Source organism: Mobula birostris, chromosome 3, assembly GCF_030028105.1.
Source record: "Mobula birostris isolate sMobBir1 chromosome 3, sMobBir1.hap1, whole genome shotgun sequence".
Taxonomy (NCBI): domain Eukaryota; kingdom Metazoa; phylum Chordata; class Chondrichthyes; order Myliobatiformes; family Myliobatidae; genus Mobula; species Mobula birostris.
Window position 1 is genome coordinate 217,621,339 of NC_092372.1, and position 287,182 is coordinate 217,908,520.

The 287,182-nt window shown below is 44.1% G+C and overlaps 2 protein-coding genes and 1 long non-coding RNA gene across 4 annotated transcripts; 2 read left to right on the forward strand and 1 right to left on the reverse strand.

The window, feature by feature from the left end:
* The first annotated feature begins 36,171 nt into the window (after window positions 1–36,171).
* LOC140195567 (WD repeat-containing protein 48) lies at window positions 36,172–152,772 on the forward strand. Its single transcript, XM_072254131.1, has 19 exons — window positions 36,172–36,246; window positions 48,994–49,134; window positions 57,298–57,376; window positions 64,876–64,958; window positions 68,132–68,261; window positions 69,645–69,733; window positions 70,648–70,749; window positions 72,713–72,937; window positions 73,841–73,915; window positions 88,594–88,696; window positions 111,802–111,899; window positions 115,598–115,705; window positions 122,654–122,750; window positions 136,231–136,326; window positions 139,084–139,189; window positions 140,245–140,332; window positions 143,552–143,628; window positions 146,834–147,026; window positions 151,239–152,772. Exons 1-19 carry the CDS (start codon window positions 36,199–36,201, stop codon window positions 151,332–151,334), a joined length of 2,034 nt encoding a protein of 677 aa, XP_072110232.1. The 5' UTR covers window positions 36,172–36,198; the 3' UTR covers window positions 151,335–152,772.
* A 22,083-nt stretch (window positions 152,773–174,855) lies between these two features.
* On the reverse strand, window positions 174,856–274,624 carry LOC140194790 (uncharacterized). 2 transcript variants are annotated; one of them, XM_072252073.1, is made up of 11 exons: window positions 274,411–274,624; window positions 231,972–232,110; window positions 209,272–209,425; window positions 196,951–197,194; window positions 196,752–196,840; window positions 193,971–194,260; window positions 181,602–181,763; window positions 180,536–180,672; window positions 178,346–178,452; window positions 176,160–176,557; window positions 174,856–175,153 (listed from the first exon to the last, which is right to left on the reverse strand). In XM_072252073.1, the coding sequence occupies exons 1-11, from the start codon at window positions 274,517–274,519 to the stop codon at window positions 175,147–175,149; spliced, it is 1,836 nt and encodes a 611-aa protein (XP_072108174.1). In that variant the 5' UTR covers window positions 274,520–274,624; the 3' UTR covers window positions 174,856–175,146. The 2 variants fall into 2 exon arrangements, with proteins under 2 accessions (XP_072108174.1, XP_072108175.1); XM_072252074.1 differs by lacking the exons at window positions 174,856–175,153; window positions 178,346–178,452 and having other exon boundaries at window positions 176,307–176,557.
* On the forward strand, window positions 200,107–221,747 carry LOC140194792 (uncharacterized). Its single transcript, XR_011885294.1, has 3 exons — window positions 200,107–200,322; window positions 200,469–200,745; window positions 221,023–221,747. It is a non-coding gene; the product is annotated as an uncharacterized lncRNA (long non-coding RNA).
* Window positions 274,625–287,182: the final 12,558 nt, after the last annotated feature.

Consider the following 287,182-nt stretch of genomic DNA (forward strand, 5'->3'; position numbering starts at 1 on the left):
ATGCAGCTGTTTATTTTGCTTGTAAGTCATCCACCCAGAATGCCCTCTCACATGACACAGGGAAGTCTGGCAGCAACCCGTAAGGGTCAAAATATACATAACACTAGGTGGCAAAGGTAAAGGGCTGAAGGATGAATATGATAGAAGGGGAGAATAGACTATGAAATAATAAAGGGAAGGACAGGCTCGGCCCAAAACATCAACTGCTAATTCCCCTCCATACAAGGTGCCTGACCTGCTGAGTTCCTCCATCATTGTGTGTGTGTGTGTGTGTGTGTGTGTGTGTGTGTGTTGCTCTGGATTTCCACCTTCTGCAGAATGTCTTGTGCTTCTGATTTACTACAAAGAAAGGGGCTGCTTGTCCCAGATGCGTCACACTGGTGTTATTATCTCACAACAACCTGTTTTCGATCAGATCCACCATCCGATGCTTCCTTCATTTTGTGCCTAGTTACCTCCCTGTGAAATGCATCCAATTTGGTGTTGACTGGTAAGGCTGTGAATTCAGCTACATACTGGTTTGACAAGACATGCAACTACTGTAACCCTCCGTTCTCGCACTTGGGAGTGAAGTCAGACTGAAGTCATAGACTCCTGGAACAGCAGGTTTTTTTTGCATTGGGTTCCCTGTTATTTGCATGCATGCTTTGCCTGGGTGTGGCTCAGGATTAACTGGCATAATGGTTACGTTCCTGGGCTAATGTGAGAGTTCAAACTTCACAGTGACTGTGAGAACTTGAAATCAAGTGGTTTCAGTAAAAGTGGCCATGCATTGTGGACCTCAGTTTACAGGAAGGAAGTGGTCTTTCAGAGTTATAAAAGAGCACAGTACAGATCCTTTGGCCCACGATGTTGTGCCAAACTAATAACCTACTCTAAGATCAATCTAACTCTTCCCTCCCACAGAGCCCTCCATCTTTCCTTCACCCATGTGCCTGAGTCTTATAAATGCCCCTAACGTATCTAGCAGTTGTGAAAAGTCCACCCTCATGGTGGAGGAGCGACAACTTGTATTCCATCTGGGTAGGCTCCAATCTGATGGCATGAGTATTGTTTTCTCTTTCCAATAAACAAATCTCCCCCCTCTTCTATTCCCCACTCTGATATTTTGCCTCATCTCTCCTGCCTATCACTTCCCCCTGGGTCCCCTCCTCCTTCCCTTTCTCCTATGGTTCTCTCTCCTCTCCTATCAGGTTCCTTCTTCTCCAGCCCTTGATCTTTCCCACCCACCTGACTTCACCTATCACCTTCTAGCTTCCCCCCCTCAATCTCTTTAGGCTGGGATCTTCCCTCTTCCTTCTCAGTCCTCAAGAAGGGTCTCAGCCCATAACGCCAACTATCTATTTCTGTAGATGCTACCTGACTTGGTGTTCCTCCAGCATTTTGTGTGAGTTGCTCCAGATTTCCAGCATCAGACTTTCTCGTGTTTGTAGTTATGAAAAGATGTCCTCCTTTGAGAGAGAATGGAAAGTTCCTCTCTTATCTCCTCATCTCTACCCCATGATCTGCCCATCACCTCTCTGGTTTCCCACCTCCTTCCTTTTATTCCATCATCCATTGTCCTCTCAAAGTAGATTTTTTTCTTCTTCTGCCCTTTAGCTCTTCCACCTATCACCTGCCAGCTTCTCAAATCGTTCACACACACACTCTCCTACCCCCTCACCTGGTCTCACCTAGAGTCTCTGTCCAAAATGTTGACTGTACTCTTTTCCACAGATGCTGTCTGGCCTGCTGAGTTCCTCCAGTATTTTGTGTATGTGTTACCTATCACCTATCACTTTCTCAAATCAATCCCTCACACTCTCCTTCCCCCTCACCTGGTCGCACCTATCACCTGTCAGTTTCTCAAATCAATCCCACACACCTTCCTTCCCCCTCACCTGGTCTTATCTATCACCTTCTCAAATCTATCCCACACACCCTCCTTTCCCCTTACCTGGTCTCATCTATCACCTATCACCTATCACCTTCTCAAATCTATCCCACACACCCTCCTTCTCCCTCACCTCGTCTCACCTATCACCTTTCATTAACAAGGCATTTTCATCCATAAATCTGCCACTCATTGGATGCCTTTTTTTTGGTTTTCACACCATTCTCTGAAAACTTTTGTGCATGGAAATTCCAGGAAATCAGCAGTTTCTGAGATACTCAAACCACTCTGTCTGGATTCCAGGTCAAAGTTTCTTAGATCACATTTCTTCCCCATTCTGATGTTTGGTCTGAACCTCTTGACCGTGTCTGCATGCTTTTATATATTGGGTTGCTGCCATGTGATTGAATATTTGAGTTAACGAGGTGTAATATGTACCTAATAAAGTGGCCACTGAGTGTATGTCAGTCTCCAAAGACATGTGGACTGGTAAATTAATTTGGTACTGCAAGTTGCAATTCAAAATTAAAGTAAAATTAATATCAAGTTACATACGTACATGTCACCATATACTACCTTCAGATTCATTTTCTTACAGGCACTTACGGCAAAATAAAGTAATAGAATAGAATCAAATAGATAAACAACCAACGTGCAAAAGACAACAGATTACTGCCGCTGCTACTGTGTGGTCCAGAATCTCCAGAGAAGAAGGCCCCGAATCCTCGGCTTTGCTTGTTTCGGCGGCTGGGGCAAGGTCGAAGGTGCTCGGCAGAGGATGACACTCGGGAGGCTGTATCGGAGGGGCTGGTCGGAGGCTCGAAGTTTTCACACGGACGGACTCGGTGTCGGCTGTGGTCGGCTGCTTCCAATGCATCGGCAGTTGTCGGTGCCTGGAGGTTTATGGCAGGGAGTTTCTCCCTTTTGCCGCCTGCTATCGGGGACTTGGGAGTCAATCGGGACTTTGAGACTTTTTTTTTATCATGCCCATGGTCTGCTCTTCATCAAATTATGGTATTGCTTTGCACTGCTGTAACTATATGTTATAATTATGTGGTTTCTGTCAGTGTTAGTCTTTGGTTTGTCCTGTTTTTCTGTGATATCACTCTGGAGGAACATTGTATCATGTCTTAATGCATGCATGCATTTCTAAATGACAATAAACGAGGACTGAGTGTTCTCATAATCTAAATTGTGCCAATTTAAAAATAGATAAATACTGAGAATGTGAGTTGTGAGTCCCTGAAAGTGAGGGTTATGGAATCAGTTCAGAGTTGATGTGAGTGTTGTTATCCACACTGGTTCAGGAACCTGATGGTTGAAGGGTAATAACTGTTCCTGAACCTGGTGGTGTGGGACCTGAGATGAGTGGTTAGATCTGGAAAAAAGCTGGCAGAAAATTGGGTTGGGGGGTGGGGGGGAAATGTCAGAACCAAGATGTTTTTTTTAAACGTGGAGAGTGGCGGGTGTGTGGAACATGCTACATAAAGTGGTGGCAGAGGCAGGTACTGAGGGACATTCAAGAAACCCTTAGACAGACTCGTGCATGAAAGAAAAATTGGAGGACTCTGTACAAGGGAAAGGTTAGATTGATCTTGGAGTAGGTTAAAAAGACAGCACAACATTGTGGGCTTTTGTCTTCTGCACATTGGTTGTCAGTCTTTGCTCGTGTATAGTTTTTCATAAATTCTATAGTGTTTCTTTATTTTCCTGTAAATGCCCACAAGAAAATGAATCTCAAGGTAGCATATGGTGATATACATGTACTTTGACGGCAAATGGTACTTCAGCTTCATACCTACCCTATCTACACTCCTTTGCAAGCTCATTGTGTCTAACTCCCAACTTACTTTCCAACCCATCTTTGTGTCATCAGCAAACCTACATAGAATACTCTCAGACCTTCAACTTAAGATGGCTTCTAAATAAAATATAAGATTGATTCATAAATTATAGATTTTAAACAAGGTATAAGGCCGTAAGACATAAGAACAGAATCAGCAGCTTTAAGTTCCTGGGTGTTGACATACGCCGTGGAGAAGATGTTCACGATAATGGGTGAGACGAGGACCAGGGTGCACTGCCTCAGAATAGAAGGATGTCTCTTTAGAACAGAGACTAGAAGGAATTTCCTTAACCAGTGGGTGGTGAAGCTCTGGAATTCATTACTACAGACAAATGTGGAGGCCAATAATTGGGTATAATTAAAGTGGAGGTTGATAGATTCTTGATTAGTCAAGGCATTAAAGGTAATGGAGAGAAGGCAGGAGAATGTGGTTAAGAGGGATAATAAATCAGCCATGGTGGAATGGCAGAACAGATTCAATGGACTGAATAGCCTAATTCTGCTCCTGTGTCTTATATCCTTGGCCAGCTCATAGATGCAATCATAAGAAAAGAATGCTAGTATCTTTACTTTCTTAGGAGATTAACTCGGTTGGACCTGTTGCCGAATACCCGAACAAGCTGTTGATAGTGCCCTGACTAGTTGCATCGTGATCGGATTTGAAATTTGAAGGCAGGCACGTATGAAGCTGCAGAGAGTGGTGGTCTTTGCCTTAATACATCCCTCCTCGCCATTGGTAACACCGACAGAAGATTCATCGCCATCAAGGCCGGGCCATCTTCTCACAGCTCACATCAACCAGGACAAACAGAAAGCCGAAGTCACACACCACCAGTTCGGTCCTTGAAACAACTTGCACATCCCTAACCACTACTTCTGTTCAGCAATGTTATGACCACCATGACTACTTTGCACTAAAATGGAATTTGTTTTTTTTTTCTGTTTAAATTGCGTTCTTTCTTGTAAAAATTGTCTATAATTAATGTTTTTCTTGTGAATGCTGCTTACGTGATGCTAGTACACATCTGTGATGCTGCCTCAAGTCAGTTTTTCGTTGCTCCTGTACATACATGGACTTGTGCAGATGACAGTAAACTCAACTTTGACTTTGACAGAATTAGGCCGTATGAAATCTGCTTGGATATTCAATCCTGGCTTTCTTTTATATTTTCTCAACCCCTTTCTCCTGTCTTCTTCCCATTGCCCTTAACCCCCTTACCCATCAATCTCCACCTTAAATACACCGGATGACTTGGCCTCCACTGCCTTCCCTTCTGTGGCAATGAATTCCACAGAGTCACCACCCTCAGGCTCAAGAATTTCCCTCAGAAATCACCAAGGAAAATCTGTGGCTCCAATGGATCAGTGTGCTTGCTACCTTGAAAGTAACTTCATTGTCTTCTACCTTTGCAAATATATACCATCCATTTCGCAATGAGAGGTTGGACAAACTTGGGTTATTTTTTCTGGAGAAGCTGAGGCTGAAGGGAGATCTGATGGAGGTTTATAAGATTATGAGAGGCATAGATAGAGTATCTTTTCCCAGGGTCGAAATGTCTAATAGCAGAGGGCATGCATTTAAGGTGAGAGGGAATAATTTCAAAGGAGATGTGAGGGGCATGTCTTATAAATATCTATACACACAGACAGAGGTGGGTGCCTGGAATGTGCGACCTGGACTGGTGGTAGAGACAGATGCATTAAGAGATTTTTAAGAGACATTTGGATAGGCACATGAGCATGAGAAAAATAGAAGGATAAGGACATTGTGCAGACAGAAGAGATTAGTTGGCCATTTGATTACTCTCTCTTTCTCTCTCTCTCTTTTTTCTCCCTCTGTCCCTCTGACTAGACCCCTTGCCCATCCTCTGGGTTTTTCCCCCCCTCCCCCTTTTCCTTCTCTCTGGGCCACCTGTCCCATGATCCTCTCATATCCCTTTTGCCAATCACCTGTCCAGCTCTTGGCTCCATCCCTGCCCCTCCTGTCCTCTCCTATCATTTTGGATCTCCCCCTCCCACTTTCAAATCTCTTACTAGCTCTTCCTTCAGTTAGTCCTGACGAAGGGTCTCGGCCCGAAACGTCGACTGTACCTCTTCCTAGAGGTGCTGCCTGGCCTGCTGCGTTCACCAGCAACTTTGATGTGTGTTGCTTGAATTTCCAGCATCTGCAGAATTCCTCATGTTTACTAATTTATTAGCTGGTTTGTAACAACACTGTGGGCCAAAGGCCCTGTTCCTGTGCTGGTCTGTTCTATGTTCTAGAATGTTCTAGCTCAGAAAAGTAGAGGGCTATGCAGTAGGGAAATTCTAGGCTACTTCTAGAGTAGGTTACGTGACTGGCACAACATTGTGGGCCGAAGGGCCTGTAATGTGCTGTAGATTTCTCCGTTCTTGCCTCTTCTTGTTGATTACCTGTAACATGAAGGTCTTGTGGATATCCAAATGCACTGCATCTTTTGATTCCCCTGTATATACCTTGCTCAATTTGTCAACCATGACATCCCTATCATAAAATCATATTGATTCTATTTAATTATATTATGGTTTTCCAAATCATCTTTTCCTCTTCCTTATTTAATGGACTATAATATTTCCCCAATGACAAACATTAAGCTGCAGCTCCCTGCTTTCCCTCTCCCTCCTTTAGTTCATAATAGTTTTACATTTGGTATTCCCAGCTTCCTTTAAAGATTAGCTTTATTTGTCATACATACATTGAAACATACAGTGAAATGTAACATATCAGATCAGTGAGGCTCGTGCTGGGGGCAGCCCACAAGTCTCGTGACAATTCTCATTGTTTGGGTGTTTTCTGAAGTTAGGATACACAGCAACTATTAAATTCAACAGCAACCATACTTAGGTTCCAAAAACTTCTATAGTTGTACCATGGAGAGCATTCTGACAGGCTGCATCACTGTCTGGTATGGGGGGGCGGTGGGGCTACTGTGCAGGACGAAAGAAGCTGCAGAGAGTTGTAAATTTAGTCAACTCCATCTTGAGTACTAGCCTACAAAGTACCCAGGACATCTTCAAGGAGTGGTGTCTCAGAAAGACAGTGTCCAATTATTAAGGGCCCCCAGCACCCAAGACATGCCCTTTTCTCACTGTTACCATCAGGGAGGAGGTACAGAAGCCTGAAGGCACACACTCAGCAATTCAGGAACAGCTTCTTCCCCTCTGTCATCGGATTCCTAAATGGACATTGAACCTTTGGACACTACCTCACTTTTTTAAAATATCTAGTATTTCTGTTTTTTGCACCATTTTTAATCTGTTCAATATATGTTGCTGTAATTGATTTACTTATTTATTATTATTATTTTATTTTGTATCTTTTTTTCTTCTTCTATATTATGTATTGCATTGAACTGCTTGCTGCTAAGTTAACAAATTTCACATCACATGCCGGTAATAATAAACGTGATTCTGATTCTGATTTGATTGCGGATTGCAAATGGAATTTAAGACACAGCTCAGAACAATGGGTTTCCTGAAGTTGTAGGCTGGGGCCAACCGCAAACAAAGAAACACTTCACTTGGACCTGAGATGTCTGCATATGCATGAATGCAACCTAGAGTCAGAGGGAATTAACATTCATTTTGGGTGTCTGGAGTCTGGGTGCGAAGAAGGAAGTGTTTGAAAACTATATGTAATTGAAAGGAAGCATTGTCAGTACTTCCTAACTATAGAGTTGTCCTGCTGTTACCTTTGACCTTTAGCATTTAAAAATATGTAATATTCAACATAGAACATAGAAATCTATAACACATTACAGGCCCTTCAGCCCACAATGTTGTGCCGACCATGTAACCTACTCTAGAAACTGCCTAAGAATTTCCCTACCGCATAGCCCTCTGTTTTTCTAAGCTCCTATCTAAGAGTCTCTTAAAAGACCCTAGTGTATCCGCCTCTACCATCGTCGCCGTATTGGGTCAAGCAGGCCTTTGCTTCCAAAAGTGTCTCAATATAATGCCCGTTCTTTGTTTTTGCTGATAAAACACTTCTACATCCACCAGCTTCAGTGTCTCGCCGGTGACTTTGTTCACAGTTTCAGCATTTTGAATTATCCTATCCCACAACTCACTCAGCCCCAGCTGTGCATCTCTTCAGTGTGAAAACTGGAGGACCCAGAGGAAACCCACGCAGACACAGGAGAACGTACCGACAGCAGCGGGAATCGAACCCCAGTCGGTGATTGCTGGTGCTGTGGAGTGGTGTGCTGACCGCTAGGCTACCATGGCACCCCTTATAACAAGCCAGTTTTCATGATTCACTGATTTGGCAGACTTTCATCCTCCCTCCTTTTTGACCTTAATTTTACGTAGAAACACAGATCATTCCTGGGTTACGATAACCCGACCCATGAATACACCAACGTACAAATAAACTCCCAGAGTACTATTAAATTCAGAAGTCTGGTGTATACAACACAAAAGACAGAACTAGTTTCCTTGCACTCTCCACTTTCAATGATTCCTGTTTTTTAATCAGTTGGATGTGTTTTTTTGAGTGGTGGGATGGAGATACGTCTCTACCAAGGGAGGTGCGAAATGCTCCTCTCCGCTAGCCTTCAGGTCACCCTTGGACAAGGTGTAGCACCGGCTTAAGGTCATGTGAAGCCACAGCAGCCGGTCTGAGCAGCTGGGGCATATCACGAGTCCTGGTTATTCAATCCCTGACAATCTCTGAAGAGTATCGACAATGACTGGGGTTACTAGTTCTGTAAAGACCCTGCCCAGAGCCCAGTGATTTTTGTGTATTTTCTGACAGAGGGTCAAAATCAACCTATGGATGTGTGTAAGAACAAAACCCGATTGTGACCTGGGCGTGGTCTGTATGCAGACCAGGAGCAGGATGAGAAGACCAGGCCACACAAACCTGCTCTGCTATTTAATAAGACTAGGGTTGATCTGACTGTAATATCAGGTCACATTTAATGCCTACTCATGGTAACCTTTCACTGTTCTGAAGAAGTGTCTTCGAGCTGAAGCAATAACTCTCTTACACTGTCCACAGATCTGCTGAATCACTAGGGTGGCTCAGTAGCATAGCGGTTAGAGTAACGTCAATACCGTGATCAGTGATCAGGGTTCACTTCCCACCGTTAGAAGTCTCTACATTCTCCCCATGACTGATTCCCTCCAACGGGTCAGAATTGGTAAGTTGTGGGCATGCTACATTTGAACTGGAAGCACGGTGACCGTTGCAGACTGTCCCCAGCACATTTTTGGACTGTGTTGGTGGTGACACAAACAAAACATGTACATGTTTCGATGTACATGTGACAAATGAAGCTAATCTCAGAGCCCACGTTGGGGAGACTTATTTTCCGTGATGTGCTGAGCTGTGTCCACAGCTCTTTGCAGTTTCTTGCAGTCACGCTAGGAGCAGTTACGGAACGAAGTCATTATGCATCCTGATAGGTACATCGATAAAAATTGCAAGTGAAAATCTGAGTTTTTTTGCACCAGATGCTTGTTTTGCACAACCTTTTTCTTCCACTGTCTTGTATAATTTATGTGTAAGACACGCTCTGTGTGATGTCTGAAACTGCACGCCAGCCATGCTGTTGAAGGTTCATTGTACCTCAACCTCACCATACTAGTGTAAATGACCACAAACTTGGCCAGATGCCTTTACTTATCAAGAATTTATCTGCCTTAAAGATCATTCAGGACACTGTTCCCAATATATTCATCCTCATTCTCTCCCTCTCCATCTCAAGACTCATAACTGTTGAAAGACAAAACATTATGCAAGATCTTGCTGAGTATCGTGTAGTCTTGGCCACCCTGTTATAGGAAAAGATTTTACTAAACTAGAGGGAGTGCAGAATAGATTTGCTAGAATGGTGTCTGGACTTAAGGGCCCAAGTTACAAAGGGAGGTTGCATGAAGTTCTGGCTCTTCGTGTCGCACTGCCCAGCGATCTCCCAATTTAATCTGAGCCTAATCACAGGACAGTTCACAATGACCGATTAGCCTACCAATCAGTACGTCTTTAGACCGTGGGAGGAAATCGGTGCACCCAGGGGAAGTCCACACGGTCGCGGAGAGAATGTACAAATTCCTTACAGGCAGCTGTGGGAATTGAACCCGGGTTGCCGGTACTGTAAAGTGCTATGCTGACCATTGCACCACCATGCCGTCTTCAGTCCCTGGAATATAGGAGATAGATGGGGGTGAGAGTTACATAAGATCACGAGGGGCATCGATAAGATGAAAGCACATAGTCTCTTTCCCTTGGAAGGACTGCTAAAAAAACAAGAGGGCATACGCTTAAGATCACAGGAGAAAAATTTATAAAGGACATCAGGGACAGCTTCTTCACGTAAAGGGTGGGACGTGTTTGAAACGAGCTGCCAGAAATAGTGGTTGAGGCAGGCTCATCAACAACATCTAGGATGGGTGCTTGGATAGGAGAGGCTCTGAGAACCTGGGCCAAATACATGCAGACGGGACTAGCTTGCTGGTCATACAGTCGTCATGGCGATATAGGCCAAATGGCTTGTTTCCATGCCTCTGGGACTCTGTGACTATAAAAGAAAATTGATTCATCTCTGTTTTAAATGGGAGGCTCTTTATTTAGAAGGTCAGATGGAATTTAGAGGGGAGATCAATACATGTTTGCACTTTAAAGGTATGAGGGAGGAATTTGTTGGAGCCAGGATCATAGTGAATGGGGAAGCAGGTTTGAGGAGCCAGTGGCCTGCCTACTCCCACTGCTGTTTGTGATGTTAAGCCACAGGTAAGAGATACACGTGTCACAAGCATGGACCTGTTGCTTTTGGGGAGTCAACCATCGCGGACATCTTCAAAAGGTAGCACCTCAAAAAAGACATGATCTGTCGATAAAGACCCCCACCACCCAGGACAAAAGATGGTGGCATGTTCAGACACAGTGACCACTCCAGGTCCAGGTGTAATAGTTTATCCATATCCTGTATGTCTTGGTTATGATTGGAAAACAATGCTGGCTATTCAGTAATATCTAAACTTGACTTGACTTACCCTCTTCTCATTGCTACCATCAGGGAAGGGGTACAAGGGCCTGAAGACACACACTCAATGTTTTAGGAACATCTTCTTTCCCTCTGCTATCAGATTTCTGAAGGGCCCATTAACCCATAAACGCTACCTCACTAACCCTCTTTCAACCTATCTGTCTGTCTGTTTATTTTTCTGTTCCTTTCTTTCTTTATGCGTAAGAGTTAACGCAATCACTTTACAGTGCCAGTGACCACTAATCCTGCTGTTGTCCGTAAGGAGTTTATACATTCTCCGCATGACCACATGGGTTTCCCCCGGGTGCTCTGGTCTCCTCCCACATTCCAGACGTTCAGTGAGGGTCCGTAGGTTGTGGGTATGCTCTGCTGACAACCAAAGCGTGGGGGAAGCATGCTGACACCTGCACGCTGCCTCCACACATGCAAAACAATGACACAAGTAACACGTTTCGCTGCACATTTCGGTGTCCATCTTTAATCCTTTATGTCTCAGACTGTACTGCTGCCACTAGGTAATAAATTTTTACGGCATTTGTCAGAAATGATAAACACGATTCCGATGCCCTGACAACATTCAGCAATAAACGTGAGAAATTCTGCAGATGCTGGGAATCCAGAGCAACGCACACAAAACGCGGGAGTAACTCAGCAGGTCGGGCAGCATCTATGGCAATGAATAAATTCAGGCCAAGATCTTTCATCAGGACTGGGTAGGGAGGGGGAAGATACCAGAATAAAGAGGTCGGGCGAGGGGAGGGAGGCTAGCTGGAAGATGATAGGTGAAGTTAGGTAGGTAATAGAGATAAGGCCTGGAAAGGAAGGAATCTGACAGGAGAGGAGAGTGGACCATAGGAGAAAGGGAAGGAGGAGGGGATAGGCAGGTGAGAGGAGGTCAGAGGCCAGAGTGGAGAATAGAAGAAGAGAGGAGGGAGAGGGAGATTTTTTTAAACCGGAAGGAGAAATCGATATTCATTCCATCAGGTTGGAGGCTACCCAGATGGAATATAAGGTGTTGCTTCTCTATCTTGAGGGTGGCCTCGTCATGGCAAAAGACGAGGTTGTGAACTGAACTGAAGTGTAGGAATAGGAATGGGAATCAGAATTAAAGTGTTTGGCCACCGGGAAGTTCTGCTTTCGGCATTCAGATTCAGAATCTGATTCTGTACGTGTGCTTACGTGGAGCTTGGAACTTGCCACCAGCTAACGCGCAGATGTAAGGCGTACTGAAGCATGGCTACGGATCACACACGATACAGTAAAACATGGAGAGCACGGGGAATTTCAGGAGGTCTTCAAGAAATTACAGTCAGGAGGTATGATGCTGAGAATCTAAGTGTGGGCACACTCGCGGCCATCAGCTGTACCACGATGGGACACCGGTGATATTTCAAACACTGCTGGGAAAAGGCCTGTTTAGAGAAACAAGGCTGCACAATCTCCTGGTATTTTCCACACGTCACAAGGTGGATCATTTCCTGGGAGACAGCACAAGTGACTTATTTCCTTTATACAACTGAACTAACTGGAGGTGATGAACTAGTTGCCCCTTAGTATCTCCTGAGATTTAACAGCAGCTCACGTGCCATTACCCGCACTGCACTCTCTCTGTAGCTGTTGCACTTTATTCTGGTATCGTTTTACCCTATCTATACCTCCTGCAATTTTGTATACCTCTATTAAATCTCCCCTCATTCTCCTACGCTCCAGAGAAAGAAATCCTAACCTGTTCAACATTTTTGGACATTTCAGGTCCTCCAGTCCCAGCAACATCCCTTTAGATTTTCCCTGCACTCTTTCAATCTCTTTGGTACCATTCCTGTAGGTAGGTGACCAGAACTGCACGCAAATCTCTAAATTAGCCCTCACCAACTGTTATGTATTTAATATTTCAGTGATATTTGAGTAATCTTGTACATATATTAGTTGATTAAACATTTTTGTTTGCTTCATTAATTCATTATGGGTTCTATGAATTGCATATGTCATCACACTGCCACGTTGTAAGTGCACACCTCGTTTAAAGTAAAGAACAAACTAAGTCTTGCCTTTCGGACTCTCGGTCTTTTCCTTTTAATTAGTTTAATGGTTGGAAGTTATAAAACATCACACTGACATCTGCTACAATTTCAACATACATCCCAACTCCTGTCCTCCCTTTGATTTATGAACTCCAGCGTGCCAAATGCTCTCTCTTTACAACCCTATCTAACTGACACCACCTTTATGGAATTATGCATCAGTCTTCCCAGATCTCTCCGTTCTAGAGTACCCTTCAGTGCCTTGCCACTCACCATGCAAGTCCTATCCTGGTTTGTCCTCCCAAAGTGCAACACATCACACTGCTTGCATTGAATTCCATCAGCCATTTTACAGCCCATTCCAAAGGCATGCGGATGTGAGTGTGGATAGGAGGGGTTGAGATGGATATGGACCAAACGCAGAAAAATGGGGCTGGGTAGGTGAGCGCTGTGGTCAGCATGGGCGGGTTGGGCCCAATGGTTATTTCCAGGTTGCATTACTCTATGACATGACGAGTACTCAGAGGAAACATTGAGAAGACAAAAATGCATTATGTCTCTAAAAATAGTTTCATCAGAACACAGCAATCAGATAGTACTGTTGAAACAGCAATAATACTGCAGTCAAGATCCAAAGCTTTTAGGAACAGAGGCATTTTGTATATAAATAAATCTTCCATCTGTCACTTGACCAGCCATTCTGACAATCTGCGTACTGAGCTTAAGTAACTCGTGACACCCACAGACAGCAAAGAGATTTTAGCTAGACTGGATAGAAAAGATGTCAAGGGATATGGGCCAAATCCAAACGAGACTAGCTCAGGTAGACAACTGGGTCAGTACACATGAGAAGGGCCAAAGGGCCGGTTTCCTGTGACTCCAGGCATTGGATTCAAAATCATGTTTACCCAAGGCATCACACAGCTACCTTGTTTACATGGAAAGCTTTGTTATCATGATCCCAAGAAAACGACCTCACTATTCCGCTTCTTACTTTATTTAGTAATTTAGTAAGGTTTTGCACTGTTCTGCTGCCACAAACAACAAATTTTCATGACCTGTGACAGTGATAATAGACCTGATTCTCATTCTGATAGGAGGTAGTGACCTCACCTTCAGCCTCTTGCCTCTCTGCCTATCTCCTTTCTGACCTCCCTCTGTTTTACTAACAGCTGACGTTGGAGACGTGCTGGCGATGGAGAGGTTCGTGGGAATGATCTGGGGAATCAAAGGGTTCACATATGACGAGTATTTGATGGTTCTGGGCCTGTACTAACTGGGGTTTAGAAGAATGAAGAGGGATCTCATTGAAACCTATCAAATGTTGAAAGGTCTCGAGAGAGTGGATATGGAAAGGATGTTTCCCGTAGTGGGGGAGAGTAGGGCCTGAGAGCCCAGCCTCAGAATAGGACGATGACCTTTCAGAACAGAGATGAGGAGGAATTTCTTTAGCCAGAGGGTGGTGAATCTGTGCTATTCATTGCCACAGACAGTTGTGGAGATCAAGTCATTGGGTATATTTAAAGTGGAGACTGATAGATTCTTGATTAGTAAGGGTGTCAAAGGTTATAGGGAGAAGGCGGGAAAATGGGGTTGAGAGGGATAATAAATCAGACATGATGGAATGGTGAAGCAAACTCAGTAGGCTCAATGGCCTAATTCTGCTCCTATGTCTCATGGAATTCAAGATTGCTTCGTTAAATTTTAGGTATATCACTTTACATTCCACTCCTCATGCCTGCAGCTTATTTAAGTCCAGATTCACAGCTCAGTGTCCAACTAGATTCATCATTGAATTCCCCACCCTACCTGTCCTTCCTCAATACAAGTTTCTGATTATTATAGCTCAGGTGTGTCGTCAATTTGTTCATTCACTTCCTGATTTGCACTATGTTCCCTTCTAATCCTTTCAACCTTGCCAAAGCCTGAGCTACATGGTTACTTCTTTTTATCCCTTGCCACAGGTTTCTTCCTTGAATGAGTATGCACCATGACAAGGCCTAACACCATTCACAAAGCCCACTAGAGAATCACCAACGTGAACTGGATTCACAAGCAGATAAACAGATCAAATTATAAATCATTTCCACCACACAGCTCTTGCTTCTACTGTTCTTCTGAAAGACTTGTTCACAAGACATTACGTTCGGCAAGAGTCTTGCCGAAGACTAAAACATTTCTTTCTTAATTTCCTCATTTCTGGCAAAGTAACTTTGTGAACAAAGCATCAGACATGCAAGAAAAGAAAATGAAATGGTATTACCTTCAGAAAATATACAGTTCTTTCTCCATTTTTCTCCTACGTTACTATGCTGCTTGATATCTTCTTTGTTAGATCACAACAGCGGAGTTAAGTTGAGCATTAATTGGACCAAATGACTGCTTACAATGATCTCCCTGCCCAAGGGCAGATGGGAGGAATGGCACCTAACAGGAAACAATATAATCCCAATGTCATCAGAGTATTCTTCTGGGTTATTGCAGAGCTTTTGTAAGCTGTTGTGTTTACTTCACCTCAGCAGACAACAAGGGAGGTTCCTGTTTATGACTAGAAGCCTCATTTTGTTTTTGCTAAAGACCTCCCCATTCTAAATTTCACCTATAGAAAATCTAAGGTGTTACCTGGCCTGTGATGGAAATGACAATTCACCTGACGGTTGGAGGCTAGTTTCCTCACAGCAAAAATTTAATAGGAGGAGAAAGAGCTATGTTACTGGACTGGTAGGACTGAGCCTTTGATTATCAATTCAGAGAGACAAGAGTTCAAATCCCACCACAGTCATGTAAAAATCTGAATTTACTGAATAATTTGGTAAAAAAGTAACAAAAACTATTCTTGGTAATCATAACCACAAAACTAACGTTGTTGTTTTTAAAAAAAACTTTTAGAGGAACTAATTTGGTCAGGCAGCACCTGCAGAGCGATGTGGATAATTAGTGTTTGAAGGTGAGACCCTTCATTACCTCCTCCACCTGTTCTGTCAATCCTCCGAGTGGGTCCCATCCCCGAACTGTTCCCACTGCCCTCCCCACATCCCTTATTTGGTTCCATGTTCCACCTTCCTTCACTATCAGATACCATCATCTGCAGCCCTTTGTTGCCCCCACCTATCAGCCTCCGGCCTCTGTTGCTATTTTCACTCTTCCCTCCACCACCTGTTGCTCATCCCGCCATACCTGGATGGGCCTATTGCCTGCCTGCTCTTGTCCCATTCTTCCCTCTTTATGCTGGCTATCTCCTCTCTCTCCTTTTTCATTCAGATGAAAGGTATTGACCTGAAATATCTGCTGGTTATTTCCCTATGCATATGCTGCCTGGCCCATTGAGTCCGTCCAGCTGTTGGTTTTATATATTTGTGTTGTTGTGAAAAATCCATTTCATCCTGTGACTCTTACATAGTGGAGTCCTACCCAACTGACTCTTCAGTGGCCTAGCAAACCCTTCAATTACTACTAAGTCTATCCTGGGCCTAACATATTGATGCTATCATGAAGAGGGCACATCCGCAACTACATTTCATTAGGCGTTTGAGGAGATTCGGTAGAAGAGATTTAGTTTAATTTGGCATTGTGTTTGGCATGGACATCATGGGTGGAAATACCTGGTCGTGATCTATATAGAGTGCCCCATTTTATTAGGTACTGTACCTCCTTAACCCAACATTCTAGCCACCGAATGTATGTCCATGGCCTTCTGTTGCTGTAGCCCATTTACTTCAGGGTTTGATGTGCTGAGTTTTCAGAGAAGCTCCTCTGTTGCAGCGTGGTTATTTGAGTTACTGTCAGCTTGAACCATTCTGACGATTCTCCTCCGACCTCTCTCATTTACAAGGCATTTTCACCCATAGAATTGCCTCTCACTGGCTGTTCTTTTTTTGTTTTCCACACCATCCTCTGTGAACTCTGGACAAAATCCCAGGAGATCAGCAGTTCCTGAGATACTCAAATCCCCCATCTGGCAACAACGATCATTCCACAGTCAAAGTTACTTAGATCACATTTCTTCCCCATTCTGATGTTTGCTCTGAACAAAAAACTAAACCTCTTGACCATGTCTGTGTGCTTTTATGTATTGAGTTGCCACCACATGATTGGCTGATTAGATATTTGCATTAATGAGCAGGTATGCACATGTACCTAATTTCGCGACCACTGAGTGTATGTTCTATTTAATGAAGGATTTAAAGGCAACACACAAAATGGTAGAGAAACTCAGCAGGTCAGGCAGCATCTATGGAGAAGAATAAACAGCCAATGCTTTGGGTTGAGGGCCCTCATCAGAAACTTTGATTGAGAGCATGTGAAGTATCACCAATGTAGGTGAAAAGGGATTAACCAAGGGGAACAGAATGGAGTTGAGAACTGCAGACATGAGTTCAATGGGGCAAGAGAGACATGTGAAAAACTAATTAAACTTTAGAGTTATGATCCGTAGTCACTGCCTGCAAGGTTAGTGTAAACAGAACTTATCAGTCCTTCAAAAAGCGATTGGTGAAGAGAATTGGTAACCCATGGAACATTTGGGGAAAAGTGAGAAACAGATATTTTGGAATTGCCCTGATAGTAGCCCGCAAAGAAGGGCTGAATGGCCTCTGGCACCATAACAATTCAATGATTGTAATGTGTAGTTTTCAAACTGAGATAGTTCAAGTTTATTATCATTCTACTGTATGCATGCAATACAGCTAAATGAAACAACGTTCCTCAGGGAGCAAGGAGCAAAACATGGTACATATTTCATACGGAACACACACAAAATGTTGCAGGAATTCAGCAGGTCAGGCAGTATCTGTGGAAATGACTTTCAGGCCAAGACCCTTCTTCAGGACATCACAATCAGCACATCAAATAAAATAAGCACAGTAGTATTAACAGATCAAAATATTATTCTGTAGATTCACAAGTTGATAAGTTGTGGGTAGATTGGGAAAATCAGGTTGGTGCTGGATTATAGGAGGGGTAATTTCCGGAGTACCTACGAGATGGCTTTTTAGAGCAGCTTGTGGTTGAGCCCACTAGGGGATCAGCTATTCTGGTTTGGGTGTTGTGCAATGAACCAGAATTGATCAGAGAGCTTAAGGTAAAAGAAAGTAATCATAATATGATTGAATTCACTCTGAAATTTGAGAAGGACAAGCTAAGGTCATCTTCATTGAAGTGAAATGAAGTCACCAACTCCCTCCCCCACCAATCTTGTTACTATGAGATGAACAAAAACTTTTTAAAATGTAGAAATCAAAAATAATTACCAGCAATTAGTGTTGTAAAGCACAGAAACCAGCCCCTTGGCCCATCTAGTCTGTGCTATGCGATTATTCTACCTAGTCCCATCGATCTGCACCCAGACCATAGCCTTCTGTACCTCTCCCTTCCATGTACTTATTCAAATTTCTCCTAACAGAGTCATTATCTAATTAAGACAATTATCAAATTATTAATAATTTAATTCTTTAGGAATGAGAATTTAGGGGATAATTTGTCCTGCAACAGTGACAATGAATGCACATATATAGTAGCAACTCTATTTTCATCCCAATAAAGTTAATGAAACTGAGTTTTGGAAGTGTAACTATTATTGCATGCACATATTTATTGCTACCAATTAAGGATAATTATTTTTAAAAGTAAAATTTCAATGCCAGACAAATTATTTGGCAGCAATTGAGACTTAAAAGAGCTTCAAAAATCCATTTACTACATATTTTTAATGGTTTGTTTAATAGTCATAAATTCACATCTTCCCTGTGTTTAAAGGCTGAACGTTCCAGCAAGCCATGGTTTGCAGGGTAGCAAAACATCAAACAGCAACTTCCCAACTCCCATAATTAAATGCATGGGTGTGGATGTCAGAAGTTGTTCCATGATCAAGGTAAGTAATGGTTGTCTCGCTGATATTTCTATGACAATATCATGATTCTTTTGTATAAATGTTCAGCAGTCAACAGTAATGTCATAGTGCCAATGAGTAATGATGTATTGATGTCTCTTTTGCATGATGTTAAATTAAATATTGGGAATGATTTATAATAAAAGACTTGAATTCACTTCAACAAATTAACAAATGGTTATAGTTATAAACCTGTTTTCCATATGTTAAGGCATCATTGCTGGAGGCTGTGATTAAATCCCATTTCAAAATTTTTGTGGGCAATATATTGTATTTAAATTGCAGTATGTGTCAAACTTAATTATCATATTAAATATTATACAATATGTAAAGAAATTGCTGCAATAAGCATCAATCTGCCTGTGACTTGACAAGCAAGAAAAACAGACAGAAAGGGGACAAGATTGGGCGGCATCGAGAATTAAATTGAAAGAAAGATAATGTCATTTGATTAAAGAAAAGGTTTAGGAGAAGCACTAGAAAGGAATAATTAATTATAAAATTGGGGGAAAGGCAAATAATAAGGCAGTTTTTTACTTATGTATCTACTGGGCAAAGAAGTGCCAGATGGAATACAATGTAGGGAAGTCTACGCTCATGAACTTCAGTTCATTAAATGAAGGTGTAAACTATTTTCTAGACATGGGGTGAATTAGGATATCAGAAGGGAACGTGGATGTCCTTGTGCAGAACACCCTAAGGGTTAACTTGCAGGTTGAGTCGGTGGTGAAGAAGGCAAATGCAATGTTGGCATTCATTTCAAGAAATCCAGGATACAAGAGCAGGGATGTGATGCTGAGGCTGTATAAGGCACTGGTGAGGCCTCACCTTGCGTATTGTGAACAGTTTTGGGGTGTCTTATCCAAGAAAATACGTGCTGGAATTGAAGAGGCTTGGACGGAGGTTCATGAGATTGATCCTGGGAATGAAAGGGTTAACACATTTGCTTGCTCTGGGCCTGTACTTGCTGGAGCTTACAAGACTGAGGGGTGATCTCACTGAAATCTGCACTGTTCTATGATTAGTAAGGATGTCAAAGGGTTACGGGGTGAAGGCAGGAGAAGGTTGTTGATAAATCAGCCATGATCAAGTGGCAGAGCAGACTCACAGGGCCAAATGGCCTAATTCTGCTCCTATACGTTCTTATTTTTTATATTTCATGACAAAAAGGATAAATAGTGACGAGGTATGTAAAAGTACACAAGATCTATTACATGGGCTGCACCTATAGGATCTAATAACCAAAACCAATTTAAAACCTGCTTTGCTTTCCATAATTGGTACTTCCTGTCCCTTACAAAGACTTTGACTGCCACTGAGTAAAGTTCCATTTGGAACAGTCACCATCAAATAGCCCCAAGTTATTTTTGAATCCAATCATGGGATTCTGTGAGCACTCAGCACAGATATCATCTCTATTGAGCAAAGTGGATAATAAGAAGGCACATGATTGGGCTTGGATCTAATTTTATAGCATTTTTAAAGGGTTAGCATATATGTGATGGGGTGAAAGGCCTGTTTAATTGCTATGAGTATGGTTATTTATGGTAATCCTGAAGCCAGTCCAGTTAGATTTCTAGCCATTGGCATCCAGCATGATCTCAGTGGTTGGGCATTTGACAATACAGGGCATGAGAAAGTGGTTAAAATTTCTCTTTTTTTATTCGCTGATTTATTTTCCAACTAAAGTGCAAGACTCGCGTGGCCTGAATTCAACAACCACCCCTACACATCATTGAGAAGATGGTGTTGATCTGCCTTCTTGAACAGCCGCAGTACCCCATAGAACACAAAACAAAGAACAATATAGCATATTTCAAAGTTTGAGGTAGATTTATTACCAAAGTGGGTACATACCACCATATACTACCTTGACATTCATTTTCTTGCAGGCATTCACAGTACAACAAGGAAATACAATATAATCAATGAAAAACTACACACCAACAAAGACTGACAAGCAACCAATGTGCAAAAGACCAAAAATGTAAATAAATAAATACTAAGAAACAAGTTGTAGAGTCCTTGAAAGTGAGTCCATAGGTTATGGAATCAGTTCAGTGTTGTGGTGAGTGAAGTTACCCACTCTGTTCAGGAGACTGAAGGTTGAAGGGTAATCTGGTGATGTGGGACCTTTGACTCATGATGTTATGATGATATTTAACCTCTCAAAAATCAATCTAACCCTTCCCTACCATAAGCCTTCTATTCTTCTTTCATCCATGTGCCTATCTGTGAGTTTTGACCTAGGAACAGGAATAGGCCATTCAGCCTATCGAGTTTGCTCCATCATGGCTGACTTATTATCCCTCTCAATCCTGTTCTCCTGCCTGCTTCCCGTAACCTATGATGCCAAGAACCTATCAGCATCAGCTTTAAATATAGCCAATGACTTGGCTTCTACAGCCGTCTAAATGGCAATGAATTCCACAGATTCACTACCCTCTGGCTGAAGAAATTCCTCCTCATCTCCGTTCTAAATGGGCGTCCCTCTATTCTGAGGCTCTGCTCTTTGATCTTAGACTCACCTAAAGAGGTTTCAGTGTGATTCCCCCCTCGCTCTTCTAAACTCCAACGATTACTGGCCCAGAGCCATCAAACGCCCCTCGTGCATTAACTCTTTCATTCCCAGAATCAATTTTGTGAACCTCCTCTGGATGCCAAGACATCTTTTCTTAGATAATAGGCCCAAAACTGCTCACAATACTCCTAGTGTAGTCTGACCAATGCCTTATAAAGCCTCAGCATTACACCCCTGCCCTTGTATTCTAGTTCTCTCAAAATGAATGCTAATATTAAATTTGCCTTCCTCGCCACTGACTCAAACTGCAAGTTAACCTTTAGGAAATCCTGCACAAGGACTCCCAAGTCTCTCTGCACCTTGGATTATGAATTTTCACCCCATTTAGAAAATATTCCACGTCTTTATTCCTTCTACCAAAGTGCATGACCATACACTTCCTGACACTATGTTTCACCTGCCACTTCTTTGCCCATTCTCTTAATCGGTCTAAGCCCTCTGCAGACTCCCTGCTTCCTCAACACCACCTGCTGCTCCACCTATCTTCATATTGTCCGCAAACAGCCACAAAGACACCAATTCTGACATCCAAACCGTTGACATATGACATGAAAAGAAGCGGTCCCAACACAGACCCCTGTGGAACACCACTAGTCACTGGTGACCTATCAGAAAAGGCCCCTTTATTCCCATACTTTGCCTCCTACCAGTCAGCCAATCTTCTATCCATGCTAGTATCTTTCCTGTAATACCATGGGCTCTTATCTTGTTAAGCAGCCTCAAGTGTGGCACCTTGTCAAAGGTCTTCCGAAAATTGTGTTCTTGGATAAGTACACAACATCAACTGATCCTCCTTTGTCTATCATGCTTGTTATTTCTTCAAAGAATTCCAACAGATTTATCAGGCAAGACTTTCCCTTAAGGTACCATGCTGTCTAAGGCCTCCAAGTACCCCAAAACCACACCCTTAATAATTGACTCCAACATCTTCCCAACCACTAAGGTCAGACTAACTGACCCATAATTTCCTTTCTTCTGTCTCCCTCCCTTCTTAAAGAGTGCAGTGACATTTGAAATTTTCCAGTACTCTGGAACCATTCCAGAATCTATTGATTCTTGAAAAATAATTACTAATGCCTCCACGGCCTCTTCAGCTACTTCTTTCAGAACCCTGGGGTGTAGTCCACCTGGTCTAGGTGACTTATCTACCTTCAGACCTTTCAGCTTCCTGAACACTTATTTCCTTAGTAATAGCAATGACACTTACTTCTCCCCCTGACACTTTTGAATATCTGGTATAATGCAAGTGTCTTCCACAGAGAAGACCGATACAAAATACTTATTCAGTTCGTCCGCCATTTCCTTGTCTCCCATTACAACCGCTCCTGTATCATTGCCCAACGGTCTGATATCTACTCTTGCCTCTCTTTTACACTTTATATATCTGAAGAAACTTTCAAAGGTTCATTTATTATCTAAGAATGTATCCATATACAACTCTGAAATTCACCTTCTCCAGATAGGCATGAAACAAAGAAAGAATATGAAAGTCTTTAGAGAGAAACATCAAACCCACCCCCACCCCCTGCACAAAAAAGAGCGGCATTCCAATCATTGACTCCCAAACCCCCTCCCTTTGCACAAAACACATCAAGAACATTGACCCCCAAACCCTCCTCCCCCATACAAAACAGAACATCAACCTCCCCCCGTACAAAAACACAACAAGAACATCAACCCCCAAGCCCCCTCCCCTCGAACAACAAAACAGAAAGGAACGGATGAAAAACACAGACTATATAAAACACAAGTCCACAGTCCATAAACACAATAGTTCAATCCATAATGCAGAACCACAGCAACGTCCTCCTTCATCATCGAAAGCAGAGGCCTATCCATCTGCCACTGTGAGCCACACAGTGATAGGCTGCTGACAGACTCCTTCTCTGGCAGCGGTCAAAAGAAAGGCCGTCGGCACTGAACTCCCCCTCGCCCTCCACATTCACCTTGAAGCTTTAATCGGCGATTAACAAATGCATTAGTTGGCAAAATGGCGTCAAACATTGGGAGCTTCTTCTAAGTTTCTGCACATCGAGGCTGTCGAGATTCGTGCTCACTTCTCGGAATCTTCTTAGAGACAGCTGGATTACTCAGTTAATCTCTAGACTGTAAATCACAGGCTCTAACAGCTCCAGAAACACAGTTAAGGTGAAAACAGACATAAAAGAAGCAGAAATGACATTTTCATGGGCTTTCTGGAAGATGTCACCCAAGGGAGCGCCGTACACTGGCGCCATCTTATCCTCTGATATTATTGGCTAGCTTACCTTCATATTTCATCTAAACTGCTTTCTATTGGTTTTTAAATGCTTCCCAATCCTTTACAAACGAATCCTCTACCTTACTATTAATTTTTGCTATATTATATGTCATCACCTTTGCTTTTATGCTGTCTTTGACTTCCCTTTGTCAGCCTCATCCTCCCTTTCGAATACTTCTTCATCTTTGGGATGTATCTACATTGCGCCTTCTGAATTGCCCCCAGAAACTCCAGCCATTGCTGTTCTGCCATCATCCCTGCTAGTACCCCCTTCCAATCAACTTTGGCCAGCTCATCTCTCATGCCTCTGTAATTCCCTTTACTCCACTGTAATACTGATATATTTGACTTTATCTTCTCCCTCTCAAACTGCAGGGTGAATGATATCACATTATGATCACTGCCTCCTCAGGGTTCCTTTACCTTAAGTTCTCTAATCCAAGCTGGTTCATTACACAACACCATTCCAGAGTAGTTGTTCCACTAGTGGGTGCAACAACAAGCTGCTCTAAAAAGACACTGTGAGCCACACAGTGATAGGCTGCTCACAGACATGGTGACTGAGAGGCATTCTACAAATTCCCTCTCTTGGGATTCAGCACCAGCATGATTTCCCCAATGTTAAGTGCATATTGAAATTCCCCATCACTATTGTTACATTGTTCAAAGTTCAAAGTAACTTTACATCCAAGTACATAAATGTTACCAGATACAACCCTGACTGAGATTTATTTTCTTGCAAGCATACTCAGTAATCAAAGAACCATGATAGAGTCAATGAAAGACCGCACCCAACATTTTCCTTTTTAAATGCCTTTTCTAGCTCCCATTATAATTTGTATCCAACTTCCTGGCTACTATTTGGAGGCCTGTATATAACTCCCATCAGGGTATTATTACCCTTGCAGTTTCTTAACTCTTCCCACAAGAATTCTACATATTCTGATCCTATGTCACCTCTTTCTAAGGACTTGATTTCAATTTTTACCGATGCAGCCAGGCCACCTCCTCTGCCTACCTTCCTGTCCGAGGATACACCTTCAATACGAAGTACATCCTTGGATGATAAGCTACCAACTGTGATCTTCTTTCAGCCATGAATTAGTGATGCCCACAACGTCATACCTGCCAATTTCTAATTGCGCTACAAGATCTTCTACCCTGTTCCATATACTACATGCATTTAAATAAAACACCTTCAGTCCTGTATTCATCACCCTTTTTGATGTTGCCCAAATGTTATACTTCAACTCATCCCCCTGACTGCAATTTTTCCTTATCATCTATCTGTCCTTTCTCACAGTTTCACTACACACTGCATTTAGTTGGATGCCAACTGCCCCATACTCAGCCCTATCATTCCAGTTCCCACCTCTCTGCCAAATCAGTTTAGACCCTCCCCAACAGCTCGAGAAAACCTGCCTGCATAATATCAGTCTCCCTCGGGTTCGGGTGTAACCCGCCCCTTTTGTACAACTCATACATTCCCCAGAAGATATCCCAATGATCCAGAAATCTGAAACCCTTCCCCCTGCACCACTTCCTCAGCCATGCATTCATCTGCAAAATCATCCTGCTCTGATCCTCACTGGCATGAGGCACGGGCAGCCAACCAGAGATTACTACCCTGGAGGTCCTGCAGACACCTTAACTCACCTCCCTGATCTACAATCAACTATGCCCCTATACTTCCCTCCAGTTGTATTAGTTGGCCATATTTGCCATTTCCACAGATTGATGTGCTCCCACACTGCTTCTGGTGAGTGAGTTCCAGGACTTAGACTGAAGAAACAGTGACATAAAGGACGATGAGCGGCATGGAGGACTACCTGCAGGTGGCAGTGTTTCTACATGCCTGCTGCCCACGGCAGTGCTGGGAGATTGCCGATTTGGCTGGTGTCTCTGAGAGTAACTATCCACCCAACTTCCCCCTCACCTGGACTACCTGCCAGCTTGTACTCCAGCCTCAACCCCCCTTTCTTATTCTGGCTGCTTTTCCTTTCCCTTCCAGTCCTGATGAAGAGTCTCAGACCAAAACGTCACCTGCTCATTCCTCTCCATCGATGTTGCCTGACCCGCTGAGTTCCTCCAGCGTCTTGTGTGTGTCGTCACCTGAAACAGGGAGTGCTTCTCTGAGAGGAGAGAAGGTGAGAGGGAAGATGTGGTAACTTCTACTTTGAAAAGGCACACTCGACAACTTCATGCCCAGAGAAACAACTTTATCTCGAACGTCAAAACCGTTATGTATATATAGAGGCTTTCACAACCCGTACGGCATGGCAGGAACACTATATGCAAATCACACTGGAAATAAAAAGAACGGAAGTTAAACCCCCTCCATTATCCTAATTAGTATTAACTTACTTTTAATAATGCTCACATTACAACACTTCTCCCCCTTTAAAATCCAACATTCCCCAAATGTAAAAAACTAGGAAATAAAAACAGTGGTGTTATTAACTTATACTAGTATCTCAGCAACAGTTTATCATACAAAACATCTGGAAAACGTGACAGATTCAAAATTCAATCTAACAACAACAGAAAAAGAAACTGTCCTGTCAAAGATTCAGTGTGTCAGGAGGTTTACGAGTGCACTGTGATCTGCGCACTACCCCCGGTGACCCAGCAGGCACCGCTGGTGAGGATGTTTTGGGTGGATCTGGTTTTGGGGGCATGAGAGGGGTCTGTGTGTCTGCGTGAGAATGTCCATCCTCCTCAGGGGGCCCCGACCCCTCTGCCAGCGTCTCTCCCTCTGGCAAAGTCACTGGTGGACATGCTTCCACCATAGTCCATCCTACAAATGGAAACTCCATGGAACTGTCTGCCTCTGAGCCGGTATCATGACGCAGACGCACATGGTCCTGATGTCTGCAGAAAACACGCCCATCAGTCAGCTTAACAACATAGGAGACGGGACCACTCTGCTTAAGAATAACCGCAGGTAGCCACTGCTGATTGTTTCTCACTTAGACATTGTCATCCGGTTTTAACTGTCTCTCTCGCACATGTTGATCATGTCCCTCTTTCTGCTTTTCCTGCTTTCTCTTCATTTTCGCCTTCATGTCCGGGCACAGCAGGTCCAATCTTGACTTGGCCCTACACCCCATCAGCATCTCTACTGGAGTGTGGGCAGTCATAGTCTGTGGTGTGAGGTGGTATTTAAACAGGAAACCTGAAAGCCGCATGCTAAGAGAGCCTCCTGTCAACCGCTTCAGGCCTTCCTTCACTATCTGAACAGCCCACTCAGCCAAACCATTGGAGACCGGCTGGAAAGGGGCCGTCCAAATGTGATGAATGTCATTCTGCTTCATGAACTCACTGAGCAGTTCACTGGTGAACATCGGGCCATTATCAGTGACCAGAGTGTCAGGCAACCCGTGGACTGCAAACACTTGCCTGAGTTTGTCTATGGTTGAGGGGGCTGTGATGTTGCTCATGATGTGAGCTTCGATCCATTTAGGATGCGCATCTACCATGACAAGAAACATCTGCCCCATAAAAGGGCCAGCAAAGTCTAAATGTGGCCTAGACCAGGGGTGGTCTGGCCACTCCCATGGGTGCAAAGGAGCTGGTGGTGGCATATTCTGATTAGTCTGACATTGCGTGCATGATTTTACCTTGTTCTCCAGATCCTGATCCATTCTTGGCCACCAAATGTAGGATCTTGCAAGGCTTTTCATTCGAGACACTCCTGGGTGAGTCTCATGAATTTCCTCCACAATCTGTAAACGGCCAGGGGGAGGCACGATGACCCTCCCCCCCCCCAAAAATGCAGCCATCCTGCAGACTGAGTTCCGTCTTGCGTTTGGCGTAAGGCCTCAGTTCCTCTCCTTCCACAACTCTGGGCCAACCTCGTAAAAGAAAAGTCTTGACTTGGGACAGGACTGGGTCCCTCTCTGTCCACTGCTTGATCTGGGTCGCCTTTACAGGTGAATCTGACAGCCTCTCCAATGAAAACACAGTCTCTGAAGGCACATATGTAGCAACAGGTGTCTCAGGTAAAGGTAGCCGACTCAGTCCATCAGCGTTTGCAACATCCCCATCCGCTCTGTACACTATAGTGTACTGGTAGGCAGACAAGGTAAGAGCCCAATGCTGTGTCCTGGCTGAGGCTAGCGGTGGGATGCGTCTAGTCTCACTGAACAGGCTCATCAGTGGTTTGTGGTCCGTATAAATTGTAAATACGTGTCCATAAAGGTACTGATGAAAGCGTTTGACCGCAAAAACAATGGCCAGACCTTCTTTGTCCAGCTGTGAATATCCCTTCTCAGCAGCTGTCAGGGTACGTAAAGCAAGATCAATAGGCTTCTCTGAACAGTCCTCCATTACATGTGAGAGAACTGCCCCGACTCCATAGGGCGAGGCATCACATGCAAGGGTGATCTCCTTGTCTGGGTCATAGTGAACAAGCAGCTTTGCTGAGTGGAGGAGTTCTTTCACTTCCTTGAAAGCTTTCTCCTGTTCTTCACCCCACTGCCACTTAGTGTCATTGTGAAGCAGCTTATACAGTGGGGTCAAAGCCCTTGAGAGGTCCGGAAGAAACTTGCCATAATAATTCACCATGCCCAAAAATGATCCGGGTTCCGTGATGGTCTTAGGGCTTGGGGCCTCCTTAATAGCTCTCACTTTGTCCTCCACAGGGCAAAGCCCCTCAGCTGTGATCTTGTGTCCCAGGTAAGTCACACTCGATGCCAGGAACACACATTTTCCGCGTTTCAACCACAGCCCTGCATCTGAGAGCCTCTTTAGCACCCGTGCTAAATTAGCCAGATGCTCCACCTCCGTAGCCACCGTGATCAAAATATCATCGAGGTAGACTGCTACGTGCCGAATCCCCTGCAGCAAAGTGTCCATTGTCCTTTGGAAAATGGCAGGGCTGGATGGCACTCCAAACACCAGGCGATTGTATTTGAATAATCCCTTGTGGGTATTAATTGTGACGTACTCCTTTGAATCCTCATCGAGCAGCAGCTGTTGGTAGGGGTGGCTCATGTCCAGCTTTGTGAACAGCTTACCCCCTGACAGGGTTGCAAACAGATCATCCACCCGTGGCAATGGGTACTCCTCCAGTCTAGAGACCTGATTCACCGTAAGTTTATAATCCACACATATCCTCACCGTTTTGACTGCCTTCAAAACTGGAACAATGGGAGCCGCCCACCTTGAAAACTGGACGGGCTCAATAATGCCCAGCCTCTGTAAACATTCTGGCTCCTCCTCGACTTTGCCTTTCATGGCATAGGGCACCGACCTGGGCTTAAAAAAACGTGGTGTAGCCTCAGGGTCGACATGGAGTTTCACTGTCACATCCTTCAGTGTTCTTAGTTCGTCCCCTGAAAACGTCACTGTACCGCTGCAGAATGTCCTCCGTCGTGGGTGCATACTTAATTTCATGCCAGTTTAGCCGGATTTTGCAAAGCCATTCGCGACCCAAAAGAGTGGGCCCCCTGCCCTTAGCTATCACTAGCTTGGTTTCAGCTTTCTGACCCCGGCTGAAATGTCCACATATAACACCCCTAAATGAGGTATGGGCTGCCGCGTATAGGTCCTAAGTTTGAGCTTTGATGGTCTAATGGGACGCAGGTTGGACCCCCATGTCCTCCTGTAGGTCTCCTCACTAATGACCGATGCAGTAGCCCCTGAATCAATCTCAAACTTAATGTCCTTTCCCCTGACAGTGACTGTGGCATAATATGGTTCAGGTGGTTCCTCATCTGTTTCCACTCCAAACATGTTGTAGGCACACACGGCCTCTTCATCTGCTTCTTCTAGATGGTGTGTGGCTGCCTGAGCCTGTCGAGCTTTCCCCTGCCCAGGCTTAATCTTACCCTTTGAACTTCTGCACTTTTTAGCTAAATGTCCCTTTTTGCTACAAGCACGGCAGACAGTGTCTTTGAATTTGCAATCATTTGCATAGTGCGTCCCTCTTCACCGGGAACATTTCACCCGCTCTACCTGTTCACCAGTCTCCCTCCTGACTTGGTGCACTGCCGCCGACTGCGACTCTCCATGTCCTTTCTGGATACCCTTGACATTACTAGCAGCCACCTCCATGCCTTGGGCAATCTCTAAGGCCTTCTTGAAAGTCAACGTTGGGGTTTCCCCTAACAGGCGGCGTTGTATGCCGTCATTATTAATGCCGCATACCAATCTATCACAGAGCATGTCTTCCAACACCGCGCCGAAACCACAAAATTGGCCACAGACTGACCTGGCTTCCTGAAAGGGCTGTGAAACTTGCACCGATGGACTATCACAGAAGGTTTTGGATTGTGGTGATTTCCCACGAGCTTGACCAGTTCATCATATGGAATGTCCCCTGGTTTCCACGGTGTGGCTAAGTTCCTTATTAGCTTGTAAGTCTTCGCCCCACATGCACTCAGGAGAATAGAGCGCTTCTTAGCTTCCTCAGTAATTCTATTAGCACAGAAAACGTGTCCCAACCTTTCCTCGTACTCCAGCCAGTCCTTGGTTCCCTCCACAAATACACTGATAGTCCCAAACGTAACCATCTGAACGTGAGGCTCCTTATTGGCGCTGCTGCTCCTGTTCGAAACGCACCAACACGTCCACAAAACCAGTTTTCACCTCGTCGCCAAAAATATATGGTAACTTCTACTTTGAAAAGGCACACTCGACAACTTCATGCCCAAAGAAACAACTTCATCTCGAATGTCAAAACCGTTATGTGTATATAGAGGCTTTCACAACCCGTACGGCATGGCAGGAACACTATATACAAAGCACACCAGAAGGAAAAAGAACAGAAGTAAACCCCCCCCATCCTAATTAGTATTAACTTACTTTTAATAATGCTCACATTACAACAGAAGATATAACACCTGCAAGCAAAATCAGGGATTTTGATGAAAAGTCTTGTTTGACTAATCAATTTAAATTCTTCTAAGATGTGACTAATAGTTCTCATTGTTCCCTTCTTACCCCTCCTCTTTATCTGCCCATCACCTCTCTCTTGTGCCTCTCCTCCTTCCCCTTCTTCCAGGGTCCATTGCCCCTCCTATCAGATTCTTTCTTCTTTATATTTTCCCTTTATATTTTCAACCAATCACCTCCCAGCATCTTACATTATCCCCTCCCCCATCCACCACCTTTCTCTCCTATCAGTCACCTGCCAGCTTGTACCACTTCCCCTCCCCCTACCTTCTTCCTGTGGCTTCTGCTCCTTTTCTTTCCAGTCACGACGAAGGGTCTCAGCCTGTAACTTTGATTCTTTATTTCCCTCCACAAGTGCTGCCTGACCTGCTGAGTTCATCCAGTACTTTGTGTTTGTTGCTCAGTGGGTAGACTGGAGCTGGAGTGCCATAAGGAGGAGGGAGAGGGTCTTTAGAATGGTCAGATGCTAATCAAGCAGGCTGCTTTATCCTGGACGGTGCTGAGCTTTGTAATTTTAATTTTATTTAGAGAGATACAGCATGTTAACAGGCCCCCTGTGGCCGAATCTACTAACCCGTACGTCTTTGGAATGTGGGAGGACACCAGAGCACCCGGAGGAAACCCACATGGTCACAGGGAGAACGTAGACCGCAATGGAGTTGAACCTGGGTCTCTGGCACTGTAACATCGACATGCTACCATGCTGGCCCAACCCCTATGGCCTCTGTTTAGCCATTCCCATTCATGCAAGTGAGTATTCCATCATGCTCCTGACAGTTCTGGTAGCTTCACTGCGAGGCCCTGATTCAAGGTGCCCAACCTCTGGCTTGTTCTTATGGCCACAGAGTTTATATAGCGGAGTTTCCAGCCAGTAGGTAAAGACTTGGCAATAGTGGTGCCTTTGAATGTCAGGGTAGGTTTTAGACGGTTACTTGTTAGAACGGTCATTTTGTGCAGTGGATACAAGTGTTTAACCTACTTCGCAATCAATCTAACCCTTCCCTCCTGTATACACCATAACCTCCATTTTTCTTTCATACATGTGCCTATCTAAGAGTCTCTTACAATTCTGTAATGTATCTGCCTCTACCACACCCCCAACAATGCATTCCAGGTACTTACCACTCTCTCAAACGTGAGAAAGGGGTAGAATGCTCAATGAGGTGGGGGGGGGGGAAGTAACACAAACTGGCAGCCAGCTGCCTGGCCTGCTGAGTTCCTCTAGCATTTTGGGTGTTTAACTTGCCACCGTCTGTGTGTAAAATCCTACCTTCGACACCTCACCTCAAATTTCCTCCAATCACCATAAAAGGATGCCCCCTGGTATTATGCTGCTCTGGGAAAAAAGACTCTGGCTGTTCTCTCTGTCTATGCACCTTATAAACCTATACACCTCTCTCAAGTCACCTCTCATCCTCCTTTGCTCCAAAGAGAAAGGCACTGGCTCGCTCAACTGTTGCACATAAGACATGGTCTCCAATCCAGGCAGCATCCTGGTAAGTCTCCTCTGCACCCTCTCTAAAGCTTCCACATCCTTCCTGTAATGAGGCGACCAGAACTGAAAACCAGAGGCTCTTGATCTGAATACTCAATTAACTGAAGGCCAACATACCATTTACCTTCTTAAACATTCTATCAAGTTGTGAGGCAATTTCGAGGGATCTATGGATGTGGATCCTGAGATGGCTCTGGTCATCCATACTGCCAAGAATCCTGCCATTAACCTTCTACTCTGCGTTCAAGTTTGACCTCCCAAAGTGTAGCAACGTGATAGGTTAAAAAGACGATAACATGATACTTGAAATATATGATAACCAATACTTACAAATTCTCAATAGGAATGGACAAGGGCAATATGGATTGATGAAAGGGAAATCATGATTGACAACACCACTGTAGTTTTTCAAAGTTGTGAATAAAATATTGGTGTCCTTGATCAAAACACATTGGATTGAGGGAAGTATACTTGCATGCATTGAAAATTGGCTGACAGACAAGAATGAGATTAGTATAAATGAGGTTATTTTTCAAGACGCCAGGCAGTGGAACTGTGATTAGTGGAATACCACAGAGATCTACACATGGCCCGAGCTATGTAGTAACTTAGATGAGGCATCCAAATGTAAATATCCACATTGGATTCAAGATTCAAAATTACAGAATGGCTACAAGGTGAAGGAAATCAATCGGGCCCTTAAAAGGGCCGACAAAAAACCAGGAAACCTAACAACAAGGAGGAACCCGTTGCTACCGCCTGTCTTCCCTGTATTTCCACAGTTTCTGGAAGGATTGCCAGGATCCTTAAGAAATATGAAATTAATACCATCCACAAACATGTAAGGAAGCTCAAATCAGAGCTTCTACAGGTCAAAGACTCAAGACGCTAGCATTTACAGGATTCCTTGTGAACACAGAGCGTTGTATATCGGCCAGACAGAGCGCACAGTGGAAACTCACATCAAGGAGCACAGGAGGTGTAACCGTTTGGGTTACCTGGAGAAATTGGTGGTAGCAGAACACTGCACTCACAATGGCCAAAGAATTGACATAGACAGCACAAGCTGTTGTGCCACACCAATGGCTTTTGGGACAGCCTGGTGAAAGAAGCCATTGAAATAAAACTAGAGAAAAGGGATTTTAACAAAGACAAATGTCTCATTCTAAGTAAGAACCGGAATTTGATTGTAAACAAGGTGGGACAGCAGAAACCTGATTGGATGAGGACCAACCAATCAGGAGGTATATACGACGGGGGTATAAATACCACCAGACCGGACATGCCCAGGCATCATCCCTGATGAAGATGGCAGAGTATGTCAATGAAACGTCAGTTAAAATCAATACTTGTACCCGGTAGGAAGCCCGAGAAGAGTTTATTAGCCACATAGAACTTCTAAGGATATATTTTTATCAATGAAACATTATTCAGCACCTACGCACTACTGAACAAATGAAAGCACAACACAGGTAAATGAAGAAATTATAACTATAGAAAAAAGTTAACCAATAGAAGAGCATGACCCTTCAAGAAGACATCTAATGACCTGAGCAGACCAGATGTCGACAAGGAAGCTTTGAACAACAGGCTTAGAGTCGGAGGGCAGAGCTTAGTCAAGATGGCGCTAAACAGCGACTCCTTTGCTGGCATCTTCGGAAACAGCTCTTTTTCCATCTTTAGTATCTCTATTTCTCCTTTTCAGGGTTCTTTTGAAGACCCAGACCTGGAGTTACATGCTGACTTGCGCATTGGTGCGTGGCCAGGTGGTTGTTGGTGCGTGGCCAAGTGGTTAAGGCGTTGGACTAGTGATCTGAAGGTCGTGAGTTCGAACCTCAGCTGAGGCAGCATGTTGTGTCCTTGAGCAAGGCACCTAACCACACATTGCTCCTGCACGTTTATAGCCCAGAGGCGGCAGATGGTGCAGTATGGAAAAGACAAGACTTCGGTTCTTTGCAGAAATGGGACCTGTTCTCGGGGTTCCTGAACATTGTGGTGTGAGTCCCAAGGCTGCTATACCTTCTTCCTGATGGCAACAGCGAGAAGAGAGCATGGCGTGAGCGGTGGGAGTTCCTTATGATGGATGCTGCTTTCCTGCAAGAACCATCTGTGTAGATATGCTCAATGGTGGGGAGGGCTTTACCTGTGATGGACTGGGCTGTGTCCACTACTTTTTGTAGGATTTTCCATTCAAGGGTGTATCCATACCAGGCTGTGATGCAGTCAGTCAATGTACTCTCCACCACACATGTATAGAAGTTAGAAAACAGAACATAAAACCGTACAGCACAGGAAAAGGCCTTTCACCAATGCTGCTTGTACCAACCATGATATCCATCCAAACTAATCCCATTTGCCTGAACATCGTCCACGTCCCTCCACTTCCTGTCTCTTCATGTGTCTATCTAAATGTCTCTTAAATGTCACCATAACATCTGCCCCTGGAGGTTGCAGGGGCATGAGTGGCACTTGTTCTGCTTGCAAGGAAAAGTGCCAGGAGAAAGTTGGGGGGGGTGGGGCAGGAAAGACGTGGTTGGTGGTGGGATCCCGTTGGAGATAGCGGAAGTTTCGGAGAATTATATGCCGGTCGTGGAGGCTGGTGGGGTGGTTGTTGAGGACAAGGAACCCTATCATTGCTGGCGTGGTGGGTGGATGGTGCGAGGGCAGACATGCACGAAATGGAAGAGATGCGGGTGAGGGCAACGTCGATGGTGGAGGAAGGAAGCCATAACTGCCCCTATGCCTCTTCCCTCCCTACCACTGAGGGTCCCAAACAGTCCTTCCAGGTGAGGCAACACTCTATCTGTAAAGCTCTTGCTGTCATCTACTGTATCGCCTGCTCCCAGTGTGGCCCCCTGTATATCAGTCAGACCCAACATAGACTGGGAGATGGCTTTCCCAAGCACCCACACTCTGTCTTCCCAAAAAAGCGGGATCTCCCCATGGCCACCCATTTCAATTCCACTTCCCACTCTGACTTGTCAGTCCATGGCCTTCCCTACTACCTCAGTGAGGTCACACTCAGGTTGGAGAAGCAACACCTTAACTCTGTCTGAGTAGATTCCAACCTGATGGCATGAACATCGATTTCTCAAACTTCCAGTAATTGCAACCCCCTCCCTTCACCATTCCCCACTCCCATTTCCATCTCTCACCTTATCTCCTTACCCGCCAATCACCTCCCTCTAGTGCTCCTCTCCCTTTTCTTTCTTCCATGGCCTTCTGTCCTCTCCTATCAGATTCCCCCTTCTCCAGCCCTGTATCTCTTTCCTAGCTCTTCACCCCTCCCCCTTTCCCAGTTTCACCTATCACTTACTACGTTGTACTTCTTCCTCCCCTCCCCCACACCTTCTTACTCTGACCTCATCTTTTTTCCCTCCAGTCCAGTCTACCTGAAACATCAACTGTTTACTCTTTTTCCACAGATGCTGCCTGGCCTCCTGAGTTCCTCCAGCACTTTGTGTGTGGCACTTGGATTTCCAGTTGGCTCAATGATAGGATGCAGATGGCAATGGCCAAAGGTTGCTTCTCGGATTGGAGGCCTATGACTCGTGGTAAACACAAAATACTCTGCAGAGGCTGGGGTCAAAGCAACACTCACAACACGCTGGAGGAACCTAGCAGGTTGGGGAGCATCCGTGGAAATGATCAGTCAACGTTTTGGGCCGGAACCCTTCGTCAGGACAGAAGAGGGAGAGGGCAGTGGCCCTATAAAGATGGTGGGAGGAGGGTGGGAAGGAGAAGGCTGGTAGGTGCCGGGTGAAAAACTGGTAAGGGGAAAGATAAAGGGGTGGGGGAGGGGATAGGCAGGAAAGGTCTATCCCCTCCCTTCTTTATAGGGCCTCTGCCCCCTCCCTCTTCTGTTCTGACGAAGGGTTCCGGCCTGAAACGTTGACTGATCGTTTCCACGGATGCTGCCCATCCTGCTGAGTTCCTCCAGCATGTTGTGAGTGTTGCTTTGACTAGTGGTGTGGCATGGTTAGGGCTGGGACCTGTGTTGTATGTTATTGATATAAAGGATCTGGATGTGAAAGTATAAGGCGAGGTTGGTAAGTCTGCGGATGGTAGTAAAAGAGATGGTATTGTAGACAGTGAAAAGGACTAACAAAGTTATCAGCTAGGTAAGGTGGCAGTATCTGTTAGGCTGTCCAGCTGGTGGAACCACGGCTTGGGTGATCCTGACCACAGCTGGCACATCTGAGTTGGGGCTGCACATCTGGTTTGCACATCTGTTCCTCCTCCTCCTCTGATTGGCCCAAATTCTCATTCGCCCTCCCCCGCCGCTTCCTCTGTCGTCATCGGAAGTGCCGCAGAGGCTGTCAACATGCAAGATGGCGGCTCATCATCGGCAGAACACGGCGGCGCGAAGAAAAGTCCAGGTGAGGGTCAGTCACCCGTCCGTGGCGCCGCCGGGGCCGACGCTTGTCTGAACCCAGCGCCTGGAGTCGCTGCAGGTGCGGGGCCCCCGGCCTTTCGTGCTCGGTGAAGGAGGAGGATTCCCAGTCACGGCTGGCTCCGCACTGGAGCCGTGTCCAGGAGGAATCCCCCGTCACCCAGCCAGTATCTGTCCTCTAGTCTAATACCGCTGAGACTGACCTGGTTATTATCACTAGTTCAGGCAGCAATTATTAATCTGGTTGTTATTGCTGGTTCAGACGGCCGTTACTGATCTTGTTATTACATTTACGGTTTACTCCAAGATTGCCCTCATTGAAACAGTGACTACACTGCAAAAGTGCTTCATTAGCTTGAGGTCTGATAGCAAGCCCGTTTCTGACTTACCGTTGGGAATACATTACTTATTTTAACTCCTGTTATTTTCTCATCATTTATTCTAGCTTTGAAAAATATGGTGATTGGTCACACTCGTTTGCAGTGATCTTCACATCTGTATTTAAGATAGTATGGATGATGGTAGACATGTTTGCAGACGGTTGAGAGCAGACACATGTAATGCTGCTGGGGAGTGACGGGGGATGCGTTAATCATAATCATAATGACTCCCAGTTAACTACTTTTCTTTGTTTTAACAGTCTCCTTGTTTTTAAGTCACTTTGTTACCCTGAACCTCTTCAATCTCCTATATTGATGTTACTCCAATTTTGATCTCTTACCCATCCCTGAATGTACTGTCCACATCACTGGGAACTACTAGAGCCCTGAATTTAGAATTACTGTACCTCCAAGAACTTTTCTGCTATGCTGCACCAAAATCTAGCATCCACGACAGGACCACGGGCCTTAAAAACAGTCACTTTCCCCAAACAGTAAGGCTAATCAACACCTCCACCTACTAACCCACTCCTCCATACCCCAAACACCACGACTTTATCATTTCCTGACAGAGTCACCTTATGTACAGACACTCCTGTGCCTAGTGTCACTTTATGGACATACATATAACCTATGTATTTATGTTTTTTTTATTATAGTGTTCTTTATCGTATTGTGCATATTTTTATCCTACATTGGATCCACAGTGGTAACTATTTTGTTCTCCTTTATACTTTTGTTCTCCTGTACTGGAAATAACATGAAATAATTATGAATCTTGAACAGTCCCGAAAAATAAGAGATCATATTAAAACATGTAGTTCTAAATGGACGTTGAACCCATGAACTCTACCTCACTTTTTAAAATTATCTGTCTTTAATTTAACTATATACTTGCTGTAATTTACTTATTTTTTCTATCTTTTCATGTATTGCATTGTACTGCTGCCACTTAGTTAACAAATTTCACGACATATGCTTGTGATATTAAAAACAAGAGAAAATCTGCAACACACACAACATGCTGGAGGAACTCAGCAGGCCAGGCAGCATCTATGAAAAAGAGTAAATAGTCGACGTTTTGGGCCAAGACTTTACTGTCTTCCGTAGATGCTGCCTGGCCTGCTGGGTTCCTCCAGCATTTTGTATGTGTTGCCAGTGATATTAAATCTGACTCTGATGGAATAAACTGTTTAGAAACTGAGGAGGTTTTCCCTTGGAATTTAGAATCAGGGATATAGTTTCAGAATAAGGTGTTGTACATTTACAATGGAGAAGCCCTTTACCTTTGAAGAAGGTTGTGAATCTTTGAAAATCTGTACCCAAGTGAACCTTGCAAGTCCTTGAATGAATTCAGGGATCCAGCAGGAAAATGTTTGGACCATAAGGGAGTTGTCAGGAATACACAGGAAAGTGAGGCGAGGGCAGGTCAAACTAGCCATGAGTTTATTAAATAGTGAAACTGATTATGGCCTACCGCTCTTTTGTTCTAATGTGTTTGATCTCGAGAACTTTTCAAGGCATTTAACACAAGAACAATGGATTAATATACACACATACATTGCCAATGCTTTTTGCCATCTCTATCTTTGATGTGTGTGGTTAAGATTTGGTAGCTGTATTTGACAGTCAGTATGCTTAATCAGGAAATCGGTTTGACTTGATATAATTTAGTCTAGTGAATCCTGTCCTCGATTTACATGGAACCACTAAGCACATTTCACATGTTATTTTAGAATTAGGTTCAGTAATGGAACCAGTGTGACAATATTCTGAATGTGTGAAAGACAGCTGGGAAGCACCTAGTTAGGATATTCTGTACTAATTATTTGGCTAGACACCACATCTTTTTCTAAGCTCGCTGTGACCCATTTCAAGAAGGATGAAATTTGAAATCTGGAACCTGTAGTGCAGACGATAAACACGAGAAAATCTGCAGATGCTGGAAATCCAGAGCAACACACACAAATGCTGGTGGAACTCAGCAGGTCAAGCAGCATCTATGGAAATTAATAAACGGTTGACATTTCAGCCCGACACCCTCCTTCAGACTGTTTGTTTTCATGCTTGAGCTGATCTTGCAAGGAGGTTTCACAAGCCCACCACTGCATATTGCACATGTCCAAGTAATAACTTGAAAGCTTTAAAAGAAAAAGAAATCAAAGATGCATCACTGCTTTTAATCCCCACAGAGCCTTTGTGAACAATGCGTGGGAATTTGAATATCATTGTACATTTCTCCAGCAGGAGAGCCTTATTTTTATTTATTTCGCTGTGATGAGCAATTAGTTTTTATTAGCTTCTATAGTGACAAGCTGGTACTACCATTTTGTAGATTTGCCATAAGACACGAGATCAGAATTAAGTCATTCAGCCGATCGAACTTACAATCAAATAAGCCATTTATTAAGATTTTGCCATATCAGGTTGTATGTACATTCCCACATTGCTGATGGCAAACTTTCACCCCACCCATTTGCATATCAAGAGTCTTTACATTCAACATATTCAATGGCGTGCTTCCACCAAAATTAAGGATCCTCTGAGACAGGGGTTCCCAACCATTAACTCCTCGGTTAATGGTGGGGGGCTATGGCATAAAAAGGTTGGGAACCCCTGGCCTAAGAGAAACCATTTTGTCTCATCTCCATAGCATGATCACTTGAATCAAGTATGATATTCTCCTAAGACCGTGAAGTCACACCATTTCACCATTAACCAAGGGGACCATGGAACCCAGGTTGGAACCCCTGTCCTAAGGAGTTATTGCCTTCATGGAGAATGCCTGTTTAACCTGGGCAGGCTGATGGATGGGTGGCTATCACATGTTCCTTCACAAATCAGGGTCAGGATCCAGTGGCATGGAGTACAAGAGGACTGGGGACCCTTCACAGCTGCAGCTTTCCTCTGCCATCACTGCTGTTGTGATGTGCCATCATCTTCCACCAGTTCCACTGTTGAAGTCTTTACTGGATCGCTGTTTGTCTGGAACATCTCACTTGACCTTACCGCCATGGGTGACCCTACCAGGAGCTGAGCTCCAGGCAGCATTGCTCTGGGGATCACAAGCTTCTGTACCATCACGATGTGATGATCATTGGAGAAAGATCTCTGTATTCAGTGGCAGCCTCTTTTCTAAGTTGTAATTCCTCGCCCACCCTCTCTCCTTCACCTCTAGATTCTCTCAATAAAGAAAATCTTTTCACATCAGCCGTCTCAACACTCCTCAAAATTTTGCGTATTTCAATCATCCTCTCCCTTTCTTCTAAGCAAGAGCAGTTATGGAGAAAGCACAGTAGCACCTTTACTTTCTCAGGAGTTTTCTGAGATTTGGCATGACACCCAAGACCTTGACAAACTTCTATAGAAGTGTAGTGGAGAGTATAATGTCTGGCAGCACCACAGCCTGGTATGGAAACACCAATGCCCTTGAACAGAAAATCTTATGAAAAGTAGTGGATACGGCCCAGTCCATCACCGGTAAAGCCTGCCCAACCACTGAGTACATCTACATGAAACTCTGTTGCAGGAAAGCAGCATCCATCTTCAGGGACGCCCGTCACCCAGGACATGCTCCCTTGTTGCTGCCCCATCAGAAAGAAGGTACAAGAGCCTCGGTACTCACAGCAGATAGGTTCAGGAACAGTTACTGCCCCTCAGCCATCAAGCTCTGGAACCAAAGGGGATAACTTCACTTGCCCCATCACTGAACTGTTCCCATAGCCAATGGACTCACTTTCAAGGATTCTTCATCTCATTTCTCAATATTTCTTGCTTATTTATTTATTGTAATTATTTCTTCTTTTTGAATTTGCAGTTGTTTGTCTGCTGCACTCTGGTTGAACGCCCTAGTTGGGCAGCCTTTCATTGATTCTGTTATAGTTATTATTCTATAGACTTTTCGAGTATGCCCATAAGAAAATAAATCTCAGGGTTGGATATGGTGACATGTATGTACTTTGATAATAAATTTTGCTTTGAACTTTAAACACCAGCAGACATAAACCCTAATATTTTAAGAGCAGTGCAGCACTTTGGCTCATGATGTCTGTGCTGACTGTAATGCCAAATGTAAACTGGTTCTACTGTATTTGTCTGTGCATGATCCACATCTGTCCATTTCCTTCATATTCATGTGTCTGTCTAAATCCCCCCTAGACAGCATTATTGTGTCCACCTCCTCCACCACCCTTGGAGTGTATTTCAGCACCTACCACTCTCTGTACATAAAGGAAAACTTGTCCCATGCAAGCAACACACACAAAATGCTGGAGGAACTCAGCAGGCCAGGCAGCATCTATGGAAAAGAGTACAGAAAAAAAGATCTCCAGTCCTGCTGAAGGGTCTCAGCCTAAAACATCAGCTGTACTCTTCTGTATAGATGCTGCCTGGTGTGCTGAGTTCCTCCAGCATTTTGTGTGTGTTGCTTGGGTTTCCAGCATCTACAGATTTTCTCTTGTTTGTCCCATGCATCTCCCTTGAGCTTTTTGCTTTCATTTTAAAGCTGTGTTCTTGTATTTGATAATTTCACCCTGGGAGAAAGCCTAACTAGTTACCTTATTGAAACCTCTAATTTTGCAAACCTCTATCTGGTCGCCCCTCAGCTTCGTGCTCTAGAGAAAACAATCCAAGTCCGTCCAGCTTCTTTCTTTTGGCTAATATTCTCTAATCAAGGCAGCATTCTGATGAATCGCTGCACCCTCTCTGAAGCTTCTATACCAGGGGTTCCCAACCTTTTTTATACCATGGACCTCTACCATTAACCAAGGGGTCTATGGACCCAGGTTGGGAGGCCCCTGCTCTATATCCTTTCTATAATGGGGTAACTGTACAGAACACTATTCTAAGTGCATCCCAGATGAAGATTGATATAGCAATGTAGTCTGACCAAAGTTTTATTCCAAGTTTTCTCAAAAGAAAGCTGCCATTCCAGGTGTTAGCCTACTAAACGAGCTTTGAACTGCTGCACACAGAAAATGCTGGAGGAACTCAGCAGGCCAGGCAGCATCTATGGGAAAAAAAGTACAGTCGAAGTTTCGGGCTGTAACCTTTGGGCAGGGCTGGAGAAAAAAAGCTGAGGAGTAGATTTAAAAGGTGGGGGAGGGTAGAGGGAACCTCCAGGTGATAGGTGAAACCAGGAGGGGGAGGGATGAAGTAAAGAGCTGGGAAGTTGATTGGTGAGATGAACTGAGAGAGGGAAAAAGGGATGGGAAATGTGGGGGCGCGGGGTGGGATGATGGGGGGGGTTGTTTGGGGGCATTACCGGAAGTTAGAGAAGTCGATGTTCATGCCATCAGATTGGAGGCTACCCAAACGGAATATAAAGTGTTGCTCCTCCAACCTAAGTGGCCTCATCACAACAATGGAGGAGGCCATGGATGAACATATTGGAATGGAAATGGGAAGTGGAATTAAAATGGTGGTCAGTAGGAACAACAACTTGTTTTGGCAGACGGAGCAGAGATGCTTGGTGAAGCGGTCTCCCAGTCTACGTTGGGTCTCACTGATATGCAGGAGTCCACACCAGGAGCACCAAACACTGTAAATAACCTCAATAGACTCACAGGAACTGCTAATACATTTGTATTGTTCTTGAGATTAGGAAACCAATACAATACACCCAGTTCCCTCGGCATTGCAGAGTACTGTCCTTTTCCACTATTTGGAGAAAATCCCACTTTACTTATTTCTGACAAAGGACAATTTTGTATTGTGCCACATATGCTCCATTTGTTCAATCTACCTTTCATAGCCTCATCTTTTTCCTTTGCTTTGGTTTCCAACCTGTTTTGTACTGTCAGCAAATTTGACAAACATGCCCTCAGTCCAATTCACACACTTTGCAGTAAGTTGAGGCTCCAAAACCAGTCCCTGTGACGTGAAATCTTGTTAAATTTTGCCGAACAAAAAAGGACCCATTTTCCACTCTGTTTCTTGTTAGTGAGTCATTCTTTTATCTACCCTGTTCATAGGTCCTATGCCATGATCTTCATTCTTGTACAATAATATTTCATGCCAAACTTTATAACAGGCATTCTGGAAATCCAAGTACGACCACAGGTTCCTCTTCATCCACAGCACCTTGAGAAAATATACTCAGTGGCCACCTTATTGGGCACTGGAGTGGTCTTTTGCTGCTGCAGCTTGTCCACATCAAGATTTGATGTGCTATGCAATGCCCTTCTGCACACCACTGTGATGCAAGGTCATTTGAGTTACTGTCGCCTTCCTGTGAGTTTAAACCAGTCTGGCCTTTCTCCTTTGACCTCTCATTAACAAGACATTTTCACCCATAAAATTGACACTCGCTGGATGTTTTTTGTTGTTTTTCGCACCATTCTCTGTAAGCTCTAGAGATTGTTGAGCGTGAAAATCCCAGGAGATCGGCAGTTTCTGAAGTACTCAAACCACCCTCTTTGACACCAGCAATCGTCCCATATCTGCGTACTTTTTTGCACTGGGTTGCTGCCACATGATTGGCTGATTAGATATTTGCATTAACGTGCGGGTATACCTAATAAACTGGCCATAGTGTATATTGAAAAATGAAAGCGTAAACAGCAACATTGTTTTCTCAATAATGCATGGTTCTGTTGGGAGGATAAGCCTAGAGCTGGGGTTCACAGACCCTCGGTTAACGGTCGGGGACCATGGCATAAAAAAGGTTGGGAACCCCTGACCCAGAGGAAGGTCTAAAATTTCTGCTGGCTGATGATACATCACAGTGTTCTATTCATGGTAATTTGATTAAAACAGCTTGTCAAAGATTGTAGTAAATCTAGGCTGGCAATTTTGTTGAATATTTACTTTCAACTAGAGCCATTCTGGCAGCTTTTCACTTTCTGCTGCATTCCAGCACAGGTCCCCTAGAGATGAAAACCTTAATCCCAAGTCTTTGCTTTGCCATAAAGCAGGAGTGGCCAACCTCTTACATTCCAAGCGTCAGTTTTTTCACGCACGAGTTCAGATGCGCCATACAGCTCTTGTACCCCATTCAATTCTTGTAAACATATGTTAATATAGACATATTTAGCGTTTTTACATGATATATTGATTTGAAACAAGATGAACATTACTTACCTTAATGAGACAAATATATTTTGTTGTCTTTTGATTTCTTCATTTTTCTTAATCACATATTCTTTCCGTAACTCAGACCCAAGCACTAGCTTCAGTTTTCCTTCTATTTCAGTCTGATGTTGTGTTTTATAGTGTCTATTAAGATCATGTCTTCTATTATGTGAGAAAGTGTTTTCACAAACAATGCACAACGGTTTTCCTGACGGACCCGCTACAAATAAGAACTCATTTTCCCACTGTTCATTGAATTCACGCTTACTATCACTTTCTGCTTTTCTTTTGCTCGTTTTCTTTTGCACTGTGATGGGTAACTGAATGTAAAAACAAGACTTAATTTTTGAAAAAGTACAAAACTGCAAGTGTTCACAAAGGACAAGCACAACTCCGTAGCGCGCGAGTGTCAATTGTAAACTGACTGGCAAAAACCTGCGACGCATCGCTGGTGCAGATGCCTGGCACCTCAGGATCAAACAAGTATCAAACGTGTGTTGAACAGTTATGGAATGCGGGAGAACAAAAGTCCTTCTTTCCTAGTTTGACTCATTGAACATTTTTTTTTAAAAATTGAAAACATTAATGTGAAAGAAGATAACATTCACCAAAAGATGTGCACAAAATAATAAAATCGCTAAAAATAATTGCTAAGTTTTAGATATATTCTCAGTAAAACCCATTTCTAGCTCTAAGCTACTTAAATTCCTGTTATAGATTTTTTTTCTGCAAATCGGTTTTTGGTTAATACTTTTTGCATGAGTAGGCTTACTTTTTTATTATTATCACTGGGGTGCAATACGCCACTTCTGATCATCCAATGCGCCACTTCTGGCGCATGCACCATGGGTTGGCCATCCCTGCCACAAAGCATGTCACTTAGAGTTTGATGTGGTTTTCGAGGAGAGATACACAATCTATGTATCACCTTGCACCATCCTCCAGCTTTAAAGCTTCTGGGTTACAGTATCAATTGCTAGAACGTTTGTTTCTGAGGTAGGTGACTGAGAATTCAAGTCTCAGTCTTAAGGGTAATGTTTCGGTACAGGAATGTCAGAATTGCTGGATTACACAAGGTTGCATCTGATGTTTTAGGTGGATGTAAAACACCCTGTAGCACTAACAGATTATCTGGCATCTAGTATTGATTATGTAGCAGTTTCTATTGTGCTGGTTGACTGCTGCAGACGTTACATCAGTGACTTCAATAATAAAGTACTTCATTGACTGGAAAGCACTTCTGAAAGTCGTAAGAATGTGAATGATAATGCAAACGTGTCTTCTCCTTACAACATTACCCATGCATGATATTTCAATGTTAACATTTCAGGTCTTGTGAATCTGAGAGGAAAACAATTAAATCTAACCCACATTTTTAAAATTTAAAGTTCACTCTGTGTTGGAGCTAGTTATTAAGTAGGTAAAGACATCTATTTCTATCTTGGATTGAAATTCATTGAGTTCAACATGCATTTCTTTTTTCTGTATTATATACCAGAGGCTTTGTGATACACATAAAACAGTACAGAGCAAAAACAGACCCTTCGGCCCACAATGATCTGTTTCAGCTCTTCCCCCACTTCACTTGCAAATCCTTCATCTATCTGTACTGAAAGTCACTTCTGTTGAATAGTTTTCCTGCAATTTTAAAGTTCAGGACCTCTTCAGTCTTTTATTAAGGAAATGATTAATGATTAAGGGAACAACAAAAAATCGTTACAGTTATACATACCAAACACACAATCTGTATTTTATGAGGGAAGAACTGAAGGCAATTGTTCTAATTATGAGATAGTGATGAAAGTACCTGACAAATCCTCTGCTCAAGACAGATTCTTTCACACTTAGGTTTTTAAATTAATAGATTAACCAGTAAATTTAAGGTATTCCTCAAATCTGATCTGAGAATAGATTAAGTACAGTCGTTATTCCCAATTGTTGCTGCTAACCACAAGCTTACCTTTCCTTTCCCAGTGTAAGATGTGTTAGCAAGTATGGTTTGCCAGTGCCGCCAACCCCACTGTTCGGACTCGGGAGTGTTGTAACGGGGGAAGGAAACATCTGATTCAAGTCTCTGCTTGGGTATTAGCTTGTTCCTTTTTCTACTCATTGCTGTCTGTTTATTGTCAGATACTACATTGGCACTGGCATGCTGCTTCTGTGTCTGTGCAGTATGAAGTTGGCAGCTTTGTGTTGACATTTCCCCGTAACAATTTCACAACACAGTATTTGTTTAAGTATGATCCTTTCCTTCCTGTAGGATCTGCAGTGCTTCTGGTCAAGTCTGGTTTACTCTTGTCTAACTTCAAAACACACACACACGTTTTTGTCATTGCTCTTTAGACTATAGAAACACTTACTGCCAGTACAGATGTTGCCCTTTCTAATTTGAAGTGAGCATTCTGATGTGTACAAGTACTGAGAGTGCTGGGGACAAATTGTTATGGCAAATTAAGTAAAGCACATAAAGTGCTATCAATAAAGTCTTGTACTTAGACTGTAATTTTTTATTTTCATATGTTGTGATGCTTCTGTTGGGTGTATACTTGGTGATTAAAATTCTGATCAATTGGGAAGGTTTCACTTAGATCCAAAGTTTAAAATGGTAGAAATGTCGCAGGATGAGTTAAACATAGACTTCAAAGTTCAAGTAAATTTGTTATCAAAGTACATATATGTCACCATATACTAACCTGAGGTGTATTTCCTTGCAGGCATTCACAGTAAATACAAAAAGACACAGTAGAATCAATGAAAATTTGCACACAAATAAGAATGGACAAACAACCAATGTGCAAAATCCTTTTAATATCCAACATTGTTTTTAATTTCTTAATCTTCTGTTAAGAAACGGTTGTCTATGCACGGTTTCTGCTAGTAGTGTTATTGCCTTAACTTAGAAGGATTGTACTCAGAAGAATAAGCAAAAGGTGATCTTTTGTGAACATAAGCTTTGAAAAGAAGTAAAGATTCATGATTGTTTATTCGTATTCTTCAGTGCATGAGTGTAAAGCAGAATGAAATGATTGTAACTTCAGATCAAATGCAGCATAAAAAAATCGTAAGACATAGAAGCAGAATTAGGCCAGCTGGCCCATCGAGTCTGCTCTGTCATTTCATCATGGCTGATCCATTTCACTCTCAGCCCCAATCTCCTGACTTCTCCCCATATTCCTTCAGGCCCTGACTAATCAGTAATCTATCAACCACTGGCGTAAACATACCCAATGACTTGGCCTCCACAGCTGACTGTGGCAATGAATTCCACAGATTCACCACTCTTTGGCTAAAGAGGTTCCTCCTCATCAATTCTGAGGCTGTGTCCCCTGGTCCCTCATCATAGAAAGCCTCCTCCACATCCACTCTATAACCATATAACAATTACAGCACGGAAACAGGCCATCTCGGCCCTTCTAGTCCGTGCCGAACTCTTACTCTCACCTAGTCCCACCGACCTGCACTCAGCCCATAACCCTCCATTCCTTTCCTGTCCATGTAGCTATCCAACTTAACTTTAAATGACAAAATTGAACCTGCCTCAACCACTTCTGCTGGAAGCTCGTTCCACACAGCTACCACTCTCTGAGTAAAGAAGTTCCCCCTCATGTTACCCCTAAACTTTTGCCCTTTAACTCTCAACTCATGTCCTCTTGTTTGAATTTTCCCCTCTCTCAATGGAAAAAACCTATCCACGTCAACTCTATCTACCCCCCTCATAATTTTAAATACCTCAATCAAGTCCCCCCTCATCCTTCTACACTCCAAAGAATAAAGACCCAACTTGTTCAACCTCTATCCAGGCCTTTCAACATTTGATAGGTTTCAATGAGATTCCTTCCCCCCCCATTCTTCTGAATTCCAGCGAGTAGAGGCCCAGAGCCATCAACTACTCCTCATATGTTAAGCCTTTCAGTCTTAGAATCATTTTCCTGAACCTCTTTTGAACTCTCTCTAATGTCAGTACATCTTTTCTTAAAAAGCACAATAAGCATAAGCATAAAGAACGCAATAAAAAATATATAAATATGAAATCATTCCTATAAGACACAATTGTACAAGTAATGGTTGTATACATAGACTGATTGACTGTGCATAAAGTTTTGCTTCATAAGGTATATAATTAGGAATAGTTTTGATTTACGTTTGTATTCAAAGCTGGTACATGAGGATATCAATGGGAACAGGTCTCACATATTCCAATCGGCTAATGAGGAACACAGAAGAATGTAGCACTCCTCTCTGTTAAAGTTATTGTCCTAGTTGATAAGCAGAACTCTGGGACCTGCCTGCAGTTGGCATTTTGCCCAGCAATATCAAGAGCTGGATCATGGGTTGCGATATAGAAAATCTCATTGTTAAATGGCAGGAAAAAGAGAAATTTTGAAAAAGAAGAGTGGCTGGCCCTTTTGTCTGCCTGTTTAATTCTCCATCACACTCCCACTCTGGCCTATCTTATCTGTAGCCTCCTGTACTGATACAAAGCAAAGACACGATTAGCTTTTATATAGGTACACAAATCCAATAATTAGCTTTCTGAACACAGTATTAAATTCTACTCTGGGCAGCAAACCTTGTCTATCAGAGCCGATCAGTCTATCTGTGATATCTGTGGCACAGTCTTAGAATAGTACAAAGATGATCTTTTAGAACAGAGATGAGGAGGAATTTCTTTAGCCATAGGATGGTGAATCTGCAGAATTCATTGCCATAGATGGTTTTGGAGGCCAAGCATTGGGTATATTTGAGGCGGAGGTTAATAGGTTTTTGATGAGTGTGTCAGAGGTTGCCGGGGAGGAGTCAGGAGAATGGTGTTGAGAGGGATAATAAATGGCAGACAGATTTGATGGGCTGAGTGGCCCAATTCTGTTCCAATGTCTTATAGCCTTATATTGGTTCAATGTTTCTGCATTTGTACAACCTCATCTGCCAGGCATGTCCGACGGCTCTCCATTGAGCACCCTTTATGTTTCTTTGGCATTCCCACTCTAACTTGCCTGAATTGAGTTGTGTTCTCCCACCGACATCAAGTCCCCTGCCCTTTGACAGGAATATTTGTGAACTACTCAAAATGTATGGTGAAGGAGACGGATCACTGGTAAGCTTTACAAGTAACCTCTTAGCCTATACATGAAAATAAAAAGCAAGGGTTGCTTAAAAGCAAAGATCTAATTCATTTCAAAAGTGTTTTTATCAACAAATATCCACAAAATTTATCCTGTATGCCAGTTTTTTCCTATTCTGAAAAAACTCTAATAATTTTATGAAACTTTTTTTTGTATAAGGTATCATATGTCATTCGAGATGAAGTAGAGAAATATAATCGTAATGGAGTTAATGCGCTTCAGCTAGATCCCACGTTAAATCGACTGTTTACAGCCGGCCGCGATTCTATTATTAGGATATGGAGTGTCAATCAACACAAGGTGAGAAACTTGTTCACTGTCACTTCTGTCTGTTATAATTTGCAGCCTTTATACTTATTTCAGAATCTGCACTTGGAAGACAGTAGAAATTATTTGGAGATGCATAATGCAAAATGTTCACTTAAACTTTGTCAGAGGTTCCCAACCTAGGGTCCACAGAGCCCTCAGTTAATGGTAGAGGTCCATGGCATAAAAGAGGTTAGGAGTCCCTGCTTTGTATAGAGGTTACTGACTGGAATGTGCTTTGTGAACCATATAGTAGGATAGTCATAGTCATACTTTATTGATCCCGGGGGAAATTGGTTTTCATTACAGTTGCACCATAAATCATAAATAGTAATAGAACCATAAATAGTTAAATAGTAATATGTAAATTATGCCAGTAAATTATGAAGTAAGTCCAGGACCAGCCTATTGGCTCAGGGTGTCTGACCCTCCAAGGGAGGAGTTGTAAAGTTTGATGGCCACAGGCAGGAATGACTTCCTATGATGGTCTGTGTTACATCTCAGAGGAATGAGTCTCTGGCTGAATGTACTCCTGTGCCCAACCGGTACATTATGTAGTGGATGGGAGACATTGACCAAGATGGCATGCAACTTAGACAGCATCCTCTTTTCAGACACCAGCAACTTAGACAGCATCCTCTTTTCAGACACCAAGCAACTTAGACAGCATCCTCTTTTCAGACACCAGTATGGAGGGGACATTAGACTTCCTGATTATATCACTGGCTGCTTCAACGTCTGTCTGGGCACTGTAGTACCATCAAGGACTATTTGCTGCTTCCCTAACAACAAACCATGGGTCACCAATGATCTGAAAACACTTCTCAACCACAAAGAGAGCCTTTACAGGGAGGAATTGAAACGTGTGCAGAGGGAGCTAAAGGCGAAGATCAAGGTTGCTAAAGAGGAATACAGGAGGGAGCTGGAGAACAAGCTTGGGTTAGAGTAGCACACAGGAGGTATGGAGAGGCATGAAGAACATCACTGGCTTCAATCCACAAAGCTGTAGAGCCTCAGAATGCAGCTGTGAATGGGCTAATGAGTTAAACCAATTATTCAGTGGGTTTAACAATTGCCCTCCTGTTCACACCCCCCTCAGCACACCAGTCCAGATGCCGAGGCACCTGGTGCTCCCTCAGCACCAATGCCTCCTCCCCCCACCCCCCCCCAGTTCAACACGTGGATGAACAACATAGGCTACCACTGTCTACGTCCCCTCCTTCCCCTGCACCTGCCACCTACACCTCCACATGCCAACTGCTATCATCCCGCTCTTCACCTGCCCCGGCCCCCACCTTCCGCCAGCTCTCCAGTCATCATGGATTCACTGTCACTACTGAGCTGGTGAGAAGGGCTCTGGGGAAACTCAGACACCGCAAAGCCTTGGGACCGGGTGGTGTGAACCTCAAGGTTCTGAAGGAGTGTGCTGAGTAGATTTGTGGAGTTCTTCAGTGTATTTTCAACCTGAGTCTCAGCCTGGAAAGGGTCCCAACTGCGTGGAAAACATTGTGTGTGGTCCTAGTACCCAAGAAGGGCCGACCGAAAGTCAGTGGCCCTGACCTCACACATCATGAAGCCCCAAGAAAGGCTGGTCCTGGCTCACCTCGGATCCCTGGTCTGATCAGCCCTCGACCCCCCTGCAGTTTGCCTGCCGGCAGCATGTTAAAGTCGATGATGCTGTCATCTACTTGCTGAACAAACAGAGCCTACTCCTATTTGGATAAGCAGAGCAGCACTGTGAGGATCATGGCTGTCTTGATTTCTGAAGTACCTCACTGCTGGGGGGGAAGCTCAATTCAATGCAGTTTGGCACGTCCTTTCTATTCCGGATAACAGACTACCCGACTGGCAGGTTGCGGTTTGTGCAGCTTCAGTCTGTGTGTCAGACATGGTTATAAGCAACACTGGGACCCCACAAGGGATGTATTGACTCCCTTCCTGTTTACGCTGTATACCTCGGACTTTAGATACAACACTGAGTCATGTCAAGTCATGAAATTTTCTGATGGCTCCACAATAGGGTACTACCCACTACCCTGGACGCCCATCAATTTGCCTATCGCACCAACAGGTCAACAGAGGACGCCATCTCCACGGCACTTCACTCTGCCCTGACCCACCTGGACAGCCCCAACTCTTACGTCAGAATGCTGTTCATTGACTTTAGTTCGGCATTCAATACTGTGATCCTCTCCAAGCTGATCGCCAAACTTCGCCAGCTTGGTATCAGCTCATCCCTCTGCAATTGGACCTTGGACTTTCTGACTAACAGACCCCAATCAGTTAAGTTAGACAACCTCTCCTCCTCCACTCTCACCCTGAACACCGGCGTGCCTCAAGGCTGTGTGCTGATCCCTCTTCTATACTCCCTTTTCACCTATGACTGCGTACCTGTACATGGTTCTAACTCCATAATCAAGTTCGCAGACGACACCATGATGGTTGGCCTGATCAGAGGGGATGACAAGACGGCCTACAGGGATGAGGTCCAGCACCTGGCTGCGTGGTGTGCCGACAACAACCTAGCCCTTAACACCCAGAAGACCAAGGAGATCATTGTAGCCTTCAGGCATGCTAGGAGCCACGCTCACATCCCCATCTACATCAACAGAGCTGTAGTGGAGCGTGTATCAAGCTTCAAATTCCTTGGTGTCCACATTTCCGAGGATCTCACCTGGTCCCTGAACTCCTCCATCCTGATCAAAAAGGCGCAACAGTGCCTTTATTTCCTGCAGAGCATCAAGAAAGGTCACCTCTGTCCCAGGATACTGACGGACTTTTACCGCTGTCCCATTGAGAGCATACTCATCAACTGCATCTCAGTGTGGTATGGCAATTGTCCTGTATCGGACCACAAAGCACTGCAGCGTGTGGTGGAAACTGCCCAGCGGATTATTGGCACCCAGTTGCCCACCATTGAGAACATCTACCATAAACGCTGCCTGGGCAGGGCGAAAAGCATTATCAGGGATGCATCTTACCCAAACCACACACCTCAAACAACAGGAATTCTGCAGATGCTGGAAATTCAAGCAACACACATAAAAGTTGCTGGTGAATGCAGCAGGCCAGGCAGCATCTCTAGGAAGAGGTGCAGTCGACGTTTCAGGCCCAGACCCTTCGTCAGGACTAACTGAAGGAAGAGTGAGTAAGGGATTTGAAAGTTGGAGGGGCAGGGGGAGATCCAAAATGATAGGAGAAGACAGGAGGGGGAGGGATAGAGCCAAGAGCTGGACAGGCAATAGGCAAAAGGGGATACGAGAGGATCATGGGACAGGAGGTCCGGGAAGGAAGACAAAGGGGGGGTGGGACCCAGAGGATGGGCAAGAGGTATATTCAGAGGGACAGAGGGAGAAAAAGGAGAGTGAGAGAAAGAATGTGTGACACACATCAAAGTTGCTGGCGAACGCAGCAGGCCAGACAGAATCTCTGGGAAGAGGTACAGTTGACGTTTCGGGCCGAGACCCTTCGTCAGGACTAACTGAAGGAAGAACTAGTAAGAGATTTGAGAAGGGGAGGGGGAGGTCCAAAATGATAGGAGAAGACAGGAGGGGGAGGGATGGAGCCAAGAGCTAGATAGGTGATTGGCAAAAGGGATATGAGAGGATCATGGGACAGGAGGCCCAGGGAGAAGGAAAAGGGGGAGGGGGAGAAAAAAAAATCAAACAAACCCAGAGGATGGGCAAGGGGTATAGTCAGAGGGACAGAGGGGGAAAAAGGAGAGAGAGTAAGAATGTGTGTATATAAATAAACAACGGATGGGGTACGAGCGGGAGGTGGGGCATTAGCGGAAGTTAGAGAAGTCAATGTTCATGCCATCAGGTTGGAGGCTACCCAGACGAAATATAAGGTGTTGTTCCTCCAACCTGAGTGTGGCTTCATCTTTACAGTAGAGGAGGCCGTGGATAGACATGTCAGAATGGGAATGGAATGTGGAATTAAAATATGTGGCCACTGGGAGATCCTGCTTTCTCTGGCGGACAGAGCGTAGGTGTTCAACAAAATGATCTCCCAGTCTGCATCGGGTCTCACCAATATATGGAAGGCCACATCAGGAGCACCGGACGCAGTGTATCACCCCAGCCGACTCAGAGGTGAAGTGTTGCCTCACCTAGAAGGACTGTCTGGGGCCCTGAATGGTGGTAAGGGAGGAAGTGTAAGGGCATGTGTAGCACTTGTTCGGCTTACAAGGATAAGTGCCAGGAGGGAGATCAGTGGGGAGGGATGGGGGGGATGAATGGACAAGGGAGTCGCATAGGGAGCGATCCCTGCGGAAAGCAGAGAGAGCTAGTGGTGGGATCCCATTGGAGGTGGCAGAAGTTACAGAGAATAATATGTTATTCTCCTGGTTCTCCTGGTTCCCCTTGTCCTCACCTACCACTCCACTAGCCTCCGAGTCCAACATATTATTCGGGGGTGCACCTGGATGACAGACTCGAGTGGAGCACGAACACAGAGGCTGTGTACAAGAAGGGCCAGTGTCGCCCATACTTTCTGAGGAGACTGAGGTCCTTTGGAGAATGCAGACCTCTCCCTCACATATTCTACTCGTCTGTTGTTGCCAGTACAGTCTTCTATATGGTGTTGTGCTGGGGCAATGGCATCGACATGGGTGATGCCAACGGGCTCAATAAACTGATTAGAAAGGCTGGCTCTGTTAAACTGGACACACTGGTAGAACAGAAGACCCAATGGAAAATCCTGGAAATTCTGGACCAGGTTTCCCACCCTCTGCATACCACCTTGGCTGAACAGAAGAGCACTTTCAGTAATAGACCAAGACAACTGCACTGCTCCAAAGAGCACGATATGAAGTCATTCTTATCCTTGGCCATTAGATTCTATGAGTCAACCTACAGCCGGGAAAGTGATGATCCCCTCCTGTTAGGCTGTTCAAGGTAATTTAGTTTTTATTTTTTCTTCTTACTTCTCTTCTAATATTGTATATCTGTGAAATTGTAATGCTACTATGACATTGTAATTTCCTTTGGGATCAATAAAGTATATATCTATCTATCTAGAATGCACAGCTCCTAATGTTATTTCCATGAATCAACTTGAAATTGTAAGTTTTAAGTCGTTTGGAATTTATATTCATTTGATCCATGTCCTCAAATGTTTGTGTTCAAAAACTACCATATATGTACAAAATCACTAAATAACTTCTGATTACTGAAAGCATATAAAAATCCTAGTCATTTTAAGATTTTAATTATAAATGCAGAACTGCAAACGTTATTGTCCTGGTTAAACAACCCGTAAATTAAGTTTCTTATTGAAAACAAATTAATCAAATGTAGACATTTGTGGGCTAAAGTCAATTGACCATAAAACTGCAATATTTGTTTTAAAAATATGACTTATTAACTGTTTCTGAGGTTTTGTTTTGCCAAAGCCATCCAGTGATTTTATTCCTCCCTTTCCACCTCCACCTCCCTCTCCCCTTCCACCTCCCCCTCTGCCTCCCTTTCCCCCTCCCTTTCCCCCTCCCTTTCCCCCTCCACCTCCACCCCCACCTCCCCTTCCACCCCCACCTCCCCTTCCACCCCACCTCCCCTTCCACCCCACCTCCCCTTCCACCCCACCTCCCCTTCCACCCCACCTCCCCTTCCACCCCACCTCCCCTTCCACCCCCACTTCCCCTTCCACCCCACCTCCCCCTCCACCCCCCACCTCCCCCTCCACCCCCCTTCCCCCTCCCCTTCCCCCTCCCCTTCCCCCTCCCCTTCCCCCTCCCCCTCCCCTTCCCCCTCCCCCTCCCCCTCCCCCTCCCCCTCCCCCTCCCCCTCCCCCTCCCCCTCCCCCTCCCCCTCCCCTTCCCCCTCCCCTTCCTCCTCCCCTTCCCCTTCCTCCTCCACCTCCACCTCCCCAACCCCTCCACTCCTCTCCCCCTACCCCCTCCACCCCTCTCCCCCCTCCCCCTACACCCCCCCCGTCCCCCTCACCCCCAACAACTTGGGTATCCTATGACAGAAGACTTTTCATCCTTCACCAGCCACTGCAGAGGAGAAGCCTGTCACTTTTGCCTTCAGAGATGTTGCTTACAACATGCTAGAAGGTGCTCAACATTGAATATTGTTGGAAATTTAGGACCAGAGGGCACAGCCTCAGAATAGAAGGATGTCCATTTAGAATAGAGATGAGGAGGAATTTCTTTAGCCAGAGTGTGGTGAATCTGTGAAATTCATTGCCACAGATAGCTGTGGAGCCCAAGTCATTGGGTATATTTAAAGCAGAGGTTGATAGGTTCTTGATTTGTAAGGGTGTCAAAGGTTAAGGGGAGAAGGCAGAAGAATAGGGTTGCGAGGAAAAATAAATCAGCCATGATGGAATGGTGAAGAAGACTTCGATGAGCTAAGTGGCCTAATTCTGCGCCTATATCTTATGGTCTTATTGTCTTATGCTATTTGTGTGATTTTGGTGTGTTTTTTGTAAGAAGTGTGACAAGAATCTAATTTGCTTTGCTTCCAGGTTGATCATGTCTGTGCAATAGAAGCAAATTTTAAGGAATTTTTACCCGTTGGCCATCTCACCAGGTTTTGAATTAAAATATAAAAATGCAAGGAGTAGGTTCAGTGAAATACTGAAGTGTCTGCACTAGCACTGTCCATAAATACTGACTCATAGAAAGGAAGCTTGCTTAGAAATGATTCTCCCAAGCATATCAAAACCTCTCCTATAAGAAAATGTTTGGTACCTAGTTAGCTGTCTCAAAGTAAACAGTGATGGGGATCTTTGTGTGTGGGAGATTTAAAGTGAAAGCATTGTGTATGTTAAGTCGATGATTTTTCACAGAATGGGTCGTGTCTATACCCTGCATTGCCCTCCATTATTCTGTCTTTCAACCTCATGTTCCTCTTTATTTTCCACAACAAAATCTTACAGTAGCAAATTCCACATCCTAAAAGCTTAGGCAATGATGTTTCTTTTGAATCCTCTTTTATATTTATTGACAGCCCTATAGTTACCTCCCCTGGTCTGGTTTTCTCCACAAGTAAAATAATCTTCTCTTCATTAATATCAAATGCCTCTATAATTTTAATGTTTATTTCTTTTTAAGAGGACAATAGCACAGCCTATTCAATCTTTCATGATCTCTCAGCTCTTGGTATTTTATTGAACCATTTCTTTCCTTTCTGTCATGCCAATATCTCTTTTGTAATATGAAGACTAGAGCTAGACCTGTACTGTGCTGTACTATTCTATGTTCTATTGTATTCCATGTGCCACCTATTTATGATGTAAGAACATAAGGACAGGAGTTCACCTTTAAGCCCTCTATGCCAGCTCTGCCATTCAATAAGATCATGGTTGATCCAGTCTTGACCTTAATACCACATTCCTGTGCTGACTCTGTCCCTGCAGTTCAATACCTATCAATCCTTGTTGTGTTTGTATATTTAACAAACACTCTTCCACAGGGTAGAGAATGCCAAAGAGTAATGACTCTTTGAGAGGAATTCCTCTTTGTGCACAATTTAAGTGGCCTACCAATAACTGGTCTTGATCATCATTTCTGATTTGTTTTATTTTCTAACCCTACAGTTTTGAATTATGCAGTTAAGGACTGTTGGATTCTTAGCACCAGGAGGACTTTGCATTTATTCTATTGTCTAAACTCAGAAGTTCTATAATATTATTTCAAGTGATCCAGCTGAACATAGAACTCTAGCAGTCCAGGTTCAGCTGTTGCTGTGTAGGTGGAGTTTGTGACCATCCGATTCCTGTTTGTGCCCTGGTTTCTTCCCATATCTCAACATATAGTTTAAAGATTAATGATTAGCTTTATTTGTCACAAGTACATTGAAACATACAGATAAGTGCTTTGTTTGCATCAAGTCAAATCAATTCAGCAAGGGTTGTGCTGGGCAGCCTGCAAATGTCACCACATTTCCGGCACTAATGTAGTGTGCCCATGACACACTAACCCCAACCATACATCTTTGGGATGTGGCAGGAAACTGGAGCACCTGAAGAAAACCCCGGGGTCATAGGGAGAATTTATAGACAATGGCAGGAGCTGAACCCCGATTTTACAACTGGGACTGTAAAACATTGTGCTAACCACGGTACTACTGTGCTACTTTATAAATATTGATTCCTGCAATTGTAACAAACTACTGTGTGATTCTATTAATATTCATTTTTCTCTTTCAGCAAGATCCTTATATTGCCTCTATGGAGCACCACACTGACTGGGTAAATGATGTTGTATTATGCTGCAATGGAAAGACATGTGAGTAGTTCAGCTTTACTACTTTGAATCAGTTTCCTAACATATTAAATACTTAACAGAAAACATATTGCTCTCTCCGAGTTCTGTTGCACCATTCGTCTTTGAGCTGGATAGTGTCATTTTAATAGTGCTATTAAAATGTTGAGTGTTCCGTGTGGTATCTATCAGGGTCATCCAAATTTTTATCATTGAGGGAATTGTCAACACTGGTTTAAACATCATAGAAACGTAGAAAATAGGTGCAGGAGTAGGCTATTCGGCCCTTTGAGCCTGCACCGCCATTCAGTATGATCATGGCTGATCATCCAACTCAGAACCCTGTACCTGCCTTCTCTCCATACCCCCTGATCCCTTTAGCCACAAGGGCCATATCTAACTCCCTCTTAAGTAGAGCCAATGAACTGGCCTCAACTGTTTTCTGTGGCAGAGAATTCCACAGATTCACCACTCTCTGTGTGAAGAAGTTTTTCCTAATCTCAGTCCTAAAAGACTTCCCCTTAATCCTCAAACTGTGACCCCTCGTTCTGGACTTCCCCAACATCGGAAACAATCTTCCTGCATCTAGCCTGCCCAATCCCTTTAGAATTTTATACATTTCCATCAGATCCCCCCTCAATCTTCTCAATTCCAGGGAATATAAGCCTAGTCGATCCAGTCTTTCATCATATGAAAGTCCTGTCATCCCAGGAATCAATCTGATGAACCTTCTTTGTACTCCCTCTGTGGCAAGAATGTCTTTCCTCAGATTAGGGGACCAAAACTGCACCCAGTACTCCAGGTGTGGTCTCACCAAGGCCTTGTACAACTGCAGTAGAACCTCCCTGCTCCTGTACTCGAATCCTCTTGCTACGAATGCCAGCATACCATTCGCCTTTTTCACCGCCTGCTGTACCTGCATGCCCACTTTCAATGACTGGTGTACAATGACACCAAGGTCTCGTTGCACCTCCCCTCTTCCTAATCGGCCACCATTCAGATAACAATCTGTTTTCCTGTTTTTGCCACCAAAGTGGATAACCTCACATTTATCCACATTAAATTGCATCTGCCATGAACTTGCCCACACACCTAACCTATCCAAATCACCCTGCATCCTCTTAGCATCCTCCTCACAGCTAACACTGCCGCCCAGCTTCGTGTCATCCGCAAACTTGGAGATGCTGCATTTAATTCCCTCGTCTAAGTCATTAATATATATGGTAAACAACTGGGGTCCCAGCACTGAGCCTTGCGGTACCCCACTAGTCACTGCCTGCCATTCTGAAAAGGTCCCGTTTATTCCCACTCTTTGCTTCCTGTCTGCCAACCAATTCTCTATCCACATCAATACCTTACCCCCAATACCATGTGCTTTAAGTTTGCACACTAATCTGCTGTGTGGGACCTTGTCAAAAGCCTTTTGAAAGTCCAAATATACCACATCCACTAGTTCTCCCCTATCCACTCTACTAGTTACATCCTCAAAAAATTCTATGAGATTCGTCAGACATGATTTTCCTTTCACAAATCCATGCTGACTTTGTCTGATGATTTCACCGCTTTCCAAATGTGCTGTTATCACATCTTTGATAACAGACTCTAGCATTTTCCCCACCACCGATGTCAGGTTTACTAGTCTATAATTCCCTGGTTTCTCTCTCCCTCCTTTTTTAAAAAGGGGGGTTACATTAGCCACCCTCCAATCCTCAGGAACTAATCCAGAATCTAAAGAGTTTTGAAAAATTATCACTAATGCATCCACTATTTCTTGGGCTACTTCCTTAAGCACTCTGGGATGCAGACCATCTGGCCCTGGGGATTTATCTGCCTTTAATCCCTTCAATTTACCTAACACCACTTCCCTACTAACATGTATTTCCCTCAGTTCCTCCATCTCTCTAGACCCTCGGTCCCCTACTATTTCCAGAAGATTATTTATGACCTCCTTAGTGAAGACAGAACCAAAATAGTTATTCAATTGGTCTGCCATGGCCTTGTTCCCCATGATCAATTCACGTGTTTCTGACTGTAAGGGACCTACATTTGTCTTAACCAATCTTTTTCTTTTCACATATCTATAAAAGCTTTTACAGTCAGTTTCGTTCCCTGCCAGCTTTCTCTCATAATCTTTTTTCCCTTTCCTAATTAAGCCCTTTGTCCTCCTCTGCTGGACTCTGAATTTCTCCCAGTTCTCAGGTGTGCCGCTTTTTCTGGCTAATTTGTATGTTTCTTCTTTGGAATTGATACTATCCCTAATTTCCCTTGTTAGCCACGGGTGCACTACCTTCTCTGGTTTATTCTTTTGCCAAACTGGGATGAACAATTGTTGTAGTTCATCCATGTGATCTTTAAATGCTTGCCATTGCATATCCACCGTCAACCCTTTAGGTATTATTTGCCAGTCTATCTTAGCTAATTCACGTCTCATACCTTCAAAGTTACCCTTCTTTAAGTTCAGAACCTTTGTTACTGAATTAACTATATCACTCTCCATCTTAATGAAGAATTCCACCATATTATGGTCACTCTTACCGAAGGGGCCTCGCACGACAAGATTGCTAACAAACCCTTTCTCATTGCTCAATATCCAGTCTAGAATGGCCTGCTCTCTAGTTGGTTCCTCGACATGTTAGTTCAAAAAACTATCCCGCATACATTCCAAAAAATCCTCTTCCTCAGCACCCTTACCAATTTGGTTCACCCAATCTATATGTAGATTGAAGGCACCCATTATAATTGCTGTTCCTTTATTGCACGCATTTCTAATTTCCTGTTTAATGCCATCCCCAACCTCACTACTACTGTTAGGTGCCCTGTACACAACTTCCACCAGTGTTTTCTGCCCCTTAGTGTTATGCAGCTCTACCCATATCGATTCCACATCCTCCCGGCTAATGTCCTTCCTTTCTATTGCGTTAATCTCCTCTCTAACCAGCAATGCCACCCCACCTCCTTTTCTTTCATGTCTATCCCTCCTGAATATTGAATATCCCTGAATGTTGAGCTCCCATCCTTGGTCACCCTGGAGCCATGTCTCTGTGATCCCAACTATATCATATTGATTAATAACTATCTGCACATTCAATTCATCCACCTTTTTACGAATGCTCCTTGCATTGACACACAAAACCTTCAGGCTTGCTTTTTCAACACTCTTAGCCCTTATACAATTACGTTGAAAAGTGGCCCTTTTTGATTTTTGCCCTGGATTTGCCGGCCAGCCACTTTTACTTTTCACCTTACTACTTTTTGCTTCTACCCTCATTTTACACCCCTCTGCCTCTCTGCACTTGTTCCCATCCCCCTGCCACATTAGTTTAAATCCTCCTGAACAACAGTAGCAAATGCTCCCCCTAGGACATTGGTTCCAGTCCAACCCAGGTGCAGACCGTCCTGTTTGTACCGGTCCCACCTCCTCCAGAACTGGTTTCAATGCCCCAGCAATTTGAATCCCTCCCCCTTGCACCATTTTTCAAGCCACGTATTCATCTGAAATATCCTCCTATTTCTACCCTGACCAGCACGTGGCACTGGTAGTAATCCAGAGATTATTATCTTTGTGGTCCTACTTTTTAGTTTATCTTCTAACTCCCTAAATTCACCTTGTAGGACCTCAACCCGTTTTGTACCTATATCGTTGGTACCTATGTGCACCACAACCACTGGCTGTTCACCCTCCCACTCCAGAATGTCCTGCAGCTGCTCAGAGACATCCTTGACCCTTGCACCAGGGAGGCAACATACTGTCCTGGAGTCTCATTTGCGGCCGCAGAAACGCCTATTCCCCTTACAATCGACTTCCCTATCACGACAGCTCTCCCACTCCTTTTCCTTCCCTCCTGTGCCGCAGAGCCATCCATGGTGCCATGAACTCGGCTGCTGCTGCCTTCCCCTGATGAGACATCTCCAAGACAGTATATCTGTTTAGGAGGGAGATGACCTCAGGGAACTCCTGCACTACCTGCCTACTGCTATGCTGTTTAGTGGCCACCCATTCCCTTTCTGCCTGTGTAGCCTTTACCTGCGGTGTGGCCAACTATTCACGACTTTCTCAGCATCGCGGATGCTCCAGTATGAATCCAGTCGCAGCTCCAGCTGCTCAATGCGGTCTGCCAGAAGCTGCAGCTGGACACATTTCCTGCACACATAGTCGTCAGGGACACTGGAAGTATCCCTGATTTCCCACATGCTGCAGGAGGAACAAACCACGGGCCGATCTCAGCTGTCATGATCCACCCAATACGTTACAGACTCGCCGCCTTCCTTGCTTCAAATAAAATACTGCTGCAGACCGTTCTCCTTTTAAAGGAACTTACCCGGCCTTACCTCACTTGGAGCGAAGCTTGTCCTCAGCCTCTGCTCGCCGAAGCCTCTTGAGACAAAGCCTTCCTACTCTGTCTCCCGCTACAACGTGGCCTGCTCCGTCAAACTGCTCTCTTTTAAATACTCTCGCTGCCTCACGGACCGACCTACATGCGCTTGTGCAGTCCTGTCCCGATCAACCGCCGAGAAAAATGGCCGGCTTCCACAAACTGCTCTCTTTTAAATACTCCCGCTGCCTCACAGACTGACTTACACGCACTTGCGCAGTCCTGTCCCGATCAACCGCCAAGAAAAAAGTCATGTGGCCACAATTACCCTTTATGTACACTACTGTGCAAAAGTCTTAGGCACTTGTAAAACAAAATCTGAAAAGCAAAGATGCTTTCAAAATAATGAAATGAAAAGTTTCTAAATATCAAAACATTTTCTATAAAGAGCAGAAAACAGTGGAAAAACTAATCAAATCAATATTGGGAGTGACTACTCTTTGCCTTCAAAACTGCGTCCATTCTCTTATGTACAATGTCGTACAGTTGAATAAGAACAGTAGCTGGTAGGTTGTTGCTTACAACTTGGAGAACTTGTCACAGTTCTGCTGCAGGCATTGGCTGTCTCACTTGCTTCTGTCTCTCCAGGTAATCCCAGATGGTCTCTATTCTGTTGAGATCATGGCTGTGTGGAGGCCATCTGTTGTAGAACTTGCTCTTCTCGCTGAAGGTAGTCTTTTGTGACTTTGAACATGTTTGGGATCATTGTCCTGCTGCAGAATGAAGTTGGGACAGACCAGATGCCTCCCTGATGGTATTGCATGATGGATGAGAATCTGCTTGTACTCAGCATTGGGGATTCTGTTAATTCTGACCAGATAGATCACCAATTCCATTTGCAGAAATGTAGCCCCAAACCTGCAGGGAACCTCCGCCATGTCTTACTGTTGGCTGCAGTCATCCATGGAGTACGTCCTGCTCTTCCATGGACAAGCTGCCTCCTGATTGAGCCAAAAATGTAAAATTTTGACTTGTCAGTTCAGAGCAGGGGTCGGCAACCTTTTTGGGCCAGATCGTGTATTAATGAGCGGACGGTGGGCCAGATAAATGCCATAAAAAACTTGAAATATGGAAATTATCCATTTAAATACATCTAGTTATGTTTTGCCTCAAATTAATGAATAACACATGCTAGAAAATCATTTGTGCTTAACCAAGGATGCCAATTAGTAATCAAAGAACTCAGTTTAGTTTTTCTGTCCCACCATTGCTGGTGCCCCATCAGTTGTGATGCCAAAAAGTTGAGGTCACTCCTCGCACAAACACTGCAAGTTGAGCAGCATCTCTCAAGTCTGTACTCTCATCAAGCACAATTGAAAAAAAAATGCATTTCATTCCAGGCAACCCTTAAACAACTTTTAACATCTGCTGACATTTCTTCAACTTGCCGTGTGATCGTTCTTGCTGACAGCCTGATAGATGCAAATAAAGATTTCTTTTCAGGACAAACAATATCCACCACTGCCAGTAAACATTCTTTGACAAACTCTTCAGTTGTAAAAGGCTTCATCTTTTCTGCAATATGTTTTGAGACTTCGTAGTTTGCACGGGTATTTCCTTCATTTTCACTGCTTTTTCGGCACTCAGCATCTACCTTCCTGCATTTTGCATTCATTGCTATTGGAATTTTTTTCTTTGATTTTATTTCGAAATGCCAGTTAATCAACAAGTATCGTAGCACATGTAAATATCTGGATATTTAGCATGGATTTCTTGTTAATTCACAGTGACGCTGTTTCTGTTTACAAATTTGAACGATCCCATCTGAAAACCTGCACGTGCACGGAGAGTATCTAATACATATTAATAGGGTAGTCTGCCTTCCCGTCATTCATATATTACCAGTGTTTGATTTGGAACAAAATGGAACCTGGGGCCAGTGTAACAAGATGCCATGCATGTCCATCAGTGTGGTCGCGTGAAACACTCAGAATAAGGAAAAACCGCTCGCGGGCCGGATAAACATAGTATCTTAATACCTGCTCGCAGGCCAGTCAAAATACCTTCGCGGGCCGTAGGCTGCCTACCCCTGGTCCAGAGCCATTGCTCAGCACCCCAGTCCTTGAGTTTCTGTGTACAGACGGCCCTCCGTATCTGCGGGTTCCGTATCTGCGGGTTCCGCATCTGCGGGTTCCGCATCTGCGGGTTCCGCATCTGCGGGTTCCGCATCCGCGGGTTCCGCATCCGCGGATTCAACCAACCCGCGGATTGAAAATATTCAAGAAAAAAAAATTCCAGCAAGTTCCAAAAAGCAAAACAAGTCCTCTGTGGCGTATAATTTTTTGGAAAATGACTGTTTGGAAATCTAAAATTTGTTCTTTTCTACTGATACTAATGCAGAAGACAAAAAATAAGCATCTGAAACAAAACTTGTATAAAAAATCTAGGGTACCTAAGACTTTTGCACAGGGTGGTTGATGGCCCTTGCGTGGCATTCATTTTGCGTTACTGTTTTCCAGTCTGTTCAGTGCTGGCATGGAATTCTATGGCTACTTGTAATTTTTTGATGCCCTAATCTGAGGATGTTTCTTGTTTCTGATTAGACTTTGAGAGTTTTGTGTACTCTCTCATAGAATGTACCTATATAGTCCGGTACTATTGCCAGATTAGACTTCAGAATTATTTGTTACCTGTACAGTGCATCAAAACACCCAGTGAAATATGTTAACAACCAATACAATCTAAACACACGTTCGGGGAAGCTTGCAAGTGTCAAGTTGCACATTCCAGTGGCAACGTAACATGTCCACTGTGTTTGGTAGAACAACCACAGGTAACAACAGTAATAACAACACCAGCAAAAAAGCCACTTTGCCACCCTCCTACATACCCACCTACTCACCCACTCAACATACACAGATAGGACTCCAGGATAAGTCGCCTCTGGGCCTCCAACCTCCAGTTCCTGGCCCAGACTCTCAAACACCGGGCATTTGACCTCCAGCCAAGATAACCCAGGGGCTTTGGCTTCAACATTTATGTCTCTGACCTCCAGACTTCACCGAAATCTCCTATTAGTCAACTGGCTGATTCTAACTCATTTAATAGATTGACATGGCATGTGAGATCCTTTTAATAGTGATGATTCTAAAGCTGGCTGCAAACCTCTGTAGTGTTTAAAATTACCCTTTTCTTTTTATATTTTTGTAGTAATATCAGCTTCATCTGACACTACAGTGAAAGTGTGGAATGCTCATAAAGGATTTTGTATGTCTACGTTACGAACTCACAAGGTAAGTTTTTCCATTCGGGGAAATTACAAGTTGCTGTAAAGAAAAATATTATTTATTTTAAATGGGTTTTCTTGGTGCCAACAATAATACTTTCCTATGCATGTTATGTAAAATTTCTTCAATGTCAAAAACAATTTTTAATTGGCTTTGAAATGATCCATTGGTTAATGCATTATTGTATATCTCTTTCTCGTGTTCCATATTGTACTTATGCTCTGGTATTTACAGTTGCAGAAAAATGTTTGTGAACCCTTTGCAATTACCTGGTTTTCCGCATCAATTACTCATAAAATGTGGTCTGATCTTCATCCAAGTCACAGTAATAGACAAACACAATTGCTTAAACTAATAACACACAAACAATTGTACTTTCCATGTCTTTATTAAGCACATTGTTTAATCATTCACAGTCCAGGCTAGAAAAAGTATGTGAACCCTTGTATTTAACAACTGGTAGAACCTCCTTTAGCAGCAATAACCTCCTCCAAACGTTTCCTGTAGCTGCTGATCAGACATGCAGAATGGAGAGGAGGAATTTTAGACCATTCCTCCATACAAAACTGTTTCAGTTTGTCAATGTTTCTGGGATACCTTATATGAACAGTCCTCTTCAGGTTATGCCCCAGCATCTCAATTGTGTTAAGGTCTGGACTCTGACTTGGCCATTCCAAAACACAAATTTTCTTCTTTTTAACCATTCTGTTGATGATTTAGTCTTGTGTTTCAGATCATTGTCTTGTTGCATCATCTAACTTCTATTAAGCTTCAGATGATGGATCACTACCCTGACATGCTCCTGTAAAATATCCTGATACTATTTTGCAAGCTGTCCAGTCTCTGAGGCAGCAAAGCAGCCACAAACCATAAGGCTCTTTCCACCATGCTTCACAGTTGGGATGAGGTTTTGGTGGTGGTGTGCAGTGCCCTTTTTTCCTCCAAACATAGCAATGTGCATTTCTGCCAAAATGTTCAACTTCTGTCTCATCTGTCTCTGGAACATTGTCCCAGAAGTGTTGTGGAACATCCAGGTGGTCTTTTGCAAACTCGAGGTGTGCAGCAATGTTTTTTTTTTGGAGAGCAGTGGTTTCCTTCATGGTGTCCTTCCATGAACACCATTCTAGTTCAGTGCTTTTCTTATAGTGGACACATGAACAGAGACTTCAGCAAGTTCCACATATTTCTGTAGGTTTTTACTGTAACCCTTGGGTTATTTTTCACCTCTTTCAGCATTCATTGATTGGAACACCTGACTCTAAATAGCTTTTGTAGAAGGCATTACCCCAGAGTCCACATACTCTTTTGAACCTAGACTATGATTGTTTAAATGGTGTACTCAGTATTGATGAGAAAAAGCACAATTATTTGTGTGATATTAGTTTAGGGTGGGCACGTGGCCAAGTGGTTAAGGCATTGGATTAGCTACCAGAAGGTCGTGAGTTCGAGCCCCAGCCACGGGAACGTGTTGTGTCCTTGAGCAAGGCATTTAATCACACATTGCTCTGCGATGACACTGGTGCCAAGCTGTATGGGTCCTAATGCCCTTCCCTTGGACAACATTGGTGTCGTGGAGAGGAGAGACTTGCAGCATGGGCGACTGCTGGTCTTCCATACAACCTTGCCTAGGCCTGTGCCCTGGAGAGTGAAGACTTTCCAGGCGCAGATCCATGGTCTCGCAAGACTAACAAATGCCTTTATTATTAGTTTAGGCAAATTGCGTTTGTCTATTATTGTGACTTAGATGAAGATCAGGCCACATTTTATGAGTAATTAATGCAGAAAACCTGGTAATTGCAAAGGGTTACACACTTTTTCTTGCAACTATATGTTACATCTTTAATGTTTAATAAATTTCCAAAAATGTCAAAAAAAATTAACTAACTATTTATAGCTAAAATTAATTTGCATCCTGTCAACTTGCAAGTCGGGAATTTGAATCCCTTGCCTTTTGTTAAATTGAGTTTAATTCTCTATAATAAAAAAATTGCAAATTTGGTTAAACTAGTGGGTGATTCATAGGAAATGCAATTTGAATTAATTCTCTCTAAACATGTCAGCTTGCCTCAGTTAACAACAGTTCTGTCAGGCTTGTGGGGTCAAGCAGCAATACAGGATATGAGTACATTATCCAGAACTGATGTGGTGAAGCACAAAAAAAGTGGTGCTTTGTGGTGAATGCTTTCTAAAAGATTTTAAAACCCAGTGCCCACTCTGAATGCAGTACAGATAAAACATTAATGACATCCTTTCAAGGAATGTTCCTAACATTAGAACCAGTATTCTGCCTTCATTTACTCAAGAGATTCTGCAGATTATTGAAATCCAGAATAATGCACACAAAGTCCTGGAGGAACTCAGCAGGTGAGGCAGCACCAATGGAAAGAAATAAACTGTCGACGTTTCAGGCTGAGAACCTTCATCAGGTCTGAAATGGCAACTGCTTATTCATTTCCGTAGTTGCTGCCTGAGCTGCCGAGCTCCTCTGGTATTTTGTGTGTGTTACTCTGCATCATTAGCTATCATTGCTTCAGCCATGATGGAATGGCAGAGCAGACTGCAAGGGCTGAGTGGCCTAATTCTGCGCCTGTCTTTTCTGATCTAATGGTATCTTTCTGTATGTGGATCCGTTGCTCTAATTGCAATTGTTAATGTTGAGTGTCAGAATAAACTAATGAATATGAAAACGTGATAGCCCCAGTTTCTCACGTTGCCTCTGATTTTTACTGGTATTCACAAGCAACTTGCATTTATTGGAAATTTGAACATTATAAAAAAAAATTGCCAGTTTTTCATAGAGTATTATGAAACAGTATTTAACTTGAGTCACATCAAGGTAGCTTACCAAAACCTTGGGTCATAGATATAGGTCTGAAGGAGGTTACAGGGCACTGAGCTATGTATAACAGAGAAGATTAAGGCAATCTGCCCATTTCCTCCCTACCCCACTCCAACCCCCCAACCTCCCAACCCCCCAACCCATGGATGCCTGGTAACCACTTTGAGAAAGTTGTCATGTGGATGTTTAAAGACATTGCCCCATTCACTTGTGATAGTGGATGCTCACTGTCTGGTCTCAGATGGGAAATTGGAGTGTTAGTACAAAGTAAGTGCCTGGTTTAATAGAGGAAGGAGGAAAACTGGGTACAAACTTAAAAAAATTGACTTTTTTCATGTAGGATTATGTGAAGGCATTGGCGTATGCGAAAGATAAAGAGCTGGTGGCTTCAGCAGGTTTGGACAGGCAGATATTTCTCTGGGATGTAAATACTCTTACAGCATTGACTGCCTCAAACAACACAGTCACAAGTAAGTCCTCATTGTAAACAGTAATGGTAAAGTACATTTGGACCATGAAACGGCCCATCTAGTTTGTGCTGAAATATTATTTTGCATATTCACATTGACTTGCACCTGGCCGATAGCCCTCCATACCCCTTCTATCCCTGTAGTTATCCAAATTTCTCTCAAATATTGTAATCAGACCTACACCCACCACTTCTGTAGAGGCTCGGTCAACATTCTCACCACCCTCTGAGTGCAGAAGTTCCCTCTCATGTCCCCCTTAAACATTTCACCTTTCACCCTTAACCCATGACCTTTGGTTCTAGTCTTACCCGACCTCAGTGGAAAAAGCCTACTTGCATTTACCCTGTCTAAACCCCTCATAATTTTGTATACCTCTCAAATCTCCCCTCATTCTCCTACACATCAATGAATAAAGTCCTTACCTTTTCAACCTTTCCCTATAATTCAGGTCCTCAAGTCTCGGCATAAATTTTCACTGTGCTGTTTCAATCATCTTGATGTCATTTCTGTAGGTAGGTGTTGTTATTAGACATTATAGGTTATTTATATCTAGTAAATCTTTTCATCTCTCTGTAAGGCATACTGCAAACTATCTAGGAGCTCAAATCTTGATGAAATTCAGTAGGAAAGAAAGCTTTTTCATCTTTTCACGTTGGTAGGTTTAAATCGGGTTCACCAATAACTTTGAAATGAGTAACTTTGATATGACCAACCAGTTTATTTAAAATTAAACACAATGATAAACACCAACTAGTTTGTACTCCTCCTCCTCCTCACCCACCGCCTTTCTCTGGCTCCTTCCTCAGTTCTTTCCAGTCCTAATGAAGGGTCTCAGCCCAAAATGTTGACTGTTTATTCCCCTCCGTAGATGTTGCTTGACCTACTGAGTTCCTCCAGCATTTTGTGTGTGCTGCTCAAGATTAAAACATAGAAACATAGTAAACCTACAGCACAATACAGGCCCTTTGACCTACAAAGCTGTGCCGAACAAAATTACCGAGGGTTACCCATAGCCCTCTGTTTTTTCAGAGCTCCATGTACCTGTCCAGGAGTCTCTTAAAAGACCCTATCGTATCCACTTCCACCACCGTCACCGGCAGCCCGTTCTACGCACTCACCACTTTCTACGTAAAAAAAAAAAAAAGCTTACCCCTGACATCTCTTCTGTACCTACTTCTAAGCACCTTAAAACTGTTCCCTCTCTTGTCAGCCATTTCAGCCCTGGGGAAAAAATCCTCTGACTATCCACACAATAAAAAATAAATTTCCCATTGCCACACTCTCATACACTGTAGTTTCTAAAACCAAATATTGTCCAAGCTTATCAATCAACTAATGAAAATATTGCAGGGATAAATGGAGTAATGCTCTCTTCTGTAACAGCATCATCGCTGAGTGGGAACAAAGACTCCATTTATAGTCTTGCAATGAATCAGATGGGAACAGTAATCGTTTCTGGATCAACTGAAAAGGTACGTTCTAAAGCCGGATTGCTTTGATAATTGAGAAGGTCACCTTTTGATATTTTGGTGACGTACTTACTATCAGATGCTTTTGATTTTAACATCATGAACTATCTGGTTTTTCCTGGGCTTAGTAAATTGTGGGTTATAGCTAGATGTGGTATTTTATGACTTTTTCATATATTTGAGTAAGAAAACGTAATTTGTGTACTAAATTTCAAGTACTAATGCAATATTTAAATTTCAGCTGACAGTGTTATATTCTGTAGTTGAATTGCTAGAGAGAGAAGACAGAAATGTACGACCATCAACAGGAGGGTACGAGCTATAGGGAGAAGCTGAACAAACTTGGGTTGTTTTCTCTAGAATGTTAGAGGCCAAGAGGAGATCTGATAGAAATTTATAAAATCATAGGAGGCATAAATAGTTTAGAGAGCCAGAATCTTTTCCCCAGGGTGGAAATACCAAATACTAGTGGGCATCGCTTTAATATGAGAGGGAGAAAGCTTAAAGCTTAAGGCCAGTCTTTTTGGTAGATACCTATAATGCTGGCAGGGACGGTACTGGAAGCAGATACGATAGACTTTTAGATAGGTATATGAATATGCAAGAAATGGAGTTAAATGGATCATGTGTAGAAAGAAGGGATTGATTTCAATTTGACATCGTGCTCCAATGAACCTATGCAGTACTGTTCTATGTTTGATGAGTTTCTTCAGTTTTATTTAACCCTACAATTTTATTTCTGAGCAAATTTTTTACTTCCCAACAAACTTCTAATTTGTTTTAATTGATTGACTGAATTTATGACATTGAACAAGAATTATTTTAGAAAGAGGGTCATAATTATTTAACTATAGGTGTTTTTAGTCCTAAAATACCTGAGGTGCATTTGAAATGTTGGTTTCTGATGCCATTAACAGGTTCTGAGAGTTTGGGACCCCAGGACATGTGCAAAGCTGATGAAACTTAAAGGCCACACAGATAATGTGAAAGCTTTACTATTGAACAGAGATGGCACACAGGTAAGTACCACTTTTTGAAGCATTGATAGTTTAGTTTTTGTTTTAATTCATTAAGTCCTGCTTCAAAACATTTAGCACGGTGATAGAGGCTGAGGCCACAAAAATACAAATTCTGCCTGTTGTTTTGTTTTTTTAATCTCTTGTTTTCCTCTCATTCACTCCTATTTCTCAGTTGTTCTGTTTCACCTTTTTCTTTCCAATTTGTCCTCTTGCTAAGAGATTTTCCCCTCCAACTTGCTGACTTTTGTTTCCCTCCCTGCTATTTTGTAATATTGTCCACTGAGTTACAATGGATTTCCTCAGTTGTTGAATCTCAATTATGTAATACAAAATGGCTACACAAACTGTCGGAACTTCAGTGATATTGTATTTCCCTTTAATGACTGATGTCAACAATAGGCCGAATGTTTCAATATTTTTGAAGTTAAGTGATGGCATTGCAAAATTCTTATTAGCTGCCATTCTGAGGAAAATGGCTTAGCAATGAAGAAAATGCAGCATAGTAACACCAGAATGATACAGACTCCAAAGGTTAAATGACACGGGGGGGGGGCGGGGGAATTTAACATTGGGCAGCACAGTAGCATAGTGATTAGCACATCGCTTTACAGTACAGTCGACCCAGGTTCAACTCCCACTGCTGCTTGTAAGGAGTCTGTATGCTCTCCCTGTGACTACGGGGGTCTCCTCGGGGTGCTCAGGTTTCCTCCTTCAGTCCAAAGTATGTTAATTGATCATTGTAAATTATTCCATGAGTAGGTTAGGGTTTAATCAATTGCTGGGTGGCGCCACTCGAGGGGCCAGCGGACCTGTTCCATGCTGTATGTCAATGAATAAATAAACGTAGACTAAGTTTTTATTCCATTGAATTCGGATGAAAATGTCATCATTTTCTAAGGTGTTAAAGGGAATTTGCAGTGCTGCTTGGAGAGAAGTTGTTTAAGGAGGCATTGTTAAAATCTGAGCCAGGCTTTGAGCATGAAATCAAGGACCACGTCTACAGACAGACAGGTAGAAATTTTGAACTCTCTTCAGCTGATGACAATTAATGTGAGGTCACTTTTAAGCATAAAATTAATAGCCTTTTACCATCTCCAAGGCAGAAGTAAGGAGCATGTCTGAATGAATACAACTCCAGCAACTCTCATTTAGCTTGACAGCATCCAGGATAAAACAGTCTGCTTGATTTATAACCTAGGCAGCACTGAACATTCAATATCTCCGCTGTCCGTGTGGTGTTTGCGCTGTGAACTAACTACAAATTGCACGGCACTTAGTTACCTAGACAGTTCTGACAGTATCTCTCAAGTTCGTAACCTCTGCAACCAGAAAAGATAACATGGCAATAGGCGCATGGGAGCATCACCTGCATGTTCACCTTTCAGTTGTACGCACTGATGACTTGGAAATATATCACTGTTCCTTAATCAACATTGGGTGTACATCCTGCAGGAACACCTTTACAAAACAACTATAGTGGTCCAAGAAGGTAGCTCACCACCAACTTGTAAAGGACTGTGAGAGACGGGCAGTAATTACTGTTCTTGTCAGCAATGTTCAGATATCAAAAATAGCTTTCTCTACCAATGGTGTTTAGGTCACAGATCAGCAGTGATCTCATTGAACAGAGGAAAAGGTTCAGGGGGTTAATTAGATAATACCCATTCCCCTGTCAAAAGCTGGGATCCTGGAAAACCACTAGCAAAATTACCTTTATGAACTTCTTAAAAAGACAACATTTTAATAGAAATTATTTTTATGAGGTCCATACGTTGACACTTGGCTGCATTTTCTTGGATGAAACTGTATATGTTCATTTTCACACATAATTGTTAAGTCATAACTTCTGTGATTCAAACCACAACAAGTGCGATATTTGTATCCTAAAGGTGTTCGTGATTAAGAGGGCTTTCATTGTTAGGGTTGCCACAGTTAACATTTTCTTCTCTTTCATTTTCGCTAGTGTTTGTCTGGTAGTTCTGATGGAACTATCCGCCTGTGGTCTTTGGGACAACAGAGATGTATTGCAACGTATCGGGTTCACGACGAAGGAGTTTGGGCATTGCAGGTCAACGAGGCCTTTACACATGTCTACTCTGGAGGACGAGACAGAAAAATCTATTGCACAGATCTCCGGAATCCAGATATTAGAGTTCTGATTTGTGAGGAAAAAGCACCAGTTCTGAAGGTACTAACGTAAGAATGTGCTCAAATTATTCAGTGCTGTACATTAAGGAACAGCAGCAAAAATAGCAATCTGGCAACTGATGGTGGAGGAGGGGGGGTGAAAAAGGGAACAGCAGCAGAAGCTACTTCTGAATTAATGCAATGTAGATCAGATTAACTTGTTTAAAGTAGTTCTTAATCTATTTGAACACAAAATGGTGGAGGAACTCAGCAGGTCAGGTGCATCTATAGAGAGGAATAAAGAGTCAACATTTCAGGCTGAGACCCTTCATGAGGCTTGAAACGTTGACTCCTTATTCCTCTCCTTAGAAATTGCCTGACCTGAGTTCCTCCAGTATTTCTGCAGATGCTGGAAATCCAGTTACTCTGCAGGATCTCTCATGTTTGTCTTTAATTATTTCATCAGTATCCTATTGTATGTAGCATTTGATGTAAACATCTATATAACATATTTGGGGAATGTTTGATCTCTTTAAAGATGCCATTTTCTTGTCCACCAGCCATATGACATAGCAAGAGTTACTTAAATTCAGGTACAAATCAGTTTAAAATTTCTAAATATCTATATTTTCAATGTGAATGCCTAATATATAGACTTTTCATTATTTTTTGATTTATAGCTCTGTTAGTCCAGCTGTTGTTTGTAAAGAGTTTATGCGTTCTCCCACGTGGGTTTCCTCTGGGTGCTCACTTTCCTCTCACAGTCCGAAGGTGTACTGTTTGGTAGGTTAATTGATTATTGTAAGTTGTCCTATGATTAGGCTGGGTTTAAATCGGGGTATTGTTGGTGGTGCATCTCGATGCTGGAAGGGCCTGTTCCATGCTGTATCTCTGAATAAATAAATAAACAAAAAGTATTAAGTAAACATGCCTCATTTTAATTTCTGTGTTTTATAATTGGCAGATGGAGCTAGACAGATCAGCTGACCCTGCCCCAGCTATATGGGTATCCACCACAAAATCATCTGTGAATAAATGGGTAAATATGTCTTGGTGTTCATGCAAGTTGTTGTGTACCTGATGTTGGTGCCCAGTCTATTTGTAAATCGGTCACATTATGAAGGTTGCTATTTTAGTGCCCACAAAGTCTGCCCTATGAACAAGTGCCCTTTGTTTTTTCTGACTTCGCTTCTCTTTGGTCTTGAATCTGAAGGATTTATTTGAGGTACAGTGTTGAACAAACATCATAGCCTGTGGAAGGGGATTGTCTCAAGTCAAATTATTTGCTTTGGGAGATGAAAACAAGCTTACTTTTGATTGCAGTATTACATCCAGTCATGTACCTTCATTATCTAATAGTCCCTTAATTCAAATTGTGAACCAATTGATTAACAGATGGTTTCATCTATTTTTCATTTGAATTTTCTGCACTCAAAGTTTAAAACTATTTTGTTAAAGAGGATTAACCTACTCAAGTCCTTTGTACCTCAAGAACAATCAAATGAGTTGCAGGGAAAGGAGATACCACTATAGTGAAAAATTTGGTCAAAATCAGCTTTCTCTTTCTGCACAATTTGGGATTTTATTATTACTGCAACCATCTCATCTGGCAGTTCTGAAATAGAGGAAGGGTAAAACACCTTAAGAAATGTGCCCTTGCCCTAATATTAGCAAATTTATGTGTGTGTATAGATTTTTTAAATTCCAACTGTAACCTCTTGGTCTGAAGAAAAGTGTGACAACTTGAAAAATAACTGTCCAGATTCAACAGCAGATTGCAAAGGGTGCTGCAAAATAATATTTATTAAAGACATGGCCACATTTATGATCTTTTCAGAATCATTGGAAGTTGGACCATTTGATCAATTGTGTCTGTCCTGACTCTTTGGAAAAGCAGCCATTCTCTCCCCTCCTACATTTGTTCAAAATCCTGTAAATTCCTCGTCCATTATTCACTTAAATTACTTATGGGATCAGCTTTTGAAGTAGAGTATTCTGGACATGGCAACCGAGTGAAACAATTTCTCTCTCACTCCACTCAGAATATTTTACCAATAATTTAAATATTTTGAGTGCCAGAAGTTAACAGGTTTTCCGTGTTTGCCTTGTTCAAACCCTTATAATGCCTCTGGCCTTATTAATTCCAGCAACAATGCTAACTGTTTCAGCTTCTCCTTGAATGCTCTTCATCCTTAACCTTTTTTTCAGTCTTCTCACCACCATTACTGGAATATGATGCCTCACATCTTTCAGGATACACATAACGTATATAACACTTGCAACATTTTTTTTTGCTTCTATTCAAAAACCTTATGCCTTTTTAATTGTTTTATTGGTTTTCTGTGGTAGAACTAGAGGTCATAGGTGAAAGAAGAAATATTGAAGGAGAACCTGAGGGGGAACTAATTCATTGGATGGTATAAGTGTGGAATGAGTTGCTGACAGTAACTTGGATAGGTAAATAAATGAGAGAGCTATGGAATAACACACACAAAAAGCTGGAGGAACTCAGCAGGCCAGGCAGCATCTATGGAAAAGAGTACAGTCAATGTTTTGGGCCAAGTCCTGATGAAGGGTCTCCTCCAGCATCTTGTGTGCGTTGCTTTGGATTTCCAACAAGATAAACATTTTGTAATTAATTTTCTTAGAGCCTGACAGGTCTGGAGATTCTCTTCTTTCTCCTTCAAACCTTTATGAGCAGTATGAGTGTGAGGGCAGTTTGCTGTTCTCGGTGTCGGATGTGGGAGGCCCTGGAGTCTCCAAGCCTCCCGGACGTCTACATCTGCGCCAAGTGCATCGAGATGCAGCTCCTAAGGGACTGCGTTACGGAACTGGAGCTGCAGCTCGATGACCTTTGTCTGGTCAGGGAGAGTGAGGAGGTGATAGAGAGGAGTTGCAGGCAGGTGGTCACGCCGGGGCCACGGGAGGCAGACAAGTGGGTCACGGTTAGGAGGGGGAAGGGGAAAAGTCAGGTAATAGGGAGTACCCCGGTGGCTGTGCCTCTTAACAACAGGTACTCCTGTTTGAGTACTGTTGGGGGGGACGGCTTACCCGGGGGAAGCGACAGTGGCCGTGCCTCCGGCACAGAGTCTGGCCCTGTAGCTCAGAAGGGTAGGGCAAGGAAGAGGAGGGCAGTTGTGATAGGGGACTCGATAGTAAGGGGGTCAGATAGGCGATTCTGTGGACGCAGTCCAGAGACCCAGATGGTAGTTTGCCTCCCTGGTGCCAGGGTCCGGGATATTTCTGATCGTGTCCAAGATATCCTGAAGTGGGAGGGTGAGGAGCCAGAGGTCGTGGTACATATAGGTACCAATGACATAGGTAGGAAAAGGGATGAGGTCCTGAAAGGAGAATATAGGGAGCTAGGAAGGGAGTTGACAAAAAGGACCGCAAAGGTAGTAATCTTGGGATTACTGCCTGTGCCACGCGACAGTGAGAGTAGGAATGCGATGGTGGGGGATAAATGCGTGGCTGAGGTATTGGAGCAGGGGGCAGGGATTCAAGTTTTTGGATCATTGGGACCTCTTTTGGCGCAGGCGTGACCTGTACAAAAAGGACGGGTTACACTTGAATCCTAGGGGGACCAATATCCTGGCAGGGAGATTAGCGGGGGCTATTGAAGTGACTTTAAAGTAGAATGGTTGGGGGGTGGGAATCAAATTAAAGAGGCTAGGCGTGAGGAGGTTAGTTCACAACAGGGGATGGGAACCAGTGCAGAGAGACAGAGGGGTGTAAAGTGAGGGTAGAAGCAAAAAGTACTAAGGAGAAAAGTAAAAGTGGCAGGCCGACAAATCCAGGGCAAGCATTAAAAAGGGCCACTTTTCAGCATAATTGTATAAGGGCTAAGAGAGTTGTAAAAGAGCGCCTGAAGGCTTTGTGTGTCAATGCAAGGAGCATTCGTAATAAGGTGGATGAATTGAAAGTGCAGATTGTTATTAATGATTATGATGTAGTTGGGATCACAGAGACATGGCTCCAGGGTGACCAAGGATGGGAGCTCAACGTTCAGGGATATTCAATATTCAGGAGGGATAGACATGAAGGAAGGGGAGGTGGGGTGGCGTTGCTGGTTAAAGAAGAGATTAACGCAATAGAAAGGAAGGACATAAGCCGGGAAGATGTGGAATCGATATGGGTAGAGCTGCGTAACACTAAAGGGCAGAAGACGCTGGTGGGAGTTGTGTACAGGCCACCTAACAGTAGTAGTGAGGTCGGAGATGGTATTAAACAGGAAATTAGAAATGTGTGCAATAAAGGAACAGCAGTTATAATGGGTGACTTCAATCTGCATGTAGATTGGGTGAACCAAATTGGTAAAGGTGCTGAGGAAGAGGATTTCTTGGAATGTATGTGGGATGGTTTTTTGAACCAACATGTCGAGGAACCAACTAGAGAGCAGGCTATTCTGGACTGGGTTTTGAGCAATGAGGAAGGGTTAATTAGCAATCTTGTCGTGAGAGGCCCCTTGGGTAAGAGTGACCATAATATGGTGGAATTCTTCATTAAGATGGAGAGTGACATAGTTAATTCAGAAACAAAGGTTCTGAACTTAAAGAGGGGTAACTTTGAAGGTATGAGACGTGAATTAGCTAAGATAGACTGGCAAATGACACTTAAAGGATTGACGGTGGATATGCAATGGCAAGCATTTAAAGGTTGCATGGATGAACTACAACAATTGTTCATCCCAGTTTGGCAAAAGAATAAATCAAGGAAGGTAGTGCACCCGTGGCTGACAAGAGAAATTAGGGATAGTATCAATTCCAAAGAAGAAGCATACAAATTAGCCAGAGAAAGTGGCTCACCTGAGGACTGGGAGAAATTCAGAGTTCAACAGAGGAGGACAAAGGGCTTAATTAGGAAGGGGAAAAAAGATTATGAGAGAAAACTGGCAGGGAACATAAAAACGGACCGTAAAAGCCTTTATAGATATGCAAAAAGGAAAAGACTGGTAAAGACAAATGTAGGTCCCCTGCAGACAGAAACAGGTGAATTGATTATGGGGAGCAAGGACATGGCAGACCAATTGAATAATTACTTTGGTTCTGTCTTCACTAAGGAGACATAAATAATCTTCCGGAAATAGTAGGGGACAGAGGGTCCAGTAGGGTGGAGGAACTGAGCGGAATACATGTTAGTAGGGAAGTGGTGTTAGGTAAATTGAAGGGATTGAAGGCAGATAAATCCCCAGGGCCAGATGGTCTGCATCCTAGAGTGCTTAAGGAAGTAGCCCAAGAAATAGTGGATGCATTAGTGATAATTTTTCAAAACTCGTTAGATTCTGGACTAGTTCCTGAGGATTGGAGGGTGGCTAATGTAACTCCACTTTTTAAAAAAGGAGGGAGAGAGAAACCGGGGAATTATAGACCGGTTAGCCTAACGTCGGTGGTGGGGAAACTGCTGGAGTCAGTTATCAAGGATGTGATAACAGCACATTTGGAAAGCGGTGAAATGATCGGACAAAGTCAGTATGGATTTGTGAAAGGAAAATCATGTCTGACGAATCTCATAGAATTTTTTGAGGATGTAACTAGTAGAGTGGATAGGGGAGAACCAGTGGATGTGGTATATTTGGATTTTCAAAAAGCTTTTGACAAGGTCCCACACAGGAGATTAGTGTGCAAACTTAAAGCACATGGTATTGGGGGTAAGGTATTGGTATGGGTGGAGAATTGGTTAGCAGACAGGAAGCAAAGAGTGGGAATAAACGGGACCTTTTCAGAATGGCAGGCGGTGACTAGTGGGGTACCGCAAGGCTCAGTGCTGGGACCCCAGTTGTTTACAATATATATTAATGACTTGGATGAGGGAATTAAATGCAGCATCTCCAAGTTTGCGGATGACACGAAGCTGGGTGGCAGTGTTAGCTGTGAGGAGGATGCTAAGAGGATGCAGGGTGACTTGGATAGGTTGGGTGAGTGGGCAAATTCATGGCAGATGCAATTTAATGTGGATAAATGTGAAGTTGTCCACTTTGGTGGCAAAAATAGGGAAACAGATTATTATCTGAATGGTGGCCGATTAGGAAAAGGGGAGGTGCAACGAGACCTGGGTGTCATTATACACCAATCATTGAAAGTGGGCATGCAGGTACAGCAGGCAGTGAAAAAGGCGAATGGTATGCTGGCATTTATAGCGAGGGGATTCGAGTACAGGAGCATGGAGGTACTACTGCAGTTGTACAAGGCCTTGGTGAGACCACACCTGGAGTATTGTGTGCAGTTTTGGTCCCCTAATCTGAGGAAAGACATCCTTGCCATAGAGGGAGTACAAAGAAGGTTCACCAGATTGATTCCTGGGATGGCAGGACTTTCATATGAAGAAAGACTGGATGGACTGGGCTTGTACTCATTGGAATTTAGAAGATTGAGGGGGGATCTGATTGAAACGTATAAGATCCTAAAGGGATTGGACAGGCTAGATGCAGGAAGATTGTTCCCGATGTTGGGGAAGTCCAGAACGAGGGGCCACAGTTTGAGGATAGAGGGGAAGCCTTTTAGGACCAAGATTAGGAAAAACTTCTTCACACAGAGAGTGGTGAATCTGTGGAATTCTCTGCCACAGGAAACAGTTGAGGCCAGTTCATTGGCTATATTTAAGAGGGAGTTAGATATGGCCCTTGTGGCTATGGGGGTCAGGGGGTATGGAGGGAAGGCTGGGGCGGGGTTCTGAGTTGGATGATCAGCCATGGTCATAATAAATGGCGGTGCAGGCTTGAAGGGCCGAATGGCCTACTCCTGCACCTATTTTCTATGTTTCTATGTTTTAAAACCCCCTTCTGGCCTTACTAATTGCAATTAATTGACTAAATTAACAGGTTTGTGGCTGGATTTTCTTCACTGGGCTAAGGCTAATTGAAGGCAGTTGTTTTCTCACCCCATTTACTAAGTCTATAATAACTCCTATCTCAAAGTTTTGTCAAGAGCTTTTGAAATTTCATACTATCCCAAGTCAAAAGTAAATTTATATCAAAGTACATACAGTGCTGGTTCATGGTTGTAAGGTAATAACAGTTCCTGAACCTGGTGGTATGGGATGTAAGGCTCCTGTACCTCCTGCCTGAGGGAGTAGCGAGAAGAGAGCATGGCCTGGATGGTGAGGATCCTTGATGAGGGATGCTGCTTTCTTGTGACATCATTTCTTGAAAATGTGCTCAATGGTGGGGAGGTCTTTTTATAGTCATAATAGTCATACTTTATTGATCCTGGGAGAAATTGGTTTTCGTTACAGTTGCACCATAAATAATTAAATAGTAATAAAACCATAAATTGTTAAATAGTATTATGTAAATTATGCCAGGAGATAAGTCCAGGACCAGCCTATTGGCTCAGGGTGTCTGACCCTCCAAGGGAGGAGTTGTAAAGTTTGATGGCCACAGGCCGGAATGACTTCCTATGACGCTCTGTGTTGCATCTCAATGGAATGAGTCTCTGGCTGAATGTACTCTTGTGCCCAACCAGTACATTATGTAGTGGATGGGAGACATTGTCCAAGATGGCATGCAACTTGGACAGCATCCTCTTTTCAGACACCACCATCAGAGAGTCCAGTTCCATCCCCACAACATCACTGGCCTTACGAGTGAGTTTGTTGATTCTGTTGGTGTCTGCTACCCTCAGCCTGCTGCCCCAGCACACAACAGCAAACATGATAGCACTGGCCACCACAGACTCATAGAACGTCCTCAGCATCGTCCGGCAGATGTTAAAGGACCTCAGTCTCCTCAGGAAATAGAGACGGCTCTGACCCTTCTTGTAGACAGCCTCAATGTTCTTTGACCAGTCCAGTTTATTGTCAATTCGTATCCCCAGGTATTTGTAATCCTCCACCATGTCCACACTGACCCCCTGGATGGAAACGGGTCACCGGTACCTTAGCTCTGCTCAGGTCTACCACCAGCTCCTTAGTCTTTTTCACATTAAGCTGCAGATAATTCTGCTCACCCCATGTGACAAAGTTTCCTACCGTAGCCCTGTACTCAACCTCATCTCCCTTGGTGATGCATCCAACTATGGCAGAGTCATCCGAAAACTTCTGAAGATGACAAGACTCTTTGCAGTAGTTGAAGTCCGAGCTGTAAATGGTGAAGAGAAAGGGAGACAAGACAGTCCCCTGTGGAGCCCCAGTGCTGCTGATCACTCTGTCGGACGCGCAGTGTTGCAAGCACATGTACTGTGGTCTGCCAGTCAGGTAATCAAGAATCCATGACACCAGGAAAGCATTCACCTGCATCGCTGTTAGCTTCTCCCCCAGCAGAGCAGGGCATATGGTGTTGAATGCACTGGAGAAGTCAAAAAACATGACCCTCACAGTGCTCGCTGGCTTGTCCAGGTGGGCGTAGACATGGTTCAGCAGGTAGACGATGGCATCCTCAACTCCTAGTCGGGCCTGGTAGGCGAACTGGAGGGGATCTAAGTGTGGCCTGACCGTAGGCCGGAGCAGCTCCAGAACAAGTCTCTCCAGGGTCTTCATGATGTGGGAGGTCAGTGCCACTGGTCTGTAGTCATTGAGGCTGCTGGGGCGCGGCGTCTTCGGCACAGGGACGAGGCAGGATGTCTTCCACAGCAGAGGAACCCTCCGGAGCCTCAGGCTCAGGTTGAAGACATGGCGAAGTACTCCACATAGCTGAGGGGCACAGGCTTTGAGCACCCTGGTACTGACACCATCCGGTCCTGCAGCCTTGCTTGGGTTGAGACGTTTCAGCTGTCTTCTCACCTGTTCAGCTGTGAAGCCCACCGTGGTGATTTCGTGTGGGGAAGGGGTATAGTCATGAGAGCAGGGTGATGTACTGGAGAAGGCAGTATCCACCACTTTCTGTAGAACTTTTCTTTCCTGGGGATTGGTGTTTCCATGCCAGGTAGCTTTATTATTACATTTTGGGATTTGATGGGTTCTTGTAAATGTGCTTTTGTCAAGAGCAATATTGAAAGACGTAGGAAGGTTGAGGGGCCAGGTGATGGAGCTGTAAACATTTATACAGACTTCATTTCTTGGAATCCTAGACTGAACCAATACAAGAGAAGGCTGTTTGGATGTTGTACCTGTCATACTGATTGTGGAAGAGCTATCCAATTAGTTTCACTCATACCAATGCACAAATTGGGAGTGAGAGCACACCAATCAGTCCTTTGAGCCAGCTCCACCACTTAAACTAATCTGATAGCGAGACCCTCTGCAATTGGATCCTCGACTTCCGAGCCAGAAGACCACAATCTGTGCGGATTGGTGATAACAAATCCGCCTCACTGACGATCAACACTGGCGCATCCCAGGGGTGTGTGCTTAGCCCACTGCTCTACTCTCTGTATACACATGACTGTGTGGCTAAGCATAGCTGAAACGCCATCTATAGATTTGCTGACAATACAACCATTGTTGGTAGAATCTCAGGTGGTGACGAGAGGAGTGAGATATGCCAACTAGTGGAGTGGTGCCACAGTAACAACCTGGCACTCAACGTCAGTAAGACAAAGGAGCTGATTGTGGACTTCAGGAAGGGTAAGACGAAGGAACACATACCAATCCTCATAGAGGGATCAGAAGTGGAGAGAGTAAGCAGTTTCAAGTTCGTGGGTGTCAAGATCTCTGAGGATCTAACCTGGTTCCAACATATTGATGCAATTATAAAGAAGGCAAGACGGCGGCTATACTTCATTAACAGTTTGAAGAGATTTGGCATGTAGAAATATAAAATCATTGAAAACCTACAGCACAATACAGGCCCTTCAGCCCACAAAGCTGTGCTGAACATGTCCTTACCTTAGAACTACCTAGGCTTACCTGTAGCCCTCTATTTTTCTAAGCTCTTAAGACAGGGGTCCCCAACCTTTTTTGCACTGCGGACCGGTTTAATATTGACAATATTCTTGCGGACCGGGTTGGGGGGGCGGTGGTGTTCACGTAGGGTTAAGCTCACCTCAACATGTCTTTTACAGTTAGGGTTGCCAACTTTCTCACTCCCAAATAAGGGACAAAAGTAGCAGTCAAATCCCGGGCCACTTTACCCCAGGAAAGACCACCATGACCATGAATCCTTGCGCGGGCACCTGTGTGCGCATGTGCATACGTGCTGATATTTTCCCCCACAGATCGGTTTTGCCTTCATCTTCCTGACTATACTGTACATACATTATTTCTACTTTATATAGGCTGTGTATTCATCATATCATTCCTGCTTTTACTATATGTTAGTGTTATTTATTTTCGATTTTATGTGTTATTTGGTATGATTTGTTAGGTTATTTTTTGAGTCTGGAAACGCTCAAAAATTTTTTCCATATAAATTAATGGTAATTGCTTCTTCACTTTACGCCATTTTGCCACGAAAGGTTTTGTAGGAATGTTGTACCTTAGTGGGGGAAATACGGGACAAGGGCAGTCCCATATGGGAGAAACCAATTTAGCCCAATATGCGGGATGTCCCGGCAAATACAGGACAGTTGGCAACCTTATGTTCAAGTTCAACAGTGCGTGACAGGGAATGAGGAAAGGTGCAGCTGACTGGTATCGTTTCCTCGTAGCCCGGTAGCACATGCTTTGCGGCCCGGTGGTTGGGGACCACTGTCTTAAAAGACCCTATCATTTCCGCCTCCACCACCACCGCCGGCAGCCCATTCCACGTGCTCACCACTCTCTGCGTAAAAAAAACTTACCCCTGACATCTCCTCTGTACCTGCTTCCAAGCATCTTAACAAATATTGAGTGAAAATAAATACACTCAAAAACTTCTATGGATGTAGCGCAGAGAGCATTCTGACAGGCTGCATCACTGTCTGGTATGGGGGGGGGGCTACTGCACAGGACCAAAAGAAGCTACAGAGGGTTGTAAATCTAGTGAGCTCCGTCTTGGGTACTAGTCTATAAAGTACCCAGAACACCTTCACGGAGCGGTGTCTCAGAAAGGCAGCGTCCATTATTAAGGACCTCCAGCACCCAGGGCCTGTCCTTTTCTCAGTGTTACCATCAGGTAGGAGATACAGAAGCCTGAAGGCACACACTCAGCGATTTGGGAACAGCTTCTTCCCCTCTGCCATCAGATTCCTAAATGGACATTGAACCCTTGAACACTACCTCACTTTTTTAAATATACACTATTGCTGTTTTTGCTCAATTTTTAATCTATTCAATATACGTATACTGTATACTTGATTCTGTTTTTGCACGATTTTTAATCTATTCAATATACGTATGCTGTATACTTGTTTCAGAGTAAGAAGGCTGTGAGAGGGACGGCTGAGGATTTCCGGAGCTGAGGCATTTTAATACTCGGGGTAAAAGAGAGGCAAGACTGCGCAGGCACATGATGTCAGCCAGTAGAGCGGGAAAAGTTTAAGAAGAAGACTGCCATATCCAGCGGGCAGCAGAGTGAGAGGTAGCAGAGTGATAGGGCTTTGGCTCAACGGGCTTAGGTGGTAGCGGGACGAGGTGAGTTAGGTTTAACTGTGTTAATTGCAGAAAGGAAGTAGTATGTGTGTGAGGCCGGTTTTCTGCGCTCGGTGTCAGATGTGAGAGGTCCTGGAGTCTCCCAGCCTCCCAGGTGGCCATATCTGCACCCGGTGTGTCGAGCTGCATCTTCTAAGGGACCGCGTTAGGGTTCTGGAGTTGCATCTCGCTGACCTTCGTCTGGTCAGGGAGAGCGAGGAGGTGATAGCAAGGAGTTATAGACAAGTGGTCACACCGGGGCCACGGGAGACAGACAAGTGGGTAACAGTCAGGAGAGGGAAGGGGAAGAGTCAAGTACTAGAGACCCTGTGGCTGTACCCCTTGACAATAAGTACTCCTGTTTGAGTACTGTTGTGGGGACAGCTGACCTGGGGGAAGCAACAGTGACCGTGCTTCTGGCACAGAGTCCGGCCCTGTGGCTCAGAAGGGTAGGGGAAGGAAGAGGATGGCAGTAGTGATAGGGGACTCTATAGTTAGGGGGTCAGACAGGTGATTCTCTGGATGCAGGAAAGAAACTTGGATGGTAGTTTGCCTCCCAGGTGCCAGGGTCCGGGATGTTTCAGATCGCGTCCACGATATCCTGCAGTGGGAGGGAGAACAGCCAGAGGTCGTGGTACATACTGGTACCAATGACATAGGTTGGAAAAGGGAAGAGGTCCTGAAAAAAGACTACAGGGAGTTAGGAAGGAAGTTGAGAAGCAGGACCGCGAAGGTAGTAATCTTGGGATTACTGCCTGTGCCACGTGACAGTGAGTATAAGAATAGAATGAGGTGGAGGATAAATGCGTAGCTGAGGGATTGGAGCAGGGGCAGGGATTCAGATTACTGGATCATTGGGACATCTTCTGGGGCAGGTGTGACCTGTACAAAAAGGAGGGGTTGCACTTGAATCCCAGGGGGACCAATATCCTGGCGGGGAGGTTTGCGAAGGCTGTTGGGGAGAGTCTAAACTAGAACTGTTGGGGGGTGGGAACTGAACTGAAGAGACTGGGGAAGAAGTGGTTGGCTCACAAACAGAGAAAGCTTGGAGACAGTGCGTGAGGGAGGATAGGAAGGTGATAGAGAAGGGACGCGCTCAGACCGAAGGTTTGAGATGTATCTATTTTAATGCAAGGAGTATTGTGAACAAAGCGGAAGAGCTTCGAGCGTGGATCAGTACTTGGAGCCATGATGTGGTGGCCATTACAGAGGCTTGGATGGCTCAGAGACAGGAATAGTTACTTCAAGTGCTGGGTTTTAGATGTTTCAGGAAGGACAGGGAGGGAGGCAAAAGAGGTGGGGGCGTGGCACTGTTGATCAGAGATAGTGTCACAGCTGCAGAAAAGGTGGGCGTCATGGAGGGATTGTCTATGGAGTTTCTGTGGGTGGAGGTTAGGAACAGGAAGGGGTCAATAACTTTACTGGGTGTTTTTTATAGGCCGCCCAATAGTAACAGGGATATCGAGGAGCAGATAGGGAAACAGGTCCTGGAAAGGTGTAATAATAACAGAGTTGTAGTGATGGGAGATTTTAATTTTCCAAATATCGATTGGCATCCCCCTGGAGCAAGGGGTTTAGGTGGGGTGGAGTTTGTTAGGTGTGTTCAGGAAGGTTTCTTGACACAATATGTAGATAAGCCTACAAGAGGAGAGACTGTACTTGATTTCGTAATGGGAAATGAACCTGGTTAGGTGTCAGATCTTTCAGTGGGAGAGCATTTTGGAGATAGTGATCATAATTCTATCTCCTTTACCATAGCATTGGAGAGAGATAGGAACAGACAAGTTAGAAAAGCGGTTAATTGGAGTAAGGGGAATTATGAGGCAGGAAATTGGAAGCTTAAATTGGGAACAGATGTTCTCAGGGAAAAGTACGGAAGAAATGTGTCAAATGTTCAGGGGATATTTGTGTGGAGTTCTGCATAGGTACATTCCAATGAGACAGGGAAGTTATGGTAGGATACAGGAACTGTGGTGTACAAAGGCTGTAATAAATCTAGTCAAGGAAAAAAAGAAAAGCTTACAAAAGGTTCAGAGAGCTAGGTAATGTTCAAGATGCAGAAGATTATAGGGCTTACAGGAAGGATCTTAAAAAGGAAACTAGGAGAGCCAGAAGGGTCTGTGAGAAGGCCTTGGCGAGCAGGATGAAGGAAAACCCCAAAGCATTTTACAAGTATGTGAAGAGCAGGAGGATAAGACGTGAAAGAATAGGACCTATCAAGTGTGACAGTGGGAATGTGTGTATGGAACCGGAGGAAATAGCAGGGGTACTTAATGAATACTTTGCTTCAGTATTCACTGTGGAAAAGGATCTTGGTGATTGTAGTGCTGACTTGTAGCAGACTGAAAAGCTTGAGCATGTAGATATTAAAAAAGAGGATGTGATGGAGCTTTTGGAAAGCATCAAGTTGGATAAATCGCCGGGACCGGATGAGATGTACCCCAGCCACTGTTGGAGGCGAGGGTGGAGATTGCTGAGCCTCTGGCGATGATCTTTGAATCATCAACGGGGATGGGAGAGGTTCCGGAGGATTGGAGAGTTGCGGATGTTGTTCCTTTATTCAAGAAAGGGAGTAGAGATAGCCAGGAAATTATATACCAGTGAATCTTACTTTAGTGGTTGGTGAGTTGTTGGAGAAGATCCTGAGAGGCAGGATTTATGAACATTTGGAGAGGTATAATATGATTAGGAATAGTCAGCATGACTTTGTCAAGGGCAGGTCGTGCCTTAGAAGCCTGATTGAATTTTTTGAGGATGTGACTAAACAAATTGATGATGGAAGAGCAGTAGATGCAGTGTATATGTATTTCAGCAAGGCATTTGATAAGGCATCGAAGGCTTATTGAGAAAGTAAGGGGGCATGGGATCCAAGGGGACATTGCTTTGTGGATCCAGAGCTGGCTTGGCGACAGAAGGCAAAGAGCGATTGTAGACAGGTCATATTCTGCATGGAAGTAGGTGACCAGTGGTGTGCTTCAAGGATCTGCTCTGGGACCCTTACTCTTCATAATTTTTATAAATGACCTGGATGAGGAAATGGGGGTGGGGGGGTTAGTAAGTTTGCTGATGACACAAAGGTTGGAGGTGTTGTGGATAGTGTGGAGGGCTGTCAGAGGTTACAGCAGGACATTGATAGGATGCAAAACTGGACTGAGAAATGGCAGATGGAGTTCAACCCAGATAAGTGTGAAGTGGTTCATTTTGGTAGGTCGCATATGATGGCAGAATATAGTATTAATGGTAAGATTCTTGGCAGTGTGGAGGATCAGAGGGATCTTGGGGTCCAAGTCCATAGGCCACTCAAAGTTGCTATGCAGGTTGACTCTGTGGTTAAGATGGCATACGCTGCATTGACCTTCATCAATCGTGGGATTGAGTTTAGGAGCCAAGAGGTAATGTTGCAGCTATATAGGACCCTGGTCAGACCCCACTTGGAGTACTGTGCTCAGTTCTGGTCGCCTCACTACAGGAAGGTGTGGAAGCCATAGAAAGGGTGCAGAGGAGATTTTCAAGGATATTGCCTGGATTGGGGAGCATGCCTTATGAAAAGAGGTTGAGTGAACTCGGCCTTTTCTCCTTGGAGCGATGGAGGATGAGAGGTGACCTGATGGAGGTGTATAAGGTGATGAGAGGTATTGATCGTGTGGATAGTCAGAGGCTTTTTCCCCAGAGCTGAAATGGTTGCCACAAGAGGACACAGGTTTAAGGTGCTGGGGAGTAGGTACAGAGGAGATGTCATGGGTAAGTTTTTTATGCAGAGTGTGGTGTGTGTGTGGAATGGGCTGCCGGCAATGGTGGTGGAGGCGGATACGATAGGGTCTTTTAAGAGACTCTTGGATAGGTACATGGAGCTTAGAAAAATAGAGGGCTATGGGTAAGCCTAGTAATTTCTAAGGTAGGGACATGTTCGGCACAACTTTGTGGGCTGAAGGGCCTGTACTGTGCTGTAGGTTTTCTATATTTCTATGCAATTGATTTACTTATTATTATTATTTTTATTTTATTTTATTTATCTTTTTCTCTTTTGTATCATGTATTGCATTGAACTGCTGCTGCCAAGTTAACAAATTTTACGTCACATCCCATTGATAATAAACCTGATTCTGATCTCTGCATTCCTGCTCTCTCCATTGTAACTTCTCACCACCAGTTGGCAGTTGGTATCATTGTGAAACCATGAAGACATCAAAACACGGAAAACTACATGAAAACTTCTAGATCCTTTTGACAGGACGGTAGTCAAGTGTTTTTTAAATGAATGTGAGCTAACAAAAGTTTTCATAATTTGTTTTGCAGTCCATGAAGGGTATTCACAATTTCAGGGCCTCTGGTGATTATGACAATGACTGCAGTGCCCCCTTAATTCCACTCTGCACACAGCCAGAACAAGTAATCAAAGGTATGTGCCGTTAATCCAGTCATGAATTTCTCTGAAGAGCTGGAATACATGTGGTGTGGGCCTGTTTGCTGATTTTTATTAGTCCAGTATCTTACAGTAAAGCTCAGCTGTTCATGCCAAACTGGTACTTTCAGTTAACAACCACAGTCTGGAAGGGTGAAGCCTGTGGCCCTTTCTTCAGTGACAACCAACTGTATTGTAATCTAGGTATCCAAATGTAACCAAGATTGTCTCCCAACTCCTTGTTCGTTTGCTATCAGAGGGTTTAATATAGAGAGAAACTATTAGCATTAGCCGAGAGAGGTCAAGTACCAAATGGTGTAGTTTTAGAATGATTGGCATTAAATCCAGAGGTGAAGGGAGAAATTTGGTTTTTAATGATTGAATGACTATAATTTAGAGTATATTGCCTGAATATTATGATGGTTGCATATTCAATTTTGAATTTCAAGACAATTGAATATATATTTAATGGAGGGGAGAGATATTGTAGGATGACAGAAAGAAAATGAAGGAATGGAACTGATTAGACTTGTCCACAGAGCTAGGAAACATCTGCTGAACTGAATGCACTCCCTTTTTTTGCTGTAAGCTGAATGATATCGGGCCAAATATTTATCTTTTCCTTATAGGTGTTGCTTGAACTGCCAGGTTTTTTTCCAAATTTCCTTGTTACAGTTTTCAGGGTTCTTTGTTTCTTTATTAGCTGTGCTGTATCAGATAACATGAACCCTTGGTGAAGAGTAGATTTAGAGAATAGTAATTTTCCCAGTTATTATGAACGTCTTTAATTGAAAGTAAATGTTAATGGAATTAGATAGGCCAATTCTAAGCTAGTCGATTTATAATTATAGTGTCATTTATGTGCAGCATCTGTTATATTTAATATAAAAATGATCATATGTGTTATGTGCAATACAAATTAAATTGTGGTTTGAGAGCTGCAAAATCTCTCAATTGATTTGAATGGGGATAAAACATTTTGGAATTGGTGTAACCAACATTTGTTTTGATTCCTTGAAAGGGAAGTTATAATAGAGGAATTAATTAGTGGCCCAAAAAGTTAAATTGTGTTGCTGTCATGTGGTATGTGACTTGGGCAATCTAGGAACTTGTTTCAGATGTACCTAGATGAACAAAGATGGCACTTGGGCACCACAGTGAAGCAGATAGTACGAGGGTATGACAGCGCACCACTTTCTGGAGCTCGGAGTTCAGTTGTGGCGCTGTTCTGTAAGGAATCTCTGTACATCGTTCCCGTGGAGTGCATGGATTTCCCCCGGGTGCTCCAGTTTCCTCCCACAGTCCAAAGACACACTGATTAGGCCAGTGGTCATTGCAATGTCCCATGATTAGGTTAGGGTTAATCAGGTCGGGGGTTGTGAGGGGATGGGGTTTCGAAGGGCTGGGTGGGCCTACTCCGCACTGTATCGCTCAGTAAAAATGAAAAATGTTTCTGGGGATTCTAATGACAAGCTGCCGCACCGTTGGTTGTCGTCTATGTTGCGATTCAGTTTGTCTCATTATTTTTGCATGCTTTTATGTTACGTGACCAAGCGATAATGATGTGCACATTGAAATGAAAAAGAAAATGTGCACGTTAGATATCAATTAACAGCACAATAACTTCGATTCCTTTCATTAGCTTCTTGCCATGTGGCAATTATACGTGACATCCACAAGTGGAAATCTGTCACTCTACCGCGCTGTAATAAAAAAATTGTCAAGGGTGACAGTTGATGGGAGGATGTTAGTTGAGGTGGCCCTTGGCGCGCACAGCCTCACTATCCCTCATACATGGCCCATTTGCCTTTAGAAGATAACAATTAGCATGACTCTTGGTGCTGAGTTTTTTCTGACATTTTGGCACTGTGGATATAGGTCAACCTTGTGCACATCCTTAGTCAGTGCTCATGCATATGTACACTTGCCCTGAAGTTCCTACTTAATAATCATACATACATTGTCTACCTTATTAGGTACCTCCTGTACCTAATAAAGTAGCTACTGAGTGTATGTTTGTGGTCTTCTGCTGCTGTAGCCCATCCCTTCGGGGTTGTGGCATTCAGAGATGCTCTTTTGCACACCACTGTTATAATGCGTGGATATTTGAGTTTCTGCTGCCTTCCTGTCAGCTTGAACCAGTCTGGCCGTTCTCTGATGTCTCTCATTAACAAGGCATTTCTGTCTGCACAACTACGTAGCCATTGGACCACAAGACACAGTTGCAGAATTAGGCCATTCAGCCCATCGAGTCTGCTCCACCATTCCATCATGGCTGATCCCGGATCCACTCAACCCCATACACCTGCCTTCTCATCATATCCTGTGATGCCCGCCTTCTCATCATATCCTGTGATGCCCTGACTGATCAGGAAGCTATCAACTTATGCCTTAAATATACCCACAGATTTAGCCTCCACCACGTTTTGTGGCAGAGCATTCCACAGATTCACTACTCTCTTGCTAAAAAAATTCCTCCTTACCTCTGTTCTAAAAGGGTTGCCCCTCAATTTTAAGGCTGTGCCCTCTAGTTCTAGTTCTGGATACCCCACCACAGGAAACATCTTCTCCACATTCCTCCACATCTTCCTTATCTAGTCCTTTCAACATTTGATAGGTTTCAGTGAGGTCCCCTCGCATTCTTCTAAATTCCAGAGAGTACAGGCCCAAAGCTGACAAACGCTCCTCACTACCCACTGGATTTTTCCCTCACACCATTCTCTGTAAACTCTAGAGACTGTTATGTGTAAAAATCCCATGAGATGAGCAATTTCTAAGATACTCAAACACCTCCCCCCCAGCACCAGCAATCATTACACAGTCAAAGTCACTTGGATCATATTTCTTCCCCCTTCTGATGTTTCGTCTGAACAACAACTGAACCTCTTGACCATGTCTGCATGCTTTAATACATTCAGTTGCTGCCACATGATTGGCTGATTAGATATTTGCATTAACGAGCAGGTGCACCTAATAAAGTGACCACTGAGTGTAAGTCAAAAATGTCAGCTTCGATTTTAACATTGCCCTCTGACTCAGTATAACCCATGATTCCTGGTTAATTTGGAAGTTTAGCTGCCTCATTTGAAATCAGCAATTGCAAAACAGGATGGTGAACAAACCCAGAGACACTTGGTTCTCCGCAGCCAGGTTATTCAGAGGACAGGACCATAAAGTGGATGAGCTTAGAGTGTGGATCAGTACTTGGAACTATGATGTTGTGGCCATTACAGAGACTTGGATGGCTCCGTAGCAGGAATGATTACTTCGAGTGCCAGGTTTTAGATGTTTCAGAAAGAACAGGTAGGGAGGCAAAAGAGGTGGGGGCTTGGCACTGTTGATCAGAGATAGTGTCACGGCTGCAGAAAAGGAGGAAGACATGGAGGGATTGTCTGCGGCAGGGGTTCCCAACTTTTTTTGCACCGCGGACCGGTCTAATATTGACAATATTCTTGCAGACTGGCCGACCGGAGGGGGGGTTCATCACGACTGGAATATAGGTGGTAAGTCACTTATAAGTGGCTAATACACTCAATTTCATTTCTAAAGGGGTTTAACTAACAAATTTAATATTAAACACATAACGCATATTTTCCTTGCATGAATATAGTGATAAGTCAATTATAACAGTGGTCTCAAACCTCCGGGCAGCGGGCCAATATGTTACCGCAAAGAATGCAGTGGTGGCCGGAATGCACACAGCACACCTTTAAAAAAAAAGCCGAAATAAAAAAGCTATTTGATTAGGTGCTGCCCGGTACATAAATGTCGGCCCAGATCAGAGGTGACGCAATTGGCAATCGCCTCTGATCTGGGCTAACATTTACATGCCAGGCAGCACCCAATTAATTAGCTTGTTTATTTTGGCTTTTTTCTTAAAGATGTGCTGGGTGCGTTCCGGCCACTGCCATACCGCTGCATTCTTTGCGGCCCGGAGGTTGGGGACCACTGAATTATAAATCACTTATAAGTCAATAGCATCATAACATTTCAAGTAACATTTGGATATTAAACACACAGCACATATTTTCCCCGTATGAACATATAAAATCATTGCAACACACCAATATCGCTGAATCAGTGGGAGCCCTGGGCTTGTTTTCCTGCAACAAGACGGTCCCATTGAGAGGTGATGGGAGACAGCAATACCGGAAGGAGGTTCCTTATGTCCAGTCTATTCCGCAGTTTAGTTTTCATCGCAGAAAACTCCCACTTCGCAGCGATATGATGTTGGAAATGGAAGCAACGTTTTCAGTGCTTTCGTAGTGATCTCAGGATATTCAGCCTTGACTTTGATCCAGAATGCTGACAGAGATGTTATGTCAAACATACTTTTCAGCCCGCCGTCATTTGCAAGCTCAAGGAGTCGATCTTTTTCCTGCACTGACATGGAAGAATCACTGGAAACATTCACAGATTGGTCATGGACCCATTCCTTTGCATGTCTTGGGTCACTGATGACCTCGCTTGTGTTAAAGTTCAACAGTGCGTGACAAGGAATGAGGAAAGGTGCAGCTGACGCATATCGTTTCATATCGCAAAACCATATCATTTCCTCGCAGCCTGGTAGCACATGCTTTGCGGCCTGGTGGTTGGGGACCACTGGTCTACAGAGTCTCTGTGGGTGGAAGTTAGAAACAGGAAGGGGTCAGTAACTGTATTGGGTGTTTTTTATAGACCACCCAATAGTAACAGGGACATGAAGCAGCAGGTAGGGAGACAGATTCTGGAAAGGTGTAATAATAACAGGATTGTCGTGATGGGAGATTTTAATTTCCCAAATATCGATTGACATGTCCCTAGAGTGAGGGGTTTAAATGGGGTGGAGTTTGTTAGGTGTGTTCAGAAAGGTTTCTTGACACAATATGTAGATAAGCCTACAAGAGGACAGGCTGTACTTGATCTGGTATTGGGAAATGAACCTGGTCAGGTGTCAGATCTCTCAGTGGGAGAGCATTATGGAGTAAGTGATCACAATTCTATCTCCTTTACTACAGCATTGGAGAGAGATAGGAACAAGCAAGTGAGGAAAGCGTTTAATTGGAGTAAGGGGAAATATAAGGTGAACAGGCAGGAACTTGGAAGCATAAATTGGAAACAGATGTTCTCAGGGAAATGTACGGAAGAAATGTGACAAATGTTCAGGGGATATTTGCATAGAGTTCTGCATAGGTATGTTCCAATGAGACAGGGAAAGGATGGTAGGGTACAGGAACAGTGGTGTACAAAGGCTGTTGTAAATCTAGTCAAGAAGAAAAGAAGAGCTTACAAAAGGTTCAAAAAGCAAGGTAATGATAGAGAGCTAGAAGATTATAAGGCTAGCAGGAAGGAGCTCAAGAAAGAAATTAGGAGAGTCAGAAGGAGCCATGAGAAGGCCTTGGCGGGCAGGATTAAAGAAAGCTCCAAGGCATTCTACAAGTATGTTAAGAATAAGAGGATAAAATATGAGAGAATAGGACCAATCAAGTGTGATAGTGGAAATGTGTGTATGGAACCGGAGGAAATAACAGAGATACTTAATGAGTACTTTGCTTCAGAATTCACTATGGAAAAGGATCTTGGCAATTGTAGGGATGACTTATAGCGGACTGAAAGCTTTGAGAAAGAGGATGTGCAGGAGCTTTTGAAAAGCATCAAGTTGAATAAGTCACCGGGACTGGACAAGATGTACCCCAGGCTACTATGGGAGACGAGGGAGGAGACTGCGGAGCCTCTGGTGATGATCTTTGCATCATTAATGGGGACAGGAGAGGTTCCGGAGGATTGGAGGGTTGCAGATGTTGTTCCTTTATTCAAGAAAGGGAGTAGAGATAGCCCAGGAAATTATAGACCAGTGAGTCTTACTTCAGCGGTTGGTAAGCTGATGGAGAAGATCCTGAAGCGCAGGATTTATGAACATTTGGAGAGGCATAATATTATTAGCAATAGTCAACATGGCTTTGTCAAAGACAGATCATGCCTTACGAGCCTGATTGAATTTTTTGAGGATGTGACTAAGCACATTGATGAAGGTAGAGGCATAGATGTAGTGTATATGGATTTCAGCAAGGTATTTAACAAGGTACCTCATGCAAGGCTTATTGAGAAAGTAAGGAAGCGTGGGATCCACGGGGACATTGCTTTGTGGATCTAGAACTGGCTTGCCCACAGAAGGCAAAGAGTGGTTGTAGATGGATCATATTCTGCATGGAGGTCGGTCACCGGTGGTATGCCTCAGGGATTTGTTCTGGGACCCCTACTTTTCGTGATTTTTATAAATGACGTGGTTGAAGAAGTGGAGGGATGGATTAGTAAATTTGCTGATGACACAAAGGTTGGAGGTGTTGTGGATAGTGTGGAGGGCTGTCAGAGGTTACAGTGGGACATTGATAGGATGCAAAACTGGGCTGAGAAGTGGGAGATGGAGTTCAACCCAGATAAGTGTGAGGTGGTTCATTTTGGTAGGTGAAATATGATGGCAGAATATAGTATTAATGGTAAGACTCTTGGCAGTGTGGAGGATCAGAGGGATCTTAGGGTCCAAGTCCATAGGACACTTAAGGCTGCTGCACAGGTTGACTCTGTGGTTAAGGAGCATATGGTTCATTGGCCTTCATCCGAGAGGTAATGTTGCAGCTATATAGGACCCTGGTCAGACGCCACTTGGAGTACTGTACTCTATTCTGGTCACCTCACTACAAGAAGGATGTGGAAACCATAGAAAGGGTGCAGAGGAGATTTACAAGGATGTTGCCTGGATTGGGGAGCATGCCTTATGAGAATAGGTTGAGTGAACTGGGCCTTCTTTCCTTGGAGTGGCAGAGGATGAGAGGTGACCTGATAGAAGTGTATAAGATGATGAGAAGCATTGATCGTGTGGATAGTCAGGCTTTTTCCCAGGGCTGAAATGACTAGCACGAGAGGGCACAGTTTTAAGGTGCTTGGAAGTAGGTACAGAGGAGATGTCAGGGATAAGTTTTTTGCGCAGAGAGTGGTGAGTGAGTGGAATGGGCTGCCGGTGATGGTGGTGGAGGCAGATACGATAGGGTCTTTTAAGAGACTCCTGGACAGGTACATGGAACTCAGAAAAATAGAGGGCTATGTGTAACCCTAGGAAATTTCTCAGGTAAGTACATGTTTGGTACAGCTTTGTGGGCCGAAGGACCTGTACTGTGTTGTAGCTTTTCTATGATTCTAAAGTCCAATCAGGATTGCTGTCAACACCTAATAAACTGAACGGTTTAACAGTGTTATGAAATAGCTTGAAATAATTTACCACGAGCAGTCAAATAAACAATAACTTGTTTGAATGCTGCATGGACACTGGTGTATAATGTTTTCACAGTGCTTGAACTCAGATGAAGCATAGTTCAGTCTCTTGTTCTCCTTTTTATAAATAGAAGCAGAAAAACAAGAGCAGAACCAGGCCATCCATCTCTTCATGTCAACTCCACAATTCCATATGGTCCTGGCTGATCATTAACATTCATTACCCTATTCCAGCTGTTTCCTTGTAATCTGATTCCTTTGTCCTTTAGAAAATAAACAACACCTTGAATATATTTAATTACTTGGCATCAGTTTCTTTCTGGAATACAATCCGTTTACCACTCTGGAAGAAATTTCTCCTTGTCCCATTCTTAAATAGCTTGCCCCTTATTCCTGGTCTTAGGCTCCCTAGTTATTAGGGCATCCATCTGAATCCCATCTGTTTAGGCCCATTTGAATTTTATAGGTTTGTATGAGGGATGGTACGGTAGCAAACACGAGGAAATCTGCAGATGCTAGAATTTCAAGCAACACACATAAAAGTTGCTGGTGAATGCAGCAGGCCAGGCAGTATCTCTAGGAAGAGGTACAGTGGGCGTTTCGGGCCGAGACCCTGCGCCAGGACTAACTGAAAGAAAAGATTTGAAAGGGGGAGGGGGAGATCCAAAATGATAGGAGAAGACAGGAGGGGGAGGGATGGAGCCAAGAGCTGGAATGTTGATTGGCAAAAGGAATATGAGAGGATCATGGGACAGGAGGCCTAGGGAGAAAGAAAGGGGGGGGAACCCAGAGGATGGGCAAGGGTATAGTGAGGGGGACAGAGGGAGAAAAAGGAGAGAGAGAAAAAGAATGTGTGCATATAAATAAATAACGGATGGGATACGAGGGGGAGGTACACTTCACCTGTGAGTCGGCTGGGGTAATATACTGTGTCCAGTGCTCGCGATGTGGCCTTCTATATATTGGCGAGACCTGACACAGACTGGGAGATCGTTTTGCTGAACACCTACGCTCTGTCTGCCAGAAAAAGCAGGATCTCCCGGTGGCCACACATTTTAATTCCATGTCCCATTCCCATCCTGATATGTCTATCCATGGCCTCCTCTACTGTAAAGATGAAGCCACACTCAGGTTGGAGGAACAACACCTTATATTCCGTCTGGGTAGCCTCCAACCTGATGGCATGATCATTGACTTCTCAAACTTCCACTAATGCCCCAGCTACCCCTCGTACCCCATCCGTTATTTATTTATATACACACATTCTTTTTCTCTCTCTCTCTCTCTCTCTCTCCTTTTTCTCCCTCTGTCCCCTCACTATACCCCTTGCCCATCCTCTGGTTTTCTCCTCCCTCCCTCTTTTCTTTCTCCCTGGGCCTCCTGTCCCATGATCCTCTCATATCCCTTTTGCCAATCACCTGTCCAGCTCTTGGCTCCATCCCTCCCCCTCCTGTCTTCTCCTATCATTTCGGATCTCCCCCTCCCCCTCCCACTTTCAAATCTCTTACTGGCTCTTCCTTCAGTTAGCCCTGATGAAGGGTCCCGGCCTGAAATGTCGACTGTACCTCTTCCTGGAGATGCTGCCTGGCCTGCTGCATTCGCCAGCAGCTTTTATGTGTGTTGCTTGGTACGGTAGCATGGTGGTTAATGCAATGCCTCATCATGCCAGCGATCCCAGCCACTGTCTGGAAGGAGTTTCCTCATCCAAATACATAATATCCCTATTCTTCCTAATCTATTCAAAGAAAGTTTGTTATTGAAGTAGGTACAGTATATGGCACCATTGAGATTCATTGCAGGCATTCACAGTAGAACAGAGAAATTTAATAGAATCAATGCAGAACTACACACAAACAAAAACTGACAACTGATGTGCAAAAAAAAAGACAAACTGCAAATTTTAAAAAATATTAATACCAAGAACATGAATTGTAGAGTCATTGAAGGTGAGTCCACAGGTACATAATTCAGAGTTGAGGTGAGTGAGGCTGCTTCAGGAGCCTGATGGTTATAGGGTAATAACTGGTGTTGTGGGATCTAAGTCTCCTGTACCACCTTCCTGATGGCAACAGCAAAAAGAGAGCATGGCCCCGATGGTGCGGATCCTTGACGATGGATGCTGCCAATTAAGCCATGTCAGCGTGGGGGAAAAGATCAACTCCTCGAGCTTGCAAATGACGGTGGGCTGAAAAGTATGTTTGACATAACATCTCTGCCGGCATTCTGGATCAAAATCAAGGCTGAATATCCTGAGATCGCCACGAAAGCACTGGAAACGTTGCTTCCATTTCCAACATCATATTGCTGCGAAGCGGAGTTTTCTGCGATGAAAACTAAATTGCAGAATAGACTGGACATAAGGAACCCCCCTCGAGTATTGCTGTCTCTCATCACCCCTCGATGGGACTGTCTTGTTGCAGGAAAACAAGCCCAGGGCTCCCACTGATTCAGCGATATTGGTGTGTTGTAATGATTTTATATGTTCATACGGAGAAAATATGCGCAGTGTGTTTAATATCCAAACGTTACTTGAAATGTTATGATGCTATTGATTTATAAGTGACTTATAATTCAGTGGTCCCCAACCTCCAGGCTGTGAAGAATGCAGCGGTACAGCGGTGGCTGGAACACACCCAGCACATCTTTAAGAAAAAAGCCACGTTTGACACATCTCATGGCTGTGCATCATGGATTTTACAGATAGTCATGGTAAGCAAAGAAATAAAAGGCAATTTCATTGGCCAAGATACTTGTTTTTCTTTCAGCTGGTTGGGCAAAATATTATTATCTTGTCTTGCAGTTATCTGCTTCTGTGCTACATCAAGCCAGCACATAAATCTAAGTCTTCATGCTTCCTCGGCAAAAATAGTGGGCACACAAGTTCCAGAGCCAAGTACTGAACACCCTCTGGTCTGAACACCATGAGGATGAATAGTCTGGTTTATAAGACTATTTCTGTGTATGAAGGCTGACTCTGCAGCAAGGAAGCAAAAATAATTTGAAAGAAAGCCTGCATTTTCAAGAACTTCCCTTACTGAGAACAATGAATTTAACTATCAAAATATCCACCCTAAGAATAGCTGGGGAAAGTTGGAAAAGGGTGGTAGAGGCGAGAGGTAAATCATGTGAGTTTTAGCTCAAAAAGCAATAATGAGTTGAGGTCACCCTGTATTGTATGGTGCTCAAACTGCTGCAGAGCCTTGGGTCCAGAAGCAGACAGCTCAAGGGCTCACCGGCCAAACTGGTACTCAGCTTGCTTTGGACAATTTCTGAAAGCCAGCAATTCACAAACTGCAGCCAGCATTTGGGGGTGGCCCAAGGCTCGCCAGGATACATTTCAAGCCAGTAGTTTTGCCAACATCCAACATAGAGAACCTCCAACTCCTCGAATGCAAGGAGTCCTTATGGTTCCTTATTGATCGGAAATGTGACAGTGGTGCAAGTATCCTCAGGCTGCCCACTCTAGTTTAAAAGCTCTGCCTGATGGCCAGATTGCTTTTTTTCAAAGCTCCCTAAACAAAAGACTCAGAGTCTAACTAAACACATCTTTGTAGATTCTAATTAACAAGAAAAATGTTTTTTTTTCATTGTTCTGGAGCACGAGGCAAAATTTATTTTTTTAATCAAATATCCATCCTGCCTAACCTAATAATTTGAATTAAAGTTAAACTCTTAATGACAACATTTCTATTGTCACCAAGATTGTGCAATACTTAACATTGATCAAACAATTGTTTTAGAGAAGTTTCATTAGAAGCATTATATATTATACAAGGTATGTAGTTTAGCATAATGTTAGCAGAGGAGAAAGCGCGAGAGTCCATTATAAAAAATAAATCAGTAGAACATTTGGAGAAGAGTGACAAGATTAGACCATGTCAACATGGACTCATGAAAGGGAAATCATAAATGACATGGACCCATTCCTTTGCACGTCTTGGGTCACTGATGACCTCGCGTGCATTAAAGTTCAACAGTGCATGACAATGAATGAGGAAAGGTGCAGCTGACTCATATCGCCAAATCATATCGTTTTCTCGCGGCCCCGTAGCTCATGCTTTGCGACCCGGTGGTTGGAGACCACTGCCCTTACTAATCAAGAACCTATCAACCTCTGCTTTTAAATATGCCCATTGAAGACCATCACATCCATCTGTGGCAATGAGTACCACAGATTAAGCACCCTCGTGCTGAATACATTTCTCCTCCCCTCTGTTCTAAAGGGACATCCTTTTATTTTGAGGCTGGACTGTCTGGTCTTAGACACACTCACTACTGGAAACATCATTCCCACATCCACCCTATCCAGGCCTTTCAATATTCTGTAGGTTTCAATGAGCTGTCCCTCGTCCTTGTACGTGTTGATGCTGGAAGTATGGCGACATTTGTGGGCTTCCCCAGCACATTCTCGGATTGTGTTGATCATTGACGCCATGTTTTGATAGACATGATAAAGCAAATCTTGAATCTTTAGTCCTCTTAATCTTCTAAATTCCAGTGAATAGAAACCAATTCACTCAATCTCCCTTCACACGTCAGTCCTGCTAGGTCAGGAGTCTAGTGCACCTTTGAACATAGAACATAGAAATCTACAGCACATTACAGGCCCTTCAGCCCACAATGTTGTACCGATCATGCAACCTACTCTAGAAACTGACTAGAATTTCCCTAGTGCATAGCCCTCTCTCTTTCTAAGCTCCATGTACCTTTGCTTCATTTTATTTAGAGATACTGCACAGTAAAAGGCCCTCCCTGCACAATAAGCCCAATTTCTCCCTTGTTCCCAATTAGCCTATTGACCCATACATCTTTGGAATGTGGAAGAAAAACCCACACGGCCACTGGGAGAACATACAAACTCTTTATAGACAGCAGCGGTATTTGAACCAGGGTCACTGGTGCTGTAATAGCATTATGGTAACCTCTACACTACTTTGCGGGCCCTTTGCTGAACTTTACTCTGAGAAGGAAACTAATTGCATCCGATACGCAAATCTGGTTTCAGCAAGGTCCTGTATAATTGCAGCATGATCTCCGTATTCCTATACTCAAAGTCCTTTGCTGTGAAAACCAGCATATCATTTGTTGCCTTAATTCTCTGCTGCATCTGCACTCAATTTTCCGTGACTGGTGTACAGGAACATCCGAGTCTTGAGTTACCTCCCTATTTTGCTATCTATCACTACTCGGGTAATTATCTGCCTTCCTGTTATTACCATTAAAGTGCACAGTCTCATATTCATCTTCATCGTACTGTTTTTGCCATGTATCTACCCACTCCTTCATCTGTTCAAATCAGCTTCGAGCTTCTATGCATCCTCCTCAAACCTCTCCCTCCTGCCCAGCTGTGTCATCAGCAAAACAGGCGGTTTTATATAAATTCCCTTATCTTGAGTAATTGGCGTCCCAAGACTGATCCCTATGGTAGGACTTTCATCAATGCCTGTCAGTAAGTGGGCCCATTTATTCCTGTTAGCCAACCAGTTGTCTACCCTTGTCAGCCCATTTCCCTTCAATTCCCTGTTCTTCAATGTTGCCTGGTAATATCTTACCAAAAACCTGACCAGAAGTCTTCAGAAATGTTCAAATACATAATATCGATTAGTTCTTCGTAAACTATTTAAAAAAAGTTTGTTATTGAAGTAGGTACAGTATATGGCACCATTGAGATTCATTGCAGGCATTCACAGTAGAACAGAGAAATTTAATAGAATCAATGCAGAACTACACACAAACAAAAACTGACAACCAATGTGCAAAAAAAAGATAAACTGCAAATTTTAAAAAATATTAATACCGAGAACATGAGTTGTAGAGTCATTGAAGGTGAGTCCACAGGTACATAATTCAGAGTTGAGGTGAGTGAGGCTGCTTCAGGAGCCTGATGGTTATAGGGTAATAACTGGGGTTGTGGGATCTAAGTCTCCTGTACCACCTTCCTGATGGCAACAGCAAAAAGAGAGCATGGCCCCGATGGTGCGGATCCTTGACGATGGATGCTGCCAATTAAGCCCTTAAAATTCTAGTATATTTGTCATTTATGATTTCCCTTTCATGAGTCCATGTTGATATGGTCTAATCTTTGTCATTCTTCTCCAAATGTTCTACTGATTTATTTTTTATAATGGACTCTCGCGCTTTCCCCTCCACTAACATTATGCTAAACTACATACCTTGTATAATATGTAATGCTTCCAATGAAACTTCTCTAAAACAATTGTTTGATCAATATTAAGTATTGCACAATCTTGGTGACAATAGAAATGTTGTCATTAAGAGTTTAACTTTAATTCAAATTATTAGGTTAGGCAGGATGGATATTTGATAAAAAATAAAATAAATTTTGCCTCGTGCTCCAGATCAATGAAAAAAAACATTTCTGTTGTTAATTAGAATCTACAAAGATGTGTTTAGTTAGACTCTGAGTCTTTTGTTTAGGGAGCTTTGAAAAAAAGCAATCTGGCCATCAGGCAGAGCTTTTAAACTAGAGTGGGCAGCCTGAGGATACTTGCACCACTGTCACATTAATGATCAATAAGGAACCATAAGGACTCCTTGCATTCGAGGAGTTGGAGGTTCTCTATGTTGGATGTTGGCAAAACTACTGGCTTGAAATGTATCCCGGCGAGCCTTGGGCCACCCCCAAATGCTGGCTGCAGTTTGTGAATTGCTGGCTTTCAGCAATTGTCCAAAGCAAGCTGAGTACCAGTTTGGCCAGTGAGCCCTTGAGCTGTCTGCTTCTGGACCCAAGGCTCTGCAGCAGTTTGAGCACCATACAATACAGGGTGACCTCAACTCATTATTGCTTTTTGAGTTAAAACTCACACAATTTACCTCTTGCCTCTACCACCCTTTTCCAACTTTCCCCAGCTTCTATTCTTAGGGTGGATATTTTGATAGTTAAATTCATTGTTCTCAGTAAGGGAAGTTCTTGAAAATGCAGGCTTTCTTTCAAATTATTTTTGCTTCCTTGCTGCAGAAGCAGCCTTCATACACACAAATAGTCTTATAAACCAGAGCATTCACCCTCATGGTGTTCAGACCAGAGGGTGTTCAGTACTTGGCTCTGGAACTTGTGTGTCCACTATTTTTTGCCGAGGAAGCAAGAAGACTTAGATTTATGTGCTGGCTTGGTGTAACACAGAAGCAGATACTGCAAGACAAGATATTAATGTATTTTGCCCACCCAGCTGAGAGAGGACGAGTATCTTGGCCAATGAAATTGCTTTTTATTTCTTTGCTCACCATTGACTGTCTGTAAAATCTATGATGAACAGCCATGAGATGTGTCAAACATGACTGAAGCCTTGACCACTTGAATAATGCCCTGACTGCAGTTCCCTAACGTAATGCCCTTTACTAGTCAAAACTGGCGGAATACCGCACCACTGGCCATCCTCTCTGAAACTGAAGCTGCAGGAGTCCATTTGACCACTTGCTTGCTTCTTTGCCATTCAGAATGATTGGTTGAGCTTTTACCTCTGTCTCTGATTCATCCACCAACTCTCTATAGAGTGTCTATAAAAAATATTCACCCCTCCCCACCAGGAAGTTTTCATGTTGTTTTACAACATTGAATCACAGTGGATTTAATTTTAACTTTTGATCAGCAGAGAAGGCTCTTTTTTGTGAAAGTGAAAACAAATTGGTCTAAATTTATTACAATTATTAAACACAAAATTATTGATTGCGTAATTACTCACCCCCTTCAAGCCAGTATTTAGTAGATGCACCTTTGGCAGCAATTACAGCCTTGAGTCTGTGTGAATAGGTCTCTATTAGCTTTGCACATCTGGACATTGCAATTTTTCCCCATTTTTCTTTGCAAAACTGCTCAAGCTCTGTTAGATTGCACGGGGATTGTGAGTGAACAGCCCTTTTCAAGTCCAGCCACAAATTCTCGATTGGATTGGTGTCTGGACTCTGACTTGGCTACTCAAGGACATTAACTTCCACTTACACCAAGCATAGTGTTTAGTCTGAAAAACCTCAATTTTGGTTTCATCGGACCATAGAACCTCCTCCTAGGTGACTTCAGTCTCCCACATGCTTTCTGGCAAACTCCAGCCGAGATTTCATGTGAGTTTTTTTCAACAGTGGCTTTCTTTTTGCCACTCTTCCATAAAGCTGTGACTGGTGAAGCACCCAGGCAACAGTTGTTATATACAGTCTCTTCCCATCTCACTGAAGCTCGTAACTCCTCTAGCATTGTCATAGGTCTCTTGGTGGCTTCCCTCATTAGTCCCCTTCTTGTATGGTTGGAACTCAGTTTTTGAGGACGGCTTGCTCTAGACGGATTTACAGCTGTGCCATTTCTTTCCATTTCTTGATGATTGACTTAACTATACTCCAAGGGGTATTCAGCAACTTGGAAATTTTCTGGTAGCCTTCTCCTGACTTGTGCTTTTTGCCAGGATACTGTCTCACCAGCAGTTGGACCTTCCAGGTACAGGTGTATTTCTACTACAGTCAATTTAAACACCTTGACTACACACAATCTCCAAAAATAGATCCCCATTTAACTGATTATGTGTTTTGTAAAACCAATTGGCGGTACCAGTGATGATTTGGTGTGTCATATTAAAGGGGAGGCAGAGATAAATACTTATGCAATCAATTATTTTGTCTTTTATATTTGTAATTAATTTATATCACTTTGTAGAGATCTGTTCACTTTTCACACGGAAGAGTCCTTTTTTTCTGTTGATTAGAGTAAAAAAAAATTAAATCCACTGTGATTCAATGTTGTAAAACAATAAAACATGAAAACTTCCAAGGGGGTGAACACTTCTTATAGGTACAGTATCTTGCATCTTTAATATCTAAATAGTCAGTGATCTCTGTTTTGATGTATTTGGTAATTGAACTTCCACATCTTTAATCAAAAATGTTTCCAAAGATTTTCTAGGTGAGACTAATTAATTTTGCAGTTAGAATTATTATTTGAAACTGAGCTGATTCTAGACTTAGCAACCAAGGAAAACATCATCTCTGCATTTACCAAGTACCCCAAGAACTTTGAATGTTTCAGCAAAATTGCACTTCCTTCTTAACTTTGGAAAATGTAGGTAGAATTTGTTTGATAACTCCTCGTATAACAAGCTCCCCTTCCCTCTTTAGCACTTGTATCCATCCTTGGGTAGGGAGGCCGGATGTATGAGGTATCCCAAAACGGGTCTCAGTGACACCCTCTTCCCTCACAATCAACATTGGCGCACCGCAGGTGTGTGTGCTTAGCCCAGTACTCTACTCCCTCTATACCTATGACCGTGTAGCTAGGTATAGCTCAAATACCATCTATAAATTTGTTCATGATACAACTATTGTCAGTAGAATCTCGATGAGAGGGTATAGAGGAATGAGATATACCAGCTAGTTGAGTGGTGTCACAGCAACAGCCTTGCACACAACATCAGTAAGACGAAAGAGCTGATCGTGGACTTCAGGAGGAATAAGACGAGAGAACACATTAGGGGGATCAGAAGTGGGGAGACTGAGCAATTTCAAGTTCCTGGGTGTCAATGTCCCTGGTCCCAACATATAAAGAAGGCAAGACGGTGGCTATGTTTCATTAGGCATTTGAAGAGATTTGGTTTGTCATCTAAAACACTCGAAAAACTCTATGGATGTACCATGGAGAGCATTCTGACAGGCTGCATCGCTGTCTGGTATGGGGATGGGGGGTGGGGGGGGGGTGTGCGACTGGACCAAAAGAAGCTACTAAAAGTTGTAAGATTAGGCAGCTCCATCTTGGGTAAGTCTCTGTAGTATTCAAGATATCTTCAAGGAGCAGTGCCTTATGAAGGACATGCCCTCTAATTGTTACCGTCAGGAAGGAGGTACAGACGCCTGAAAGCACACACTCAACGATACAGGAACAGCTTCTTCCTCTCTGCCATCTGATCCCTAAATGGACATTGAACCAATGAACATTACCACACATTTTATAAAATATATATATTACTTATGTTTTTGCATTATTTTTAATCTATTTAATATACGCTAGAAAGTTTATGAACCCTGTAAAATTTTCTCTATTTCTGCATAAACATGACATAAAATGTGATCAGATTTTCACATTAAGTCCTAAAATAGAGAGCCCAAATAAATAAATAACACAAAACATTATACTTATTTATTTATTGAGAAAAATGATCCAGTATTTCATATATTTTTGGAAAAAGTGTGTGAACCTTGCCCTCATTAACTGTTGTGACCCCTTGTACAGCAATAACTTCAACCAAACATTTCCGGTAACTGTTGGTCAGTCCTGCACATCGGCTTGGAGGAATTTTAGGCCATTCCTCCTCACAAACCTGCTTCAACTCTGGGATGTCGGTGGGCTCCCTTGCATGAACTGCTTGCTTCAGGTCCTTCCACAACATCTCTATAGGATTAAGGTCAGGACTTTAACTCAGCCATTCCAAAACTCAATTTTCTTCTTTTTAAACGATTCTGTTGTTGATTTACTCTTGTGTTTCAGATCATTGTCTTGTTGCATTATCCAACTTCTATTAAGCTTCAGGTGACGGACTGCTACCCTGACATTCTCCTGTAAAATGTCTTGATACAATTTGAATTCAATGTTCCCTCAATGAAAGCAGCCCCAAACTATGATGCTCCTTCCACCATGCTTCACAGTTGGGATGAGCAACACACACAAAATGCCGGAGGAACTCAGCAGGCCAGCCAGCATCTCGGAAAAGACTGCAGTCGACGTTTTGAGCTGAAACCCTTCGGCAGGACTGGATTTCCAGCATCTACAGATTTTTTCTTGTTTGTGATTGGTTTGCAGTTGGGTTGAGGTTTTGGTGTTGGTGTGTAGAAGTGCTTATTTTCCTCCAAACGTAGAATGTGCATTTCTGCCAAAAAGTTTAACTTTTGTCTGATATGTCCACGGAACATTGTCCCAGAAGCATTGTAGAACATCCGGGTGGTCTTTTGCAAACTTGAGGCATGCAGCAATGTTTCTTTTTTGGAGAGCAGTGGTTTCCTCCATGGTGTCCTTCCATGAACACCATTTTTTTTTCAATGTTTTGTTATATTGGACACGTCAACAGAAACTCTAGCAAGTTCTCAAGCTTTCTGCGGGTCTTTTGCTGTAACCCTTGGGTTCGTTTTCACCTCCTTCAGCATTGCATGTTGTGCTCTGGGTGTAATCTTTTGCAAGATGCCCAATCTAAGGGAGAGTAACAACAGTACTGAATTTCCTCCATTTGTAGACAGTTTCTCTTACTGTGGACTGATGAACATTCAGATCTTTAGAAGTGCATTTGTAACCTTTCTCAGCTTCATGCATCTCTACAATTCTTCTTCTAAGGTCCTGAAAGTTATTTTGGTCGAGGCACGGTGCACATAAAGAGATCTTTCTTAAGAAGTGCAGGCTTTGTCAGTAACCTGACTTTGTGTGTCTTTTTATCGAGCTGGGCACCTCAACAACCCACAGCTCCAATCTCATCTCATTGATTGGAACACCTGATTTTGTAGAAGGCATTACCCCAGAGGTTCACATACTTTTTCCAACAAATAATTTTTCTCAATAAATGAATGAACAAGTGTAATATTTTTATGTTATTTATTTAATTGGTCCTCTTTATCTAGTTTTAGGACTGGCGTGAAGATCTGATAACATTTTAGGTCATATTACGTAGAAATAGAGAAAATTCTACAGGATTTGCAAACTTTCTAGCACCAGTGTATACTTAGTGTAATTGATTTGCTTATTTATTTGTTTGTTCTTTCCATATTATAATGTTGGCACGTGGCCAAGTGGTTAAGGCATCGGTCTAGTGATCTGAAGGTCACTAGTTCAAGCCTCAGCTGAGGCAGCGCGTTGTGTCCCTGAGCAAGACACTTAACAACACATTGCTCTGTGATGACACTGGTGCCAAGCTGTATGGGTCCTAATGCCCTTCCCTTGGACAACATCGGTGGCGTGGAGAGGGGAGACTTGCAGCATGGGAAACTGCTGGTCTTCCATATAACCTTGCCCAGGCCTGCGTCCTGGAAACCTTCCAAGGCGCAGATCCGTGGTCTCACGAGACTAACAGATGTCTATAATTATAATGTATTGCATTGTACTGCCGCTGCTAAGTTAACACATTTCATGACATATGCCAGTGATAATAAACCTGATTCTGATTGAATCAAAACATCTCTCCTCCTTGTGTACTTAAATGTAGACCATTGTATGACTTTCTGGTTAACATGCTGCCCTATAGAAGGAGACAGAAACTATCCCTACATTTAACTCTAGGTCTGCACTCACTGGAATTCAGAAGGATGAGGGGAGATCTCATTGAAACTTTTCGAATGTTGAAAGGCCTAGACAGAGTAGATGCGGAAAGGATGTTTCCCATGGTGGGGGAGTCTAGGACAAGAGGGCACAGCCTCAGGATAGAGGGGCATCCATTTAAAACAGAGATGCGGAGAAATATCTTCAGCCAGAGGATGGTGAATTTGTAGAATTTGTTACCACAGGCAACTGTGGAGGCCAGGTCATTGGGTGTATTTCAGGCAGAGCTTGATCGGTTCTTGATTGGACACAGCATCAAGGATTACAGGGAGAAGGCTGGGGAGTGAGACTGAGGAGAGGAAAAAGGATCAACCATGATTGAATGGTGGAGCAGACTCGATGGGCCAAATGGCCTAATTCTGCTCCTTTGTCTTATGGTTTCATGGTCTTAACTGGACCTGATAGACATTTGAACAGCCTTGTCCTACGGGTTATGGACTGAGAGCTGGGGAGTGGGAATAACCCTTGAAAATAGTTCAGGAAACAGTCAGTAGGTCAAACAACATTCATAGAAAGAGAAAAACGTAGTTAATGTTTTTGGCACTTCAACAGAGTGCCGGTTCTGGTCACCTACCTGCAGAAAAAATATCATTAAGATTAAAAGAGTGCAGAAAAAGTTTACCAGGATGTCGCTGGGACTTGAGCTGAGTTACAGGGAAAGGTTGAATAGGTTAGGACTTTACCCCCTGTAGTGCAGGAGAATTAGTGGAGATCTCATAGAGGTGTACAATATCATGAGGGATATAGATAGCATGAATGCATGCTGACTTTTACCTCTCAAATTAGGTGAGATGAAAAGATTAACTTTATTTGTCACATGTACATCGAAACATACAGTGAAATGTTTGTGACAATAACTGACACAATTCAAGGATATGTTGGAGCAGCCCACCAGTGTTGACATGCTTCCAGCACGATGTCGCGTGTCCACAACTTAGTAACTTTACTAACCTATATGTCTTCGGAATGTGGGAGGAAACTACACGTGAGAATTGAACTGTAAGTGTTGCACTAGCTGCAACTAGAGGTCATAAGTTCAGGGTGAAAGGTGAAATATTTAAGAGGAATCTGAGGGGAAACTTCTTCACTCAGAGGGTGGTATGAGTATGAAATGTGCTGCCAGCATGGTGGCAGCGAAGTGGTAGACACAGGTTCAGTTGTAACATTTAAGAGGTTTGGATTAGTACATGGATAGATTGGAGGATATAGTTGGGAAGTGAGTGGATTGGATCAGGCGGAAAATCAGATCAGCACAGACTAGATGGGCTGAAGGGCCTGCTTCTGTGTGGTGGTAGTCTATACTCTATGACTATAAATTTTTTCATAGTGAAGGGCAACAATCCACATGCCTTTTCTAATTGTTTGCTCTGTGTGCATATTAAATTTGTACGAAGGGATATCCAAGTCCTAAATATCAGTCTCCCGTCCTTTCAAACAGAAGTTTCTATTTTTTTTGGAGAAAAAATTGCTAGAAAAATTTGCCACATCCTCAGCTATGCTGCTAATTTGCTAATAACTCCTTGAAGGCTCTCTTCATCCTCACCGGCCACAGTACCGAACAGCTTAATTCTCTCAATGAACTAGGATGCATTACAATTAATTTAATCATCCGTATTATTGATCTAAATAGTGAACAGCTGGTGCCCCTCTGGTCACATCCTCCTAACTTAGATATGATGATATATTGTTCTTCTTTTTAACCAATATATAATCCGTGCTTTAGATAATTATTACACGCTTTAGATAAATCTTTGTTTAATAACTTCCTAGTGGCATCTTAGTCTTTCTGAAACACCCCATATCAACTGACTTACTCTTATCTATTCTAAAATTAAATTTTTAGCACCATAACTAGCATAACTCTCCTTGTTGCCTGCAGTCTGTGCTGTTACACCATGTACCACTTCAAAAAGTAAGCCATTTTCCTGAAAGGGAAGTTAATGGGATACTGGCGCGTGGTACTATTTTCTACAGTATGCACAATTTTTAGTTAACTCTTTGTAGATGAGATTTCTAGTTCAGTGCCTGTTCAATGTTTGCTGGATGTGGATGCAGTCTAAGCACTGTTCCTGATAAATATCCACATTATGTAAATCAGTTTTCCCAGAGTCTGTCTTTGCAAGGAGAAAATGGAGTTTGGTTACCAGCATGGGAGATACATAGCAGCTATGTGGTCAGGTTCATTGAGAGTCAACTGAATCGTGCGTATGGGTGGGTCTGGCAAGGAGCAGATGGATCCAGGAGGAGGAGAGGTTGGGGATTTGGGAGACGATGGCCCCCGTGAGTGATTGGTTGAGATGGGAAAGGAGAGAGGAAAATAAGGACAGATGGAGCCAGGTGGTGGAGGTATAGACCGAGGCTGGAAGGCGATGAAATCAGATAAGGATGATGGGAAGTTAGAAATCATTTTGGGGAGGTGAATGGAACTGCAGGGGTGGGGTATGCTGCTTTCTGCCAGCTGTGTCCTCTCTGCACTCTGACGGTCATGATGCAGCATCTCACACCCTGAAATCTCAGCCATCCTTCTGCCCCCACAGATGCTGCTTGACCTCATGCCCTTTTCACTTTCCTACCGTCAGGGAGGAGGTACAGATGCCCAAAGACACGCTCAGTATTTTAGGAACAGTTTCTTCCCCTCTGCCATCAGATATCTGAACAGACAACGAATCAACCCACTATTTTGCTCCCTTTTTGCACTTCTTTTTAAATTTAAAATGTTATATGTATATTTCTTATTGTAATTTATAGCTTTGTTATATGTATTGTTTGCTGCTGCAACCAACAAATTTATTAACTTATATCAATGATATTAAACCTAATTCTGATTCAGAGTGTGTTTGTTAATTCAGAGTGTAGCATCTGCAATCTCTTTTGTCTCGTAAGTTTAGAAAGGTCAGTGCATCTGCTCACTAATGCTCTTACAAGTAAATGACCGATGATGGACTTGATTGTGAGTGTGCAGGTGAGGTTCACCTGGATATTGCTGGTGCAGAGACTAGATAGGACTGGGTTTGTTCTCCCTGGCGTGAAGGAGGCTGAGGAGCAATCTATGTAAGATTATGAGAGGCGTAGATAAGATCAATAGTCAGGAACATTTTCCCATTGCACTGTCCTCCAAAACAAGGGTGCAGATGAGAAGGAATTTAAAAGGTGATCTGAGGGGGTGTTTTATACAGAGAGTGTTTGATATCTGGAATGTGCAGCCAGAGGAGATAGCGGAGTCAGATACAATTAAAGGGAATTGGATAAACATTTAAACAGACAAGGTGTAGAAGTCCTAATTGTGGGCATATGGAATTTGAGTGGATGAACAAAAGATCGGCATGGATATGGTGAGCCAAAAGGCCTCTACAACTCTATGAGCTGTTCTTTTAAAAACTTTAGCCTTTGTGAGGGTACTCATAGAAGAATTCTCTTGTCATGTGAATACCAGTGTGAGCCAGTTGGCCTATTTCTGAATCAGGGCTATTATTGAATACTCAGAGGTCTCTTCATCCCTTCTACCTCCTATATTTGGAAGTGGGATTTTATTCACAGTAATTTTCTCTCTGTCCCCTAGGGGGTGCTAGTATCATCCAGTGCCATATACTGAATGATAAGAGACACATTGTCACCAAAGATACCAACAACACTGTGGCGTTCTGGGATGTGCTGAAGGTAAGTACACACTTGCGTCCCCTGCTTGAAACTATTATCCTAACTGTAGGAAATGATTACCAACAAATCTTTGCTCCTGCCTCTTACTACCAAATCCTTCTGAAAACAACTTAAAACACTTGCACTTGGTAGTGGGCTTCAAGGTTGGGCATTACAAATTGTTTCTTGCTCTATCATGCATTTGTCTCTGATAGTGTCTTTTTTTTTTGCACAAGGTCTTGTTTATGCACAATCATTTTTTCTCTTTCTCCTTTCATTGTCTTGTGTAAGTTATATTCTGTGTGTTGACGATATCTATATGTATGTGATGTTGATGTAAGCAGGTTTTTCATTGTGCCTGTACTTCTCAGTACTTGTACACATGACAATAAACTTGAATTTAACTTGGATAACATTTTAGTGACTGTCTGCAAGAGGGTTTGCAGAGAACTGCTGGCTAACATAAGAGTCCGTGGTAGCATGGACCTCTGCACATTCCAGTATAGGGGTTCATGCACCTGACCTCTGACCCTCTCTCTGAGGTCCCCATCAAATCTAGTAAGACACTGAGCCAAGGAGAAAAATAAATCTATTCAAAGATCAAATTAAATTTATTATGAAAGTACATAAAGTATATGTCATCATATACCTCAAGATTCATTTTCCTGCAGGCATTTACAGGAGAGTACAGATATACAATAACATTTATGAAAAACTATACATAACGAAGATGGACAAGTCATGCAAATAATAAATTTAAAAAGTAAATAAAAGTACAAAGAAATCACTGTGTGTATTATCAAAGTACATGTATGTCACCTGAGATTCATTTTCTTGCTCAATAAATCCATAATAGGATCAGTGAAAGACCACACCAACATGGGGGTTCAACCAGTCTGCAAAAGACAAGAAATGGTGCAAACACAAAAATAAAGAAATAATTAAGTAATAAATATCAAGATGAAGAGTCCTTGAAAGTGAGTCCATAGGTTGTGGGAACAATTCATTAATAGGGTGAATGAAGTTATCCCCTCTGGTTCAAGAGCCTGATGGTTGAGGGGAAATAACTGTTTCTGAACCTGGTGGTGTGGGTCCTGAGACTCCTGTACCTTCCTGATGGCAGCAGAGAGAAGAGAGCCTCCCTGACAATGGATGCTGCTTGCCTGTGGCAACACTATACAATAGAGTCAATGAAAACTACTCACAAACAACCAATGTGCAAAAGTGGAAAGATTGTGCAAATACAAAAATAGTGATAATAATGTTGAACTCCTGCCTCAGCAAGGACCTGGACCCACTGCAATTTGCCTATTGCCACATAAGTCAATGGCAGATGCAATCTCAGTGGCTCTGCACACGGCCTTAGACCACCTGGACAACACAAGCACCAATGTCAGGATGCTGTTCATCGACTATAGCTCAGCATTTAACACTATCGTTCCCACAATCCTGATTGAGAAGTTACAGAACCTGGGCCTCTGTACCTCCCTCTGCAGTTGGATCCTCGACTTCCTAGCTGGAAGATGACAATCTGTGTGGATTGGTGATGACATCTCCTCCTCACTGACGATCAGCACTGGTGTACCTCAGGGATGTGTGCTTAGCCCACTGCTGTACTCTCTATATACACATGACTGTGTGGCTAGGCATAGGTCAAATACCTTCTATAAATTTGCTGATGATAGAACCATTGTTGGTAGAATCTCAGATGGTGACGAGAGGGGTGAGATATGCCAACTAGTGGAGTGGTGTCGCAGCAACAACCTGGCACTCAACATCAGTAAGACAAAAGAGCTGATTGTGGACTTCAGGAAGGGTAAGACAATCCTCATAGAGGGATCAGAGGTGGAGAGAGTAAGCAGTTTCAAGTACACGGGTGTCAGGATCTCTGAGGATCTAACCTGGCCCCAACATATCGATGTAGTTATAAAAAAAAAAGGCAAGACAGCGACTATACTTCATTAGGAGTCTGAAGAGATTTGGTATGTCAATAAATACACTGAAAAATTTCTATAGATGTACCACAAAGAGTATTCTGAGAGGCTGCATCACTGTCTGGTATGGGGGCGCTACTGCACAGGACCGAAAGAAGCTGCAGAGGGTTGTAAATCTAGTCAGCTCCATCTTGGGTACCAGCCTACAAAGTACCCAGGACATCTTCAAGGAGTGGTGCCTCAGAAAGGCAGCGTCCATTATTAAGGACCTCCAGCACCCAGGGCATGCCTTTTTCTCACTGTTACCGTCAGGTAGGAGGTACAGAAGCCTGAAGGCACACACTCAGTGATTCAGGGACAGCTTCTTCCCCTCTGTCATCCAATTCCTAAATGGACATTGAACCCATAAACACTACCTCAGTTTTTTAATATATGTATTATTTCTGTTTTTTGCACTATTTTTAATCTCTTCAATATATGTATACTGTAATTGCTTTACTTATTTTTTTTCTTCTTCTATGTTATGTATTGCATTGATTTGCTGCTGCTAAGTTAACAAATTTCATGACGCATGCCGGTGATAATAAACCCAATTGTAATTCTGATATAGTTAATAAATAATACTGAGAACATGAGTTGAAGAGTGCTTGAAAGTGAGTATAGGTTGTGAACTCAGTTCAGCATTGTGATGAGTTAAGTTATCAGGGCAATAACTGTTTTTGAACCTGGTGGTGTGGAACCTAAGGCACCTGTACCTCCTTCCTGATGGTAGTAGCGAGAAGAGAGCATGGCCTTGATGATGGGGATCCTGATGGATGCTGTAGTCCTGTGGCAATGTTCCTTGTGCTCAGTGATGGACGGGACTACATCTACCACTTTTTCGGGCATTGGTATTTCCATATGCTGCAACCAAATAAGGGGAAAGATGCTACTGTCTTTTCCCTCGTTTTTGCACACACCAAGGGCAGCCCCATTCATTTCACTTGAGCTACCGACCTTCATTTAAAAGTTAATGCTTTTCTGCAATTTTCATGTTATCTTTTTAATTAATTGCTCTTTCAAAATGATAAATTTAAAACCATGAAATTTTACTTTTGTTTCAAGTATCGCAGTTTGAAAGAATGAAAAAGCTATATGATGGCTGCATGAGCAGGAGACCAAAGTGGTCCGAATGTAATACAACTTCTTTGTGATTTAACTTTACTTCTAGGGAAAACTTTTGCAGTCCAATTTCACTGAGCTGCTTGAAATCGAGTGGTGAGACCGCTTTTGCAAATTGTATTCAAGTACTTGGATCTCAAGAAGACAAGTTCATGCATTGTTCAGTGATAAGCAATCTGCTTGGTGAACTCAGTGGGTTGAACAGAGTCTGTGGGATTAAAGGAGTTGTCATGATCTCAGGTTGAAATCCTGCATCAGGATTGTAGTCTCTTGTGTCTCCAGCTTAACTGACTGAGTTCCTCCTGCAGATTGTTCATTGCTCCAGATTCCAACATCTATAGTCTCATGTATATCTAACCCAAATTGATGAGAGCAGGGTGGTGGACATAGTCTACGTGGACCTTAGCAAGGTCTTTCACAAGTTCCTGCGTCATGTTTATCTGGTCCAGAAGGTTGGAATGTTGGATCCAGAATGAATTAGCCAATTGAATATAAAATTGGATTGGTGATGGGAAGTAGTGGAGGGTTTCTTTGCAGGCTGGAGGTCTGTGACCAGGACTTCTTTCTGTGCTACATGTATGAATCAATACTGCAAGCTTTAATGGTTCATGCATTCCCTGACAGGCTTGCAAAGTGGAAGACCTTGGGAAAGTAGAATTTGAAGAAGAAATCAAGAAAAGGTTTAAAATGGTTTATGTGCCAAACTGGTTTTCAGTGGACTTAAAAACAGGGGTAAGTTCTGATTATTTTTTTTTGGTAGCTGTGACTAAATCCCACTGTTTTCTTTGCATAGAACATAGAATAGTACAGCACAGTACAGGCCCTTCGGCCCACAATGTTGTGCCGACCCTCAAACCCTGCCTCCCATATAAGCCCTCACCTTAGATTCCTCCATATACCTGTCTAGTAGTCTCTTAAACTTCACTAGTGTATCTGCCTCCACCACTGACTCAGGCAGTGCATTCCACGCACCAACCATTCTCTGAGTAAAAAACCTTCCTCTAATATCCCCCTTGAACTTCCCACCCCTTACCTTAAAGCCATGTCCTCTTGTATTGAGCAGTGGTGCCCTGGGGAAGGGACGCTGGCTATCCACTCTATCTATTCCTCTTATTATCTTGTACACCTCTATCATATCTCCTCTCATCCTCCTTCTCTCCAAAGAGTAAAGCCCTAGCTCCCTTAATCTCTGATCATAATGCATACTTTCTAAACCAGGCAGCATCCTGGTAAGTCTCCTCTGTACCCTTTCCAGTGCTTCCACATCCTTCCTATAGTGAGTTGACCAGAACTGGACACAGTACTCCAAGTGTGGCCTAACCAGAGTTTTATAGAGCTGCATCATTGCCTCGCGACTCTTAGACTCTATCCCTTGACTTATGAAAGCTAACACCCCATAAGCTTTCTTAACTACCCTATCCACCTGTGAGGCAACTTTCAGGGATCTGTGGACATGTACCCCCAGATCCCTGTGCTCCTCCACACTACCAAGTATTCTGCCATTTACTTTGTACTCTGCCTTGGAGTTTGTCCTTCCAAAGTGTACCACCTCACACTTCTCTGGGTTGAACTCCATCTGCCACTTCTCAGCCCACTTCTGCATCCTATCAATGTCTCTCTGCAATCTTTGACAATCCTCTACACTATCTACAGCACCACCAACCTTTGTGTCGTCTGCAAACTTGCCAACCCACCCTTCTACCCCCACATCCAGGTCGTTAATAAAAATCACGAAAAGTAGAGGTCCCAGAACAGATCCTTGTGGGACACCACTAGTCACAATCCTCCAATCTGAATGTACTCCCTCCACCACCACCCTCTGCCTTCTGCAGGCAAGCCAATTTTGAATCCACCTGGCCAAACTTCCCTGGATCCCATGCCTTCTGACTTTCTGAATAAGCCTACTGTGTGGAACCTTGTCAAATGCATGGTGATGTGCTCCCAGCAAGGTCACACAAGTTGCCCCTGTAAAACAGATGGGCCTTCCCACTGGGTTGCTGCAACCATGCAATGTTGGGAAAGATGCCTTGGTTTCTGACCTAGTGGTTGTGAAGGAATGAATGAGTTCAAGGTATCCTGATGAAGGGTCTCGGCTGGAAATGTCAATTGTTTATTCTTTTCTATTGATGCTGCCTGACCTGCTGAGTTCCTCCAGCATTCTGTGTGTTGCTCAGGGTAATATTGAATAATGTTGAAGAGAACTTTGGAGAGGAAATACAGATCAAACTTTTTATTTGAATTGTAAGCTATGAAATAATTTGGAAATGATTTTGGGAAATAAGTCAGTCAAATAAATATTAATTTACTGCTGTCAAAATTAATATTAAGAAGAATGATGGTGCATTTCTCTCAGTAGAGTTGTTTGATGGTCTACGTTATCCTTAACACTGAGGTATTCTGTCACAGTTAGGATACCTAAATGCATAGTGGTTGGCATAATACAATGGTTAGCGTTATGCTATTTACAGCACCAGTTGTAAGATTGTGGTTTAATTCCCACCGCTGTCTTTAAGGAGCTTGTGCATTCTCCCGTAGGTGGTTTCCTCCGGGTGTTCTAGTTTCCTTCCACATTCCAAAGACACACAAGTTAAGAGGTTCAAAGGTCCACTTTATTGTCAAAGTATGCACGTGTAATACAGCTGTGATATTTGTCCACTCTAGGTAGACAGACAGACCATGGGTGTGGATGAAAGAAAATACATCAACTCCCCTCCCCAAGTGGCACAAAAAAAGAAAAGAAACAGAACTCACAGACCCCGTTCACCCACAGCAAAAAGCAGCCATAGTAACAATCAGCACAAAACAAAACAATCCCAGACCCTCCCACTCGCAGAAAAGAACAGCAACAGTAGCACCAAACCCCCAACCCCCCGACACAAAAAATTAAGAGATGACCCACCCATCAATCGTCCACAAGAAAGAAAACACCAAAAAACTGAAGGAAATAATTAATCACATAAATCTCAAGAGTTAATCGTGACACTTGCAGTCAGACCAGCACAATCCTGGCTGATTTGATTGACACAAAATGACGCATTTCATTCTGTTTCAATGTACATGTAACAAATGAATGTCATCTTTAGTCTTCACCATCAAGCATTCTGCAAGTAGTTGCTCCCACTCTGGTTTTGCTGAGTCTTAGCTAACAGTCACGGTCACTCTCTCCGAAGTGCTCTCCCGATGACCACTTCCCCAGCTGCATTTCATAAAATTAACTTCAGTCCAGCCTATAACAATTCTCTATTTGGAATATCTACATATTGGTTGTAAAAGCTTCTATCCCCTCTGAGTCTTTCACACTAAAATGCACCTAGTTAATATTTCTATTAATAATAGCGCTGACAGGGTTAGGGACATTTAACAGACCCTTGGCTGGGCACATAGATGATGGAAGAGTGAAGGGATATGTAGGAGGGAAGAGTTAGATTGATCTTAGACTAGATTAAAAGGTCAGAACAACATCGTGGGCCAAAGGGCCTGAACTGTGCTGTAATGTTCTATGTTCTGATATTAGGCAATTAAAACCCCCTAGTAGAATTAATTCTGCTGCTTTTTATCTCTCTGAGATTTGTGTGCATATCTGCTCTACTGTTTTCATACTGACTGTTAGAGGGCTCATGGTACACCCTAAGAAAAGTGATCGCCCCCGGTTTGTTCCACTCATATTCTCCCTTGTCCCCAGTAATAGACTCCCAAATCAATGTTGTAATGCCTCCTCCTCTTTTACATCCCCTCTCTCCCTGTCACAGCTGAAGGTTCTGTACTCTTGAATACTCTGGTACAATGTTTCTGATAGTGGCTGGGTCTGCTCCCCGCATTTTTCATGGAATTGTTGTACTTTGAAGTGTTGGACTTATTGTACACTCTGCCTCTGGATGAACTGAATCCACACAGTGGGTTGAGGACTCTGGCCATTGGGTGTAGGCAGTTGAGGAGGTAATGGCCTCCCTGCAGAGACAGCAGGGAAATGCTACTGCACAACTTCCATAGCTACTACAGTCAGTCTCATCTCCTCTCTTGAAGATGACCTCCCGGAATATCCTTCTCTTCCCAAAGTTTTGGTGAGACTATAGCTTTGTGACTGATGATGGTCACTGTTGAATTTTTGGATTTACTTGGGAATACCATCTGCTCCTTGGACATGCTATTTCTGAAATGATTTTCTTGTTTTTGTGTGCTACCCTACTTTCTGACATCTAAGACCAACTCTGTTGACTTTGGGGGAAAGGTTGTTGTCACCATGTCACCAAGCTCTATCCATCCTACACTCCAACTTGTCGTTATTTCAGATGCAGCCCAATTTTTGGCATTGAATTTTCGGATTTACTTGAGAATACCATCTGCTGCTCAGGTCACGTTATTTATACATTTTTCTTAGAGAGTGTGGGACAGGACCTTCTGACCCAGTGGCCCGCACTACTCGGCAACCCGCCTATTCAACACTAGCCCAATCACAAACACTTTATAATGACCAGTTAACCTACTTTTAAAAGGTGAATTGGGATATGGCTTCCTTGTTGATCAGAAAACAGAAGGCCTGTGTAAGCAAGTAAGGGAGCTAAACTCTCAATTTAACCACCTGCCCCATAGGTGGAAGAGTTTACAGTTCTCAGATCAGCACCATTAGCCATCTCCGAATCTGCTAAACCAAAATGACTCATATATGATCCCAAATATCTGCCCAAGTTGCTTCTAATGTACCTATATCCTATGTCAATTAGCTGATTGCCTCCACTATATCCTTACACATTTAAAAATATACCAGGTGTCAAAATTGTTTTATCTTCTCTCAATGTGATCTTAATGGTGAAATATGCTGTTGACTTGGAAACAAGTTCATTAATTTGCCCCTTGTTGGGTTGCAGAGTGATGGGTAGATTATGTGCATTAAACACTCGGCCTTTTTACAACTGTACACTTGCTTGTTAACACATATCTAATCAGCCAATCATGTGGCAGCAACTCAGTGCATAAAAGCTTGCAGACAGGGTCAAGAGATTCAGTTGTTGTTCAGATCAAACATCAGAATGGGAAAAAAATGTGACTTTGACTGTGGAATGATTGTTGGTTCCAGACATTCGTTTCAGTATCTTAGAAACTACTAATCTGTAATTTTTCACACACAGCAGTTTCTAGAGTTTACAGAGAATGGTGTGAGAAACAAAAAGAGCATTCTGTGAGTGACAATTCTGTAGAAAAAATGCCTAATTAATGAGAGAGGTTAGAGGGATTAGCCAGACTGGTTCAAGCCAGTAACTCAAATAAACACACATTGCAACAGTGATGTGCAGAAGAGCATCTCTGAACATGCAACACAATAAACCTTGAAGTGGACGGGCTACAGCAGCAGAAGACCAGAATGGGTTCCACTCCTAATCCTAATTATTGGCCACTGAGTGCATTTCTGCCTTGGACCATTCTTCTGTCTTCTCAGTCAGCTCCAGAGTGGCACTGCAGATCTGCTGTGAAGATCTCTGCAGGTAGGGTGGAGGGGGCTATACTAAAGAAGGTGGAACATAATATTAGTTTCAGTGCTCCATCGTAAAGGATATTTTTCCTTTAAAGGTCCTTGACTTGAGGAACCAAATAACTGTAAAACTGAAATGTCTTTAACTGATGTCATCTAGTGTTCCTGTCGATCGTAATTTTATCCCTCAAGCTGCTCAAGTTAAGGTAAATCCTGTAGGTGTTTTATTTTAAAGAAGGGAAGCAAGTACATTGACTTTTAAGTTTGTCTGCTTGAAAAGGGCAGCAGTGGCAGCTCATTTAGTTTGTAACTGAAACCAAGAGCATTTCTCATTGCATTCGCTTTGGCAGAATATTGGCTTTATTTTCTTTTGCCAGAGCTTTTCCTGCCTGTCCCTTTGTGCCCCTTATGAGGTTCATAATTCTGATAAACCTCTTACTAATCCTCAATTTAATCTTCTGTCACTTTTTATCACCTTTTATGTTTTTTTGATTGTATTTTCTACTTTTCCAGAACAGCTTATGGGTTTTACACGATTACTCTTGCAAGCTTTTTCTATACAATTGTATTGAATGAAAGGACTTTTAAGTATGTCTGAAGCCCTGTCTTCTAAAATGTGATATTCTTCTAAAAAGATCTGTCCTGTTAGCAGCCTGCACATTCCTGGATTGTAGTGGTCCAAGAACTCTAAGTAAGCTTGTAGATAACTGATTTCCCTGGTGGCTAATCGTTCGCCGTAGACTCAGCTATGCATTTTACTTCAGTGAATTTAGTAGCAGTGACATTGTAGGGCAAATATTTGATTAGAAAATCTAAGGAACTATTGGCTCAGAAACAATTATACAATTAACCCTATCTACTTCATTATAGAGCATGAAAATGTGGGGGAAAAAGCATAACTGAAACAGGTTCAGATTTGCAATTTTTCATGCGTGTTATTTATAGCTTCATTAAATGTCTTTTACAAAGTTATCTTTCTCAGTGATTCCTTTTATGTCTTTATTTTGGTCTTTTCTACGGAGACCCTGTGTCCTTCCAATTTCCTGGCATTGATTTTTAACCTCTTGGTAATATCTTGTCATTGGTGTCAAAATCCTCTGGCATTTCTGTCATTCAAATGCTTGATACTATTATTTAGTTGAGGTCATGATCTAACGAATGGTGGAGCTGGATGATGATGGATTATCAAATTGTGAAGGTGAGGGAAGGCTGCAGCATGAAGGGTCCTCAATCATCTTGCACTGTATGCCACTGGAGTTTGGTCCTGATCTGTCAAGGATGGCCTGTGCATCAGCCTCCCCACACTAAACAAAGTCATGCACAGGAGGTCTCCATTCAGGGAATAACCCCTAAGTAGAGCATCACACTCAACTCGAGTGATCGCACTACTATTATTTAGTTGTTTCTGTAAGAATTGGAGAACTTCATACAGATTCTGTGATAAACATATGTCCTTAGCTCTTTTAGCAATCCCTTAGTCAGAGGCTGATTAGAAACCATACCTAAAAAGAAGCATCACAATCACATTGGACCCCAACCTATCAGTTTACTCATGTCCAACCCAACCATAGATCAGCCTTCAACTACAATTTAATTATTTGTGGGATCAGGTGATCACCGGCATTTGTTGCCTGTGCTAACCCTGAACTGAGGAGGCATTTAAAGGTCAGCCTTAGAGTTAGGCATAGCTCGCATATTGCACGCAGTCTGACGTCAAGTTCAGAGAAAATTGACGCTGTGCTTTTTATTGCAAAGAGCCAACTACTTAGAATATCTGCCATGTTCTAATCCGTGAGTCACTCCTTCGAAAGAGCAAATCACAACATGTTCCCAGTAACTCGATGATAAATTAGTTTTAAATTTGTATGGGAATTGCAATTGCTTACTTTTGCCAGTGTTTCCGTCCGGGTTGTGTTCCGTGTACGTGTTGTTATCCGGCATTTTCCAGTCCTTGGGTGGGCGATAAAGTTTGCACTACAAGATTATCATGGTGTCATTGCTTTTAAGTTTATTGAGAAGAAGGGTGCAATGGATTACTGAGAAATTCTATAAGCAGAGAACATTATTAAGAAAAATGCCTAGACAAGAGATAATGAGCTAGATTGAAGTTTTGCTATCAGTGCTGTCGTGATAAGCTGCAAAGCTGTAGATTTTTCCATCTGCCTAATTAGCAGTGTCTAAATTTGTGTTTGTGTTCTGTTTCTTTCTGGTAGATGTTGACAATTACTTTAGACGAGAGTGACTGTTTTGCTGCCTGGGTGTCAGCAAAGGATGCTGGATTTAGCAGTCCAGATGGATCCGACCCAAAGCGTAAGTAGTTAATGGCTAGGTTGAACTTGGGGATATTCTATGGTGACACTTTATCTACAGTCTTTGACAGAAAGGATAAGTGTTGGCTCTGGGTTATTTGGAGTCGTAAGCCAATCTGAAGCGTGATACGAGAGTGCAAGTGTAACTTTAGTATTGTGGTATTCATCCCAACAGTGCTGCTTTGTGCAAAGTGGAAGATGTTCCTTTGATTTATAATTCTTTAAATAAAAGACTATTTGGTGTAAACAACTCATGTCATTAGTCCTGAATATTGATTCTGCCCAGTTGCTGATTTACACTGGCATTAGATTCAGTATCCTTATGTGAACTATCTTCTTATTATGACATGAGCCTTGTTTTATTACCAAAATCCCAAAATATATGCTAGGTGGTAACAGGGAGAAAGTCAGCAATTGTGAGGTACTGGACATGAGATCGGAAAATACACCATATAACTTAGGAGCAGAATTAGGCCATTTGGCCCATTGAGTCTGCTCCACCGTTCCATTGTTGCCGATTCCTCTCAACCCCATTCTCCTGCCTTCTCCCTGTGACCCTTGACATCAGAAGCAGGTTTATTATCACCGGCATGTGACATGAAATTTGTTACATTAGCAGCAGCAGTTCAATGCAATACATAATCTAGCAGAGAGAAAAAAAAATAAGCAAGTAAATCAATTACGTATATTGAATAGATTTTTAAAAAAACATGTAAACAGAAATACTGTATGTTTCTTTAAAAAGTGAGGTAGTGTCCAAAGATTCAATGTCCATTTAGGAATCGGATAGCAGAGGGGAAGAAGCTGTTCCTGAATCGCTGAATGTGTGCCTTCAGGCTGTTGTACCTCCTACCTGATGGTAACAGTGAGAAAAGTGCATTCCTTGGGTGTTGAGGTCCTTAATAATGGATGCTGCTCTTCTGAGACACTGCTCCCTGAAGATGCCCTAGGTACTTTGTAAGGTAGTACCCAAGATGGAGAAAGCTAGATTTACAACCTTCTGCAGCTTCTTTCAGTCCTGTGCAGTAGCCTCTCCATACCAGACAACCTGTCAAAATGCTCTCCACAGTACAGCTATAGAAGTTTTTGAGTGTATTTGTTGACATGCCAAATTGCTTCAAACTCCTAATAGAGTATAGCCACTATCTTGCCTTCTTTATAACTACATCGATATGTTGGGACCAGGTTAGATCCTCAGAGATCTTGACACCCAGGAACTTGGAACTGCTTGCTCTCTCCACTTCTGATCCCTCTGTGAGGATTGGTATGTGCTCCTTTGTCTTATCCTTCCTGAAATCCACAATCAGCTCTTACTGACGTTGAGTGCCAGGTTGTTGCTGCATCACTCTACTAGTTGGCATATCTCACTCCTGTATGCCCTCTCATCACCACCTGAGATTCTACCAACAATGGTTGTATCGTCAGCAGATTTATAGAAGGTATTTGAGCTATGCCTAGCTCACGTCCTTTCTATTCAAGAATCTACCAACCTCCACTTTAAATGCACCCAATCACTTGGCCTCCACAGCCGTCTGTGGGAATGAATTCCACAGATTCACTACCCTCTAATTAAAGAAATTCCTCCTCATCTCTGTTCTGAAGGGACATCCCTCTAATCTGAGGCTGTGCCCTCTGGTCCTAGACCTCCCCCCCACTATAGGAAACATGCTGTCCACATATAGGCCTTTCAATATTCAATAAGTTTCAATGAGATTCCACCTCATTTTTCTAAACTCTAGCGAGTACAGGTCAAGAGCCATCAAACACTCCTCATATGTTAACGCTTCATCTCGTGAACTTCATCTAGATCCTCTCCAATGCCAGCACATCTTTTCTAAGATAAGGGGAATCCTACAAAAAGTAGTGGATACGGCCCAGTCTGTCACAGGTAAAGCCCTCCCCGCCATTGAGCACATCTATACGAAGCATTGTTACTGGAAAACAGCATCCATCATCAGGGACTCCTCCCGCCATGCTCTCTTCTAGCTGCTGCTATCAGGAAGAAGGTACAGGAGCCTCGTGATTCACATCACCAGGTTCAGGAACAGTTATTATCCCTCAACCATCAGGCTCTTGAACCAGTGGGGATAACTTAACTTCACTCGCCTCATCATTGCAATGTTCCCACAACCAATGGACTTGCTTTCAAGGACTCTTCATTTCATGTTCTTGATATTTATTGCTTTATTATTTGTTACTATTATTTCTTTCTTTTTTGCATTTGTGCAGTTTGTTACCTTTTGCTTAGCGGTTGAACACCCAAGTTGGTGTGGTCTTTCATTGACTCTATTATGAATTTATTGAGTATGCCTACAAGAAAATGAATCTCAGAATTGTGTATATTGATATATATGTACTTTGTTAATACATTTACTTTGAACAAAACCGCACACATTATTCCAAGAAAGGTCTGACCAATGCCTTATAAAGCCTCGGCATTACATCCTTGCTTTTATATTTTAGTCTTCTGAACTTGCACTTGCACTTCTTCTCATCATTTAGTTTAATGGTAATACATTACACATTGGCCTCGCTTTTAACAGTATATCATTGTCCATCACGAGCTGTCCTTGTGAAGGTCAGAATCAACTTTCTTGTCACTGACGTATGTCATGGAATTTTTGTTTTTGTAGCAGCAGTACAGTGCAAGGCATTAAAAAAAAATTGCTTCAAGTTACAATAAAAAATAAAATGAGTGGTGAGGTCAGGTTCATGGACCGTTCAGAAATCTGATGGTGGAGGAGGGAGAAGCTGTTCCTAAAACGTTAAGTGTGGGTCTTCAGGCTCCTTAGCACCTCCCTGAAGGTAGTAATAAGAAGAGGACATGTCCCGGCGGTGAGGGTGCTTAATGATGGATGGCGCCTTCTTGAAGCATCCTGTTTTGAAGATGTGCTCTGTGTGTGTGTGTGTGTGTGTGTGTGTGTGTGTGTGGTGGGGGGGTGGGGAAGCGTGTGCCCGTGATGGAGCTAGCTAAGTCTACAACCCCCTACAGTCTCTTACGATCCTGTGCATTGGAGCCTCTAGACCAGATGGTGATGCAACCAGTCAGAATGCTCTCCGCAATGTATCTGTAGAAATTTACTTTTGACTCATAGTACCACAGAAGAAATATCTAGGTTTTCACCAGAAACTTCTCTCCCTCCTGTCACTGCCCAATTGTCAATTTGTAATCCAGCCAAATTGTTCTGAAGGCACGTTTACAGCCAGAGGGGGGGTGGTCCGAAAATGAAAAGTGTCCCACATGGTGAGAGGAATTTTGTTCAGAGTGGACTTGAAGGGTGTCTACAGCAATCAGTGGAGAACAAAGTAAAGAACTTCAGTATTCTCAAGTTGCTGATACTTCCTACTGCTTAATTTAGTGTTGTTACTGAAATGAAACGTTGACAACAGAAATCTCAGAAGAATTACCTTAGATATTTTGTAGATGTTGCCATATGTCAGCAGTTGACCTCTGGTAACATGTCTGTGCTAAACACGTTCAAAGGCAGGATTTATTTGTTTTAAAACATTTCCAAATAAATTAAAGAACTCTCACCGCAACATTTCATCCAACCTTTACTAATAGTTTTTTTCCACGAGAGATTTTTTTATATGAAAGCATATGCTGAAATCTATGTATCAACCTTTACAGAGAGTAAAATAATTGCAAAATGCCTAGAGTTAACGTGCAAAATACGCTGAAGAAAAGAAACTGATTTCACTGCTGTGACAGTGCTTTCATTAGGCCATTTCAAAGGGAGGATATTTCTTTTATGTAGAAAAGAAATTTAAATGTCATTGCACTGAAGAAAAGCGTCAAAGGCAGTCTGAAATATCATATTTATCTTCCTTGTAAAGTGTATAATTGTAATGTTCAAAAGATGTTTTGGCGATTTCCTTTTACGTGTAAGTGGTTCTTTATGACCTGTTCAGCAGCTTACTTCAAGTCTGGAATTCTGCCAGTTTCCTGCTTAATGTGAGCTCTATATTTCTGTGGTGCCAGTTGCTTCATTTGCTTCTGGTTATGAAATGATAACTGCATCATTCCTACACAATTATCTAGACAGCAGTCTGTTCATCTTTATCTTTCATTTGCAAAATTATTGACATGTCATTCTTGGCCCTTGGGTTTAAAAAAGAATGCGCTAATAATGAGAGAAGGGAACAAATTTATTACTAGTTATTACTGATAACAAAAGATATGATGGCAGTAGAGAGGATGTTGGCTTAGGGGAAAATCAAGGTGTTGTTAATTTCGGTTGGTAAACAGCTGAAGGTATGGTGGAAGCGGTCTATCAGCTTTCAAGTAGAGATAGTAGTGTACAAAGATCAAAGTAAATATTATCAAAGTACATATATGTCACTATTTACAACCCTGAGATTCATTTTCCTGCAGGTATACTCAATAAATCCATAATAGAATAATAACCATAATAGAATCAATGAAAGACTACACAAACTTGGGCATTCAACTAGTGTGCAAAAGATAATAATAATAAATAAATAAGCAATCAATATTGAGAACATGAGATGAGAAATCTTGAAAGTGAGTCCATGGGTTGTGGGAACATTTCAATGATGGGACAAGTGAAGTTGAGCATAGTTATCCCCTTTAGTTCAAGAGCTTGATGGTTGAGAGGAAATAACTGTTCCTGAACATGGTGGTGTGAGCCCTGAGGCTCCTGTTCCTTCCTAATGGCAACAGCAAGAAGAAAGCATGACCGAGGTAGTGGGAGTCCCTGATGATGAATGCTGCTTTCCTGCGACAACTCTTCATGTAGATACGTTCATTGGTGGGAAGGGCTTTACCCATGATGGTCTGGGCCATATCCACTGTTTTTTTGTAGAATTTTCCATTCAAGGCCTTGTTGTTTCCATACCAGCCAGTCAATATACTCTCCACTACACATCTTTAGAAGTTTGCCAAAGTTTAAATGACATGCCGAATCTTCACAAACTCTTAATGAAGTAAAGGCCTAACCATGCTTTCTTCATAATGGCACTTACATGCTGGGCCCAGGACAGGTCCTCCAAAATGATACCACCGAGGAGTTTAAAGTTGTTGCCGGAATTATATAAATTAGGACTGTATGTGAAAGAGTATTTCAATAATTAGTCGACATAGACCTGGTAACCCAAGTAATTACTGTAGAGAATAAATTTGAGAGCATGCACAAGATCAATTCTTGGTTCTGTATATTGAGAAGCCAGTGATGACACAGGCTGTATTAGATCTTGTAATAAGTTTTTAAAAACCTAATTGATCTGGTAGTTATAAAGCCTTTATGGGACATCATACAAGACCTCGGTTGAAGACTAAAAGTTCAACATAAAACCAGGGAGTTAAATTTCAGTTCAACTAACTATGAGGCATGAGGTACGAATTCACTGTGATAGATGTGGGAAATATACTGCAGCTCTATAGGGCCCATGTAAGATCACACCTGTAATATACACTAAATATTTTTCACAAAGTAATTAACATCCACTGGGAATGCCACAACGTTTCACTGGGTTGATTTCTGGAAAGTGGGATTTACTGTATGAACAGAGGATTAGATTAAGCTGACTGGTCCGGTATTTGCTTGAGTTTACAAGAGTGGGATGTGTTCTCGTAAAGAACTTTTTCGAGGCTTGACGATGATGTCTTCCCTAGTTGGGACATTGAGAACTAACATCACGCACTCAGTGGCTCTGCCATTGAACTGGACTATCTTCACCAAGAAGGCCAAGACTTTTTGTAATTCTCATAGAAACAGAAAACCTACAGCATGATACAGGCCCTTTGGCCCACAAAGTTGTGCCGAACATGTCCCTACCTTAGAAATTACTAGGCTTCCCTATAGCCCTCTATTTTTCTAAGCTCCATGTACCTATCCAAAAATCTCTTAAAAGATCCTATCATATCCACCTCCACCACCGTTGCCGGCAGCCCATTCCATGCACTCACCACTCTCTGAGTAAAAAAACTTACCCCTGACATCTCCTCTGTACCTACTTCCCAGCACCTTAAACCTGTGTCCTCTTGTGGCAACCATTTCAGCCGTGGGAAAAAGCCTCTGACTATCCACACGATCAGTGCCTCCCATTATCTTATGCACCTCCATCAGGTCACCTCTCATCCTCCGTCACTCCAAGGAAAAAAGGCCGAGTTCACTCAACCTATTCTCATAAGGCATGGTCCCCAATCCAGGCAACATCCTTGTAAATCTCCTCTGCACCCTTTCTATGGCTTCCACATTCTCCTCTCAGGAGACTCGGTGCTAGGTATACTTAAGATGGTGATCAATAGATTCATGAATATTGAGATATTCAGGGTGTGTGTTAATACAGGAAAGTAACATTGGATTAAAAGATCAGCTGTGATTGTACTATGGGAGAGCAGGCACCAAGGACTGATTGGCCTGCTTCACTTCTCAGGTGTCTGGTTATGTATATCACAAAAAAACTAACGCACAGAACAATATGTGATGGTGGTTAAAAAGTCAGTTAAAGATGGTACAATGAGATGTTGCCTCTTGTGACAGAATTCAAGGCGCGACTGGATGCAGCATTAAAATTAGATCTATTCAAGTGTGAAATCAGCATTCTTCCTTTAAGTATTGAGATGTAGTTTTTTATCTCCCCAAAAAGACCTTTGCTGCTGGTTCATTTAAAAAATTTCAAGTTTGAGGTTAATGTTTGCAGGTAAATCTCTCTTGGCAAATCTCTCTTCTGGGCAGTGTCTTTATAAGACGGGTGACCCCAGCCATTATCAATACTCTTGAGAGATTGTCTGCCTGGCATCACCAGGACTTGAGATACGCAGCAGCTGCTCATCCACCGCCTGCTCTCGTGGCTTCACGTGACCCTGATTGTGGGGCTAAGCAGGTGCTACACCTTGCCCAGTGGTGATCTGCGGGCTAGCAAAGGGAAGGAGCACCTTACAGCTCCTTCCGTAGAGATGCATCTCCATCTGCCACCCGGTAAGTATATAAATTAAAAGGACCAAAGGCAGCTATATGAAATTGATTTGCTAAACACCTGTTTTTTAATTAATTAGTTACAATGTGTTCAGGGAGCCCCAATTTCTGCATCTCATCTCCTCAGTTCTGATAGCAGGGTGTTGGCCTGAAACACATTTTTCTTCATAGATGGTTCCCGACCTTAAGCGCTGTGCAGAATTTTCCATTTTTATTTCACATTTCCAGTATTTATTGTTCTATATGATCTTGATTCCACCTCCCATGTAACTGGGGACCCAGTTCAACCACGTGCTTACCTTGTTGGCTTCAAGCAAAATTTATCTGGACGAAGACTAGATTTAGGTTGAAGGCTCTCCATCAGACTGAACTGTATATTCTCCATTTCGCTCAGCCTTTTGATTTGCTGCAGCTTGCAGTTCTCGTATATAGGAGAGAGTTGTAAGACTTTATTCTGAAATTGAAATGAACTCCCTTGAAGTAACCTCCAGAAAAGAAACTAAAGCAAAATGCAATTAGTTTTTTGTTGGCAGCAGGTATACCTGTGATGTTCAACATAGGAAGACAAAAAGTTGCTACAGAATAACTTTTAAACATGCTTTACATAATATTGTGCAAGTGAAGAAATATTAATGCAGATATAGCCATAGAGTCACAGAAACAGGCCCTTCAGCCCATCTAGTCTGTGCTGAATCATTTGAACTGCCTAGTTCCATCAACCTGCACAGGGACTATAGCCCTCCACATCCAGGGAAACATTTCATTCTTCTTGTTTGCTTCAGTGAAGTTTTATTTTGCAGTCATTTATTCTTCACCTGTGGGGATAGTTGACTTTTTGGACTAAGTTGTTATTGCTATTGGTTTATTATTATCACATGAACCAAGGTACAGTGAAAAGCTTGTCTTGGTGTTCATGCAGATCAATTCATTGCACGGTGCATTGAGGAAAGTGTAACGCAGGTAAGCAAAGTACAAGATCATAATGAGGTAAATTGTCAGCTCAAGAGGCCATCTATTTGTGCAAGAGATCATTCAGTAATCTCATTACAGTGGGGTAGAAGCTGTCCTGGAGCCTGGTGGTACATGCTTTCAGACTACTGTATTGCTGGGACATGGTACCATGTTATTTATTGTACATTTGATTCTAGCTTATTTAATGAATACTGTGATATTTTAAATTGAGCAGCTGCTAGGCAGCATGGTGCAAACGCTTACACTGTCCAATCAGAATCGTGTTAAATACCACTGGTATATGTCGTGAAATGGAGAATTAGGCAATTCGGCCCTTCAAGTCCATATCACATAGGAGTGCAATTGAGCCATTTTGGCCATTGAGTCTACTCTGCCATTCCATCATAGCTAACTTATTATCCCTCTCAACCTCATTCTTCTGTCTTCTCCCGGTAACCTTTGATGCCCTTACTAACGAACAACCTATCCACCTCCACTTTAAACATACCCAATGACTTGCCCTCCAAAGCTGTCTATTGGCAATGAATTTCACAGATTCATCACTCTCTGGCTAAAGGAATTTCTCCTTGTTTCTGTTCTAAATGGACGTCCCTCTATTCTGAGGCTGTGCCTTCTAGTCCTAGATTCCCTCATTATAGGAAACCTCCTCTTCACATCTACTCTATTGAAGCCTTTCAATATTCAATAGGTTTCAATGAGAACCCGTAAGAACATAAGAAATAGGAGCAGGAGTCGGCCATCTGGCCCATGGAGCCTGCTTCGCCATTCAATAAGATCATGGCTGATCTGGCCATGGACTCATCTCCACCTTCCTGCCTTTTCCCCATAACCTTTAATTCCACTACTAGACAAAAATCTATCCAACCTTGTCTTAAATATATCTACTGAAGTAGCCTCCACTCCTTCATTGGGCAGAGAATTCCACAGATTCACTACTCTCTGGGAAAAGCAGTTCCTCCTCATCTCCGTCCCAAATCTACTCCCCCAAATCTTGAGGCTATGTCCCCTAGTTCTAGTCTCACCTACCAGTGGAAACAACTTTCCTGCTTCAATCTTACCTATCCCTTTCATAATTTTATATGTTTCTGTAAGATCTCCTCTCATCTCCCCTCTATTCTTCTAAACTCCAGCAAGTACAGGCCCAGAGCCATCAAACACTCGTCACACATTAACCTTTCATTCCCAGAATCATTCTCATGAACCTCCTCTGGACCCTTACCTTTTAAAGAAAGATGCATTATAGGTTTAAAACACTAACAAGGTTGATGGTCTGTCACTTCAGCCTGAGCTATAGTTTGACTACATCCTGTATCCATATACCTGCCAGAAGCTGCCAAGCGAACTTCTAACTTCATTATTTTCAAACAAAAGATCGATTCATTGTGTCGTTTTTCCATCAATGCCATCTGAAGCCATTTCTGATGAACTGACACTTAATTCTAAATGGCCTATTGCTGAGATGCACTGAAACAAATCAGACTGTTGAATTTGAATTCAGTTCATTGACAATACCAGTCTGTTAGAAAAAGGAATTGATGCTTCTAGGAGAATGGGAGGGGAGGCTACCCCCCGTCCCCCTAGGAGAATGCAAGAATTACATGTTATGACTTAGAAGTTAGTTATTAAGTATACTCTTCTTCTCCCCCACCCCACCATGCTGTTTCTCCAGATAGGTTTCCACTTATTTACCTACCTACATATCTACCTATCTGTCGATACAGTGCTGAACAGACTCTTCTGGCCCTTCGAGCCCCACCACCCAGCAACCCACCTGTTTTAACCCTAGCCTAATCACAGGACAATTTACAATGACCACTAACTGGTATGTCTTTAGAATGTGGGAGGAACCCAGAGCACCTGGAGGGAACTCGTGTGTTCACAGGGAGGGACACAAACTCGTGTGTTCACAGGGAGGGACGTAGAAACTCGTGTGTTCACAGGGAGGGCATAGGATCTCGTGTGTTCACAGGGAGGGACACAGAAACTCCCTTCAGACGACGTTGGGATTGTACTCTGTACTCCAACGCCCTGAGCTGTAATAGCATCACACCAACTGCTGTGCTACCATGTCACCCAGAAAAGTTTTCATTGTTGCTTTCATGTGCTTGCAATGTCCTGCAGAGAACTAATGAACTAGTGAAGGCAGGGTTTGTAAACCTGCCAGACATACAACTGACCCCAGGGGAGTGCTCCTATTGTTCCTTCTTGGGATAAAGGCTTTGCAGGCAATTATTGTCCACTTCCAGTTGTCCTGAGGAGGTGGTGATGGGCTGGCTTCTTAGACTGCTTTCAAAGAAATTTGCCACAACTAGGAATAGGTATAATGCAGCTGTTGGATCTCGTGATAAGAGGTAGCCTATGAAATAGGTTCAAATGGTGTGACACCTGCTGCAGGAAAACTAAGAAAAATTCAGATTCAGCTATACTACAATTACTGAAAAGTCACTGAACAGTCACACACATGTAGGTAGTTAAATAAACATACAAGCAAGCATAGGAAAAGTTAAACTAAAAGAAAAATAACAATTTCACACTCAAATCCAACACAGCTAATGATAATGAATGTCTGATATGGGCCAGAGTTAATAATTGCTGCTTGACCCCTTGGCTTCAAGAGCAATTTTTTTTGCGTGGTAATTGGACAGAGTCATGGTCACCTAGTTACCGATTTTTAAGTTGCTTTTAAACATAATTCAAATTCTGAACATACACAACATACTGGAGGAATTCAGCTGGTCATAAACAGTCAGTGTTACGAGCTGTGACCCTTCATCTGTACTCTCAGCCTGAAACATCAACTACTTATTTTTCTCCCTAGGTGCTACATGACCTGCTGAGTTCCTTCAGAATTTTGTATGTTTGCTCTGGATTTCCAGCTTCTGCAGGATTACTTCTGTCAGACAACCGATGTGGAAGGAATAATAATCAATGTGCCCGATGGATACCATTTCATGAGAACTGCGGCGCCAACTCGGTTTCTCTCTCTCTAGATGGTTCCTGGCCTATTACAGCATTTTCTGATTATATTTCAGATTTGCAGTATTAAAAATGTTCTGCTTTTGTGCCATAATCATACTTCAGTACACAACTCACTTTGTCTTCAGTGTTGGGGCAGACAACTGAATTTAATTATTCTTTGCAATTTTCCAACAAAAGCTTAGACTTACTGTAAGCTGGGAAATTTTAAAGATTCTGTTTTCTTAAATCAAATTTCAATGCACTACACATCAGACACAAAGCTGGGAGAATTTTTCATACAATGAGTTTGCAAATCTGATCGTATTACTCTTAAGTAGTCAAATTATTAGCAAGGGAATTATAGCATATTGAAATATATGGGAAGATTATGGACATGGAACTAAGGTAACTCCTATCTGGAAAGGGGCCAAATAAGGTGCTTAAACATTAAAACTGAGTAATTCAGTGCCAATTGCATTGAAACATGTCTCTTCGTTTTCATCCTGTGTGGCTGAAGATAATGTAGGGGTCTACTGATAACTTATCTCACAAGTGAAGACAATTATGAAGTGTTGAATAGGCCACATCTGGAGCATGGAGTTCAGTTGTAACAGTCGGAGGCCTGTTATCTGTGAGTCCACTGGAGGCTGGAAGCCCATCCTGGGATTGGAGGACCGGTTTTGTGTGTGTGTGTGGGTGAGAGGGTGGAAAATGGCTCATTTTGCTGTTGTCGATTAGTCATTTGTTGTGTTCTGTGCTGTTCTGCCAAGCATTGTGTGCATGCCATGTTAGCACTAAGGAGAGGCAACACTTCCAGGCTGCCCCCAGCACACCCTTCGGTTACCTTGGTTGTTAAGGCAAACAGTGCATTTCGCTGTATTCACCATGTTTCAGTACATGTGTGTTAATAAAATGAACTTGAAAAGTTTTATTCTTCTTGGAGTACAATGGCTTTAAAGGAGGTGTGAGAGAACAAAGTCATGGTGGGTTTGGGGAGGATAAGATAAAGTTATTTCTTTACTCGGTACTAAGACGCTGGGGCACAGATTCAAAGCAAAGACACAGTGGGTCATCTTTTTTTAAAATACAATAAGTAGTTAGGATCTGCAGTCTTTCCTGGAAGCAAAAGTGATTTGGGCTTTCATAATGAAATTTGATACCACAAGGGAAAAATAATTTGCCAGACTATGAAGAAAGATGAAGGGAATGGGACTGAATGAGATTACTTCATACGGAACTGGAATGGAGTAGATAGGCTGAATGACCTGCTGAACTTGGATCAGTTTTAATCTTCATTCATCAAAAACTTCCTTACGAATGCAGGCACAGTCTGGCCAAGCTGAAACGCCAGTTTCTCTATTTTAAATTCAATGTGCTGTGGCACCACTGGATGTCTGGAGTTTGTTTTCAATGTATTGGCTTTTCAAGAGCTGAACAGTGTATTTTCATTTTCACTTCCTTGCAAATTACTTAAAAGGTTCCAAGAGAAAAAGTAACTTGAATGGGCAGACATGTTATCTCTTGTTAAGATATGAAGATCAGCTTCTTATTGTTAAATGTTAGTAAATACAAAATAATCATGTGCAGATTGTGTGTGACATCTGGGACATGAAACATTGGATGCATTTGATATTCATTGAATTCCGGCTCTGGGAATTAATTGGGAAGGAGGAATATCTACTTTGTACTCTTTCAGTGGTGGGGTGGATGTACATCTCCACCAAAAGAGTTATAAGCCGCTCCTTCTCTCTGCTAGCCTGCAGGACACCCTTGGACAAGGTGTAGCACCTGCTTAATGATCACCCTGTCCACACCCCTCCCACCCCTGCTCATGGTCACTTGAAGCCATGGGAGCAGGTGGTGGATGGTTGTAAGAGTGTTGATAATGGCTGAGGTCACCTATCTTGTAAAGACGCTGCCCAGAAGAAAGCAATGGCAAGCCACTTCTGTAGAAAATTGGCCAAGAACATTCATGGTTATCCATGATTACCTCCATCAGACGGCATAGCACATATTAATTAATCTTGGATAAATGAAAAATAGTATATATCTATGTTTGCAGATGTCATTGGTTTATTTTAAAAAAGGGATGTCACAGCTAGTGGAACGCCTCTCGTTTCAATTCTGTTCTGTGATGCTGGTTGTATGGAGTTTGCACATTCTGTCTGTGAAACATGCATTGCCTCCAGGAGCTCATGCAGGTTTCCTCCTGCACCCCAAGCTCATACAGGCTTAGGTTAGTTGTCCCAGTGTCTGGGCCATGGAATCATAGGTACAGCATGGAAACAGAACAGGTCCTTCAACCCACCTTGTCCATTCTGACCACCAACTGCCCCATTTACACTAACCTTGCATTAATTCCATTTTTCCATCCTCCCCTCATTCTCATCAACTGCTCCCGGATTCTACCGCTCACCTGCACACCTGAGGCAAGTTACAGTGTCCAATTAACCTACCACCGCAAGGAAGGAGGACAGAGCACACAGGGAGAATGTGCAAACTCTACATGATCGGCACCCCGGGTTAGGATTGAGCCTGGGTCACTGTTAGTTGTACCACATCAGAATGTGGAGAGAATTAATTAATTGGGTATTTTCATTTTGATTTCAGTGAACCTTGGAGGACTGTTGCTTCAGGCTTTGTTGGAGTATTGGCCAAGAACACACATTATTCCTATGGATGAAGAGGAAAATGAAATGAATATAGGTCAGTATTTCATGTCAAAATTGGGTACAAATTATTAAAATATAATCAGATAGTGTTATGATGACATGAAGGCTTTTAAGGTTTATTTTGTTAACTTCTTTCAAGAGTCTCTAAACCAGGGGTTCCCTATCTTGCTTAATGGTATTTGTCCATGTCATAAAAAAGATTGGGAACACCTAAAGTAACAGGATGTGAGCACCCATTACCTGACTCCTTATTGATGACATGGACGAAGTATTGGGTGCTAATCTCTTCCAGTACGTGGAAATAAATACTAGCACAGCTACATTGGCAGCTCTGAATACTAGGCAGACTTAAGCTCTGCCCTGTTTGCTCCAGTGGTGCATTCTTTGTTCCACAAACCAATCTATTGCCATTTTGTTCAAAGTATATCCAGTTTGATTTTGGAAAACGTTGTGGTGTGCTCTCAAATAAAAATGCACAAGGAAAGTGTTGTGCCAGGATGATATTAGAGAGAGCCACACGCAAAAAATGCAGGAGCAAGTCAGGCAGCATCTGTGGAAAGGAATAAACAATCAACATTTCGGGTTGAAACTCTTCATCAGGACGCGAAGCTGCCTGACCTGCTGAGTTCCTCCGTCGTTTTGAGTGTGGTAGTCTGGATTGCCAGCATCTTCAGAATCTCCTGTGTTTATCATCTTAGAGAGACCGTGGTCAAACTTTTGACTGGTTGATTCAAAAGTTGAAAACTTGAAGTTAAAAGAGAACTTAGCAATCAACACTCAAAAGAAAGATGTCTTATTAATTATTTAGTTAAAGAGATGATAAGCCTATTCACTAGTATTGAGCATGTGGTTTTGTGTCATTTGATGGTAAAATGCATTTTATATCAGAAAGAGGTTGAGAATGGAAGTGAAGTGAGGCTTGGTTAAATGATTTGTGAAAGACTGAAAACAAGTTTTAAGATCTAAACTTGCAGAGTGAGGTACTTTCATGATGCATCCTTCAAGCATGGGAATGGGAACAAAGCAACTGGAAGAAGGAAACATGCGTTCATATTTATTTATCACATATACATCAGTGTAATGTATCAACAATGTTGCGTTAACAAGGCTGTGCTGGGGTCACCACACAGTCCGGCACTAACATAGTCTGCCCCATCATATTCGGCAGAACCACGTAAGCAACAACAGTGAAACAAGCCCCTTTCATCCCTTCCACACACACCCACCATTTCTCGCTCTCACTGTCACACATGCTCTCTCTCGCATGCGTGCTCGCTCTCTCTCTCTCTCTCTCCCCCTTTCTCTCACTCTCTCTCTCTATCTCTCTCTCTCACTCACTCACACTCTTTCTCTCTCTCTCCCTCTCTCTCTTTCTTTCTCTCTTTTTCTCTTTCTCTCTTGTCAAAGGTTTACACATGTGAGTTTTTATTTCCTTCATCATTGATGGATTTGTCTAGAGGTGATTTTCCACACCTCTACCATTTCCTCTAGCAGCTCGTTTTATATTCCCAACAGCCTCAGTTCAAAAATAAATTTGTCCCACAGGACCCTATAAATCTTTCCCCCTCACCTAAAACCTATACCGTCTAGTTGTAGACTCCACTGTCCTGTGAAAAAGACTGTAATCCACTTTTTCTATTCCCCTCATGATCTAATAAGCTTCTATATAGTCACCACTCAGCCTTCTTCATTGTCCTATTTTACCCAGTCTCTCATTACTCAGGCCCTCCAGAAACAGCTCTCTCCTCCATTTAAAACGCATGCAAAGGGATTTCTTCTGAGAGTTGTAAATCTTTGTGCTTCTTCTCTGCACCCTCTCTAGATTAATCGTATGGTTCCTACAGTTTGCTGACCAGAACCGCATGTAATATTCCAGGTGCAATCTCAGCAACTTCCTATGCAGCTGTAATATTTAAAATAATTACCAAAAATGGGAAATGTTCTAGTTGAAACATACAAGTTCAGAAGGGGGCCTAACAGGTTAGATAATGTGAGGCCCTTTTCCTCTTGTGGAGGCATACAGCAGTAGCAGGTATATGTGATCCTCCATTTAAAATACACGCAAAGGTATTTCTTCTGATGGTTGTAAATCTTTGGGACTTTCTGCTCTAGAACGCTGTAAATGTTGAATAATTTCATATACTCTAGTTTAAGATATCCAAAGATCCACCATACAGGGAAAGCAATGGAATGAGACAAAAATTACTTATTGAAGGCTCCAGCACTCCCAGGGGTGAGATGATCTGTCTTTATCCTTATAAGTAATGTTCTCATAGTCTTTCAGTCCCTGGAGTTGATTCCTCCATTCACTGAGATTTTTGTTAATGGTTTCATTCTAATAGTCTTGGTCCAACATCCCTACAATAAAGCTATCAAACACAGGACTTAAAATTAATTGAGTTTCTGTCCATTGTTTCTGTGGCTCAGATTTAGATAGCTCTCCTTCGCTTTCAAAGCTTTAAGATCTTTATAGGGTTGTAATAATGGAAATGATAACAGAATTTGCCTATTTGTCTGCCTGCATTAGGATTCTAATAGACCATGGCTTCCAAACCTGGGGTCCACGAACCCCTTGTTTAATGGTATTGGTCCATGGCATAAAAAAGGTTGGGAACCCCTGTGAGAGATCATCTCATTTTTGAAGCAGTCACAGAACTCATTCAAGCTGTGAAATAATCTGTCGATGAGCATAATTTTGTTATATTCAGGTAGTGTTCAAATTTTGTAAAACAAATAACTTTTAAGACTGAATTTTGGGGAAAGTTAAAAAATCTTTTTTTTTCCTTTATAGTTAATGGTGAGCAAGAGAACAGAATTCAGAAAGGCAATGGATATTTTCAAGTGCCGCCACACACTCCAGTCATATTTGGTGAAGCAGGAGGTCGCACACTCTTCAGGTGTTGTATAATACCCCTGTATTCTGGTCCTTCTGGCAAAAGTGAGCTCAACTCAGGGATTCTCATCTGCATTTTTCAATTAACTAGGTCGCCTTACTATCTACAAAATGCAAACTGTGTATAATTGGCAGAACCCAAATTAAACATCAAGAGGGTGAAGAATGTCACATGGTGGCACCATAGATGATAGTTTCCGTCACATTAGAGTAACTTAGTGGGCAGTAATTGGATGTCTTCCTTCTTCCCTAGCACGTCTGTCCACCATAATGGACAGAGCTCTTAACTGCATATCATCTATTTCCCACACTTCTGCTCTCACTCCCTCGACTCTTGTACAGAGCAAAATGAAAGTCTTGTGTGGGTTTCCAGCATCTGCAGAATACCTCTTCGACAGAGCTCTCCTTCCTCCCACCAGCTTTGTATTCTGTAGATAATTCTTTGCTATTTCTGCCAGCTGCAGCAAGATCCCACCACCAGACGCACATTCCCCTCCCCCTTTAGCTTTCTGAAGGCATCACACCCTTCATGACTCCTAATCTTCTCTTCCACACCTTCCTACCATTGTACTTTCTCATTCAACTCAAGAGATGAAACACCAGACACAGAGCATCTCTTCCCACCAATCAGGGACTTAAAGAGCTTTTCCGGGTAAAAGAGCAAATCACTTGCACTTCTTCCAGTCTAATTCACTACATTAGTTGTTCACAGTGTAGCCTCTACACTGAAGAAACCAAACACAGACTCGGTGTCCTCTTGGTACACCTACACTGTCTGCAGGAGGAATCTGGACCTTTAGTTACCGTCAGTTCATGCCACCATCCCATTGTCTCTGTTCTCTCAGTCTGTGACTTCTTGCTCTATTATAAAGCCCAATGTAGACTCAAGGAACGACATCCTGTCTTCTGCCTCAGCACGTTGCAATTTGCAAGACTCAATATATGGAATTCTCCATCATCAGTTACTGAACATGTTCCAACCACTTTACCTGTCCACTATTCACTATTCTTTTATCAGCCGGAAAAGACAATGACATTTTACAAAGTTATTCTTTGCAGGCTTTTGTGCCGAGATGCAGGAGGTGAAACGGAATCCATGCTCCTGAATGAAACCGTGCCTCAGTGGGTTATCGACATCACCGTGGACGTAAGTGATTCATCTGATTCCACTCAGAAATGTTCATGGTGCCTTTGAACGGTGGTTTTATTTTCAGGACTCTTTCACTGTGGTACTTACTCTGTTTAGTTATACCTTATTAATCTCACCTTGAGCAGAACCTGATTTTTATTCTGAATTCATGAGTTCAGCAGCAGTATCACACATGATCAGAAACTAGAATATGACTTCAGACTTTTGTTTTAAACCTTCCTTTTGAGTGCAAGGTCTTTTAAGTCAAGAACAAAACAATAATCACGCAGTAGACATAAGTGCCTTGGTAAATCACACACATTTCTACGATCATGAAAAAATATTAGCATTTGTACTTTTTGTGAAATATCTGGTTCCACAGAGACCTCACTCCTCGATGCCTCCATTGACATAGTCTAGGCCGGAGTTCCCAACCCTTTTTTGTGCCATGGGTGCCTACCAGTAACTGAGGGGTCTGTGGACCCCTGGTCTAAGGCTGTTGACCGTGAAGAGCATCATATCCTGCCCTTGCCTGAAGTTCACCAGATAAGAACTAACTTGGGCTTCCTTTAGTCAAGGTCATGGGATCATGGAGTTGTACAGCACTGAAGGTGGCTCTTTGACCAGCCTTGGAGTGTGGGGTGGCATGGTAGCATAGCAATTAGCACTTCACTTCACAGTGCCAGCAATCACTGACTGGGGCTGAATTTCCGTTCGTGATCCCCATGACCGCGTGGGTTTCCTCCAGGTACCCACATTCCAAAGGTTTGCGGTTAGCGAGTTGACGCTGGAAGCGTGGCGACACTTGCAGGCTGCCCAGCACAACCCTCATTGATTTGATTTGATGCTAAACAACAGATTTCACTATATGGTTCAAGTATATGTGACAAATAAAGCTAATCTTTCTTGCCCATCTATACTACATTAGAACTGTGTCCATAATGCCTTGCCTATTGAAGTGTCTGTCCAAATACCTCCAAATAGAGTAATTGGATCTGATTGCACCAACACCTTACGTAGTGTGTTCCAGACCTTAAACAGTCTGTGTCCTCAGATCCCCTTTAAAAATTCTTCCCTCTCGCTTTAACATATGGCACCTTGTTTTTGATATTCCCTCACAAGGTAAAGATTTTGACTACACATCCCCCCCCCCCCCCCCCACTCTCTCCATAATAAAGAACCTAATCCAAGTAACATGCTGGTGCATCTCCTTTGCTCTCACTCCAGGCTGAATGACCTTGGGTTTCTCTCCCAAGTGCACCAATGTGGAGAGAGACCCAATAAGAGGTTTTAAAATTATGAAAGGCAGAGATAAGACCATAATATGTAGGAGCAGAATTAGGCCATTTGGCCCATCGAGTCTGCTCCGCCATGTAATCATGGCTGATCCTTTTTTTCTCCTCCTCAACCCCATTTCCCAGCCTTCTCCCTGTAACCTTTGATGTCATGTCCAGTCAAGAACCTATCAATCTCTGTCTTAAATACACCTAACGGCCTGACCTCCACAGCTGCACGTGGCAACAGATTCCACAAATCTGGCTAAAGAAATTTCTCCGCATCTCTGTTTTGAATAAACGCCCCTCTATCCTGAAGCTGTGCCCTCTTGGCCTAGACTCTCCCACCATGTGAAGCATCCTTTCCAGATCTACTCTGTCTAATCCTTTCAACTTTTGAAAGGTTTCAATGAGATCCTCCCTCATCCTTCTGAATTCCAGCAAGTACAGACCCAGAGCCATCAAACATTCTTTGTATGATAACCCTTACATTCCTGGAATCATCCTTGTGAACAACCTCTGGACCCTCTCCAATGCCAGCACATCTCTTCTAAGATGAGGGGCCCAAAACTGTTCACAATACTCGAGGTGAGGCCTCACCAGTGCCTTATAAAAGCCTCAACATCACATCCCTGCTCTTGAATTCAAGACCTTTTGAAATGAATGCTAACATTGCATTTGTCTTCCTCACCACCTTCAGGGTGTTCTGCACAAGAACTCCCAAGTCCCTTTGCATCTCAGATCTTTAGATTTTGTCCCTGTTTAGAAAATAGTCTGTGCATTTATTTCTTCTACCAAACTGGCAGCATTATAGTTCATTTGGCACTTTCTTGCCCATTCTCCAAATCTTTCTAAGTCCTTCTGCAGCCTACCTGTTTCCTCCATGCTACCTGCCCCTCCACCAATCCTTGTTTCATCTGCAAACTTGGCAAAAAGACGGGGAGGGAGGCAAAAGAGGTGGGGACGTGGCACTACTGATCAGAGGTAGTGTCACAGCTGCAGAAAAGGAGGAAGTCATGGAAGGATTGTCTGCTGAGTCTCAAACACAAAATAATCTGCAGGTGCTGGGGTCAAAGCAACACTCACAACACGCTGGAGGAACTCAGCAGGTCAGGCAGCATCAGTGGAAAAGATCGGTCGGCGTTTCGGGCCGGAACCCTTCATCAGGACTTATAAAGGGGTTCTGGCCCGAAACGTCGACCGATCTTTTCCACTGATGCTGCCCGACCTGCTGAGTTCCTCCAGCGTGTTGTCTGCTGAGGCTCTGTGGGTGTTAGGAGCAGGAAGGGGTCAATAACTCAATTGGGTGTTTTTTATAGACCACCCAATAGTAACAGGGACATCGAGGAGCAGATGGGGAGACAGATTCTGGAGAGGTGTAATAATAACAGGGTTGTCGTAGTGGGAGATTTTAATTCCCCCAATATTGATTGGCATCTCCTTAGAGCAAGGGGTTTAGATAGGGTGGAGTTTGTTAGGTGTGTTTCAGGTAGGTTTCCTGACACAATATATAGTTAAGCCTACAAGAGGAGAGGCTGTAGGAATACTATTTTCTTGCTCTAATAAATTATATTAGTAAATAGTATTGTTACTATTTCCTTTAAACCATCAGGCTACTGATCTGGAGTGGATAACTTCACTTACCCCAACACTGAACTGATTCCACAACCTATGGACTCGCTTTCAAGGACTCTACAACTTGCGTTCTCATTATTATTCATTGCTTATCTATTATTCTTCTTTTGATTTTCTTTTTACTTTTGCACAGTGTTTTCTTCAGCACATTGGTTGTTTGTCAGTCTTTGTATGTAGTTTTTCATTGATTCTGCTGTTTCTTTGTGTTTACTGTGAATCCCCACAAGAAAATATGTACTTTGGATATTGGTTACTGGCACCAAGTTCTTTATTAATGCAGTGGCTGTAGGCAATTTGCACCTTACTATTTTTGACTCTCCTTTTTCAGAAGAACATGCCGAAATTCAATAAAATCCCATTCTACCTCCAGCCTCATTCTTCTTCGGGAGCAAAAACACTTAAGAAGTAAGTAGATTGAAATGAAAGAGATCTGAATGACAATTATTTCCTCGCAGCAGCTAATCTGACCCTGTGTTGGTGTTGAGAGCAACTCCCTCTTTAGTCCTTTTGTTCTTTGGACCACGTATACATGAGAGGTATTCACCATAAGAGAGTCTTGGACTGTTGGGTTCTTGCAGCGAGCATTGTGTTTAAGATATCAAAGAGATGTGATTTGTAATGTAATATAGTACCAATTGGAAAAGTAGTGTTATATAAAAACCTACTGAACTTGATCCTATGTTGTTCCTACAATGTTTAATGTGACTATTATAGCTTGATTAGAAATATATAATGAGGCTTTACTTACAGCTAATCTTGGAGATGCGAACATCACAGTCAAAACCACATTTATTGGCCAAACATTAGTTGCCTTGATAAGGTAGTTAAGCTTTCTCTTTGAAGTACTGACTTTTTAAACTACAAGTATCTTTCTAAAACATTTCTGAGGGGATTAGTAGTCCATTTTATACAGTGAAATCCAAGTAAAGTTCACATAGCAGAATATTTTAGCTCCTGATTATTTCTCTGCATCTGTACTGAGCTGCTAATTCTGATTTCAGTGATCCTCAGCAGCTCCCTTGAACACCTTCACTATAATATTTCTTGTGTGAATTGAATACTGGTCCTAAGAACAAAATCGTCTTAGTATCTGGGTTCATTGTGCTGAGCTTATACTGTACGTCTGGGACATGCCCTGCCAAGTTCCACCCAGAAAGACCAGCAGCAGTTTAGAAATACTATCACACTTGTGTCTTTACATCTGAATTTATAAAACAGTGGTGCACTTTGAGATTTAAAAATTGATCAGATCAGGATTATTAGAAGCTTCAGGATTGAATTGAAGTGGAGATAAATTTCTACCAAAGGAGGCATAAGGTGTTCTTTCCCTTCACTAGCCTGCAGGTCACCCTTGGGCAAGGTGTAGCACCTGCTTAGCCCCTCCTCTCCCCACCCCCACCCCCACCCCCCACACACTGATCGGGGTCACATGAAGCCACGGGAGCAGGTAGTGGATGGTCGTATGAACTGCTGGTGCAGATCACAAGTCCTGGTTATGTGACCACTGACGCCAGGCAGACAATCTCAAAAGAGTATTGCAGACAATCTCTGAAGAGTATTGGTAATGGCTGGGGTCACCCATCTTGTGAAGACACTCCTCAGATAAAGGCGATGGCAAACCACTTCTGTAGAAAAATTTGCCAAGAACAATCATGGTCATGGATAGACCATGATCGCCCACGTCACACGACATGGCACTGAAGATGATGATTATATTTCTGATCAGCAGTGGGAATTGAACCCTAATCGCTAGCGCAGTAAAGTGTAACACTGACCACTATGAGACTGTGTCAAGCTGACTGTGGTCAACTTAAATCTGTATTGTTAGCTCAAGGTGCAAGTAACATTAAGGGCAGCTTTGTTTATTGCCCATTTATATTTGCCCCAAATCTGTTTGCGTTGCCACCGTTGTAATTGGCAAACAAGAGCAAAGAAGAAGATTGAATTCACCCTCTCTTGATTCACGTCTTGATGCAAAAACTTTTGCAATTCTGTTCTATTAGAGTTAAAAGTAAACCAGAGTTCGGGGAGGAAACCTACGTGGTCATGGGGAGAAAATACTAACTCCTTGCAGACAGCAGTGGGAATTGAACCCTAATCGCTAGCACGGGAAAGCGATACACTGACCACTATGAGACTGTGCTGCCCATGAAGCTGCAATTAGTTATTTACCATGGTATCCTTGCTTAAAAGCAAGGAATTCAGTAACAGGAACACTGAAGGGTCTGATGCTCCACTGAATCCCTTCCTTCTAACAGTGCACAGGTTGAGATTGTTATACACGTGTATAAAATTTTAAAGTTCAGAACCTTCTACGCGGGGAAGCAATAGTCCTGGTGACGGTAGGTGACTGGGGGCAGCTAGGCACATTTCAGGCCGTTGTTGTTGATCTCTTTCAGTATTTAAAAAAAAAAGCAGCAGTTAAGTACATTAGGAGCTTTTAACATGCGTGTGATTGTTTAAGGAATAAAAATAAAACAACAGCGGTGGGTGCAGTGACATCTAAAACTAAAAATGCCTGAGTAGTTTCAAATTATTTATTTATTTAGAGAACCCGCGTGGAACAGGCCAACAATATGCGCCAGCCAGCAACCCACCTATTTAACCCTAACCCATCACAAGACAATTTACAATGACCAATTAACTTACTAACCCATATGTCTTTGGACTGTGGGAGGAAACTGGAGTACTTGGAGAAACCCACATGGTTTATGAGGAGAATGTACAAATTCCTTACAGACAGTGCTAGAATTGAACTCCAAACTCCAGAATGTCCCAAGTTAGAACCTAGAACCTAGAAATCTACAGCATATTACAGGCCCTTCAGCCCACAATTTTGTGCTGACCATGTAACCTACTCTAGAAACTGCCTAGAATTTCCCTAGTGCAGAACCCTCTATTTTTCTAAGCTCCATCTACCTATCTAATAGGCGCTTAAAAGACCCCATTGTATCTGCCTCCACCACCACCACTGGCAGTGCATTTCGCTGAGAACATCTGCTGCCAATTTATGTTCCTAAGTTCCTGCCTCTGATAGCATTTGCCCCCTACCCCAATTAAAGGTTTTCCCAAATTGTCTGTTCCTATCCCTCTCCAGCACTGTGGTAAAGGAGACAGGGTTGTGATCATTACCACTGAGAGATCTGACACCTGACCAGGTAGCTGCACCTCCCACCCAATACCAGGTACAATTCCCAATACAGCTTCTCCTCCAGTTGGCTTATCTACATATTGCGTCAGGAAATCTTCCTGAACACACCTAACAAACTCCACCCTTGCTCTAAAGAGATGCCAGTCAATATTAGGAAAGTTTAAAATCTCCCACCATTACAACCCTATTATTATTGCACCATTCCAGAATCTGCCTCCCTGTCTGCTCCTTGTAATAGTATTGCACTAACCAATATGCTACCTTGGTACTATCATCATGAGGTGATCTGCTGGTGATTCTAGGACCCAAGTTGTTAAATATAGAGGTGCCTATATAAATTTAGCCTTGCTTTTATTTTAGATTTTATTTCCTTCTGGAACATCTCTTGATTCATTATCCCTGCCTACTAACAGCATTGAGAGCAACTCGCGAAAGTGACACTTTTAATCATGTTTATAGGGATCGTTTATCGGCCAGTGATATGCTACAGGTTCGAAAAGTGATGGAGCATGTTTATGAGAAGATCATCAACCTGGATAACGAGTCACAAACCACAAGCTCCTCAAACAATGAGAAACCCGGAGAACAGGACAAGGAAGAAGATATTGCCGTGCTAGCCGAGGAGAAGATTGAGCTTCTCTGTCAAGATCAGGTTAGTTTGCCTAGTCTCAGCTGTTGAGCATGGTTCATTGCTTCTTGAGTTCACGGGTTCCTCCAGATCATTGGTAAAAGATGTATTGCAGATATTTATAATATAGAACCTAGAACGTTACAGCACAGTACAGGCCCTTTGGCGCACGATGTTGTGCCTATCCTTTAACAAGTTCAAGTTTAATTCAACCACACACATGAATACGACCAAACTAAAGTGTTCCTCTGGGGACAGGTGAAAACACAGGACCAACAACAGACACAGCACAAAGCACATGTAGCACATATGATTATGATAGCAGAAAAGCATACAGTTACAAAAAATAATATTAAAAATATAATAAAGTAGCCCTGAGTGTCATGGCCTGTTGATTAATGGTGCATAGATGTTGTCCTAGAGCCAAGTTTCTGCAAGAACAGCCCACAGCAGTTCCTCATATTGTGCAGTGCAGCTGCAGATGAAGCCAATCCAGTTTTTCTTTCACTGTGCAAACACTGGAGGGCAGCACTGGCGGGAGGATTCAGCCCCCAACCCAGGCTGAACTGAGCGGCGCACAGCATCTCCCTTCCTCGGTGGCTGCAACAGGTGGTCCTGAGGCCTGAATGAGGACCTGGTCTGCGCCATAACCGAGGCCACACAGCTCCCCTGCCGTTCGTCTCGCCAGTGAAGCAGACTCACAGTATTGTACATTACCAGTGTCCAACAAGGTCTGGCAATCCCAACAAAACGTCCGAGACAATCACCCGCACCATCTGTTGGATCACGCATCAAGTTCCTGGCTGAAGCAGACTGCAACACGGTGCGCACTGCTATCCTGCAACTTGCTAGTGAGGTAGATCTGCATGCAGTACTTGATGTTCTTGGTAACCAGCAGTGTCTTGCGATCCTGAAAGCGACGTAAAGGATGAACAATTACACCCTTGATTGGACCCAGAGATGCCGCTGTTTCCAGGCGTGTCTCCATCTTACCAGAAGGACCTATTCCAAGGTCAATCTAATCCTTCCTTCCCACATAGCCCTCTGATTTTCTTTCCTCCATATGCCCATCTAAGAGTCTCTTAAATGTCCCTACGGTATCTTCCTCTACAACCACCGCTGTCATGTACCTACCACAGTCAGTGTATAAAAAAAGCCTCCTTTGATATCCCTCTATACTTTCCTCTCAATATCTTAAAGTTCTGCCCCATTGTATCAGCTATTTCTGACCTGGAAAAACACTTTGTGCTGCCACTTTACCTGTGCCTTTATCCTATACACCTCTATTAAGTCACTCCTCCTCCTCCTCAATGAGAAAAGCCCTAACTCATTCAACCTATTGCAGTAAATCTCCTCTGCAGACTCTCTAAAGCTTCCACATCCTTCCGATAATGAGGCGATCAGAATTGTCTAACCAAGAGTTTTATAGGGCTACAACGTTACCTCATGTCTGTGTTATTTTTATTTCCTTTATTTTATTTAGAGATACAGCACACCCAAATGAGCCCGCACCACCCAGTAACTTACTAACCCATAGGTTTTTGGAATTGGGAATAAACTGGATCACCTGAAAGAAATCCATGCGGTCACAGGGAGAATCTACAAACTCCTTATAAGCAGCGGTGGGAATTGAACCGAGGTCACTAGCGTGGTAAAGCTTTTTGCTAACCCATACACTACCGTGCCACACGTTAGAATGCTCTCCACTGTACATCTGAAGAATGACGTGACTGTACATGTGCATAATCCAGCTCTCTTCAGCATTTTCAGAAAGTAGAGGTATTGGTAAGCTTTCCTGATAATGTAGAATGTGTTCTGGGACCTTGAGATATGCACTCCCAGGAGTTTAAAACTGTTTGCAGTTTCCACTGCTGTGCCGCCAGTGTTAGTAATGTTAGTAAAGGGGTGTTAGTAATGCGAGTTCTCCTGAAGTTAATAACCATCTCCTTTGTCTTGTTGATTTGAGGAGGAGGTCATTTGCCTGGCATCAGGCCTTGAGCAACACCAATACCAGAAGTCCATCTGCACACTTCTGTAAATCAGATGTAGTTTAAAAATTTCAAAGGTGATTGAGGTTTGCTTGCCCTCTTTTGTCACCTAAAATTACAAAATAGTTTCATTTGATCATTGTTGACACAAGATGGTCATAATTTTTGCCTGGATAAAGGAATTCATTGTGTGAACAGCTTTGAAACTGTTGCTTTTTCAAGTTGCTCCATAGAAACGTAGTTGCTGTTTCTCATGAGAAGTTGGGAGTTCACCCATCACACCTTCTTTGGTGTTTGTGGTTTAACTGGTGATTTTCCATAGGTCCTTATGACATTATCATTTAGCCTGCCAAATATATGCTGGTTCACAGAACATTTCTCCTTCCACACCCTCTAGTCAGAATCAGAATCAGGTTTTATTATCACCGGCATGTGACGTGGATTCCCTATAAACTGTTCTCCCCACATTCCCATCACAAGTTCTACCACTTAACTACATTAGGACTAATTTTGCATTGGCCAATTTAACCTACCAGTCTCCAAATCATGGCATGTGGGTGGAAGCTGGAGCACGGTTGTTGGCCTGATCGGAGGGGATCACGAGACGGCCTACAGGGAGGAGGTCCAGCACCTGGCTGTGTGGTGTGCCAACAACAACCTGGCCCTTAACACCCAGAAGACCAAGGAGATCATTGTGGACTTCAGGCATGCTAGGAGCCACACTCACACCCCCATCTACATCAACAGAGCTGTAGTGGAGCGTGTATCAAGCTTCAAAGTCCTTGGTGTCCACATTTCCAAGGATCTCACCTGGTCCCTGAACTTCTCCATTCTGATCAAAAAGGTGCAACAGCACCTTTATTTCCTGTGGAGCATCAAGAAAGCTCACCTCTGTCCCAGGATACTGACAGACTTTTACCGCTGTACCGTTGAGAGCATACTCACCAACTGCATCTCAGTGTTGTATGGCAATTGTCCCGTATCAGACCGCAAAGCACTCCATCGTGTGGTGAAAACTGCCCAGTGGATTATCAGCACCCAATTGCCCACCATTGAGAACATCTACCATAAATGCTGCCTGAGCAGGGCGAAAAGCATTATCAGGGATGCATCTCACCCTAACCATGGACGTTTTTACTCTCCTCCCATCCGGTAGGCGCTACAGGAGCCTCTGCTCCCGCACCAGCAGTCACAGGAAGAGCTTCTTCCCTGAGGCTGTGACCCTGCTGAACCTCTCATCACAGCACTAAGCAGTGTTGCACCCATATTGTACTGTCTCAGTACTTTTATATTTGTGTGCTGTAGCACTTACTTTTTATTCACAGTTATTTTGTAAATAACACTATTCTTTACATTTCTGGTCAGATGCTAACTGCATTTCATTGGCTTTGTATCTGTACTCAGCACAATGACAATAAAGTTTAATCTAAGCTAATCTAATCTAATCGCGTGGAGGAAGCCCACGGTCACAGGGAGAATGTGAAAACTCCACAAAGACAGCACTGGCGATTAGAATTGGACCAGATTTGTGATTTGGCAGTCGGTAGCTCTTCTAACTAAATTGGTAAATTGACTTATTGTCGCAATGAAAGGTATAATGGGAAACTTTGTTTTGTATGGTAGCCAAACAGATCAGTTCATTACAACAGTGCATTGAGGTAGTACAAGAAAAAAAACAATGACAGAATGGAGAATGAAGTGCTACAGCTACAGTGGAAGTGCAGTGCAGGCAGACAATAATGGCAGGCAGGCATGGCCATAGTGAGGTAGATAGAGAGTTCAAGAGTCCCTCTCATACTGGGTGCTGTTCAGTGAACCGGGCAACCATTTAATAGTCTTATAACAGCGGGATAGAAGCTGCCCTTGGGCCTGGTGGTATGTGCTTTCAGACTTTAGTATTGCTGGGACTTGGTACCATATTATTTATCGTCTATTTGATTCTAGCTTATTTAATGAATACTGTGAAAAGAGAATGCTTGGGTTGGGTGGGGTCTTTGATTATGCTGGCTGCTTTACCGAGTCAGCGAGAAATACAGTCGGAGTCCATGGAGGGAGGACTGGTTTTCCGTTTCAGGCTGAGTGGGATGTGTTCACAATTCTCTGCAGTTTCCCTTGGTCACAGGCAGAGCAGTTGCCATATCACGCCATGATGCATCTGGATAGGCTACGCCATCTCAATTGTTACTGCGACGAACCATTATCAAATGTTTTTAATTGACGACACCACCTTCTTTAAACTTTGTTGCAGGTGCTTGATCCAAACATGGATCTGCGGACCGTGAAGCATTTCATCTGGAAAAGTGGAGGGGACCTGACGCTTCACTATCGGCAGAAGTCAACGTGATGTCCTCTCGAGGAAGGAAAAGGGCTTGACTCGTAGAAGCCAATAGTTTCATTCTGAACTTTCCCTCTGCGCCTAATTTCCTTTCCTGTACTGGGTGAAAAGAGTAGTATCAGTGCTCCTTGCACCGCTCGTTGAATTATCCTGTCTGGGGAAAAGGCGCCAAGTTATTTGTGCGTTTCCAATGTTATATAATTTAGAAAGGATGCAGAATGTAAATTAAAGCAACTCCTAGTGCACTGTCTTAATGAGCAGGCCAGAGATTTCTGATAGATTTATAGTGTGGTGGTTAATACACTGTACAGGGTAAAATGCATAGATAAACGCTCCAGATAATGGACATAACCACCTCATCCAGTAGGTGTCCTTTTATTTGTTCCTAACACATTGTTGCCCTCTCAGATATGTCTGCCTTGGCATCACACGCTAGTCACCTTTCTACATCTGATGTTATTTGTCACTGTAAATTGTATTTCCATACATTCCAGGCATTTTTTTTCAATGGCATCCAAGTGTCGACCGTCCTGATGGCTCCTTTATGAGGTACGGTGGCTGAATGAGATCAAAAGGGAACGTGCAAAGAGCAGATTCATTGCTTGTGTTGGAACCAAGCTGTAAGCTCAACGTAAATTCTCCCCCAAGATTGACTGTTCTCAATATTTATTCGGTTTATTTAGCGGTGCTACACTATCAGAGCTAATCCAGCAGAGATGAGATCTTGTAGAGACACTTTATCCAGAAAGAGAACAAAGTACCAGGTAGCAGGGCTAGTAGGGACAACTTTGAGGTTGCGAGGTCAAGTTCCTTGTTAGAACTATCAGCGGTGGGTGTGGATTACTGGAAAGGTTCTGAGTCCAGGCTAACCAAGTGGAATACAATAACCAAGTGATTTGTTTTCCTTTAGAAAGAAATCCAGTAGTCTGAAGGACCACCGATATCCAGATCCTACCTTGGGAGGAGTTTGATGTAAATACTGTACTTTTTTATTCAGCTAAATGACAACTTTTTAAAACTTTTTTTTTAAAAAGAAGGAAAGCTTTTGAGACTTTGTAGCTGATTGCAATTTTTTTTTGGATACTAGAAATCCAGAGTTGAAACGTAAAGGCGTAAATAAAGTAATATTTAAACCAATGTAGTGCTTTCAATCTCATAATACTGTAGATACACAAAACAGACAGGACACCCTTGAATGCAAACTCCAGTTCATATTTCCAGTTGTAAACATCAGCTGTTGGGTGCAACTAATAAATCTAAATAATGTAAAAGCAGAGGACATTTAAGTTCATCATGCCAACACAAGTTATTGCCTTTTTTTTTAAAGCATTGATCCATTTTGTGTTCATTGGATTTTGCTGTTGTCTCCCTCTTCGAATTGATCTGTGTACACCAGCTCATTTCTGTATTGACATTAAAAGTTTTATGTACTTGTAGAAGAGGCAAAACAAGACTGTTAATGTTTCTTGTACTAGAGTGCCTGAAGAGAATTTAGCTTTGAATTTAAAGGAAGTGAAGTCATTGTGCAAAGACCACTGAAGGATACATTCAGCCTTCATTCCCTCGACTGTTTTCTTTCTCCCATGATTATATAGTGTGTGGAGAAAAGAACAACCTTCAGGTTAAGTTGAATGCTTTCACTTTTAAATATTGATTGGTTCAACTTGTATTTCTAGCAGAAACACTTAGATAGACAACAGACCCAGAGTGGTTGGCTATTGGGAATAATCCATCCTGAGTTGCTTCTGATTTACAAAAGCAGCTGGACAGCACTCCCAATTCTGCTTTTTCAGAGCTGTTGTGAAATAGTTTAAGGCCTCTGAACAAGCCTTTCTTTTGTAAAGACATGTTTACCATTATGTGCAGCTGTATCTCTCAGAATCAGGTATAATATATGTTGTGAGATTTGTTGTTTTGCGGCAGCAGTACAGTGCGATTAGTGCAAAAAGAGACCAAAAATAGTGAGCTGGTTCAATGTCTGTTCAGAAATCTGATGGTGGGGGGCGGGGAGGAGGAAACTGTTCCTAAAATGTTTGAGAGTGTGTCTTCAGGCTCTTGTACCTCCTCAGTGATGGTAGTAATAAGAGGACAGCAGTCTTGGGTGATGTGGGTCCATAATGAAGGATGCCTGTCTTTTTGAGGCATTGCCTGATGAAGACGTCATTGATGCTGGGGAGGCTGCTACCCGTGATGGAGTTGGCTGAGTTTGTAACCCTCTGCTGCTCCTCCGTGCCAGACAGTGAAGCATGCTGTCCTCCCTAGGACACTGCAACGAAGTCGGAAAGATGTCTCTTGTCCCACTTTAGGGTTAAGCGTATGCTGATGCTCCCGTGCAGGACCAGGGATCTGCTGTCCTGTCAGAGATGCTGGATGTCAGATAAGAAGTTAAACTGATGTCCCTTCTACCTTCTCAGGTGAGTGATTTTGATCTCATGGTGTTATTTTGAACTTTGAACTTGGCTTGAATATTTATTTCTTCAAGACCTTCCATAAGATGATGAGACATGGGAGCAGAATTAGGCTATTTAGCCCATTGAGTCTGCTCCGCCATTCCATCATGGCTGATTTATTATCACAGCCCAATTCTCCTGCCTTCTGCTTGTAACCTGCATCCTTGTGAATCAAGAACCTACCAACCACTGCTCTAAGTACACCCAGTGACTTGGCCTCCAGCCGTGTGTGGCAATGGATTCCACAGATTCACCACCCTCTGGCTAAAGACTACACTTGAATATGTATTCATAATTGTTGGGGTCATAATTTGTAAAAAAAAAAATAATGGTGGTATTGTACTCTGTTGTTTAACAGAGACAATACTTCACAAATTAATTATTGGCTATAGGTTTTCGTATATCTTGTAAATAGCAGAATAGAAAATGGGACTTGTTCTTCACAATCTGTTTTCAGAACTCCAAGCATTTAGGATTTCTGCTTCATCGTTAACTATATTGTTATTGGACGGTGCGCTGCAACACACTTCTGCTCTCAGCAAGCCAATCGTGACACAACTCAATGCATAAAAACATGCAGACATAGTCAAGGTGTTCAGTTATTGTTTAGACCAAACATTAGAATGGAGAATAAATGTTGGCTAAGTGACTTTGGCTGTGGAATGATTGTTGGTCCCAGATGGTGTGCACAGAAACTGTTGATCGCCTGGGATTTTCACACACGGCAGTCTCTAGATTTTACAGAGGATGGTGTGATAAACAAAAAGAAATCCAGTGGGTGGCAGTTCTGTGGGCAGAAACGCCTTGCTGATAAGAGAGGTCAGAGGGGAATGAGCAGAGTGTTTCAAGCTGAGAGGGAGGTGACAGTAACTCAAATAACCACACATTACAACAGTGGTGCACAGAAGTGCCCTTCTGGAATGCACAACATATCGAACCTTGAAGCAGGTGAGGTATAGCAGCAAAACAGCACCCTGGGCTCCACTCCTGTACCTAATGAATTGGGCACTGAGTGAACTTCCATCAGCAAAATAGGTATAAGTGAGTCTTTTCTTTTTATGTTATATCCTGCCTGGTGTGTCAATATTAAACAAGCCATTTGTCTGTTTACCTACCACAGTCCTTTTCAATTTTTTTTATTCTTGTGTATAGCTAGAGCAACCAACCAAAGAAAATGTCCAGGTTAATTAATTTGTTTAACTTTGATAGTTGATAACAGCATAGGTGACAAAGCAGATTTTTTTTTACTCCTTCCATGCCAGGCAGGTTCAGGGCAGGGGTATGCACACATCAATGTGTCCCTGGTGCCCCTTTTATGTTTAATAAATAGGGACACCTTCTACATCTGATTGTCAAATTGTTCTAAATATTCATCACCCATATTTCCCCTTACCCCAATTAAGCATTTCCCTAACTTGTCTGCTCCTATCCCTCTCCAGTGCTATGGTGAAGGAGATAGAATGGTGATCACTATCTCTAAAATGTTCTTCCACTGAGAGACCTGACACCTGACCAGGTTTATTTCCCAATACCAGATTGAGTTCAGCTTCCTCTTGTAGGCTTATCTACATATTGTGTCAGGAAAGCTTCCTGAACACACCTAACAAACTCCACCCCATCTAAGCCCTTTGCTCTAGGGAACTGTATATCTAAAAAAAAGTGAGGCAGTGTCCAAAGATTCAACGTCCATCCTTGTTACTAACTAAACACTTGTTCTAGAGCTTCAGTTCACGGATAGATACCCTGACATTTTCCTGTAGAGTTTGCTGATACAATTGAGAATTCATAGTTCCATCTATGATGCAAGCCGTCCTGGTCCCGAGGCAGCAAAGCAGACCCAAACCATGACACTGCCACCACCATGCTTCACAGATAGATGAGGTTCTTGTGCTGGAATGCGGTGTTTGCTTTTCACCAATCATAACGCTTCTCATTTAAGCCAAGAAGTTCTATTTTAGACTCATCTGTCCACAGAACATTCTTCCAATAGCCTCAGGCTTATCCAAGTGGTCTTTAGCAAACTTTAGATGGGCAGCAATGTTCTTGCACAATACACACACCACACACACCATTGTTGTCCAGTGTTTGCCTGATGGTAAATTTATGAACACTGACATTAGCCAATGCAAGAGAGGCCTGTAGCTCATTAGATGTTACCCTGGGTTCTTTATGACCTCCTGGAATATTACATGCCTTGCTCTTGGAGTGATTTTTGTTGGTCGACCTGTCCTGGAGAGAGTAACAAGGGTGTTGAATTTCCTCCATTTGGACACCATCTGCCTGACTGGATTGGTGGAGCCCAAACTCTTTAGAAATGGTTTTGTATCCTTTTCCAGTCTGGTGAGCATTATTTTTTCTGAGATCCTCAGAAATCTCCTGTGGTCGCAGCATGGCACATTTGCAAAACCTGTGTGGTGAAGATTAGACTTTGATGGTGAAGACCCAGGTTTATGTTCTTTAAGTAGGGCAGAGCCTCCCATACTCACACCTGAATGTTATCCCATCAATTGAAGCACCTGACTCTAATTTCCCCTTTGAATGAACTGATAATGCTAGAGGTTCACGGTTTTTCCATGATCATTTTTCTCAATAAATAAATGAAAAAGTATAATGCTTTGTGTTATTTATTTAATTGGGTTTTCTTTATCTAGCTTTAGGAAAATCTGATCACTTTTTAGGTCATATTTATGTCTGTCTGGTGCTTCCCACACCCTCCCATCTCCCTTCCCCTTTTCCCAACCATGATTCCCCTCTCCCTGCCCCCTTCCCACTCTCAGTCCACAATAGAAACCCAGATCAGAATCAGGTTTATCATCACTCATATATGTCATGAAATTTGTATTTTTTTGTTGCAGCAGTACTGTGCAAAAGTGTGTATATATACTCAAGACTTTTGCACAGTACTGTAAAACAGAACAGTACAGTACAATCTGCTCACAATGTGCTAAACCAATTTAAATTAGTAATCAAGTAGCTAACTAATCTATTCTGCCTTCGCCTTCAATTTTTCCTCACACTCATGTACCTCTCTAAATGTCTCTTAAACGTTAAAGGTCTTGATGTTAACAGTATACTATCTCTTTACATTTGACCTGCCAAGGTGCCACATTTCTCATTTGGCTGGGTCATTTCTACTACCTCCCTACCCGTATCTGCAACTGACCTATATCTCCTTGTATTTTTTTGCCGGTCTTCAATTTCCCTTTCCCCATCACTCTACTTTTATTCCCCATCCCGGCTTCTTACCTCTTCCCACTTGCCGATCACCTCCCCCTGGTGCCCCTCTTCCTTCCCTTTCTCCAATGGTCCATTCTCCTCTCGTATCAGATTCCCTCTCCAGCCCTTTATCTCGCCTACTCATCTGGCTTTACCTATCACCTTCTAACTATCCTTCCCCTCCCCGCCCCCCGCAGCCTTTTTATTCTGGTATCTTCCCCCTCCTTCCCAGTCCTGCAGAAGATTCTCGGGCCAAAATATCAACTGTTTGTTTATTTCCATGGATGCTGCCTGACCTCCTGAGTTCCTGGAGCATTTTGTTTTTGTTGCTTTGGATTTCCAGTATTTGCAGGATTTCTTAGAAACATAGAAAACCTGCAGCACAATACGGGCCCTTCGGCCCACAATGCTGTGCCGAAGATTTACCACCAATCTTTGTACAATCTGCAAACTTACTAGCTCACTCGCCTGCGTCCTCATCCAGGTCATTTACATACATCACAGACAGCAGAGGCCCCAGCATAAATCCCTTTAAAATAGACCTCCGGCTTGAATAAGTCCCTTTGACCACTTCTGTCTTCTATGGGCAAGTAGGTCTGAATGCTAATAGCCAATTCACCATGGATCCCCATTTCTCTTAATGTTATGGAAGGACCTTGTCAAACACCATCCATGTAGACAACATTCACAGCTCTACCTTCATCCATCACCCACGTCACCTCGTGAAAAAACTCGTCAAGTTAGACATTACTTGAGGCTCACCTGTCTGTAGTTTCTAGGATTATCACCTTTGCCCTTCTTGAATAATGGAACATGAGCTATTTGTCAGTCTGCCGGACCCTTGCCTGTGGCCAGAGAGGACACAAAGAATATGGTCTAATATCCCAGCAATCTCTTCTCTAGCCTCTCTGAATCCCATCAGGTCCTGGGGACTCTTCCACCTTAATGTTCTTTAAGAGATCCAACACTACTTCCTCCTTTACCTTAAGATGCTTTAGCACATCAATAAATTCAGCGCTGATCTCTTTATCCTCCATGTCCTTTGCTGATGTAAAGTGCTCATTAAGGACCTCACTCACATCCAAACAAATGTTCCCCCCTTTATCCTTGAGTGGTCCCACCCTCTCCCTAGTTGTCCTCTTGCTGTCGATGTATGCATAGAATGCCTTTAATCTTTAATCCTTAATCCTACTTGCCAAGGACCTTTCATGGCCTTCTTGAGCTTTGTTCTAGCTTCTAAGCTTTACCTACCTTTCTTTTATTGTGACTAAATTCATCACCTCTCTTGCCATCCAAGTTTATTTTACCTTGCCATCCTTGTCCTTCCTTCTAACTGAAGTATACACTACCTGTCCTGTACTCTACGCAGTTGGCTTTTAAACACTGGCTACATGTCAGACGTGGATTTGCCCAAAAACAGCTATTCCCAATTAAATCTCCCTTGTCCCTTCCTTATGCTCTCATAATTTCCCCTGTTCTCCCTCGATACCACAAGACCTAGGAAAAAAATTAGGCTGCTAGGCCTTTCCAGTCTGCTCCACCATTTTATCACAAGACCATAAGATATAGGAACAGAATTAGGCCATATGGTCTATTTCATCTGGATGATCCAATTATCCTTTCAGCCCCAATCTCCTGCCTTCTGCCTGTATCCCTTCATGCCCTGACCAAACTAGAATCTTTCAACCTCTGCTTTAAATATACATAAAGACTTGGCCTCCACAGCTGTCTGTGGCAAAGAATTCCACAGGTTCACCTCTCTGGCTAAAGAAATTCTTCCTCCTCTCTGTTCTAAAAGGACACCCTTCTATTCTGAGGCTGTGACCTCTGGTCTTAAGACTCTTCCCACCATAGGAAACATCCTCTCCACATCACCTCGATCAAGGCCTTTAATAGGTCACTCCTTATTTTTCAGAACTCCCATGAGTACAGGCCCAGAGCCATCAAACACTTCATATGACAAGCCATTCAATCCTGGAATTATTTTCGTTACCTCCTTTGAACCCTCTCCAGCTTCAGTGCATCCTTTTATAAGATAATGGGCCCTAAACTGCTCACAATACTCTCAAATGAGACCTCACCAGGGCTTTATAAGATCCTAACATTACAGAAGATTATTAGACATGGGAGCAGAATAGGGCATTCGGCTCATTGAGTCTGCTCCACTATTCAATCATGGCTAATCCTTCTTTCCCGTCCTCAGCTCCATTCCCCGCTAAGACCTATCAATCCTTCCTTTTATATTCTAGTCCTCTTGAAATTAATGCTAACATTGCATTTGCATTCCTCACCACAGACTCAACCTGCAAATTAACCTTTAGGGAAGATTTTTGTATTTTCTTCCCATTTAGAAAATAGTCAACCTTTTCATTTCTTCTACCGAAGTACATGACCATACACTTTCTGACGCTGTATTCCATCTGCCACTTCTTTGCCCATTCTCCAAATATGTCTAAGTCTTTCTGTAGCCTCTTTGCTTCCTCAAAACTACCTGCCCCACCACCTATCTTCATATCATCTGCAAACTTTGCAACAAAGCCATCAATTCCATGATCCTAATCATTGACATAAAATGTAAAAAGAATTGCTTGCAACACAGACCCCTGTGGAACATCACTAGTCACTGGCAGCCAACCAGAAAAGGCTCCCTTTATTCCCGTTTTGCTTCCTGCCAATCAGCCACTGCTATATCTATGCTAGAATCTTTCCTGTAATACCATTGGCTTTTAGCTTGTTAAGCAGCCTCGTGTTCGGCATCTTGTCAAAGGTCTTCTGAAAATCCAAATACACATCATCAACAGATTCTCCGTTGTCTATCCTGCTTGTTACTTCAAAGAATTCTTATAGATTTGTTGGGCAAGATTTTCTCTTTAGGAAACCATGTTGACTCTGGCCTGTTTTATCATGTGCCTCCAAGTACCCTGAGACCTCATCCTTAATAATAACATTTTCCCAACCACTGAGGTCAGACTAACTGGCCTATAGTCTCCTTTCTTCTGCCTCTCTTCTTTCTTGAAGAGTGGAGTGATAATTGCAATTTTCCAGTCTTCTAAAACCATTCCAGAATCTAATGATTCTTGAAAGATCATTAATGTCTATGATCTCTTCAGCCACGGCTTTCAGAATACTTGGGTGTACACCATATTGTCCAAGTGACTGTTCTCACTTCAGAGCTTTCAATTTCCCAAGAACCTTCTCTCTTGTAATGGTAACTTCACATACTTCATTAGCCCTAACACCTGGAACTTCCACCGTACTGCTAGTGTCTTCTACAGTGAAGACTGATGCAAAATACTTATTCAGTTTGTCTGCCATTTCCTTGTTCTTCATTACAACCTCACCTGCATCGTTTTCCAGTAGTCTATTATCCACTCTCGCCTCTCTTTTACAATTTATGTATATGAAGAAACTTTTGGTATCCTCTTAATATTATTGGCTAGCTTACTTTCGTATTCCATCTTTACCTTCTTAATGACTTTTTTTAGTTGCCTTCTGGTGGTTTTTAAAAGCTTCCCAAGCCTCTAACTACCCACTAATTTTTGCTCCATTGTATGCCTTCTCTTTGGCTTTTTTGTTGACTTCGGCTTACCTTGTTAGCCATGGTTGCGTCACCTTTCCTTTGGAATACTTCTTCCCCTTAAGGATGTGCCTTCAGAAATTCCAGCCATTGCTGCTCTACTGTCATCCCTGTCAGTGTTCTTTTCCAATCAATTCTGGCCAACTCCTTTCTCATGCCTTTGTAATTCCCTTTACTTCACCTTATGGGTGGGTATAGCCACAAAGCAGTGGAGGTTTAAAATCAGAGTTTTCCTTCTCCTAGGTGGGCTGTTGTCCAAGGCCGACGAGCCCCACCTGCCCAAAGCAACTGGTCTTGAGGTGCCAGTGGTCTGCCTTTGCTCCTTTTCTTGTCAGTAAAAATAGTTCCACCAGGCCTAGTAGCTAAGCAGCATGTGAAGACCAAGATTTGGACTTGGTTGTCAGAGGCTGTTAGAGACGAACACCATTTGGAGCACTTTATAGGTAGTGGGATAGGAGTGACTGTAACAGCTATCGCAGCATCTCTCTTCTCAGCGTTGTAGGGAAGTTTTTAGCTGAGTCACCCTGAAGGGGCTCCAGCTGCTCGCAGGAAGGGTCTATCCGGAGTCTCAGTATAGGTTCAGAGCTGAGTGGTCATCTTCTCCCTCAGGCAGCTGCAAGAAAAGTGCAGAGAACAGCAGAAACCACTCTACATCGCCTTCATCGACCTTACCAAGGCGTTCAACCTTGTGAGCAGAAAGGGCTTCTCTGAGATCCTTGCCAAGATTGGCTGCCCCCCAGTCCTACTCAGGTTGTTTCACGATGACATGAAGGGGACCGTAGTGTTCAACGGCTCCACATCAGAGTCCTTTAACATCCTCAGTGGGGTAAAACAGGGGTGTGTCCTCGCTCCGAGGTTGTTTGGCACCTTCTTTGCAGTCCTGCTCAAGTCCACCTTTGGGGAGGCCACTGAGGGCATTTATCTCCGTTCAAGATCAGACAGAAACCTCTTCAAATTGTCAAGACTCAGAGTGAGTAGATAAGGCTCCTCAGAAACTTCCAATTTGCGGACAACACCGCTGTCACAACTCGCTCACAGCAGGAGCTACAAGATCTCATGACCCGCTTTGCAGAAGCCTGTAGAAAGTTTGGCCTGACTATCAGCTTGAAGAAGACACAGGTGACGGGGCAAGACGTTGACGACAAGCCGTCCATTAACCCTGTTGACTAAGAGCTGGAAGCCATCCACGAATTCACATACCTGGACTCCACAATCTCGGATAACCAGTCAATCGAAAGCAAGATCAACAAGCGCATCGGAAAAGCAGCCACAACCCTCTCAAGGTTGACCGACAGAGTCTGGGCCAACAACAGACTCACCATGAACACCAGAGTCCAGGTGTACACAGCCTGTGTGCTGAGCACTTTGCTCTATGCCAGCGAAACTTGGACCCTGCGCACAAAACAAGAGCAGCGACTCAATGCTTTCCATATGTGCTGCCTCAGGCGCATACTTGGTATCACCTGGGAAGACAAGATTACCAACAACACAGTGCTCGAAAGAGCAGGCATCACCTCCATGTTCACCTTCCTCAAACAGGCATATGCGCTGGCCAGGCCTCGTCTTGCACGTGGCAGATGGGTGCGTTCTGAAGGACCTTCTCTTTGAAAAAGGGTCTCTTGAGGTATAAGACCACTCTGATGCAGCAAGCAGAGGAAAAGAGAGCCCGCTGAAAGCTGCCCAATACAGCAGAGCTGCCTCAGCATTCTGCCGTACACAGTGGGGCAAGGACTGTCACTCCCACACCGGACTCCACAGTCACAGCAGACGCTGCTTAACCCAGTCCACCAGAGGGGCAAACCCATGATCTCCTGGGACCGATGGCTACCTATTCTATTCTATTACTCCACCTTAATACTGATACATGTGACTTCAGCTTCTTCTCAAGTTTCAGGGTGAATTTGATCATATGATGATTTCCCCCGAGGTTTATTTTTCCTTAAGTTTTCTAATCCATTCCGGTTCATTGCACAACACCCAATCCAGAATAGCTGATCCTCTCGTGGGCTCAACCAAGAGCTGCTCTAAAAAGCCATCTCACAGGTATTCTAGAAATTCTCCATCTTGGAATCCAGCACCAACCTGATTTTCCCAATCTACCTGCATATTGAAGACCCCCATGACTATTGTCACATTGCCCTTTTGGCATGCATTTTCCACTTCCTGTTGGAATTTGTAGGCACCATCCTTACTACTGTTTGCAGGTCTGTGTTCATCTCCCATCAGGGTCTTTTTACTCTTGCAGTCCCTTAGCCCTATCCACAATGATTCAACACCTTCCAACCCTCTTTGATTTGATTTAATTTTTTTTAACAACAGAGTGGTACCGCCCCCTCTGCTTTCCTGCCTGTCCTTTCGATAGTGTGTAACCTTGGACATCAAGCTCCCAGCTATAATCTTACTTCAGCCATGATGCCTACATCATACCTGCCAATTTGCAACTGTGCTACAAGTTCATCTGCCTTATTCAGTATACTGCGCACATGCAAATATAACACCTTCAGTCCCGTATTCAGCCTTTGATTTTGTCCATCTTTTATGTTGCAACTCATCCCGTTGACTGCAATTTTGCCCTATCAACAGCCTCTCCTCACTACACATTGCCTCTGTTTGTAAACCAGCTACCTCATCCTCAGCACGATTATCCGCCTTTCCTACGATACTTCTTGCACTGAAGTATACGCAGCTCAGGACACTAGTCACACCATGCTCAACCTTTTGATCCCTAACTTTGTCCAAGGTCTTACCAGCATCTGCCTCCACAACCTCCCCACTAACTGTTCTGGCATTCTGGTTTCCCATCCCCCTGTAACCCTAGTTTCAACCCCACCGTGCAGCATTAACAAACCTTCCTGTTAGGATATTAGTCCCCCTTGAGTTCAGGTACAAACCGTACCTTCTGTGCAGGTCCCACCTTCCCTGGAAGAGATCCCAATGATCCAAAAGTCTTCTGCCCTCCCTCCTACACCAACTCCTTAGCCACATATTAAACTGTATAATCTTCCTCGTTCTGGCCTCACTGGCACATGGCACAGGTAGCAATCCTGAGATCACAACCCTGGAGGTTCTGCCCTTTAAATTAGCACCTAACTCCCTGAACTCCCTATGCAGAACCTCGTCACTCATCCTACCCATGTCATTGGTACCTACATCGACTATGACTTCTGACTGTTCAACCTGCCACTTAAGAATGCTGAGGACTCGATCCGAGATATCCCAGACCCTGGCACCCATGAGGCAGCATACCATCTGGGAATCTCATTCTCGCCCAGAGAACCACCTGTCTGTTCCCCTAACTAACAAATCACCTGTCACCACAGTGTGCCTCTTCTCCCCTATTCTCTTCTGAATCACAGAGGCAGACTCAGTGTCAGAGACCCGACACTGTGACTTTCCTCTGTTAGGTCATCCCCAACGATGGTATCCAAAGTGATGTACACCTGTTATTAAGGGGGATGGCCACAGGGGTATTCTGCACTGACTCCTTAACCCCTTTCCACTTCCTGACTGGCACTCAAGTTTCCTGTGTCCTGCACCTTGGGTGTAACTACCTCTCTACATGTCCTATCTATCACCCCTTCAGTCTCCTGAATAATTTGGAGTTCATCCAGTTCCAGCTCCAACTCCTTAACGCGGATTGTTAGAAGCTGCAGCTGGATGCATTTCTTACAGTTGTTGTGGTCGGAGACCCTGGGGGTCTCCCTGCCTTCCCACATCCCGTAAGAGAAGCATTCAACTATCCTCCCTGGCACCTCTATGGTCCTAACTGAGCAGAGGTAAAGAAGGGAAGGAAAAGAAAGGCAACCTTGAGCTTTTCTTTCCTTTGCTTTCTCTGACTGAAGCCCCTCTTTACTGATGCCTCTGATGACGACTCTGACTCTGTCCACTCAAAGTACGTGTACTGTCCAGAACCTTGAGATCGCCTCCTTACAGACAGCCACAAAATAAAGAACCCCAATAAAAGCAATCAAGCCCACTCAGGTTTGTTTGCAATGGCCAACCATGGGCTCTTCCCTGCTCTCAACCCTGAGCCCTGCAGCCTTGATTCGGCCTGTACACGCCTCAACGCAACTGTCTGCACCTTCAAGTCTCAAATTCCCACCACAAAAATGCCAGCTCGTCCAGGTGGTTCAGAAGCTCAACTCTGAAAGGAAGTTACAGGTTATTAATTGTAGTAATCGTTTACCAGAAAAAAAAGTGTGATTAATAAACTGGTTAGAAGTTTTGTTTGGCAAGCGGACGCTGTGCTTCACCAACACCATCTTAAACCAAAAATAATGAGAAGCTTCTAAATATCAAAATAATACTATAAAGAGCAGTAAACAGTAAAAAAAAACTATATCAAATCAGTATTTGGTATGACCACCCTTTGCCTTTAAAACGGCATCATTTCTCTTAGGTACACTGTCATGCAGTTTTATAAGAAAATTGGCTGATAGGCTGTGAAAGCACATACCACCTACCAAATGTCGCTCAAAATCCACCCAGAACAAACGGGCTCTCCCACGGGAGTATTGGTCCTTCCTCCTTGAAGCCATTCATCTGCACAAAGCACCTGGTGTAACAGGGGCAACATCCTCAGCCACCTTCTCTCCTGTCTTCTCCCAGCTCCCACCAAAAAAAAAACTCAACCCAGCGTTCTCCAGAACCTTCTTCCAATTCCACCATCCTGACTGGCTGATAGCACATTCCTAAATTGGACAACAAAGCCTCTTATCTCAGCTCAAACCCAAACAGGCTGAAAGCAGAACAGACTGCTAAAATGAAATACCTACAGCATATCAGTAAAAATCTTAACCAGGTCATTACATCTGTAAACACAGGACTGTTGCGCACGAAAATCCCAGGAGCTCGGCAGTTTTTGAGATACTCAAATCACCCCGTCTGGCACCAATAATCATTCCACGGTCAAAGTCATTTAGATCATATTTCCTCCCACTCTGATGTTTGGTTTGAACAACTGAACCTCTTGACCATGTCTGCATGCTTTAATGTATTGTGTTGCTGCCATATGATTGGCTGATGTGAGATTTGCATCAAGGAGCAGGTATATCTGATAGGGCACCCAGTGTAATACCATTGTTATACCATCAGTGACCACTGAGTACATCTGCAACTTTTTGGCTCCCTTTTTGCACTAGTAATTTTATTTATAATTCTTATTGAAATTAATAATTTTTGTGTATTGTACTGTGCTGCTGCCACAAAACAACAAATTTCCTGACATTTGCCAGTGATATTAAAGCTGACTCTGATTCTGTCACTCTGTTTTCTCCCATTAAGTCAATTCTGAATCCAGTTTACTACTTCAGCCTGCATGCCAAGTGACTTAACCTTCTGCACCAGCCTCCCTTGTCAAAGGGCTTGCTAAATTCCATGTAGACAACCTCCACCACTTTTCCTTCATTAACTTTTCTCATAGCCTCAAACTTCTGTAACAGGTCTTTCCAAGCTGGGGTCCATAAGATATTCAGCCCATTGAATTTCTTCTGCCATTCCATCATGGCTGATCCTGGAACCCACTCAACCCCATACACCTGCCCTCTTGCCATATCTTTTGAATACCTGACTGATAGGAAAACTATCAACTTCCACCTTAAATATACCCACGGTCTTGACCTCCACCGCAGTCTGTGGCAGAGCGTTCCACAGATTTACTATTCTCTGGCTTAAAAAAAATTCCTCCTTACCTCTGTTCTAAAAAGTTGCCCCTCAATTCTGAAGCTGTGCCCTCTAGTTTCCCACTCCTTTATTCCCACCCACTGCCTCCTGCCTGTCAGCCATTCCTTTATCCATCTTTCCTGTAATGCCATAGGATTTTATCTTGTTAAGTAACCTCATGGCTGGCACCTTATCAAATGCCTTCTGAAAATCCAAGTAAATGACATCCACTGCCCCTCCTTTGTCCACTCTGCTTGTTACTTCCTCGAAGAACTCTAACTGATTTGTCAGGCAAGATTTCCCTTTACAAAAACCATGTTGACTTTGACTTATTAGTCTCCAAGTACCTCAAAACCTAGTCCTTAATAATAGCCTCCAACACTCTCCCAGCCACTGAGCTCAGGCTATCTGCCCTATCGTTTCCTTTCTTTTGCCTTTCTCCCTTCTAAAGGAGTGGAGTGACATTTGCAATCTTCCAGTCCTCCAGGACCATGCCAGAATCAAGTGATTCTTGAAGGATCATAACCAATGAATCTGCTATCTCTTCAGTAACCTCTCTCTCAGGGCTCTGGGATGTCGTCCATCTGACTTGCCTTTGAGTTTGCCTAGTATTTTTCCCTTATGGTCTATGAACCTCCTTCTTAATGGTATTGGTCCATAATGTAAAAAGGTTGGGAATCCATGTTCTATAAGTTTCGCTGGACTTGGCCTAAAACACACCAAGTCTTGTTGACAATCCCTGATCAAGTTCTGTGTATCCATATACTTGTACATCCCGTCCTTTCGTAATTTGCCCACGAATGACATCAGGCTCACCAGCTCACAATTCCCCGGCTTATTATTGGAACATTTCTTGAACAACACTATCTATCCTCCTGCCCTCTGGCACCTCACGGTGGCTAAAGAAGTTTTGAATATCTCTCCCAGGGCCCCTGCAATTTCTTGACTCGGCTCCCACAAGGTCTGAGGGGTCAGGCTCTGGGCACTTCGCCACCCTAATTGGCTTCAAGACATCAAGCTCCCCTATTCTGTAATCATTATATGGTCCATGGCCTCACTACACCTTTGCCTTAGTTCTATTGCCCCTGTGCCCATTGTCTGAGTAAATACAGATGCAGAAGATCTGCCCCATCTCTTTTGGCTCCATGCACAGAAGACCACACTGATCTTCATGTGAACCAATGTTGTCCCTTGCTATCCTTTTGCACTTCACATATCTACAGGTGCCCTTGGGTTTCTCGTTCACCTTGCCTGCCAGAGCAAACTCACGTCCTCTTTTACCCCTCCTGCTTCCTGTGTTCTCTTGCGTTTCTTATACTCACTAAGTGCTGATCTGATCCTAATTGCCTTGACCTCTTTTTTAACCAGAGCCCCAGTATCCTTCAGAAACCAAGGTTCCCTAAGCCTGTTAGCCTTGCCTTCTATTCTAAAAGAACATGCAGGTGTATATATTTAAACATGTAGCAGGTAACAGACCCTTCCCCCAATGATCCTACACTGCCCAATTAACCCACGTGACCAATTAACCTACTAATCCGTTCGTCTTTGGAATGTGGGAGGAAACCCGAGCACCCGGAGGAAACTCACGCGGTCACAGGGAGAATGTGCAAATTCCTTACGGACAGCGGCAGGAATTGAACCTGGGTTGCTGGCGTTGTTTGTTCTCCCAACATTTCCATCCAGGGATTTCAACTCACCTGCATTAGGGACCGTCTACAGCGAACCATTCCGCACGTCCGAAACCGGAGCACCCGGGGGATCTCACACGGTCACAAGCAGAACGTGAAAACTCCAGACAGCATAGGAGATAGAAGCAGAATTAGGCCATTCAGCCCATCGTGTCTGCTCTGCCATTCCATCGTGGCTGATTTATGATCCCTCTCAACCCCATTCTGCTGCCTTCTCCCTGTAGTGATGGGCAGGATTGAACCTGGGTCTCCGGACCTAGCAGGCAGCAGTAATACCCACTGTATCACACAATGATGATCCATAATCAGTAAAACTCTCGTCTGATCTGTTTTTTGCACATCCATTCTGGCATAGATGGGTTCAGGCAAAATCTACACCATTTTTTACTGCCGCTTTATTTAATCTGTACGGCAGAGTTATATTGTGCGCGATGTGCACTGTTCAGCTTGCTACTGTGCTCTACATGAGGCACTCTAGCCTTCCTGGCAGCCTTGCACTGTATTACTGCCAAGTAACTGCCCTTGTCAAAGCAAACTGATACAAAGCACGTTTAATTGAAAATTTGGGAAAATGAGACATCACCAAAGGAGAGGTAGATGTAAAAACAATATATATGTTAATGTCTTAGCCTCAGCAGTACAAGAAATATACGATCCTTTGATGATTCACTTTTTTTTTTGGGAAGTCGCACAGAAAGTAAGGTGTAACTGAAAGATGCTCTCTTTGCAAATAATGTAAATTTGCAAAGGAAATTATTAGATTACAGAAAGAAAAGCAATAAAAATCAAGGATCTAGTTTCCTTTAGGTGTGGCGAGATAGGTTCACAAGAGCAGCCTGACCTGTCTAGCTACAATTTTGGATTATTTAAAGAACCAGAACCACTTCAAGGGAGTTGTATACTTTCAAATTGCCTAATTCGTCACTTTGTATATTAGTAGGGTGACTTACACAGTTCAAAACCCGCACCAAATACGGTTACAGAAATAAAAGTCAATTTGTCTTTGCCCAAATCCAGACATACACACAGTCATTGAGTAGCAGATTGAGAAAATAGTCAGAGATCCTCTCAAGATAAGCCTAAGCTTTGTTTTTCTCTGTTTCAAAGTTCAAAGTACATTTTACTATCAAAGTATGTAGGAATTATACAACATAGAATCATCTGCTTATAGACAGCCTCAAGAAAACTAAAATAACCCCAGTTAAATAAAAGACCAACGCCCAATGCGCAGAGAGGAAAAATCAAATCAAATCTTGCAAACAATAGAGCAAGCATCAGCACTCAGAGTGCAATTGAGTCCATAAACCCGAGTCGGGAGCAGCTGGAGCGGGTCCATAGTCTCAGTCTGAGTCCGTCACACAGAGGCACATTGCTGCGAAGCACGCAGACGCTACGCCCGGAGCAGCGAGAGCACGGCACAGCGCTGAGGAGAGCGGAGTGAAACATCACTGAGCAGAACCGGCTCGACCTTGACACCTGCCTTTCCAGTCCCTCTGGCCTGGTGTTTAAACCGTCCGAACACCGGGCCGCCCCCTGAACTCCAACCCGGGCTCTTAAAGGATAACAAAGTCCTCGTAGCCTGTCACTCTCACACACCCCGAGAGAGACCCACACTTGCTAATTCATTATGGATGGGGTAAAGTGTCTAAATGCGAACCTTGGAAATTGGGAACTTCCTTCAAGCTCCAGGTGACGTTGTTTACCATCTATTGCAGGGTGCAAGTAATCTATCTCCATTGACCGAGACTTGTACAGCTGATGTGTTACTTACTACCAATATCAATTAATGCAACTTGTCACGGAATCACTGAGAGACAGAGCACAGAAACGAACCCTTCAGCACAAGTCAAAGTCCATTAACATCTTACCTTCCAGGGAATGTGATAAAACATGTCAAGAGACAAAAGAAAACACTAATTCAGTCTAAACCAGGGGTTCCCAACCTTTTTTATGCCATGGACCAATACCATTAAGCAAGGTGACCACGGACCCCAGGTTGGGAACCTCTGGTCTAAACAATGGTTATGCTAAACTACCTTCACTTTAAGCCCAATATAATTCTGAAAATGGATATTTCTTAACATTTTCATCTATGGTGTGAATACAAAACCCTTTTGAAGTGAAATCTAAAGAGATTGGATCAAGTTGTAACACACTACAGATACAGCCAATGTATCTCTCACATAGAATGCTACAGCGCTGAAACAGGTCCTTCAGCCCATCTAGTCTGTACCAAACTTATTCTGCCTAGTTCCATCAACCTGCACCTGAAGAATCTTCCTCCATAATCCTCCCATCTATATACAGTTGGTCCTCCTTATCCGCGAGTTCCGCATGCGCGAATTCAACCAACCACAAATTGGGGAAACCCGGAAGTTCTCTCTCCAGCACTCGTTGTTCGAGCATTGTTTGCCTCACGTCTCGTTCGTTTGCTACTTTGTTTCTGTGAAAAAATGGCTCCTAAAAAGCAATTACGTGGTCAAAGCAATTCCTCAAAGGCTAAGAGGGAGCGTAAAGTGCTATCTCTCGCCGAGAAATTAGAAATATTAGATCTTTTGAAAAGTGGCACGTCGCATTCCGAAGTGGGCCGTAAGGTCGGTCAGAATGAGTCGAGCATTCGTACAATAAAGCAGAAAGAAGCTGAAATTCGTGGAAGTGTCAGTGCCAGGGATGGCTGGCTGGCTAAGTAAAGCGCTACAGCCTCAAGAACTTAAAAGATCACGGGAGAATCAGCCGAGGCAGCATCAGCGTTCCCAGAAGAGCTACGATGGTTGTGTCTGTACTGAACATTTAGACTTTTTTCTTGTTGTTATTCCTTAAACGATACAGTATAACAACTAGTTACATAGCATTTACATTGTATTAGGTATTATAAGTCAATGGAACAGAAACACTGCAGGCGGCGGGTCCTGTGCTGCCCTGGGTCCTAAAGTCCACCTGCACTGAGACAGGTGAAATGAGGGACTTGAGCATCCGCGTTTTTTGGTATCCAGTGGGGGGGGGGGGGGGTCTCGGAACCAATCCCTCGCGGATAAGGAGGGTCGACTGTACTTCCCCAAAGCTCTCTTAAATGTTGCAATCAAACCCGCTGGCAGCTCGTTCCGCACTCACACCACCCTCTGGGTGGAGATGATCCCCTCAGGTTCCCCTTAAACATTTCATCTTCCAGCAGAAGATGCAGCAAAACTATGGACAGCTGCAGTTTCAAACACACCTCCTCGGGACATAGCCTTCCTGGACAGTGGGTGGTGAGAGCTGAGAAAAAGTGCTGGACTTGTCTATAAGGCGCAGTAACTGTAAAGTAACAGTTAAGCAATGAGAATCTATGCCTGTTCTGGTCAAGAATGTGTGTTCTGGGGGCCCTCCATCCAAGCTGCATTATCAAGGATTTTTAAAGAGATGTTCGGCTAGGATGTCATTATTTCTGTGACCATTAAAGCAAGGATTTGTCTCAGTCTCCTGGCATGGTTGGCTGATGATCCATGCCTAACCGTCCCTGAAGTTCAAGGGAAATATCTCAGAAGCATAGTGGACAGCAAGTCAGGCTGTGACCACTGAAGTAGGATTAAAAATATATCCTTGCATACTTACTATTGGCAGCAGATGATAGGTAGACAGAAACGATGGGCAGATTCAAACAAAGTAGGGTTTTAAAAAAGCCATTTAATCAAAGCTGCCTCACGGAGCACCGAATTACTAATTTTTCACCAGCAGACACTCACCTTAAGGGCAAGTCACATAATCTCCTGGGCGAGGCACAGAAATATAAAAGCCAATAGAGGAGAAATAACTGCTTTATGACTACAGTACCTCCAGAGCTTTCCCACCTGACTCTCAGCCCCAAATCATTTCAGACATCCCACCCTGCAAAAACTCATTTCAGGGAGGTAGCACCATCAATTTGCGGGAGACTCCCGGAACTTCCCGGAGAGGTGGGATGTCCGTCATTTGCTTATGGGCAGATGACCACCTCTGGCCCTTGTTAAGAACATTGGTAAGGTCTGAATTCTGATTTTTCTTCATGCCAGCATGTTTGGACTTGCAATGTGCTTGGTTTAATCAGCCACTGCAGTATAGAGATTGGTTCAAAAATGAAAAGCTCTGCCTGTTTAATGATTGAACAGTAATTGGTTAATTAGATGCTACGTAGGTTGTAAGAAAAACAAACACGAGATTCTGCAGATGCTGGAAATTGAGAGTAATATACACAAAATGCTGGAAGAACTCAGTAGGTCAGGCAGCATCTATGCAGAGGAATAGAATCAATGTTTCAAGCAGAGGAGGGTTTTGGCCCATAACATTGACTGTTTCACACACCAAATGCAGGAGGAACTCAGCAGGCCAGGCAGCATCAATGGAAAAGAGTAAGCACTCGACGTTTTGAGCTGAGATCCTTCATCAGGTCTCAGTCTGAAAGGTTGACTGCCTGGCTTGCTGAGTTCCTCCAGCACTTGGTGTGTGTTGCTTGGATTTCCAGCATCTATAGATTTTCTCATCTCACGTTAACTGTTTATTAACTCCATAGATGCTGCCTGACCTGCTGAGTTCCTCCAACATTTTGTGCGTGTGATACTCTGTGAGAAAAACTTTTTAAGATGTGTACAAGATGGTTGTGTCAGTTAGATTCATCTGTAACTCACCATCCAGTGGTTTGCCAAGGAGGATTATTCTTGGAAGTGAAACCCAATTACAGAGATCGACTCATCCTGAAAAGCAGTGATGGAGCTTGTTTTCCTCTGGTCTCCATCCAATAAGACTAACCATCTACATTTGCATTGGCAAGCATACTAAACTCAAGCCCATAAGACAGCGGTCCCCAACCACCGGGTCATGGACCTGTACCGGGCCACGAGGAAACGATATGAGTCAGCTGCACCTTTCCTCATTCCCTGTCACGCACTGTTGAACTTGAACACTGGGTTGCCAACTGTCCCGTATTTGCCGGGACATCCCGTATATTGGGCTAAATTGGTTATTCCCGTATTTCCCCCGCTAAGGTAGAGCGTTCCTATGAAACCTTTCGTGCTGAAATGGAGTAAAGTGAAGAAGCAATTACCATTCATTTATATGGGAAAAATTTTTGAGTGTTCCCAGACCCAAAAAATAACCTAACAAATCATACCAAATAACACATAAAACCGAAAATAAATAACACTAACATATAGTAAAAGCAGGAATGATATGATAAATACACAGCCTATATAAAATAGAAATAATGTATGTACAGTATAGTCAGGAAGATGAAGGCAAAACCGATTTGTGAAAGAAATCGGCACGTATGCACATGCACACGTTACACATGCGCACACACGTGCCCGCACAAGGCTTCATGGTCATGGTAGTCTTTCTCAGGATAAACATTGTCCCGGGATTTGACTGCTACTTTTGTCCCTTATTTAGGAGTGAGGAAGTTGGCAACCCTAACTGTAAAAGACATGTTGGGGTGAGTTTAACCCTACTTGAACACCCCCCTCCCCTGGTTGGCCAGTCCACAAGAATATTGTCAATATTAAACCAGTCCGTGGTGCAAAAAAGGTCGGGGACCCCTGCCATAAGACATAGGAGCAGAATTTGGCTTTTCAGCATATCGAGTCTGGTTCCCCATTCCATTATGGCTGATTTATCTTCCCTCTCAATCCCATTCTCCTGCCTTCTTCCCATAACCTTTGACACCCTTAACACCCAATGACCTGGCATCCACAGCCATCTGTGGCAACGAACTCCACAGAATCACCACCCCCTGGGTAAAGAAATTCCTCCTCAGCTCTGTTGTGGACTGAGAGTGGGAAGGGGGCAGGGAGAGGGATATCATGATTGGGAAAAGGGGAAGGAAGAGGGCAGGGAGCAGGAAGCACCACAGGAACATTCTGTAATGATCAATAAACCCATGCCACCACCACCACACCCCCCCCCACCCACGGCACTCCTTCTCTGCCTCCCCAAACATCCTTTGCTCCCGCTAGATTTACAAACTCTCTCCACTCCACGTTGATGAATGCAGTACTGTGCAAAACTCTTAGGCACCCTAGCTACATACAGTATATGTGCCTTGGACACCTTGCATAGCACTGGGACATTTACACAGACCTCGAGGTTAAACTCAAGCTTCACACCACTAAGTGAAGCCTCTCTTCCATCTCAGCACTCAGTTCTCAACCAGAACGAAAGGAAGAAGTTACTGTGGAAGAAATGAGAGATCAGCTTGGGGGAGGCACGGCAGCACACAGCAGTTAACGTAACACTATCGGAGCGCCGCAAGAAGATTCCCCCATACGACCAGGTGGGTTTCCTCTAAGTGATCCGGTTTCCCTCCATGTTCCAAAAGACGCACGGGTTAGTACAATTACTGGTCCCATGGGTGGCATGGGCCCGTTGGGACGGTTTCATACTGTAACTCTAACTGTCCTCACTTGGCAACATTTAGATGTCCAACCACTGGCTCAAAAACTAGAGACTATAGATAAGGCATCCGTTAGTCTTGTGAGACCATGGATCTGCGCCTGGAAAGTCTTCACTCTCCAGGGTGCAGGCCTGGGCAAGGTTGTATGGAAGACCAGCAGTTGCCCATGCTGCCAGTCTCCCCTCTCCACGACACCGACGTTGTCCAAGGGAAGGGCATTAGGACCCATACAGCTTGGCACCAGTGTCGTCGCAGAGCAATGCGTGATTAAGTGCCTTGCTCAAGGACACAACACGTTCCCTCGGCTGGGGCTCGAACTCACGACCTTCAGGTAGCTAGTCCAATGCCTTAACCACTTGACCACGTGCCACACAAACTGTAACATCACTGATATAATTTCACTGTAAACCGACAGGCCCGGTGGCTTCACTCAACCAACAGCGACTGGCAGCAGTGAGGCACCACTTTCTACCTGATGAGAGAGGTCAGTGCATCACCAATATCAAGTGCACAGCAGCTGAGTGCGATTTCAGTGCAGGTTTTATTCGATACAGTTGTGTACCAGCAGTATTAAACACTACAGTAAACAGTGACAGTGTGGCTCTCAGTGCTACCCAGTTCTGGATTCAGTCAGTCTTGGTATTGTCAGTGTGGGTTCACTAATGCTACTTGCCGGGCCCCAGTCGCAAGCCCAAGGTCTACGTGATACAAGTCTGTTTCAGTGTTGCTCACAAAACAAGGCGATCAGTACGCCATCGGGATTCGTCTTTTCGATGGAAGGTTTCACCTCAGTTTCTGACCACTCTCCTCCGGTGTGGCTTCTCCATCACTATCGCCTGTAGGAAGAACATAACGAACGCTAAATCCAGCAGTCTTTTCAGTACCCCCGCTAAACCTTGAGAGTCATAAGGTCCTACAGAACAGAAAATATTATTCAGCCCATCTAGTTCGTGCCAAACTGTTATTCTGCCTTGTCCCTTTGACCCGCACCGGGACCAGAGCCCTCCGTAACCCTCCCATCCATGTACTTATCCAAACATCTCTTAAATGTTGAAATCAAACTCGAATCCACCACTTCCGCACTCTCACCACCCTCTGAGTGAAGCCCCACCCCCCATGCTCCCCTTAAAGATTTTACCTTTCATCCTTAAGCCACGATCTCTGGCTCTAGTCTCACCCAACCTCTGCTTACAGTTACCCTATCTATACTCCTCACTTTTGTATACCTCTGCCAAATCTCCACTCACCCCCTGACTTTCCAGAGAATAAAGTCTCTACCAAAGGAGGTGTAAGGTGCTTCTTCCCTCCGCTAGCCTGCAGGTCACCCTTGGGCGAGATGTGGCACCTGCTTAGCCCCTCCCACCCGATCAGGATCATATGAAGCCATGGGAGCAGATGGTGGATGGTCGTATGAGCAGCTGGTGCATATCACAAGTCCTGGTTACGTGACCACTGACACCAGGCAGACAATCTCTGCAAGAGTATTGATAATGGCTGGGGTCACCCGTCTTGTAAAGATACTGCCCAGAAGAAGGCAATGGCAAACCACTTCTGCAGGAAAATTTGCCAAGAACAATCATGGTCACGGATAGACCATGATCGCCCACGTCATACAACAGGGCACATAATGAACTAACGATTATTAAGGTAACATATACATACTTGATAATAAATTTACTTTGGCTCTGCCATGAGGTGAATTTCTTTCCATATCAAGAGTAGAAAGGAAGTCCTCAGGGTTCTTGCAGGCATTCCTGGTTGCCTACTAACTGGCCACTTCAAGTGGGTGGCAGAGCCACTACATTTCCTCAAGGAGGTTCAGAAGATCCTCACTGGACTCACCTGACAACCTTCCTTGGGCTGGTCCTGTTTGGCGCGTAGACTGGTCTGTAGTGACTGAAGTCGGGAGGTAGACTTGCGGTGATGGTGAGACCCCGGCTGTTGGTTTTGGGCTGCGAGGGTGAGACCGGTGCCTTCTCCATCCTCTCATTACCATTGTTCCACTCTTCCTGAGAGGGGTTTGTGGGTGCATCCGGTGCCCTGGAGGGGGCCGAGGCAGCAGGTCTCCTCAGCGTTCTCCTGGTTGGGTTAAGGTCCTTGGGCGAGTGCTGCTTCTTCTTCCTGGCTGGGTGGCTGTGCTCGGCGCGACCCCCAGCGTTGTTGGTCAGAGAGGTAAGGGAGCCCAGGGAACACCGATGTTGAACTGACCTCAGGGCTGGAGGTGAAATGGATTTCTTTGGCTGCGGGAGAGTTTGAATAGCCTTCATTACTTGTTAGTCTAGCCAAGCACACTAAGCAATTGTATTGTGATAACAGAAACACAAGAGATTCTGCAAATTCACAATTGCATGCAGAGACGGCATAATCTTAAGGTTATCGGAGGAAAGTATAGGGGACTGTCAGAGATGAGTTCTTTACACAGAGAATGGTGAGTGCATGGAACGTCCTGCCAGGGGAGGTGGTAGAGGCAGATACATTCGGGACATTTAAGAAACTCTTAGAGAGGCACATGGATGATAGAAAAGTAGAGGGCTATTAGGGAGGAAGGGTTAAATTGATCTTAGAGTAGGTTAAAAGGTCGGCACAACGTTGTGGGCCGAAGGGCCTGTAATGTGCTGTCATGGTCTATGCTCTATGATGGAAATCTAGAGCAACACACACAAAATGCTGTCCTGATGAAGGGTCTCGGCCCAAATGTCAGCTGTTTCCTCCCCTCTATGGATGCTGCCTGACTGGCTGAGTTCCTCCAGCATTTTGTGTTAGTTGTTCTATTGTGAGCTGTACTGAATCTACTTTTCAACTCTGGGCAACAGTACAAGCCGTACCAAGGCCACTGGTACTTCTGGTCTGGAGCGAGGGAAAATGAGTTGGGTGATTTCCTTGCATTTTGCTACTGGAAGTTTAAACAGGCAAATAATTTCCCTTCTATCATTGTCCAGTTCCTAAAAGGAAGAGTGTTCCCAAAGGACAAGTCTTCAACATCAAAGTTCCTTCTGCCCTCTCAATATTTAGCCCTTCAACCAAGCTCATTTACAACAGATCATCTGTTTGCTGGTGTTCACATTGGATATCTGCCAAGTTTTCTATAATGGTAACTGAGTTGGATGATCAGCCATGATCATACTGAATGGCGGTGCAGGCTCAAAGGGCCGAAAGGCCTACTCCTGCACCTATTTTCTATGTTTTCTATGTATCACCAAGTCCGGGACAAAGTTCTTGGAATATCTTGAATTGAATTGAACTGACTTTATTTCTTATATCCTTCGCATACATGAGGAGTAAAAATCTTTATTTTACGTCTCCATCTAAACGTGCCCTTGTGCAATCATAGTAATTTATAATAAATAGAACAGTCAATGTAATATGGAGTACACTCAAGTCAGCGTGAGTTCATCAGTCTGATGGCCTGGTGGAAGAAGCCGTCCCGGAGCCTGTTGTCCTGGCTTTTATGCTGCGGTACCGCATCCCAGATGGTAGCAGCTGGAATAGATTGTGGTTGGGATGGTTTGGGTCCCCAATGATCCTATGGGCCCTTTTTACACACCTGTCCTTGTAAATGTCCTGAATCATGGGAAGTTCACAACTACAGATGCGCTGGACTGTCCACACCACTCTCTGCAGAGTCCTGTGATTGAGGGAGGTACAGTTCCCATACCCAGCAGTGATGCAGCCAGTCAGGATACTCTCAATTGTGCCCCTGTAGAAAGTCCTTAGGATTTGGGGGTCCATACCAAATTTTCTCAACCGTCTGAGGTGAAAGAGGTGCTGTTGTGCCTTTTTCACCACACAGCTGGTGGTTGTGATTCTACAAGTGAGGGACCTGTGACCTTTGAGCTCTTCGAAGCTGCCTTAGCCACAACCTGCCTTCTCCCAAATCCAATATCACAGAGCATGGCTTTGGAGATCCTTTTTACATCTTTCATTTATAAAAGGTCTCCATTTCTGTCAAGAGCTTGTATGATACTAAAAGTTCTGTATATGTGTGAGCACCGAGTCACAATTTCAACCTGGATTGTTTCCCATCGTACCTTTCTATTTATAACGTAAAATATCTCATGCACGGGGACAAATATGGCAAAGTTCTCGTAACACTGAAAGTATCTCTTTCCTTCAAATACGCCGTTGTGTTTTCCACCTGAAATCCAAGCAGATAATTGAGAACCTTTAGTTCGGACGATGTAAAGAAGCATTCTGCGCACACTTCTTGTTAAGACCATAAAACACAGGGGCAGAATTAGGCTATTTGGCCCATCAAGCCTGCTCCACCATTCCATCATGGCTGATCTATTATCCCTCTCAATCCCATTCTCTTGTCTCCCCCCGCACCCCCCATCACCTTTGATGCACTGACTAATCGGGAACCTATCAACCTCTGCCTTAAATTATACCCAATGACTTGGCCTCCACAACCACCTGTGGCAATGAATTCCACACATTCACCACCTCACTGGTGAAAGAAATTCCTCATCTCTGTTCTAAAAGGATGTCCCTCTATTCAGTCCATCGAGTCTGTGCTAGCTCTTTGATAACTCACTCGCCAGCACTTTCTCTCCTGCTCTAAGAATGATTCCCCTTGAAGTGTTTGTCTTGTTCCTTTGCAAAGTCACTCCAGAGACTACCTGATCCAGTGGGACCTGTATCAATATTTTAATCCAAAAAAAAAAACATGCATTCCCAAGCCTTCTTTCAGTACTTTTGCAAATTATCCTAATTCCAATATACCTATGACCCTGCTGCCAGGAGAAATGGATTTTTATTAGATGTACTGTCCCATAACCTGCACAGAACACCATAAAAAGCAAAGGCCAAGTTGACAACTAGAGTCATACAGCACAGAAACAGGCCCTTCAGCCCATCTGGTTGGTGCCAACCAAGTTTCTCATCCAAGCTCGTCCCACCTGCCAGTGTTTGAACTATAACCTTCTAAACATTTCCTAATCATTACCTGTGTCTTTTAAAAGGTGTTATCGTCCAACAGTATTGTTATCTATATCTTATTGTTAACTACGTGCCAAGTAATGTCCCCTCTGATCTCCATCTGCATTCTGTGACTCACAGAATCGTGGTGCCAATGAATGCTAAGGTAAGATCACAGGGCTGTTTGGAAGTAAAGTGAAGACACTTCCCTTCTTCTTATGGCTGCCACAAAGAGTACACTTTCAGGCTTGGACCTGCTTCCTATGATCCTTGGTGGCAATGACATAACAGCTATGTTACTGCCACTAAGGATCATAGGAAACAGGTTAAGGCATCATGTCCAAACAGCTATTGTTAAAAATGTTCATCGTTTAGAACATTTAAAAGGCCTGGGGAAAACACACTTGCAATTAATTTTATCTTAATGATTTTATTGAAAGCTGCTGTATACTGAATGGGTGTCAGTGAGTGTAAAGATATGTCTCTACCAAAGGAGGTGTGAGGTGCTCCTTCCCTCCGCTAGCCTGCAGGTCACCCTTGGGCGAGGTGTACGACGTGTTTACCCACACACCTCCCCCCACCCCCGGATCAGGGTCACATGAAGCCATGGGAGCAGGTGGTGGATGGTCGTACGAGCAGCCGGTGCAGATCACAAGTCCTGGTTATACGACCACTGACGCCAGGCAGACAATCTCTGAAGAGTATTGATAATGGCTGGAGTCACCCGTCTTGTAAAGGCTCTGCCCAGAAGAAGGCAATGGCAAACCTCATCTGTAGAAAAATTTGCCAAGAACAACCATGGTCGTGGAAAGACCATGAACGCCTACCTCATAGGACACAGCACATAACAAACGAACTGGATAACAAAAGGTCGTTTCCATTAGTAGGAGGGTGTAGGATCCAAGGGCACAGCCTCAGAACAAAGGAACGTCTCTATAAAACTGAGATGAGGAGGAATTTCTTCAACAGAGCATGGTGAATCTGTGACATTCACTGCCACATTGGGCTGTGGAGGCCAAGTCATTGGATTTGCTTAAGGCAGGGATTGATAGGTTGTGGATTGGTAAAGAGTTAAGGGTTACAAGTGGGGTTGAAAAACTCAGCCATGATTGAATGGTAGAGCAGACTCAATGGGCCGAATGCCCTAATTCTGCTCCTGTATCTTGCAGACTTTAAAATAAAGATAAACTTTGCCAATTTAGCATATTTTTCTGTGTGGGTCACCCAATTCAGCATTAGTGCTAAATACAGCACCCATTTAGTGCACCTAGACAGGGTGAATTTGAGGCAACGATACTTACTAGGTTCATCCAGCTCAACACCAACAAAGACCGCATTAGCCATTCCCGAGCTGTCTAAATGGCCAACGTAGCGAGCTGTGCCTGACTTGTTACCGTTTACAATGACGTAATCGTTCACGTTGATAGGAAGTTTCTGTCTGTGGGAGGACCAGGGGGAAAAGTTAAACCATTCAATAGAACTTCTTGTTTTAAATATTAAACTTGCCCCAGTATGAGAAGACTGGGGGGGTGGAATATGTTAAGATTTCTTTAATTCCTCACCTCAAACTTAGTTAAATTTGGGGAATTTTTGATAGAGTTATAGAGCACTGAATCAGGCCCTTCAGCCCACCTAGTCCACACCAAACTGTTATTCCCATCAATCCGGACCAGAACCAAACCACCCCACCTCCATCTAAATACTTATCCAAAGTTTGCTTAACTTTTTCAATTGAACCCACATCCGTCAATTCCACAGGCAGCTCAATCCACACTCTCACCACCCTTTGAGTGAAGAACTTCCCTTCAGGGGTGGGTGGGGGTCAATACCAAAGTTCAGAGGCCAAACGTCAATCGAAAGTTCAGAAGTCAGATGCTGAAGACTGGATTTGGAGGACTCTCTGTGTGTTTGGGTGGGAGGGAGGAAAGGGGCTTATTTTGCTCTTGTTGTGTGCTGTGGTGTTCTGCCGAGCATTGTGGGTACGCTGTGTTGGTACTGGACTGTGTGGTGACACTCATGGGCTGCCCCCCGCACATCCTTTGGGTTGTGTTGGTTAATAACACAAAGGACACATTTCACAGCACGTTTCGATGCACACGTGATAAATCTGAACCTGAAATCTGTGTTTCAGATTGATATTTATTTTATCACATGTACATCAGTGAAGAGTCTCATTTGCATTAACGACCAACCTGAAGATGTGCTGGGGGCAGCCCACAAGTGCCAATACAGCATACCCAGAATGCTCGGCAGAACAACAACAACAACAAAATAAGACAACAGAGAAACAAGCCCACCCCCTCACACACAGACAGGCCACCTCCAGGCCTCCCAAAATCCCGAAAGCGGACCGAACACAGGGCTCACCTCTGGAAGTACAGCAGTGGCTTCATCTCCTTGTCATGGCCGTTCCGATGGGTGCTCAGCTTGTAGTTGTTGAAGAAGGAGACGCAGCTGGAGCACTGGCAGCCGACCATGGGGAAAGGGAAGACAGAGGAACTTAAAGTGGCATCGACCAGAAAATCAGGACTAAGGCAGAAGAGAAGAAAACCACACTCAGCGTCGATGAAATGAACCGGTCAGTGGTGGCGGTCCGAGCGGGAGGCGGGTACAGTGCAGGTTGCAGCAAAGCACATCCAAGAATGCTCAGCAAATCTGTGGGCAGTGCTCATCAACCCCAATGCTGTCATGCTGACATCTTTACACTCACGGGTATTTGTACTTGCATTGATTCCAATACATTATCCATCTATCAATCTGGAGAGGTCCGCCAAGACGCTGCATGGATTAGGCAGCATTTGACTTATTGAGAAACAGCACTGAGTAGGCCTTTCCGGGGCGGGGGGGGGGGGTGGGTGAGTGGGTCGCTGGGCGGCGTGGCTCGAAGGACCGGAAAGGCCTACTTAGTGCTGGAGGCCTGTGGAATCGAACGCCTCTCCAGGGACAGGAGCTCAAAAATCCAGGGGGACACTGCAGTGCCACACTGAGGGAGCTGATCTTCTTGGGATGAGTTTTTGAAACACTGCCCCATCAGTGGATGTGCAAAGTTCTACAGGATTATCCCCAGCGAGAGAAAAAATAAATAGGAACTATCCCAGGTTCCTGGTTAGTATCTCTCTCTCAAACAACATTACAAATTATAACGTCAACCAGGGTCTTCATGCATAAGATTTTATTTTTTTTTTAATTTTATCTCCAGGGAAGACTGAGTCCAATTTTTTAAATTCTGCCTCCAGCCCAGGCCTTCCCCAGCAATAGAAATCATTTTTGCTTTATCCTGTCAGCCATCAGCTTGTTGAATACTGACTAAGTTATCATGCATGTGTTCCATTTTATGTAATTTCTCCCAGCAATTACACTCCAGGAGTACAGGTATCATTCCGGACCATCTATAATGCACATTCCTCTCGGCCCTTTTCTATCCCATGGTTGGGAACCCCTGCTCTAGGGTACGAGTAGCGAAGCTTTTTGAGAGCGTGTGGCTAAATTGCCAATAGTCTTCTAAAACATTCTCTCACGTGCCTGGGTAATTTTGGAGCTAAGGTTATCATTGATGAATTAATTAGTAACAATAATTATTAATTGCTGATCAATAATATTAATTATTAATTTATTAATAATTATTAGTAACAATAACTATGGATTTTTTTTAAGGAAAAAGGATGAGTCCTATTGCTATTGCACATGTAGTCATCTTTTCACCGTTAATAAAAGTATAACAGAAATGGCCAGAAATAAATGAAGGAATGGAAAAGAAATCGAGGGGCAGCAAAGCGTGCCACATGCCAGCAGAATTTTTGTGTGTGCCGGAGGTTCGCCACCCCTGCTCTAGGACGTGGCGGAGAGTTAGAAACCAGAGAGAGGTTTACGGGAATGTTGGGACAATGAAATGAGTTTGCTTTGAATTACACTCAGTAGCCACTTTATTAGGTACATCTGCTATTAATGTAAATATCTAATCAGCCAATCATGTGGCAGCATCTCAATGCATAAAAGTATGCAGACATGGTCACAAGGTTCACTTGTTGCTTAGGCCAAATATCAGAATGGGGAAGAAATTTGATTTAAGTTACCTTGAATATAGAATGATTACTGGTGCCAGATGGGGTGGTTTGTATCTCAGGAACTCTGACACACACACACAAGGTGGAGAAATGATCAGGTCAGGCAGCATCAATGGAGATAAATAAACAATCATTTTTTGGGCTGAGATTTCTTCAGGACTGGATAGGAAGAGGGAAGTGTCCTGGGGGGAGGGAAGAGAGGACAGACTAGAAGCTGACCGGTGAGACCAGGTGAGGGGGAAAAGTGCATGGGTGGATGGGGAGGGGGGGGGGGCGCATGGCGATGAAGTAAGAAACTGGGAGGTGACAGGTGGAAAAGAAAAAGGGTTGAAAAAGAAGTAATCTGACAGGAGAAGGGAGTGAACCGTGGGAGAAAGGGAAGGAGTGACACCAGAGGGACATAATAGGGAAGTGAGGAGAAGAGACGGGGTAAGAGGGGAACCAGCGTGGGGAATGGAAAACGAGAGGAGGGAGAAATCAGGTTGGAGGCTACCCAGACAGAATATGAGGTGCTGCTCCTCAACCTGAGAGTGGCCTCATCGCGGCAGTAGATGCCACGGACTGACTAATTTTACTTAACTGATTTAGAGCATGTAGTGGGACTTAAATACATGATGCGAGTCCTTTAACTGAACCGTTGAACCAGTAACTTCAGACTGCCTCCTCTCGTGTGTGGTTCTGCCAGCTGACTTTAAGCCCTAGTTATCTGGATGTGCCGTCAGTGTCTCACAGTTGTTGAGCTCCAGTGATTAGGATCTTACACTTCAATCTGGACACGGTGATTTATTGTACCTGTTTATCTTGTGTCCCTCCTGGAGAAATCAGCAACAGCTTCAAAAAGGAATTATTTTAATTACCCCCCCCATGCCCCTCCTCCTTCTCTTTCTCCCATGGTCCACTCTCCTCTCCTATCAGATTCCTTCTTCAACCCTTTACCTTTTCCACCTATCACTTCCCAGCTTCTTACTTCATCCCTCCCCCTCCCACCTGGCCTCACCTATCATCTTCTAGATCAGCGCCCCAACCAAAGCATTTGCTACTGGGCTGCGAGGAAACGATATGATTTGGCGATATGAGTCAGCTGCACCTTTCCTCATTCCCTGTCATGCCCACTGTTGAGCTTGAATGCACGCGAGGTCATTACCCGCGCATCATCCATGTCAACGCGGGAAGGAGATCAACTCTTCGAGCTTGCAAATGATGACGGGCTGAAAAGTATGTTTGACATAACATCTCTGCCGGCATTCTAGATCAAAGTCAAGGCTAAATATCCTCAGATAGCCACGAAGGCACTGAAAACGTTGCTTCCATTTCCAACATTTTTCTGCAAAGCGAAGTTTTCTGCAATGAATGCAACGAAAACTAAATTGCGGAATAGACTGGACATAAGGAACCCCCTTCGAGTATCGCTGTCTCCCATCACCCCTCGATAGGACTGTCTTGTTGCAGGGAAACAAGCCCAGGGCTCCCACTGATTCAGCGAAATTGGTGTGTTGCAATGATTTTATATGTTCATACGGGGAAAATATGTGCTGTGTGTTTAATATCCAAACGTTACTTAAAATGTTATGATGCTATTGACTTATAAGTGACTTATATAACCATATAATAATTACAGCACGGGAACAGGCCATCTCTGCCCTTCTAGTCCGTGCCGAAGGCTACTCTCACCTAGTCCCACCGACCTGCACTCAGCCCATAACCCTCCATTCTTTTCCTGTCCATATACCTATCCAATTTTTCTTTAAATGATAATATCAAACCTGCCTCTACCACTTCTACTGGAAATTTGTTCAACACTTACTTCAAGCTCCCCTGTCCTCCCCTGATAATTGACTTATCACTATATTCATGCGAGGGCAATATGCGCTGTGTGTTTAATATTAAATTCGTTAGATAAACCCTCTTAGAAACGAATTTGAGTGTATTAGCCACTTATCACCTATATTCCGATCGTGACTAACACCCCCGCCCCCCCCCGGGGCAGAATCACCAAAAACAATTTGTAGAAAAAAATCGGCACATACGCACATGCGCACTGGTGCCCACACAAGGCTTCATGGTCATTGTAGTCTTTCTCTGGGTAAACACGACATATTTGACTGCTACTCCTGTCCATTGGCAACCCTACCAACCCCCCCGGGTCAGCCGGTCCACAAGAATATTAAACCGGTCCACAGTGCAAAAAAGGTTGGGGACCCCTGTTCTAGATTGTCCCCCTGCCCCACCTTCTTATTCCAGGATCTTCCGCCTTCCTTTCCAGTCCCGATGAAGGGTCCCAGCCTGTTTATCCCCATCGATGCTGCCCGACCTGCTGAGTTCCTCCAGCATTTGGTGTGTGTTGCTCTGGAGCTCCAGCATCTGCTGGAAAATCCTCTTGTGTTTATTTTTACGTCCTGGGTGGTTTTCAGACAGGAGAGCAGGTGTGGTGATGTGCTAAAGCCACGGTGAGGTCATAAGATCGTCACAAGTTACAGGAAAGCCTGTTACCATCCCAGGTTTCCAAGGTACCAATGGTTTAAGCCAACCTGGCCCGCAGCCACGAGTCAGCGAGTAACGGAACCTGCCGTGACAGAGACCAACAGGGGACCCATTCTTCCTGCCTATTCACCTTGTGATCAGCTGGCACAGTAAACCTCTGACACAGTCACCCTGCCAGTACCCCATCAGAGTGCCAGCTCTTGAAGCAGTGATATCCTTGGAACCAAATACTTTGTCACATTGACACACACCCTATTCTCAATTACCTTCACACACACACCCCCCCATCAATTCATCCTTACACAAACACTCACTCCCCAAAGGTTAGGTGGTTGACATTGAGCGTTGACAAGATGGTAGGCACAGCAATAGGTGGAATTTAATGTTAATAAATACAAGGCGATGAATAACGAGGGGTGCTGAATCTGTGATATTTGTTGCCACAGGCAGACCTAGATGACAAGACACTGGGTATATGCAAGGCGGTGGTTTATAGGTTCTCGATTAGTCAAGGTATCAAAGGTTACGGGGAGAAGGCAGGAGAATGGGGCTGAGAAGGATAATAAATCAGCCATGATAGAATGGCAGAGCAGACTCAATGGGCCAAATGGCCTAATTCTGCTCCTATGTCGTATGATATATGGTCTTATATCACATGGTCTTGTGGGTACAGCACTACTGAAGGTCAGAGGAAACGGCGTACAAGCCCGCACCCTCCAGAAGGTGGCAGCACTGCTGCTGAAGAAAGCACGCCGGACACTTGCCTTCATTAACTGGGCACAGAATGTGGGGGCATAGAGTTTATGGAACTTTGTAAAACACTGGTTAGACCACACTCGGAGTATTGTGCGCGGTCCTGGTCACTGCATCAGAGGACGCATCGACTGCACCGGGTAAGATGCGGAAAAAGCCACCTGGGGTCGAGCATTTCAGTTATGACGAGAGACTCGATAAGTTGGAATGTTTCCCTTGGAGCACAAAAAACTGGCGGCGGGGGGGGGAGTTGCAGATAGGGTGATACAACGAGGTAAGGCACAGATAGGGGAAGTGGATAAAGGTTGATCCCTATAACAGAGGTCACAGAGGCCAAGGAGGGGTGGCGGGTGTCCAACATCAGAGGGCAGTGGTTTTAAACACCTAAGAGTAAAGCTCAGGTAAGAGCATAAGACAGAGAATTAGGCCATTCGGCCCATCGAGTCCACTCTGCCATTCAATCATGGCTGATCCAATTCTTCCAGTCACCCCCACTCCTCTGCCTTCTCCCCATACTCTTTGATGCCCTAGCTAATCAAGAACCTATCTATCTCTGACTTAAATACACCCAATGACTTGGCCTCCACAGCCACTCATGGCCACAAATTCTTTTTTTTTATTTTTTAAGTTTTATTTTTATTGGAGGAATGACACAATACAGAATACATAATACATTTGCATTTTCCTCCATTTTGCTTTTATATCTTACCCTTAAACAAAACTCCCCTCACCCACCCTCCCCGAACATACCATGGCAGCTAATATATTTACAATACAACAATTCACAAATACAAGTATGGACATTTCACAGCCAGACCCTCACATTCCTACAAGACGAAGGCCCACACACATCCACAACACGTCAGACGGTCCAGAATACACTCATACTACAATGCATCAACCGCCCTGTGAGGTAAACCATATGCGCGTTAAAAGGGGGCAAATTCCCAAGTACAATCAAATGCCCTCAACTGGTAGGTAATTCCTTAAGACTCCCAAAATATGATAAGAAAGGTCTTCATTTCGAATAGAACTTGCACAGACCCCCTCAGAGTAAATTTAGTCTTTTCTAGTTTCAGAAAAAGCATTCTGTCCTCTAACCAAGCAGCAGCAGATGGGGGAGTGGCAGATTTCTAGAGCAGCAAGATTCTCCGATGGGCCAATAGCGATGTGAATGCAATGATATCCAACGGGTTTGCATTTAAACCCGAAGCATCATCTGCCACACCAAATACAGCTATAAGCGGGCAAGGTCTCAGTGTCACCCCCAAAACCTCACTGATAATTTTAAACACCAGTGCCCAATAGCCATCAAGCCGAGGGCAAGACCAAAATGCATGTACTAAACCAGCCAGAGAGAAGAAACACCTGTCACAGCCAGCGTCTGTCCCAGGGTATATGTCAGCAAGCCTGGCTTTACTTAAATGTACCCTGTGTAAAACTTCAAATTGTATGAGCCCCAGTCTAGCACATGATGATGAGAAATGAACCCTATTCAATACTTTTGCCCAATATTCCTCTGCCAGATCCATACCAAGGTCATCCTCCCACCTAGTCTTAGTTTTGTTTAGATCTTAAACTCCCAAAGACATCAGCTGAGAGAATAGTACAGAGATCAGCCCTTTATTATTAAACCTAAGAATGAGGTTTTTCCCACACCATAGCAGGTGTTAGATCAGGAAAAGGGGGAAGCTTTTCCCTTGACAAAGTGGCAACTCTGCAGGTATTTTAAAATATGATTATGCGGAAGTCTATATTTACTGCACAGGTCATCAAAACTATCAAATATATTATCAGTGTACAAATCCTTAATGCGCATAAGACCATTCAAACCCCATTGTCTGAAAACTGAATTGAGTGTAGAGGGGGGAAATAGATGGTTTCTATGAATGGGACCCAAAACTGAAGCTGATGTGAACTTATAGTGGCAGCGAAATTGATTAAAAATTTTAAGGGTGGAGAGAACGACCAGGTTAGATGTGACTTGAGAATTTCAATGGTAAGGAAGAATACACCAAAGCTGGGAGAGACGAGGAGTGGCAAGACCGTGACTCAAGCAGGCACCAGATTATATCCGGCCGGTGGAGCCAAAATAATACTTTTTGAACCTTCGATGCCCAGTAATAATGAATAAAGCTGGGAAGACCCATTCCACCTACGTCACGACCTCTTTGGAGAGTGTGCTTATTAACCCTTGGGACCTTATTTTCCCAAATAAAGGAGGTTATAGCTTGCTCGACTGACTTGAAAAATGAATTAGATAAGAAAACTGGCAAGCACTGGAACAAATAAAGAAATCTGGGAAGTATAGTCATTTTCACTGATTGAATTCTCCCAGCTATAGTAAGGGGTAAACTGCGCCATCTCTCAAAATCAGCCTTCATTTGGCTAACCTGAGGCCTGTAGTTAGCTTCAGACAGAGATGTAAAAGAGCGAGTAACATGTATTCCTAGGTATACAAACACAAAACCATCTTGAGATAAAGGAAAAGGCGAAGATTCCTGTTGGATCTGTAGGGCCAAATTATCAATGGGAAAGCATTTGCTTTTTTGAAGGTTCAGTTTGTAAGGGGGTTTCGACTTTTATGTTACTGCGGAGGCTAATTAAAATGGCGTCTTTGTTATGTTAATGTCAGGAATGCAGCTTTGTTGTGTTAAACGCTGAGAAAGTTTGCGCTAGCAGCTTGTTTTGGTTTAGAGGGTGATAAGAGGGTGCTATTAACCAATTGGGATAGTTGTTATGGTTTTGGTGTATTTGAAGATACTGTATGCGCGGGGTTTTGGGGCAGAAGGCGAGGAGAGGAGACGGAGACGGACTTGTGTGGAGCGTCTGGTCGACCACCGTTGTTGGTCCCAGGCAGCCGGTCGAGGTGGTCCGAGGGGTCGCAGGGTGAAGAAGGTCCTTGAGCTCCACTCCTTGTGCACGAAGAGATTGAACTTTGATAAGTGTGGCGCCTTTTATTTTCCTTTTATATTTTATTCTCTCTTAATTATATAGTTCCAGTAATATCTATAAACTGTAAATCATTTAATTGCATCTGGTGTATTGTCTGTTATTTGGGCGGGGTGGGGTACATCACACAGCATCCACACAAACTAATTATCCAGTCTGGTGGGGCCGAGGCTGTTTCCCTAGACGACAGCGAGCCGAGCAACCCTGAGGGCGGCCGAGTGGGGGGACTACAAGTTTATAGCCAGAGAAGGCTCCAAATTGACCTAATAATGACACAATAGCAGGACTGCTACTTGCAAGGTCGCTAACGTAAAGTAAGAGGTCATCAGCATATAGAGATACACAGTGTTCCATGTCCCCTCTCCTAACGCCTTGAAATAATGTAGTTAACTTAAGTGCAATAGAAAGAGGTTCAATTGCAATTGCAAAAAAAAGAGGGGACAATGGGCAGCCTTGGTGAGTGCCACATGTTAATGGGAAATAGTCAGATCGGGAATAATTCGTCTGTATGCACGCTAAAGGCGAGTGATATAGTAGCTTCACCCAGGCTACAAATATTCTGCCAAATCCAAATTTCTCCAAAACACTAAACAAGTAGACCCACTCCACTCTATCGAACGCCTTCTCTGCGTCCAAGGAGAAAACAACCTCCAGACTCAGAGGGGCACTGGGTGAATAAACCACATCAACCAGTCAACGGATATTAAAAAAAAAATGGCAATTTTTAATAAAACCTGTTTGATCATCTGGGAAGGGGGCGTTCTAAACGGGACGCAAGCACTTTAGCCAAAATTTTCACATCCACATTCAAAAGTGAGATGGGGCGATATGATCCACATTGAGTCGGGTCCTTGTCCTTTTTAAGAAGAAGTGAAATAGATGCCTGTGAAAGAGTAGGGGGTAAGGAACCATTCTCCAAAGATTCCTGAAACACTTCTAGAAGGACCGGTATGAGCTTATCCTTAAATTTCTTATAAAATTCTATTGGATAACCATCAGGGCCTGGGGACTTACCACTCTGCATAGCCATAATGGCATTATTAATCTCTTCCTGCCCAAGAGCCCAATCTAAATTCTCCACCTCCTCTGGTTCAAGAGTTGGTATTTCCAAATTATCTAAAAAACGTTCCATATTTGTTATATCCGAGGGAAACTGAGGTATACAGAGGGAAATAAAAAGTTGCAGATATGTTATTAATCTCTTTCAGATTGCTTGTCAGGTTTTGGTGCATGTCTCTTATCTGAGGAATAAGTCGTGTTGCAGCTTGACGCTTCAACTGATGAGCCATAAGCCGGCTCGCCTTGTCACCATATTCACAACAGAGGCCAAGTCTCTTAAGAATTAATTGTTCTGATAGGTTTGTAGATAGAAGATTAAACTTCGCTTGTAAATCAGCCCGGCTTTTATATAATTCCACAGTGGATGCCTCAGAATATTGTCTATCCAGGTCCAAAATAGATTGCGATAACACTTGCATTTCCTTCCTACGCTCTTTATTGGCATGTGAAGTATAAGATATTATTTGACCCCTCAAAGTAAGCTTTTAAAATTTCCCAAAGTAAAGAGTACGATACCGACTCAGTTTTGTTAGTCTCAAAGAATACATCAATGTTAGCCGATATATAACTGTAAAATTTCTCATTTGAAAGCAAAGGGGGGTTAAGTCTCCACAGAGGCTGTTCTCTAATGTTTAAAGGAAAACATAGGTCCAGTTTCACAGGTGAGTGATCAGATATAACTATAGCAGTGTACTCAATTTGTCTAATCATTGGTATCAAGGAGTTATCTATAAAGAAGTAGTCTACCCTGGAATAGGAGTGGTGAACATGAGAAGAGAAAGAGAATTGCCTAACTGATGGATTCAAAAATCTCCAAGGATCCACATAACCATTTTGTTGCATAAACATTGAGAAGGCCTTTGCCATACTAGAAGAAGTTCCCCTAGAGCTAGACCTATCAAGCAATGGGTCAATAGTACAGTTCAAATCTCCTGAAAAGACTAGCTGGTGTGTATTCAGGATAGGTATTAATGACAAAACCTTATTCGCAAAGTGGACATCGTCCCAATTAGGGGCATAAACATTTACCAAAATGACAGGTATCTGAAAAAGAGATCCAGAGCCTATAATAAAGCGACCATTAGGATCACTGATTACATCAGATGGTGTAAACTGAATTCTTTTGGTGATTAGTATTGCCACCCCCCACCCTCCCTCCGAACCTGCTGTTAAATCTGGAATAAAAAACCTGACTAATCCATGCTTTACAGAGTCTATTATGGTCTTCCACTCTTAACTGTGTCTCTTGTAGAAATAGTATATCTGCTTTTAATTGTTTCAGATGAGAGAAAACTTTAGCCATTCAATCATGGGATGATCCAATTCTTCCAGTCATCCCCACTCCCCTGCCTTCTCCCCATACCCTTTGATGCCCTGGCTAATCACGAACCTATCTATCTCTGCCTTAAATACACCCAATGACTTGGCCTCCAGAGCCACACGTGGCAACAAATTCCACAGATTTACCACCCTCTGACTAAATTAATTTCTCCACATCTCTGATAGGAGACTGCAAAAGGATCTAAGGAAGAACGTTTTTTTATCCAGACGTGGTTGGAATCCCGAACGCACTGCTTGAGTGTGGAGGCAGAAGATTTTGCAACAATTAAGAAGGAATATTCATGTGTCCATCTAAAAGCTTCTTAAGCACCACTATCATATCTGCTGTTTGAACTCAGCGAGTCAGGCAACATCTGTGGAGAGGAATAAATTTCAGGCCAAGACCCTTCATCAGGACCCCGGACCCCGGCTGTGAGAGGAGGAGGGTGGGCCTGGGGGCTAGCAACCCCATCCGTAAGAAACCAGAGCTACAGGAACACCAACAGAAGCTCCAACGCTGTCATCCCTGGGAGACGCGTGGTGAAAGTGGAAGCCACTGGGCCAATCAGTTTTAGGCCAGAACTGAGGACCCTGGCGAGCGCCTGTGCCCCCCGTAGGGTTGACGGGCTTAAGAAAAGGAAGAAGTTGTTATCACCTGCAGTGAGCAGCCACAAATTAATATTGAACTGTATTGAAAAGATTGGACTGAGCGGGTACTGGGTGTTTTGTTTTGTGGCATTTTTCAAGGCTCACAAATGGACCTGCTGGATATTTGTGTGGCAAACGCACACAGGCAAGGAACTAGTGGAACACAGAACAGTACAGCAGAGTGAAGGCCCTTCTGCCCACTGCTTGTGCTGACCCCTCAACCTCCTCCAATCATTCTAACCCTTCCCTACCATATAACCCTCCATTTTTCTGTCATCCATGTGCCAGTCTAACAGTCTCTTAAACGTCCCTGATGTGTCTGCCTCCCTAGCAGTGCGTTCCACACACCCACCACTTAACTCTGACGTCCCCCTTATACTTTCTTCCAATCATTTTTAAATTATGCCTCCTCCATATTAGCCGTTTCCGCCCTGGGAAAGCCTCTGGATGTCCACTCTATCAATGCCTCTTACCTCCTTCAAGGAACCTCTCACTCTCCTCCACTCCACAGACTTGAGTCTTAACTCATTCAAGCTTTGCTCATACAACCTGCCCTCTAATCCAGTCAGCATCCTGGTAAATGTCCTCTGCACCCTCTCTAAAGCTCTCATGTCCTTCCTATGACCAGAGATGAACACAATACTCCAAGTGTGGTCTAACCAGGGTTTTATAGAGATGTAACACTACCTCGGGGTTCTTGAACTCAATGATCACCTCTCCTTGTTCTCTCTGGGATATCGTTGTAGGATGTGGATCACAGGAAGACAACAAGTCCCTGATCACAAAGACCGATAAACAGGAGCGGGAGTGGGTCAGCAGGTCGAGCCAGCCACCAGAGCTTCAGGTTGGATCCTCACCCTGGGTGCTGTCCGTGTGGAGTTTGCAGGTTCTCTCTGGGGGGAGCAGCACAGCGATGTGACGGCTTACGGCGTAAGCCTGCCCGAGAGAACAGTGGGAGCAGGGTTGCTGTGGGTACGCAAGGAGTGCCCAGAGGAACATTTGAATCAGGTTGGCATAGAGCTGGGTGTTGGGGTTAAAGCACTGGATAGCACGGAGCGACAGGTGCAGAGGGGAGACCGGACAAGAGGTGTATAAGGCAGAGAAGCATAGATTCAGATTAATTTATTTACCACACATACAGGGAAATGCGTTAAAACCAACCCAACCTAAGAATGGCAGGCCGCAGGTACCGCCACACATTCCTGCACCAACGTGCCCGCAACGTTCGACAGAACAACGCAAGCAGCAACAAAACAGAACAGTAACAGCAAAACAGGCCCCTGTTTCTCCCAGCCACCCACAGGCCTCCCACCAGGCCTCCAGTCTCCAGTCCCTGGCCCTGCTACATCTGCGGCAATGAACGTGGATCAATCATCTCCCTCAGAAGCAGGCCGTACCTGAACCCAGCGACTGCCTAAGCAGATGGAAGGAGCTAACGGCCGTTTCTCCCTTCACCCACCTCCTCGTCCTTGGTGACTCATGACGGGACCTGGGCTGTAGCCAGCTTTCAGTAGCTGGAAGCGTGCAATCCATTGAGGGTTTCTTCCCCCTGCCCGGTTCTGTTTCACTCGGCTTCTGTCTGGAGCACTGGCTTTCCCTGTAACTCTCTTGGCCCGTACCCTGGCATGGGGCCTGACAGTGACAGGCAGCGGGGAATGGTTCCGCGTCACACCACATCGATTCCTGCCTCTGGACGGTGCCCCTCTCGTTGGGTGTGTGTTCCACCGACAGAGTCTCCTCTGGCTGTTTCTGGAAAGTCAAAGACAGGAGCAAGTTAACACTCAGTGGCCACTTTATTAGGTACACCTGTACACCAGCTCGTTAATGCTAATGTCCAATCAGCCAATCATAAAAGCACGTAGACGTGGTCAAGATGTTCCGTCGTTGTTGATCAGAATGGGGAAGAAATGCGATTTAAGAGAATTTGACTGTGGAGTGGTTGTTGGTGCCAGATGGGGTGGTTTTAGTATCTCAGAAACTGATCTCCTGGGATTTTCATGTACAACAGTCTCTAGAGTTTACAGAGAATGGTGCAAAAAGCGAAAAAAAACATCCAGTGAGCAGCAGTTCTGTGGTTAAAAGCACCTTGTTAATGAGAAAGGTCGGAGGAGAATGGACAGACTGGTTCAAGCTGACAGGAAGGCGACAGTAACTCAAGTAACCATGATTATAACAGCAGTGTGCAGAAGAGCGTCTCTGAATGGATATCACATTAAACCTTGAAGTGGATGGGCTACAGGAGCAGAAGACTACACTGATTGGTTTATTACTGCCAAGTGTACTGAGGTCCTGTGTACCACCTGAAGCAGGGATTCCCAACCATTTTTATGTCATAGACCCCAACCATTAACTGAGGGGTCCGTCGACCCCAGCTTGGGAACCCCTGATCTAGACAAATCATGCCATATTAATACGGTAAAAATAAAACAGAATAGAGTGTTGCATTTACTGAGAAAGTGCAGTAACAATGCAGATAAAGTGCAAGGGTCATGGCGAAATACACTGAAAGATCCAGAGACCATCTGTGCATGGAAGTTTATGTCTATACCTCCCACAGCCTCAGTAAAGAAGCCGGCATAACTAAAGACCCTGCCCAATCCGGACATTTGTCTCTTCTCCCCTCTCCCATAGGGCAGAAAATACAAAGGTCTGAAGGCAGGTGCCCTCACTCTCAACAACAGCTTCTAACCCGCTGATTTAAGTCTCAAGAACTGTCCTCTTTGGACTGTTGGCCTCACTGTCTACATCGTTATGATGTTGAACTTTATCGTTTACATGCTCTGCACTTTATTCTGCATTGTTATTGCTTTGCCTTGTTCTGTCTCAATGCACTGTGTAAAGATCTGATCTGTATGAACGTTATGCAAGAGAAGCTTTTCACTGTACCATGGTACATGTGACAAGAATAAACCAATACCAACACAATAAGCAGATGCTGAACTACGGAGCAAGAGCTGGAATGTAGGGAACGCTCTTCCACACTCAGACACACGAGAGGCTGCAGGTGCAGATGCTGGAATATGGAGCAACAACCAAGTTACTGGAAGAACTCATTGGGCCAGGCATCAGCTGTGGAGGGAGTGGACTAAAGAGAATTACAGAGGCATGAGAGGTAAACTGGCCAAATTTGATTGGAAAGGAACACTAGCAGGGATGATGGCAGAACACCAATGAGGACATATGAGGAGTGTTTGATCGTTCTGGGCTGTACTAGCTGGAGTTTAGAAAAATGAGGAGGGAATCTCATTGAAGCCTATCGAATATTGAAAGGCCTAGATAGATTGGACGTCGAGAGGATGATTCCTATAATGCAGGAAAGATAGCAGGTGACGTGGAGGCATAATATCAAATTTGGAATTTTATCGTTGTTAGTTCAGAGGAGAGGATGTTTCCTTTAGTGGGAGAGTCTAGGACCAGAGGGCACAGCTTCAGAATAGAGGTGAGGAGGATTTTTTTTTGGCCAGAGGGTGGTGAATCTGTGGAATTTATTGCCACTGGTGGCTGTGCAGGCCAAGTCATTGGGTATATTTAAAGCAGAGAGTGATAGGCTCTGGATTAGACAGGGTGTTAAAGATAACGGGGAGAAGGCAGGAGAATGGGGTTGAGAGGGATAATAAATCAGCTATGATGGAATGGTGGAGCAGACTGAGTTGAGTGAAGTTATCTCATCTGGTTCAAGAGCCTGATGTCTGAGGGGTAATAACTGTTCCTGAACCTGGTGGTGTGAGTCCTGAGGCTCTTGTACCTTCTTCCTGATGGCAGGAACGAGAAGAGAGCATGACCTGGGTGATGGGGGAGCCTTCCTGCAACAATGCTTCATGTAGATGTGCTCAATGGCGTGGAGGGCTTTACAATGATGGAACAAGAGCTGAAATGTAGGCGAAGCTCGTACAAAGCTGGAGACATGAGATTCTATAGATGCTGGAATCTGGAGCAACAATCGAGTTGCTGAAGGAACTCATCAGGTCAGGCAGCGTCTATGGAGGGAAATGGATACTCAACATTTTGGGTAGAGACCCTTCGCCTGGACTGAAAGATCTATAGAGAGGAGACAGAGGTCATCCATTTTCCTCCACTGAAGCTGCTTTAGCCCTGAGTTCCTCTAGCATCTCATCTGCTGCTCCTTCACTGTGACGAACTCCCTGCACTTTGCGTTTTTATGATTGTATATTTTGTCCACAGTGCTGCCCTCAAATCCTCCCCCCCCCCCGCATTGCTCCTCGGAGAGTGCACTCTTTACCTCATTCTGCCTCAGACGATCGCGCAGAAGTTCAATCTGTCGCCACGCATTTCCCAAATCTTCTGTCAGGCGGGAATTTAACAGCAGTGCTGAAACAGGGAAGAATGTGATCAGCTGCTGAGGAAATCGCAGACATTCCCACCATCTAACCCCCAGAACAGGTAAGTGCAAGTCGTTAGCACACGTTCACCTTACGCACTTTCCATTAGCTGCTCCTCACACCTCTTCTGCATGAGGACCTTCGGACATTCCACTTGGACCTCTCGAGACACCGTAGACTTGTGGCTCCGGATCAGTTCCCGCGGCAACTCGGCATTCCGTGGTGCGGTCAATGTTTCCTGACCCGGTTGGTGAAGCGCACTGGGAGATTCCCGGAACACAGACTGCTGTTCCTCCTTGTGCAATGCGGCTTCCATTGCCTGCAGAGTGAGGCGGGGAGAGGGCTTGACAGGCGGAGGTGGCAGGGTGGGTGGGGGAAATAGAGAAGAGGAAAAAAACTTTATTTTAAGTACTGCAATATTTACCGCCCCCGCCCTCCATCTGCCTATTTGGAGGAAAGAATAGGGCGGATGTCAGAGGTAGGTTTCTTACACACAGAGTGGTGGGTGCGTGGCACACGTTGCCAGAGGTGGTGGTAGGCACAGATACATTAGGGACATTTAAAAGACTTATAGATTAGCATATGTATGATAGAAAAATGGAGGGCTCTGTGGGAGGGAAGGGTTAGATTGATCTTGGAGTAGGCTAAAAGGTCAGCACAACATCATGGGCTGAAGGATCTGTACTGTTCTATGTCCTACGTTAACCCTGTGTGTAAAATCAAATCATAATCCTTTCAAAGACTGGGACTGCTGGAGTTAACGGCCGACCATTTTTCACGAAGCTTGCGGCTGGGGAATGGTACTGCACAAGACACGTCTGCATTCTGTGCTTGACGAGGGTCTTGTCAGATTCCTTACACAACTTTTTTTCCCAAAAATATACTTTATTCAGAAATATCACAAAATAAAGCTATTTACAAACAAAACTATTCGTTGACTCTGAGTCCTTATTCAATAAATAAATAAAGTTATTTACAATAAATCATGCGTTGACTCTCAGTCCTTATCAAAATAAAGATGTTTACAATAAATCATTCGTTGACTCTCAAACCTTAGTCAAGAATAAAAACTATTTACAATAAAAACTAGGCATTGACTCTCATTCCTTTCCACATTTCCAGCCACTCCTGGGGCACCATGTTGATTCATCTATCCACACGGCTGATGAGGGGTATACTCCTCCCCACCCGACCCCTCCCATTCCCGCAGGTGACGAACCCTAAACCATGGTCCTTCCCCAACGGGCCTTCGCGATGGTTGCACCAAGTTTGAGTGCATTCCTCAGCATGTCCTCCTGCAGCCGAGAATGTGCCAGTCTGCAGCATTCAGCCATGGACATCTCCATGTGCTGGCAGACCATCAAGTTTCGGGCTGAACAAAGAGCGTCCTTCACCGAGCTGATGATCTGCCAGCGTCCCCAGGAACAGCCCATAAATCAGGGAGTCCTCGGTTACGTAGCTGCTGGGCATGAATCTCGACTCCGTCCCTTCCATCCTCCTCCACACCTTCTTCGCGAACCCACAGCGTGCAAAAAGGTGAGTCACTGACTCCGCCTCACTGCAGTCTTCCCGTGGGCAGCGGGGTGTGGAGATGACATTCCGGGCGTACAGGAAGGATCTGACTGGGAGGGCCCCTCTCACCGCCAGCCAGGCGAGGTCCTGGAGCCTGTTGGTGAGATCTGGCGATGAGGCATTTTGCCAGATGTACTGGATGGTCTGCTCTGGGAATCACCCCACTGTGTCCATCACGTCCTTCTCCTGAAGTGCCTGCAGGACATTATGTGCCAACCACTGCCTGATGGCCTTGTGGTCAGAGGCGTTCTCCCGGAAGAACTTTTCTACAAAGGACAAATATGGCAGCAACGACCAGCTGACGGGGTGTTGCGCGGGAGTGGGGCCAGACCCATCCTTCGTAGCCGGGGTGACAGGTAGAACCTGGGCACATAGTGGTACTTTGTGCCCATCTGGGATCCACGCACAACCTGATGCAGCCACACACAAAGCTGGCCATCAGGGTGAGGGCAACATTGGGGATGTACTTGCTCCCATTGTCCAGGGACTTGTGCACGGCAGCCCGTCTGACCCGCTCCATCCTCAATCCCCAGACAAATCTGAAGACTTCCAAGCTGCAGGAGCAGGGGATGGGCCACACCTGCACCAAGTACAGCAGCCCTGAGAGCACCTCACACCTGATGACCAGGTTCTTGCCCGTTATCGACAGGGAGCGCCCTCCCCACAGTCCCAGTTTCTGTTTCACCTTGGCAGTCCGCTCCTGCCAGTTCTTGTTGCACGCCTCGGCCACTCCGAACCAGATCCCCAACACCTTCACGTGATCAGATCTGATGAAGGGGACACTGGATCGGTAGGGCCAATTGCTGAAGAGCATGGCTTCGCTCTTTGTGTGCTTGACCCTGGCCCCCAACGCCAGCTCGAAATGTAAGCATATGTCCATAAGTCTGCGAACTGACCTCTGAAAAGAGCAGAAGACGTTGACGTTGTCCATGTACAGGGAGGTTCTGACTTGTGTCCCTCCACTGCCTGGCAGCGTCACCCCTCTTATGCCCTCATCCCTCCTGATGGCTTCGGCAAAGGGCTCAATGCAGAACACGAACAAGACAGGGGAGAGACAGCAGCTCTGCCTGACTCCAGACCTGATGGGGAAGCTGTCTGTTTCCTACCCGTTGACCTGGACTGCACTACAGATGTCTGTGTAGAGCAGTCTGATCCAATTCCGGATTCCCTCCCCAAAACTTCTTTTGTAAAAAGAGCGTGAGGCTGTCCGAGATCTTCCTGCCCAGTACAGCACAGGTTTGGTCCAGGTGGATCACCTGTCCCAGGGCAGACTTGACCCTGTTGGCGATAGCCCTGGACAGGATCTTGTAGTCCACATTCAGGAGAAAGATGGGCCTCCAATTCTTAATGTCCTCCCTTTCCCCCTTCCGCTTGTAGATGAGGGTGATGATGCCCTTCCTCATGGACTCTGACATGCAGCCAGCCAGAAGCATAGCGTTGTACACTTCCAGCAGGTCAGGGCCCATCCAGTTCCACCGAGCCGAATACAATTCGACCGGCAGGCCGTCGCCTCCGGGAGATTCCTTATACAACTGTCACACCCGATTGTCAGGAGGGATTTTCCATTTGAGTGCTGCTTCCGCCATGTCGGTCACTGACTAGGCCGTTTAAAAGCTGCAGCCGCTCTTTCCCATTGTTTGGCTTGTGCACCATGGCAACGGTTTCAGGTTCTGGGAGCCACAGGGGCATAAGAACAGCTTGTACAGGAGGCTCACGCTCTTTCCTACTTCCCTTCCCGGGGCCTGCTTCAGTCTGAAGTCGTGACCAGTGCTGAAAGACGATCAAGAAAGACAAAGGCAGGCCCTGCGTGTTGGTTCAGTTAAGTATTCACTTGAGATATGTTTAGTTTCTCAATTTTTAAATTGGGGAGATTTAATGAAGTACCCGTTAAGTTAAAGGGTAAGTGAATGTCCAGTATTGTAGTTTTGGATTGTTTAGAAGAACATTTATTTTGCCAGACGCCCGGTTTAGTGTTCAACTGTTCACTTTTAAATGAATAATTAATGTGCCCATTTTAAATCTGTGCCTCTTCTTTCATTCATTAGATCCTCGAACCTGCCTCCACGTAACAACGATCCTCAGTCCTGAAAACCCCCTTTCATTTCATCTGTCCCCAAGTGTTAAAACACATGGTAAACAATTACAAGGGACCCTGCAAAACCCTCCCCAAATACCTGCTGATGGTGTGTAGCCCTGGATACAGAAAGGCTTGGTATGGCAACTGCTCTGCACACGACCACAAGAGACTGGAGAGTTGTGGACAAGGCTCAGCACAACACAGAAAACAGGCTCCCCTCCACCGACACCGTCCAAGGACAGAAGGTACAAAAAAAGCTCTTACCACTAGGCTGAAGGACAGGCTCTGCCCCGCTAGCAGAAGAATCAGAATCAGGTTTAATATCACTGGCATGTGTCATGAAATTTGTCACTTTGCAACAGCAGTACAGCATAATTATATAATAATAAAAGCTATAAATTACAATGAGAAATTATTTTTTGTAATTAAACTATATAAGTCATGCAAAAAGAGAGCAAAAAAAAATATTGAGGTAGTGTACACATAGTTTCACCATTCAGAAATCTGAGAACAAGAAACCTTGAGTGTATGTCTTCAGACTCCTGTACCACCTCCCCGATGGTAGCAATGAGAAGAGCCCATGTCCTGAGTGATGGGGGTCCTTAACGATGGATGCTGCCTTTTCGGGCCATCGCCTTCTGCGGATGTCCTCGATGCTGGGGAGGCTGGGGCCCATGATGGAGCTGGCTGAGTTTACAACCCTCTGCAGATTTTTCTGATCCTGTGCAGTTGCCCCTCCACACCAGACGGTGATGCAACCAGTCAGAACTCTCTCCACGTTACATCTGTAGAAATCTGCAGGAGTCTTTGGCGTCATACCAAGTCTCCCCAGCTCCTGGTGAAATATATCCAGTGTCACCCCGTGTTTGTAATTGCATCAGTATGTTGGCCCAGGATATACATTCAGAGACAGTGACATCCAGGAACTTGACACTGCTCACCCTTTCCACTACTGATCCCTCGATGAGGACTGGTGAGCGTGTTCCCTCAACTTCCCCTTCCTGAAGTCCACAATCAATTCATTGGTCTTACTGACGTTGAGTGCAAGGTTGCTGATGTGACACCGCTCAACCAGCTGATGTATCCCGCTCCTGTACATCTCCCCCTCGCCATCTGAAATCCTGCCATCAGCAGCTTAGCCACACAGTCATCGGTGTAGAGAGAGTAGAGTAGTGGGTTTAGCATGCATTCCTGAGGTGTGCCAGTGTCGACTGTCAGCAAGGAGCTGACGTTATTTCAGGCCTCCCAGCGAGGAAACCAAGGATTCATTTGCAGAGGAGGTACATAGGCCCAGGTTTGAGAGCATGTTGGTTGGTACGGAGGGTAAGATGGTGTTGAATGGTGACGTGGGTATTGTTATTGTCCAGGTGATCCTAGGCCGAATGGAGAGCCAGTGAGATTGCATCCCCTGTTGACCTATTGTGGCGACAGGCAAACTGCAGTAGGTCCAGGTCCTTGTTTGGTCAGAAGTTGATTCTGACCTTTAAAGCACTTCCTCACAGTAAATGTGAGTGCCACTAGTTCTTGAGTAAGTTCACTCTATGTAATAGTGCCCTAGTTCAATAAATTCAATCCTATTATTCAATAGTACCTCATACGATAAATTGGACTCGAGCTCACAATCTACATCGTTATGATCTTGCACCCTACTGTTCACTTGCACTGCACTTTCTCTACAACTGTTACACGTTATTCTGCATTGTTATTCTTATATCTTGTTCTGTCTCAGTGAACTTTGTAATGAATCGATCTACATGAACAGATGCCAGACCAGCTTTTCACTGTACCTCGGTACATAGGACAATAATAAACCAATTCCAATTCTGTTCTGCCGTGAAGTGAATTCACCTCCTCGTTCCCTTTCATAAGAAAGGTGATCAGGATAACCCTGGGAATTATAACCCTATGAGTCATTCTTCAGCAGTGGACAAATTATTGGAGCGTATTTATGGGCATTTAGAGAAGCATAATCTGATTAGGGATAGTCAGCTGGCTTTGAGAGGGGCAGCTCATACCTCATGATCCTGATTGAATATCTTGAGGAAGCGACAAAGCACATTGATGAAGGTAGAGCAGTGGATGTGGTGTATATGGATTTTAGTAAGGCATTTGATAAGGTTACATGAAGTTAGAAAGTTAGTGGCTATGGGATATAGGACAACTTGGCTGAGGATTCAGAATTGGATTGACCACAGAAGGCCAAGGGTGGAGGAGAATGAGAGTCAACTTGAGATAGAGGTGTACAAGGTGATAAGAGGCATAGATTGAGTGGACAGCCAGAGACTTTTCCCCAGCTTGGAAATGGCTAATTCTGGGGTGGGGGGCATAACCTTAAGGTGACTAGAGGAAGGAATGGCGGATGTCAGAGGTAAGTTTTTTTTTTAATATACAGAGAGTGATGGGTGCATGAAATGCCCCGCCAGAGGAATCCCAATAAAGTGGCCGTTGAGTGTATGTTCATGATCTTCTGCTGCTGTAACCCATCCACTTCAGGGTTCGACATGTCGCACATTCAGAGATTCTCTTCTACACACTACAGTTGTAACGTGTGCTTATTTGAGTTACTGCCTCCTTCCTGTCAGCATGAACCTGTCTGGCCATTCTCCTCTGACCTCTCTCATTAGTAGGGCATTTTAACCCACAGAACTGCCGCTCTACATAAGATCAGGTCAGCTACAGCCCCCGTTGTTAACACAGAGGGGCTCCAAGGACAAGCTAATAAACCAAGCAGGAGTCACAACAAGACAGGGCCAAAAGTGGGCCGCCAACTCGGCCATAGACCAGGCAGTGAGCTCCCTGCAATTGAGAGACACTATCGGCAACTCATGCCTGGGACGGCAGGGCCTCAGCTCAGCATACTTCCGACGATGGGGGAGTGCAGTGCAGTGCAAGGGATAGGTGTGACATGGTCCAGGCAGAGGTACAGAACCGTGAGGATGAAAGGCAGTGGAGTTGGGTTCCAGGGCGCCTGGCAAAATAGAATCTTCCCAACTGCAAGATCGCTTGGGCAGAGCTCTGGAGATTGGAGCCCTTCCACATTTCTTTCCTTTTGTGGTCCATGTATGACACTCTCCCTACACCATCACAGCTGCACACATGGGTGCTGAGAGAGGACCTTAACTGCAAGCTTTATGGTCAGCTGGGTTCACTGCCACACACACTGTCAGGATGAAAAACAGCTTTAACACAAGGACACTCTAGATGGCACCACGACAAGGTCCTGCTGTCCTTTGCTGACACGTTGGAGCAGGAGAGCTGTAAAAAGAGACCAGCTGGCAGCGAGGCAAACAGGGCAGCCATTTTCATCAAGGAGAGGGCCACGACAGTCATATCAAAGAGGCCTAAATCTAATCTGCTGCAAACTGCCAAATCATGGGAGATGAGGGTCGATGTGGGGAGGAGGCTGCTGTTCCCAGAGGTGATACAAACCACACTTCGACAAAGGTGGCAAAGTGTAGAGTTGTGTTCACACTGAGGGGCTCTAATGACAAACTAATAAACAAAACAGGAGTCACAACAATGTTGGGTTAAAAGTGGGCCGCCAACTCGACCATAGACCAAGTAGTGGTCCACTAAAGACTAGAAAATCATCCTGGTGGAGCTCACAATACCATGGAAGGAAGGATGCAAACAGGCTCACGAGAGGAAGGCCCTGAAGTACCAGTCCTTAGTCCGGGAGTGCAGGGACAAAGGATGGCAGACATGGCTATTCCCAGTGAAAGTCGGCTGTAGAGGGTTTCAGGCAAGGTCGGCGTGGAGGTTGCGGTCTATGCTGGGACTCGATAAAAGGAGCAAGAGCCAAGCAGATGGGGGAGGAAGCTGAAAGAGCCTCGTGCTGGATATGGAGTTGGCGAGAGGAGTTGAGCTGGATGTCAGGAGCAGATGGGCAGTGACTTGGCCACCACCACTGACCCACCAACTGGAGAGTGTAGTGGTTAAGGGTCAAAACACTCTCCGAAGGTTGGGCACCACCTGACGACATCTGGCTCCTGGCCAAAGGCTGGTGTCATCAGGTAACTGAAGAGAGCACCCCAGCGTATGATGCAAACAGATAACACTAATATTGGCGGTACAGCGGACATTAAGGAAGATTATCTAAAATTACAATTGGATCTTGATCTACTGAGCAGATAGAGTTTAATTCAGATAAATGAAAGGTTTTGCATTTCGGTGAGACAAACCAAGGCAGGGCTTACACAGTAAATGGTAGAGCTCTGAGAAGTATTGTAGAACAGAGACCCGGGGGTGCAGTTTGTTGAAAGTGGGAAAACAGGTAGACAGGGTGGTGAAGAAACTGTTTGGCACACTCAGTCAAGATGCTGAGTGCATCATGTTAGGGCTGTACCAGACACTGATGAGGCCATGTCTGGAATTTTGTGTATAGTTCTGGTTACTTAGCTATAGAAAGGATGTCATTAAACTGGAAAGGATTAAAAAGGATTCATGGGAATATAAGCAGAACTGGAGAGGCTGGGATTTTTCTCCCTGGAGAGTAGGAGACTGAGGAGTGATTGTACAGAGTCATGATAGTCAAAAATAAAGTGAATGGCCACGGCGTTTTCCCCAGTCCTAAAGTAAAGAACTTAAGTTTAAAGTAAGAGGGAAAAGGATTTTAAAAAGACCTGAGGGCAGGTCTTTCCCACACAGAGGGTGGTGGGTACATGGTATGAGCTGCCAGAGGAAGTGTCAGAGGTGGTCACAGCTACAGTGTTTAAAAGACATTTAGACAGATTCGAAGTTCAAAATAAATTTATTATCAAGGTCCTAGAAGGGCCGAGATGGCCTGTTTCCGTGCCATAATTGTTATATGGTTATATGTTACCATACTGTATACAACTCTGAGATTCATTTTCTTGCGGGCATTCATAGTAGAATAAAGAATACAATCAAATCAATGAAAAACTACACACACACACACACAAAGACTGACAACCAATGTGCAAAAGACAAACTATGAAAATACAAAATAAAACTAATAATAATAATTAATAAGTTAAAAAGTAAGACTGAGAACTTGAGTTGTTGAGTCCTTGAAAGTGAGACTGTAGGTTGTGGATCAGTTCAGTGTTGAGGTGAGTGAAATTATCCACACCAGTTCAGGAGCCTGATGGTTGTAGGGTAATGACTGATGCTGAACCTGGCAGTGTGGGACTTAAGGCTCCTGTACTTCCTTCCTTGTACGTGGTTGTTTCCTGAACATGAAAAGAAAATTTAGAAGGATATGGGCCAGATGGTCCTCTTGGTGGACGTGAATGAGTTGGCAGAAAGGCCAGTTTTCCATGCTGCATCATCCTTATGTCCCCAAGTTCTGAGCAATCAGGATTTCCAAACAATCATGTGGGAGTTTTACATAAATAAACCAAATTAAAGCCAATGCACTAGATTACTTACTGAATTACTAAATCCAGGAGGTGGTGATCAGGGTGGCAAATAGTTGATTCCACAAGCTATGCAGTTGAATCGAGGTTCTTTAACAATACATGCCAACGAGCATGTTATTTGGTAACGAGATGGGTGAGGCTGAACTTTAAAAAATACAACTGGTTCTTGTATTAAGAAAAAAGTTGGCACCTCTTCAGGGACAGCCTGTTTTGTTGGAATCCTTCAGCTGCCTAATCTGCTATGCCATCGCCATTTACAGCTAATTGTGCCCCGTGAAGCATATCTTATTTGTTATTAATATAAAGCCCCAAACCAGAGCCCTGTCTGGGTTCAGCGACACTATCCATCCAAATCAGCAGCAGGAACCAACGTAACGAGGTGCCAATCTTGCCTTTGTGGGTAGGATTTGTTCTTGGCTGGAGGGCTGAGGGTTTGAGTCTCGTTCCAGACAGCCCTGTTACTTAGCCAAACAGACCTCTTCAGAAATGAGGGAGACCTGCACCATTGAAGTTACCTTGGCCATTGGATTAAACTCCGAACATGGTGCCCCCACCTCCCCAACCCTTAGCTACATGAATCGACAAGACCGGAGTTCAAGGCCGAGTGGTCAGGATCCTGTGATCGTCACGTCTGGAGAATGAGGTCTAGTGGTCAGAGTCCCATCATTGTCAAGAAGGGTCTCGGCCCAAAACGTCAACTGTTTATTCATTTCCATGGATGCTGCCTAACCAGCTAAATTACTTCAGTAGTTTGTATGTGTTGCTTTGGATTTCCAGCATCTGCAGATTTTGTCTTGTTTTATGAACTGAAGGGCCTGTTTCTGTGCTGTGGTGTTATCTGACTCTGTGGCCAATTACTCCAATTAGTCTACGTGAAAGTTGTTGGTAGTAATGCTATTAAGTGGCACCAAGCTTCTAAAAGCCTGCTCACTAAAGCCTGGTTTGGGATTTGCTCAACACTCGACGCCAGAGTTCAGACACAGTCCTAGTCGAAACGAGGACCGAAGAACTGAATGGTAGAAGTAAGGTGTGAGTGACCATTCTCGACCTCAAGGCAATATCTCGCCAAGGGTAGACTCAAGGAGCCCGCGTGAAGCTCAGGTCAATGATCTCAGGTCAGTGATCGTGGGTGGCAGAACACTCCAAAGGCTGGAATCATATAGATTCATAGAGTCAGAAGACTACAGCACAGAAATAGGCCCTTTGGCCCATCTAGGCCTTGCAGGAATATTAATCTGCCTAATCCCGTTGACCAGCACCCAGACCATACCCTTCCCATCCACGTACCTATTCAAATTTCTCTTTAATATTGCAGTCAAACCACATCCACCACTTGTGCTGACAGCTCATTTCACACGAAGTTCCCCCTCGTGTTCCCTCCCCTTCAATATTTCACCTTTCACCCTTAACCCATGACCTCCAGTTAGTTTAACCAGTTTAACATTATATGCACTATTACTTCAAACCCTGACTATGAAAGAACACACTGCAGGTTTCCATGGAAACAGCAACACACACACACAGTCAATCTGTTCTCCCCACCGGGAAAGGCAAAATAATTTCAGGGAGTAATAAGGAGGAATTTATTTTGCCAGAGGGTGGAGAACTTGTGGATTTCAATGCCACAAATGGCCAGGGAGATTATCAAGTATATTTAAAGCAGAGGTTGATAGGTTCTTCATTTAATAAGAGTGTCAAAGTTTACGGGGAGAAAACAGGAGAATGGGGCTGAGAGGGATCATAAGTCAGCCATGATGGAATGGCAGAGCAGGCTCGATGGGCCGAACAGCCTAATTCTGCTCCTATATCTTATGGTCTAGTACCATGGGGAATGACCTCTGGTCATTGTCCTGATCTACTGCAGACTGAGTGACAGGTATTCTTTCCTGCTACTCGTCAACAATTGTGTTATATTATCTGATTACCAGGTTAGTGGAAGGCACACTTGACACTGAGAACTTGAAGTCAGACGTTAGAGGGTTCTGGAAATGTCAGCTGTTATCACTGAAACATTGAGCAACACACACAAAGCGCTGGAGGAACTCAACAAGTCGGGCTGCATCTATGGAGAGGAATAAAGAGTAGCCATTTTAGACCTAATGAAGTCCTCATGCAGAGACTCCGCCCCAAGTGTTAACTGTTTATTCCCCTTCACTGATGCTGCCTGACCTGCCGAGTTCCTCCAGTATTTTGTATGTGTTGCTGAAGATTTCCAGCATCCGCAGAATTTCTTCTGTATCATTAAAATGTCAGCATGGCTAATAGACCTGCTACCTCACAGTGCCAGTGAGTTAGATTGGGTTGTGGAATCTGCACTCTCTCCTCGAGGCTGCGTAGGTTTCTTCTGGGTGCACCAGTTTCCTCCGACATCCCAGAGATGGGCAAGTTGGAAAGTTGGATCGGCCACTGTGAATTGCCCCCAGGGGTAAAATCTGAGTGGGGGCTTGGGGGCGGTGAAGTTGATGAGAATAATTAAAACAGGATTAGTGTAAATGGGCGGTTGATGGTCAGCATGGAATTGGAGGGCTGAAGGGCCTGTTTCCTTGTTGGAGAGGGACAGAACCTTACCCAGTCTGTCTCGTGTCCCTAACTACCCCATGGCCTAGCAAGCGTAGAACAGCACAGGCCCTTCGGCCTACAAAATTGTGCTGACCTTTCCATCTACTCCAAGATCAATCATCCATGTACCTGTCTTCAAGATTCTTAAACGTTCTTAATGTATCTGCCTCTACCACCACCCCGGCAGGGTTTTCCACAACTTGTAAAGTATGCCCATAACTTGTGGATGATCAGACACAGTAAGATAAATCATCATTGTCATCATTATGTGCCGGGTCATATGACGTGGCTGATCATGGCCTTACCTATGACTATGATTGTTCTTGGTAAATTTTTCTACAGAGGTGATTTGCCATTTCTTTCTTCTGGGCAGTACCTTTTCGAGATGGGTGACCCCAGCCAGTTTCCCCTGGGATCAATAAAGTATGACTATGACTACTATTAACACTTTTCAGAGATTGTCTGCCTGGCGTCAGTGGTGGCATAACCAAGACTTGTGATACGTACCAACTGCTCATACAACCATCCACCACCTGCTCCCATGGCTTCACGTGACCCTGATCGGGAAGGGTGGGGATAAGCAGGTGCTACACCTCACCCAAGGGTGACCTGCAGGCTAGTGGAGAGGAAGGAGCTCCTTACTCTTCCTTTGGTAGAGACATATCTCCACCCTGCCACCCAAGCAAGATAAATACCACTGGAAACTCAGTAAGTTCGGCAACATTGCATAGGCACTCTGCTCAACCCACCTTCAGATTTTGATCTCATACTCATAAACGTTGGTCAGGTTTCAAATCCCTCAGCTGAAATGTGTTCCAGGAAGGTCCCTACCTGTGTGCCAGGCTGGTCGTCCGAGGAGAGGTCCGGGCCGCCAGGGCCAGTGGAGTCTGTTTGTGTGCTGGCTGAGGTGAGGTTCCAATGTGCCCGTGAGGAGCTGAGCAAACGGTGGATCTCCAGCTGCTGGGTCTTGATGGTCCGCTCTAACCTGGAGAGGAGAATTACAGAGATACCAGAGACAGCCGGTGCTGGGGTCTGCAGCAAGAAACAAGCTGACCAGGTGGCTGAAGGAAGTGGTGGAGATGGATACAATTGCAGTATTCATGAATACATGTGTTCAGTTCTGGTCATTTCTTGTAGAGGATGTGAAAGCTTTAGAAAGGGGGCACAGGAGATTGATCAGGACCCTGCCTAGATTAGAAAGCATGTCCCAGGAGGGTAGGTTGAGCAAGCTGGGGCTTTTCTCTTGAGCAAAGGAGGATGAGAGGTAACCTGGCAGAGACGTACAAGAGGATAAGAGGCATAGATCGAGTGGCAAATTGTAAAGTCTGCAGATGCTGGAGATCTACAGCAACGCACACCAAACGCTGCAGAAGCTCAGCAGGGTCAGGCAGCCTCTGTGGAGAAGAATAAACAGTCGAGCAATTGGGCCGAGATCCTGGACGGACACTCTTTTCCAGGCTGGCAATGGCTAATACTCCACAAGGGGGCGCGGTAACTGGAATGTGGGAGAGTGGGATGTCAGAGGGAGGTTTTTTCCACAGAGAGTGATGGGTGTGTGAGTCACGCTACCAAGGGCGGTGGTAGAGGCTGACACACGAGGGGCATTTAAGAGACTCTCAGATAGGAACAAGGACGAAAGAAAAAATAGAGGGTTATGTGGGTGGGAAGGATTAGATTAAAGATTAAGGGGTTGGCACAACATCATGGGCCAAAGAGTCTGTGGTGTTCTATGTTCTATATAGACAGGTACACAGAAAGGAAAAGTTTAGAGGAATATAGACCAAATGCAGGAAAATTGAGACAATTTCACAGGTGAATTAGGCCAAAGGGCCTGTTTCCTTATTTGTGTGTCTCTAATGCAGGGGTTCCCAACCTGTCTTATGCCATGGACCAATACCATTAACCAAGGACTCCAGGTTGGGAACTCCTGTTCTAATGGATACTATTACAAGGGGTGCAGGAGCACAAAGACCTAGGGGTATGGGTGCGCAAGGCACTGAAAGTGAGATGGTGGGCTGAGAAAGCAGTTAAAAAGGCAGGCGCAGTTCTGGGTTTTACCAATCCAACCATAAAACCGAGCAGGTCATGCTGAGCCTTTACAAAACACTATTCCAGCCTCATCTGGAGAATTGTGTTCAATTCTGGGCAATCACAATAGGGTGGAGATCCACCCTATCAAGTGAATATTCCAGAAAATATTTACGAGAATGGGTCCTGGAACAAAAGACGACATTTATCATTTAGAGAGGCTGGGGCAGTTTTCTTTGGAGGAAAAAAAGCCGAAGGGCTATCAGACAGACATATAGAAAGTGATGAGGGGTCCGGACAGAATAGATGTCCGAGTTTATCATCGAGCACTACAGCAGACAGGTAGAGTATAAGAGGAGCAGAGGACTACGAGGAAAGGGTTTTGTTATTACACATTGTGGTTGGAAATCGGAATGTGCTGCCTGCAAGTATGGTCAAGGCAGCTTGCACTGCGCTTTCCAAGGAACTGGATAAATATATAGAGAAACATTTGCCAGGAAATAGGACTGGGAATGGAAATAGAGAGTTGTGCTGGTAGGAAGCCAGTAGAGACAAGATGGGCTGAATGGACTTCACCTGCGCCACAGCAAACAAACTCAGAGGAATCTTTCTACATCTGTTCAATGCCCTGGTTAGACCACAGCACAAGGAGGATACATCAGCCTTCAAGGAGATTTACCAAGCCTTTTAGGTGGAAAGGTTAGATATTAGCTTTATTTGTCATACGAACATCAAAAGATACAGCGAAATGCCTCATTTGCATCATTACTTGCGAAGAGCTGGGCATAGCCTGCAACAGTTGCTGTGCCTCCTGCGCCAACATAGCAAGCCCAAAACTCACTCACCCTAACCGTGCGTCTTTAGACGGTGGGAGGAAACTGGAGCACTCCGAGGAAACCCACCCAGTCACGGGGAGAACGTACAAACTCCTTACAGACAGTGGCGAGAATCGAACCCTAATCAGTGACCAGTAGTGCTGTGAGGCAATTACTGAGCCTTCCCTTACAAATGGTACAGCCTAAATGAAATGGCCCAGTGAATTTCAGGGTAGTATATGGTGACGTACTTTGGTAATAAATTTACATTGCACTTTGAGGCATTTAGAAGTCAAGGGATGATTTACTTACAAGAGTTTTACAACACTAAACATCTTTATATTCTCTATTTCTACTGGTTTCGGAGTCTGGATTTGAACTATGCATTTGGGAGTGATATTAGGAGCCATTTCTACACGATGGCTAAAAGCCGTACACATGGATTAGCTCAGACTTCAGTCACACGGTAGATGGACAGCAGACACTCAAAGGGTTGAATGGCCTCCGCAGGCTAAATTCCTGCTGCTGCACTTCTCCAAGACATGCGGTAGCCAGACATCCTGAACATTATTGAGCAGAAATTAATTTCCATTTTCCTTCTTAACTCCACCCTGTCAAATTACTAGCAGTATTAAAATCTAGGCTGCCTCCCAGAAAACAGCCCAGCCTGTTTTGACCTCGTCTGAAATGACATTACTGTGAGCGCTCCACATCAGTCAAATGACCCCAGCAGCAACCACAGACACACCTCTCAAGTCAAGTCACTTTTTATTGTCATTTCAACCGTAACTGCTAGTACAGAGCATAGTAGAAATGAGACAACATTTTCCAGGACCATGGCGCTACATGAAACAATACAAAAATCCTTTTACCTCAAGCTATCAAGACCCCTCACTGATCTAAGATGGCTCCATAGGTGCTTAATAACAGAAGAAACAAAAAGGAGGAAGAAGCACTTAGCTTTGACATTCATTAAGGTGTTGGGTGAGATTCTAAAGATTTAAGATTAGCTTCATTTGTCACACGTACTCCGAAACGTGCAGTGAAACGCATCGTTTGTGTCAAAGACCAATACAGTCCGAGGACTGTGCTTGGAACATGCCCACAACTTACTAACACCAACCCCAACCCATACGTCCTTGGACTGTGGGAGGAAACTGGAGCACCCGGAAGGAACCCACACGGTCACGGGGAGAACATAGAAACTCCTGACAGACAGCAGTGGGAGTCGAACCACAATCAAGGATCTCTGTCACTGTAAAGTGGTCGAGCTAACCGCTACACCCCCATGCTGCCCAACATTGAACTCTAACTAATCACTGCTGTAGGCACGCAGAGGGGAGTCTTATTTGCAACAGACCAGTTGGGCAGAATGGCCTATTTGCTTGCTGTATGACCCTGTGACTTTCCTATCCTATCCTAAATCCTTTTACCTCAAGCAGTTTTGCAATATTACTTTACTGTGTACTTAGTGTTCCTAAGTGAGGGAGCAAGTTTGCCTCCCTCAGCACCCAATCTGGAAGAGCACAGACTGAGGGGTAGACAGGATTGGCTAAAACATAACGCCACCTCGACAGGTACAGGCAGTTGCGTTCTCGACCAAGAAAAACCAATACATGCAAGAGAAAGGAGCAGCGACGTGAAGCTCCCAGGAAAATGGGAGCACAAATTAGAACATAGAATATAGAACAGCACAGCACAGAAACAGGTCTGGCAGCACCTGTGGAGAGGAATAAACAGACGACATTTCAGGCTGAGATCCTTTATCATAGTCCTGATGAAAGGTGTCAGTCCAAAACATTAACTATTTATTCCCCTCCATAGATGCTGCCTAATCTGCCGAGTTCCTCCGGCACTTGGGAGTGTGCTTCTTAAGACTTCCAGCGTCTGGTGCCAAATTAAGCTAAATATTTTCTACCTATAGGTGATCCATATCCCTCCATGTCCGTGCCCCTCAAACATCACTGCTTCACCATTACCCACGGCACCCACTACTTGCCCCACACATCTTCTCCCCTCTCACCTTAAATGCATATCCACAGGTATCTGGGTGGTGGGTAGAGATACCTGTCCACCAAAGGTGGTATAAGGTGCTCCCTCCCCTCTCTCCGCTAGCCTGCAGGTCACCCTTGGGCGAGGTGTAGCACCTGCTTAGTGCCACCCCCACCCCGATCAAGGTGATGAGAAGCCACGGGAGCAGGTGGTGATGGTCGTATGAGCAGTCCTGGCCCACATCACAAGTCCTGGTCATGCAACCACTGACACCGGGCAATCAATCTCTGAAGAATACTGATAATGGTTGGGGTCACCTGCCTTGTAAAAATACTGCCCAGAAGGCGGCAATGGCAAACCACTTCTGCAGAAACATTTGCCAAGATCAATGATGATTATGGAAAAATCGTGATCGCCCACATCATGACAGGCACATAACGAACAAACAAACCAGTATCTGACATTTCTACCCTATTATAAAGCCTCTGAGTGCCTACTCCATCTATGCCTTCCTTAACTGTATAAACCCCAACAGGTCTACCCCAGCCTCCGATGGGAGGTGGGGGGAGGATAACAAATTTGCCCAACCTCCCTTTACAGCCCATGCCCTCTCATCTAGGCATCACCCTGGTAAACCTCTTCTGCACCCTCTCCAAATCCTCCACACCCTTCCTACGTGGGGTGCCCAGAATTGCACACAATATTCCAAATCTGTCTAACCAAAGTTTTATATTGCTAAAACCACTTTATGGAAAAAAGTCCTGACTGCCTGCATTTGGGGACTGACTATAAAAAGGCCTACAAATAGTAGTGGATACGGCCCAGTCCACCACAGGTAAAGCCCTCCCCACTATTGAGCACATCTACATGGAGTACTTTCACAGGAAAGCAGCATCCATCATATGGGACCGCCACCACCCAGGCCATGCTCTCTTCTCGCTGCTGCCATCAGGAAGGTGGTACAGGAGCCTCAGGACCCACGCCACCAGGTTCAGGAACAGTTATTACCCCTCAACCACCAGGCTCTTGCACCAGAGGGGATAACTTCAGTCAACTTCACTTACCTAACACGGAACCGTTCCCACAACCTATGGACTCACTTTCAAGGTCTCTTCATCTCAATATTTTTTTGCTTATTTATTATTAATACCTTCTTTTATTTCTTTGTAGTTACTGTGAATGTCCACAAGAGAATGAATCTCAGGGTTGTATATGGTGACATATATATACTTTGATAATAAATTTACTTTGAACTTAATAGCTACAGAAGGGAACTAATCAAAACTTTCCCAAGGAAAAGGTTGTGAGACGTCCCCGAGAGTACAGATTTCCCACACTGTTCTGATTCGATAGGCTCCAGTGGTCTTTTCCAGTTCAAAGCACAGACAGAGGAAAGCAATGAGTACCACACATATTAAAGATCCCCAGATGGCCACCTCTAAGTCAGTTTAACCAGTTTAACATTATACACGCCACTAGTTCAAACCCTGAACCCCTGCAGGTTTCCACGGAAACAGCAATACACTCAGCCTGTCAGTTCTCTCAACCAGGGAAGGCAACGTAATTTCAGGGAATAATAAGGAGGAATTTCTTTCGCCAGAGGGTGGTGAATCTGTGGAATTTATTGCCGCAGGCAACTGTGGAGGCCAAGTCACTGGACGTATTTAAATCGGAGTTGTAGATGAGTGTGTCCCTACAAAATCACTCAGAGCAGAGGTTGATAGGTTCTTGATTAAAAAGGGCATCAAGGTTTGTGGGGGGGCGGGGGGAGGAGGCAGGAGAATGGGGTTGAGAGGGATAATAATCGGCCATGATGGAATGGCAGAGCAGATGATGGGCGAATGGCCCAATTCTGTTCCTATGCTTTATTATCTTTTAGTCTTATAAGGCATTCTCTTGAAGTGCAGATACACTAGGGATCTTAGCCTGGCACAGCAATTGCTCTGCCCTAGACCCAGAGAACATGCAGAGAATGGATTCTTGATTACCTGACTGGCAGACCACAGTACGTGTGCTTGCAACGCTGTGTGTCCGACAGAGTGATCAGCAGCACTGGGGCTCCACAGGGGACTGTCTTGTCTCCCTTTCTCTTCACCATTTACACCTCGGACTTCAACTACTGCACAGAGTCTTGTCATCTTCAGAAGTTTTCGGATGACTCTGCCATAGTTGGATGCATTAGCAAGGGAGATGAGGCTGAGTACAGGGCTACGGTAGGAAACTTTGTCACATGGTGTGAGCAGAATTATCTGCAGCTTAATGTGAAAAAGACTAAGGAGCTGGTGGTAGACCTGATGAGAGCTAAGGTACCGGTGGCCCCTGTTTCCATCCAGGGGGTCAGTGTGGACATGGTGGAGGATTACAAATACCTGGGGATACGAATTGACAATAAACTGGACTGGTCTAAGAACACTGAGGCTGTCTACAAGAAGGGTCAGAGCCGTCTCTATTTCCTGAGGAGACTGAGGTCCTTTAACATCTGCCGGACGATGCTGAGGATGTTCTACGAGTCTGTGGTGTCCAGTGCTATCATGTTTGCTGTTGTGTGCTGGGGCAGCAGGCTGAGGGTAGCAGACACCAACAATCAATAAACATTCGTAAGGCCAGTGATGTTGTGGGGATGGAACTGGACTCTCTCACAGTGGTGTCTGAAAAGAGGATGCTGTCTAAGTTGCATGCCATCTTGGTCAATGTCTCCCATCCACTACATTATGTACTGGGTGGGCACAGGAGTACATTCAGCCAGAGACTCATTCCACCGAGATGCAGCACAGAGTGTCATAGGAAGTCATTCCTGCCTGTGGCCATCAAACTTTACAACTCCTCCCTTGGAGGGTCAGACACCCTGAGTCAATAGGCTGGTCCTGGACTTATTTCATAATTTACTGGCATAATTTTACATATTACTATTCAACTATTTATGGTTCTATTACTATTTATTATTTATGGTGCAGCTGTAACAAAAACCAATTTCCCCCGGGATCAATAAAGTATGACTATGACTATGTAAACATGGCCCAATAAAGTTAAGCTTTAATTCTTAACACAAAGGAATTCTGCAGATGCTGGAAATCCAGAGCAACACACCCACAAAATGACGAAAGATCAGGCAACACACATAAAAGTTGCTGGTGAACGCAGCAGGCCAGGCAACATCTCTAGGAAGAGGTACAGTCAAAGTTTCGGGCCGAGACCCTTCATCAGGACTAACTGAAGGAATAGCGAGTAAGAGATTTGAAAGTGGGAGGGGGAGGGGGAGATCCAAAATGATAGGAGAAGACAGGAGGGGGAGGGATGGAGCCAAGAGCTGGACAGGAGATTGGCAAAAGGGATATGAGAGGATCATGGGACAGGAGGCCCAGGGAGAAAGACAAGGGGAAGGGGGGGAAAGCCCAGAGGATGGGCAAGGGGTATAGTGAGGGGGACAGAGGGAGAAGAAGGAGAGAGAGAAAAAAAGAATGTGTGTATATAAATAAATATATAACGGATGGGGTACGAGGGAGAGGTGGAGCATTAGTGGAAGTTTGAGAAGTCAATGTTCATGCCATCAAGTTGGAGGCTACCCAGACGGAATATAAGGTGTTGTTCCTCCAACCTGAGTGTGGCTTCATCTTTACAGTAGAGAAGGCCGTGGATAGACATATCAGAATGGGAATGGGATGTGGAATTAAAATGTGTGGCCACTGGGAGATCCTGCTTTCTCTGGCGGACAGAGCGTAGGTGTTCAGTGAAACAATCTCCCAGTCTGCGTCGGGTCTCGCCAATATATAGAAGGCCACATCGGGAGCACCGGACGTAGTATATCACCCCAGCCGACTCACAGGTGAAATGTCGCCTCACCTGGAAGGACTGTCTGGGGCCCTGAATGGTGGTAAGGGAGGAAGTGTAAGGTCATGTGTAGCACTTGTTCCGCTTACAAGGATAAGTGCCAGGAGGGAGATCGGTGGGGAGAGATGGGGGGAATGAATGGACAAGGGAGTCACGTAGGGAGTGATCCCTGCGGAAAGCGGGGGAGGGAAAGTTGTGCTTAGTGGTGGGATCCCGTTGGAGGTGGCGGAAGTTACGGAGAATAATATGTTGGACCCGGAGGCTGGTGGGGTGGTAGGTGAGGACCAGGGGAACCCTATTCCTAGTGGGGTGGCGGGAGGATGGAGTGAGAGCAGATGTGCGTGAAATGGGGGAGATGCATTTGAGAGCAGAGTTGATGGTGGAGGAAGGGAAGCCCCTTTCTTTAAAAAAGGAGGACATCTCCCTCGTCCTGGAATGAAAAGCCTCATCCTGAGAGCAGATGCGGCAGAGACGGAGGAATTGCAAGGAGGGGATGGCATTTTTGCAAGAGACAGGGTGAGAAGAGGAATAGTCCAGATAGCTGTGAGAGTCAGTAGGCTTATAGTAGACATCAGTAGATAAATTGTCTCCAGAGATAGAGACAGAAAGATCTAGAAAGGGGAGGGAGGTGTCAGAAATGGACCAGGTAAACTTGAGGGCAGGGTGAAAGTTGGAGGCAAAGTCAACAAGCTCTGCATGCGTGCAGGAAGCAGCGCCAATGCAGTCGTCGATGTAGCGAAGGAAAAGTGGAGGACAGATACCAGAATAGGTTCGGAACATAGATTGTTCCACAAAGCCAACAAAAAGGCAGGCATATGGGTGCCCATGCCTACACCTTTGGTTTGGAGGAAGTGGGAGGAGCCGAAGGAGAAATTATTAAGAGTAAGGACTAATTCCGCTAGACGGAGCAGAGTGGTAGTAGAGGGGAACTGATTAGGTCTAGAATCCAAAAAGAAGCGGAGAGCTTTGAGACCTTCCTGATAGGGGATGGAAGTATATAGGGACTGGACATCCATGGTGAAAATAAAGCGGTGGGGGCCAGGGAACTTAAAATCTTCGAAAAGTTTCAGAGCGTGAGAAGTGTCACAAACATAGGTAGGAAGGGATTGAACAAGGGGGGATGAAACAGTGTCGAGGTATCAGGCAAAAGATCAGGCAGCAGCAATGGAGAGAGACAAACAGTTGACATTTCAGACCAAGGCTCTTCATTGGGGCTGGAAAAGAAGGGGGAAGAAAACGGAATAAGATGATGGGGAGAGGGGAAGGAGTACAAACTAGCAAGTGATAGGTGAAGCCAGGAGAGAGGGAAAATTGGTGGAGGGAGAGGGAGGGATGAAGTGAGAAACTGGGAGGTGATTGGTGGAAGAGATAAAGGGCTGAAGAAAAAGGTGTCTGATAGGAGAGGAGAGTGGACCGTGGGAGAAAGAGAAGGAGGAGGGGCACCAGAGGGTGGTGATAGGCAGGTAAGGAGAAGAGAAGGGGTAAGAGGGGAGCCAGGATAGGGAATAGAAAAAGAGAGGAGGAGGAGATGTGAGAAATTACAGGAGAGACCATAGACCAATATGTTGTTATGGGAATGGGTGGTCACCAGGAAATCTCGCCTGTTGTGGTGGACGGAGTGAAGGTGCTTGACAAAGGGAACCCCCAGTTTATGTCAGGTCTCACCAATGTAGTGGAGGGTACCAGATACAGTAGGTACAGTTGACAGATTTGAAGATGAAGTGTTGCCTCACCTGGAAGGACCGTATGAGGCCCTGAATGGTGGTGAGGGAGGAGGTGAATGGGCCCTTGTCTTACTTACAGGAACAAGTGCCAGAGGGCAATCAATGCGAAGGGACGAGTGGACAAGGGAATTATGTAGACAGCAATCTCTGTGGAAAGTAGAGTGTGGAGGAAGGGAAAGATGTATTTAGTGGTATGATCCCATTGAAGGTGGGGGAAGTCATGAAGAATAATGTGCTGGACGCGGAGGCTCTTGGGGTAGCAGGTTCTTTCTACGAGTCCTTTACCTTTTCCACCTATCACCTCCTAAGTTCTCACTTCATCCCCCCTCACCTACCTTCCCCATCACCTGCCAGATTGTACTCCTTCCCCTTCCCCCCACATTCTTATTCCAGATTCTTTCCCCTTTCTGCCCAGTCCGGATGCAGATTCAAAGATTCAAAGTACATTTATCATCAAACTCTGTATGCAGTATTCAACTCTGAGATCCATCTTCTCGCAGACAGCCATGAAACAAAGAAATCTATGAAATCCATTCGACGAGAAACATCAAACCTCCTCCCCACACACAAGCAAAAACAAAACAAATTGCACAAAAAGCAAAAAGAAATGAGCAAAAAAACAGGATATGAAACATCAACCCACAGAAGTCATCAAAAGAGTCCAGGCACATTCAGTTCAGCTTAGAGCAGTTCAGACTCGGGTTGTGTAGTTCGTTGTCTGCAGTGCGCCCCAATCAAAATCACACAAAATAGCAACAGAAAAAGGAGTGACGAGAAACCAGAAACACATCATAACGTGAACTGCAAACCGCATCGATTAAACCTTGCCCAAGACCCAGGGCTCCAGCAACATCAAGCGAGAGGGGGAGGGAGGGACAGAGATCATTCAAATGCAGGGATCTTCCTCTGGGAGCAGGGGATGAGAGGGACAGAGAGAGAGAGAGAGAGAGGGACAGAGAGAGAGAGAGGGACAGAGAGAGAGAGAGAGAGAGAGGGACAGAGAGAGAGAGAGAGAGAGAGGGACAGAGAGAGAGAGAGAAAGAGAGGGACAGAGAGAGAGAGAGAGAGAGAGGGACAGAGAGAGAGAGAGAGAGAGAGAGAGAGAGAGAGAGAGAGAGAGAGAGACCATCACACGTAGACACCATCCCCCAGCAGCAGTGAGCAACAGGCTGGTAGATGGTACCGACACCCCCTCGCCTCGATGATTTCAATCTTCATCGATGCTTTAATCGGAGATACCAGCAAGAAATGGAATCAATCATCTGCCCGTGCCATTTCAGGGCAATAAGAGTCTTGGAAACTGATCACTCCGTCCATAGATGCTGCCTGACCTGCTGAGTTCCTCCAGTATTTTGTGTTTGTTACTTTAATGTTTTAATCTCTCCAGGTTTGCTTGCCAGACATGCTGAATTTTTCCAGCATTCTCTGTTCTGTTCTGTTTTGCATTGAAGATAGACCACTAAGACCATAAGACATCGGAGCAGAATTAGGCCATTCAGCCCATCGAGTCTTCTCTGCCATTCCATCATGGCTGATCCTCAATCCCACTCAACCCCATACACCTGCCTTCTCACCATATCCTTTGATGCCCTGACCAATCAGGAAATCATCAGCTTCTGCCTTAAATATACCCACAGGCTTGGCAGATCATTCGATAGATTTACTGCTCTCTGGCTGAAAAATATCCTCCTCACTCCTGTTCTAAAAGACCACCCCTCAATTTTGAGGCTGTACCCTCTAGTTCTGGATACCCACACCATAGGAAACATCCTCTCCACATCCACCCTATCTAGTCTTTCAACATTCAGTAGGTTTCAATGAGATACCCCCACATTCTTCAAATTCCAGTGAGTACAGACCCAAAGCTGCCAAACGCTCCTCATATATTAACCCCTTATTCCCTGAATCATCCTCATAAACCTCCTCTGGACTCTCTCCAATGACAACATACCCTTTCTGAGATACAAGGCCCAAAACTGTTGACGATACTCCACGTGCGGCCTGACTAGTGTCTTATAAAGCCTTAGCATTAACTCCTTGGTTTTCTATTCTATTCCCCTTGAAATAAATGCCAACATTAATTTCCTTTCTTTTGCCTCCCTTCCTTCTTTGTGATGGGGTGCTGAATTACCCCTATGAACTGTGTTTTGAAAAGAGAGAGAGACAAAGACTAACATTTGGACTGTCACTTTAAGGCACGAGGAGGAACTCAGACTAACTTTTCTGCTGAGTTGGAAAGAGAGAGAGCACCGAGCAGCTCATAAGTCACTATGGTGACCAAGGGCGATATTATTTGATGGACAATCGATGTTATAGTTTCTCTGGAGCATGTTTATATTTCCCAAGAACATTGCCTGCTTGTACATTTCTTACACAGACAAAGGAAGGAGGAGTTATTTGAATGACAGTTGGTACTCAGTACGGTGAGATAAATAGGAGGTCAGATGATAGACCTCAGGCACATGTATTTGGACACTGGTTGAGCTTTGTTGTGCCCACAGGAAAAGTGGGTTTTTGGAGGATCGATCAGGTGGATCGACCAGTGGCTCTTGCAGTGAGAAAAGGGATTGACCAGTGAGGAGTTGTCCAGGTGTCCAACCCTTGCCTGGGCTGATAGCTCCACCACAGAAAAACGGTCCCCTTTGTTGTGGTCACAGTCAGTGACTTTTAAAGGATTTCGGAGGACAACGGGAAGATCAATGGCGTCAGCTCACCTGAAGACTCAAATCTCTCCCTCTCTCTCTCCATCACTACTCAACTCAACACCATGAACTGAACTGAACTTTACTCATTGTCGTAAGACTATCTATTTACCCCTAGACTTGAAGAAGCTTGGTTTTCATATATATTTCTACACTTAATGATATACTTACTTATATATAATCATTGCTAACCTGTTTGATTTATCCGCATTTATATTACTGTATTGCGTAGTTACTAATAAACATTATCATTTAATAGCAATACTGGACTCCAAAAGTGTTTTCCATTTCTGCTGGTTCTTTAACCCATCAAGGGGTATGTGACATCTTAAAGAGTAGAGTGACATTTGTAATCTTCCAGTCCTCTGGGACCATGCCAGAATCAAGTGATTCTTGAAAGATCATGACCAATGCATCCGTCATCTCTTCAGCAACGTCTTTCAGGACTCTAGGACGTAATCCATCTGGTCCAGGTGACTATCCACCTGAAGACCTTTCAGTCTGTCTAGCAGTTTTCCCTTTGTAATAGCAATGGCACTCACTCCTGCTCCCTGACACTCACAGAACGTTAGCACACTGCTAGCGTCTTCCACAGAAAAGACTGGTGCAAAGTACCCATTAAGATAATCTGCCATTTCTTTGTCCTCCATTACTACCTCACCAGCATAATTTTTCAGTGGTCCAATATCAACTGTCACCTCCCTTTTACTCTTCATATAACTGAAAAGACTTTTAGTATCCTGCTTTATATTATTGGCTAGTTTGCCCTTATATTTTATCTTTTCCCTTCTCATAGCTTTTTAGTTACCTTTTGTTGGATTTTAAAAGCTTCCCGATCATCCAACTTCCCAATCTCTTTTACTACCTTATATGCCCTTTCCTTGGCTTTTATACAGTCCTTAACTTTGCCTACTCTTTCCATTTGAGAACTTCTTTTGTGGGACATATCTGTCGTGACCCTTGTGAATTATTCCCAGAAACTTCAGCCATCTCTGCTCTGCCATCACCCACACCAGTATCCTCCTCCAATCCACCTGGGCAAGCTCCTCTCTCATGCCTCTGTAATTCCCTTTATTCCTTTGTGATACAGATTCATCTGACTTATGCTACTCCCTCTCAAACTGCAGTATGAATTCAATCATATTATGATCACTGCCTCCCAAGGTTTCCTATGCATTCAGCTCCCTAATAAGATCTGGGTTATTACACAACACCCAATCCAAGATAGCCTTTCCGAGTAGGCTCAAGCACAAGCTGCTCTAAAAAGCCATCTTGTAGGCATTCAACAAATTCCCTCTCTTGCGATCCAACACAAACCTGATTTTCCCAATCCCCTTGCATATTAAAGTTTCCCATTACAATTGTGTCATTACCCTTATCACATGCCTTTTCCAGCTCCCTTTGCAATCTCAACCCTACATCTTGGCTTCTATTTGGAGGCCTATATATGATTCTCATCATGGTTTTTTTACCCTTGCAATTTCTAACTCCACCCACAAAAATCCCGACATTCTCTGACCATATGTCACCTCTTTCTAAAGATGTAATTTCGTCTCTTACCAATAGAGCCACACCAGCGCCTGTGCCTTCCTGCCTGTCTTTTCAGTACAAGGTATCTCCTTTGATGTTAAGCTCTCAACTATAGCCTTCTTTTTGCTACAACTCAGTGATGCCCACAATGTCATACTGATCAACCTCTAACAGGGCCATGAGTTTGTCCACCTTATTCTAAATGCTACGCATATTTAAATACAGCATTTTCAGTCCTGCATTATTTGCCCTTTTAAATTTTGCCTCTGTGGTACAATTTAACTCTTTGCTCTGTCTGCATTTGTACTCAAACTTTGGCTTGTCCTTCATTATATTCATGTTACACCCATCATCTACTTGTAAACCTGCTGGCTCATCCTCAACTCTATCATACTGGTTCCCATCCCTCTGCCATATTAGCTTGAACCACTCCTAAAAGCAATAGTAAATCTGCCAGTGAGAATATTGCTCCCCCTCAGATTCAAGTGTAACCCGTCCCTTTTTGTACAGGTCACACCTGCCCCAGAAGAGGTCTCAATTATCTAGAAATCTGAATCCCTGCCACCTGTTCCAATTCTTCAGCCACACATTTATCCTCCACCTCATTCTATTCCTATCCTCACTGTCGTGTGGCACAGGGAGCAATCTCGAGATTACTACCCTTCAGGTCCTGCTTCTCAGCTTCCTTCCTAACTCGCTCTATTCTGTTTTCAGGACCTCTCCCTTTTTTCTACCTTATGTCCCACGACTTCCAGCTGCTCACCCTCCCTTTTCAGGATATTGTAGACACGTTCAGAAACATTATGGACCCTGGCACCTGGGAGGCAAACTACCATCCATGTTTCTTTATTGCCTCCACAGAATCGCCCATCTGTCCCCCTAACTATAGAGTCCTCTTTCTTCCAGCTCTACCCCTCCCTCATTCCCCTCTCCCTTGGTTCCTTCAGCCATCATCCTTCACCCCTCTTTGCTCCACCTATTCCTTACTGGCCTCCTCTCTGCTTTATAGAACAGGACAGCACTATACAGGATCTTCGGCCTACGTTGTTGTGCTGACCTTTTAACCTACTCCAAGACCAATCTAACCTTTCCCTCCATTTTCCTATCATCCATGCGCCTGTCCAGGAGTCTCTTAAATGCCCCTAATGTATCTGCCTCTACCACCGCTCCTGGCAGGACTTTCCATGCTCTCTGTGTAAAAAGACCTACCTCTGACACCACCCCCTCATACTTTCCTCCAATCATCTTAAAAGTATGCCCTCTCATATTAGCCACTGCCAGCCTGGGGAAAAAGTGCTGGCTGTCCACTCTATCTACACCTCCTATGCACCTTTATCAAATCTCCTCTCATCCTGCTTAGCTCCGAAGGGGAAAGTCCTAGTTCACTCAATCTATTCTCATAAAACATGCTCTCTAATCTGGGCAGCATCCTGGTAAATCTCCTCTGTATCTTCTCTAAAGCTTCCAAATCTTTCCTATAATGAGGTGAATAAAACTGAGCACAATACTCCAACCTGGAGTTTGACAGAGCTGTAATATTACCTCATGGTTCCACCGAGTTTATTCCTCCCAAACTCTTAATCGTGACGCAGTATCTTGACCCAAAATGCCAACAGCTCAGCCTCCCCCCAACAGGTGCTGCCTGACCCACTCAGTTCCTCCAGCAGTCTGTCTTTTTTTTTGGGGAAAATGGCCTTTTATTCTTCCTTGCTGAAAGCCTGCTATGATCTGCAACAGATGTCCTGAGATAAATATGCACATCTCTGCCAATAAACTGACTGACTAAATTACACCACTGCAAACCGCCTCTGTGCACAGCAAGTCCAGTGGCACAAGAACAAATGTCAAATGGTGAAGTCCGCAAAACACATCTCCAAATCACAATTCCAACGTGGGAAATGCCTTTTCTGAAAGAACATCAGGAAACTTCCAACATTGTAGCATTTTCCAAATTCCGGCTGGGACGAGGCCAACGACAAGCATGTGATTACCGTCCTGGTTGGTGAAAAAAAAAATTGGCTCACAGGACCAGAAGTAACATGGCTACGCTACTGCAGGCGCCATGGTAGTGTAGCAGTTACCACGATGCTGTAACAACTCAGGGCATTGGAGAGTTCAATTCTGGTGTCGTCTGTAAGTACTTTGTACATCCTCCCCATGGAATACGTGGGTTTTCCCCGGGGAGGGGGGGGGGTGCTCCAGTTTCCTCCCACAGTCCAAAGATGCACCAGGGAGGTTAATTGGTCATTGTCCTGTGATTGAGCCAGGGTTAAATCGCTCGGTGCTGCGGGGCTGTGTGGCTCGAAGGGCCAGAAGGGCCTATTCCACACTCTATCTCTCAATACATAAACCGTGGATGGATGTTACAGCATAGACTTCATCTCATTAGGTTGACACCGCTGTTTCTGTTATCACATGAAACTTGTCCCACCCAGCCCTTGTCCCACTGCCAGAAAATTCCATTTCTTTCTCCCTCATGTATTTATCAAACTTCTCCTTAACTATCTCTCCCACATCGGCATGTGGCGTGGTCCCATATTCTTGACTAAAACCATTTCCTGGTGAGCAGTGTCTATATGGTCCACATCAATCATCTTCCTTAAGGACATCCCTCACGTCACCAACAGCCCATTTTTAATGCAAAAAGAGCCCTCGTGATAATAATTGTCAAGCTGCAGAGCTCTAGAAGAAAGAGAAATCATCAATATTGCCAGCATCTAGGCACTGCAGTGCACAATCATTTTACAGCACCAGCAATCACTGATCAGGGTTCGATTCCCGCCGCTGCCTTTAAGGAATTTTGTACCTTCTCCCCGTGACCATGTGAATTTCCTCTGGGTGTTCCAGTTTCCTCCCATATTCCAAAGTCGAGCGGGTTAGGCTGAGGGTTAGTGAGTTGTGGGCATGCTACGTTGACACTGGAAGCACGGCCACAGCAGCAGGCTGCCCCCATCACCATCCTCGCAGATTTGCTTTGACGCAAATGAGACGTTTTACTTTATGTTTTGATGTTTCAATGTACCTGTGACAAATAAAGCTCATCTTTATCTTTACGATACTTTGACTACACAAAGCAATATTGCAAACCTCCAAAGCCTGTCTGTTATCTAAAAGGCTCAAGTTAGTGGTGTTGGAATGTGTGCTGACACTTGCTGCTGTCCTCAGCACATCCCTAGCTGCTAATGCAAAGTGACGTATTTCACTGTATGTTTCAACGTACATGTGACAGTTAAATCAGAATCTGAGTGTGACAGAATTCTCCCCACTCGCCTAAGGAGTGCAGTTTTACCAACACTCAAGAATTCAACAACATACAGTTCAAAGCAAATTTATCATCTAAGTAAATATATGTCACCAGATACAGCCCTGAGATTAATTTTCTTGCAGGCATGTTCAATAAATCCGTAATAGAATAATAATGGACTAAAGGCAGGAGGAGAGAGAGCAGGGCACCGCGTGCGTGCGCAGCCCTCCGGTGAAAAATGATATCGTATCTGTTAAATAGGGGCTGTGGACAATTCTGATTTGATGGAGAATGGACGTGAAAGCACAGAGGAACATCTGGAGAAATTTCTGAAACGCTCATTTGCTGCTGTCGTTACTGCCTGGTCGGGAATCTTTCGGAGGGTAGGCCTCAAAATCCCCGGCCTTGCCTGCTTTTGGTGACCGAGAAAGAGGTCGAATCGTTCGGACAGAGATGGCAGTCAGTACTCGGTGTCGGAGAGCTGATCAGAACTCAAAGTTTTCGGGTGACTCAGAGTTGGATTGTGGTCGGCTTGGCAGGGAGAGTTTTTCTTCCTTCTCCCGTCTGCGTGAGATGTGGGACATTTGAGAGACTTTGAACTTTTACTGTGCTCATGGACTTCTTCATCAAGTTATGGTATTGCACTGTTGTGACTATATGTTATAATTATGTGGTTTTGTCAGTTTTTTCAGTCTTGGTCTGTCCTGTGTTTTGTGATATCACACCGGAGGAAATATTGTATCATTTCTTAATGCATGCTTTACTAAATGACAATAAAAGAGGACTGTGTGTCCTCATAATCTAACCATAGTAGAATCAATGAAGGACTGCACCAACTTGGGTGATCAGCCAGTGTGCAAAAGACAACAAACGGTGCAGATACAAAAAGAAAGAAATAATAATAGTAATAATAAATAAGTAAGCAATAAATATCAAGAACGTGAGATGAAGAGTCCTTGTAAGTGAATCCATTGGTTGTGGGAACATTTTAGTGATGAGGCAAGTGAAGTTATCCCCTTTGGTTCAAAAGTCTGATGGTTGAGGGGTAATAACTGTTCCTGAACTTGGACGTGTGAGTCCTGAGGCTCCTGTACCTGGACACAGTAGCCCTTGATAACACCATCCGCTTGCTCCACCACCGACACACAGGAACAACAGTCTGTACCACTTAAAGGATGCACCACATCAGCTCGGTGAGATTCCTTAAACAGCACCTTCCAAACCCACCACCGAGCAGTGAGAATGACAAAGGCCACAAAAGCATATGACACACTCCCTGGAAGTTGCCCTCCAAAACACACACCATCCTGACTTGGAAACTTATCAAAGTCGCAGGAAATCTCTCCCTCACAGCGTTTTGGGTGTACCCACATCTCAAGGACTACAACAGAATGGGTGATTAAACGCTGGCTCAGACTAAGAAGCCACACTTTCCTTGAATGAATGAAAAAACAAAGCACAGCATAGCAGGAGTTCCGAGAACATTGGTTCATTAGAGTACGTGCCCAAGCAATTGGGCTACCTGTGACATCCACCCAGATTAACTTAACGGAAATGGCAGCACTGTAGCATAGTGGTTAGCTCAATGCTTTACAGTACCAGAGACCTGGGTTTAACTCCTGCCGCAGTCTGTAAGGAGGTTTGTATGTTCACCTCGTGACCACGTGGGTTTCCTCCAGGTATACTGATTTCCTCCCACGGTCCAAAGATGTACCAGACGGCAGGTTAATTGGTCTTTGTAAACTATCCCGTATTATTTTAGGGTTAAATTGGGGGTTGCTAGGCAGCGTGGCTCGAAGAGCCAGAAGGGCCTACTCCTTACTGTATCTCAATAACTAAAATTTTTTTTTTTTTTTTTTAAACTGAAGGAAGAAGTAAGATTAACTTAGGTTGAGGAGTGTGCTGGGTTGCCAACTACCTATACTGATTTTTCCTTACGACATAGAAAGAACTATGCTCAGAGTTTCAGGCTGAGGCACAGCAGGATACTTTCTATAGCTCAGGAACAGCAGAAGATTAACAGATCTGAATGGTCAACTCTGTTTCTCTCTCCCCAGATAATGCCTGACCTGCTGCATATTTCCAGTGACGTGCACATACATGACGTGTGCATGCGTGTACGTGCCGATTTTTTTCTACAAATTGGCTTTGGCTTAATTTTCCCAATTCTACTAAGTGAAACTACACTGTACATAAATTATTTCTACTTTATATAGGCTGTGTATTTATCATATTATTCTTGCTTTTACTATATGTTAGTGTTATTTTAGGTTTTATGTGTTATTTGGTATGATTTGGCAGGTTATTTTTTGGGTCTGGGAATGTTCAAAAATTTTGCCCATATAAATTAATGGTAATTGCTTCTTCGCTTTACGCCATTTCGGCTTACGAACGGTTTCACAGGAACGCTGTACCTTAGCGGGGGGAATACGGGACAAGGGTGGTCCCGTATGGGACAAACCAATTTAGCCCAATATACGGGATGTCCCGGCTAATACAGGGCAGTTGGCAACCCTACCATTCCACGTGTCATGTACCTTCTGCCCCACACCAGGAGGTCCCACACTGACCTCCTCAGCCACCTCAGAACTGCAGTACAAGCAAATTATCCTCGAACCACAAGGGGCCACCTCAGAAGCAGGTGGAGGCAGAAACTGAGACCACATTTAAATAGGGCTAAGGCTTTGGACCAAGATCATCAGCCTTATTTTTAAATCCAAAATAAAACCTGGACAATATGGTAATAACGGAAAGGGGGAACTCAATCACGTCTGTCTGGAAGTGGTACTAAGGCCCAAGCTAACACAACATTACAAATTAATATAATTCTTTAAAAGAAAACCAGAACAATAACCTCAGAAACACAAGAGGCAGCTGGGTAATTCATGACAACCAAAATAGTTCAAAGTGAGGACAATTGATTGATTATCTAAAAAACAATGTAAGGTTCTAAATGAACACACACAAAATGCTGGGGGAACTCAGCAGGTCAGGCAGCATCTGTGGAAATGAATAAACTTCGGGCCGAGACCCTTCCTCAGGACTGGAGAGGAAGTGGGGAAGACACCAGAATAAAAAGGCGAGGCAAAGGGAAGGAGGCTAGCTGGAAGGTGATAGGTGAAGCCAGGAGGGTGGGAAAGATAGGGAGGGTTAGAGAGGAAGGAATATGATAGGAGAGGAGAGGGGACAATAGGAGAAAGGGAAGGAGATTCTTCCTTTACAAAGTAAAAAAAAAACTAAAAAGGTGTAGTGATTAGCACAACACCATCACAGAGCTGGCAACAACTTGGGTTTGATTCCACCACTCTCTGCAAGGAGTTTGTACGTTCTGCCAGTGAGCAGGTGATGGTCCAGTTTCCTCCCACATTCCAAAGATGTGGGTTAATCGATGACATGGCTGAAATTATGCTGTGTGGATTCACTTGGTTGGAAGGGTCCGTCATTGTGCTGTATCTCCGAACAGGAAAAAAGGTTCTGCCAATTGCTGGTGATGGGACTGGGATTCCGCAGAGTGGGAACTTATCTCCTTCTGAACCGATGGCTCAGTGCAGAATCACTCCCCAAGCAGCCAATTTAACTATTATTGTAGATGAGTTGTACCATGGAAAACAGAACCTCACCGGAGGTGAGAACAACTCATCAGGAACATGCAGTGCTCATTAAGAAGCTTTTAATGAAATCGTGCCGTTGGCACGTTGGATCAATATCACTGGTTTTCTTTCAGCAGATATTCTCTCTGCTGATGAATGAATGTCATTTTTATACGGGTCCCTTGTCAAGCATGTGACAAATCACCGGATACCTGGCGGTGCCCAGAGCTCCCGTTTCTGTCCAGAACCAGGGTGACCTTGCTTCACTCCCAGTGAGAAAATCATCTGAAATTCGAGCTAGCATCCCTTTGTAAATCGTTATACCGACACAGAAGCTAAGAGTCAGCTACTTGGAGTTAAACATTAACAAATTTTTAAACACTATTTCTAATCATGCTGCGTTAGCCTCCTCAGCAGTTCCCAATTCAGCTTGGGACGCAGGGCCTTAGCAAACTTCCAGTTGTTGCCAGGTTGGCAAACAAGCTGATGGAAGTTACCCGAACAGGGGGCACTGTACTGTGAGAGTCAGGGGCTGTCCACTTCAAGATGGCAATAGAGCATAGAGCAGTACAGCACTCGAAGAGGCTCCTTGGCCCACAATGAACTATTTATATTAGTAATCAAATGGCCAACTAAACTATCCCTTCTGCCTACTCAATCTGCATATCCTACACAGTCAAGTGTTTATCTAAGAGCCTCTTGAACCTCTATCATATTCATCTCCATTACCACTCCAGGCAACACATTCCAGGCACCCACCATTCTATGTAAAATATTTGCACCACTCATCTCTTTTGTACATACCCCCCTCCAACCTTAAATTCATGCCCACTGGTATCAGCCATTTTGGCAGTGGAAAAAAGGTTTGTCTACTCTACTGATGGCTCTCAAATCATAGACCCAGGAGATTCAGCCCATGCAGGAAAACCTGATGAAGGGTCTTGGCCTGAAACGTCAGCTGTTTATTGCCCTCCATAGATGCTGCCTGACCCGCTGTACACATTAACATAGACCTCTCTCTAACTTTTTTTAAGCTGGCTCTTATTGTCAATTTCTTGTCAGCCATCTCTCATGGTTTATTTCCCCTTCAATTTTTTTTTAGTCCTTGACCAGATTCAGAATTTATCCTGATTTTCAACCCTACCGCTAAATTTTACCACCATAGATTTTCTTTTTCAACGTAATAAGCTCCTTAATTTCTTTAGGTTAGACATGGAAGGATTTCTTTCACAAGAGGAGGTGGTGAGTTCATTGCCACAGATGGCTGTGGAAACCAAGACACTGGGTATATTTAAAGTGGAGGTTGAAAGGTTCTTGATTAGTCAGGGGTGTCACTGGTTACAGGGAGAAAGCAGGAGAATGAGGTTGAGAGGAATAATAGATCAGTCATGATCGAATGGTGGGGCAGACTGAATGGGCTAATTTTGCTCCTATGTTCACCACCCTCACCCCATCCAACCCCAATGTGGAACTGTCCTCCTCACTGGGATACACTTTTAACAGATAACATAAAACACAACAGCACAGTACAGGGCCTTCAGCCCACAATTTTGTGCCGACCTTTTAACCTACTCTCTAAAAATCAATCTACATAGCTATCACATTTTCTATCATCCATGTGCCTATCTAAGAGTCCTTAAAATATCCCTAATGCATCTGCCTCTACCACCACCATGTCATGGCATTCCACGTACCCACAACTCTGTAAAAACCTACCTCTGATATCCCCCCTATTCTTTCCTCCAATCACCTTAAAATTATACTCCCCTCATACTAACCACTTCCTCCTTGGGAAAAAGTCTCTGGCTGTCCACTCTATTAATGCTTCATATCATCTTGTACACCTCTATCTAGTCACCGCTCATTCCCCTTCACTCCAAAGAGAAAAGCCCTAGCTCACTCCACCTATCCTCATAAGACATGCTCTCTAATCCAGGCAGCATCCTGGTAAATCTCCTCTGCACGCTCTCTAGAGCTTCCTATAATGAGGCGAACAGAACGGAACACAATATTCCAGTGCCTTTTATCAGAAGTCGGGAATTTATATCCTTGAATCACGCTCTGTCGCCACAACTTACCTCCACTTGATCTTCAGGAGATTGGCAACGTCAGCACAAAGTGTGACCACGCCCTTCCGAGAACTTCTGATCACGAATGCCACTGCTTTCGATGCAATTTCCTTGTCTTCATCACCACCATCTATTTCTGAACCGCTCCCTGGAAGGTCAGATTCAAGCAACAAGGAGAACTTCAGTAACAGCTCAGTCACTCTGGGCTGGCTAGGTACAGAATAGCGAATTACAGGCCTTTCTGTAGTGCATATACGTGGGAAGTGTCATCAGGAAGAACTATGAACTATGATCTCCTGAAGTACATGGGCAGGGGCGGGGTAGATTTTGCTACCTGACGACCAGAAACTGAACTAAGCTGTTCCACCATGTGCAATTCCCAAAGAAGGATTTAGACCTCTCCAAACTTCAGGATGGTCCAAAGAGCTTCACAGCTAACAAAGTGTAGAAACATAACAACAGGGACATGCACAGCAAGTTACCACAAACATCAATGCATTCGCAGCCTTTTTTTAGGCTGGCATCCACAGAACAGCAAAGCAGAAGGGCACAAAGACTGTGCCAGCCATGATGCCAACCTAAATTAATCCCAGCTGTCTGCACATGGTCCGTATCTCTCTATTCCCTGCCCGTCTACACTTAGTGGCCACTTTATTAGGTACACCTGTATACCTGTTCATTAATGCAAATATCTAGTCAGCCAATCACGTGGCAGCAACTCAATGCATAAAGCATGCCAACATGGTCACGAAGCTCAGTTGTTGTTCAGACCAAACATCAGAAAGGAGAAGAAATGTGACTTTGACCCTGGAATGATTGTTGGTGCCAGATGGGGTGGTTTGAGTATCTCAGAAACTGCCAATCTCCTGGGATTTTCATGCTCAACAGTCTCTAGAGTTACAGAGAATGGTGTGGAAAAACAAAAAAAACAGCCAGACAGCAGCAATTCTGTGGGTGAAAACACCTTGTTACTGAGAGAGGTCAGAGAAGAATAGCCCAACTGGTTCAAATTGACAGGAAGGCGACAGTAACTCAAGTAACCATGTCACAACAGTGGTGTGCAGTGGAGCAACTCTGAATGCACAGCATGTCGATCCTTGAAGTGGATGGGCCACAGCAGCAGAAGACCAGTGAGTGTATGTGTGTAAATGCCTCTCAAATATTTCTACTGTATCTGCTACAATCATTTCTCACAGCAAAATACTCCAGGCACCTACTTCTCTCTATGTAAATAAGGCTCACCTCACTCATTTCCTTCAAGCCTTCCCCCTCTCACTTTCAATTCAAGCCCTCTGGTATTGAACATTTCTGTCCTGGGGAAAAATACTGACCATCTACCCCAGGAGTTTCCAACCAGGAGTCCGTGGACCCCTCCGTTAACGGTAGGGGTACTTGGCATAAAGACTCAAGACTACATAAAATACAATATTTACTTTCAAATTAAAATACCATTATTACTACCTACAACACACTCGAGCCCCCAAGGGGGCCTATCGTTCCTGGTAAGACGGCGGCGTGTTTGGGCGCCGCAGCCTCTTGGAGGCTGACCAAATGTGTTTTAGTCTTGTATAAACGTCTTTTTTATGATTGCTGGGCAAAGCTAGGCGTTAAGAACTTCAAGTACGGGAGGTCTACCCTATTAGCCAGATGCTCATTGGCTAAGGAGCTGAACTTTTTGGGGACCGTGTTACTGCCTGCTACAGAAAGGCATTGAAGTCGGTGTGCAGCGTGCAGTCTAGCAACGAGCGACTGTCTTGGACACTTCTCTTGCGATCGCCAGACCCTGCTGGACATTGCTAATGTAAAATGCTGCAAGTCCGCTTTCCTTGTTTATTGGAAACCAGATGGTGGCGGGAGTTGCACGGCCTCGGTTGTAGTGGGGGGGTAGGCCTCAAGCCGTGGGCTTGCCTGTTGCAGCAGTCCAGGAGAGGAGACACTGAAGGCGGTGTAGCACACCGTCCATGTTGGGTTGGGGCCTAGCCCCTCTCATTGGTGCTGCCATCTAATGTCTATGAATGTGTACTTTCATCTGTGGACTGCTTGTTCTTGCCGATAACACCCATGCACCAATTAGGACCTGTCACTCAGGGCCTTGGCTATATACATTTTTTGAGTGACTGTATGTTTACTTGCTATCTAATATGTGATATATGCGCCTTGTGCTGTGTGTCACTGTTGGAACTGTGTTTGGCACCTTGGAGTAACGCTGTTTCTTTTGGCTGTATTCATGTATGATTGAATGTCAATTAAACTGGAACTTGAAATCCCCTGTTGTATCTGTGCATACCACATGCTCCTTCTCCAGGGATGCCCTGGCATGGAGGTAACCCCGAAAGAAGGGCATACAGTCTGCTTGGGCAAAACTCCTGACCGCCTACCCATATGCCTTTTTTACCTCACTACCTACTTACTAGGCCAGTCCAAGGGAGGTAAGGACTGACACCCCAAGATCCCGCTGTATACATGTCTGAATTGGCTTCAACAAGGCTGCTGGGGTCAAAGATCACTATTTTCTTTGGAAAGAGATTATTTGCGTTTAACATGTTAACTGAAAGAAAACAATTACAATGGATTCTGGTTAACTGGGACACATCAGGACCAGTACATTTTAGACCAATTAAGCAGCTGCCCCTGTTAGCCGAAGTTTCACGGAAATAGTTAAAAAGGTATAAAAAAGACAAATTACTATTTAACTGAGTAACAAATTTTGCACTTAAGTGAAGCAGAGTAGAAATCAGAACACTATCAATAGTACTGCAGTACTATAAAACTGTGTATTAGTTCCTAATGGTTTTCAACCAAGAAATTCATCCAGTGTTCCCAGATGTTTCTGAGTTCTTTTGAATGACTGTAAATAAACACAATCAGTGCAGATACCTAATGTAGACTGCCTTCTTGCGGATGGTTACATCCTCCAAATCTTCATTTTCATTGTAACGTTCAAAACGATTAGCAATACTTTCAAATTCTTCGTAGCTCCTAAGGTGTTGGAAGTAGTGATATCATTTCACTTTTCCTCCTGTCCGTTTCTGGCATCTCCAAACCTGAATGCTTAACAATCACTGCTTTTTGAACACAAGCCTAAACTGCTTGCTCTAAGCATGGTGCAATGGCCATACAACTGCATGTGTCTGACGCTAGTTAGAAACTGTTTGGCAACAGTCTCCTACCCCATGTGGCACAGTGTCCTAACTAAACAAGGAGAACCATTTAAAATTAGTTTTTGTCCTGTAAGAGTTGTCCCAAATAAGAGTCTGCCCTGATTAACCGATGGCCCAATTAACCGGAAACCACTGTATTTTTATCTTTTTAGGACAGAGGTTAAGAGTCACACTATGACAGCACCAGCAACCTAGGGTTTAATTCTGCCACTGTCTGTAAGGAGTGGGTATGTTCACTCCATGACTACACGGGTTTCCTCTGGGCGTTGCAGTTTCCTCCCACACTCCAAAGGCATTCACATTCTAAATTCCAAAGGGTTGACATGCTAATTGGCGACATGGGTGGAAGTGGGCTGCACGGGCTTGTTGGACCAGAAGAGCCTGTTACCGTGCTGTATCTCTTCAAAAAAAAAAAATTAAAACCAGGACCATCCGTCATGTTCCAGCAGGAGCACCAACCGAAACGTAGGCTGTGGAGTGGGATACTCACAACCTTCTGACTCAGAATCAAGGATGCTACCATTGATACCAACAAGATCAAGTCAAACAAATAACCTTGTTGCTTGGGGAAGATCGGTGTGTCCCAGAGAAAAAACAACCATCTTCTAAGTAGGAGACACGGGTTCAGACTGTGAACTCCTTGACTGCTGAAACTAATGTAGCCCACACGGCCATGCACAGTTTTATAGTACTGTCGTAGTATTAATAGTGTTCTAATTTATTCTGTATTTCGTTTAAATGCATAATTTGTTACTTAGTTAAATGGTAGTTTTTGTCTTTTTTTATACCCTTTTAACTATTTCCCTGAAACTTGGGCTAATTGGAGCAGCCAAATTGTCCCAATTAATTTTAATCCACTGTAATTGTTTTATTTCAAAGATGATATGGAAGAGAGGGAGGAGGGAGTGGGGGAAGATAAATGCTGCACATGAAACCAAAGATTTGCAAAAGTCTTTCCAGAACTTATCTGCTGTTGTAAGTATCTTTTTTTAAAACTGCAGATGCGCCAATTCCAGTCGCTTATCCCCCTCATTCCTCAAATTTCAAAGTTCCTCAATTTTTCCATAAAAGAAAATATTAACTACATTTAAAGCCTGCAGCTGCCAAAGTAGGATTTGCATTCTCATCCTTGGATTACTTGTCCAGACTGACGGATTACTAATCCAGTAATATTAGCCACTGCCGGTAGCGCTGAAGAATTGCATGTAACACAGCTAACACACAAAAATTACATTGGAAAACTCGCCAGTCAGTCCAGTCAACAGAAAATGGAACAGATCCAACAATGCTGGAGAGGTAATAATGGGGAACAATAAAATAGCGAACAAACTGAATAAGTACTTTACATCAGTCTTCACTATGGAAGACAACAGCAGTCTGGTAGAAGTTCCAGATGTCAGGGGGCATGAAGTGTGTGAAGTTACCATAAACAGAGAGAAGTTTCTCAGGAAACTGAAAGGTCTGAAGGTAGGTAAGTCACCTGGACCAGATGGTGAACACCTCAGGTTCTGAAAGAAATCGTGGAGACACTAGTAATGATCTTTCATGAATCACTAGATTCTGGAATTGTTTCAGAAGACTGGAAAATTGCAAATGTCACTCCACTCTTGAAAAGGGAGAGAGGCAGAAGAAAGGAAGCTATAGGCCAGTTAGTCTGACCTCAGTGGTTGGGAAGATATTGGAGGTGATTATTAAGGATGAGGTCTCGGTACTTGGAGGCACATGATAAAATAGGCTATAGTCAGCATGGTTTCCTCAAGGGAAAACCTTGCCTGACAGAGCTGTTGGAATTCTTTGAAAATGTGAGAAGCAGGATAGATGAAGGAAAATCAGTTGATGTTGTGTACTTGGATTTTCAGAAGGCCTTTGACAAGGTACCACACATGAGGCTGCTTTACAAGCTATGAGTCCATGGTATTACAGGAAAGATTCTAGCATGGATAAAGCAGTGGCTGATTGGCAGGAGGCAAAGAGTGGAAGTAAAGGGAGCCTTTTCCGTCTGGCTGCCAGTGACTAGTGGTGTTCCACAGGGGTCTGTGTTGGGACCGATTCTTTTTACAGTATACCTCGATGATTTGGATGATGGAATTGATGGCTTTGATGCAAAGTTTGTTCTCGATATGAAGATAGGTGGAGGGGCAAGTAGTTTTCAGGAAGTACAGAAGCTACAGAAGGACTTAAGGCTGATTTATACTTCTGCGTCAACTCAACGCCGTAACCTACGCAAGTGGCTTACGCGCGTTGAGAGCATTTATACTTGTGCGTTGGTGCGTCTGCGTCACTCCGCAATTCGCACACATCGCGCATGCGCACACACCTGCCCGCGCAAGGCTTCATGGTCATGGTAGTCTTTCTCGGGGTAAACAAGCTTAAGGTGCCTTTTTTCGTAAAAGTGAAATGTGTCCTCCATAATTTCGGAGGTCTGTAAAGCTTTATGGAAAGCATTGCAGCCAGAATTCCTTCCCTAGCCTTCAGTTGGCCAACGGGAAGCTATTACAGCATAGGAGGAAATACAATGCTACCAAGTGGACCAATCACAGTTGTTGCGGTCTGCGTCGCAGCGACGCGTAGTTTTCGGGAGAGGTGTGCGTCAGGCTATGGCGTAAGAATCCACGTAGGCACTGCGTAGGGTTCGCAGCTACGCCGTACCTACGGCGTCAAGCTGACGCACAAGTATAAATCAGCCTTTTGACAGATTAGGAGAATGGGCAAAGAAATGGCAGGTGGAATACAGTGTCAGGAAGTGTATGGTCATGCACTTTGTAGAGGAAATGAAAGGGTTGACTCTTTTCCAACTGGAGAGAAAATACGAAAAACTGAGGTGCAAAGGGACTTGGGGGTCCTTGTGCAGGGCTCCCTAAGGGTTATTTTGCAGGTTGAGTCTGTGGTGAGGAGTTAAATGCAACGTTAACATTTATTTCAGAGGACTAGAATATAAAATCAAGGATGTAATGTTGAGACTTTATAAAGCACTGGTGAGGCCTCACTTGGAGGATTGTGTGCAGGATTGGGCCTCTTAGAAAGGATGTGCAGAAACTGGAGAGGGTTCAAAGGAAGTTCATGAAAATGATTCCAGGATTGAATGGCTTATCATATGAAGAGCATTTGATGTGTCTGGCCCTGTATTCATTCGAATTCAGAAGAGTGAGGGGTGACCTCATTGAAGCCTATCAAATGGTGAAGGCCTTGATAGGGTGGATGTGGAGAGGATGCTTCCTGTGGTGGGAGACTCTGGGAGGAGGAATTTCTTTAGCCAGAGTGGTGAATCTCTGGAATTCTTTGCCACAGGCAGCTGTGGTGACCAATTCTTTATATATACTTAAGGCAGAAGTTGATATAATCTTGACTGGTCAGGGCACGAAGGGATAGCAGGAGAAGGCAAGAGATCTGGGCTCGGAGGAAAATTGGATCAGCTGTGATGAAATGTCAGAACAGACTCAATGGGCCAAATGGCCTAATTCTGCTCCTATCTCTTATGGCTCATTTACACCCTCAGTATCACCAGCAAGACCTTCGATGGGGTACACAAATTTGTTATCATGGGGCATTTACTTCTCAATACTTCTCCGAGGATTGTCACCCTGCTGTGGTGGTGAAGCTTGTTAGTTCCTGAGATCTTGAGAGTGATGTGGTTTGAAATTTAGCCCTCTGGCACTTAGCTCCTGGTAGGGTCACCCTGCTGGTACAGTCAAGGGGGAGGTTTCAGACAATTAGTGATCCATCTGTAGAATTGGCAGAAGATGACGACACACCACAACAGCAGGGAAGGCAGGGGAAAGCTGCAGCACTGGAGGGACCCCAGTCACCTCACACTCCATGCCACTGGAGACTAACCCTGCTCTGTCAAAGACTATTCCCGTGCATCAGCCTCCCAACCCACGCACCGAGCTCCTCCATTAAGGGAACCTACCCTCACATCACGGGTCGGCCTCTACAGCCACTCAAAGACCCACCAACAGAACAGACAAGCCGCTTGGAGAACACCACACCTAACTCGAGTTATCACACCACAATGACCACCATTACTTCTCAATATCCTTCTCACTGACGCACTGTTTGGATTCTGCCAGGACCACTCAGCTCCAGACTACGTTGCACTCTTGGCCCAAAACTAGTCACAGAGCCATAGAGAACGACAGCACAGATTCAGGCACTTTGTCCCATCAAGTCTGTACCAAACTTCATTCTGCTTATTCCCACTCACTCCAGGACGGTGGCACTGGGGGCCCAATGATGGCATTGCCATTGAATGCCAATAGTAGGACGATGGATCCTGGTTGTTGTAGGTGGTCATTGTCCGGCGCTGTTGTGGTATCCATGCTCTCTGCCACCTGGCAGCTCCTGCCTGAATGTTGTTCAGGTCCTGACACCAGTGTACTTACTGAGCAACTCCAAATGGAGTGGACCACTGCGCGATCATCAAGTCATAGAGCACTACCGCCCTGAACAGCCCTTTGGCCCATCTAGATCACGCCCAATTGTTATTCTGGCTAGTCCCGTTGATCTATACCTGGACCATAGCCCTCTATACACCTCCCATTCATGTAGTTATCCAATCCTCTCTTAAATATTGAACTCTAGTCTGCATACACCAATTCTGACTGCCACTCCAAGTACAGTTGTTCCCCCACAGGTTTCCTTTAAATAGTTCACCTTTCACCTTTAACCTACGACTTCTATTCCTCTAGCATTTTGCGTGTATTACTAGTTCTAGTTTCATTCAACCTCAACGGAAAAAACCTGCTTGCATTTTCACCATCTATATCCCCTATAGGGTGGCGGGGTAGAGATACATCTCTATCAAAGGACGTACAAGGTGCTCCTTCCCTCCACTAGCCTGCAGGTCACCATTAGACAAGGTGTAGCACCTGCGTAGCCCCCTGATAGGGTCATGTGAAGCCATGGGAGCAGGTGCTGGATGGTCGTATAAGCAGCTGGTGCAGATCACAAGTCCTGGTTATGTGACCACTGACGCCAGGCAAAAAGCCTCTGAAGAACATTGATAATACTCTGAAGAGTATTGATAATCTTGCTAAAGACACTGCCCAGAAGAAAGCAATGGCAGACCACTTCTGTAGAAAAATTTGCCGTTAACAATTACGGTCATGGAAAGACCACGATCGCCCACGTCATACAACACGGCACATAACAAATGAACAATACCCCTCATAACTTTGTACACCTCTAACAAATCTCCCCTCATTCTCCTACTCTGCGGGTAATAAAGTCCTAACCTATTTTACCTTTCTCAATAACCCAGGTCCTCATGTCGGGGCAATATCTTTGTATTGGCATCAGCAACAGCCACTAGCTGGAGTCACATAATAAGCTGCTGGAGGTAAATCACCTCAGTCAGCCGGAGGTCATGGCAAGAGTTCTCCAGAGTCCAAAAAAGCAGCGTTTATTGCCCTTTCCTGAGACACAGAATCATCAACCACTGCGTCCATATCAACAGGCCAACCCTCTCCACATCCCCTTAAGATGCAAGAGGAATCCACTCAGCCAAATCTTGGAGCAAGCTCACACCCCACTTATTTTCCTGTAAACCAGGGGTTCCCAAACTCTTTTATGCCATGGACCCCAGGTTGGGAACCCCTGCTGGAAACCAACAGGATCATAAGAACAGGCGAACTCCTCACAAACAGCAGAGGTCAGGACTACATAGAGGACGGGGGTGGGGGGTGTTCTCACAAGTTTGTGATGACACCACTTTCGTCGGTCAAATCAAAGGTGGCGACGTATCAGCATGTAGGAGGGACGATTGAAAATCTGGCTGAGGGGTGCCACAACAACAACCTCTCACTCAATGTCAGCAAGATCAAGGAGCTGATTACTGACTTCAGGAGGAGGAAACCAGAGGTCCGTGAGCCAGTCCTCAATCAGAGGATCAGACGAGGAAGGGGTCAGCAACTTTAAATTCTTCGGTGTTATTATTTCAGGGGACCTGTCCTGGGCACAGCATGCAATTGTAATTATAAAGAAAGCACGGCAATGCCTCTACTTCCTTAGAAGTTTGCGAAGATTCAGCACAACATCTAAAACATCGACAAACTTCTATAGATGTTTGGTGGAGAGTATTTTAACTGGTTGCATCAAGGCCTGATATGAATACACCAATGCCCTTGAATGGAAATCACTACAAAAAGCAGTGGATACGGCCCAGTCCATCACGGGTAAAGCCCTCCCCACCATTGAGCACATCCACATGGAGTTCTGTCACAGGAATGCTGCATCCATCATCAGGGATTCTCACCACCCAGGACATGCTCTCTTCTCGCTGCGACCATCAGGAAGAAGGATCTTCAGGACTTACACCACCAGGTTCAGGAACAGTTATTACCCCTCAAACATCAGCCTCTTGAACCAGAGGGGATAACTTCACTCAATTTCACTTGCCCCGTAACTGAACTGTTCCCACAACCTATGGACTCACTTTCAAGGACTCTTCATCTCAGGTTCTCGATATTTATCGCTTATTTATTTGTTATCATTTTTTTCTTTGAATTTGTTTGTCTTTTGCACATTGGTTGTTTGTCTGCCCTTTTGGGTGTGGTCTTTCGTTGATTCTGTTGTGTTTCTTGGATTTACTGAGTAAGTCAGTAAGAAAACGAATTTCAGGGCTGTATATGGTGACACAGATATACTTTGATAATAACTTTGAACTTTCACTGATCTCTGGTCACCTGAGCACCACTACCTTCCCAATGTGACAGCGCAGTTGTGCACACCTGGTTACCCTTAACCATTATAGCTATTGCTACGTGGCTGAATCTGGATGGAAATCTGTTCAGGGACAGGAATCAATGTTGTAAACAGACAGAGCTGATACTGTATCATCCTAGCTTTTCATAACAAGGCTACTTGGCTCCCGTCACAGCCTCACCTCTGAACAATGTATAATGATGAATGCTAGACTTCATCAAGTTGTCGAAATGCAGAGGCACGTGAGTCCAGAGGTCGAAGCCCTGGGGTTGGACGAGTGGTGGGGTGGAGAGGGGGGTGGGACTATGCTCCAAAGTCAGCAAGTCCAGGGGTCAGAGGCCCAATATATGTCTTTGAGTCCCGGAATGGAGGCCCAGAATCAGCCTGTCCTGGGGTTGGAGGCACGTCTGTGTGCTGGTTTGGGGGGGGGGGGGGGGCGGTGAAAGGGGGTTGTTTTGCTGTTATTACTTGCTGTATGTTGGTTGTGTTTCCCTGCTGAACATCATAAGCATGCTATGTTGGGTCCGGAACTTGTGGGCTGCCACCAGCATATCCTTAGATTGCTTTGGTTGCCGATGCCAACACAATCTGAGGATGCTCCGATGTACTGTTAATAAATAAATCTAATCTAGTCTGCCTGCCCAGTGCCTCATGAGGTTCATTGCCCTTCTGCTCCAGTAAATGTGACATACAGGTCTGATGCCACTAATCTAACTCAGTAACTTTATTTACATTGAACATAGAAGAGCTTGGCACAGGAACAGGCCCCCCAGACCATGATGCTGTGCTAGGCTAATTAAACTAGTAATTAAGTATCTCCTTTCTGCACAAGTCCATATTTATTTATCTGTTTTTATTTAGAGATACAGCACAGAACTGGCCCTTCTGGTCCAACGAGCCACATATTTAACCCTAGGAAAATTTACAATGACCAGTGAACCTACTCACCAGCACGTCTTTGGTATATGGGAGGAAACCAGAGCACCTGGAGGAAACCCACGTACTCACGGGGAGGACGTACAAACTCCTTATAGACTGTGTCAGAACTGAACTCTGAACTCCAACTAGGGTTGCCAACTGTCCCGTATTAGCCAGGACATCACGTATATTGGGCTAAATTGGTTTGTCCCATACGGGACCACCCTTGTCCTATACTTCCCCGGCTAAGGTAGAGCATTCCTATGAAACCATTCGTAAGCCGAAATGACGTAAAGCGCAGAAGCAATTACTATTAATTTATATGGGAAAAATTTTTTTGAGCGTTCCCAGACCCAAAAAATAACCTACCAAATCATACCAAATAACACATGAAACCTAAAATAACAGTAACATATAGTAAAAGCAGGAGTGATATGATAAATACACAGCCTATATAAAGTAGAAATAATGTATGTACAGTGTAGTTTCACTTAATAGAATCCGGAAGATTAGGCCAAAACCGGTTTGTAGAGAAAACAAACGGCACGTACATGTATGCGCACATCACACATGCGCACACCACACATGCGCACACAGGTGCCCATGCAAGGCTTCATGGTCGTGGTAGTCTTTCTCGGGGTAAACACAAGTGTCCCGTATTTGACTACTACTTTTGTCCCTTATTTGGGAGTGAGAAAGTTGGCAACCCTAACTCCAACACCCTGAGCTGTGATCGTGCCTCACAAACCGCTATGCAACCATGGTACTGAACCCCTCCATTCGCTGCGTATTCATGCGCCTACCTAAGAGCCTCTTAAATACTTCTACTGGATTTTCTTCCACCACCACCACCACCCTTGGCAGTGCACTCCAAACACTCGCCCCTCTGTCTCAGAAACTTGTCCACTACATCCCCCTCTTGCCTTAAATGCCTGCCCTCTAGTGGAAAGGAAGAGTCTGCTGCAAGTCCTTGGCATGCTTGCCTTCATTGGTCAGGGCTCTGAGCACAGGAATTGCGACATCACTTTACAGCTGTACAAGACATTGGCAAGATTACACTTGAAGCATTGTGTGCAGTTCTAGTCTCCTAGCTACAGGAAGATGTCATTAAGCTGGAAAGAGTACAGAAAAGATTAACAAGGATGTAACCAGGTTTGGAGAGGGTTTGAGTTATAAAGGATGGGCTGAGACTTTTTCCCTACCCCCAGAGCACAGATGGGATACAGAAGGGGCATTTAAGAAACTCTTAGATAGGTAAATGGATGATAGAAAAGTGGAAGGGTATGTAGGAGGAAAGGGGTAGGTTGGGATAAAAGGATGGCACAACATCGTGGGCTGAAGGGCCTGTGTGGGCTGTTTATTCTACAAGGTGAATGGTCACAGTCTTTTTCCTGAGGCAGGGAAGTCTAGAACTAGGTTTCAGTTTTAAGGTGAGTGGGGAAACATTTTAAGGGGATCTGAAGGACAACCTTTTCCACATAAGAAAGAGGATGGGTGTGTGGAACGAGCTGCCAGAGGAAGTGGCGGAGGCAGAAATAAGCTCTTGAATCTTGAAACAATTACAACATTTCGAAGACATTTGGACTGGTACGTGGATAGGAAAGGTTCAGAGGGAGGCAGGCCAAATGCAGGCAAGAGGGACTAGATCAGACTGGCAACTTGGTTGGAGGGTTTGTTTCTGTGTTGTACAGCTCAAAAACTCTACATCTAGCGTGTGAACTGCCTTTGAAAATTAACATCTGGCACACTATTAGCAGATGTGAATACAATTCTTACCTCATTCCAACAACTAAATAAATGCCTTAACCGAGTGCATTAACAACTAAAGACCAGAATTTTAATCGATCCTGATTGTAATGTGGCCACACCTCAAGAGTTCCTCACATCAATAAGCGTCCCTCAGTTCCCAGTGGCAGTTTTTAAACTTCTGTAGTTGACAATCGAGAGGCACCGTCAATCATTACACAAAGGAACCCAAGCTCTCTTCCTGTGTACTTTTTAAAATACCATGTTAACAAGTTAGTTTTAACAGCTTCTCCAAAAGCTGTGCCTCTGACAGTGCATGGCTCCCTTGGCAACAGGAAGGAGCCCACTTGGTAGCTCATTAAAGATAATTTTAGCCCTGATATAGTTAAATACAATACCAAAATAAAAACCCAAATTCAAGCCCACAGACAATAAAAGAGTTCTTTTTTAGAAGTACAGTGACACTTTCCAAAAAAATATTTAAGTTGCAATGCTATCTACCAGTTTGATTTCTCCACAGGTGCTGACAGCAAGATTCTAGAATTACTGGCCCAAATAACAGAGAAATCCTTCTAATTTTGAGTTTGGAAGGAGTTTATTGACGTCATCAAAGTTATAAAAACAAGGTTAGCATATGTGGGTCACTTAATTAACTCTTTCCTTAACTAGGAACTGCCACCTGTCGATAGTACAGGATTACTCACAAAGTGGCAGTCCAGGCTCTGACAGGACCCAAGTTTCTGGGTTTTGATTTTCTTAAGAAACTTAGTGTATCTTGGAGTTGGAGAGTGTCCAAGGGAGCACAGCATAAAGGCAGGCAGAGAGCTAAACTCCAGTAGATTAGGTTATTGTCATATACATCAAGTTGCATTTAAATTCTTTGTTTGTGTGAAGATCAGAGTAAACAGTGCTTATAGATAACAATAAATACAAAGCATAAAGATTCAAGGTATATTTATTTTCACCAGTATGTATGCAGCATATAACCCTGAAATTCTTCTTCCCCACAGATGATCACGAAACAAAGAACCAAGGAATCAACCCGTTCAAAGAAAAACATCAAGCACCCCCCCCACCCGCAAAGAAAATTAGAAACAATAGAATGAGGCAACACACATAAAAGTTGCTGGTGAACGCAGCAGGCCAGGCAGCATCTCTAGGAAGAGGTACAGTCGATGTTTCAGGCTGAGACCCTTCGTCAGGAGGGTCTCGCGTTTATGTTTTTAAAAACAATAGAATGATGCAAGGATCTGAGCAGCTGGGTACTGTAGCGGTTAGTGTAATGCTTTTCAGTGCCAGTGATTAGGATTTAATTCCCGCTATTGTCTGCAAGTCTGTAAAGAGTCTGTACTTTCTCCAAGTGACCACATGGGTTTCCTCCGGGTGCTCCAGTTTCCTCCTACCTTCCAAAGGCATTAAAGTTAGTAAGTTGTGAGCATGCGATGTTGGTGCCAGAAACAGTGACATACGTGAGCAGCCCCCAGCATGTCCTCGGGCTGTGTTGGTCGTTGACACAAACAACGCATCTCACTGCATGTTTCAATGCACGTGTGACAAATAAGGCTCACCTTTCTTTCTTTTTTTCCCCCCAGAAGGCACAAAAAGAAATCCTAAAGATTCAAGGTTGTTTAATGTAATTTCCAGTACACACATGTAAAGGAGACGAAATAATCATTACTCTGGATCCAATGCGGCCAAAAAAAAACAATAAATATAAATACATAAGATAGCTTATGTAGATAGATTGATTGTATGTTTATAAAGTGACACTAGGCACAGGAGTGTCCGGACAGAAGGTGACTAACAGGAAATAATAAAGTAGTGGTGATTGGGTTAGTGGGTGGAGGTGTTGATCAGCCCTACTGGGGAAAGTCACTGTGTTTGAGTCTAACCTCCTCTCTGAGGGGAGGGGACACAAAGTCCATGAGCAGGGTGGGGGAATCACGATGTTACTGGGCCTCTTCCAGCACCTTTCTGTACAATAACAGAAGAACTGAGAGTGGTAGAGGCAAGGGTCTGAGAATGCGGCAGCACCACTGGGAAGAGGGTGCGGCAGAAGAGACCTGTTCAGACGTCTGATAGCAACGGGGAAACAGTCTAGACATCCGGGCTTTCAAGCTCCTGTGTCTTCTCCCGGAAGGCAGAAAGAGAGGAAGAGGAATAGCCTCTATCCTTGACCTTGCAACACATGATGAAGATGGTCTGAACAGAGATGCAACCCCTCAGAATACTTTCTGTAGCGGTCTGACAGAATCCTAGTGAGCAAGCCAAGTCTTCACGGTGATGACAGCAACGGTCCTGAACAAGGTTCGTTATCTTCAGAAAGTGGTTCAGCCCCCGCCACGTGCCAGTGACGCTGCGGCAAGTTTTTCCATTGCGCCTGTGCCTAGACATGACAATGGACTCGGACTTTGACCGTAAGACACAGGAGCAAATAAGGCCAATCACTCCATCAAGTCTGCTCCACCATTCCACCGTGCCTGATTTATTTTCCCCCTCCATCCCATTCTCCAGCCTTCTCCCTATAACCTTTGATGCCCTTATTAATCAAGAACCTATCAACCTCTGCTTAAGTACACCCAATGATTTGGCCTCCGCAGCCCTCCGTGGCAATGAATTCCACAAATTCAAAGAACATTTATTATCAAACTTTGTATGCGGCATACAACCCTGAGATTTGTCTTCCCCGCAGACAGCCACAAAACAAAGAAAACCATGGAAACCATTCAAAGAAAAACATCAAAACATCATTCCAACCCCACCCCCTGGCTAAAGGATTCACCCACCCCCAACTAAAGTAGTTCCTCCTCAGCTCAGTTCTAAAGGGACGTCCCTTTAGGAATTGACAGGGCGGTGCAGTAGCACAGCAGTTAACATAAAGCTGTTACAGTGCCAGCTGCAATATCAGGGTTTAATTCTGTGTTAGCAACGAAATAAAACATTGGTCAATTCCCCGCGAATTCCATACTCAAAGTATTCACGTCTTCGGCTGTTGTCTGCAGTATCGGATTTATACGGCAATGTTCGATTAGATTAGATTATGAGGACACACAGTCCTCTTTTATTGTCATTTAGTAATGCATGCATTAAGAAATGATACAATGTTCCTCCGGAATGATATCACAGAAACACAAGACAAACCAAGACTAAAAAAACTGACAAAAACCTCATAATTATAACATATAGTTACAACAGTGCAAAGCAATACCATAATTTGATAAAGAACAGACCATGGGCACGGTAAAAAAAAGTCTCAAAGTCTCTCGGAAGTCCCATCATCTCACGCAGACGGTAGAAGGGAGAAACTCTCCCTGCCATGAGCTTCCAGCGCCGCAAACTTGCCGATGCAGCATCCTGGAAGCACCCGACCGCAGTCCGACTCGGAGTCCGTCCAAAAACTTCAAACCTCCGACACCGAGCACCATCTCTGCCGAGCGCTTCGATCCCGGCCCCGGCAATAGGCAAAGCCGAGGATTCGGGGCCTTCCCCTCCGGAGATTCTCAATTGCACAGTAGCAACTGCAGAAGTTTCTCCAGATGTTCCTCCGTGCTTCTCACGTCTGCCTCCATCAAATCTGGATTGTGCACAGTACCTATTTCACAAATACGGTATCATTTCAGAGCAGCCACGCGCGCTGCGTTGCGCCGCCATCTTCTCCTCCCCTCCAGGAAGGAAATGTGGCAGGAAAGTTAAGTTCAAGGTCCATAGCCAGCCATGTCATTGTATACACAGTGCAATGTCTTGACAAAATCCAAGTTAGACACTGCCAGGCCTCTAGGGTACATTCACGGCACAGTTATGAGCACTCATTCATAGAGTTATAGAGCACCACAGAACAGAAAGAGGCCTTTCAGTCCACCTGGTCTGTACCAAACTGTTCTTCTGCCTGGTCCCATCACCCTACACCTAAACCTCAGCCGTCCATACCCCTCCCTTCCATGTACTTATCCAAACTTTCCTTCAATGTTGCCACATCCACCGCTTCCTCTGGTAGCTTGTCCCACACTCACACCACTGTCTGAGTGAAGAAGTTTCCCCTTAAATATTTCACCTTTCATCAACCTATGACCTCTTATTCTAGTCGCACCCAACCTCAGTGGAAAAAGTCTGCTTGCATTTACCCTATGTATAGCTCAAACAAATTTCCCCTCATTCTCCTAAGCTCCAGGAAATAAAGTCCTAGCCGGTTCAATCTTTCCATACAATTCAGGTCCTCTAGACATGTCAAGATCCTTGTGAATTTTCTCTGTACTCTTTCAATCTTATTGATACCTTTCCTGTAGGTAGGTGACCAAAACTGCAAACAATACTCCAAATTTGGTCTTAACAACATCCACTACATAACAACCCAAGTACTGTTTTCGCATCTTGTTGTGTGTGGTTTTTCTTGTGTTTCTTTGTATTTTCTGTGAATGCCCACAATAAAGTGAATCTCACGGTTGTACATGGTGACATATATGTACTTCGATAATAAATTTACTTTGAACTCTGAACATTGAAGAGGAAAAGAATCAATACCTTTCCAGTCCTGATGAAGGGTCTTGGCTCAAAAAGTCAATTCTTTATTCCTCTCTATCAATGCTGTCTGACTTGCTAACATTTTGGGTGTTGCTCAAGATTTCCAGCATCTGCAGAATCTCGTGTTTATCACCAGACACTTTTCCAGATTAAACTCCATCTGCCACAGCTCTGCACAAATTTCCATCTGATCTATATCCTGCTGAATCCTTTCAAGATTCAAGATTCATTTATCATCAAAGAATGTATAAATCATACAACCTTGGGGTTTACTTGCTCACAGGTAGCCGCAAAGCAAGAAACCTGAAAAAACCCAATTAAAGAAAATAAAGAATAAAAATAAAAGACCAACACTCAATGCAAAAGAGAAAGAAAAAAAAAATCTCACAAACAATTGAAGCGAACAATAGCACTTTGAATCAAAATTGAGTCCTTGGATCTGAACCCCAGGGCAGCCGAGAGTAGGCCCAAAGCCTTGCTTATCAATTCATCATATCAGCAGGCATGGAGCACAGCAGCTGGGGCAGTCTTCACAGCCTCAGCACCATTGTGGAGAACGAGTGAAATCAGCTCTTGCCTCGGATCCCAACACCCTGCCTTTTCAGTCTATCTGGGCAGGCGTTTAAATTGACACAACAAGGGAACAGCGAAAGGTTCCAGGGCCCTGGAAAGAAGAGTAAAGATGGCAGAGAACAAGCAAAAATTGGCTCTCACCTTCGATCTGAGCTAGCATTTAAAAGGTCTAAAAAGTGTAAGATACCTCACCTACTACAAAAGGCTCCAGGCCGAGACAAGGACTCGTTCCAGGCCCAGGTTTCGTCACCCAACCCAAAGCCACTCTTTAAATCAGCTCAGCGCCCAGATCCAAACTCGTACCAGGGCCGGTTGAATGAACATTGGAACTTCTCTGTCTGAGCCCCGACTTCTCCTTTCAGCACCCAGACCTCCCGGAGCAGTGGAACTCCATCTGCAAAAATTCTGCAACGCACCATCTCAGCCCATCCCCTGAACTCGCCTCGCCATCGCCCACCCCTTCACTGTTAGTGGTGATCATTAGTGGTTAACACAATTTCCAGTGCCTATAAAGAGTATTCACCCCTCTTGGAAGTGTTCATGTTTTGTTGTTTTACCATATTGAATCACAGTGAATTTAATTAGGCTTTTTTGACACCGACCAACAGGAAAGACTCTTTCATGTTTAAGTGAAAAAAAAATCTACCAACTGGTCTAAATTTACCGCAATTATTAAACACAAAATAATTGATTGTATAATTATTCACCCCCTTCGTCAGTATTTGGCAGCAATCACAAATTGAGTCTGCGTGGAGAGGTCTCTATCAGATTTGCAATAAGGGCACTGCAATTTTTTTCCCCATTTTTCTTTACAAAACTGCTCAAACTCCGTCAGATTGCAAGGGGATCGTAAGTGAACAGCCCTTTTTAAGTCCAGCCACAAATTCACAAGTAAATTGAGGTATGGACTCTGACTTGGCCACTCCAGGACATTAACTTTGTTGTTTTTAAACTATTCCTGTGTAGCTTTGGCTTTATACTTGGAAAACAAATCTTCTCCCAAGTCTCAGTTCTCTTGCAGACTGCATCAGGTTTTCCTCCAGGATTTACCTGTGTTTTACTGCATTCATTTCACCCTCTACTTTCACAAACCTTCCAGGGCCTGCTGTAGTGAAGCATCCCCACAGCATGATGCAGCCACCACCATGATTCACAGTAGGGATGGTGTGTTTTTGATGATGTGTGGTGTTTGGCTTACACCAAACATGGTGTTTAGTCTGATGGCCAAAAAGCTCAGATTTAGTTTCATAAGACCATAGGGCCTTCTTCCAGCTAACTTCAGAGTCTTCCACATACCTTCCGGCAAACTCTATCTGTAATTTCATGTGAGTTTGTTTCCCCAACAGTGGCTTTCTCTTTGCCACTCTCTCACGATGCTGTGACTGGTGAAGCACTTGGGCAACAGTTGTCGTATGCACAGTCTCTCCCATCTCAGCCAGTGAAGCTTGTCACTCCTCCAGAGTTATCATAAGTCTCTGGGTGGCCTCCCTCACTAGTCCCCTTCTTGCAGGGTCACTCAGTTTTTGAGGACGGCCTGCTCTCAGCAGACTTACAGCTGAGCCATATTCTTTCCATTTCTTGATGACTGACTTGACTGTACTCCAAGGGGTATTCAGTGACTTGGAAATCTTCTGGTATCCTTCTTATGACATGTTTTTCAATAACCTTTTTGCAGAGTTGCTTGGAGTGTTCTTTTGTCTTCATGGTGTAGTTTTAGACAGGATACTGACTCACCAGCAGTTAGCCCTTCCCCTTACAGGTGTATTTTTACTAGAATCAATTGAAATACCTTAACTGCACGCAGGTGATCTCCATTCAACTAATTATGTGACTTCTAAAACTGCACCAGGGATGATTTGGTGTGTCATATTAAAGGGGGTGAATACTTATGCAATCAATTATTTTGTGTTTTATATTTGTAATTAATTTAGATCACTTTGCAGAGATCTATTTCCACTTTGACACAAAAGAGTCTTTTTCTGTTGATCAGTGTACACTGTGGGTCAAAGTTCCAAAACAATAAAACATGAAAACTTCTGGGGGGGGGGGGTGAGTACTTTTTATAGTTACTGTACCTCAGAAAAGATATTTTTAGAGATGTTGTAGTTGAATTTCTTCGCTTTTTGACTACCAGTTGGTTGTCACACACGTTCAGAGGTGCCATCTTAACCGGAAGTTTGGCAGCCTTCCTCACTATTCACCAATTTTCATCTGGGCTGCGCATTTACTAATCCAACCCTCTATATTTTTATGCAAATTAATTAATTATCTCTCTCTCTCTCTCTCAAACAAAGGTCACAGCACTAATCACTGTGGAACAGCACTGGTCACAGACCTCCAGTCAGAATCATCACTCCACAATCACTCACTCTTTTGCCTCACTGACCATGCCAGTATTGGATAGATCTTAATAACTCATTGTGGGTCCTACCCAACTCAACCTTCTGGACCAGCCTACAATGAAGGACCTTGCCAAATACTTTACTGAAGTCTATGTGGATAAAATTTACTGCAGACCACTGCGGACAAGGGCTGCTGGTTGGTTCCCACAGGATCACCGAATTGACGGCAGTTTCCGGAGTCGGAGTTTTGTGCGAGCAGGAGGAATGAGGTCCGACGACCCCCTTGGCTTCACGAATTGGTGAGACCAGAGTCTGAGGCCTGGTGTTCGGATAGGGTTGCCAACTTTCTCACTCCCAAATAAGGGACAAAAGTAGCAGTCAAATACGGGACACTTGTGTTTACCCCGAGAAAGACTACCATGACCATGAAGCTTTGTGCGGGCACCTCTGTGCGCATGTGTGATGTGCGCATACATGTATGTGCCGATTGTTTTCTACAAATCAGTTTTGGCTTAATCTTCCCGATTCAGATACACTGTACATACATTATTTCTACTTTATATAGGCTGTGTATTTATCATATCATTCCTGCTTTTACTATATGTTAGTGTTATTTTAGGTTTTATGTGTTATTTGGTATGATTTGGTAGGTTATTCTTTGGGTCTGGGAACGCTCAAAAATTTTTCCCATATAAATAAATGGTAATTGCTTCTTCGCTTTACGCCATTTCAGCTTACGAACGTTTTCACTGGAACACTCTACCTTAGCGGGGGAAATACGGGACAAGGGCGGTCCCGTATGGGACAAACCAGTTTAGCCCAATATACCGGATGTCCCGGCTAATACGGGACAGTTGGCAACCCTATGTTCGGAGTCCTGTCATCAACAATTCCAGAGTTTGAGGCCTGGTGTTCGGTGATTGGCTGGTGCTGGGTCAATGCTAAGATTGAGGCCTGAAGACTGAATTGGAAGTCTAGAAGTCGAGGCCATTTGGCCAGACACACCCCGCCCCCACCAAGTCTGTTAATCTCTCCTAGTCCATTAGAGTAGTCGAAGGCCCAGTGTCTGTGTGTCTGAGTTCAACTCCGAGGCCACTGGACACTGGCCAAATATTGTCTGCATGCTGTGTGTAGCCCCCTATCTCACCCTCAGGTTGTTAACGCAAATGAGGGGATGTTTCCTATAGAGGGGGCATCTAGGACAGGAGGGCACAGCCTCAGAGTACAGGGACATCCATTTAAAGCAGAGGTGTGGAAAAATTTTCTTTAGCCGTAGTGTGGTGAATCTGCGAAAAGTACTGTCACCAGCAGCTGTGCAGGCCGAGTCATTGGGTATATTTTAAGGCGGAGGTAGGTAGGTTCTGGGTTAATCAGGGCATCAAAAGTTATGGGGAGAAGGCAGGAGAATGGGGTTGAGAAGGACAATAAATCAGCCATGATGGAATGGCGGAGCAGACTTGATGGGCCGAATGGCCTAATTTGGATCCTTTGTCTTATGGTCTTAAACCAGGTCCATTAGCAAGGGTCTGAGCTTGAGACAGCTTATTCCCCTCCATGGATGCTGCCTGACCTGCAGAATCTCCTGTGTCAATGAATTTCAATTCCAATGCAGCTTTTCAGCGATCATTACAGATTTAAGGCCAACTTATACTGCCGCGTCGAATCTACGCTATAAGTACGGCGTAGCCACGTACCCTACGCCGTAGCCTGACGCACACTTCCCCAAAAATGTAACTATGTGTCGCGGAAACGCAGACTGCGACAACTGTGATTGGTCCGCTTGGTAGCATCGCTTGGAGACGATGAACCAAATCGTCAAATCTACCTGCTGACATCCAAAAATATCTGAAATGCATTTCCTCGTCCATATCTCTCAGTGGCCGGACACAGAAAATTCACCCTCCTTCTGCCTCAATCCGTTCAGTGGTCGTACACACCATCTCCTCCCATGTCTTCTCTCTTCTCTGCGTTGCAGTAATTTCAATAAAAGTAAGTCTGACGAAGGGTCTCGGCCTGAAACGCCGACTGTACCTCTTCCTAGAGATGCTGCCTGGCCTGCTGCGTTCACCAGCAACCTTGATGTGTGTTGCTTGAATTTCCAGCATCTACAGAATTCCTCGTGTTTGCAAAAGTAAGTCTTGTTCAACATTTACTAGCTCCAACTCCAACATGATGCGCTCAGTTTCAGTCGCCGTTTTTTGAAGTACGCAAAGAAACTCAACACAGTGGCATAGAAACCCCACCGCCAACTAGCGTTTTGGCGGTGAATTGCAGAGCGACGCCAACACACCAACGCACAAGTATAAATGCTCACAAAGGCATAGGTCACTTGCGTAGGCTACGGCGTAGAGCCTGCGCAGGAGTATAAATCAGCCTATAGACACTATACCACTTGTACCACTCACAGATGAACAACTGTTCCACTCCCCCAAGAACAGTTCTTGGCTGCCAGTCTGCTTTACTTCCTTAGGCATCATTCACAGGAAAGAGTGAACACCTCCCCTTGTTATACACTTCACAGACTGTTGTCATGCTTTGGAAGTGTTAATGTAACCCACAAAGGAGCCAGAAGATGAGGCAGCTTTGAATTGCTCCAGCTTTGTGTGTAACTCCAGATTTCCAGCATCTGTAACCTTGTGTCTCCATTAATGTAGTGTGTTAGCTATCCATAACGCCGTCTCCTTTCTGTCCCCCTCTCGCACGGACCCCCAGCACAGCATAACCACAAGAGGCTCGGCAGATGCTGGAAATGTAGAGTAACACACCCACAAAATGCTAGAGGGACTCAGCAAGTCAGGCAGTATCTATAGAGAGGAATAATCAGTCAATGTTTCAGGCTGAGACCCTTTATCAGGACCAGACCCGAGTACAGCAGTGCAGATCTCATCAGAAGGCACACACTCAACGATTCAGGAATAACTTCTTCCCACCTGCCGTCGGATTTCCGAATGGACGGAGAACCTGTGAACGCTACCTCACTTAGTTCCTTTCTCTTTTTTTGCACTGTTCATTTAACTTTTACTTCTTGCTGTACTTTTCAGTTTTTATTACAATGCATCGTGATGTAGTCTGCCGCATAACAACAAATTTCATGGTGTACGCCAGTAATATTAAACCTGATTCCGATTCTGACAATTCTGTCACAATGAGGATCCAGACAAGCCAGTGAGAACCAAAACCTGACATCCTTCATGTATAGCAGCGCCATGCTTAAATCACAAGATTAGTGTCCAGAGGTATCGGAGGCATGTTTGAGCCCGCCAAAGCAGCTGTGGAAGATAATTAGGTAAATCTGTATTAAAAAATAAAAGGTAGCGGAGGGTGGCTTGAATATGGAATAAAAAAAAAAGAAAGTCGGGCTTTATTTGTCACATGTGCATCGAAACATACAGTGAAAGGCAGAGTTTGTGTCGATAACCGAAAGCCCAGGATGTGCTGGGGGTAGCCCACCAGTGCTGCCGCACATTCCATCATGTCCTCAACATTACGCAGAACAACACAAGCAACAACAGCTACAACAAAACAGACCCTCTCCTCCCTCCCACTGGCGCCAACACAGCATGCAAACATCTTACTAACCCAAACCCGGACTTTTTTTTTGGAGGTGCAGAAGGAAACCAGAGCACCCGGAGGAAACCCACACACTCACAGGGGGAACGTACAAACTCCTTAGAGCCAACGGCAGGAATGGAACCCCGATCACTGATGCTGCAAACTGTTACATTACCGTGCCGCCCTCGACATGGCAAAGGAGGCGGTCGAAGCTGGTACAATAATGACTTTTAAAAGACGTTTGCATAGGTATATGAATAGCAACATTTTAGAGGGGTATGAGCCAGATGGGGCAAGTTTAGATGGACACCTTACTTGGCACTGACTAGTTAGGCCAAAGCAATTATTGATAACTGGGATTCAGTTGGTGTTGAAAGGAGTCACTTTGGCCTCCTGGGAAAAATACCGGAAGAAGGAATCAGCTCACAGCACATCACACAAACACCTTGATTGAGACAAGTCAAGTCCATTGTCAGTGAACTATACACATGTATACCATCAAACGAGACAACGTTTCTCTGAATGGGAGTGTAAGGCACTGTAGTACACATAACACACATATCACATTATAATTCATGGAAGTAAATATGAAACCTACAGATGAATCATGCATAAATAATGAACTAAAGTACATTAATATTAAATATTGTAAGGTACAGAACAAATTAACCGATGACACTTCAAATGCTACTGTCATTGGAGAAGGTCCAGAGGAGGTTCACGAGAAAGATTCCAGGAATGAAATCATTAACATATGAGGAGTGTTTGATGGCTCTGGGCCTGTACTTACTGAAGATTATAAGTATGAGGGGAGAACTCATTGAAACCTATCAAATACTGAAGGGCCTAGATAGTGTGGACGTGGAGGACGTTTCCTATATCAAGCGAATCTAGGGCCAGAGGGCACAGCCTCAGAATAGGGAAATGTCCATTTAAATCAGAGATGAGGAGGAATTTCTTTAGCCAGAGGGCGGGGAATCTGTGGAATCTATTGCCACAGAGGCCAAGGCATTGGGGGAGCTTAAAGCTGAGGGTGATATTTTCTTGAATAGTAAGAGCGTCAAAGGTTATGGAGAGAAGGCAGGAAAACAGGTTGAGGGGGATAATGAATCAACCATGATGGAATGGCAGATCAGATTCGATGAGCCAAATGGCCTAATTCTGCTCTTATGTTTCATGGTCTTGAGGAAAGCAAGAACAAAAAAAAAAGAGCTTAGAATTGACATTTAACTTGATCTTCTCACCAAGCTGCCAAAAATCTAAATTTAAGTTAACTGAAGGGCTTGCAAGGTTGCCAAACAAATGCTGTGGTCTCGGTCCTGGGCACCGATCCACATTTAATAGGGCAGATCACAGCACACTGTGCCTTGCTGTAATACTAAATGTGCGCAGTCACTGGAACTGAATTGACAGGCATGCCAGCTTCAGGTGTTGGGGCCAGTGGTAACCTCACACCAGCTGAGCTGCTCAACAGAGAAAGCACAAACTGTGCAAAAACCAACTTTATAAAAACTCGTTTTGAAAGTCTATTCGAGTTCCAGGGGCTCCACCTTAAGGTTTCTGGAATTAACAAAGAGCCCAAACTTTGGCAGTTGGCCAGTCAAGCGTTCCTATTCTCCTCATTCTGATTAGGAGTGTCTTCTCTGTGTGTGCTGTCTTCTGCTTCCAACCCCTTTCCAACTTCACAACGTGAGGCAAAGTACAGGAGTAAGTCATTCACTGCACCGGGCCATGAACGTAGAACAGTGATCGCAGGTGCAGAAGCCTGAAAGCTCATATCGCCAGCATTAAGGTCCGCTTCTACCTCACTGCGATCAGACTCTTCAACGGACCCCTTGGATGAGAAGGTGAATCCCCAGCCTCACAATCTACCTTGTTATGCGAAGAATTTTTTTTTTAGTCAGAGGGTGGTGAATCTATGAAATTTGTTGCCACAGGCAGCAGTGGAGGCCAAGTCATTGGGTGTATTTAAGGCAGAGATAGATAGGTATCTGAGTAGCCAGGGCATCAAAGGTTATGATGACAAGGTGGGGGAGTGGGACTAAATGTGAGAATGGATCAGCTCATGATAAAATGGCAGAATAGACTCGATGGGCCAAATGGTCGACTTCTGCTCCTTTGTCTTATGGTTATGTTCTTGTACTCTATTATTTACACTCTGCACCTATTTGGTAGCTTTTTACACTTTATTCTGCATTATTATTGTTTTACATTATTCTAGCTCAATGCACTGTGTAATGATCTGATTGGTAAGAACAGTATGCAAGACAAGCCTTTCACTGCATCTCGGTATATGTGACAATAATAAACCAATTCCAATTATTACCACGTGTCCTGAGATACAGAGAAATTTACTAGTCATCCTGTCAGATCGTGCCAATCAAAAGATATAGAATAATTAGGCCATTTGGCCCATCGAGTCTGCTCCACCATTACATTTCCCTCTCAGCCCCAATTTCCTGCCTTCTCCCCATATCCCTTTATGCCCTGACTAATCAGGAATATATCAACTTCTGCCTTAAATATACCCAAGGACTTGGCCTCCACAGCTGCCCAAGGCAAAGAATTCCACAGTTTCACCACTCTGGCTAAAGAAATTCCTCCTCATCTCCATTCTAAATGTATGTCTCTCTATTCTGAGGCTGTGTCCCCTGATCTTAGACTCCGCCACCATAGGAAACATCCTCTCCACATCCGCTTTAATGAAGCCTTTCAACATTCAATAGGTTTCAATGAGATCCACACTCATTCTTCTGAATTCCAGTGAGTTGAGGCACAGAGCCACCAGACACATATGCTAAGCCTTTCAATCCCAGAATCTTTTTCATGAACCTCCATTGAACACTCTCCAATTTCAGTGCATCCTTTCTCAGATAAGGGGCTCAAAAGTGCTCACAATACTCCAAGTGATGCCTCACCGGTGTTTTATGAAGTCTCAACATTACATCCTTGCTTTTGTATTCTAGTCCTCTCAAAATGAAGGCTAACATTATATTTACCTTCCTCACATGGACCCAACCTGCAAATTAATCTTCAGGGGACCCTGCACAAGGACTCCCCAAGTCCCTTTGCATCACAAATTTTTGTGAATATTCTCTTCATTTTGGAAACAGTCTATGCTTTCCATTTCTTCTACTCAACTGCATGACCATACATTTCCCAACACTGTATTCCATCTGCCATTTCTTTGCCCATTCTCCTAATCTGTCTAAAGCCTCTCAACTTCCTCAAAACTACCTGCCCTCCACCTATCTTCATATCATCTGCAAACTTTGCAACAAAAGCATCAATTCCGTTGACATATGATGTAAAAAAAAATTGGTCTCAACACCAACCCCTGTGGACATCACTAGTCCCTGGCAGCCAACCAGAAAAGGCTCCCTTTATTCCCACTCTTTGTCTCCTGCCTATCAGCCACTGCTTTATCCATGCTATTATCTGTCCTGTAATACCATGAGCTCTCAACTTGTTAAACAGCCTCATGTGTGGCACCTTGTCAAAGGCCTTCTGAAAATCCAAGTACACAGCATCCACCTATTCTCCTTTGCCTATTCTGCTTGTTATTTCTTCAAAGAATTCCAACAGAGGTGAATGAATGCTGATGAGAGGTCTCAGCCCGAAACGCCAGCTGTTTACTCCCATCCATAGATGCTGCTTGAGCTGCTGAGTTCCTCCACAATGTTGTGTGCGTTACACCAGACATGCTTTACTGCCACTTGTGGCTCAGTGGAGAGCTCGAACACTTCTCAAGAGGTCTCTGTTGCATGACTGAGCACAAGATACTGAGGCACTGAGGAAGCTGGAAGGTCGAGATGCAGAACATATTCAAGTCCGAGAATGATGGATGTTCATACAAAAGGAACCAAGGGATTCAAGATTCAAGTTTATTTGTCGCGTGCACATACAGCAAAATGCTCCGTTTGCGTTAACAACCAACACACCCAAGGGTGTGCTGGGGGCAGCCCACAAATGTCACCACACATTCTGTCACCAAATATGGGATGTTGAGCTACGATCTTTACTTAGAGATACAGCACAGTAACAGGCAACGAGCCCACTCCACCCAATTATGTAAATGTAACTTTGCTAGAACAAATAACGACAGCACAAAAAGATCGTTACTTATCTTTTCACCCGTTTATTTCTTCAAACTCAGCCGGCGAGTGACCTTGGACCCGACATCAGGGAGAGAACCCTTCTCATCTCCCTGGCGGTTCTACAAATTCACTGCCCGATGTCAGAATTGTCAGAAGTTATAAGGCCACCGATACAAAAGAACAATCAGTTTGATAACCATTCCGGTCAAGTCAATGGACTATTGATACAAAAGTACAATCAATTTGTTAAACACTCCAGCCACCTTAATTAAAGAAAGGAATGTCCTACCTCGTTTGCTGGCACCACAACTTAATGACAAAGATAAGAACATCAATCAAATTTATGCTTTAATTAAGAAAGGAATGTTCTGTCTAATTTCCATCAGGTACTGCTCTTTGTCAAAATCAGAAGGTGTGAAAAGCCCAGAGACATCTACGTGGATCTGGACGAACCTTAACCTTTATCTTTCTCCAAAGACGGCAGCTGTGAGACATCACTCAAACACACTGCAGTCACAGACATAGTCAGTCCTGAATCCATTGTTTACAGGAATCTTGAGAATCCCCCATTCCCTTAAACTTTATCAATTACACTCATGTGACCAACTAACCTACCAACACCTATGCCTTTGGAATGTGGGAGGAAACCAGAGCACCCGGGAGAAAACCCACGAGGTCACAGGAAGATCGTGCAAGTTCCTTACACACAGCGGTGGAAGTTGCACCCAGATACTGGCGCTGTAATAACGTTATATTAACTGTACGCTACCGTCCCGCTCGATTATACGAATGACTGAGCAGGTATTCCCTCTTCTCCCCTCTCCCGTCAGGCAGAAGATACAAAAGAAGGACGTCGGCCTGAAATGTCGACCGTTTACTCTTTTCCATAGATGCTGCCTGACCTGCTGAGTTCCACCAGCATTTTGTGAGTGATTCTCCAGAAGAAACAAAACCTTGAAAGCACTTTTGGTACCTCATGAATGGACTCTTACATGCTGAAGATGAACTTCTGACCTCTCAATCTACCCCACTCTGCCCCCTGCACTGAATTTTCTCTGTAACTGTTACACCCTATCCTACATCTCACTGACCACTTCAATGGACTTATGATCTGTCTGGATGGCAGGCAAACAAACACTTGTCACTATACCTCAGTATATGTGACAATAATCGGTAACAGCATTTGTTGATTACTGTCACACATACCAAGGTGCAGTGAAAAGCCTGTCTTGTGTACTGTTTACGGATCAAATCTTTACACAGCGCTCAGAGTTAGAATAAGGTCAAACGAAAACAATGCAGAGTAAAGTGTAAAAGTGCAGTGCAGGTAAACGATAAAGTACAAGATCATAACAAGGTAATTGTGAGGCCAACAGTCAATCATATCATACAAGAGCTCCGGTCAAAAGCCTAAGCTGCCCTTGAACCTGGTGGAATGAGTTTTCAGGCTTCTGTATCTTCTGCCCGATGAGAGAGGGGAGAAGAGAGAATGTTCCGGGTGGGTGGGGCCTTGACTATGCTGGCTGGTTTACTAAGGCAGCAAGAAGTACAGACAGATTCCTGATCCCTGTGATGTGCTGAGGTGTGTCAATAACCAATACCAGTGCCGATGAGGGCCGTAAGACCTACTTTATTTCTTCCGCCATTAAGAACTTGCACTAGCCCATGGACACTGACCATAGTACTCAACTTATCTTTGCCTCAGTCTTAAAATTCTCCTTCGTGGCAAACCCACCCATATCTACCAATTGTTTCTCAACCTCATCTTCTTGATCATCCTGAAATTATACACAGGGGCCACTTAATTAGGTACACCTGCTCGTTAATGCAAATATCTAATCAGCCAATCATGTGGCAGCATCTCAATGCATAAAAGCATGCAGACATGGTCAAGAGGTTCAGTTAAAACATCAGAATGGGGAAGAAATGTGATCTGAGTGACTTTGACCGTGGAACGATTGTTGGTGCCAGATGGGGTGGTTTGAGTATCTCCTGGGATTTTCACGCACAACAGTCTCTAGAGTTTACAGAGAATGGTGCGGAAAACAATAAAACATCCAGTGAGGGCAAAACGCCTTGTTAACGAGAGAGGTCAGAGGAGGATGGCCTGACTGGTTCAAGCTGATAGGAAGTGACAGCAACTCAAATAACCACATGCTACAACAGTGGTGTGCTTAATAGAGTGGCCAGTGAGAGCACTCTCCTGTTCAGAACTAAACTCTGAGTGGTCCAAATAGAGCTTCAGATAACTGTAGCACAAACTGCATCCCTTTACACGATCAGCCTTCAGATGGTGGCTGATGTTTCACTCGATTTATGGTTTTCTTTGTATAAAACACAGAACAGTACTACACAGGAATGGGCTCTTCCACCCACGATGTGCCAAACTGGTAATCAAATGCCTAACGGTGAGCGTTTGGACAGCGGAAGAATTGAACCCGGGTCGCTAATGGTGCGGCGCTGACCACGACACCACCACTGCGCCCCCTCCCCTCGTGATTTTCTATACCTCTGTCAGATCTTCCCTCATTCTCCCACACTCCAAAGAATTAAGTCCAGGGAAACATCCTTTTTGGAATAAAGATGAGGAGGAACTTCAGCCAGAGGGAGGTGAATCTGTGGGAAGTTTCTCGCCACAGACGGCAGTGGAGGCCAAGTCATCGGCTCACTTAAAGCGGAGGTTAATAGGTTATTGATTAGTCAAGGTGTCAAGGTTACAGGGAGAAGAGGGCCTTGATGGAATGACCTTATTCTTCTCCTAGGTCTAATCCTTCTTCCCACACAATTTCCTTATCCCTCCTTTCTCTGCACTTCAATGAGGTATTACAATGGCAGGTCCCACGACAAACAGCAGCCTAAAGCTTTAACAGAGTTCGGCCTGAAATCATATCTAAGCCACGATCAGCAAAGCAGGATACCTTCTCTTGTGCACCACACTGGTCTCCAGCCAGAACAGTGACAGCACTTCAAAAGTAGTAACACCGTCAGTCAGAACCCAGCAGTTGTGAGGAGCTACAGAAATATTGTTAATTTTTATTTATTTTATTTGGAGATACACCACAGTGACAAGCCCTCCCTGCCCAATGAGCCTGCACTGCCCAATTACACCCAGGTGACCAATTAACTGGTTAACCTGTACATCTTTGGAAGGTGGGAGGACACCAGAGCACCCGGAGGAAAAACACGCAGTCACGGGGAAGGACAACGAGAATTGGCTCAGGTATCATCGAATTTGCTGACGATACAACCATTGTTGGTAGAATCTCAGGTGGTGACAAGAGGGCGTACAGGAGTGAGATTTGCCAACTAGTGGAGTGGTGCCACAGAAAAAATCCAGCACTCAACGTCAGTAAGACGAAGGAGCTGATTGTGCACTTCAGGAAGGATAAGACGAAGGAGAACATACCAATCCTCATAGGGGGATCAGAAGTGGAGAGAGTGAGCAGCTTCAAGTTCCTGGGTGTCAAGATCTCGGAGGATCTAACCTGGTCCCAACATATCGATGTAGTTATAAAGAAGGCAAGACAACAGCTATACTTTATCAGGAGTTTGAAGAGATTTGGCATGTCAACAAATACACTCAAAACTTCTATAGATGTACCATGGAGAGCATTCTGACAGGCTGCATCACTGTCTGGTACAGAGGGGCTACTGCACAGGACCGAAAGAAGCTGCAGAAGGTTGTAAATCTAGTCAGCTCCATTTTGGGTACTAGCCTACATAGTACCCAGGACATCTTTAGGAAGCGGTGTCTCAGAAAGGCAGCATTCATTATTAAAGACCTCCAGCACCCAGGGCATGCCCTTTTCTCACTGTTACCATCAGGTAGGAGATACAGAAGTCTGAAGGCACACACTCAGTGATTCAGGAACAGCTTCTTCCCCTCTGCCATCCGATTCCTAAACGGACATTGAAGCTTTGGACACTACCTCACTTTTTTAAAATACAGTATTTCTGTTTTTGCACATTTATTCAATATACGTAATTGATTTACTTGTTTATTTATTATGTTTTATTTTATTTATCATTATAATTTACAAGGATGTTGCAGGACTTGAGGACTTGAGTAATAGGGAAAAGGTTGTGAGAGAGGTATACAAAATTTTGAGGGGTGTAGATGGGTAAATGCAAGCAGGCTTTTCCCACTAATTTTGGGTGAGATTAGAACTAAAGATCATGGGTTAGGGGTGAAAGGTGAAATGTTTAAGGGGAAGATGAGGGGGAACTTCTTCACTCGTGGTGTTGAGAGTACTCGGTGAGGAAGTGGCAGACGCGGTTTCGATTTCAACTTTTAGGAGAAGTTTGGATAAGTACACGGAAGGGAGGAATGTTGGGCTATGGGTCCAGATACTGGTTGGTGGGACTCGGCAGAATAGTAGCTTGGCATGGACTAGATGGGCCAAAGGGCCTGTTTCTGCGCTGTAGTGTTCTATGACTCTATGACCCTGTTATTATTTTTTTCTCTCTCTGTATTGCATTGAACTGCTGCTGCTGTTAACAAGTTTCATGTCACATGCCGGTGATAATAAACCTGATTCTGATTCTGCAATACCTGCACACTGCCATGTCACCAACACCCCTACCAAGCTTTTAACATCTAACTCTGGCAACGTCAACCTTGATTTTGTGCTCAAGTGTCATGAATGGGTCAAAGGCAGAAGTGCTGTCTAATTGTGCCACAGGAGAAACCTTTTTCTAAGTCCTTTTTCCCCTCATGTGAGCCTAGAAGCAGGTATTGGTGGGGCGTTCATCCAGAAACTGCGTGTGACTAAGAGTTTCTTGGAGAACTCAATCCTCTTAGAGATCCGGCTGTGGACAAAAGCAAGGAAAGTCTCGCCCATGCTTCAGTCAGGAAATGAGAGGGAGTTGCACTAAATTCTTCACTTAGTCGCGAGCTCCAATAATGAAGCAATTAAGCATCTGAGCTGAAGCTGTAGGAAGACAAGAAAGAACTCACACTTGTATCTTGTTTTTTTTATATGACCCTGGCTTGCCCTAGAGCGCTTTCTAGCGCAAGAAATACCTTTGAAGTGTTGTCACTGTTGCAGTGTAGAGGAGTACAGGCTGGGAAAACAGACTAAGAAGCCAAAAGCTGCATGCCTTTCTGTTTCAGTGTTAAACAGCCCAGAACACGACACTTCAACCCCTCCCACCCCTGCTTTATCCACCCTTTCAACACATCTCTACACCTTTCATAAACACATCAGCACGAACATTGATTTCTCTAATTTCAGGTACATTTCCTCCCTTCCTCTTCTCTCTTCCTCAATTCCCCACTCTGGCCTCCCTCTTACCTCCTCTCCTCACCTGCCCATCACCTCCCCCTGGTGCTCCCCTTTCACCCATGGTCCACTCTCCTGTCGTATCAGGTTCATCCGTCTCCAGCCCTTTACCTCTTCCACCTATCACCTCCCAGCTTTTTACTTCACCCCACCCACCTGGCTTCACCTATCACATCTCTCCTTCCCTTCACCCCACCTTCTTCTTCTTCTGCAGTCTTCCCCCTTTGTTTCCAATCCCGAAGAAGGGTCCCGGCCTGAAACGTTGACTGCTTAACCACTTCCGTGGGTGCTGCCTGACCTGCTGAGTTCCTCCACTGTTTTGTGTGCGTTCGTCCGTTCCTTTATCCTTCACCTGCTCATTTAATTTAAATGAATTCCGGCGCCTCGGGCCACTGCACCCAATTACACTTGTGTGACCAATTAACCTCCTAACCGGTACGTCTTTGGACTGTGGGAGGAAACAGGAGCACCCGGAGGAAACCCACATGGTCACGGAGAGAATATACATATGCCTTGCAGACAGCAGCAGGAATTAAATCCTGCTACACATTCTTTCAATATACTGTAGTGGAAAGAATGGTGAATACTAATAACTAGTAAGTAGTAATATGAATTGTGGTAACAGGGAACCACAGACCAAAGTAGAGACATGGAATGTGGTAGCAGCAACATCCAAGTTTCCAGAACTTAGCACCATTATTGTAACAGAAAATTGGATTTACTGTTAGACCTGGGGATAATCTTTTTATTCTGTAATCACAACCTAGTCTGGTACTTAATTAGATCTTCCTGTTGACACCAAAATGGAGCTTTACTGGTAACCTCTGACAATGTGGAAACTGTAAAGGAGACACATCAGACATGGTAGCATCGTGGTTAGCACAATGCTTTACGGTACTGGCGACCAGGGTTCAATTCCCACCACTGCCTGCACGGAGTTTCCACGTACGTTCCCCGTGACTGCGTGGGTGTCCTCCAGGTGCTCCGGTTTCCTCCCACAGTCCAAAGGCGTACTGGTTGGTAGGTTAATTGGTCATTTTAAATTGTCCCGTAATTTGGCTCGGGTGAAATCAGGGGGCTGCTGGCCAGAAGGGCCTATTCCGTGGTGTATCTCAATAAACAAACACCAAAATCAGCCTGAAAAGATTCAACATGACATCTAAGAACTGGGAAGACATTGCACTCAGTAGGATGCACCTGGAGGAAGTCGGTTTTAAGGGAGCTGCGTTAAATGAGAGGGATCTCACAGAAAACAAACGGCAGCTGTGAAAGGGGAGACTGAGACACCAAGAGACCCGACCACTAATCACAGTCGCCACTTACTCGTGTCCACACTGCACCAGAATATGTGGATCCCAGACCGGCATCTACAACCATCTGAGGACTCCCGGTAAGAAGACGGTGTGCTCAAACGTAGCGGCTTTTATGGGGCCGACTAAAGGTGCCGTTGTCTTTTGTAAACATATTTTTTTATGATTGCAAGACCCCGCCAGACATTAAGAACTTCGGGTCTACCCCAACAGTGGGTTGCTGATTGGCGGAGAAATTGAAGGAGCTGCATTTGGTACGGATCGTACCACTGCCTGTGTCAGACAGGCATCAGAGAAGCTTGCGTGCGAAGGCGGTGCGCAGTCTGACAGTTAGTCGCTTTTCTTGTGATCACAAGACCCTGCTTGGGCATTGTTAATGCGGAATGGTGCAAAGTCCGATTCACTGATTTATTGGCGGATGTTAGTGCAGCATTCTAGCCTCGGTCATGGCGAGGACTTGCCCTCAAGTCACAGTGCTGCCTGTCTACAGCTGCCGACCGAAAGGGGCGTTGGGGTCGGTGCTGGGGGTGGTGTGGGACGGCGTCCAAGCTGGAGTCGATGCTGCCTCCTGCTGTTTGCTTGGCAGAAGACAAGCCATATTGTGTTCAACTGCAGACAGCTGCAACATTCGTGGACTCAGGGTCTTGTGCTATATTTTATCATGTCTGATATCTTCTATGTGCTATGTGTGCCATGTGCTGTGTATGACCGTTGGCGCTGTGTTTCACACCTTGGCCCCAGAGTAACGCTGATTTGTTTAGCTGTATTCATGTATGACAATTAAACATGAACTTGAACAACAGACAACACTACTTCAACTATCACGAGTAGAAAAATGGAGAGCTATGAGGGACAGAAGGGTTAGATTGATTGTGGAGTAGCATAGAAGAGAACAGCACAGTACAGGCCCTTCAGCACTAAATGTTGTGCCAACTCATTTAACCTACCCTAAGATCAATCTAACTCTTCCCTCCCACATAGCCCTCCATTTTTCTTTTATCCATGTGCTTATCTAATAGACTCAAATGTCCCTAATGTATCTGCCTCCACCACCGCCCCTGGCAGGACATTCCATGCACCCACCCTCTGTGTAACAAACCCACCTCTGACATCCCTCCCCTATACTCTCCTCCATTTATAATTATGCCCTGTCCTATTAGCAATATCTGCCCTGGGTAAATCTCCTCTGCACCCTCCCTGAAGCTTTCACATCCTTCCTCTAATGAGGCGACCAGCACTGAACACAACATTTGATGTTCTAGGACCTTTACCCAGGGACAGCCTATAGTTGGAGAGTTACTCATTCCAATTAGTACTTGGCTAAAGAAGTTCCACATGAATTCCCTGTTGAATTTATCTTATGCCTTGCTCCATATTTTTCGGAAATAACCTGCTGGTCTGTGTCAGACATCCATTGTGATTCTTAAGATCTTCACATCTCCGGAGTGTCAGCTTTACCAAAGCTTGCAACTGGTAGTGAGGAACAAGCGGTGGCTGATGATTAAAGGGACCCCCCACCCCGCACAAAATAATGCCCAGACCAGGTTTAAGCTGGCCCCCAGCTTCTGAGGCTCAGGAGAAGGTGGAGGTGGAGGTGGAGGTGGAGGAGGAGGAAGAGGAAGAGGAAGAGGAAGAGGTGGAGGTGGAGGAGGAGGAAGAGGAAGAGGAAGAGGAGGAGGAGGAGGAGGAGGAGGTGGAGGAAGAGGAAGAGGTGGAGGTGGAGGAGGAGGAAGAGGAAGAGGAAGAGGAAGAGGAAGAGGAAGAGGAGGAGGAGGAGGAGGAGGAGGAGGTGGAGCTGGAGGAGGAGGAGGAGGAGGAGGTGGAGGTGGAGGTGGAGGTGGAGGTGGAGGAGGAGGAGGAGGAGGAGGAGGAGGAGGAGGAGGAGGAGGAGGAGGAGGAGGAGGAGGAGGAGGCTGACCCACAATCAGACACACGGATCTTCTAAGCAATCGTGTAGCACTGGGTGTCATTCAGCTAAAAGGTGCAGTCACCAGCAAGGTGATAATGGGGGGGGAGAAGGGGAGGGAAGAGGGGGGAGGGAAGGGGGGGAGGGAAAGGGGGGAGGGGAGACAAGGTGGAGGGGAGGTGCAAGGGTGGAGGGGCGAGGGGGAGAGGAGATGAGAAGATGGAAGTGGGGTGAGAGAGGAGAGAAAGGGTGAGTGGCGGGGGAGCAAGAAGGAGGGAATGATATGCTATAATTTGCTATAATTTCTAAATTACAATCAAATACATAATCAAAATAAATTCTAAATAGCAAGGACCTAGGAACTCTGTAGGAGCAGAAAAATTTGTGTTTACATTAACTTTTGTGAACAGCTATATATAACCATATCGACCAGAGCTCCGGAAAAGCTCTTGTTTGTAATATAACCTACCAGGCTTAATATAGTCTCCTAGTGAATGTTAACCTGATGTTGTTGCTTAAACCAGTGTTTCAATTCCATTATATATCAGAGATGCTGGAATCTGAGGTAACAGTGCATCAAACTAAAACACTGTCTTGCTTCTCCCACACTGAAATTACTGAAAGCTCTACAAATTTTACGTTCATTTGTTAACTTCATATCACTTCATGTTTCTTAATATGTGAACATCTGACAATTTTATTAAGGCCTCTGCTATCAAATTTCTCAATAGACAATGAACCCATGAACACTACCTCACTATTTTCTTTACTCTTTGCCCTCTTTTTGCACTATTTAATTTTATTTTTTAAATTTATAGCTTTTTTTTTTATTATGTATTGCTCTGTACTGCTGCTGCAAAACAACAAATTTTATGACATATGCCAGTGATATTAAAGCTGATTCTGACCTTTATTAAAGGCAATAAAATGCATTAACCACCCTCAGTACCAAACAGCTGAAGATTAGTTCTGAATTCTTAATGCTAAAGCACTCTCAATTACCAATTTACTGCATGAACTAAAGATATATCAAATACCCTCTAAATATGGCACCTCCATCAATTTCATAATACATGTATAGTTTTCAATAGATATCTACAGTTGGCTGCCGCATGTTCTAATTAATTACGCATACACTCAATGCTTTAGAAACAGTTTCTTTCCCTCCGCCATCAGATATCTGAACCCATATGCACTATGTATTGTTTCTACATTTCTTATTGCAAGTTAATTGTTTTTTAAAATGCATTGCACTGTTCTGCTGCCGCAAAACAACAAACCTCATGACATATAAACCTGGTTCTGATCAGGTTTATGTGTGAAAAAACTGACAATATGTAAGGGTCTCAGCCTGAAATGTCGACTGTTTATTAATTTCCATAGATGCTGCCTGACCTGCTGAGCTCCTCCAGCATTTTGTGTGTGTTGCTCTGGATTTCCAGCATCTGCAGAATCTCTTGTGTTTGCAATATATAAATTGCCTGTGTTCACATACCCTTACTTATTATTCATCATCTGGTGTAAATACCTTTCAAGAACAACACGATTTATTTTTGTCATTATAGGTACACTGGATACACTTCTTAATTAAAGATTAGCTCTTTTTCATGACCATTATAGGACAGAATTTCCCAAAATCTCAGCGGGTGAGTGAAATTGGAACTGGAGCACAGCCCAGGGAGATTCAAATGGGCTGAATATTTGGCAGATGCTGGAAATCAGAAATAAAAGCAAATTGCTGGACATGCGCGCAGGTCAAACAGTGACGACAGACAGCAATTCAAGAGTTAATCAAAAATGTTACTCTTTCCCTCTCCGAGAACGCGGCTCCACCTTCTGAGTATTTCTGACATTTTCCATTTTATATGACATTGTTAATGAAATGTCAGAATTTTGGCTGGACTAATCTCGAAAAAGAAATGTGTACACAACCGTGACAGATGGGGAATTTAAATTATGTTAATTAAATAAATCTGCAATCAAAAAGTTAGTGTGAAGCCATCGGTGGTCACGTTACAACTGTACAAGTTGTTGATGAGACCACATTTGAAGGATTTTACTTACTGAAGCATGAAAACAGGCCACTCCAACCCAACAAGCCCTTGGCACCCAAATACACCCATGTAACCAGTTAGCCTACTAACCTGTATGTATTTGGAACATGGGAGAAACCAGAGCATTAGAAACCTATGTGGTCGTGGGGAGAACGTACGAACAGTCCTTACAGACAGCAGCAGAATTGAACCTAAGTTACTAGCAAAGAGGGAGCAGTTAGCACAACGCTCTTGCCGCTTGAGGAGTCAGAGTTCAGAGTTCAATCCCAGCATCCTCTGCAAGGAGTCTGTACGTCCTCCCCGTGAAATGTGCGGGTTTCCTCTGGGTCCCCGATTTCCTCCCACAGTCCAAAGACATACCGGGAAGGCTAATCGGTCATTTTACATTCTCCCATGATTAGGTTAGGGTGAAATTAGGGCTACTGGGCAATTTGGCTCGAAGGGCCATAAGGTCTTTACCACACTGTATTGCTAAATAAAAATTAAAAATTAAAGTAATAGGTTGACAAGAACCATGCTGCCACAGTTCTGGTCACCCAGCTATCGGAAGGATTAAGCTGGAAAGGGTGGAGACAAGATTCACGAGGATTTCACTCGGATTGGAACCCATGAGCTACAAGGAGGGGCTGGTCAGACTGGGATTTGCTTCCTTGAAGTTCAGAAGGCTGAAGGGTGACCTTACAGAGGTATATAAAATCAGGAGGGATTGTCACAGTCTCCGTCCCAGGGTAGGGTTGCCTAAAACTCGCGGGCGTAGGGGAGAGGAAATATTTTCAAAGTACCCAAAAAAGCAACTTTTTCCATACAGAGACAGGTGATTATATGGAACTAACTGCCAGAGGAAGCTGTAGAAGTGAGTATAATTAGAATGATTAAAAGGCATTTAGACAGATATGTGGATGGGAAGGGTTTCAAAGTCAAAATCAAAGTAAATTTATTAGCAAAGTACGTATATGTTACATATACAACCCTGAGATTCATACCGGAAAATAATGCAATACAATAGAATCTAGATAAAACTACACATAAACTAGGACTGAAAAACAACCAATGAGCAAAAGATGACAAACTGCAAACAAGAAGATAAATAATTCTGAGAACGTGAGTTGTAAAAAGTCCTTAAAAGTGAGTTGTGGTGAGTGAATTTATCCATGCTGGTTCAAGAATGAGGTATTTATGGGGTAATAACTGTTCCTGAACCTGAAGTTTACAGGTAATAAATGTTCCTGAACCTGGTGTTTACAGGGTAACAACTGTTCCTGAACTTGGTGTTTACAGGTAATAACTGTTCCTGAACCTGGTGTTTACAGGAAATAACTTCCTGAACCTGGCAGGAGGAGAAGATGGTGGCGCGACGCAGCTCGCAGCGGCCACTCCGGTGGTGATGTCTGTTATTTGTCAAGTAGGGTGCCTTGCACAATCCTGATTTGATGGAGACGGACGTGAGAGCACAGAGGAACATCTGGTGAAACTCCTGAAATGCCTGCTTCGCTGCTGCTGCTACTGTGTGTCCAGAATCTCCGGAGGGGAAGGCCCCGAGTCCTCAGCTTTGCTTGTTGCTCGGCAGCCAGGGAGGGGTCGAAACGCTTGGCAGAGGATGGTGCTCGGAAAGGCTGTGTTGGAGGGGCTGGTCAGAGGCTCGAAGTTTTCGGACAGACTCAGAGTCCGCTGCGGTCGGGTGCTTCCAATGGTGCTGCATGGGCAAGTTGGCGGCGCTTGGAGGCTCATTGTGGGGTGAGTTCCTCCCTTCTGCCGCCTGCATGAGAGTCTATCGAACTTTGAGACTTTTTTTTACCGTGCCCATGGTCTGCTCTTTATCAAATTATGGTATTGCTTTGCACTGTTGTAACTATATGTTATAATTATGTGGTTTTGTCAGTTTTACTCTTGGTTTGTCCTGTGTTTTCTGTGATATCACTCTGGAGGAACATTGTATCATTTCTTAATGCATGTATGAATTTCTAAATTACAATAAACGAGGACTGAGTGTCCTCATAATCTAAAAAAAACCTGGTGTTTACAGGTAATAACTGTTCCTGAACCTGGTGTTTACAGGTAATGACTGTTCCTGAACCTGGTGTTTACAGGTAATAACTGTTCCTGCACCTGCTGTTTGCAGGTAATAACTGTTCCTGAACCTGGTGTTGTCCTGACGAAGGGTCTCGGCCTGAAACGTCGACTGTACCTCTTCCTAGAGATGCTGCCTGGCCTGCTGCGATCACCAGCAACTTTGATGTGTGTTGCTTGAATTTCCAGCATCTGCAGAATTCCTGTTGTTTGATAGGGTAATAACTGTTCCTGAACCTGGGGTTTACAGGGTAATAACTCTTCCTGAACCTGAAGTTTATAGACAATAGACAATAGGTGCAGGAGAAGGCCATTCGGCCCTTCGAGCCAGCACCGCCATTCACTGTGATCATGGCTGATCATCCACAATCAGTATCCAGTTCCTGCCTTATCCCTATAACCTTTGATTCCACTACCTGGTGTTTACAAGGTGACAACTGTTCCTAAACCTAGTGTTTGCAGGGTAATAACTGTTCATGAACCTGCTGGTATGGGACCTAAGGCTTTTGTACCTCCTGCCCAATGGTTGTAGTGAAAAGAGAGCATGGCATGGATGGTGGGTTTCGGGGGATATGGGCCAAGCTCAGATAAATGGAACTAGCTTGGATAGACATTTTGGTCGGCTGGCGGACCTGTTTCAGTGCTGCATAACTCTCTGATTCATTGTGACCCTTGAAGCTAGTGATTTTGTGAAAACTTTATCTTATCACTTTACTTCAAACCCAACACAAAACAGAGCTGACTCTTCACTAACTTCTGAAGATTATACATATCAAAATAAACTTCATTCCTGATTTAAAAATTACTTTGAAGAGTAAGTATGCAACGGCCTTACGTTCACACTCAATGTGTTAAGTAGTATTATATTACCTTCCTTAAAACCAACAGGACTGTTGCCACTCATGTTTCTTGGGGTGGGACAGTCCAATAGTTGAGTGGGCTTCCTCACCCAAGCCACCCTAACTTCTGAAATGGCCCAGCATGACAATCATGGACAATCAGGACCAATGTTGACCTTGTCAACCCATATTCTCCTTTTCTAAATACATGCATTAAAATCTAAAGAGGTCTCTTGTGATATCTTAGGCCATTTTTTAAACGTCTTAATTGAAGCTCACACACAAAATGCTGGAGGAACTCAGCAGGTCAGGCAGCATCTACGGAAATGGATAGACAGTCGACCGTTTCCCCTTCATCAGGACTGGCTGAAGAAGGGTCTGGTGACCCTTGCCCCGGTGAAGGGTCTCAGCCAAAACGCCCTCGTGCTTACACCCAGTGTTCATTCATTTCCATTGCTGCCGCCTGGCCTGCTGAGTTCTCTCAGCATCCTGTATGCGTTGCCCTGCATTTCCAGCATCTGCAGAATCTCGTGTTTTTGACCAGAATTTCCAAGTCTTCCAAAACTACATTCCCTTGTGATAACCTTCATTTGTGGTGATCAGACGTGATGAAAGCCGTGGGCTGAATTCGATTAACTATATTGCATTTTCGGCTGTCTGTAAGAATAGCCCTGGGGTAAAGGAGCCGGCGTGAATGGAGACTGAGCGAACCTCGGAGGGGAAACGAGGAAACAGGAGCGGGCATTTGTTGACTAAAAATTAAACAGTGCATTGTAACATATTGGAAGCAAATCGATGGAGATGACCCCGCTGCTTTTCATTGAAAGTTTACCGCAATAATGACGGCTGTAGCGATGAACCCGACTTCTGACGAGTTGAAAGCAATGCGTGTGGTTGCAAACATGAGAGGTTTTGTCTCAGATAAAGTTACACCCTGTCACCCGCCAGCTCAATGTATTAGGGTCAGCGGACACGCTTTCCAACGTAAAGCCAAACGCAAAACCCAAGCGGAACATTAACAGCAACCTACCTCAAAGAAAAATCTTTCACGTTACTAGATAGCGAATGCGGAGGGTCCACTATCACCGGGCGATTATATTCAGTGAAAGGAAGCGTGGTCGCGGGAACTTCCAAGGGATGGGGTTATAGCGCTGCTACGCCGACACTCGGTGACTTCTGAATAGAAGTGGACATCTAGCGTGCCGTGGGAAGTGATGGGCTGGACGGGTCGCGCAGCCCCTCCAAGGGGCAGAGGAACGGGCGAGGGTCACGGAGGCACCTGTGTGCAGATATCTCGGCAAAGCCCAGGAGGAGGCGAGGGGGTTGAGGATGGGGGGCTATCCGCGGGCGGGAGAGCGAGGAGCGGACAGCGGACCCTCACCGATATTGAGTGCGGACTGGGTGCTGCTGTTGTCCCAGGACTTCCTCCAGGAGCTGGAGCCCGCGCTTTCGCTCAGGGACGGGCTGTTGTCGCCCCCGCTGCTGTCCATGTCCGGCGCCCGGGGAGGGAGGGGGGTCAGACCACGGCCACTGCCCCCGGGGCGAGGTGGGTGAGGAGAGACTCCCAGAGATAGGCGTCAGCCATGTTTGTTGATCTAGATGTGGTGATGTGGGGGCGGAGAGGAGAGGAGAGAAGGAGGGGAGGGGAGGGCCGCCAGTGACGCGCCGGGTGATCGCCGCACCCTGCCGGCGCCCAGCAGCGCACCTGAGTATGGTACCAACACGTGGGCCGGGGGCCCCAGCCGGACCCGCGACATCCCAGCTCGGCACTGACCTGTCCGGAACATCCGAGCACAGGATAGACCACCACAGATATCCCAGCCCAGCTCCCCGGGATATCCGCCCAGAATATCCCAATTCTTCCCAGCCCAACTCCCCACTGACCTGTTCAGGGACGTTCCCATTCCCAGCCTAACTCAGGCCGGTCCAGGATATCCCAGCTCAAAGTTGCCCTGTCCAAGACATTGCCAGCCCAAATACTGACATACCGGACCCGGTCGTCTCTGCCAATGGTTCTCAGGGCTGACCGGCTCACAGCTCGGGAGAGAGCAGTCCCGGATATCGCAGCCCAGCAGAACAGACTGAGGTTTTTGAATCTACATTAGACACGGGTAAGGTACCCCATGACTTGAGAGCAGCAAATGTGGTTCCTTTGTCCAAGAAAGGCAGCACTCTAAGTAGAAGTGTACACGTTTATTGTCAATGGTAGTGAAGTTATTGTAAAGAGTTCAAAGTACATGTGTTATTCATATATGTCACCAAATAGAACCCAGAGATTCATTACCTTGCAGGCATTTACAGTAGAACAAAGGCATACAATCATGTCAATTAAAATCTACACACAATCAGAGACTGGCAAGCAAAAGAAGACTCTGAAACTTCCTCATGCAGGGGTTCCACACTTTTTTATGCCATGGACTCCTACCATTAACCAAGGAGTTCATGGACCCCAAGTTGGAAACCCCCTGCCCCAATATATTTGCTACTACCATCGCCTCCAGCTACATGTTCCAAACACTTACCAATCGCTGTGTAGAAAAAAATCCTGCCTCTGAGATTCCCACATATTTTCCTCCAATCATCTTAAAATTTTGCCCTCTTGTATTAGCTATTTCCAACCAGGGTAAAAGGCAATAGTTGTCCTCTCTATCTATGCCTCTTACCAATCTTGTACATCTCTAGCAAGTTACTTCTCATCCTCCCTCACTCCAAAGAGAAAATCCCTAGCTTGTTCAACCTTTCCTCGTAAGTATGCTCTTTAAACCAGGCAGCATCCTGGTAAATCTCCTCTGCACCCTCTCTAAAGCTTCCGCATCCTTCCTATAATGTTTAGATGTGATAAAATGACTTTTGATTGTTCGTATGTGCCATGTCGCATTGTAATTGGAAACATAGAGTTCACAACCACTGACATTGGGTTGGGGTTCAGTTTGAGAGGCTGCGATGATGAGGTAATTACGTAAAGGACTTTTACCACACCTCATGTGTTCAGTTTTCAGTGTTCAATAAGTGAGTTGACTACGGTTTTTCTTAAACATAAAACACCTCTGCCATTTTATTTATAGTATGATGTGGGAGGTTATGGTCTTTCCATAACCATGACTGTTCTTGGCAGATTTTTCTACTGAAGGCTATTGCCTTCTTCTGGACAGTGTCTTTTCAAGATGGTGACCCCAGCCATTATCAATACTCTTCAGAGATTGTCTGCCTGGCATCAGTGTTGTATAAATCCACCACCTGCTCCCATGGCTTCACGTGACCCTGATCGGGGGCTAAGGAGGGACTACAAGGGTAGGAGGGAAGGAGTGCCTTCGCCTTACACCTTACACCTCCTTTGGTAGAGACGTATCTCCACACCGACACCCAGACATTGACATTTGATAATATTTTGTAGAAAGGAGGTGCTGATTTATTAAAATTGGTTAAGTCACAAGCAGAAAAGTTTGGATCCAACTTTAATGGCTTCGGATATGCTTCATTTCTTTAGTCTATCATTACTCTTTCACAATATATATATTTCTCAAATGCCATCTATGTGTAGTGCCAACTTGCTATCATTTTAGCAAAGGGACTAGCTCGGACAGATAGTTGTTTGGCATGGACAAGATGGGCTGAAGTGCCTGCTTTCGTGTTTAAAGTTCAAAATAAATGTATTACCAAAGTACAAATATGTCAACTTCACCAAGTGACTTGATGGGACGTCCCAAGCCCAGCTGTGAAAGGAGGAGGGCTGGGCATGGGACTAGCAACCCCATCCCATAAAGGCCCAGTCCTACAAAAAGCCAGCAGAAGCTACAAAGAGCTCATCCCTGCGAGAGGAAGAATCTTTGAAGATGGGCTACACCTAGGGACAATTTGAAAGACTGGGCCGGACAGAGGACTCCGGTGAGCTGCTGCTCGTGGTTTATGCCCCAGTAGGGGTGATAGCCTTGAGAAAAAGATATATTATGTCATGATATATGTACTTGAGATTCATCTTCTTGCAGGCATTCACAGTAGAACAGAAAAATACAATAGGATCAGTGAGAAACTACATCCAAATTGCTGTTTAATACTATCATCCCTCAGAAGCTGGTGGGTAACCTGCCTTTGTTGGGTCTCACTCTGTACCTGGATCCTGAACTTCTTGGTAGAAAGGCCACAGTCAGTCCATGTTGGCAGAAACATCTGTAGCTCCAGCATGCCAAGCACCGGCGCTCCCCAGGGCTGCGTGCTCAGCCCACTGTTGTTTCCGCGACTGACGCGTGACTGTATTGCTAGATCCAGTTCAACCCGAATCATCAAGTTAGCCGGTGACACATCAGTGGTTGGCCTCATCAATAGAGGTGATGAGGTGGTGTACAGAGAGGAGGAAGATCGCCTGGTGGAATGTTGCGAGTAAAACAACTTGACTCTCAATGTGGACAAGACCGAAAAGATGAGTCTGGACTTTAAGGTGCAGGCTGACCACAGCTCCGCCATGGAAAGAGTTAGGAGCGCCAAGTTTCAGGAAGTGAATACAATGGACGATCTCACCTGGCCCCTCAACGCCACCTCTTTGGTTGAGAAAGCACAGCAGCGTCTCTACTTTCTGAGGAGATCGGGGTAAGTGAGGATCCTCACCCACCCCCCCCCCCCAATTTTAACCAATTTTTATAGGAGCACTATTGAGAGTGTCCTGACCAGCTTCATCACTGTCTAGTATGGGAATTGCAAGGCATCTGACTGCAAGTCCTTGCCACTTAGTGGATCATTGAGGTTTTGCTTCCACCTATCAGAGATATTTATCAGGAGTGCTGTGTATGCAGAACCCTTAGCATTGTCAATGGTTCCTCCCGTCTGTCCAACCATCTCTTTGACCCCCAACCATCAGGCAGGAGGTACCGTATCATTAGGACAAGAACTGTTAGGATGGAAAACAGATTTATCCTTTCAGGCCATAAGACTACTGAACTCCCTGCCACCACTCAGGTCTCACCACGTATGAAGTGCCACTAGTGTTATCTCTTGAGTGTGCCAGTCTTTATGTTGGCTTTGACTCATCAGGCTTGGGTGAGGTAGATTGTCTTGTGAGCTACTCTTCCTCTGTTCTTGTTTGTTCAGTCCTTATCTATTAGTGAGAATGGCTCCAGGGGCAGAGTGTGGGTTGTGGGTTGTGGGACCTCCAGTCTCCCAGATAAACACATCTGCACCAGATGCAGCTTCTGAGAGAACGGATTTAGGAAATGAAGCTGTAGCTCGATGACCTTCGACTCATACGGGAGAAAAAGGAGGTTACAGACAGGAGCTACAGGGAGGTAGTTACCGCTAGCTTGCAGAAGACAGCAAACTGGGTGACTGTCAGGAGATGGAGGGGAAATGCACAGCCAGAGCAGCTCATGGTTGAGCCCACTAGGGGACCAGCTGTTCTGGATGGGGTGTTCTACAATGAATCAGAATTGCTTTGGGATCATAAGGTAAAAGAACCCTTAGGGGAAAGTGATCATAATATGATTGAATTCACCCTGAAATGTGAGGAGGAGGAGCTAAAATTCAATGTTTCAGTATTAGAGTAAAGTAAAGAAAATTACAGAGGCGTGAGAGGGAGTTGACCAGATTGAATGGAAAAGAACACTGGCACGGATGATGGCAGAGCAGCAATGGCTGGAAATTCTGGAAGCAATTCAGAAGGCACAGGCTATATACATCCCAAAAAGGAAGTAGTATTTTAAAGGCAAGATGACCAATTGTGGCTTACAAGGGAACTCAAAGCCAGCATAAAAGCCAAAGAGAGGCCACTTAATAGAGCAAAAATTAGTGGGACGTTAGAAGATTTGGAAGCTTTTAAATAGCAACAGAAAGCAACTAAAATAGTCATTAAGAACGTAAAGATGGAATACAAAAGTAAGCTAGCCAATAATATCGAAGAGAATACCAAAAGTTTCTTCAGATACACAAAGAGTAAAAGAGAGGTGAGAGTGGATATCAGACCGCTATCCATTGATGCTGGAGAGGTAGTAATAGGGACAAGTAAATGGAGGATGAACTGAATAAATATTTTGCATCAGTTTTCACTGTGGAAGACACTAGCAGTATGGTGGAAGTTCTGGTTGTCAGGGATCATGAAGTGTGTGAAGTTACCATAACTAGAGAAAATGTTCTGGGGAAACTGAAAGTTCTGAACATAAATAAGTCACCAGGACCAGATGGTACAACCCAGGGTTCTGAAAGACGTGGCTGAAGAGATTGTGGAAACATTAGTAATGATCTTTCAGGAATTACTAGATTCTAGAATGGTTCTGGAAGACTGGAAAATTGCAAATGTCACTCTACTTTTCAAGACGAGAGAGGCAGAAGAAAGAAGACCTCACTAGTTGGGAAGACGTTGACTATTAAGGATGAGGTGTCAGGGTACTTGGAGGCACATGATGAAATAGGCCATAATCAGCATGGTTTCTGGGCATGAAGGACGGCAGGAGATTTGGGCTCGGAGGAAAATTGAATCAGTCATGATGAAATGGCAGAGCAGACTCGATGGGCCAAATGGCCTAATTCTACTCCTATATCTCATGGTCTTATGGTCTTATACTGCTTACATTTTAACTTATCTCATATATGCACCTTATTATTTGTTAATTTATTAATGTTAACACTACCTTATGTGTTATATGTGTGAGTTTTATGTTCTATGTTGTGCACCTTGGTCTGGAGGAATGTTGTTTCATTTGATGGCATTCATGTGTCTAGTTGAATAGCAGTAAACTGAACTAGAACAAAGACTCAAACAACCAATGTGTGCAAAAGAAGACTAAATGCAAATAAAAAAACATATGTATAGTTGAAAGACAATAAACTGGACTTGAACTTGGAAAGTTTCATCTAAGACAACTTGCCTTGCAGGCATGGAAACCTGCTCTGAAACTGATAAGAAAAGAAATGGAACAGAATGGAGCACAGGATTCTGATAACAGTGCGTGAATCAAGATTTACAACCTCGCTATTCTGCTCCCTTTTTGCAGTACCTATTTTTACATCACTTATCGCAACATACATGTTTTAATGCATTGCATCGTACTGCTGCAGCGACACAACAGATGTCACAAGTCAGAATCGAAATTGTTTAAGTGCTTTGTAAATGGGATTTGGTGGGTTTTAAGGCCAGTAGAGGCAGCTACAATTTCAAAACAAGTAAACCTGGGAAAAGCCAGTCAGGAGCCATTGAATCTAAAGGTGATGAATAAAAAGCAAGTGGTGAGGGGTAGTGGGGTGGGGATCCATCATCTATGTGTAGTCAACAGCTCCCATGAGCTACTGGAACCACATAACAATAAATTAGCACAATAGTGGGGATAGCTAACCACTGAGATGATAATGATCAGAGGTCACTGATTAAGAAATTTGATACCTGCAACTTGAATGTCATCCCTTGCGGCTCAGAGTGGCTGAGAATCCAATCACAGAGCACTGTTTATCTCAGTCCTGCACAAGAGAGTTGTGAACACTGTACAATCCACCACAGAAGCCAGCCTGGTTTCATCTACTCTTCCCACTGCCTCGTGAAAGCAACCAGCATGATCAAAGTCCTGTCCCAAACCCATCATTCTCTCTTCTCCACATTTCCATCTGGCTGAAGATACAAAAGCTTGCAATCAGGCACCGCCAGGCTCAAGCACAGTTCCTGCCTGGCTGTTACAAGAATCTGGAATGGACCTCTTGTATGATAGAGATGGACTCTTGATCTCAAAATCTACTTTGTGGCACTTGTACCTTATTGCCTGCCTACACAGCACTTCTCTGTAACTGGGACATCAGCACTATTTTTTTGTTTGTTTATTTATTTTATTGAGATACAGCACAGATAAGGCCCTTCCAGCCCTTTGACTGCACCCCCCAGCAATCCTCCGATTTAATCATGAGACAATTTACAAAGACCAAGTAACTTACCAACCAGTATATCTTTGGACTATGGGAGGAAACCGGAACGCCCGGAGGAAACCCAAATGGTCACGGAGAGAATATACGAATGCCTTACAGGCAGCGGCGGGAATTGAACCTGGGTCACTGGTACTGTAAAGCGTTGTGCTAACACTACCTAGCCGCCCTGGATTAACGGAGGCATCCATTCACCTTCTACCTCACCCCCATTCAGGGCTCGAAGCAATTATTCCAGGTGAGGCAACGCTTCACCTGCGAATCCACTGGGGGTCGTCTATCGTGTCCGCTCCCGATGCGGTCTCCTCTACGTTGGTGAGAGCCATCATAAATTGGGGGACCGCTTCGTCAAGTACCTCTGCTCCATCCACCAAAAGCAGAAATTCCAGGCAATCAAACATTTTAATTCCTATTCCCATTCCCATTTTGACATGTCAGCACGTGGTTTCCTCCTGTGCCATGATGAAGCCACCCTCAGGGTGGAGGAACAACACTTTATATTCTGTGTTGGTAACCTGATGGCATGAACATCAATTTCTCCTTCTAGTAAAAATATTTTCCCTCCTCTTCCTCCCCACTTCTTCTGTTTCCCACTCTGGCCTCTTACCTCTTCTCACCTGCTAATCATATCCCCCCTCCTTCCTTTTCTCCAATGGTCCAGTCTCCCCTCCTATCAGATTCTTACTTATCCAGCCCTTGACCTTTCCTACCCACCTGGTTTCACCTATTACCTTCCAGCTAGCTTTCTTCAGCTTTTTTATTCTGGTGTCTTCCCCCTTCCTTTCCAGCCCTGAAGAAAAGTCTAAATGGAGCCCTGAATGGAGAAAGGCCTAAAGTGTCAACTGTTTATTCATTTCCATAGATGCTGCCCGACCTGCTGAGTTCCTCCAGCATTTTGTGTCTGTTGCTTTATATCCTGTTACTGCTTTTCACTTTGTGCTTTCTTGATGTACTGTACTTAGGTTGGAATCAGAATCAGTTTTATTATCATTGACGTATGTTGTGAAATTTGTTGTTTTGCGGCAGCAGTGCAGTGCAATACGTAAATATAAAAAATTAAGTGCTTCTAATGAGAAGGGGGCATGCCCTGCCTTCATGAAATGAGTTGTATGGATGGCATGCAAAACAAAATTTTTCCACTGTACCCATGACAATAATAAACAAATTACCAATAGTTTTAAAGAGTTTCACATCTCCCCAGAAGCACTTCTATTGTTTGAGTACATCTGACATGATCACAGCGTTAGATGTGTGCTTCGCTCTTCTCTCTTGGCACAGCTGTAGCTTATAGAACTACTGTGGTTTATGGAACTGAAAGATATTAAAAGATTTTTCACTATTTTTCAAGGATTTCTCTCTTGCCAAATCATAATCCTTGTAAAACTTGCTGAACTTCTGATGAATTAATTGTAAAAAAATGGAAAATTTGTGAAGTTAAATGTGAAATGTCTCAGTTTAACAAAGTGGACATAATGCAGGTCCCTGGGATTACTTGGGACAGTCTGAGACAACCAGGTTATGCTATTTGTAAAGTTCGCTAATACAGTGCAGTCCTGAGAGAAATGATCCCAGATGACAACTGAGAACAGATGTGGATTAAGCAGAAAGTGGCTAAATGAGTCACCTTCCATATATGGGACCATGGATTTGCTCCTTGGAAGGTTGTATGGAAGATCGGCAGTTGCCCATGCTGCAAGTCTCCCCTCTCCACGCCACTGATGTTGTCCAAGGGAAGGGCCCTAGTGCCGATACAGCTTGGCACCAGTGTCGTCGCAGAGCAATGTGTGGTTAGGTGCCTTGCTCAAGGACACAACACGCTGCCTCAGCTGAGGCTCGAACTAGCAACCTTCAGATCACTAGACCAATGCCTTAACCACTTGGCCACGCGCCAACACCTTCCATATGTCCTTCTGATTATTACATTTCCAGGGTGCAATCGCGATTAGTTCATTTCTCATGTCCACAAATAACAGCAAAAAATATTCTGGAATTTATTTAACCTCTTCTACACTGAAATGAGCCTTTCTATAAATCTCCTGCACTGTGAAGTAGAAGTAAATCCAAGACTGGGCTGAAAACTTCACTGATATAAAAGGCCGATTAATTTAATCTAACAAATTTCAAAGGCTATGTACAATATAGCAACCATAAATAATTTATATGAAGATTTCATCTCACAACCTTTAACATATCGTAAGGAAACTTGCACAGTATGTGATATAGAAGTCCATTTTTAACACCTAGATTGGTGATGGGAGTCCAGAACACTGAAGAAATAAAGACATGCGTAGAAAAATAAAGAATATATTTGGAGCATGGCTTTATCATGTCTCAAAACACTTTTACATGCAATTATTTGCTTTAAAGTATATAACTACAGAAGGCAAAATTCAGCAGGGAAGCTCAGTTCTGCACATTGTAGGCAAGTTTTGTGGAACAGAGACATTAATTTTGCATCCCACACCCACTCTTTAGAGGATCAAAAGTGGACAGGGTCAATTACTTCAAATTTCTTGACATTATCACTTCAGAAGTTCTGTCTTGGGACCAGCATGCAATGCAATTACAAAGAAGACACAGCACCATCTCTATACACAGATTCAGTTTGTTATCTAAAACTTTGACAAACTTCTCTGGATGCACAGTTAAGAGTATTCTGATTGGTTGTATCATGGCCTTATATAGAAACACCAATGCCCAAGAACAGAAAAGCTGACATAAACTCGTGGACGCAGCCCAGTCCATCACAGGAAAAGCCCTCCCCACCGTTGAGTCCATCTTCAAGGAGCACTACCACAAGAAAGCAGCATCCATCATCAAGGACCCACACCATCCAGGCCGTGCTCTCTTCCTGCTGCTGTCATTGAGAAGGAAGTCTTGGGACTCACACCACCAGGTTCAGGAACAGTTATTATTCTTCAACCATTAGACTCCTGAACCATCGTGGATAACTTCACTCATTCAGTACTGAACAGATTCCACAACCTATGGACTCACTTTCAAGGCCTCTACAACTCATGTTTTCGGTATTATTTATTTACTATTTATTTATTATTGTTACTATTTGTTTTTCCTTGTATTTGCAATTTGTCTTCTTTTGCACAATAATTGTTTGCCCATCTTTGTGTGTAGTTTTCTATTGATTCTATTGTATTTCTTTGTGAATGCACACACGAAAATGAGGTAGTATATGGTGACAGATATGTACTTTGATAAAACATTTGCTTTGAACTTCTGGGTACTTTGCAGCCCTTTGGTTTCAATATTGACTTTAACAATCTCAGTTAAATAGCCTTACCTGTTTGTCTCCGTACTGGCTACTTTTGATGCAAGGTCATCCAGTTTCTCTCGCTCTCCACAGATGCTGACTATCCTGCTGAGTATTTCAAGCATTATCTCATTTCTGATTTTCAACAGCTGCTGTACTCTACACCCAAAGTTAGAGTCACAGAGTCACAGAAAATTACAGCACAGAACCTGGCCTTTCTGCCCATCTAGTCCATACCCCTACCATCCATAAACCTATCTAAACTTCTTTTAAACATTGAAATCGAGCTCCATGCACCATTTGTGCTGGCAGATTGTTCCACACTCTCACAACCCTCTGAGTGAAGCAGCTTCCCCTCATGTTCCCCTTAAACTTTTCACCTTTCACCCTTAACCCATGACCTCTGGTTGTAGTCCCACCCAACCTCAGTGGAAAAAGCCTGCATGCATTTACCCTATCCATGCCTCTCATAATTCTTATACCTCTATCAATCTCCTCTCAATATTCTATGTTCCAAGGAATAACATAGTTGTAACCTATTAAAACTTTTCTTATAACTCAGGTCCTCCAGACCCAGCAATATCCTTGTAAATTTTCTCTGTACCCTTACTTACAGTGGTTCTAGTAGGTTTGTGAACCCTGTAGAATTTTCTCTATTTCTGCATAAATATGATCTAAAATGTGATCTTCACATAAGTCCTAAAACTACATAAAGAGACCCCAACTAAATAAATAAATCACACAAAAACATTATACTTGTTCATTTATTTATTGAGGAAAAAATGATCTAATGTTACATGTTTTTGTTGGAAAAAGTACGCAAACCTTTGCTTTCAGTAACTGGTGTGATCCCTTGTACAGCAATAACTTCAACCAAACATTTTCAGTTCAGTCCTCCACATCGGCTTAGAGGAATTTTAGGCCATTCCTCCTCACAAACCTGCTTCAACTCTGGGATGTCGGTGGGCTTCCTTGCATGAACTGCTTGCTTCAGATCCTTCCGCAAAATTTCCATAGGATTAAAATCAGGACTTTGACCTGGCCATTCCAAAACACAATTTTTTAAAACCATTTTGTTGTTGATTTACTCCTGTCTTTCAGATCATTGTCTTTTCGCATTTTCCAACTTCTATTAAGCTTCAGGTGATGGACTATTACCCTGATAGTCTCCTGTAAAACGCCTTGATATCATTTTGTATTCATCGTTCCCTCAATGATTGCAAGCTGTCCAGGCCCTGAGGCAGCAAAGCAGCTCCAACCATGATGCTCCTTCCACCATGCTTCACAATTGGAATGAGGTTTTGGTGTTGGTGTGCAGTGCCCTTTTCCCCTCCAAACATAGCAATATGCATTTCTGCCAAAAGGTTCAACTTTTGTCACATCCGTCCATGGAACATTGTCCCAGAAGCATTGTGGAACATCCAGGTGGTGTTTTGCAAACTTAAGACGTGCAGCAATGTTTTTTTCTCGAGAGCAGTGGTTTCCTCCGTGGTGTCCTTCCATGAACACCATTCTTGTTCAGTGTTTTTCTTATAGTGAACATATGAAGAGACTTTAGCAAATTCTAGAGATTTCTGCAAGTCTTTTGCTGTTATCCTTGGGTTCTTTTTCACCCCCATCAGCATTGCATGTTGTGCTCGTGGTGTGATCTTTGCAGGATACTGACTCCTAGTGGGAGTAGCAACAGTTATGAGTTTCTTCCATTTGTAGACAATTACTCTTGCTGTGAATGGATGACCATTCGGGTCTTTGGAAATGTATTTTTAACCTTTTCCCAACTTCATGCATCTCTACAATTCTTCTTCCAAGATCCTCTGAAAGTTGTTTTAATTGAGACATGGTGCACATAAAGAAATCTTTCTTGAGAAGAGTAGGCTCTGTTAGTAACCTGACTGTGTCTTTTTTTATATAGGGCAGGGCACCTCCATGACCCACACCTCCAATCTCATCTCAATGATTGGAGCACCTGACTCCAAATAGCTTCTGTGGAAGGCAGTACCCCAGAGGTTCACATACTTTTTCCAACAAATACATGTAATACTGGATCATTTTTCTCCATAAATAAATGAACAAGTATAATTTTTTTGTAACACACATCAAAGTTGTTGGTGAACACAGCAGGCCAGGCTCTATTTATTTAGTTTTAGGGCTTATGTGAAGATCAGATCACATTTTAGGTCATATTCATGCAGAAATAGAGAAAATTCTACAGGGTTCACAAACTTTCTAGCACCACTGTACATCTTTCCCGTACATAGGTGACCAAAACTGCACACAATACTCCAAATTTGGCCTCACCAACATCTTCTACAACTTCAACATAACATCCCATCTCCTGAACTCAGTACTTTGATTTATGAAGGCCAGTGTGTAGTGTGCTTTATGACCCTGTCTACCTGTGAATTATGTAGAATCAGAATCACGTTTATTGTCAGCGGCATATGCTGTGAAATTTGTTAACAAGAGCAGTACGATGCAATACATGATAAGAAAAAAAGTAAATCAATTACAGCAAGTATACATGTATATTGAATAGATTAAAATAGTGCAAAAATAGAAATATATATATATATATATATATATATATAGTGAATGTGTTCATTTGTTCAACGTCCATTTGGGAATCGGATGGCAGAGGGGAAAACGCTGTTCCTGAATTGCTGAGTGTGTGCCTTCAGGCTTCTGTACCTCCAACCTGATAGAAACAATGAGAAGAGGGCACGCCTTGGGTGATGGGGGTTCTTAATAATGGACGTCACCTTTCTGAGGCACCGCTCCTTGAAAGTGTCTAGGAATGTCCAGGCACAGGAGGCAACTATTTTCCTCCATCTCCATCATAAATTGAATCTCTGGATGTACGCTGTTCAGATGGTCATGGAACTGTTGGTGCCACACTACAAAGGTGTCATCTGAAGAAACATTTGGGGTGTAAGGCTGATGAACTCAGAGCCCTCTCCTCAAAGTCCTCCTTGTAGAAATTAGCAGTAGCCGGCGA

Excerpts from the sequence above, each read along its gene's own strand:
- LOC140195567 (XM_072254131.1), top strand. The coding sequence starts at position 36,199 with ATGGCGGCTCATCATCGGCAGAACACGGCGGCGCGAAGAAAAGTCCAG. Across the intron at positions 70,750-72,712 it reads TGAACAGAGATGGCACACAG|TGTTTGTCTGGTAGTTCTGA; the intron begins GTAAGTACCACT and ends CATTTTCGCTAG. Across the intron at positions 122,751-136,230 it reads AGATGGATCCGACCCAAAGC|TGAACCTTGGAGGACTGTTG; the intron begins GTAAGTAGTTAA and ends TTTTGATTTCAG.
- LOC140194790 (XM_072252073.1), bottom strand. The coding sequence starts at position 274,519 with ATGGACAGCAGCGGGGGCGACAACAGCCCGTCCCTGAGCGAAAGCGCG. Across the intron at positions 209,426-231,971 it reads CTCCTGAAGATCAAGTGGAG|GTTAGAGCGGACCATCAAGA; the intron begins GTAAGTTGTGGC and ends TCTCCTCTCCAG. Across the intron at positions 197,195-209,271 it reads ACGACCAGCCTGGCACACAG|CCCTCTCCCCGCCTCACTCT; the intron begins GTAGGGACCTTC and ends CCGCCTGTCAAG.